We start from the raw sequence: 243,794 nt of genomic DNA on the forward strand, positions 1-243,794 counted from the left end.
GAAACAGGCGGACACACTGAACTGCACGCTGCAGAGTGAGTTTACTGCTGTGACCACCAGCAGCCCTCTTCCTGTGTCATGTTGCTTTTTCATATGTCAGCAAACTCATTTGCCTGATCTTCGCAGGTCTTTAGACTGCGGTGGAAACAGTGGGGACAACAGTGGGCTGAAGGAACCTTTTATGTACTTGAAAAGTAGTTCCCGGGACGGTGGAATCCCAGCTTAAGACTGCTGCAACCTATACAGACTTTTTTCCGGTGAGGATGGCTTGGGAGAGAAGTTACTTGCAATCGCTACTATCTGCACTTTTTTGGGGGAAATATGCTTATTCTCACCAGTCTTATGTCCATTAAATATGAATCTGAAGCCAAGAGACGGTTAGCTTTAGCCTAACAGTGCCTCTCACTAATTAACACATTATATCTTATGTGTTTCATCATTACAATAACCAACGTGTGAAAACAACAATTTTTGGCCTTTGATTGGAGCCAGGCTGTTTCCACCGGCATCCAATCTTTATGCTAAGGTAAGCTAATTGTCTCCTGGCTGTAGCTTCATATTTAATGAACAGACATGAGAGTCTTCTTGTCTAACTCAAAAATGAATACGTGAAACACGCCAAAATGTCAAACTATTTCTAGGCCTTTTTTTGTTATTGCAACATCGGGATGAACTGGCTACTTTATTATTGTGTTGATAGTTTCAGACAAATAATTAATATTTCTAAAGAGCAGCTGCTTTGCCACACCCTACATGACCCTGTTTCACCATTCACTGAACCCTACCATCCTTACAACCTGGTGTCAAGGATTTGGATTGCCTTTGGGCATCTGAATATTTGATACCAGTCTAGCTGACACAGTAAAACAGGCTTCCTGTACTAGTACTTTCCTTTGTTTCTGTTCCAGCTTTGACCCAGTACTCACCCTATCCACTCTTTATGGGGATCATGTCACAGTTTCCCTCACAGGAATCACTGACAGGAACCACATACTGCAGAGTGGATAAGGAGCTGGGCCAGTGCTGACGGGCTTTGGGCTGTAAAGCCTGCGACTCCTTAAAATCATTGGGCTCACCCTAACACGATTAATACACAATGGAGCCAAGGTCAAAACTTCTAATGACTCGCTGCTCCAGGGAGCGTCTGTTCATTAGTACATTGTGTTCTTAAAGATTGACATGCTAAGTGACCCGATAGGCTGCTAATGAGTGGGTCACAAATACAGAATTCGTAGAGCTTTAATTCTTCCACACATGTGAGGCCCTAAATGTATTTTCTTCACCTATTTTCAAACCAGATGAGATTTTAAAGGAGAAGTTTGACTTTTTGGGAAATTCGGTGAGAAGCTCAATACCGCTGTTATTATTAAGAATGGTATCAATCTGCTCATCTCTCAGAAGGAAAGGGAATTAGTTCAAATGGTAGTTTATGAACGAGAGTATTTTGAACAGGCTGCTCTCGGTTATGTTGTGGAAATGACGTGAACAACACGTCATGTCACATAGTAGCACATGCAAGTTGGATGACATTAGATAACGTTGCTTTCTTCCCAACTTGTTTTAAATGACTGAATAATGTTAAATTGGCTAGCAGCATGTTTGGGTCAGTTGCTAAAGTTGACATGCTTGCTAGCTTGTTTTGACCTGCAAAGGTTTAAGGTTTGTGATTCAACTCTGGCTGGAAACAATGGTTTCAAATGTGTGTTGGGCACATAGACATAGACTGTATTTACGAAGTGGACGTAGGCACCGTCGCCATCTTGGCTTTTGCAACCAGAATTGACACAAGAGGTGGAGCAAAGTACAACCGAACGCTGAATAAGACATTTTGAGGCGACCAAAATATTACAGTTAACTTTCATGAACTGAAAACACACTGTGAGAGGATTAAAGTTCAGACCCAGACCGGACAAAACCGTGGTAGCAACCTGTCAATCACAAGGTAGCCACGCCCTAAAGCACACCCTGCTTTATGGTCCATTTGACTCTAAATGGGACCAAAATGTACTAAGTGAACATCATGCTGTATTGAAGAAGACTTGAAACTAGCAATTGAGACCATAAACTCATGTTTACAATGTTTACTGAGGTAATAAATCAAGTGAGAAGTAGGCTCATTATCTCACAGACTTCTATCCAATCAGACTTCTTTTTGCAACCAGAGGAGTCGCCCCCTGGTGGCTAGTAGAAAGAATGCAAGTTTAAGGTACGTTTAAGCATATGCTTCACTTTTCAGAACCAGAGGTTGCCCACTGGTTGGGCATTGTTGAGAGAGCTGGATAATAATGTTTATGAATGGTAAGCTGGTGTCAAAACAGTGAATGGGAGCCCAAAACACTGGTTAAATGCTGGCTAACAGTACTTTTTTTTTTTTTTAACTTTGCTAGCATTGTCTTTTCAAACGCTATGCTGCATTGTTAAGGTAAAATGGATAACATGACATGAAAGGTTTACCTTTTGTATCGGTAGCTCACAGTGGGTGTGATTAGCCTCGTTAAAGACTCCACTTAATTATATTACTATTAATAAATATATTACTTTGAATTGTACATTTAGGTATGTAAAGGTTTGCAAATCAGACTTCCACCGAGAGGAACATATTAGTGTATGGCGCGATCCCTGTCTGTCATATCAGCTAGATCATCACTGAAAATGTCCTGGGAAAGTCATGGAAAATGGTCTCTAGAAAAGAGTGGGAACCATGGTATTGTAGACCTTGTAAATTTTAAGGGGGTTTCATGGGCTGTGCATTTATTTAACATCATCTACTTCTTAGAGAACCATGAAAACATATAGCTGAATTAAAAGCATGGAATCCATCCACCTCCACTCCCAAGTTATTTTGCTGATGCGGTGGAACTGATGCTGAGAGTTGTAACACCCCCGCGAGCGAAGCTCAGAGCTGCAGAGCTGCAGAGAGGCACGTTGGCTGAGAGACATTAGCGTCACAGGCTAATGTGCATTGGCGGGCTGCTAAATAAGTCAGCAGTGATGTTAGCATGACTGCAAACAACTTCTGGTAATAGGGAGGGGGTTTCAAACTCAGAAATGTCATGTGTCAAGGGCTTTTGGATGTGACCCAGTATGCAGATCGAGAATATAATTTATTAAAATGAGTGTTAGTATCGCAACATGCAGTATCCTTTAGTTCAGTGGTTCCCAAAGTTTTTGTTTGGGACACAAGCTATGTCTACTTGTGACCCCTTCTCACTGGTTGCATAAGTCTACCAGTTATGACCAGTTCAACCAGATACTTTGTTTTATTTGAATATTTTAAGAGATATAAGTAATTCACATTAAAAATAAGTTAAAGATTAGAGGAAAGTCTGAAAAAAGAATCATTATTCGGTGCGACAGAAATTCTGCTTTCCTATCCAGTTCATCATCTTGTGACCCTCTGTGGGGTTCCCGACCCCCACACTGGGAACCACTACTACTACTCTAAAGCCCACTAATTAACACATTACATCTCGTTTATCTAATCCGTATCAACACTGAAGCGTACAGACGGAAATTTGCAGTTTTTTTTAAGTTATGTGCCAGACTATTTCTTGGCTGGGACCAGTAACCTCCTGGAGTCTCAGCTGGTTGCCTGGCTAAGAAATAGTTCAGCACATAACCCCTCGTAAAATGGAAAAAAAAATTTTTTTACACATCAGTTAACAAGATATACAGTATATATACGTGATAATTAGTGAGCTTTAAGTCCCAGACACACCAACCCGACATCAAAGGATTAGCGTCTGTTGCGTTGCCTCACGTCGCCTTTGTCTTGGCCGACAAGTTGCACTTGAACACACCGCAAAGACTACAGCCGACGGCCAGTTACCACGTACGTTCTGAGTCTGCGTGAGAGTAAAAAACTCCACACCAGGAGGCGGCGGTAGTCTGTATTCATCATTCAAAAAGGGAATTTGGAAGACCGAGGACGACGGATATAAGCCGTAGTTATGATATGTAGATGAAACAAATCTGCGTTTGCCGACCATTTTCACACACTGTAATCTCACTTTCTCACTTCCGTTTCTCTTCTCGTGCACTGATTCCTTTAAGCTAAACAGCCAATCAGAGGGATTTCTCACACTGACGAGTTCCGCCAATGATTCAATATGCTGAATTGGCCGAAAAACCTCAGACATGGGCAGAGTAGAGCCAACGATGCAGGACACACCTCAAAAACTAGGCCGAGAGACGCTCACTGATGGTCCTAAACTGGCCAACAGCCGACCGTCGGCTTGGTGTGTCAGGGCCTTTCTGAGGTGCTGGAAGGTGGATTTTGTTACCTTTGGACAGAGCCAGGCTAACTGTTTCCCTCTGTTTCCAGTCTCTGTGCTAAGCTAAGCTAACCAGCTGCCGATAGTCACTTCATATTTACTAAGACAAGAGTGGTATTAATCTTCTAATTTAACTAGAGAAGTCTGCAGAGCTCTGTCATAAACATAAACAGTATCACACAAATACTACAATACTATGATGATTATGCCAGCATGTCTCTACACTTCCATCCACCTTCTAAGTACACTTTGCAAACAGACACATACACACACGCACGCACGCACGCACGCACGCACGCACACACACACACACACACACACACACACACACATATCACCACTAGTGTGAGCGCAGCAGTCCTATGGCAAGATTAAAATGAATTTAAAATAGACTTGGGAATACATTTTGGAGCGAGTCGGTGCTGAGAAGACATATGCATGCATAATACAGAACATTCATGCAGCATTTTTATATGCCTCATTGCTAGTGTCTTGTAGAGGCTTGCACCTGCAGTCAGAAGGGATAACATTACAAGCTGTGTGCTCAGCAGTGCAACTCGCAGCTCTCTCCAGTAGACCAAAGAGGGGAGCAAAAGTAGGTCACCCTCCCAGAGACCCACACATCTCTCCCAGTGATTCCACAGTCACACTGCGGCAGTGCTTGTGTCTGCCATGAGAGGGCCTCTGACGGGAGCAAAAATGGGAGTCGACAGCTCCCTTCCACTCATTTCCCTGCGCAAAGCCAGACGAGCCTCATCTCCGCTCCTGTTCGAAGCCACACAGGAAACAAAAGCAGCATGGGGTGAACAGTCCATTACTGATACCATAGCTAGGCAGTCTCCACTGTAAATCATTTTGCTGTCAAGCACCCAATTCTGTTCATCATATGACTCTGAATCTGCCCCATAAAACCTCACTGAGTCCCAAATCTTAAAGGTCCCATATTGTAAAAAGTGAGATTTTCATGTCTTTTATATTATAAAGCAGGTTTAAATGCCTTATAAATACTGTTAAACTATCAAAACGCTCAATATACGGAGAAATACACACAGCCCGTATTCAGCCCGTATTCAGCCCGTATTCATTGTGCATTTGAAACAAGCCGTTAGGATTTCTGTCCATTTGTGATGTCACAAATAGACAATATTTAGACCATTACACGGTTTTAAACGTAAACATTCTAAATGGGTCCCAGTTTATTTCCTTTTGCAGTGGATGTGAATAACATCAGCTGACAGGAAGTAAACATGAACCCAAGCTGTTGCCTAGCAACACAATTCCGTTGAAATGCACTAAAACGGAGCGTTTCAGACAGAGGGTAAATACAGGTATATTCAGGCAGACAGTACGAGGAAAATTATGTGTTTTTTGAACATTACAGCATGTAAACATGTTTTAGTAGAAACACAAAATACAAGTATGAACCTGAAAATGAACACGATATGGGACCTTTAAAGGAATAGTTCCACATTTTGGGAAATACACTTAGACTTTTTTGCTGAAATTTACACCCTCATATCTGTCCGTTGAATATGAAGCAAAAGTCAGCAGCAGGCTAGCTTAGCTTAGCATAAAGCCTGGAAACAAGGGGAAACAGCTAGCCTGGCTTCATCTGAAAGTAACATCAGTAACGCAAGGCTGTTTTCTGTCTGAACACCCATTAAGGCACAGCAGGGTTTGAGCTAAATGCTAATGTCCGCATGCAAATTTGCTCAAAACAACAGCAGGTGTAATGTGTACCATGTTCACCACCTTAGTTGAGTGTGTTAGCATGCTAATATTTGCTAATTAGCCCTAAACACAAAGTACAACTGAGGCTGATGGGAATGTCATTAGTTTTGCAAGTATTTTGGCCATATACCAAAGTATTGGATATACTGTATAAAACCTGACAATGGTAATAGATGAAAATTCAAGGGATCACCAAAATTATTACGATTCATGCTAAAGGGCCCCGTGAATGGGACAAACGGTTACAGATAATGGATGGATGGATGCTAAAGGGGGAACATGAATGTCTGTACCTATGATGTCATGCGCTGCTGCTACTGCTGTTAATACAATCCAGAACGGTATAGATTTTATGCATGCTACCAAGTTTGCTCTGAAGTTTCTCCAGCAGTGTGCACTTTCAGATCATTCGACTGCTGACTCAACACATTCATAAAGAAGCAGTAGGTGCTTTGATCTCAGATTAGTAGAAGGAACTGGGGATGAATCACAGAGGGAGAGGGGGATGGTGGGGGGAGTCAAAAGACTGAAGTGCTGTTTTAGTCCCCAAAGCAGCAAAAAGAAAACAGAGGAGCCACCATATTGGTGGAGCACCTGCTTTTTGTGCCGCAGGCTTCTTCTGTATAACTGGTGATAGTCCTGCTGTGGTTTATAATCTCCAGGTTATGGTGGAATTGATTTTTTTTACCTCCAGCAGAGCTAAAACAAGCTACAGCGATACTTGCAGCTCTGTGAGCCTGGCATTGGCACAGCTGTATGGAGGACCACAAGAGTCAAGGAAATAGTAATAAAGCATTTCATATATTAATAACTATTGTTTTTGTAAATCCCTTGTTTTATTTATTGATGGAATAATATTTCATTTGTAAATTCCTTTTATAATACTTTAATACTAAAAATGTCAAATAATTAATTACTTTGTAATTTAGTCCATTTATTCATAGATTAATAAATCAATTTGTAAACAAATTTAATAATGCTTTTTTAAATTGTTTAACTAGTTATTTATAAATGAAATGCTTTATTAATATTTCTGCGACTCTTGTGGTCCTCCATACTGTGGTTCTTTGAGCTAAATGCTAACATAAGCATGCTAACATGCTCACAATGAGAATGCTGATGCCCAGCAGTTATAATGACTTTGTTCCAAATCGCATACCTTTCCTTTTTAGTTTTAGTACGTACTGCAGCTGCCCTTACAAAGTACGTACTGTTGCATGCAGTATTCATACAACTGGGACATACTACTTCGTCAGAACATTGCGCCTTGAACTTTGAACCTCTTGCTCATATATCCACTGCACAGAGGATTGTGGGTCAGAACGGCCATCCTGTGACCGGATGCAGTAGGACCTCCTGGTATTTTTGGAATACTTTGACATACTATGTATTGGGACATACTAAATCTTTTTCTGGCATACTAAATAGTATGGTAGTACGGGTATTGGAACGCACAGAATGTTTCCCATGTTCATCATCTCGGTTTAACATGTTAGCATGCAAACATTTGCTAATTAGCACTAAACACAAAGTGCAGCTGATGCTGATGGGAATGTCATCAGTTTTGTAGGTAGGTCATGAACAAACTATTGGACAAATTCAAATTTCGACCTGATGATGGCGCTATAGATGAAAATCACCAAAGTTATTTATATTCATCCTGAAGGGGACATGAATGTCTGTGCCAAATTTCATGGCAATCCATCAAACCGTTGTTCAGACATTTCTCTCAGAACTAAATGTCAAGGTCATTGGAGAAATGGGGATCTCCAAAGTCAGTAGAATACGTCATTTGGGAACCATGAATGTCTGTACAGCATTTGATGTCAATCCATCCAATAGATATTGATATGAAATCAAAGTAGTGGACCAACGAAGTGACATCACCATCCATTGCTGGGCTAAAAAAGCATGTGTGTATCTTTCCTCTGAGATTATGTCAGGGACTGATGGTGGTATTTAGTCAGGACTCTTGCTGAGAGTGGATGAGATCATCTCCATTCATGGCCTGAGCCACAGCCTTTTTAAAGACGGGATCGGAAGGAACAATGGCGCTCTATGAAAACCTGCAGTGAAATCCCAAGCAGGCGCTCTTTCTCCAAGCTTTCCCATTTCCTGTGAATTAGTAATAGCCTTGCTGGGAAAATTGATGCACTTAAGATACCCTCATTTAACAGCGGCATGGGAAAGTAGATAGATATAGCAACCCTAGGTTGTGTTAAAGGTTTCTTTAAAGTGTTTCAGAATCAATCATCAGGCTTTTACATTAAATAGATTTTCACAGCTTGCACAACAGTAAAACAGGATGATCTGACATGGAAAACCACACTGCAGAGGTGTGAAAAAGATGAGAGGGGTGAATCTGACTGTAGGGAGCGTCTCTGTGAAGCAACCAAAGTGAAGTCATCGTGGGTGTTTGCTTATTCATCGCTTGAGTTCACACTCCAGATTATAAAAATACATTCATCCCACTTCTCTGATGAGTATGTTGCTGAAAGATTAAGAATTATTTTGTGTCTTCGTTGAAAATGCAAACAATAACAGAATGAGAGCGATCGTGGTTATCAGCACAGCAAACTAACATATTTGTACCTGAAGTGACTGAAACTTAAATGTTTTTTTTTGCCGTTTCAATAGAAAACAATAATAAAAAAAACCCACCACTGAATTTCTCAAGGAAACATCTTTCATATGTAAGCTACCGACCTATATGAGATTATTGCACATGTTGTATTCATTCAAATTAGATGGAACGTGACGTCAGCGTTATACTCATTCCCATGCAGAGGGATGAACACGTGTTGCTTTCAAGTGCTATTGGAAATCTTACGAGTTGTGTGCAAAACCATATTGTGCAGTTGTTAAATGACGGAATTTGCTATGATCAGTTGTGGAAAGTAATAAAGTGCATTTACACTTAGTACTGGACTTAAAGCTGCAGTAGGCAGAATATTTTTGGCATCACTGGGCAAAAATTCCATAATAACTTTTCAGCATATTGTAATTCAAGTGTTCTGAGAGAAAACTAGACTTCTGCACCTCCTCATGGTTCTGTTTTCAGGCTTTAAAAAATCTAACCCGTGACTTGAGACTTTGGCCAATCACAGGTCATTTCAGAGTGAGAGCGTTCCTATTGGCTGTTCATTCAACGGAGGCAGCAGTCAATCACTCGCAAACTCTGAACAAATGGTCAAACTAGGCAGCACTGATCAAATATTAATTCATATTCTGTTACTGTAATGCCTATTTCTCCCCTCTAATGTTTTCAGAAACATCTTGTAGTGTACTGTTTAGCTGTAAAATGAGAAAGTTTGCTCCGGCTGGGGAGCTGTGCTTGGTATTTCCTCAACTGATCTCAACATGGCGGCCGGGTCACAAACTTTCTCATTTTACAGCTAAACAGTACACTATAAGATGTTTCTGAAAACATTTAATGTGAGAAATGCCAGAAAAAGGCATTAGAGTAACAGAATATTGATTCATATTTAATCAGCGCTGCCTAATTTGACCGTTTAATCAGAGTTCGAGAGTGACAGCTGCTCATAGACGGAAGCTGGACGCTCGGCTCTGATTGGTTGTGTTCCTCCGGTCTGTGAAATCTTGCAGATGCCATTAGGAGCACCGGAGGACACAGAGGCACATGCTTTTTTTCAGATTACTTGTCTCATGAACTACTGTCAGGATATAGTGATCGTTTTATAAAAATAACTTTTTTTAATTATATTTGCTCCATTTCTACCCACTGCAGCTTTAAGTACAATCTTGAGATACTTGTACTTTATTTGAAAACATTAAGTAGGTGAAATATAGAGTGATATTGTGGTTTTAGCTGACGTGTGTCGCCTCACTGTTTTGAGCGATGCTCGTTCATGTCTATGTAGAGCGAGCACAAGCGCGAGCCCGACGCTGACTTTCGTTGACTTAACGGCCACAGGTGTCGCTGTTAACAAGCAATTCTGATTCTTAAAAACAGTCCCTTTAAGATAAGATAAAACAAGCTGCCCAGCAGTATATAAAGAAATCAAAATCAGCCCCATATTTTCCAGCTGCAACATTAAAGTAATGTACAACATGAAAGCATCAATAATTATAAATTAATCTTATAATATTATTCTGAAATGGGCCAGTTTGCATAATGAGTACTTATACTTTTGGTACATATGTATACTTTGACGCTTATACTTCTGTACTTGTTAATTTGTAATTTTGAATGCATGGCTTTTTCTTTATTTCTACATTGTGGTATTTTTTTTTTTACTACTTTTACTCAAGTAAAAGATTTCCTTCCACCATTGGCTGTTAAATAGATGTAGTGGATAAAAAAGTACAATATATATCTCTGAAATGTAGTAGAGTAAGAGTATAAAGTACAAGCACCTCAAAAAAAGTGTACTCACAGTACTGGAGTAAATGTTACTCTTCCCACTTAAAAGAAAGGCTGCGACGTCGTATGTGGAAAAATCCGAGTTTAGCAGCAGTCCCTGAAGGCAGCACCGTGTCCAGTACTGAGTGAGCAGCTCCGGATGATCAGAGCACCAGAGCGGACTGAGAGAGAGACTGAACCGCTGCAGGAGCAGGAGACACGGCGGCACGATCGGATCACTCTATCGGATACTTAACATCTCTCTCTTAAACATTTCCTCTACACCCGGGACATGAAATCCTCCTTTTAACCGCGTTAAAACTTTTACTCTCCAGCCCAAGATGACGGTGGATTTTGAAGAATGTATTAAAGATTCACCCCGGTTTAGGTAAGAACATGAAACTCTCAATGACAACTTGCTCGGTTTTCTGGCATGTGTGCGGGTTAATTCACAGTATTTATCCCAGACATTGAATGCAACTGCGATGGTTTCCATGCCTCTTCTCTGTTCTGTTGCATGTTGGACTTAAAATGTCAGTGGGATGATTTTAATACCTTGATCAGTGATAAATGGTGTCTGGATTACAATTAGAGGTTTTGGAACATCAGTCAGATTTGAGCGTAATTTCACAGCCTGCATGTCTGTCGTGTCTTACAGTAGGCATGATGATGATGAGCAATGCAGCCATATGAGCTGTCACATGGGCTGAGAAGGAGATCAAACACTTATGTTGACTGTTGGTCCTCACATTGTCTGAATTCTTAATTTTTTTTTTTTTATATTTAGCAATCAAAGAACCATAGTCCTAATCCAGAATCAATAAAGGTTATAGATGAAGATGAATGACCTTTGTGGTTTTCCTTATATACATGAGCTCCTCCTGCCCAAAGGATGCAGTTCAAACTTGAGCTGCAACTATTTTTTTCTTTCTTTCATAATTGATTAGTTGCTTGTCTGGTCTAAAAAAAATGACACAAAAAGTGAAATATTCACCTCAAAATGTGTCTGACTATAACAGTCTAAACCCCAAATACATTACTTTGACAGTAAACAAAGAAAAGCAGCAAATCCTTGATATGGAGAAGCTGTAACTAATGAATGTTTGGGATTTTTGCTTAAAACTTAAGACTTCAATTTTCTGTCGTTGACTGATTGATGTAGTTCAGACAGTGTCACTAGTCATTGGATCAGAGGAAACTGAAGGCTTCCCCACACAGCCTGCACCAAAGCCCCTGAGCGCCGTGCACCAAAGGTTACATAAATAAGTCAGGAATTTTCTACACCCACATCTAAACCTGGTCCTCTGCTCCCAATGAGTCAAGAGCCTCTCTGGGAGGAATCTTTTAGACTCGCAGTGGTGGAAGATCCTTAACTGAAGTAAAAGCACCCAATACAAACAATGTAAAGATACTCCATTACAAGTATTAGTCCTGCATTCAACACTAAAAGTACTGTACAGAAGTATTATAAGTACTGAATACACTGAGCATGTGTAACATAACTTTATTTATAGATCACAAACTGAGAATTCCAGTGGAAAGTGCTTATTTCACATGTCTGTCGACCATACTTGTATATATTCAGTGATTTACAATGGCATACATCCTGTAGACTTCCAAAGAAAAAGTCCCAGAAATGGAGTAAAATCACTTTAAATGTAAATAGACTGTAATTATAGTTTTATTTCTTACATTTCACTGCTACATTTGTGTGTATAAATAGTAAACCTGTTCTATGATCATGTTTTTTTGATTGATCATCACAAAAGATTTGTAGATTTTTATAGGCGTCTGTATAAATTTCTTGTATTTTGGGTTACTGGCAGCTTTATTACTTTGTCGAATTAACAAATGTCAATGTCACAAGTCAGACTTATAGCTGAATTTGTGCTGGAAACAAGTAGCCATGCATGCGGGGTAAGGACAGTTTAACAAAAGGTGCTATACACGGGAAAAATGCATAGAAAGTCGTCAATCATTAGTTTGTTAACACTGATGCATCAGTGTATAAAGTAATAATGTCGAGCCCATGGCCCACTGATGAAAGCCCTTATGTTTGCAGTATTACGAACTGTGTCTGTGGCGACATTCCTGGGAAAAATTACAAGCGGCATAATGTTTTTTTCCGGTCTCTGTTAGCATTACGAGTAAACGGTTACTATGGCTGAAAACAAACAAAGAAAATAGTGCTGACTATAGATGAGGAAACTTCAAAAACAAGTGCAAGTCCAATGCCAGCTGCCAACTGCCAACTGACTGACGTTACAAAGGCAACACTGACCTTTCAGATTGTAATTTTAAGTTGGAGCTAGATTTAACTACTGTAGGTAGTTCAGTCCAATGGTTCCCCACCTAGGGGTCGGGCCCCTCCAAAGGGTCACAAGATAAATCTGAGGGTTCGTGAGATGATTAATGTGGAAGGAAGCAAAAAAAAAGATAAGTTCTGATACATACATTTATATTAGGGATGTTAATAATGAACCGTTAACAGACATTAAGAATTCTAATGGATTAATGCTATCAGTTAAATGGTTAAAAGAAATATTAGAGATTAATTAAAAAGCTGAGCAAAACTTTCGCGGACGGGTGAACTGGGGACGCAGTTGTCTGTGTTATACACTGCAGCTTGCGCACAGCTGCATGCGATACACTAATCTTGTCGGTTAGCGGTTAATAATCGGTAAACGAAAAAATTCTAAATTAGCATCCCTAATTTGTATTCATATTTTGGATTTTGCTCAAATTTTTGCTGTTTTTGTGGCATATTAGCTAATTTGACCTCTTAGGACCTTGAACACTTCAAATGGAACCATCAGAGAGGTTAATAGAGGAAATCACTCTTTGGTGGAACTGCTCAACACCTCAGACATTTGAAATGTGACAAGTTGCCCCAACTGGCTTTATACAATTCTTCTTTAACAATGCCTTGTGTGTTAATCTGAAAAGCAACGACAGCTAAACAAACATAGTGGAGTAAAAAAGTACAATATTTGTTTCAGAAATGTACTGGAGTAGAAGTATGAAGAAGCATACAATAGAGTACCCAAAACTTCTACTTAAGAACAGTATTTTAGTAAATATACTTTCCAACAATGCACTTAAAATACAATCTCCGATCCCAAATAAATCAAAGCCTTCCAGACTTGGCAGCAGCATCTTAATGACGGCCATCTGGGCTGGAGAAAGGCACATCTCAGGAAGCGCTGAGTGAAGGGTATTTGCACTAACCGTCTCCTTCCTTGTTTCATATGCTAAGCAGCGAGGCTTCAAGCTGCATGCTAAAGAGTCAGCCACCTCATTATTTAGAGCTCTGAGACACGTTAGTTTCTTTTTCTCTCTCTCTCTCTCATGAATGGGGCGATAAAGTTATCTCTTATCTGACTGGAGCTGTGCCTGTGGAATGAAAATATGCCCCCTCCTGCTCCCCGTATACTGTACAAGTCTTTCTCACTGGCTATAGGGAGATGCTCCTTTATGCTCCGTGTTCAAGTTATTGTGCACTGTCTTCCAGTTTATGTTAAGAGTCTTTTATCTGCTGCCCAGGATGTTTAAACGACTAGAAGAGGCGCTGAAAGAGACAAAGTAAACGCATGTTCTTGTAGCCACTGAAGCCTGTAACTGTGTTTTTCAGAGAGCATTCAAACGGTCTCCTTTGTGGAGCTAAAAGCAGCGCTATGTTGTATTATGTAACAACCCTGGAGGTGGATGACTGGAAGGACGCAGCCGGGCCCAGAGTACAGGAAAATCAAGGCTTTTTCTCTATGAGGGTTGGCATGACACGGCGCTTCCCACACGTGTAAAATCATGCAGGAAATCAGCTCGTAGTTCCAGTTACATGACGAATAACAACCAGTCCTGTTCAGGGCCCGAAGATCTCTCTTTAACAAACTGTATGTATTCTGTGTTTAGTCTCCATGGATACTGCGACTCGAACAGATGTGCGATTGCAACCAGTGATGCTCCACATCTGTTTTTGAGAAAGTGGTCTGTGATGATTACACGGCCGCAGGAACTTATGTGTTTGTGTTTGCTCCGGCACAACAGTGGCAGCACGCAACGTTTGAGCTGTTTTCTCCCCACTGACATGTTAATTTGAGGTCACACTCGCATCCCGCTGGAGGATAATATTGAGGCATAGCAACCAGTATCTTCTGTTGTCGTTCATGTGAAGTATACATTTTTAAATTGGTCGGAATAGAGAAAACTTTGAGCTCTTTTGAACACTTTATTTAGGAAACCAATGACTGAACTGGTTTTACTTCTATACACTAGAAGCTTTGTGATGGTGGCTACTAGCAGGGCTAGTGGTGAACTGCTGTAGCTGGCGAGCAAACCGTTAGCTCAGTCACAACAGCTCCCTGAGCTTCTCTCTATTTTCTCTCTTCTGCTGAGTTTACTTTCCCCTGGCATTTTTTTCAATCACCATTGCACGCCATTTCGTTCAGTAAAGTTATTGAAGAGGGATGATAAAGCATTCGAAGCTAATGTTTGTGCTAATGGTCAATTAGCTTAGCTCGGTCGCTAACAAGACAATGAGTTCACACAGTTTATTCACAAGACGACTCCTGTCTCATGACTGTCTGCAAACCATTTGTCTTTTGTGGAACAGTTAAATAAACGTGATGGTACAAAACAGCTGATAAGCTAAGCTACGATAGCTACCTCTTATTTGGACTCTCCGGCCACTCAGCGCTGTCAAGACAGCTTGCTATTGGTCCACTGCACAGATTTGCACGTCAAAGTTCACCAAAGTTGAACTCTACACACGGATCATTCGTGTGAATTAATTTTGCCTCGTCATTCAAATCCTCCGATCACGCCGATTCCATTGGAATTAATCAATTTCTTTTCAAATCCTGGTGTTTCCAGGCCTTTAAGCCACCTGCGTACTCCGTCAGAACTGCACGTTGGATGATCGAATAGAGAATGGGATTGTGACGAAGAACGTACAGTATATTGCCAAGAAATTAAAGTCAATTGTTCGTACCATTGCAGCATCAGCGCCCTGCAGCAAAGTTACGCTTCCGCCATTTTGGATTGAATGCGACTACCGAACAGCAGTAAAAACGTCCACTTACAAAGTGCCGTACAAAAGTAAACAAAATTATTTCTATTCTATTGTCATATTCTACCGAAATGGCCTGTGTTGAACATTGAAATATTATAAATATAATAAGTGTTTCAGTCCAAAATGGCGGCAGGGACTTTCGTCTCTTTGCTTCTATACTCTTTGATCGTGACGTGAGCGGCAGTGAGCAGCGTAAGGCATTGGTATTTTTGGAAACGGATTGGAAGCTACGGTAGAGACTGAGTGGCAGGCTGTGTCTGGGTATCAAAAGAAGAGATGGGAAATACTGTTTTAACATGAAATAAAAATGACATCCACCGAGCCAAAATGCTTCTGTTATTAGCTTGTTCTTGTTTCCTAACTGCGGAGCTCGGTCTGGGAGCTTCATGAAGACAGCTAGCTAACTTTAGCCCTCCAGTTCCAACTTCACATAATAACTTATAATATTTGTATCCTCATGAACGTGACAATCTGCAAAGCCGTTGTCGTAGTTATCAATGCCATTAGCATGGTGTCTAACCACCCTTCTCTGTTATGACATATCGCTTTGGCTGTGCATTCAAACGTGCCGTCAGAGTGGAAACAGAGCCGCTTCACTACACTTGTTAGATAATGTTCCATTATAGTTTTTTTTCTCTGTTGATTTGTGTTTGTTGTCGCTGTGTGCTCGTGGTTGAAAATGAACAATTGAATATAAACGAGGCCTATCCTAAAACATGGCAACCACTATGCAGAATGCAATGTGCCATGACGTCGTTGTCCATTCTCTATAGCTTTGGAAAAGTCATCTCCGGTGTTATTGGATTGTTTGTTTTGTTGGTGGTGAGCTGATTGGGCCCTTATTAACTTGCCTGCCATCAAAATATGCTTTTAACAGATTCATATTGTTGTGCATTTCTTCAACACAGATGCAACAAAGTGTATTACCTGCAGCATATGACTGCATCATATTAGTGGTAAAATCTTAGGAGTCTTAAAGGACCCATTTTATGCTCATTTTCAGGTTCATACTTGTACTTTGTGTTTCTACTAGAACATATTTACATGCTGTAATGTTCAAAAATCCCTTTATTTTCCTCATACTGTCAGCCTGAATATGCCTGTATTTACGCTCTGTTTTAGCACATTTTGACAGAATTGCAACAGAATTGCGTTGCGAGGTAACAGCTTGGGTCCATGTGTACTTCCTGTCAGCTGATGTCATTCACATACACTACAACCAGTAAATAAGCTGGGACACATTTAGAATGTTTACGTTTAAAACTGTGTCAAGGGTCTAAATATTGTATATTCGTGACATCACGAATGGGCAGAAATCCTGACAGCTTGTTTCAAATGCAGAGTTTCTGAATACGGGCTGTGTGTATTTCCCTGTGGATTGAGTGTTTCGATACTTTCACAATATTTATATAAGACTTAAGCCTGCTTTATAATAAAAAAACATGAAAATCTCTTTTTTATAATATGGGACCTTTAAAGTTAGGACTCACGCTCTTATATTTAGGAGATTGAGCTTACTCGGGCAGTTAGTAAGTACTTTTACCCTTTGCTTGTTTGGTGATTACGGCTCCTGAACCACCATGAGTGCCTCTAGTATTCAGGCTGAGCTTGAGAAGATGTTTCAGGAACGCCCTTTTTAGCTGTTTGCCGGGCTTTTCAGCATCCTTGCTGGCCCGTTCATGTGTCCGACCAGTCCTCCAGCAGAATATAACTATTGTCCAGAGAGCTTCTTGCTTCCGCTGAGAGACAGACTCTTTTCTCTGTGTCTGAATGGCCCGGGGCAGACAGCCCAGATGATCCTTCCTCCCTTCCCGTGTGAACAGCTGGGGGGTGGAGGACTGAGGCGAGGCTGACTTCATGGTGATGGGGTTTGTCATTCAGTCACACTGAGCAGAGAGCCCCGACAGGCTGGGAATCCAAGGCCAGTGACCTGTGGCGCTCACTGCTTGTGTGTCTCCAGCGTCTGTGAGAGAATGACTGGATGGATGGACTTGTGACACTAAGTCAGATGACAGGGTGAGGGGGGGTGTATGTCAAATTCCAGGAGATGCCTGGTATGAAGGAATGCAGAGCATCTAGTGGAGTGTCTCGCTCTGCAAGAGATGAATTAACTACGCATGTTTAGTGGGAGTTTAAGTAAATAGTAAGAAATTTAGATGTTTTACTGTCACATCAGACAAATAAATGCCGCAAATGAGAACCTGGAACCAGAGAATTTTTTACTTTGCTTGAAAAATACAACAACCGCTATCCTTAGACCCTTAAATGATGAATTGATTGTCAGAACATTGGCAGATTAATTTTCTGTTTGTGGAAGAAGCTCTAAAACCTGACTCAATCATTTAACAGAAAACAATAACACTATATGTTCATATTGTCATAATATGAACATATAGCCTAATGTATAGAAGTCAAAAGATGATAATACTGAATTATCGCTCAGCTCTATAGAAAATAGTGACTTTCTTACACAGATTTTTCCACATTCAGTATGAAATGCTGAAAAAATGTTTATCTTCATCCAACTGCTTTTGAGCTCCTTTTTGCATACTGTGCATTGTTGAGTGAACTGGAAAGTACCTGACTCCTTTGGCCTCTGGATTTGATATATTTCAAGATGTACTCCCATCTGTTTTTATAGAGGGATTACATTAGCTTCATGACTTCATATTTAATACACGTTTACTGGGAGGAGGCCCCTGATTTCACATTGGAGTCTGTTTCTGCTCATGTTTAAAGACCTACACACAGCTACTGTGCATGTTAAATTCATAACGGTACCGAGAACACCTAAAGTGTCTCAGAGTCACGTTGCCTTCCAAGTGTCCGGGTTCGTCTCGGTTCACGAGTGTGACTTTTGGGAGGTTGGAGGATGTTTCTTGTGTTTCTGAAAGATCTGCATCTCCAGCTGCGTGGAGCTGGAAGGGATTTCTACTGACTGACTGCGAGGTCTTGTTGCTTCTGCTCTATTTCAGACTGACCTCCTTCTATCTTGAATCTGTGTCAGTGGCCCTTCTGCTCCTCCCAACAACACTGTGACTTTGGCCGGTTAAGGGTGGGGGGATGTAGAATAATAGTAATTAGAAAAAACGAGGGGTGGGACAAAAAATTGATTCACCTATGTATCGCGATTTTAATTTTTTTTTTTTTTTTTTACTATTTTGAAATCAAGTTCTTAATGCCAGAATCGATATATTTGCTTCATTTGAGTCTATGTGGAGGTAGAAGCAAGTTACTGCTTTTCTTATTGTAGTCAGAATAACCGTATCCATCAACCAAAACAAACCGCAGCTGGTCGCAGCGAGCTGAAACAAAAAAGTAGAAATCAGCTGAGGGTCATTGGGGATACGACCTGCACCCTCACATGTTAAATCCAGCGGGGTAAACACTTCACATCCAGTAAAGAATGGAAACACTTCTGGTTTCACACATTGCAGGAAAAGCAGAGCTAGACATCACGGCTAAAGCTGCATACTAACTCTGTCATGGACAGGAAACGTTATCGTATTGCGGTAATGTGCGGTCAAGTCGGTCGTCACTTACATCTCTGTGGTCAAATGCAGCCAACGCTACAACTGTAGAGAACCCATATACTGACATTTATGTTAAATACATTCAAACGGCCCCGATGGAGCTGACCATGGATGTATAAAGAGAACGGAGCTGACGGGAGAGCTAGAGACGGACTTGGCGAAGTTAGAGGAAGTATACACCTGTGACTGTCCGGTTTCAAAATAAGGTGTTAACAAAGGGAACTGTTTATACAAAATACATATATGGAAATAATATTGATTGGATTATATTCACCAGAAGTATAAAACATTACAAGTCCCTTAATTACCACTAATTTGTGAGGGAGATGTCTTTATTCTTTGATTTTTTCAGTTGCTGGAAAAAAATGTAATAAATAATTCCTGACAATGGCTGATATATTTGACTTCAGGAAATCTCTGACTACATACATGCTAAAAGTCAAACATTTTACTGAATCAATTTAGATATTTTTCTAAGTGTGTGATCCAACTTTTCCCATAGTCCAGTGTTAAAAAAGTTAACAAAAATTGCAACAAATCGCAATTTTGAATTGCAATACCTGTAAAATTGCAATACTTAAAAATTGCAATACATATCAAATCGGCACCCAAGTATCGTGATAGTATTGAATCTGGAGATAGGTGTATCCTCCTAGACCTAATGGACAATCATGTGATTATTCGTGATTAAATATTTGAATCGATTGACAGCCCTAGAAAAAAACACTTTTTTTGCTGATATCCAGCTGGTCTCTGTTACATCTCCTCATGCAGCTGATATCATCATTTATAGACAAGTGTTCTGTTTGTATATTTAAGGTCTTACCCATAAAGCCTGTGACCTGTTTGGCTTCAATTTAATGACCTCTGCTTGTGATTTCCGCATTACATTTCATTGAACTCTACTACTATCTCCCCCACCCTTGTGAGTTTATTTTCATTTTCATCCGTGTACTTGATTTAATGAGCGAAAGGCTCAGTGGCGCTGGCCCGCGGGCAATTCCACCATCTTGTTAAAGGGCCGTCAATGAGCTCTGTGCCCTGGAGCTAACGACTCCAGGTAATGAAAGTGACAGGGATTAAAGCGGCAGTGTGTAGTTTGATGGCCGTGCATTTTTAATCAGGGATTGGCCCACATTCGCCTGTTCAATCCCCGCGGACGGCAAGGTGTTGCACCTGGAGGATTACCGTCCAATTTGGTGTCATCCTCCCGATGCGAAGGACTGCAAACAGATCTAATGATACACGGGGCAATATGACTTCTTAATCACAGCGTTGTTGCCCTCCCACTGAGAAGGCGCAGCGCCATTAGCTGGGAAGGCTTTCATCTCTTCAAAATGAGACCAGATGAAGGCCTTTTGCCAGTTGGAGTCTTGGAGCTCACATGCAGGCTCCAAAGCATGTAGGGCAGCTGCACATAGATTATAACAGTGTTTGAAGGGATATACACTCAGTCGCCAGTTTATTAGGTACACCTAGCTAAAACTAATGCTGTCTAATGCAACAGTGCTGCAAGAAAGTCTCCCTTTCAACCCGTCTCCCTACAACATTCTGTTACCATACAACTAAACTGCATTCTCAATTACGTTTCGAGGGAAACATATTTTCTCCGGGATTACGGTCACACTTTTAAACTGTTTTAAACACGTGGTTAACGTTGTAAATTGAAACAAAACAAAAAATCCAACAAAACTACTTGGTTAGGTTTAGGCAAAAAAAAACATGAGTTGGTTTGGTTTAGGCAACAAAACTACTTGGTTAGGTTAAAACATCATTGCTTAGGTTAAAATGACTACGAAATTGAAACAAAAATGCAACAAAACTACTTGGGTAGGTTTAGGCAACTAAGCTACTTGGTTAGGTTTAGTAAAAAAAACATCATTATTTAAAATAAGTGAACGCTGACTTTTAGTTTCACACGGGACATGAACACTGGTCTCATGGGCTAAAGCCTGTTGTTTGTTGAACCTTCCACCACCCTGCCATCCTCCCTACACAGAGTTCTGTGGACTCTCATTACAAACAGATTTGTGGTACGCCAAAAACATAATAAAACGTAATTCGTGACAAAATACGTCTCCCTCGAAACGTAGTTCACAACGTGGGAACTTCATTTTTAGGAGACCAGGCTATCCCATTTTGTTTAAATTGTTTACGAGGGGTGTTGATGCAACTTAATGATCACTTTGGAGGGCGTAGTTTGTGGTTTCTTTTATTTAGCCCACCCTCGTTGATATAAATGGGGTAGACAAAATAATAGAAACAACCTGTCAGCAATACCGAATGTTATAACCTTCATGAAGGTAGCCAGGTGTATCTGATAAACTGGTACCTGAGTGTATCTCTTAGCAGTAAATACAAACTCAAAGTGCAATGTGCATCAGATACACAAGTCTTCAGGGTTAGACCTCAGGATACAAAGACAGCTTTTTTCATTTGCGGTGCGGGGATGTGGATTGAGACGACTCGTATGTTTCTCCTGCGAAGCGTATAATAAGGTAGCAGGTCTGGTAGAAGTGGATCCTAAAAACAAAGCATGGCTTGTCACTGGGTTTGGATTTTATCTGCCGGGATGAATGTGCTCAATCTAATGTACGTTTTTTTTGTCCAAATGAAGCAGATCTTTAGATCTAGTTGTTAAGCATTAGATTTAGTTGGCAACAAGCTTCAGATGGAGTATGCTGGGAGCTGAGGCTTTCAGTCATTGGAAATAGCCAAAAATGTCCCAACAAATCTTGCGACCAAAATCCCACTCCCATAAAGAATAGACACTCAGTAGTTTACTCTATAGTGAATCATAATTTTAGACACTTATGAATCATTGTCATTTTGCGCCGTCACTCCCTTGTGTAGAGTAGGGCTGTCACGGTGAAGGAATTTCCCCTGCGGTAATAATAATTGGCTCAACAGCACAATATGCGTTATTGCAATTTTTTATTTTTATTTGGAAATCACTTAATTTATCCTTTATTACAAATAAGCTTTATTATTAGGCTATTATTAGGTATATTGTTGCTTTTTAAATAACAAATATATTAATTAATACTTGTTTATTGTTAAATGCAGAACACAGAAGGGCAATGAGGCGTTTTTTTCAGCTGTGACACATACGTACATCTGGTCGCTATGATATGGAATATCCGCAGAAGTAAAAATGTCGGCACAAGGTAGAGTACTTGCTCTGGATGAAGGAAAGGCTGAAACATGTAGGGAGAGAGGACGGACCCGCCGGTCTATGTGTATTCATTTCTCCTCCATTGTTGTTGTTCAGCACTTGAAGCCTACAGTACATGTAGGATGTGACGGTTGATGGTTGTGGTATTTGCCCCGCCCTTCCTCCATTGTGATCGGAAGGCTGGGTAAAAACTGACATTGATGAGTGCAGCGTTTTACCCAAAGTTAAACATTTTTCCACTCACGGCGACCAGAAAAAAACACCAAACGTACGGCGCACAGTACACAATACAATACCTCGCCACGCTGCTGCCATGGCGCTCCCATTGCAAAGAATTAAAAAAGGAAAAGACGTGAACATAGCGGTTGCGGCGGTTGCTTGCCATCCCCTGTGGTTGACTTGTTAACAGAGCGGCTATTGCGACAGCCCCAGTGTCAGAAAAATGTAGTGTGAATGCCATGGACATTTGGATTAATGCGAGTGACAAAATGTGGACACTCAAATAAAATGGTAAGTGCACTATTTGTAAATAAGGAGTACATTTTGACTCAGCCTATGTAGGAATCAATTAATCAATCAATTAAGCCAAGGCCTAGTGAGAAATTAAGCATCCCTCCATTACCGGTCTATAATAATAATGATAATAATAGTGAGGGTAATATTTCCTTTTTGGAAGTCAAAAACAGCAACATGTTCTAATTTTTAAAATGATATATCTTAGGTTGCAGACATGGCAGAACAAGTTCACGTGCTGTCACCCATGACATCATGGAACATCTTAGTTATTTGATACAGTGCTGCATAAGGTATTATACTGTGTCCATTTACTGTATATGTTCTATATCCAGGAAGTTCATTCATGATTTGTGTAAATGCAGATTAATCCCTGGTGGGATGCTTTGGGATGCAGAGATGACGTCATCCCTGAGCATTTTGTATTGAAGGAGGGGGGATGCCCGCATGAGCCCCGGCTGTCCCTTTCATTTCATTTGAATGAATAGCAAGACGTTTCACACACTGCTCACACAAAGAGCCACGAAAAGCAGGGTGCTGCATGCCGAACGCTGCTAATCTGCTTCTGTTGGACATCCCGAGAGGTGACAAAGCCCTCGATCAGTCGGCGCGCAACCGTCGAGGGAGTGTGAGCGGTTTATTAAGTGCGATGAAATCTAATAGCCAGACCTCAATTCCTCTCGACTCTCTTTCAAATAAGCCGTCCGGTGTTGCCACAGGTTGCGCACGGCAGACATTGAATCAGCACTATGGCAACATCCTAAGCCCTGAATGACGGAGGAGTTGTAGTAAATTGGCATTAGTATTCCTATCACACAAACTATGGTGAATGAGACTAGCAATGACTAATGCGAGGCAGGGGAGTTTGAAAACAAGAGCTGGGCCAGGGAGTGCAGTATCACACACACACACGCACACACACACACACACACACACACACACACACACACACACACACACTGAGCAGATATTTAACGCTGATAATCCAAGTCTTTTGGTCTAACTGAACAAAATCGCTCACAACTTGGCATTTGTTTTCCCTAGCAGATTGGATTATGGTAATGGAGAGACCAAACATCTGATCTCAATTCTGTACGGGTGTAGATATCAGATGTCTCATACTGTTCGGAGGAGAAAATCCATTTTCCCCCTTGATATGTAGGAGAAGGCTTCCAATTTGCCCCAGAGACAGACCTGATCACGTGTTTTGTCGAGACAGAAACATCTAGAAACATGAGAGAAATGTTGAAAATGTGTGTATTAGAGCATAGCTGACAACAGGTTGCAGGAATCCCTCATATATTTGGATTAGTATCATATGTGCACCTTCAACCCTTTCTGACCCCGAGCGGAGGGAGTTAAGCCTCAGCTGCAACGTGACTCCACGGAGGGCTGTGTGAAATGGGCTATAATTCTGAGGTAATATAAATAGTCTGACTAATGTTCCTGGTGGATTATCCATACTGCAAAGTAGAGCTGTCAGATGTACTGCAGGAAAGGCTTGCGTAATACGACCAGACAGCAGCGCAGTTGTTCTCTTCCTCTCCAAGAGAACAAATTTGAATGCATTTTTTTGTTGTTTTCACATCACGATTAGTTTTGGGAAATACAGTATACTTATTCACTCTCTGTAGGAGGGTTAGATAAGAAGATTGATCCACTCTTACGCCGAATTCACACCAGAGCAGCGGCGAAGTGTGGCCTACGGCGAGCTGCCATGCAATGTCTGTGAAAAGCTGCGGCGACCGCCCCTGAGCTGAACGAACTGCGGCCGTTTGATTCTGCGACGAAGTGCAGCCAAACTAAAGTTGGGAAAAGTTGAACTTTTAGCGGCGAAGTGCGGCCAGAGAGGACCCGCAGCCAATCAGTAAACAGATCCTGTGACTCCTGTGACATGTTGACCTATGTTACAAAGAATTTCCTCCCATCTGAAACGCATTATTACGCCTCCCAGCCACAGAAAAATGTAATTAATGCGACGAGCCGCACTTCACTGCTGCGTGGTGTGAATTCGGCATTACGTCTGTCAGTTAAATATGAAGTTACAGTTAAAATATTTTAACTTTTTGCCGTTCTCAGCGACAGAATTTATGACCAGATGTTACGTAGCTCCCTCACACAAGGACAACGTTTTTTAAGTTTGCAGTAGAATATAAAGAGAAAGCTGCATTTTATAGCATAATTGCTATAAAATTCTATCACCGTAGTAACATATCATCATGCGTGTTTAATTTAGCCGTCCTGCCATTTCGTTGGACTGTTTGTTTGCTTTTCCTGTTCTGTCCAGAAGGTGTTGTGTGTCTGCCGTCTGCCGTCTGATTCCATGTGACTGCTGCATTACCGTGGAGTTTTATATGAATCTGCTTCTTAAACGTACAGAGAGGAAAAAGAAGAGAGAATAATGGAAACAACCAGTGTTTCTGGTGAGTTCTGAGTTCAGTCAGAGGCTGAGCTGAACACGAACACAAAGGCAGTTCAACTTTTACAGCTTACGTCTGTACATTTAGTAAATTGGCTGTTTTTGGACGAATCAACATTTTGGACTGCACAGACATATTTACCAAACAGCGCATTTCTAAAGAAACTGTTGCTTTATCTGCTTTGAGAGCCTGGATTGTTTGAAATGCGTCCCCGTTCATGAGTGCATGACCTAGAAACATTTCACAGAGGTTCAAGCTTTAAAAAATCTGATTAATCTATATCAGGTTTTCTCATTAGGGGTGCTGCGTGTTTAGTGGACTGTGTTTCAACGGCCGCGTTTTACATTCAAGATAGGACACTAATTGGAAAATACCCAATTTCCTCAGCACATAATGGCTGCAACTCATGGCCCATATCTCTCAGCTATGTTTCTAAGACTGGGCTGGAGGAGTCAAAGGCAGCATGTGAGGTGAAGTGTCCTCTCAGTGAGACAGCGGCTGGGCTTGGCTCTTTAGTCGTGGCTGTGCGTCATTCGTCGGCAGACTCACAGACTGCAGACACAAATGATCTGTACTCGGTCTTACCACTACACTCCTGATAAATAAAATAACACAAGGAGAAATGGAGAAAAAAAAAGAGAGTTATGACTAACAGATTTCTGTGTAATGTCATGTCTGTGAAACTTCTCCCCTGATGACCAGGCTGCTTGGAAAGCCATGATCTCGAGGGAGGGAAAGTGGCTGGGTAGTTTCCAGGTGTGTCAACATCAGCCCATGCTACATGTTTATCACCCCATGGGTCAGGAAACGGGATGAAAGTGGGGATTTCAGCCATACAGCTGCGTGTTTGTCGTCACCTGGGGAATATAAAAGCGACTGTACGTCCAACACAAATACTGCGGAAATAAAGGGAGAAATCATTGGGCTCACAAGCACTTATAGCTCCGTCTCCACTCTGTTTTAAAATGCTGAATCACACGTGTACAAGCATCTGTTTTTGATTAGTTCCATCCCTCTCACTCCCTGCCTCACACTCTCCCCTTCTCTTCCCCTCTTCCGTCCTCCCTTGCCTTTCCTCTGTGTGCGGGGGCAGACTTCTGGTCGTGCCTGGGCCAGAACCGGGTCTAGGGACGGGCCAGGAAATGCGTCAGTCCGCTCAAATATTAAAAGCAGGTTCGGAGTAAAGGGCAAAACCCCGGGGAGACGATGTGTGCGAGGAGGTTGCTGACTCTGCCCGATATGACACCCGGACCTGAGTCACAACATAAATCCCTCAAACAACTTCCGGCGTTAATAAAACTTAAAAGACGGCCCACTGACGCACACAAGATTATTTTACTTCAACATTTCTTTATTCCACCAATTTAAAAAATGCGGTATAAGGGAAAAAAACATGTTGTTTACTGTTGAATTAGTGAAATAAAGAAGTATTTTACTGAATGATTAGATGATCGACAGAAAATGTATCAACAACAAATGTGAGGATTTTCAGGTTTTGTATGATTGTATTAAATTGAGTACTTTTGGGTTGTAGACGTGAAACAATTAGTCAATTCATTTGAATTTTGAACACCACGAAAATTAAGAATTCCAATATGTTATTTCCATGGCCTAGGAAAGTTCAATCAATGTTTGTGAACATGAGCTCCTCTGTCTCAAAGCCAGAAACCAGAGAAGTAAGTCTCAAACTTGTGATGTCATAGGGTATAAAGCCTGGAGCTACAGTAGACAATGAATGGGAAATTACACAGAATGTTTGTTTTCTTTTTTATACACACATGAGCTTTGTTCTATCGTAGTGTTGTCAGCTCTGAAAATGTCCCCATATACTCAGAACATCCCTCTGGGTGCTCTCAGTTTCATATAGAACATCTCTCACAATTCATTGTCTATGGAGCAGTACAGAACACTTATATACCCGATTACATCACAAATTTGAGTTTTAGCACACTGAATTTGGGAGTTGTTCATGGTTACTTATATTTTTGGACTGTCTTAGACCATAGGAATAACGTATGAATTTTGAAAATGGGCGTAGTTCCCCTTTAACTTGTGAGAGCTACTTTTCTCTAAATGTTTGTTGGGACATTTCCTTACCTTTGTTTTTTAATCACTAAACAACTAAACGATTAGTTGGTTAATCAATTAGTCGAACTGAATATCTTTGGATTTTTGAATGTTTGGTCAAACAAAACAAGACATTTGAAGATGTCACCTTGGGCACAATTTCCTGGATAAAATTGTGATGGACATTTTTCATTATTTACTGAAATTGTATTGACAAACTGATAATAGATTAACTAAAAGGCAATCAACACATTAATAATGAACATAATGGTTGGTTGCAGCCCTGTTGTGGATATTCTTTGGTCCTTTCGTCTGCATTTATTTCTCATTGTTTTCTCATTGTAGTCGATGTTTGTTTGTTGTGGTTCTCCCTGGAGAGTGTGGTTTTGGGCAAAGAGACCAATGAGCCGTGACTCGACTTCATTTTTTTCTCTTGCAAAGCTGTATAATTCTGCTCTTTTCCTTTCACACTCGTGAGTCTGGCAGAACCTGCTGTAGCTGTAACTCTCCAGAGAGTCATTTTCAGTGCCATGTTTCAGCATTGTTAACTGAGGACAGCTATCCCATGCTTCGCTTCTCTGCACTCATGCACTCGCCATTGTTCTTTTGCACATCGAGTGGTGAATTTGTCTGCTGTTGTATTTCTCTCACACAGTTTGTGGCCTCACCAAAGACAAATTAGCAAAGAATGGCTGTTATTGTTTGCTTAACTTCTAACCACATGTAAAAAAGGTCCCATCTCAGGTTGAGCGACAAAACCTTTGGGGTCCCTGTTTTCCCAGTATCCTCCCTGGCTTGTTGTGCTTCCTTGCTGATAGCGTCAGGGTCCGGTTAGCTCTCTGCTGGTTGACACAGGAGTCACATCAACATACAGGTTCATGGACTGATGGGAAGGGGTCACAGTTCAGTGGAAGTGAGCCAAAGAGTGACGTCAGGGCCGGGTTGCTGACTTCAGACCAGAGGAAACACCTGGGGGAAACCCAGAAGGAAGTGACACCTTCTCCTGTTGTCTTTGTCTTTCAGTCAGCTGATCTGACAGTCGCATGACGTATGTACAAGCGCCAGCTCCACATGCTGATCTAAACCATGAATCGGCTGTTTGGGCCTGCCTTCTCCGAGGCAGTTGTTCTAATATTTGAGGTCAAATATAAAACAGCACTTGGAAGTTTTCATGTTTCCAGCCTGTTCAGAGTGAAAGGGACATCAGCGTAATTCATGTGGAAGCCGCTTGAGCTGTTGTTTCGGCGAGCAACCATCCCTCAAGCTTTCAGACAGGAAAAGGAGCTGAATGCTTCACACGTCTGGTATGCCTTTCTAGTGCAAGCCAAGCTGCATGTTTAGCCCACAAAAATGCCGGGAAGACTCCCAGCTCAGCCCCACCACATCACGCCTGTGTAGGGATTTTCACAGAGGGAATTCAGCTATTTCACCAAAATGTCAGGGTGTTACACTGTAGGATTTGCTTACTGTGAGCGGCGCTCTATTCTATTCGCCGCTTTTTTTACCCCGGCAGCCTGGTGTGCTGCCCAGAAAACGGCCGCGAGGAGCTTCACGTCTGTAGGCTTTATTGTCTTCCTCCCTTCAATGGAACATTGTCCAGGCCGGTTCTCACAGCCGAGGCCTCTTCTGGATCCTCTCTCTCTGTGTGTGTGTGTGTGTGTGTGTGTGTGTGTGCGTGTTCTCTTTTACGTCCAGAATATCTTCATTGACATTTTTGTTCGTTGCCGTCATCTCGGACCACCCTGAGTTAATATAAACCTGCGCCGCCAGCCGAGACCTCTCATATCCTGACCTTCCTCTGGCCTTTCTCCCGTTTACCCCCCACCGATCAGCAGCGTGCCTCTCCCCCACCCAGCTCTTACAATGCTGTTGTGACGTCGAACACATCCTCTTGCATCCTATGTTATAATAAACACATGATTCGAGACTGTCCATTCAAGTCCGTTTCCCTTGTGATGGTGCACAGGAAGCACTCGCAGACCACACTCACTCCGTTCTTAGCGGGAGGAGTGGTGTAAACGCAACCATTGTCTTGCTGAGAGGGTTAATCTACGTCACATTTCCTCTACATGACCGTCTTTGTTGGCTCCCTGTCTGAAGTGCCATTTCCCCATGGGCTGTATGTATGTAGTGGCCTAATTGCACGACCCCCCGAATCACCATCATATAGCTGATGGGGGATGGATGGAGTTGGCATTGCATTATGCATGGAGACTACACCCAGCTGGTTTGTCAAAAAGACCTAACGCAGCCGATATTAAAGACCTTCTCCCTGTCGTGTGCAAAATTTAACAATCATTCAGTGGTAAGACTTTTTAACCTGAGGTCCTCTCAGTTTGGATTACGCCAAGGTTCAAACTGGAAAAAAAAAAAAAAAAGATCTGGTACTTACCATACCAACTTACCAACAACTTACCAATTACCATGAAATGGTTACCTTGCACGGCAGCTGGATACTCGCGATGTCACAAGATCACACGAGAATCGCAGGATCTCATATCACATGACAAATCTATCTCGTGGCTTCAAGTAATGCGTTTGTGTCCGGCACGCCAGAGCATGGACCAATCAGCGACCTGTGGAGAGCTACTGGCAGCTATGGACGTGGCTTAGGTGTGTGTAAGGCGACGACCTCTTTTTATACATCCATGGTAACGACAAGGAGAGGTGACTGTTGGTTCCAAACAACAATAGGGGCTCCTGAAGAGGTTAGCATAGATGCTGCAATAGCATCAGTTATATCAGAACTGGATTTCTGATTATTATGCTCTGTGCTCAGGATAACTTTTAAACAAACAAATGCACACCTTGAAATAGTGTTTAAAATATTGATGTTGCGTCAGTGCACATAAAAGACAAGGAGCTCTCTCCAACTTGGCCACAGTTTACATAAAAACCGGTTGTATGACTTTGTACTGTAACTGTCACAGGTGTGACCAACAAGTATGATGCAAGATAGTGAAGAAGGAATGTGCTCAAAGACATACCTGGGATTCAATGATTCTCCCTTTCCATGATATTGATGCATTTCCTCCAGCAAAGAACAGCACTGAAGGCTTTTCTCGATGGGAAAAGATGTTTTCGCTCTTTTCCCGACTGGCTTCGAGTTTGATTAACAGATGGTTCATCCAATCACCTGCCAAATATTTTTTTGAAAGCGCCTGCCCTTTTCCAGACAGTTTACAAAGACAGCTTCTCAGATGGTTCTGTGTAACAAACCATCTGGTTAGATTAGGTTAATGAAATGGTCCCCAGTGGATGAATTGTTATAACTTTGGTGATCTAGCGCCATCATGAAACATCACACCTACAGTTTTACCAGAACCCAATGTGATGTTTCTTATTGTTTTACCCCATTATCACCAAAGACTTTTACAAAGATATGAAACATAAAAAAGCTTTAACCAGCTGGAATTAGCTATTTTTGTCTTGATAAATTACTTTATTGATGAAGTTATTGTCAAAATTAGCATCAGTTAATCCTCCGTTTATTGAGTAATTAAATAGTCTAGTTATTGTTTCAGTCAGGCGGCAACCTCCGGGTCTGAAAAGTGAAGCCAATGCAGAAGTGCCTTAAACTTGCATTCTTTCTAACAGCCAGCAGGGGGTGACTCCTCTGGCTGCAAAAACAAATCTGATTGTATAGAAGTCAATGAGAAAATGAGCCTACGTCTCACTTGATTTATTACCTCAGTAAACATTGTAAACATGAGTTTATGATCTCAATCGCTAGTTTCAAGTCTTCTTCAATACAGCATGATGTTCATTTAGTAAATTATGGTCCCATTTAGAGTCAAATAGACCATAAAGCAGGGGATGCTTTACAGCGTGACTACCTGGTGATTGAAAGGTCGCTACTACGGCGTTGTCCGGTCTGGGAATTGTCCATGTTTTCGTCTTACAACTTTAACCCTTTCACAGTGTGTTTTCAGTTCATGAAAGTTAATTGTAACTTTTTGGCTGCCTAAAAATGTCTTATTCAGCGTTCGGTTGTACTTCCAAAAAACCAAGATGGCGATGGTCAAAATGTCAAACTCGAGACTTCAAAACGGCAGTCCACAAACCAATGGGTGACGTCACGGAGACTATGTCCACTTCTTATATAGACAGTCTATGGTTTCAGTACTTTAAATATTTCTATACTTGCCCTTTAGCAGCTTCCAGATTCTTTCTTAAGAAGAGCAGAAAGTTCCTGTGGTTTGTGAAAAAAATACCCAATAATTTGAATGTGATATTTGGTCAAGTCTAGTTTCAGCCTGTTGCATCACACCAGCAGTGGTTTTTGTTCACACGGATGTTGTATCCATTAAAGAAGTGAGAGTGAAAGCAGTATTGTTGTTTCTTCCTGTGTTGATACCAAAGTGGGAGTTGTAGTTTATGGGATTTCCAGAATGACTTCACCGATGAACCCACAACAACTCAAGGTCTGGGCTGGCCGCATTCCCATTCATTGTCTTTCTTGTTTTTTTTTCGGGTGCATTCCTGTTCAGTTTCCAAGAACTGTGCTGACAGCAGGAAGTTCAGGAGGGGAGCAACACATGGCCGCTTCCAGAGTCACTGTAAATACTGTACGCTGAAATTGACGGTTGCATTTATAGAAACGTCTGTCCTCTCAGACTATATTGTTCTTATTATACACAGTAGATTTAGCGCTCTGTCTGGACTGGGTGTCATCACTTGTTGCTAAATGAGCTCTATAATCTCCTGTATCTGTGGTTGCAGCACAGACTGGGGATGTATTAGTAGCTAATAGAGCTCGAACCACAAAGCTCTCCAGAGGCTTTTAGGAACATGTATGGTTGTGTGGAAAACTGCTAAAGGAGCAAACCACATACAAATTTTATCCTTCAAGACGGAATTGAATTCACACTTTTTAGCAGAGAGCATCTACTGTCAGATGCCAGGTTGTTCGGCTATAGTCAATTTCACAGCTGACAGAGTTTGATGTCAGTTAACACGTTCATGGTCCAAGTTAGAGCCCTGCAAGAACCAATGCTTTTGTCAGCACTTTAAAAAGTGTCATAAAAGATGCTTAAAAGTCTGATTGTAACTCCCAATGAAGTTTCAATCCTCTATAGAGGTTTGATTTAAGAATAGGGATCATTATTGATAATGTGATAATTCGTTTTATGATGAATCGGTCACTCTTTTAGTCTATGAAATGTCAGCAAATAGTGAAAAAGGTACATAATAATTTCAAATATCCTGTCAAACTAAAAGCCCCAAACTAGAGAATATTCAGTTTACAATTTATAAAACAGAAAATCAGCAAATATTAATTTTCTATTCAATAAACTAATCTATTAATCGTTTCATCTTTATTTAAGAAAATTAAACATATCCAACCAGGGATGGATGGCATTGATTGAGATCAATATTATGATATGATATGCTGTATAAATACCAACATCACTTATATATTCAAGCATTAAATAGCATTATATCAAACTGATGTTCACTGTACTGTAAACAAATGCCATGAAAAGACCAAAACCAACAATGTGTTATTCTGTCTCTTAATACTTTCCAGCTTCTCTCTCCCATTTGTTCCTACTGAAGAGTCACATGTAAATCTAAAAGTAGGTCATGAATATATACTAAAATATATATACTAATAATTTCCAGCTAGTCACTGTAGTCTTTTGCAAACATTACTGAAGGGGACTATTTTCAGATGCGGATTAAAACACGTTTGGCTCTGTAGTGAAATATTTCCAGCAGTAAAACTGTGTATGTGAGATTAAATCTAAATAATCTACAATGTTAGTGTTCATGGTAAAGAAAGAACATGCCATCTTGTGTCATTCATGTCTTTCTAATAGTTTTTGGTCATCAATAGCGCAGAGGAATAAGATAGATCAGGCTTTGGATGCACAGGAAACACTTTGGTTTCGGTCTTTTCATGAGATTTGGTGATAATAAGAAAAATATAGAATATCATCTAACTAATCCTTTAAAATGTGGCTTCAAATTAAACTTTCAAGTAATGCTGCATAAAATGTTTTATACCTCTTGGTACACTTGGTACAACTTGTTTGCCATTGGCCTCCAGCCACACAGTTAAGCCTCAATTATAGTTCTGTTTATACTGTCTGCTTGTAGGACGCGTTCCACACATGTGCAGTGGATCCGCGCGGTCACAACAAATTGGGGGGTATGCGAACGTCCACACAGTGCCTTTGCACACACCCTCTGATGACAAAATTTACACTAGAAACTAGAAAACCTAAGGAATCCATCGATACCAACCATGTCATACTTGCATGTCGCAAAGAGGCTAAATAACACTCCAAAATGACACTATATACACTATTTTTGGCGAGGAAAAGCAGGCATGGCTATCTTTAAAGGGGTCCCTTGACCTCTGACCTCAAGGTATGTGAATGAAAATGGATTCTACCCGCGAGTCTCCTCTTTACAGACATGCCCACTTTATTTTATGCATATGGTGGTGTGTCTTTACACTATGACAGTTTTCCTAAAATTAGATTTTAAAAAATTTCAATATATCGCCTTGCTTAAAGTATTGCAATATTTCGCAATATATTAAATCGTTAAGCCAATATAGGGCCAATAGACAGCCCTATAGTGGACATGAAAAACTTTGGATGTACTAATCACCCACTGATTCCCAGATAAGCCTCAGTCCTGGTCCACTCTCACTGTTTCAGTGACACCCAGGGTGTACCACCAATCAGTCCCTCAATGACGAACAGAATAATAATTATAATCTAAACAGCTCAAGATGCTCTGAAAAGATGCTCGTCATAAAGGCCACAGGGGAAGATCAACAGTCACTTTTGCGAGGGAGATGTTGCTTTTAGACACTTTGACTCTTTCATCTGACTGTCTTCAGTACTGAAACCTATCCAGCTGCCTGACTACGGAATGAAAGGAGATATTGTGCAGAAGACGTCTGTTCCACAGCTGACCCGTAGTTAAAGCTTTGAAATATTAGTGGAAAGGCTGACACAGGAAAGAAAACCCTCACAGATCCAACTCCGACGTAGCAGGAGAGAGAGACTTCCTGCCACATTACGGGTTTATAATTGTGGAGTTCAAGCATGTGCAGTTCTGCTTTAACATTCAGCTAATAACTCCGACTCTACTTGGGTCGTGTACCCTTAAATCAATCTGTCTGAGCAGATGCTAAAATTAGATGATCCAGATGTTTTGCCATTTGTCTGCTGCACAAAATCTCAGAACCAGACGAGTTATAAATGGAAACAATGTTATTTTCATTATTTGATACGTTATTAATAGATCTCAGTGGGTGACTTCAATGAGAAGAAAGCAGCAGGGTTTGTCACACTCCTTATTTTTTACTTGAAAGAGCCTTTTATCATCTTTAACTCATGTTGAGATGTGTACTTCCTTTATTCCAAATCATGTGGATGTCTTAGTCACCGTGGTGGAGGAAGTATTCAGATCCTTTACTTCAGTAAAAGTACTAATACCACACTGTAAAACTAGAAAAAACTATAAAGTACTCCGTTACAAGCAAAAGTCCTGCATTGAAAATATAACTTAAGTAAAAATATGAAAGTATAATCAGGAAGATAAAGTATTAAAAGTAAAGTAGCAAGTAAGAAAAAGGTCCCCTGTAACTATTATACTATTATATATTTACTTGTACTTATACTTGTGGCATGAGAAGAAAATACTCAAGGAAAGTACAAGCATCTCAAATAAGTGCAGTGCAAACCGTCTGGATGTTGTTTTGGTGGATCTGTTATCGCTGACTGCTTTGAATGTGAACAGGCTGGATTTAGAAAAGAGCGGGAAAGACCACTTCAGCTGTTGCTGTTGGTCAGCAGCAGCCTGTCTCTCTCTCTCCGATACGTTATTCTGAAGAATGGGTGAGACGTGCTCAGCTTTTTCTCTGTTGGCAGAATAAGCCACTTCTCCTCGGAGCTGCCGGAGCCTGGACTGTGATCAGACGGGGGGAGTTGAGGGCAGCTGCTCGCTCCCCAGGGGTCGGGTCACACTCGCAGGGTTGCAGCGGGGTCAGGAGTTTGGGTTTGGCAGCAGCCAGTATCTACTGTATGAGTGCACGAGGTGTGAAAGAGCTGCTAGTATATTAACTTTTGGCGAGGAATAAGGTGCAGAGGTTTGTGAACAATCACGTCATCTGAATATCTTCAAATAGGCCTAGTTTTTTTTTTAGCCATGCTCGCATTCAGTCCAGACTGCAATATCTCGACAACTATTGGATGGATTGTCATGAAATTTTGTGTAGACATTCGTGGTCCCCAGAGGATGAATCCTATACTGACTTTGGTGAGCCCCTGACTTTTCCTCATGGTGGCCATGAGGTTGACTTTTGTGAGTTTAGAGTGAAATGTCTCAACAACTACGGAAGGGATTACCATACAATTTTGTACAGATATTAATGTTCCCTTCAGGAAGAATTCAAATATTTTTGGTGATGTTTTATTTGTACAATACTTTGGTTTATGACCAAAATAGAGTGCTGCAGGAATGAGTCCTAAAACCCAGAAATGAGTTATCATTTTAGCACTTCCAGTTCCCTCGTCTGGAAGTCAATGGGTTTTTTCAATGGGTTTTTAGTTAGATGCCTGAAATAAGGTCTGTGGTTAACACAAGCTGAATAGATTTTAACGTTTAGTTCTACGACATAAAATACGTCAGGAAATATCCCACTTGTGAATTTTGAAGCTTTTATGTGTCTTAAAAAATGAGCTTGTTTATAGCCTAACGTTAGCTTTTTTACTTCTGGTTATTGCATTCACACAAAAATCATAAAAGTGGTGTTCATTTGTGAAGATTATCTTGCTGAACAAAACCTGTAAGTGTCATAAACGTTTATTTGCCACAGAGCTTATTTTCTGCAATAATCCAAAACTCAATGGAAGAATCCCATTGGCTTTTCATCGAGGGAACCAGGTCGATGCTAACTTCCTTGTTTGCCTACAAAAATATGTCCTCCCTGCATCACTCTACACCTGCAAAACTAACCCCATCAGCCTCAGCTGTCTTTAGTGTTGAATTCGCAAATGTTTGCATCCCAACACACTAAAATAAGATGGTAACCATTATCCCTGCTTAACATCAGCATGCTAGCATTGTCATTGTGAGCATGTTAGCATTTAGGTCAAAACACACCGCTGTACCTGAGTACAGTACAGCCTCACAGAGCTGCTAGCATGTCTGTAGACTCTTCTTCTGTTTTGTGTCATTAATGCAAAGAAATTGTTCATCATTTTGGGAAATACTCTTTCTTGCCGAGAGTTATGAGAAGATTGATATCACTCTCATGTATTTACGATAAATATGAAGTTACAGCTAGCAGCTGGTTAGCTTAACAACAAGTTGTGAGCTTTAGAGGTGGTGGGAGGTGATTTTGTGACCTTCGGACAGAGCCAGGCTAGCTGTTTCCCCCTATTTACAGTCTCTATGCTAAGCTAAGCTAAACGGCCGCTGGCTGTAGCCGTATATTGAATGGGTAGGTATGAGTGGCATCAGTCTACTCAACTCTCGGCAAGAAAGCAAATAAGTTTATTTCCCTAAATGTCAAACTATTGCTTTAATTTGATAGTTTTCACTCTACATTATGAAATGAAAAGTTGTGTTCAAATGAAAATCTGAATCCCTGGACTTTTTTCCGTGGACGTATCAACGAACAGTCCCGGCAAGAGTTTTTCACAGGAGTAAGCTCGGCTGCAGAAGTCTTGTTTGATTTGAATGTTCCTGCAGAAGAATGTCTCTCTTTGTTCTCTTCATGTGTGAAGATGGGATTCATCTGCTCAGATTAAAACGGGAATGTTATCCTCAGCTCAGGGGACTGCCTGCCTGCCCTGCTGGCTGGCTGGCTGCTTTTACTGCCTGTGAGACCGTTGGTTGTTGGACAGCGCCAGAACTAATGTCTCGCGCCAAGGGAGGGTCTGAAAATATGCACATGTTGTTCATGGTCCAACAGGACACTTAACAGCCTGATACAGGAGGAGCTTTTGTAACAGCAGGGAGAATATTTGAATATATTTGAAAGCTTTTCTTTCTGTACTTCGATAGGCAACAAAGTGTGTGACAGTTTGAAAAGACCGTTGTGTTGATGTCTTCTCTTGTGTTCATGAAGGCAGTCTTTTTTTAAAGGGGAATTCCACCAATTTTACACATGAAGATCAGTTTACTCATCACGAGGTGTGCTAGTCAACTTGTGAAAACAGCTGTATAATGTCTCCTAAGGCTTTGCGGAGAACTTATTGGGGGCGGGGGGCATGGAAACGGGGACATTTGTCCGCCAATGGGAAGATTAAATGAAATGAAAATGAAAAAGAGCTGTTGAGCTGCATTATGGGAAATGTAGGATCCTTTTTTTTATATCTCTCCGCCGGCGAGAGCTGTGGCCAGAGGCATTATATTTTCTGGTTGTCCGTCCGTCCGTCCGTCTGTGCGTACGTTTACGTACGTCTGGTCCATTCTTCTGAACGCCATGCCTCAGGAACCCCTGGAGGGAGTACCTTCAGATTTGGCACCAACGTCCACTTGGACTCAAGGATGAACTGATTTAGATTTTGGCGGTCAAAGGTCACTGTGACCTCACGTCTGTCCCATTCTTGTAAACGCAATATCTAAAGAACGCCTGGAAGGAATCTCTAAAAAATTTAGCACAAACGTCTACTTGTCTAAGGATGAACTGATTAGATTCTTGTGGTCAAAGGTCACTGTGACCTCACAAAACACATTTTTTGCCGTTACTCAAGAATTCACATGCTAATTATGACAATTTCACACAAATGTCTAATAGGATAAAGTGACATTTTGGACAGACATGGATATAAACTGCAAATTTTGACGGTTGGCGGAGACATACAACTGTGAGGCGGTAATTCTATTTTGGGGTCATACTAGGAACTAAAAGTCAGGATGTCTCAGCTTCAGCTGCATCAGTTTTGACTATTTATATCTGTCTGTTGTGACTCCCTCAACTTTATGGAAGTCCATTTTTAAATTGCTGTAGTACCCCTTTTCTTAAATAGTGGCTTTATAGATTGAAATCAAACACTTTTAAATTGATGAATGTTGTAACTGATTCACAATATCAAAAACTAACAAGACATAGCTTCTATCCTCTGCCACACAATGGGATGCAAAATGAGAGATCACAGTCCTGTTGAATACATAAATATAAACCCTGGTTAAAGCAACATTTTATTGTTTGCCAATATATCAGACCAATTTTGGCCCTTTTATTTAATATGGGATATTGGCAAGTCATGTGGTTCTATTCTCATATGATTAAGGGTCATTTTCAACCACAGCTACATAAAATCAGTCAGTAAAACCAGCAATGAAATGTATTTTCTCTTCACTTTTTAATCATTCTTGGTTTTCCTGGGCAGTTAAAGAGTCCAGTGAAGATGTAAGTGCCATTTCAAAGTAGAAAATTATGGGGGAGACGCTGGGCATTTGTAATTTCTGGCATAGGAATCGTCATTTATAAAGATATTTATTAACACTGGCATTAATCAACCTTTTGGTACAGTATTAGTGGTGGCCTTCAGAAACTCATTAGTGAAGCCTTTATTTTAAACACTTGAAATATGTTTTGCTTCTGTCTGTGGCTTTGTTGGAAAACCCAAACACCAAATGTGTTTTTGACTCTGTTTTTTTTTTTTTGGTGTTCCTGGGCTGCTTTCTGAGAAGACGCGTCAAACCCTAGGGCCGCTCTTTCTGCCAGGATTTATGTGCTGCGGTCTGTGGCGTGCAGAGAAGCATCACACAGCCAGCCCATGAGCATGTAGCAGGGAGGGTTTGCAGGGGTGTGGCAGGGGCCGAGGAGGAGGAGGAGGAAGAGGAAGAGGAGGAGGGAGCAGACAGGCAAAAGTTCACCCACAGCAGGCGGACTGGTCATCTAAGGTGGAGCGCTAAACCCGCCGCCAGACTAGATATCTCCTTCAGTTAAAAAAAACATCAGGGTTGTTGATTTTGGAGAGGTCGTGTGCAGCAGGAGAGAAGACTATGTATTGTCAGCCAGACAGACTCAAGTTCCACCTTTTCCTCCTCTTTCAATCTCCTCTTTTGTTTTTTCCTCCAGTCCAGACAACCCTCTGGATGAGAGATGTCCTGATGTTACGGTACATTAAGTTCAGCTTCAGATATTGTAAATTTCTGACATCCTATACAAGTTCAGGCTCTGGGTAAATCCAGCCTGAGGTGAATGTTTTCACAATTTCAGACCTTCAGCTTTGGTGGACTGACACCTTGTTGAGTCTGTTGTTATGAAAAATGTAGTCTAAATACTGCACAGACTTGGCTGCCTATATGCATGATGGGTACACTTGGCTCACCTGGTATGACTAACAGGTTCTCCTCCCACCTCGTCATATACTAACGCCTTGTCAGTACTGTCGCTCGCAGTAAACACGTGCTTAATGTTGTGAATTAAACAAAAACACTTGTTTAGGATTAGGCAACAAGACCACTAAGGTTATGTTTAGGAAAAAACAACATGGTTGGGCTTAAAATTACTATGTTTGTACAGTGAAAATGCGACTTGACGTTGTGAACACGGAACTGTAATCAGCTGATTGTAAAGTGAAAATGAAACAGGACACGAACAGCGGTCTCCTCTTTTTCGCTCTTTAAACTACGTCACCACAAGATTTTTCCTGTGCATTTACTGTTGTTGCGGATGGGTTTACATTGTAGTTAATGGAAAGCCACTGGGAATGAGAATGGGCTGGTATGACAGCTGCAGTGTCGCGACTGCCTCTTCCCTCTCAGGTGATGAGGAAAAGACGATAGATGATCATCCTGCATCGATTCTATACAAACCCAGTGATGTGGGTGGACCTGTATCACAAAGCAGGTTTAACTCTGGCTCACTTTGGGTTATCTGGCTTCAACTCTGGGGTTTCCTATTTAGCTCCGTGCACGTTCACGGGAAAGAGGCAGAGTTGTTAATTCCATGTAACATGAACAGAACCGTGCATAGAGTACTTAAAGGAGCTAAATGCAAGATTGGGAGCATTTATATTGCCTCCACACGGCTCTCAACATGACGACAACTAAATGGTGCTAACAGTGAAAACAAAACGAGAGTGCTGACAGAGCTAACAGTGTTAACCTGGAGGGGAACTAGTACTATGCTTCCGCGTCAACGCTGTCGGTCGGGACAGCGTTATCAACGGTAACCGCTGTATGAGCGCCATGCAGAGCGGTGGCCATGAGCTAGCCAGTAGGGCAAAGCGTGGAGAAGCTCGGATTACAACACACACAAAGAGAGAGTGACTTCATTCTCTGCTCAGGTAGACATTACTCCTCTATATCTTTACATAGACAATAGTTGTTTGCTGCTATATTAATGCTCTGGATATTGTATATAGAACCTTTAGTATGCATGTAGAAAATCTGAATTAATCCTAAAGATATCTGTCTAACTGTCTAATCTTGTTTTGTGACACAAGTCCCTGATGGCTGCAGTCATTTCTTGTGAAAACTTCAACTCAGTTTTTTGCAGCTTTGTTGTTCTATTTCCTGATAATTATTAACAAAGACAGACCATAACAGAAACGAAATCTACAGTAACAACAGTATAGTTCAGTGGAAGTCTGCTGATCCAAACTGAACTTCCAGTGGAGACTGAACAAGAGAGATGCACGAGTGATTTAAATGCTGGAAAAATTGCTGCTGAAAATATGAAACATGCACACGGATCTATTTTGAGACCGTCTCTAATCCAATTTGCATTTCAGAGGCTTCTCGTCACATGCAAAAACAAAAGTGAGCAGAATTAGCTGAATAGAGTTAATTTTAACACTCCTGCATTTTTCTATTTCAGAATGTCTGAGTCTCATATAAATGTAGTTCTGGTGGGTAACTTTTCATGCAAACATAGCTGTCCATGAGCCTCTGTCCTTGTCAGTGATTTACGAGGTGTTTCATTGTTGTGAGAGAGAGAGGGTACACATGAGCCCTCCTGCTAAAATAGACCATTTTTTTGGGGGGGGGGGTTTAGATTTAGATGACACAATATTGGACACATGCTCTAGTAGTAAGATAATGATAATAATAATAATAATACAATTTTATTTTTGTCTGATTAGTTGGTGAAAGAATTCAGCTTTCTTTTTAATCTTTCCAAATCTGAGAGCAGTTTGATTTGTCTGTTCTGTTTTTGCAGTTTAATTCATGACTGTCTCATATAACACATTATTATTATTACTTCTGAAGACAAAAGCAGCAGGTCTATTCTCTTCTGAATGTGAAATAGAGCTGCAAATAACAATTATTCTCATTTTTTAATTAACCTATCAATTATTTTTTTTGATTACTCATCATATATACAGTTGAAACATTTTGTCAATTTATCGACTGACAGAAAGTTAATTTGTTAAAATGGAAAGAATTCACTGGTTCCACCTTCTCAAATGTGAATGTTTTATGAAAGTAAACTCAATATTTGGGGGTTTTTGGACTGTTTGTCAGACAAAACAAGACATTTTAAGGCATCACTGTGGGCTCTGGATACTTGTGATGGGTATTCTTTTTCCTATTGTCAGACTAAATGATTAATCACTTCATTGTTTAATCCAGAAAATGTCCAAAAATAGTGAAAATGTCCGTTATTAAGACATTAACAAATGTTTTGTTTTGTCTTAATATCAACGGTCCAGATTTGGAAGGTCTTAAATTTACAATGACATTAAATTAAATTATTAGTCCTTAGAAGTCCACTGACAAAAAATTCATTAGCATCTGTTTTGATTATCATCATAGTCATTTTTCAAGTGAAATCCGTGACAAAGCTTCTCAATCATGATAATTGTCTTATGTGTTTGTAAACTGAATAATTTTGAGTTTTAGACTGTTTGTCAGACAAAACAAGCAATTTTAATACATCTTTTTTATTATTTTGTAACATTTTGGAGACCAAACAATTGATCAAGGAAATAATCGTAATTAAAACAATCATTGGTTGCATCCTTACACATTATTATTACAGATGACAAAAACAGCAGGTCTGTTCCATTCTGCTTGTAAAATAAGTCTGCACTGAATGTTTTTTCATCAATCAATATTGTTTTTTTTCCCGGTTAATCAATAAATTCTTAAAATTAAAATGTGAAAAGTTCCCAGAGTGCCCAAAGTCACATCTTCAAATAATTTTTTTTGCCCAACAAACTTTACAATTGAGGAGTTGAAACCAATAAAGGCTTGGCATAATGCTTGATAAATGACTTAAAATTATCACTTATCAACATTGTAATCAATACATTTTCTTTAGATAGATTTAATGTGAAACCATGTGACCCTAAAAAAGGTTCAAAGGTCCCGTCCTCCCCTGAACTCAACACCAGTCTGTTCACAGACTTGGCAGAGACCAGACACATGAGGCCCCTGTGAGGAAACAGTTTGGTTGGGAGTGTTGGTGGTCTCAGTATTGAGTCCACTGAATGAATGAATGAGTGGGTGGGCTGGGAGGGTTTGTCTGTCTGCGAGGGTAAATGAATGTTGCTGTAGAAACGGGGCTCGGTCAATGGCTGCCACTCAGCTGTTTTAGCTACACACAAGTATTTGGCACTGAGCACTGACCTCCACTTGTAGAAGAGCAACCGATCTTTAATATACTGACAGCACCTGTCCTGAGACATACATGTTAACCCTGTGATGGATAGTGCCCATCCAATACATACAGCTAAATCCATCGCTCTGGCCTCCAGCATGTTGTAATGGAAGCATAAATGAGTAATTATTGCTGCGGGAGACGTGTCACTTCTGTGAAGCCATTAGTGCAGATGTGTGTTGTTGAAGAGGGTTTGAGGTTAACGCAGCGACAGCAGAACACTCGGCACAGTCTGGTGCAGAAATGTGAGCGTTGTTTATAGTGCGGCCGAGCTCTCTCTGCTCTTTCAGAACAGAAAGCAGGCCCGTTTTAAGTATGAGGAACGCATCTAAGCTTTCAAGTGGAGATAAAAGCCTGGGCTTACGAAACAATAGTCAGGGCTTTGAACACATGTTGGGGAGGGTATTACTGGAGACATCTGAACTCCCTCTGCACCTTAATGCATCAGGATTGGGTTACGACAGATTACGGGGCGGTGTAATTCGTAAATTATTAGGATGATGATGTGAATGCGGCGCCAACTGGATGAGTGCAAAAGTTTCTTTGGAGGTCATAATGAGCTGTTGCAGCAGTAATTGACTGTTCGCTAAGTCCCTCCCCCGTTAGTTACCGTTGCTATGCCCGTCAAGCTTTCTGTTCTCGCACGGCACATTATGCAGTTGATAACAGTGGCAGATTTACCACTTGAAATTCTTAGTAATTTTTGAAACAATAGGTATTTGATTCCAGACAGAGGAAGACAAAAGCAAACTTGTAATTTCTTACTATCAACCATTGATTTCAGATTTCATCAGCTATATATATGGAGCAGCTCCAGACGTTATACTTGATGACATCACAAGTTTGAGACCGACTTCTCTGGTTTCTGGCTTTGAGAGAGAGTCGCTCATGTTCACAATTATTGATTCAACTTTCCTAACCTATGGAAATAACATATTGGAATTCTTAATTTAGGTGGTTGTGTTGCCCTTTAAATACTTACTCATATTTTCAAACAGTATGTTTTCATTTTATTGCTACAAGAGAAATGGCTTTGAGGATGAAGACCGACCACTGTGTTTGGTAAATGTAATGCTGCCGTCTTGGGTAACGTTGGCTGCGGTTGCTGGAGTGTAAACTAGCCCAATTTTTGCTCTTTATTTTTGGTTTTGGAAAAGCTAAAAAAAGAATACATCACCATCCAATATTTTTTCTAAATCCAAAGCTTGACAGGCCTGCCGTGCCTAGTTACGGTTAAGTGTTTTGGTGAGGTAAGATATTTTTGAGTGACTCTGAAAATGTACTGGGTTGGAGTGCTAGGCATTGCATAGCCAGGGGTGCCTCCTTGACCCTGCATTAGTTCATGTGGTGGTCTGGAGGAGGAGGAGAGCTTGGCAGGGCGGGGGGGCATTAGGAGCTAAGAATAACCCGAGCTGCTGCTGCTCATCGGAGCTGAAGGGAATCTGCTCAGGGATCCCACCCCCTCTCCAATCAGCCATTCAGCCCTGCAATCCAGCCTCAATTAAGGCACTAAAGCAATCAATATTCTAACAAAATGCTGCCATTTCTCCAGACAGGAAGTGGCTTTGTCACAATGGGGCCCTCAGACAGACAGGGGCCACCCCCCGTCTCCATCCCCTTGGTTCCTCCTCCCCTCCTTCACCCACCACCTCCTGTGTCCTGTGTAGCCTCCCAAACACTCCACCCTGATGAAACCTTCCGTGGCAGGTTTTGAATTAAGATTAAAGATGCTGAAGAGCAAACAGCAGATTGATATCAAATAGTCTGCTGATTGCTGAGGATCACTTGAAGCGAGCATGTAGTCTGCTCTACAGCTGTTCTCATTTGTATGCTGGCAGAGAGATGAGAGCGCGCTGACATCGCTGCATCACTCATTGGCTAATTCGCTCTCCCCAGCGGGCCGCTGGCTGTAGGTTTAGGCGGTGTGCCTCAGCTGGCGGGGGGGCTGTATTTTAGGGGTCACTACCTGGACCCTGTGTTAGCTCTCTCTTCAGCATCCCACCTGCTCGTTCTCCATCCAGCCCACCAGGCTGCTCTGCTGCTGCGATTCCCCCTCAAAAACACAACCCTCTGGGACATCCGAGAACACCTGCATCTCTCTCAGCCTCCAGCTCACACACAGCAGCCAGGCCACAAGCATTTCCATTTCATGCCATTTTATACTTCTACTCTGCCAAATAGAGAAACATATTTTACTTTTTTTACTTCAGCTTACATTTATTTGACAGCTTGTAGTTACTGGTTCCTTTACAAATTCATATTTTACATGTAAAACCTATGAGGAGCTTTAGAAAATGTGATGCATTGTTATAAATTAAACAACTCAACAGTCAAAAATAGCCTCAACTTGACCAACTACAACCAGGCCATTGCTCCGCATTATACTTTTACTTATAAGTACATTTTCCTGATAACATGTACTTTTACTTGAGTAGATTTTTACCTGTAATCCAATGTTTTTACAAAGTGGTGCACTGGAAAAAAGGCCACTTCCAAAATAAGTTAAAAAAACCCCAATGAATACTAAGTGTTTTTGCTTGTAATATGTAAGAAATAGAGATACACCGATCCAACTTTTTCAGTCCCGATACCGATACCTGGGTTTTTGGTATTGGCTGATACCGAGGACCGATCTGATACCAGTGTTTAATCAATAAGCTGTTTGCCTCACTGTGTGGAAGTGACTGGGATCATTTTGTTATGTGTAAGGCAACATCAGGCTTGACTTAAACATTGCTTTCCCAACTTTATAAAACAAAATGTAACAAATAAATACATAAATATACATTTACTGAATTGTTATTTATTGTTAAAATAATAAATCGTACACCAGCAACTAGGTCAAAAATCTTAAAAATTAACAGGAATTGCAATTCAGGTGTAAACCTTTTTAATGCAGCAACAAATTGGTCAAAAATTAAACAGGAATTAAAATGGCAGTATATAATGTATATAATATATAAACAAATAATTGAAGTGAATAGATCAGCCCCACTGTCGGCGATACCCAATCCAGCTGTTTAAGTCAGTATCGGCTTGATATCCGATCCAGTATCGGCATCGGTGCATCCCTAGTAACAAAATCTGCCCATGGAACAAGTGGAATTTTGCTTGGTAAGATTTCTTGAAATGAGATGTAATATTTAGTCCTTTCAAGATAAAAAATATATCTTGAATTTAGTTGGAAAAATTTATTTTCAACTCATTTGCTCAAAAGTTGAATTTTTTCTCTTAAAAATATATTCAAGATGCATTGTCTAAAACAAATCCCTATATCTCACTGAAATGTTACTTGTCAGGTGTTTGTGTCTTATATTAAGAGTTATGAGAAATTTTGACTCGTGATTAGTCAGATATACTTAGTAAGATTTTGCGTTTTTGCAGTGTATTGCTACTTTTACTTAAGTTAAAGGTCTGAATACTTTTTTTCACCACTGCTTTCTGGAATAATGGAAACATTTTCTCTGAAATGAGGCTTGCAGAGCCTCTAAAAGTCACAGTTCACACACAACAACAAGATGCCAGCTTGGACAAAATGTTGTTCGTTATACTGTTTCAAAAGGCTTTAACCTTAAACATCATGTGAAACTAGTTAAGAGGTGCGGCGGTTCATGAATTAAAGAGAAATGGAGGTGTTATGCTGCGACTTTGGGCCAGTAAACGTTCCTCTGGACGCCCTGTCAGCATGTAGAAACCACCAGAGCTGCAGCTTGCTCAGCACAATCTCACTGTTAATTATGTTTTTACACCGCTGCTTAACTGCGCTGTTCCATGTCACATAAATGATCCCAGGCTAATCCTGCACACAAACTGGGGCATGTAACCTCAATCTGCCTTGACAAGTTATAAACTTATAGAGTTGTTGCTTTACTGCTGTTTAATAGTCTCCTGATGAGGTCTTAATGGTCATCTCTTGTCACAGTAGCCGCGTTGTGAGTCATGTTATTATCTACTTAGCTTCTCCGCTCCCCCGTGGTGTGAATAAGGGTCAACTCACAAGCACATCGGGGACCTCTCCGGCCCACTTAGGAGACGGTTGCCGTGGCTACGGGCCCGGGGGAAACCGTGTGCATCCATTATGGGAGGCATGTGCAGTGAGACAGGGCAGTGGGGGGTTACAGCCTGGAGGTGGGGTTCAGCGGGAGCAGCTGTCCCACGAGTCGCACATCTGGAACAGCTAGCTTGGCTGTCACTATGTTGAGCCACGCTGGTTCGGTTGCATAGCAGCGTTTATTTTAAAATTAGCCTTTTTATTACCACTAAATTAAATGTATTCAGTGTTTGTCCCACACTTCTGTACTTGGCAGGATGTAAAGCCTGAAACATAATTTACACAATTGTATCCTTAACCCCACACGCACATAAAGCTCTTTATTTGTGACCATTTTACAGCCTGGCAATGCCGACTGGAGGCTCGTAACACGTTGTCTATATGAACTGTGAGCAATTTAACCAAAGAGTGATGTTTCCCTGCCATATTGTCAGAAGCTCATAGAGGTAACTCTCCAGTGTTTCACAAGGGACGAAGACAAGTTAACAACATTTTGTGTAGTTGCAATGTTTTGTCTTTATTATCCAACCGAAAAACCCAGCCCAGTGTTGCCAACTCTTTTCCAGTGAAAGTAGCAGCAGCACTGGCTCCAAAAGTCCCTAAATCTAGAGAGAAAGTTGCCAAGTCGTGAACACCGTCAGCCCGTCCCTTCAGGCTTCCCTCCAAAGCCACTGAACGTAAACATAGCATAATGAACATAGGGCTGTACCTGAATGAGAATTTTTTGATTCGACTTGGATTTGGCTGTTCAATACGAAGATTTGACTATTTTTTTTTTTTTTTTCTTCATATAGACTGTTTATCTGCAATCAGAAAATCCATTGGCCTGAGTTTCAGTGATGATTTTGACCACATTAACATAGTCAAATGCAGTCCGCCACAGTTTCATAATGAACCAAAGCTATTTTTACACTTCTCAACCGCCCGGGGCCGCGCAGTCTGCCCAGGGGATTCGACTCGGCGGGTCAGGTCCGAGGGCGCCACGGTGCTCCACGATGTGCCGCAGCTGGCTCTCAACTTGAAAAGGCCCGGGGTTGGAAGTGGCTCGCGGCTTCGGCCGTGAACTTTACAGCACCCCCTCGCCTGGACCTCGCCACTTCCAGGGGCCGTGGACAAAGTGCTCGCTGCGCCCCCTCTCTCCCTGCGGGGATGGACATGGCTCTACCGAGTCCAGTGTTGAAACACGGACCCTGTCTCGTTCACCATGCTTGGGTGTGACTCTGTGTCATCACCATTCATATCTATACAACCAATGTGTTTATGATTAATTTGTTTACAAGAGCACAAAGTTCTTTATAGATCTAGCCTCTTAGAAACAGAATGACGGCTCGGCTTCAAGAATTTCAAGTCGACTGAGGGGTCACCGACGATGATTCGACACAGCCCTAAATGAACGTAAACAACGAACATGGCTGTTGTTAGTACTCCAGCAGTCACTCTAGCAGTTTGTGTAAGACTCTGGTGACGCACAATGAGTGCATGGTCAGAGTGCGCGCAGACAGGCAGGTAGCTCATCCAGTCATTTCATTTGGGCCGAATGAAATGATTGGACTGGCTTATTACAGTCCTGCGACAGCCACAGATACCGTATTCTTTTCTATTTATTGGGGGTCAGAGCGTTTGATTTATTGATTGCTGTGGGGATGTAATGGGAATTTCAATAAATAACAAAAAAATGTTTTGAAGAAGATTAACCAAATCTAGCTTTAATTATAAAGATTCACATGTGCTGTTTCTCAAAAGTGAGACATTGGTTCTAGTAGGAAAGTGACGTAACTATTCTTCTAAAATTAAATCTCAAAAGAAAATGATGAAATAAAATATAAATCTGAGGCTTGGAAAAATTAGAGAGAAGTAAAAAGAAAAAATACAGAACCTCGCCCTTTTCTGAGCCCGTATACATTTTTTGAATCCCTTAAAAGGATTGTGTGAATTTGATCTTCCACGAAAAATCTTGAATAACTTTTTAACACTTGTCTGAAGTATATGCACGTTGATATTTATGCCACAGTGAAATGAATTGAAAGCAAGAAGATCAGATCACTGGTGATGTGCTTTGGAGAATGTGCTGTCAGTAAGGCAGCACACTGTATTTGATTATTGGGTGTTGTCCTGGAGGAACCTTTGTCATGTCAAAAGTGCTGCGGATAACGCTGCGGTTGATCTTTAGAAAATTTGTGTCTGTATCTGCTTTCTGCTCATTTAAATAGGTCATTCACGAATTGCGTTGGGTGTTTAAATAAGGTTTCAAGATCAGTGATGCTGCTGCTGAAAGACGCGAAGGGAATGAGCCTCCTGAAAAGCAAGAGGCTGCTATAAGCTCTGCATTATCACACAAAAAGGGCAGTTTCAAAAATGACATCAGCAATGAAAACAGCTCGGCTCACAGCAGCGTTATCCCTGGGTGTGGTTGGCTGAAGGCTGTCCAGCAGGGGATCAGTTGAGGTTACAATAACACGTCCATATGTGTAATAATGTGGTATTGATTATTTTAGTAATGTATGTTTCCGTTCTGCACGAGTCGGAGCTTTTGACAGATATTTCCTCTCTGGAGTATTTCTCTCCCCCCTCACTTCCTCAGATCATATTATAAAAGGAGATGGTGAGGGCATAAAGCTGTGGGGGTGGAGAGGAGTATGAGAGCACGTGCCATCCTCCGTCCCCTGAGCTCGCTGCAGCCTCGGCCAAGCAGGCTAATCCACCCAAGGCCAGAGAGAAAGAGATGAGACGGAGATACAAGTTTTATATCCTGCCAGCCGTGGCCGATATATGCCACAGATACTCTCATCACGGAGCTGCTGTGTGTGTGTGTGTTTATAGTGCTGTTCATTCGTTTCTCCTTGATAACAAATGGAGAACTAGGTTGAAGCTGGCAGTATGCTTCTTCAGAAGTGCTTGTCCGATGTTAATTTTGTCAACGAAAAAGATGACGAAAAATATTTGTCGACGACCTATTTGTCAAGAGTAAAACAGGACTAAAACTAAATAAAAAGTAACCATTGAGGATGAGAGTTGTGATGAAATGTATTACATTTTTCATCAAAGAATAAAAACTAAACAATAATGTGAAAGATAGATGAAATGATTCTTTTAGATTCTGATAGACTAATACTGTTTTAAAGTATATTCAACGACCTGGCCTAGCTTCTCGCGGCAGATGAGAACAACACTTGTAACCATGGTAACTGTATACAACAAAGATGGCTGTAGCCTCAAAATGCTTAGAAAACATGAACATTAAAAATGCATGACAAAAATGTTACTAAAATGTAACCAATACAAACAAGAACAAACTAGACCACTAGACCGTGTCAGCATGCTTATTAGCACTAAATAGGTACAGCTGAGACTGATGGGAATGTCATTCATTTTGCAGGTATTTGGTCATACGCAACCTCCGGGTCTGAAAAGTGACGCCAATGCTGAAGTGCCTTAAATTCTTTCTAATAGCCAGCAGGGGGCGACTCCTCTGGTTACAAAAAGAAGTCTGATTGTATAGAAGTCTATGAGAAAATGAGCCTACTTCTCACTTGATTTATTACCTCAGTAAACATTGTAAACATGAGTTTATAGTCTCAATCACTAGTTTCAAATCTTCTTCAATACAGCATGATGTTCATTTGGTAAATTATGGTCCCATTTAGAGTCAAATAGACCATAAAGCAGGGGATGATTTAGGGTGTGGCTACCTTGTGATTGACAGTTTGCTACCATGGTGTTGTCCAGTCAAGGAGTTGTCCGTGTTTTCGTCTTACAACTTTAACCCTTTCACAGTGTGTTTTCTGTTCGTCAAAGTTAATTGTAACATTTGGTCGCCTAAACATGTCTTATTCAACGTTCGGTTATACTTAACTCCACCGTCTTGTGTCACTTCTGATTAAAAAAAAAAACAAGATGGTGACGACTAAAACGTTGAACGAAAAGCCAAAAATGGCAACCTGATGGTGGCATTAGTTGAAAAGGCAATGTGTCATGGGCAATTCATCCAACAGTTGTTGGGATATTTCGGTCTGGACCAAAGTGGTGGACTTTCCGACATTTCCATCCCTCAGGCCACAACACTAGTGTGGCTAGAAATAGGAGAATTTGGTTGAGGTATGCAGAGCTGTGATTATATGGCGAGGCTGGCTATTGATCATATTTATACTCCAATGAAGCCACGGGGTCCCGCTGTGCAGCAGGAAGCAGATAATGGCATGATGAGCAGCAGGCTGGTAGATATAGATCTGTTCATTATACACATGCTCCTTACTGACATCAGCATGTGGAGAAGCTGGGGAGTGGTGCATTCAGGGGGCTACGTCATGTAGCTGTGAGCCCCTGGGTGTAAATCTTACCTCTCTCTGTGGTGCGGTTGGGTGTGGTATTAGTGGCGGCGGTGTTGACAGTGAAAGTGGGTGGACTGGGGTTCGCGATGTGCCAGACAGCCAAATATCCCCCTCACCGTGTCGAGACCTCGTCTGTCACTTTGTTTTGACAGAGCTGAACTGCTCCCAGGACGGCGTCTCGCTCACTTAAAGCGCCCCCGAACTCTCGCCTGTTGCCGCTTGAACATGTCTGGGCTTTGACTGCGTGCAAAAACTCCATCTGTCACAGATTTATGGAGTGTGTTCATGCTTTCTGAGAACGTGGGAAATCACACGCAGATTGTTGAACGGCTGTTTTCCAAACAAGATAAATGACCTTAATAGGATTTCTTTCAGTCATCCAGTAACACATTATCACACGTGCTTGAACAGCTTCTCTTGCTTGTGTTTTTCAGGGCAAATATCGATGAGGTGGAGACAGATGTTGTGGAGATCGAGGCTAAACTGGATAAGGTAAGACATTTGATGTTATCACTACCAATGCACTTAATCTTTTTTTTTCATTTTATGCCTTTTTATTTTAGTGGGTTTCCTATTCTCTTCTCTCTATAAAGCATTTTGTAACTTCAGTTTTGAAAAGTGCTATATCAATAAACTAAATTGTACTCCAAAAAAAGAACTCATATTAGATCGGGTAGCATATTCTAACATATCGTTCAAGCCAACATTTAAAGTCATTACAACCACTGCCATTTCTATTCAGCCATGCCAGCTCACGCTGTTGCTACATGCTTGTTTTCGTGCTCTACAAGCCGACAGTTGAGATCAGGCCCAGTGGCATCTGCTTTTCTATGTGTTGATTTAGCCCAGCAGTTACAACTCTCTGCCAGCCTGGTTTTAAAGCACCTGAAGAGCAAAACACCTGCTATGACATCACTGTTTGAGGTGTGGCCAGAAGTTTAAAGAGCAGAACAGTGATGATTTTTTTGCCATTATGGTTTTGTATAAAAAGTCCACATACAGTATGTATGAGGGAGAACGGATATTGACACATAATGCCTAAATATTACATACTGTATATGACGACCTGTTCAGTGACTCAGGTGTGACTATTGTATAATCCATGTTCTTTATGTTAAAAATACACTAATTAATACATTTAAATCTTGTGGTTCTGCTCCTCTGCATATTTGAAAGGCTTATTTAAGTACTAAAAGTCCAACTAGTCCACATGCAAAATATCAGTCCTTATTTATGCTGCAGAAATAATAATAAAAAGGCCTTAAACAGTCCTTATATCCCTACACAAACACATTTGGGTTTGGATATTTGCTGTAGGTATAAAAGTCTGCCTCTCTTCTCAAAATAATCTCGCCGTTTCAACTTAAAATCTTTCGGAAAAGCCCACCAGTGCACAAAAGAAGGTCAATCACCACCTCAGTGCTGTGTCACAAGTTTTATATTCGGTAATCAATGAAGGTTTGTTGCACCAGTTTTAAGTAAAATATGCTATATTAATATAAGATTTTGAGGAGTTTCTGAGTGTCTGTGTCTGCCAACAAGTTTTTCTACACGGAAACACAGGTGAACATTATTGATTGGAAACATGGACATTTTTGCCTCCATTTATTTTTTATCATCTATTTATTATTTCTCACGGCCATTGTGCACGCTTCCAGTTCCCTAGCGCTCCAAGCTTTTGCCTACATTACCCATGCCAGCAGCCTGCTCTGGACATATTTGGTATGTTTGGTTTGCAGGTATTAAATTAACGGGTCTTGAATTGATTTGGAGTTAATTGCAGGTTATTTTTTAGTTCTTGGAAACAGACTTTGACACAGTACTGGTTTTGGTTTTCAGCGGATATTTCACACACTGATCCCAGGCCTATACAGTAGTAATATATGGGATGAAACATGACTAAAAAAGGAGGATTGTTGGTATGTTGTTCTCCACATTCTGTCACAGCATATCTTGTTGCAACAGACATTAGACTCAGCTTGCCCATGACACTCAGCGGCTCTCTCCCGGCATTATGATACTCTGCAGTGCCTAATCCCACAGTGCTAACGCTGCCAGCCTCCACTGACGGCATAACGGAAGGCGTAATGTCGCTCAGTCCTGTTGAACAGTTCAGCTGAGGTTCGCTGAAACGTGACGTGGCACTCACGCTGGCTTTCAAAGCATCCCGTTGTAATGAGGCAGCCAGATGTTTTGCCTGTAATGCTCGTGTCACCGGTCCATCTGCTCCCTTTTGACATTGAATTACAGTACGTGTTTGTGAGAGCCAGGATTAGTCTGTTCTTCTTTTACTGCCGTGCCGTCAGTGTTGGAAAGCTCCACTATAGTTCATATTCCAGTCAGGAGGTCATCGTCACTGTTGATTTCATTAATTGATTTATTCCTTAATCAGAGTGTATGTAGCCTCTTATATCCATGAAAAAAAACTGGATAGAGGAAAATTTAATAACTTATACTTATACCTGTCTTATTCACTAGCATCTGGATTTGATAACATCTGTAGGCTGGGATCACTTAATGATTTTTTTCTGTACTGATCATGAGTGCTTCTAATCTTTTTTTTTTTTATTGTGAGAAAGTTGTGCTTTTTAGACCATAGTGTCAAACATACATACCTACAGTATATGATATAAATAAAGGTTGATACACTTTGGAAAGTTGATATTTCTGATCAATCTAATTAATTATGATCAAAGTCACCAATTAATTTAAAAAGGAATTTCTCATCTTTTTAGCCCATTTTAAATAATAAATGGTCTGTTTGTGGGTTTAGAAATTACACCTCCTTCACAATAAATGTCCCCAAAATTACATTTATGCACTCACATGTTTATATCTTAAATTATTTTTACTTCCTGCAAACTGGTGCACATTTAATAGTTAGTTAACTGTTTACAAGTACTGTAGGTACAGTAGGTAGCAATATCATAGTCAGGAATTTAAAAACCCATTGCCATTTTAAATGACAAAATGACAAGAATGGTGTTGTTTTTGCGGGATTTTCACTTCAGAAAATCATGTTTCCTTCTCGAAAAAGACACCTGTCCTGGTTGAATTTCATTAAATAAACATTTTTACATACGTGACAGTTTAATATTAAGTTCGATGTGTTTGTGAAATTTAAAACACATTTGAACAGTCCCTTCCTAAGTTAAATTGTGGTCACTTTAAAGCAGATAAATTAAAATCCGCTTTCATTGTGTCCTCAAACAAACCGTGACAACAAAGGACAACAAATGCAAACATTTGCTCACATGTGTGCATTGTTCACCCAGCTTTATATTAAAGATTAAACATGATTCAATCACTGAGCTCTCTCCCTTTTGCATCAGGATTAAAACCTGTTTCACAGAGACCATTAAACCCATAGCTTCTCCATGGAAGGGCTGCAAACAACAATGGACCGATACAATGGCAGCGTGGACGTCAGCTGCACTCAACTCAGGAGGACTGTGGAAGAGTTTAATGAGTTTAACATTAGATCATTAAAAAAGCTTTTCAGGGATCCATATTTCAATTGATTAATACCCAGCTATTATATGTTCAGGAGCTTCTACTTACATCACACATTGAATGCCAAATGCTTTGTGTGCGATTGTCAGTAGACACTTCTCGCGATAGCAAAATGAACAGGTAGGCTTACAGAAGGGGCACAGTGAGGGGAGATCGTCCACTAGGTAATCGATCGCGGAGGGCGTCGTTCTCTCCGACAGATGAAAAATAAAAAATGCTAAAATGGGTCGCCAAATATACTTTTGCGGCCATTAATATACCCGGGAAGCCCGCCCAAGTAAAGTCTGTGTAGGAAACACTGGGTACCGACCTTCTCATCTAAATGAAGGAACCGATTAAGCGCCCCTTTAAACTAATTGAAGTGCTTATGTCTGGTTAGCAGATGGGAAAACGTGGGACTTCAGTGGAGAATAAAGGACGCTTGACAAAAAAACGAAAGCCTGGCGTTAGAACACAAAATGTTTTTCCTCTCATGAACCTTAGAAGCTAAACAATACAGGCTTTATGGCAGATATCACAAATTTTGCTGACGGCCGCAGAGAAAACTAACAGAGTGTTCACAATATGTGTCGTGTGGCATGCTGAGGGAGGGGGGGGGGCGGGCGGGGGGTTGACATATGGACCCCACTTGAGAATGCACCCACTACCGTATGTTACCACAGGCGACAACTAGACAACACATGCAAATGTATGATAATACATCCTGGTCTGTGTGCGGTAATGTGCTGAAGAGAAAATGTGGAGGGTTTGATCTGGAAACAAAAGCTTGCATGTTGTGGCTGAACATATGAAGATTTCTATTTCACCAGACCTTGTAACATATGAAGAGACAATATCATCTCAACTGACATTCAGGGCTGTAGCCAGGGTTTTAAACTAAAAGTCATGATACCGAATTCCCACATGCGGCACAACCTTAAACATTTTATATCTGTTTAACTGTTAAAATGTCTCCCTACATGAACTTCTATAGCTGAGTTTCCACCGACTTTTAGTCCCGGGAACTACTTTTCAAGGAACTAAAAGGTTCCTTCAGCCCACTGTTGTCTACGTTTCCACCACTAAAGACCTGACAACAGAGCCTAACTTGACTTTTAATGTAGCAGCAGTGCTGTGTGTGTGTTCCGATACTTTCAGAAAGTACTACCCCCCAACCAGGTCCTTTCTGGGGGGTAAAAAGGCCCAGTAAAATGTCCCCAGAACTTAATTTAGACCCTGGTCCCTGCAGTCTAAGCGCAATGAGTTCCTCAAAAGGTTCCTAGTTCCGGGGGAAAGTTCCTGTGGTGGAAACGGGGCTTTTGCTGTTGCAGACGCCTCCTCAATGCTTGGAATATAATATATAATATAATTTTTTGTTGCTTAAACATCTTCAAACAGCTTTGATTGGTAACTTGACTGCACTTTTGTTTCCTTTTGTAACATTTAGGGAAACTTTTTAGATTCTCATTTTATTCTATCTTATTGGATTTTATGCTTTTTTTTTTATTGTTTATTGTTTTTAAATGTCATTCTAATGCTTTTCTTTGCCTATGTAAAGCACTTTGAATTACCTCTGTTTGAAATGTCCTATAGAATATATAAATGTATATAAAAAATGTATATAAAAAAATCTCTGTAAATTAAAAACCCCAAATTCCCAGAAGCAACACAGTGAACATGTTCTCAGTGTCCTCACTGATGGCCACAGCCCTGCTAACGTAAACATGATGTGTGTGGTGTCTCTGCTCCACAGCTGGTGAAGCTATGCAGTGGGATGATTGAAGCAGGGAAGACGTACGTCAGTGCCAACAAGCTCTTCGTCAACGGCATCCGGGATTTGTCTCAGCAGTGCAAGAAGGATGAGACGATCTCGGTGAGGTTCTGATGAGTCCTCGTCATTTCATTGAGCAGCTCTTTATGAACCAGTATACCCTTTATTGTGGTTTTATTTGCCATATTTTTCTGACGATTAGTGGATAGGACTGTTAGAGTAAGTGTCTCATGGAATGGGGACTTTCCTCTTCCTCTCTGCGTGTTAGCCATACAGCTCTGAGTAAACCTGATTACTAACAGATTAGTAAGTGAGCATCAGATCCGGTCTGGAAACTTACTTCTGGCTCGGCTCGCAGCACCAGCGTCTTGGACTATTTTCATTGCTGCTGACATTAAGTACTATTAAAAGCCTTCTTGGCTTCAACCGTAGGACTAATTGAGAGTTTCTTATTAAAGTCTTGTTCGTATTTGTAGTTTCCATTGTACGAAAAAAAAGAAAGAAACTGAAGCAGCCCTGCAATTACAGTTTCTTTTCCTGTACAAGAGAAGAAATCCTCCAGTGTACCTCAAGTGACATTAACCAGCTTCATTTTAGGATTGTGGATCTTTTCATTTTCTTCCATTTAGAGTTAAAATACATTTTGGTTTTAGTTTTTGACATCTTCTTTTAGTCTCAGATGCAAATACAGCAGCAGTTCTGAGAATATTTCTTTATGTATTATCTAGTTAAAGGACGTTTTTTCTTTGCAGGAGTGCCTGGAAAAGTGCGGTGAAAGCCTCCAGGAAATCATCAACTACCACATGGTAAGTCAGCCTGCTCTCCAGAGTGTCCCCATATGCTCCACTTCAGTGGATTGATTGATAGCACAATGATATCATCCAACATTAAGGCCTCACGAGGGACCTATATTCCCTTTACAATAACACAGAGGGTCAAGCTGAGCTGAACTGTGTGTGTGTGTGTGTGAGAGTTGCTGTGTGGATTCCACGTGGATTTCTTCTTTCACACATCATCGTCTATCTGTCTATCTGTCGCGGTGTAACTGTCAGTATACTGTACCTGTCAGACAGAGCTGTATCACATCTCAGACGGTCCCACAGAGGGCAAAAATGGCAAAAAAAGACACAGACTCTGTCTTTCAAAGAAGGCTTTATATTAGCAGAATGCCTCATATGGTTCATTACCACTTACTAATAAGGCAACCTTTAAAAAGGGCTCATAAAATTTAACTTATGGCTAATAAATGCTACTATAATCAATTAAAATCCATTGCTAAAAACAAATGCAGCATTGCCAGGTTGTGAAATCTCCCATTGGCAGGTATTCATCATTTCTTTTTGTTTATAATACAGTTATAAATGTTGGTAGCCCATCAATAAACACTCTCTTACTTTCTAATAAGCAATCACTATCAGCAATTTAACCCACCCCTATTTATCATTAATAAGAAGTATATACATATAGTATATAATAAATTGTTTATAACACATTATATTGGCAGTATAAGCAGATATAAGGACTTTTTGAGTGTTAATTAATGTATAGTATTTTCATCAATTATCTTATGAGGACATATTTTGTATAATTCCAACGGTTGTATTATCTATCTGTTTATATCCAGCATTAAGCTGTGGATGCTTCACAGGAAGAGTTCAAGTTAACACTTAAATCCATTTATTGAATCCCTCATCGAATCTTATTACTTTTATATTTCAACATTTTTAAGTAATAAAGGTTAAAATAATTACAACTTAAAGAAGTCTGATCAGCTTTTGTTTCGCTGAGAAGACAGAAACACCACAGTTGTAATTTGTAGTAGTCCGGTAGGCACAACCTGAAAATGAGATGAGCAGCAGAAGATATGAAGTGTGCATTAACCGCTCTGTTGGTTCCTGTTGGACTAAAAAAAAAAACACCGCCCTACTCGTGGTCGTACGGTGGTGTTACACAGTGAAGTGTCTCTTCACTCACAAACAATCTTTGGCTGAACCCAGACACCGGCTGTAGAGAGCTCATTAACCAGAGAACAGCCAAACCTTTCATTTTAGCCTTTATGGAATTAGTTAATTGAGCTTCAGCTCATCTAATTTGTCACCGGTTTTGAATTCAGCACTGGCTAAAAATAAGAAGCTGTTACCTAAATGTTTTGTACATGTTTTGCTCTTTGTTAATAAGAAGTGTGAGGAGAGATAAAAGGTTTCATAAGAGATTTGTTGATGTGGCAGCGTAATGAAGTTTGGTATTTTGCTGACCGGGAACCAGAATTGACCTAGATATCAAAACCTATCCCCTACTTACAACAACATTATAGTGTCTTATAAACCATGTTTTAAAGCTTTATATACTGATTAGAAATGCAAAATCGTGGGTTAAAATAAAACGTTACAAAAATGGGAGATCACAACCTGGCAAACCAAAACATGCTCTTAGTAGTTGCCCATATATCTGATCTATATAGCATTAGTAAATGAGTCATTAACTCTTAATAACTCCATTAGTTTCAACTTACAAACCCTTTATAAAGGGTCCCTTATTAGAAAGTGGCACAGTAAAGCCAGTTTGTGGAATTTTTTGTTTTCAAAAGCAATTATCTACAAGTATTTTAGCAATCATCTAAAGGCCACCTGATAAAATTCCTGAGAATCACAACCTTGAAAAACAAGAACATGATTTTCATTAATCTGCATCTTCCCCTTGACGTTAAACAGCACTTCTGCTTTACTGCTGTGTCATTTCCCCTTCCCGCCTCCTGACCCTCCGAAGGCCCTCTGAAGTCCATTAGCTTGAACCCGTTGCGTGCTTGATGATGCTGTAAAGTACAGAGCTTGTGTGTGTGTGTGTGTGTGTGTGTGTGTGTGTGTGTGTGTGTGTGTGTGTGTGTGTGTGGGCATCACATTCCTTTCTGAAGCTGCAACAAAGATGTGTCATCGCAAATCAGCCACTCCCTCCACCTCATTCACTCCCAGTCTATTGGTAGAGAGAGAGAGAGAGAGAGAGAGAGGTCAGCTACACACATGGAGGGTTAATGGGCCCGGGTCACTCAGCCAGGCGTGGATTAGCTTTAGCCGCTGGACAGTAGTAACCCTGTATAACCTTGAATGTGTTACATATGGTCGGGCCTGTGTACAGTATGGATGTGCGTGACTGTCGATAGCATGTGTGTGTGTGGGGGGGGGGGGGCGTTACTGTACTGTAGTGAAGGTTGTAATCACAGCAATGAAAAGGAAAACTTTGTCATCCTCTACTGCTCCAGAGCCAAAAGACAGATCGAAGACAAGCATGTACATGTACATAACAAGACAATAAGGCTCTTGCCAAATTGTTGTTGTTGAAAGTAACAGAGATTAGATTCAACTTTATTGTCATTGCACATAGCACAAATACTGAGACAACAAAATGCAGAATAATGTACACATGTAAAGAATATATGAATATGCTAAGATATATACAGTGTGAACAAAAAGATACACACTGCAGGTAAAAGTACAAGTAATGGCAATATATATACAGAATAAACATCTGAGGGCATGATATGAATATGGTATATATATACACTATAGGTCAGATATATATAGAGTATGGACAGTAGTATAAATATCAGAGCGCCTTGTTAGCTGAGTGGTTATAGCACATGCCATATAACCGCAGCGTCCCGGGTTCGATTCCAAACAAGACATGACAACAAATGAATCAAATGACTCCCTAACTGCTGGATGTGTAAACTTCCCCATATCGACTTTATAAGGTGACAATGTGTCCATGTTGTGTTTGCAGCTTGTTTCTGCGGCCAAAGTTGCCAAAAAAATCAATTAACACAGGTTTTAAAAAAGCAAAATTTACACACAAGTACTGCGAGCAATCAGATATTTTCTGTGTGCTTTTTACTTTTATTAAACAATTACAAATAAAATACAAATTATTAATATATTTGAGAGCTACTGATCCCTAAAACACCTGCAAAATATAATGCAATAATCATGTGAAAAGCTGCTTCGTGAAGCTAGTATTGTTCATTTTTTCGTTTTATAGGAAAGGCGTTCTTTTTTCTTTGCTGGACTTTTGTAAATGTGTTCATATTAGAGCTTTGTCATTTTAAGGTCTACATGCTTCCTCTCAGATGCAGACTTCAGAGCTCCCGTCAGTCTGTCATTGTTTCTGTCAGACTGACAGATCCTCTGTTTGTCTGGTTCAGCGTGCCACACTTTAGAGACCACAAGAGAGTGAGGGTCTGGCCCGGGACCAGCTGGCCTCTGCCACTGTAAGCTCAGCTGGGTTTTCAGCCCTCGCCCTCCCTCCTGTCCATTAGAGCCAAGAGTCTGACTGGACATTAATATGATTGGCTCTCAAAGGTTTTCTTTGTTAGTTTGATGTAAAAGCAGAGCAGAGCAGGAGGGGGGGGGTATGTAGCAATAAGAGGGATTCCCCTGAGATGAAAGATTTCACAGGAATGATAATATTTTCAACGATGTGACCTTAACGCCGCCTGGTGATCCACTGATATGAAAGACGTTTATTAACATTTTATGTTGACATCTTTTACATATTCACTATTTTAATCAGGAGAGACACCATGTGCATTCAGCGCCCCTGTAGCCGAGGGACTCCAGCAGCGCTCCAATGAATAAGACATGATGATGGTTATATCTGCTACTTGTGACGGATGTCCCTCTGCGTGCATGCTTCCGCCACGCAGCTGCTACCGTGCCTAAGAATACGAAATGGCACCGTACAAATGGGGCCGCTGAGTGCCAACTGCCCTTGTCGCGGCCATGCTCGGATGCCTTCTTTAAAACCCGTAAAATAAACACATAGATTTGAACGTGTACAAGGACGTGAGCTCAGACAGGCAAACGCACAGATCCAGGAATGTTATAAAAGAGTCCTGGCCCTCGCTTCCCTCCGTTTCCTGATCGCTTGGCTCTCTCTTGCCAGTTCGGCACCACACAACAGAACAAACAGGCTTTGTTTGTATGAAGGTCAAGCCAAGTATAGCTCCTTTTTTTTTTTTTTTACTTTAGCTCCGAGCCTGTGCGTCTTTTTGCCTTCCAAAGATTTCACAATATGGGCAGAAATCAGGCCAAGATTTTTAACCCTCTCTGTTTAAGTCAAGCATGAAACTCCATATGAATACTCAATAAATTATTGACTGATGTTTGACTCTCTGAACATCCATTAGAAATGAGAGGAGACTGACACACAGATGCAAAGAGAGACGAACATCTGAGCCGCTAAAGGCTATTTACAGTAGAGAGAGAGGGAATGTATGGAAGGGAGGAATTTAGGTTGTAATTACATTTTCAGCTACATACATACAATTACCCGATTTAAATCATTTGAATACAATAGCCATGCTCATGCAGAGGGCTGTACATACTGAATGAGCAAATTCCCATGTGGTATGCCAACGCTAGTGTCTCTCAGTTATATTTGGAAACAAAGAAAGACGCAGCAGGAAGGCATTTCTGTCTGCAGTTGCAATCCTTCTCATTCCTTACAGACTACAACTGTCCTTTGTTCAGAGAGTAAAAATATATTAAAATGTGTCTTAAAAAGAGAGCACAGTGGCCTGACAGAGAAACGGATACCTAACTAAACACTGCCCTAACACTTTGGTGATATTGTGTTTCTTAAAATACTTCATATTGACAGCCGGTCGTTGATCTTCTTGATGATGAGATTAGGCTTGAAGCCCTTGAACAGTATGAATGCTAGGAACTTTGATCTGCATTTGCTGAAGGACAGATTCACCACACAATAGATCAATGGACAATAAAGGCAATATAGGCGATAGGTTCCACGTTATTCTAGTGTTACATCGTCGTTTCTCCTTACATACACACTCTGTGGCCACTTTATAGGGTATAATCTATTACAATTCAATACAACAGCCCTGCCATAACTTTCTTTACAAAGGTTATAATGTTCATGTGTAACTTCAAATACATATTCAATATTGAGGCTACATTTAAAGGAGATGTTGTCTTGGAATACATTATATTGGGAGGTGTTTATTTTGTTCGTCGTTCCTATTCATATTTGGGCCGTCAATCAATTAAAATATTTAATTGTAATTAATAGCATGATTGTCCATAGTTAATAGCGATTAGTCGCAAATTAATGAATCAAAATGTACCTTAAAGGGAGATTTGTCACGTATTTAATACTCTTATCAACATGGGAGTGGACAAATATGCTGCTTTATGCAAATGTATGTATATATCCATTATTGGAAATCAATTAACAACACAAAACAATGACATATATTGTCCAGAAACCCTCACAGGTACTGCATTTAGCATGAGAAAAATGCTCAAATCATAACATGGCAAATTCAAGCCCAACAAGCAACAACAGCTGTCAGTGCGATGAGTGATTATCATAAAGTGGGCATGTCTGTAAAGATGAGACTCGTGGGTACCCATAGAACCCATTTTTATTTACATATCTGGAGGTCAGAGGTCAAGGGACCCCTTTGAAAATGGCCATGCCAGTTTTTCTTCGCCAAAATGTTGCGGAAGTTTGAAGCGTTATTTATCCTCCTTCCTGACAAGCTAGTATGACATGGTTGGTACCAATGGATTTTTTAGGTTTTCTAGTTTCAGATGCCAGTATCTTCACTCTGGCTTTAAAACTGAGTCCGCTACAACCTAAAAATTGCAAGTTGCGTTAACGTGTTAAAGAAATTATTGGCGTTAAAACAAATTTACGTTAAAGCGTTATTGCATTAACCTTGACAGCCCTAATTCATTTAGATGAGGAATATTAGAAACTCTCTCAATATAATGTAGTGCAATATAACACCATTACTCACTATGACCTCAATGCTAAAATATATAACTGAATTAACATCTGACTTTATGGCAGAACAGTTGTATTGAATTGCATAAGATCAGGTCAGGTGTACCTAATTAAGTGGCAGTTGAGTGTATACTTCAGTGTACTTTCTGTTTTGGTTTAAAATAAGCAGAGTAGTAAATCCTGTTCTTCTGATGCTTTAACCAAAGACCGTCTGACTGAATGAAGCAGGGTTTGTTCAGGTATGATCAGACAACCTTCCTGGATATAAAGTCTAAAAACAACAGTTCTTCTTGCCACATTTGACATTTTGACATCTCATTTGACAGTTGTTTGCTTACTCTTGTGCACAGATCAACCAATTTGGCTTAAGATAATTGCTTGACTGCTTTTATTAGATCCGTCTGTGTCCCAACATGTCTGTGGAATGAGAGGCAAACTGGTAGTCAGTACAGTAGTCCATTGTGAGAGTGTTTGTAGCCGTCTCATTCCTCAGCTCTGATATCAGGTCATGGAAGATGTGCCAGATATTCCTAACGTACTTACTTACTTACAACATGTTTGAAAGTTGTTTTCTTTGTTTGACCACATTCCAACTTCATTGTGTGTGTTGATCTGTCTGTTAAATGTGAGAATAAAATTCTATGATAGTAAAATTTAAAAATCCAAACAAAAAGGGATCTCATTCATAATTTGAACATGACTGAAACAAAGTCATGAGCAATAAACCTCTGGGGACCCCGAATGTCCTAATTTCATGGCACTGCATCCAATATTTCAAGATATTTCACAAATGATATGACCGTCAGAGCAACAATACTCCTTTAGGCATATTGTATTCCTTTAAGTGGTGCATTCTTAATCCTGCTGTCCGGCTAGTTCACATCAGAGGCACCCTCTGGCATCTTGTCCAATGAAAGTAGGGTGTCAACTTGCCACAAAAGCAGCTCAGGAATGCTACAGGCTACACTACCCCCAGAGCCAGGAAGTCTCACAGCAGTTTTCCTGCCACCACTCTGTCTCGCACACACACACACTCACGAACCTGGATGTGTGCTTGTTGACTTGACTGCTTTTAAAGATTGGTGGTTTACATTGAGCCTCCGTACACCTCAGACCTGTCTGCACGGTGCCCAACTTAATCTTACACCCGGGTGTTTATGGCCGCTGTGCGCCGCTGCCCTACTGGTTCTGTTTTGAGTCCTTGCGTGTTTGTGGGAGACCTCGATTGGTGCTCCACTCACTTGCGCTTTTTAAACTGCGTCCAGGAGAACAGATTGACCACACACTCACAATCAAACCCCTTTGCAGTCAAACCCGATGGTCTTTGAACATGGCACTCTTTATTTATCGGACTACAAAGGTTGGCTCACCTGTTAGTGTCTTACTGGCGAGGTTGGATAAGACGGCGTCTGGTGCAGCATTGGAGGAATTCCTTTGCTGGTCAGTAAAGTGGATGGTTTCTGATGTGATGAAGCAACAAACAGGATGGGAGGGCTGCTTCGTTGTTCCACTCTCACACTTATTTGGACCCAGCGGGTTTATAGAGCAGTAAAATGAAGCCTTAACCCACCATCAAAACAAACACGTCTCTTTTAGAGTTGCTTGCAGGAATGGGATGACCACTTCCCTCACAGCCACATTTTTTATTTTGAAGCCTGGTCAAGTCAAAGTGCTGGTTAGTGGCTCCCTCTGTACACCGCCTGCAGTGGCAGCTATAGAGAAGTGTCTTACTCATCATCAGCGCCCGTAATCCCTGAGTTAAAACGCCAATAAGCTTAGTTTTATAGGGCCTTGCAAATCTTCTAATCCACACACTCACAGTTGTATATCCAATTATTCAGGCAGGATGAGGATGCAAACCCTTTAACCAATCTAGCTGCTCAGTTATGGCGATAGCACATGGGCACCGACAATTCGTCTGAGTGGGTTTGCAGCCTGCGTCGGATGCAGACTCCGCAGTGTCACATTGTACCAAAAGCCTCCTCTCCTCTCCTCTCCTCTCCTCTCCTCTCCTCCCTCTCACTAACTTCCTCCCTCCCTCTCTGCCCGAGTGACCTATTTAGCAGCAGCAGCAGAAGCAGCAGCAGCAGCATGGCAGGAGCGATCACAGAGGATGTGCTCAGAGGGTGAAAGAGAGGAGGAGGGATCTTGAATGTAAAACACCTAAAAGACGGCAGAGTGTTATTGTGTTGCAGCGGGTGTAGCTTGAGTCAGAGTGACATTCCTCCACCATTCATTCCAACAGGCATTAAAGGCTAATTTGCATTGTTTGCATGCATCATGTGGAGAAAAAAAAGCTATGTGTTGTCGCCCTCTGTTGGTTAGAAATACACTGTAGATGGTTTGACTGCAGCACAATGTTGTTTTCCCTCCAAAAGTCGTATTACTTTGAATGAGATTTGGCAGAATTTCTTTTTCAATTTTTTTTGTGCTATATTGGTTGAGTAAGTACTTAATCAAACAATAGTTGAGGAACTACATCTTTATTTGTCACACTAAAAATCACTTTAGCTAGTATAAATTGGTTGTTTTGACCCTGTGTTAATTTTGTATATTACTGTTGGGTCAGTGGTGGAAGAAGTATTCAGATCCTTTACTTAAAGTATTAATACACTAATGTAAAAATACTCCACTGCAAGTAAAAGTCCTGCAATCAATATCCCACTTAAAGGAACAGTGTGTAACATTTAAGGGGAACTATTCGCAGAAATGGAATATAATTCAGTTGGTTGCAATCTCCTCACCTCACCGTTAGATACCGCCAGATCCCACACACTGGACCTTTAAGTAAAAGTAGAGAAGTATTATCAGCAAAATGTACTTGAGTATCAAAAGTACAAGTACTGATGTAACTGATATATGCAGTTAGATATTGAAAAATGTGAGGGATCGTGAGATGATTAACGGGGTAGGAAAGAAGAGACTTCTTTTATTCATTCATTGGATTTTTTTTTGTGAAATACTGGATAATTTGACCCCTTTGGGCATCGTGCATTTATTTAGAAGAGACCAGAGAAATTTAGAGGGGAAATGTCTCTTAGGTGGAACTGCTAACAAGTCAAATGTAATGATTTTTTATTATTATTTCAATATTGATTAATCTGCTATTGTTTTCTTGATTCATCTTTTAATTGTTTTCTCTATAAAATGTTAGAAAATTGTGGAAAAGCTTGTTTTTATCAACCAACAGTTGGAACCTAAGAGATTCAGTTTTCTATCACATAAAACAATAAAAAACCTCATATTTGGGAAGCTGGCACTGGGTATTATTTGTCGTTATGCTTGAAAAATTACTTGTATTAAAATCAATCAAAACAGAAGTCAATAGTAATTGACTAATCATTACAGCTCTAGTTTTGATATGAATGAAAACCAAATCTGTTAAGGGTTTGTGTACAAAGTCTTCTTGCTAATCTCTTCTTCTCATCTGTTTCAGATCCTGTTTGATCAAGCTCAGCGGTCTGTAAAGCAGCAGTTGCACAACTTCGTGAAAGAGTGAGTAAACCTGCTATTCACGGTTCCCCAGTCAGGTTTCCCTGCAGAACTTTAAGATGTATAAAAGATTCAACACAACTCGAAAAAGCCACAAAGTCCTGAACCTTTAAAAAGCATACTCTTGTTACCCCCGAAAACCTTTTTGCTCTTTTATAAATATTAAACAGCACAACCTTTTGCAGCCCAGATATGTTGTCACAGACGTATCATGAACAATGCAGTGTAACCTCCCGGTTACCTGTGAGCTCACATTGACATTGTGATGGCTTTAAATAATCCAACAATCTGTAATTCTGCTGTCTTCTGAGCTGAACTGTAGAGTGTTTTGTGATCCAGTGTAAAGTTGCTGATGTCTCACTACTCATCTGTGTCTGTCAGAGATGTACGGAAGTTCAAGGAGACCAAGAAGCACTTCGATAGGGTGCGTGAGGATCTGGAAATAGCGCAGGTGAAGAATGCTCAGGCGCCAAGGAACAAGCCTCACGAGGTGGAGGAAGCCGCCGGCACGCTAAGCATTACTCGCAGGTGCTTCCGACACCTCGCTCTGGACTACGTACTACAGGTTAGACTAATGACTCTATGAATCCTTGTTTGACAATATACAGCATGTTCCTAAAGGTACAATTTCATATATTCAAGGACGTTGTATCTTCCTTCACGTACACGTGAACTAAGCTAAAGCTATACCTGACGGAAACATAAACGTCTAGACGGTAGTTATGTAAAGCTAGTCTGTACCTGTATTGTATCTATATCTGTTTGTGTCACAAAAATATCGATATTTGGATGTATTCTAAATGTGGGACAGGGTCTAAACTAGACACCATCAGAAAAACAGAAAAAAATCAAGTCTTAACTAAGCCCAAAAAAAGAGATCAGGAGACCAGTGTTTTGTTTTGTAAGCTACGTTGGTGACGTGTTTTCCGTACTTATGTTACATTGTTTCCGTACGTATTTTACTTAGTTTACGTACTTATTTTAAGACGAATCATGACGTTTTTCCCTAAACCTAACTAAGTGGTTGTGTTGCCTAAACCTAAGTGAGTGGTTTTGTTGCCCCCTGCTGGCACTGCACCTTCATACACACGTGTAATATTGACGCCTCGGCGAGGCAAAACGTGACACTGACATGCTATCCTCTGGTGGACAGGCGGGTCTATTACACACTAATATTGGTGTGATATTGGGTTGGACAAGAGGAGGCCCAGATGAATGTTAAGTTAGGCAGAAGTGTCTATGAAACTAAAAGCTATTGACAAAAGCGATCTTGGCTATTTTGCATGCACTTTTGAGACGGTCCCTAACTTCAACTCCTTAGTTTTCCGTCTGCTGTTCAGTCACCAAAGTAGTAGGCTTCAATATCGGATCATGAGATAGAAGAACATCCGTTCAACACAAGCCAAGCTTTGTCCAGTACTGCAAAACAAATCTGGTGATTCAATGACTCAGTTAATAGCTGATTATTGAATGTCAAACTATCCTCAATTTTTTAAGCCTGTACAGTAGCTTCTTTGTTTACATTTTGACAGATCTGCATCATGGAAAGTCATGCTGCTTTGGTGACTAGCAGTTCCTGTTTGCACTGTACAGACAACAATCACCTGGATTACTTTGATACTGAAGGAAAAGTCTGAATCTGATGACTATGAGCCAAGATTGTGTTACAAACAGAATCAGTTCATACGACGGGTTGTCCGACCTCCTCAGAAAGTGTTGATACCTGTTTCAAAGAGACACACATGAAGGCAGAGTGAAACGCCAGCCTGTCGTAGAGAAGCGGCTGATATTGTTTAAATATGGTGCACATTTTCAGACGGTCTCTCGTGGAAAGCTTTCATAGTGGTGCACTCATTTGTTCACGTGAAAGGTGACAGAAATAGTTGTGCAGAGGATGAAAAAAGAGGGCAAACCCTGACTTCTGTCTCATCTCACCGCACAGCTGACCAATTACGGAGTGAAGGGAGTGTAAATGTCGGATTGTAGGTTTCTGAAGAAGCATACTGGCAGCTTAGGGAGTGCCTGTTTTGTTTGGTTTCTACACAGATTTATGGACATTTGTTATGGATGGATATTGGAGAATATTGATACGACTGTAAAGAGTGATTGCACACATTGTAAACACTGAATGTAGCAGTGTGTGTGTGTGTGACGTCTTTGTGTTTCCATTTAACTGAAATAGTGTGACGTTTGTGGCAAATATTGTCAGTCAGGTGACAGGTCAGTGGGGGGGGGGGGACCAACATTACTATTAATATTTGGATGATGTTCAAAGTCGTTCATATATTCGTTTACAGTCCGACTAGAGAGACGTATCTCGCCTGTACAATCGGGGGAATGACCGTGACGTAGCCCTTTTAGCCTGCAGCGATGTCTGCGTGCGTCTTCCTTCCTGTGTGATTCATTCTCCTCTCCGTTCATATGCAGCACGCAGTTTATTTTGCCCACAAGTTGTAACCTCCTACCCATGAGTGCCCGCGGGGGGAACAAAGAGACTGATTCAGTGTGATCGCTGTGATGGCCTTGCCCTCTTTTTCCATTCTTCGTCCTGTCTGCTGGCAGCTTCCTCTCACTGCTCTCAGACACGTTACCCTTTTGAGTCTTAATTGAAAGTGTCTCAAGGCAGAAAAGGTCAAAGCTGTGGGGAGATGCGCTATATGTATAAGTGACCTCTTAAATGTAGCACAAAATATTATTTGCATCAGTTAAGATGTACAATGCAAAGGCTTTAACTCAGGGAATGCCATAGGCACTATGGGTGTTTATGGCAGTGTGTTTTTTTTCCCACTTCTACTGTTCACCCGTAATGGGACTTATGGTGGTTTGCAGTGGTGGAGGAAGTATTCTCTACTTGAGTAAAAGCACTAATTGAAAATGTTATTTAAAACAATCACTATATCCTGACAGTAGTGCATGACATAAATCATGTTCCTCTGAGTCCTCATGTGCTCATAATGGCAATTTGCAAGATTTTTTCACAGATTATCTCATGCACTACTGTGAGGATATAGTCAGTTTTATAAAAACAACTTTTTATCATATTTGCTTAAAATTACCTACTGCAGCTTTACGTAAAAGTATGTAAGTATAATCAAGAAAACGTACTTAAAAAAGTCAAAGTACTCAATGCAGAAAAATGCCCCATGTGACAGTTATACTATTATATATTCTATCATTAGATTATTATTACTCATGCATTAATGTAAAAGCAGGATTTTCACTGTGGTAGTTGGTTGAGGTGGAGCTCATTTTGAACTAATAACTTATGATTATTTTCATTATTGGAATAATCTGCTGGATATTTTCTCCATTAATTGATTGATTCTTTGGTTTGTAATAATTCTGAACATAGTGGGAAACGCCGTCACAATTAGAGCCAGAGCCCAAAGGGACACCTTCACAATGTTTATTTTGTCCAACCAACAAATCTCAACATTGTTAAATAGACATCATATTTGATAAGCTCTTTGTGTGTTTTGTATGCAGAAATCTTAATTTGCAAAGTAACCAAAGCTGTCAGATTAATGTAGTGCAGTAAATGGTACAATATTTCCCTCCGAGATGTAGTGGAGTAGAAGTAGAGAGTGGTATGAAAAGAAAAGACTCAAGTAAAGTACGAGTACCTCAAATTTGTACAGTACTATAAGTACAGTACTAGAAAGGCAAATATTGTCCACTAGATGGAGTTATCTCAATAGCCTGTAGGTGTCAAATGTGTTGTATTGTTGTGGATATCATCAAAACAATAATCAAAACTCCAGACAGTCTAATTTATTATTTACATCTAGAAACACATGTCTGTCTTCTTTTTTTTTGCAGATCAATGTCCTCCAGGCAAAGAAGAAATTTGAGATCCTAGATGCTGTAAGTCAACGCAGACACACACAAACATCTTTATAATGTATTCCACACACAAAAAGAGAGTCATCTAGCACTTCATAACGTTGCCTCTGTCCCACCCAGATGCTGTCCTTCATGCACGCCCAGTACTCGCTGTTCCAACAGGGCTACAACCTGCTGGATGAGATTGACCCGTACATGAAGAAACTGGCTGCTGAGGTGAGCTGCGTCACTTCCTCAGGCGCTCTGTCTTCATTTGAACTGGTTTGATCCTCATTGTTGATCGATATGTTGGATTGTTGATGTGATTTTGAGGGGTTTATTGTACCGAATAAAGACGCTCCCCCTTCACATTCAATAGAAAGGCTTCATTATGGTTCAAACACATGTTTTTATGGATGCACAAACATGTTATTGTGGACTAACAAGCAGGTTGACTGCTGCAGGAGAATCGATGCTCCATTATAAAACACTGACCTAACATGTCATTGGAGGCTTAGCCTGTGTTTGCAAGTGGAAACTGTTGCAGTCAGCTTCTCTGAATCACCCTTTGCCTCTCTGACAGTGCCTTTACTGCTATATATGTTAGAATTATCTCACTGCAAAATGGAGAGTTTCACAGGATGTATCTTTGGCTGGATGTCTCATCAGAAACACTGAACTTTTCATTTTTGTCTGTGTGAATGGACTTTCAGCTGGATCAGCTGGTGATTGATTCAGCCATGGAGAAGAGGGAAATGGAGCATAAACATGCAACCATTCAGCAGAGGGTGAGTTCCTGTTTGTTTTATATCAACCAAATCAAAATTGTAAAGAATTCCACCAAATATTTGCAGGTCTTGAAATGCCTGAATTCATTTTCCTCAAAAAGGAGGTCCTAAATTTAATTTACAAAATAGTTATAGGCAGAAACGTTAGTTATAATGTTTTTGTATCCGATTGTGGGCTGTAAAGAGATGTCAAATTTAAATGAACTGGAATATGAATGATATATTTTAATTTGTTAATCCATAAATCTACTTTCTGCTGCTTATCCCGGTCCATGCTGTGTTAATTTGATTAATTACATCATTAGGAATTATTGTTATATGCTGCTGGGAAGGACTGAATAAAATGTGATATAATAATAATTAATTCCAAGCTATATTGTCCCGACTGGTTTTGCATCATACTGTCATACTTTGGCCAGTTTGAAACAGTTAAAGTTAAATTGCGTTCTATGTGGTGTTAAAAAGGTCGTAAAGGCCTGAATTGTAGAATCCTGCATAAAACCCTGATATGACTTCACTATTTTCTTTCTCATAGGAAAAAAAGTAGATACAAAAAGAATCAATTTATTACATGTGAAAGAAATATGATAAAAAAAAGTTAAGGTTTCAGGCATAGCACCATCGTCAGCACAACTTCAGCTTGTGAGGAGTCTCTTCTACTTTTTTGGTCAGTGTGCAGTCATTATTTCCTATGAGATGTTAATCTTGGCTACCCACACCTGACACCACACTACTTCTTGAAAACCCTGGAGTCAAGAGTGCAAACCCTTTCATGTTTATTTGTCTTTGGTATTTCCCTGCAAGCAAATGACTGGGACAGTTACACATGCAGGTTTTTGACCCTGAAGAATCTCCCCTTTGTCCGTTCAGTTGGTATGTTGATACTGAGCTGTTCTGAAAGTCTAACAGGGCGTTAATGTGCTCACATCTCACCTCCAAGGCCCAGTCTGCCACCTGGCCCAGTGCATCTGTTGTGACTGGGGAGGGATTAGACCTGGGCAGCTGGGAGGTGTTTGATTAATCCCCCCTAACAAGGTCCAGGCATTGATTTAAGCATTAAATCAGGTGGAATTAAGTGTTTTTAAGAGATATTAATCCCACTGTTGTCTGATTGTCAGCACGTTAGCTACTGTTTGTGCTAATATATAAGCAGGAGCCTCTCTAAGTGCTCTTAGTCTGGTAAAATGCTGACCGTATGGTTTGTTGAGCATTTTTGGCAACTGAAATATCTCGATAAATATGAATTGGATTGATGTCAAATTTTGTACAGACATTCATGTTCCCCAGAGGATGCATCCTACTGACTTTAGGGATCCCCTGACTTTTTGTCTTGCACCACCATGACTTCATATTTGTCGTTTTTAGTGAAATATCTAAAATATTGGAAGGATTCAAATAGGCTCTTTGAGTATATTTTCTCTTGGTGCTCAAATAAATAAAGGGTAGGGTAGGGTGCACTCCCTGTCTGACATCTTGTTAGTTAATAATTCAGAAAGCCTCATTTCCAGCGCCAGGCCCGCGTCTGGCTCCCGTGTACCCCAGGATCAGTGACCATCTGTCAGACAGCTCCGGTCAGCGCTCTCCCTCCAGGCGCTGTGGATAGAGCCATGGGGAAGGGCCGGGTCACATGTGGGGCCAGTTATTGATCTGTTTTTGCCAGAGCTGTTAGACACTAAGCCTCATGCACCATCCATCACCAAGGGACGTGTACTGTAGTAGTAATTTAACAAGGTCAGGGAGTTGAAGCCACATTAAAATCTGCAGGGTATGAAAATATTGTGGTGGTGACGCGTGATGTTTTTTGTCGGCAGCTTCATTGCTGGAAGAGCAGTAAGGAGGATAATCAGAGGTGCATTGAGGCTGGAAGATTATTGTATTATCCCCACCTAAACTAGTGTGGTGGTCCTAACGCTGTATTTGTCTTTTCTTCTGCTCATATGTTCCCAATGCCACCATCTCCTCTCCTCTCAGACCCTCATGGAGGTGAGTGCTCCTACATTTGTTTTCCCATCTGAATTTTCCTTTTTCCTTGAAAGGTGTCTTTGGTTTCGTGTGTTGGGGGTGCGGGAGGGTGCAGCGTAGCCCACGTTGGTGTTAGTACAGGACATTAACAAACCCCTTTGAAGTTTTCTTCAAGCTGTAGTCGGACTCCAAAAAGCCTTGAGGGCGAGCTGAAGTGAAACGGGGCTTTGTTTGATTGGCCTGTATAGAAACCGTCTGTTACATCACCTACTGCCAGTGGTGCAAAGTAACTAAGTACATTTACTCAAGTACCACAATCCTAAAACATTTCCATTTTATGCTACTTTATACTAGCAAATATTGTACTCTTTACTTCACTACATTCATTTGACAACATCAGACAGTTATTTACTTTGTAGATTCACTATTATTAATACAAAATATAAATCAACTAATGAATTCTGATATATTATTACTAGGGCTGTCAATCAATTAAAATATTTAATAACCATTAATCGCAGGATTGGGGCTGCACGGTGCAGTGGTTAGCACTGTCGCCTAACAGCAAGAGGGGCCGTTCTGTGTGGTGTTTGCATGTTCTCTCCGTGTTAGCGCGGGTTTTCTCCGGGTTCTCCGGTTTCCTCCCACAGTCCAAAGACATGCAGGTTAACTGTTGACTCTAAATTGCCCATAGGTGTGAATGTGAGTGTGAATGGTTGTCTGTCTCTATGTGTCAGCCCTGTGATAGTCTGGCAACCTGTCCACTGTGTATCCCGCCTTCGCCCAATGTCAGCTGGGATCGGCTCCAGCCCCCCCATTTGCACATTTTTTATCTGTTCAGAATGTACCTTAAAGGGAGATTTGCCAAGTATCTAATACTCTTATCAACATGGGAGCGGGCAAATGTTGCTTTATGCAAATGTATGTATATATTTATTATTGGAAATCAATTAACAACACAAAACAATGACAAATATCGTCCAGAAACCCTCACAGGTACTGCATTTAGCATAACAAAATGTGCTCAAATCATAACATGGCAAACTCAAAACCAACAGGCAACAACAGCTGTCAGTGTGTCAGTGTGCTGACTTGACTATGACTTGCCCCAAACTGCATATGATTATCATAAAGTGGGCATGTCTGTAAAGGGGAGACTCGTGGGTACCCATAGAACCCATTTTCATTCTCATATTTTGAGGTCAGAGGTCAAGGGACCCCTTTGGAAATGGCCATGCCATTTTTTTAACTCGCCAAAATTTTGTGTAACTTCATAGCGTTATTTAACCTCCTCAAAATTAATGGCGTTAAATCATATTTACATTAACGCGTTATTATCGCGTTAACTTTGACAGAACTAATATTATTATAGATTAAGCTACCCGGCAGTATATGGACTTGTACTTTTACTTTTAGTACTTTAAGTATATTTTAACGCCAATATTTTGTGCTTTTACTTAAGGAAGAGTTTGAATGCAGTACTTTGACTTGTAACAGAGTAATTCTACACAGTGGTATTGCTACTTAAGTAATAGATAGATAGATAGATAACAGTGTAATTGTTCTTCTCATTCTATTTGCATTACAATTAACATATAATTTTTCTGAATCTGAAATATTACATGACAGATTTGAGATGTATTTTATATTTATTCATGCACAGCATGTCATTGTATTTTGTAGTTTTTAACCTTCGCTGCTTCTAGAACAGCATGGCCTACTTTGTTATTCTTCTCTCCTCCCTTTAAAGATAGATTTTTCCCCCCTTGCTTCTTTTCTTCCTCGGCACATCGAGCATGTGCAATAAGCTTTGTGTAAACTTACACAAGGCAAACGGGCAGCCTTTACTCAGTACAAGCAATAAAAAAAAACAGGAGAGTAGGAGGGGAGTTAAAGTGCTTCAACTGTCACTACTGCGGTCTAGGCACACAGTGCAGCAAAAAGCATCTAAATGCCAGAACCATTCATTTTTAACCACAGATTTAATGGAGAAGTCCTGTTCAAGGCAGTCAGTTCATCCCTGCTATTCTATATTCCTACGTTTACATCAGCAGCGCAGCGCTACGTGCCGCCCCTCGTGTGCGTCACTGGAGTTATTTTTACTGCTTGAAACTCCAGATGAATGTTGTAGTGAAAACATGATTGAATATGTTTGTTTGTGTGGTGCTTTTTATGATAGACAACAACACATCTCAATACAGATGTGAACATTCAGGAGGCAACAACTGCTGTCAGTGTGTCAGTGCAGTACAGTACACAAATAAATGTATATACATAATGTCAGTATATATAAAAAGATTTTGATAAGATTTATTGCTGAAATTAACAATTATCTCTTTATCGATTCATCTGCAGATTATTTTGTTGATTAATGATTTTGTCTGTAAAATAGTAATTGTAATTTCCAGCAAGACCAAATAGATTTATTCAATTTTCTAGTTTTATTCTGCCAACAGTTCAAAACTCAAAGATATCCAGTTTACTATCATATAAGTCAAAGTCAAAGCGTTTATTATCATGTGCACAGTTAAAACAAGTTTCCCTGTACAATGAAATTCTTCCTTTGCCTTCCGCTCTGAGTGCCGTTTACAAGGAAACACAAAGTATAACAAATACTGTAGGCACAAGAAAATACATACAGAAAGAAAGGGCACTATGTACAATATACAATAATAAGAAAGAAAATAAGACAATCGAAAGTATAAAATCCTCAAATTTGAGAAGCTGGAACCAGCAAGTGTTTGTCACTTTTGCTTGAAAAATGGCAGCAGCAATTAATCGATTATCAAAATAGTTGCTGATTAATTTTCTAATTAATTTTTTGACTAATAGCTGCAGCTCTAATAACATTATATCATCAGAAAAACTTCCCATGACATTCCCTGTGGAGAAGCCAAAAGCCGTCCCAGAAGTTGTTTGAAATATTCTCATTCTTCAGGAGAGAAAAAGGAGGTGCAACACTTGCTATGCAGACGAACAACACATTTATTCATGAATACGTGACGTTTCAGCCCTGGGGCCTTCGTTAGATGAGGTCATCAGAGGAAGAAAGGTCTGAATCTCCTCATCCTCAACATGCCTTTTGCACTCAAACACAGCTCTTTAGTGGAGTCAGAGAAAACTTTATTTCCAGCTGAACACAGAGAGAACTGTGTCCAAATGAAAGCTTTCTTACAATAGTGCTCGAGTAGCCGTCAATCTGTGTTCACATTTGCCCCCAAGGACTGTTGCTAAATCTCATTGTTTAATTTAAGCATTAAAGGGATAGTTTGGGTGTTTGGAAGTGGGGTTGTATGAAGTACTTATCCATAGTCAGTGTATTAGTGTAGTGTACATGACGGTCGGCACGCCCCCAGTTTGGAGAAACAGACAGGAGTTACCGCACAGAAGTAAAGCAATGAACTGCTGTGGACGGGGCCGGCAGCAAAACGTATTTTAGACAACTAAAAAAATCAATATCAGTTTTAGTGTACGCTATATTTAGAATATTTTCTCTGCTTTACCTTGCCATCAGACTGCCCTTTCTGACGGGGAACTGAAGCCGTTGTATTCATCTATGCTCTCGCCAAAGCCACCAGACTCCATTGATAAAAACAGTAATTTTACTTCACAGAACACAGGAGTTGCTGGTCTACCGCTGCCTCGATCGGTTGGTTTGTCTGTGTTATTGTGTGACTTTGGTGAATCCAAACTATCCAATGTAAATATTATTAAAAATTAATTTAATGTTTTTTTCAATGGAGTCTGGTTGCTTTTGGCGAGAGCATAGATAACGGCTTCTGTTCCCCATCGGAAGAATAGATATAATGTATTTATTTTTATATAAATTTAAATATAACATAGATAATAATGTGTAGTTGTCTGACTGCAAGGTAAAGCGCTGAAAATATTCTAAATATAGCGTACACTTCAAATGATATTGATTTTTTTTTTAGGTGAGCCCCGTCCACAGCAGTACATTGCTTTGCTTCCGTTCGGTAATTCGTGTCAGTCATTTGCTGTAGGTACCTCATGCAATCCCACTTCAAAACACCCAAACTATCCCTTTAACTTGAGATTGTCCGATCACCACAGTTTGGGCTGTTTGTTGTTCAATCACAGAAGACCTGGCCCTCTTTGTAAAGCGTCCTTGGGTTTCTTGAAAGGCGCTATATAAGTCCAATTTATTATTATTATTATTATTATTATTATTGTTATTAAGACTGTGAACTGTCTCTTATGATCAATGCCTAGTATTTGAAAAGACTTTCTCTGGGCTTTTGTAACTCTGTAGTGAAGTCGACCTGGTCTGTTGAGGTTTAGCTGAAGAGCAGATGTCAGGCAGGTACTGTATGTTCAGCAAGACGGCGCAAAGCCGGTCTGCAACAGATGAAAGCTTGTAGAGATAATGAGACGCAGACGGATCCTGTAGAAGATAAACAAACATCACAGCAGTAATCAGTGCTACCAACTGGGCTCACCATTTGGCATTGGCGCTCTGCAGCATACAGCCTGCGGGTCGACCTGCGTTACAGTACGGCAGCAGGTGGACGAAGCATCAGGACATGTTGTCTGCATCATCCAGTGTTTCTGCTGCTGCACACGACACAACACAACAATTTGCTTACTTGCTTCCAAACATTTGGAACGCCGCTGTTTCCCAGCTTGTTCAATAATTCACTGATGTTCAGTTTTCGTCTGCGTGACGTGGCATCATTAAAAATAGATGGTCTTTGTTGTAGGCTTGAGAGATTGCAGAGTACCACCCAGTGCACATCTTGTTTCAGTGTTGCCTTGCATGTTTGTGATGTTGTATTAAAAAAAAAGAGAGAGGCGTCTGACAGCTGAAGGTAAGCTGCATCCACTTCTTACAGATTCAATACTAGTTGTGAGTAGAGAGTAAATCAAAGCCCTGAGTTGTAATTGTTTGGTGATCTGGGCTGCCTGCCAGATAGATTCCCTCTGGGTCAACAGGGGACTGAAACTCCCACCTTCCTAGGCGAGGGAGGTGTGTTTAGGGAGTTGTAAAACTGAAGTGTCAAAGCTTGTCTTTGGGTGGAGAGCAGCTACAGTACTACATAGTGTAGTCCACTATTCTTCCACAGCACCCTGCCACGGATACTTTGGCAGCTGTATGCTAATTTGTCCTAATCCCAGAGAGGCTCAGAGGGCGACAGGCAGGTGGCTGTAGTGGAGGGCACACATGTCAGTGTTGGAATTATGCACCGCACTGCAGTGAAACGATGCGTTAACCTCCGCTGTGAGAGAGTGAAGGCAGACATGCTTCTACTCTGAGACAGCTGTTTTTCAGGAGTCGATTTCTATTTATTTTTTTTTGCCTTTTTTGTGCTTTTCGATGTTGCTGGAACACACTCAACGTTTGAAAATGAAGATCCTTTGCCGGTGGGACCACAGTTTGGTGGGTTGATTTGCATCACATTGGCTGTTTGTTACTTTAGTGCATGTTCTCGTTTTGGTTATCATGATATTTAACTTTATTCTAGGAGTGATTATCTTTCTGATTATTTGTTGTCATGCCTTGAGAGAAACGTCTATGGGTTGTAAAGCAAGAGAAGTTGTACTGCTGTAACTGTTAAAGGCTTTCTATCACAACTATACTTACTCTCTTCATTTCTCCCTCTCTGACTCCCTGCCATTACTTTCCCTCGGCACAGTCTCTCTCTCTCGTTGAAATCCGAAAATGTTTGGAGTTCCCAGGTGTAATGCTCGGTGACGCATGTGTACATTTTAAAATAAGTGTTATCTAATGCACACTGGTGGATAGGAGCATAGGAAAATGCAATCATGTGGACAAAAAGGTTGAATTCCTGCATATTTTGTGTAGTATTGGACTTTTTACTTCATATTTCAGTATCAGGACTTGATTATATTGTTCTTTTCGTTATGAATAGGTGTATAATTTGTTTTTCGTAAAGGTTATGAAGATAACAGTTTGGTTATGATATTCGGGCTGTTTATTGCCTCCCCTTGCACCTTTTTTGAACCATTGATTATTTTTGCATCGCCAAATCTTTTATAGTTTAAAAATCTTAGGGATGCACCGATTTATCGGCTGAACATCGGTATTGGATGGTTTTTGCTTCGTTGACTGCAATCGGCCTATCGGCAAATAAGATGTTGCATTCATTTTGTGCCTGCTGATTTAGTGACATTTCATTTATGTTTCACAAAATGTTTTTTTTGGGCTGTGTAAATACTGAAAACTAAATTCCTCTCATTGAGTAGGTAGTTGTAGACAGGTTTAAGGGGCTTTTTAAGCAGCTATTTTTCATGTGAAAAAAGGTAATATTAAAGCTTGTTTCATAAATGATTTAATTTGTGCTCATTCAAGATATTAATGAAGGGCTGAATGACTTTTTTTATAATGAAGATGTCTTTGTTTCCCTGGCACCAAAGGGGGAATAAATGACAACAAAATAAATACCAACAAAACATCGGTTTCGACTGTCGGCTAAAACAAATGTTATGTATCGGCCCATAATTTTGCAATCGGTGCATTCCTCCTTTCATTTGTATTCAGCGGTTTCCGACGAGTTGTTTGTCTCATTTTAAGGATATTTTTGTTGATTTATTGATGTGCCATTTTAAGATTTAGTCCCTCATTTTAAAAGATTGTTACGTACTTATACTTAAGTATATATAGTATACTTCCTGTTTCATATTGTAAATGTGATGCCTGATGAAGGTCAATGACTAAACCGTTGTGTCTCTCATATGTGCTGTAATTCAACCCTTTTATTTTTTGCACATGTATACAAGTTAAAATGATGATATGGTGGAGAGCAGCGAGTCGTTCCATTATTCAAACATGCAATAAGTAGTTAATGGTGTGCTGGGAGCTGCTGTGTGTGTACACACACTCCCTGTTATGAAACAGGAGAGTGAATGAAGATCAATTTTTATTTAGGTCACTCCCGCAGACACTTTCATATATTCTCGGGTAAAAATTGTTTATGTATGATACATCTCTGCATTTTAAGCGTGCAGCCGGAATTGACTCTGGTGGGAAGACAAGGTCTTTTCTCTTTGCTGCACGCATGTGATGTTCAAATTAGATTTGGGATAAGTTAATGTTCTGTCCCTACCACATATTATATTACCTCTGAAATATAGCTTATTAGTAGTCTCAGGACATTCTGTGTCATACTTCCTTCCTTCCTTCCTTCACATCAAAACACTGATGTTTTATTGTGTTTCCTAAAGACCTTCAATTTAGGAATGACTCTGCACTTGTACCACTTTCTGTTGGCTAGCATTAAAGTGCTACATGTCAGGTTGGAAGTCATGAAAAGGTTGGAGGCTAATTTCACATGAATCATACTGTGTTTATGTAATAATTTGCGTCACACTCGCTGCATCTGTTGAGTTACGAAAGGCCCCCGTGTGCCACGCAGGAAAATGGCATGCAACTCCTATGTATACATGGACCAACACGTGACCGTTACTCTCTACATGATCGCACAGTGTATGATGATTTGGTTGTTTAATGCACTGTATGTACAGTACGGTACAGTGCACATCGAATGCTGCTGGTATTCCAGGAACAGCACACATGCAACCTCTTCAACTGCAGAAAAGGGTTTTGTTTTGTTTGACAATTAAAAGGTTAACAACAACTTTTGTATGACAGTCAGGGTTAATATTGGGGGTCTAAATGTCTCTCTTTCTCTTCTCTTTCAGGACTTTTCGTATGACGACTCTAAGGTGGAGTTCAACGTGGATGCTCCTAACGGTGTGGTGATGGAGGGCTACTTGTTCAAGAGGGCCAGCAATGCCTTTAAGACTTGGAACAGGTAATAAATATACTCATTTTCACACAATACACAGCATCGTGCTGACAAAAAATAGATAGTTTAGAAAGTCTAGAAATATATTAGACTTTATTGATTGATAAGTTTAAGTATGTGGGTCAAGGTATGCATAATAAGTACACTTTGTTACAAGTGTTGTTAGTAGCATTTAGTTTGTTTTATATACTGTTTTTATAGCTGGTTTTGTTTTGTATTTCCTGGTCAAAAATGGCACTCGTTCTCTGAGTCATAAATAAGAAATCTGAACACAAAGACATGATATGCATATTTTTAGATTCGGCATATTATTAATAGTGCCAATTTGCCAAAATGTAAACATATATATGCAAAAAAAAACAAAAAAACGACAGCTAACTGACTCCATGGCAACGTTGTACTTCCTGTTGACAAGCATGGAGTTGGGGTTGATGTCAGACTTTGAAAACCTCTGCAGTAATAATACAATCTAAGGAAATATAATACAAATGCAAGAGGATACCATGATATGGAATATAATAATGTAAAAATACAATTTTACAATATTACTACAATATAGTAGTAATATTATTATATTACTATATTATAAATAAAAGTAATATAATGCAATGTTATATGATCATAAACTGTATAAAAGAAGTGACATCGCCCATTACTTTGTGGACTGCCGTTTTGAAGCCTCGAGTTCGGCATTTTGGCCATGGTTATTTGCAACCACAAGGGACACGAGAGGGTGGAGCTAAGCACAACTGAATGCTGACAAAGACATTTTCAGGCGACCAAAAAAAGGCTATAATTACCTTCATGAAGTGAAAACACATTTTGAAAGGGTTAAAGTTCAAAGACGAAAATACGGACAACTCCCAGACCGGACAACGCCGTGGTTGCGACCTGTCAGTCACAAAGAAGCCACGCCCTAAAGCATCCCCTGCTTTATGGTCTATTTGACTCTAAATGGGACCATAATTTACTAAATGAACATCATGCTGTATTGAAGAAGACTTGAAACTAGTGATTGAGATCATAAACTCATGTTTACAATGTTTACTGAGGTAATAAATCAAGAGAGAAGTAGGCTCATTTTCTCATAGACTTCTATACAACCAGACTTCTTTTTGCAACCAGAGGAGTCGCCCCCTGCTGGTTATTAGAAAGAATGCAGGTTTAAGGCACTAACGCATTGGCTTCACTTCTCATACCTGGAGGTAGACCAATGAATATACTGTAAGATGTATAATAATGTATAGTATGAGCTATTTCCTCAGTCTCTCATTCGTTGGCAGCCTATTTCTGTCCCTCTCTGGCAGGTTCGGGAGGTTAGGGAGGCTGTGATGTGAAACAATGTTATAAATTCATCTCACATGGTCTCGATGTCGTGTTGCCAAGAGCGAAACCCATTTCACCCTCACCTTTGCTCCCTTAAAGATTGGAAGGATATCCATCTAAAATAAGTTATTTATCCCCCTCTCTCTCTCTCTCTCTCTCTCTCTCTCTCTCTCTCTCTCTCTCTGTAGACGGTGGTTCTCCATACAGAACAGTCAGCTGGTCTATCAGAAGAAGCTCAAGGCAAGTCCATATATCCTGCAGCTATCAGCTTTCCCGGGGGTAAAGTGGGCTCTAAGAGGTTAAGTGCAACTTTAATGGAGGGGTGGCGTTGAATGTTTTTTAACCTTATGCGGATCTTCACTGAAATCCATCATCACTCGACCGACAGCGTGTTTGTGAGCCAAGAGATCTCTGCTGATATCCGAGTACTCAATGTGGAGCCGACAGTGTTGCTTTCAGGTCATTTTTCTCTGCTTGACAGCAGACTGTGTAAATATCTAATGGTAATGTACTGGGAGGCTTTCAGCTGCCACGGGAAAAAAATAGTCTTATCAAGGAGGAACAGCTGTTTTATGTTTGTGTTGTGTTTAGGGGCCTTTTCGATAAGCAGAGAAATGATAAGTTGTTTGTGTGTTAGCAGGATTCCCTGACGGTGGTGGTGGAAGACCTGCGGCTGTGCTCTGTTAAACCATGTGAGGACATCGAGAGGAGGTTCTGCTTCGAGGTCGTCTCCCCCTCTAAGTAAGACTTAACTATGGGATGGATTAACAGGATGAATTTGGATCAGAAATTCATGTTCTTCAGAGGGTGATTTGTGATATCTATCTATCTATCCATCTATCCATCTATCCATCTATCCATCTATCTATCCATCTATCTATCTATCTAAACGTTCCTTTTGAAATACAGCATTTGTTTACACTAGATTATGCAGATCTGTACAGAAGGTACATTATGATTTATGATGGTAACACTACTTTGGTTTGTCTGTTTTACAGGAGCTGTATGCTTCAGGCCGAGTCTGAGAAGCTGAGACAAGCGTGGATTCAGGCAGTTCAAGCTAGCATTGCGTCAGCCTACAGAGAGAGCCCAGACACCTACTATATAGAGGTAAGTCGCAGGTCTGGGACATAAAGCACTCACAAGTACCTTTTATATTTATGTTTATAACATTTTATTGCATTGTTGCAGTGGTGGAAAGTGACAGTATACATTTATTCCAGTACTGTATTCAAGTTTAACTATGAGGTACTTCATTAGAGTATTTTCATTTTATGCCACATTTATCTATTTTTCCGATTCAAAACATTTTTGTTAGATGATGTCTGTACAGTAAATTTGAAGCTACAACCAGCAGATGTTTGGCTTAGCTTGGCATAAAGACTGGAAATGGGGAAACAGCTAGCCTGGCTCTGTCCAACTGTGAAAAAAAAATCTGTCTATAAGCATGTCTAAAGCTCACTTATTGACATGTTATACCTTGTTTAATCTGTACAATTTTTTTTATAAAAATGACAATTTGCAGGACTTTTATTTCTAATAGATTATTTTAATAGTGTTGTACTTTTACGTTATTTTTGTGATCCTAATGAATGTTTTTTTTTGTGTGTGAATGTTCAGCATCTGGACAGAACGGCGTCTCCGTCCACCAGCAGCATCGATTCGGCCAGTGAGCCGCGGGAGCGCAGCGTCCGAGGGGAGACCATCCTGCAGCGGATCCAGTGTCTGCCGGGGAACGAGCAGTGCTGTGACTGTGGACAGGCCGACCCTCGCTGGGCCTCAATCAACCTGGGCATCCTGCTGTGCATCGAGTGCTCCGGCATCCACAGGTAGAGTCCAGAAAAAAACATTTGTACCTTTCAGATTAATCTAAACAAAATCCAACAGGAATCTTGACTGTGGCAAATTAACATTTACTACAGGACTGCACATGAGTAAGTATACTGTAGTTTTGAGGTTCTTGTACTTCACTTGATCCCTTTTCTACTTTTTACTTCTACTCCACCACGTCTATCTGATTTCTGGAGATACTTTATAGATTTATATACTGTAGTTTATTATCTGTACCTTGATTCCTTAGTCTTATTTTCTGAAAACAAGTGGAAAAATCTGAAATTATAGTGAGATATATCAACCTGTTTTAATTGAAGTCAACTTGAAATCAGTACAGGTCTTGGGGAGTACTACTGCATATGTGTAAAAAGTTATATAAAGCCTTTTTGTGAATTCTAATGAATTTACCAGAGGTCAAGTTGCATTGTGGGCCATGTAGGCTCCTGGTTTTGATTAGGAAGAGGGACCGTGTGGAGTAAAAAAGACGATATCTCTTTGAACTTTGAATGCAGGACTTTTACTTTCTTTACTTTTACTAATGGAGTATTTTCACGCTGTGGTATTGATACTTTTACTTAAAGGAACAATATGTAGTACTGACAGCTAGTGTTTAAAATGAGTAACAGCAGTCCTAATTCAAAGCATTGGAGCCGTGGCCCGTCCGCTCCTCCGGTGTAACTGATAGCAGCGCACATTTTTGCAATTTGAGGGTTACCTAATAGACACGACCGCATATGTCGGAATCACTTCACTGGCGGTGTGTCTCAAATACTCGCTGCCCTGATAACCCAGCTGCACACGGACCACAGAGAGATTTGTTTGCTTGCTTCCATGGCTGCAGAAGGCTGTTTTTTCGGCCAATTTGTTTCATATGTGGCAATAGTTGTCAAAATGGGAAGTGGACGGGATCACACAGCCCAAAACAAAAACAGACGTTCTGGACTGGAATGACAATTTCAAAGGAGAACGTACTGACTGCAGCATTGTTGTCAAAGACGCCAGTAAAATATCTGAATACTTCTTCCACCACTGCCAATGTTGCTGTGTGGTGTACTGGCACTGAAGACAGGAAGTGGTGCCAACTATCTGTTACTTTGGCCTTACAATGTGCTCTTAAAGGCACCAAGCACGTTCTGCCACACACACACACACACACACACACTGCTGAAGGGATTAAAGTGCGGTACGCTGCTTATTGGATCAGGCTTTGATTGAGAGTTTTCATTGAGGGAGCTGAAGTGAGAAGAGAAAGACGAGCTGCAGAGTTGAGACGCACAGCGAACAAGCCACTGAATAGCTTGATTCAGCATCAGATCCTGGTGAACATCCGCATCCAGATCTCATGTTCTGTTACGTCATACTCACTGATGTGAGTTCTCAAGCTCCCGGTTGGAAAAAAATATCCCTCAGGAGTTGTGTGTGTTGCAATTACCACTGCTGATGTAATCTCAGTGTGTGTGTGTGTGTTTGCGTGTGTGTGTTCCAACCTGTTGAATATTCATGTTCCCTTTCGGGGTTCGTCCTCTCAAAGTGAGATCACACGTCTTGTTACAATGCAGGGCGATGAAGAGGAGAGACGCAGTATCAGTGTTTTTTCTAGTGTGCCACTGTTGCCTGGTTACCAGACAGCTTCCTCGGTGGAACGTAGTGATTTGCATGATATTAGGAGCGGTTCCTCTCATTTCCCTCAGGATAAAAACTCTTGTGATGTTAGATCCTTGCAGCTATTCTGACCAGGTCACCGGCATAGTGTAGGATTTCCTGTTAAAAGAATATAAACTGCTCTTGTTTTCTTTGCGTTGGCCGCCACCTGTTGTCTTATATTCACAACAAAGTACAATTATGTCACTTTCCCGTCTGAGTTGTTTACTGCAGAAGATAAAAACAGCATCATTTTTTACTTGAAATTTTCTTTTTTTGTTGCAGGAGTCTCGGAGTTCACTGTTCCAAGGTTCGCTCGCTCACACTGGACTCATGGGAACCAGAATTATTAAAGGTACAGTTTGTCTCAGCAGCGCCCTTATTTCAATATGAAGCTACAGCCAAGAGGCAATTAGGTAAGCTTAGCATACAGACTGGAAGCAGGGTGAAACAGCTAGCCCAGCTCTGTAAAAGGTAAAATTATAAAAAAAAGATTAAAGGACTTATTGATAACTTTTTTATGTAGACGAATCAATTAAAAATATAATACATCTATAGAGCCTTTAGAAAGGTGCTGAATAAAAGTATGGCTTTTCCTGAAAAAAATTACTATGATTGTGAATTAATCATTTAAAAGTTTTGGCGGGTCCAAAATGAATGTTTTGTTTATCTATGTGGAAAATATACAAAATATACAAATATACAAATATACAAAAAAAGTGAATGAGGATATTTCCCAAAATGTCGGACTATTCCTTTAAGTCCAGTCTTAGTGTGGAGACCATTAACATCATGTCTCTTTGTCTTTTCTCTGTAGTTAATGTGTGAGCTTGGAAACAGTGTCATCAATCACATCTATGAAGGCTCATACCAAGAACAAGGTCTAAAGAAACCATTACCGTCCAGTTCAAGGTGGGAGTTCATAAAATATGGCTTGACTATGTAAATATGATCTTGTGCATTATTGAAACCTGTTATCTTTGAGCACTACACAAATCTACAAATACGTTGTGTGGTCCATTTCAGGCAGGAGAAGGAGGCTTGGATTAAATCAAAGTATGTAGAGAAGAAATTCCTGAAGAAGCTGGGCTCCACAGAGATTCTCATCAACGGAGAGAGGAAGTCGGAGCGGCGGTGGAGCGTGAAGAAGTGTCGGAGACACAACAGTGCCACCACGGTACCAAAAACACGGCGAAGATACCGACAAGAGCCTGGAAGCACCTCCCCGTCCACCCTCTCCTCAGGTACTTCAGTGGATCTCTGTCTGGACTTATACCTGTTAAGAATGAAGCTTTCTAGTGATGTGATAATTTAAACATTTAACCTTTTAGCTCCAGTTTGTGCCTCTAATGTGTTCAAGTCACAGCCATAAGCACCTGATTTTCCTAGTCAGAAATGACTTGTTGCATCTCCTTTCTCAATTTGTACAACATGAACCAAATTTCTAAATTGAATGTCAGCTATATTGGTATAGATCAGACGTTTTCTAACTGTTAGGGAGAGTTGAATGGGGTTACGGAGGGTAAGACAAAGATACTGCATGAGGTGAAAGAGACAGGTGCATGCTGGTGTTCCAAAAACTACAGGAAGTAGTAGAAGTTATTGTAGTTTGGCCGCTGATTTGGCCAGTTTATCAACACGGTCAGCAGATGGAGCTGCAGCAGAAGCTGTGTCCCACAGATCATGGAGGCAATTAAATGCTTTTTTGCCACAGTTTGTATCAAAAATGTTACTCCTTCTCTGAGTCATACCTTGGTCAAATCTGAACATACACATACATCATTATTCTCGATGTCCATCATGAGTAAACATCCATAAACCCACTTAGAAATCAAAGGAAAAGGACGATACTTATATCTCCAGAACTTGCCTGAGAATCATCACGTTTTTAAGTTTTCTTTAGGATCAACGTGATCCAGTGATAGTTGTCTGTACATGCATGAGCACATTACAAACAGGAGCTGCTAATAGCTAATTCGGCATACTTTTAAGCCAATTTGCGAAAACATAAACAGATATAGGCTAAAACATGGAGCTCAGTTGAAGCCCACAACCCACAGTGTAACCTACTGAATCTAAAGCAACACTATGACGATGAATATTTGTGCACATACCTTCAGAACCGCGGTAAAGTGCTTAACACTGTTGATACATGAGAGGCACAAACTGAGGCTTAGCGTATTATATTAGACAAAATACCTTTTCTTTGGTGTTCTCATCAGTTACCTGTGTTTGTCTCACAGCAGCTGCTAAGTTCAGACGAGACTCCCTGTTTTGTCCCGATGAGCTGGACTCTCTCTTCTCCTACTTTGACACAGGATCCGGCCCTCGAAGTAAGCGACTCACTGTTTTGACGTTCTGTTCCCAAGAAAAACTGGCAATGTATTTACTGTTCCACTCCAACACACTCAAGCCTTTAACTGTAGACTATCAGATGCTTGAATCAAGTCTCTGTTTTGCATGGTTCTGTGCCTTTTTAAACAATACCGATCAGCCAGAAAGAGGCAGCGGTAACTAATGTGTCCATGTTGTGGCGTCTCCCGGTCCGGCAGGCCTCAGCAGTGACAGCGGGTTGGGAGGCAGCACAGATGGCAGCACGGACATCCTGGTGTTTGGCTCCGTGGTGGACAGCGTCACAGAGGGTGAGTCCAGCGGAGGAATGCGTAACAGATGGTCTCTTGGGTATTATGTGCAGTGGGACATTGATGTCACATGAGTCTCCTTTATCCTGTCCTCAGAGTGTGAGGTGTCGGAGGACTCGAGTGGCGAAGCAGAGCTGGAGGCCGAGCCGGAGACGTCAGACCCGGAGGACATGAGGGACCTTCATCCCGGAGCGCTGCTCTGCAAGGCCTCGAAAGCCCGCAACCTGCCCGTCATGGCTGAAGCACTGGCCCACGGGGCGGATGTCAATCTGGTCAACGATGAAGACGAAGGAAAGACGCCTCTCATACAGGCTGTGATCGGGGTGAGTCAGTTAGTCGACTGAGCGCTGCCAGAAATGAGTCACATCTCAGTCATTGTTTTAGTAACACAATAAAAAAGACTTGAAGACATGAAGGTCAGTTATAAGCACTTCTCAACCTGCGGAAACAGTCGTTTAACCTCTTGAGGAAGTCTGCAGGAGCTTTGTCAAGTCTGTGACAATATCCCTGATGATGTCATAGTGATGTCATCAGGGTTATTTCAGCTTGAGTTTAGAGATTTAGAGACATTTTTCAATTTAAAGTCTGTGTTACAAACTGGTAGTGAGCGCAGAGTTTCAAGTTTTTGGGGATTTACCAGTCAGAGAGGGTGTTATGTACTGTAAGATGCTATTGAGTTGCATTATGGGAAATGGGCTTTGATTTTGATACAATACTAAACTGTTGGGAGAACTCCTTTAAATGAAATACCTCGTGCAAATTTTGTAGTTAAAGTGATCAAAAGACGTTGAGGATTCTGAACTGAAATGACATCTGTAGTGCGCAGGAGATTTAGATTAGTGTAACACTACAACATCATAATGTCAAATTTATTTATTTAAGTAAGTTCATTTAGGTAACATTTTTCTTATATCTTACATAATGCAGGGAAACAAGATATTTTTATTTGACCTTTCTATCTCAAAACAGCAAGTTACACTTTGATCGAGTCTCGTTCATGAATGACAAATGTACGTATTTAGCGTTTCCTGGACCGTTGGCCAATAAGGGAAGTTTTTAGGGTTATGTCCCTCAACTGGATGGATGCCAAAGAGGAGGAAGACATTTTTGTGATTCATTTCAGATGCCCAATAATACTTTTAAAAGTGAGAAAGAGCAGCAAGCAGAAAATCATTGTTTCTGCGTCTGTTTTAGGGACATTTTGCAGGTGAAACACACATGTGAAGTGCTGCCATTAGTTGAAACTACAGTTATTTTGTTTGATGCTGAAGTTGAAAAGAGTCAGTCTAAATCTGTCCCAACAGATCCACACTGACATCCAGATATTACACAAAATATTGTAGGCAAAATAAATCCCAGGAACGATCCGTGGCAAGTTTTATTTTTTTGAATGGAGGGCTACTAATTAAGGAAATAAATAATCCAAAATTAAAATGAATTAAAATCAAAGTTGGACAATATGATTAAACATTGAATATGATTAAAACCTGGATAAGATTAATAACAGGGGCACTCATGGACACACTGTGTTGATGAGGAGTTGGCACAAACCAGAAGTTTGAATAAAGTTGAAAAGTTAAAGTGGATATACATTTTTAAATACCCATTTCTGCCAAAATCAATAGCAATATTTAATTGCCAGCGTCAAGTAAACTGGTGTTATTACTTTATTTTAGGGTTCATTGATCGCCTGCGAGTTCCTGCTCCAGAACGCTGCTGACGTCAACCAGAGGGACGCCAGAGGGAGGGGCCCCCTGCATCATGCCACATATCTGGGACACACGGGGTGAGTCACGAGGCAGGAAGTAGCTGTTTGCTGCAGGCTGTAGCGTTTGTGACCACATCTCACATTTCAATAAAACGTGCTTTGTTGAAGGCACTTCATACAAGAACCACTTGTATGAAGTTGTGGCATTCACTTCTGTTCTCGTACTTAGAATTTTCTCTTAGGTATGAACAAAATCCACGAGGGGTCCAGACCTGTCGTACGATAAACAGATAGTCTGCCTCTCTTCACAGAGGGAAAACACTTGCTTGATTTATAATGTCTTAATCTGAATGAAACTGGAATTTAAATTGTACGCTGTTTGCATATATTATACATTGCTTACTTTGCTGCAACTAATCACACTCTGCTTTGTAATCTTGACTTAAATTACTCTTTTCTGTTTGTACTTCTTTTACTTCTAGTGTTATCTCTGTTGTATGTACCTCTTATTATTTAATATTTACTTCCTCTTTTTATCTCTACCTATTTCTGTGCTGAACAGAGCACCTGAATTTCCCCTCTGGGGATCGATAAAATCTCATTTTACCTTAAATGTGATACAGAAATCAACTAAAATAAGATATATCACTAAAACAAACTTAATTCAAAATTCATTTTCTGTTCGCTATGATATCATCATCATGGCTTCTCAAATTACTGAGAGATTTTATGATATTTATTGGCATATTTCAGGACAGCAACTTGTACAGTTCAGTAGCTGTTGGGAGATTGTCTTACTCAGCACCCGTGGCTTTATCCAACAATCGGAGCAAGTCACGTAGTATTAATAGCGTGAGAGTCCGCTCGGGAAGTGTGATGGATGAGTCAAACAAACATAAGACTTTCAACCAGGAAACCGCTGTTAGTGTCCCGTGTGAAACTAAAAGTAACGTTGACGGTGACTCGTTCACGTGACTCATTAGTATCATCAGCTCCATCAGTCCTGTGAGTCGCTAGACACGTGAGTCGTTTAGTATCGTCAGCCTCGTGAGTCACGTGAGTCAGTAGTCAGTGAAGTTAACGCCAACCACGACCGTTTCCTAACCCTAAGTGGTTGTGTTGCCTAAACCTAACTTCCTGTCAAAACAGAAGTTTATTTTGAAAGGGCACTATACATTTGACTAGCGTTTATGGACACGCTCTCCCTGGTCCGTCCAAAAATAACGTAAGAGGGGTACCCCCCGTGTGTCAATCTCCGACGCACTGACCAAGCGGTGGTATTTGTCGAGTTTGGAGTGAGAATGTGTCGTCTAATTTCATGTCAAATCATTCCTTCTTTACGTATGTCACATTACACAATTTTCAGCTGTAGCTTATTTTTCATATTGTCTAAATATTTCGGGTCCTTTAATATAACTTCTGACACTGCTAAACTTGTTATCTTTTTGTCAGCTGATGTCCGACTGCAGGACTAGAAACTCAGCAGTGTGGAATTCTTTTTTTTTACTCTTCAGTAACATTTTTGTGAAGCTTGCTCACAAACGGAGCAGATTAGGCAGCCTCATAAACGTGCACCTCCTCATGAACAGGTGACATTCAGGAGAAGAATGCGAAAATGCATGAGGCCCATTGTCTGAAGCTGCCTCTTTAATGTCAGTGAGCTAGACATATGTAGCACAGACCTTTGAACATGACGATCTGATTGGATGTCAGTTTGCTGTGATTGATCTTTGTTTCTCTGGTATTTTCAGGCAGGTGTGTTTATTCCTAAAACGGGGAGCTACACAGAACGACGGAGATGAGGATGGCCAGGACCCTCTGAGTATAGCTGTACAGCAAGCCAATGCAGATATAGTCACACTGTATGTTCATTTATATACTTTCTGTAAAGTTTTTAATGAATTCTCCAGCTTAGATAATTTAAATAACACCCCTTCCTTCTTTCCCTCCAGGCTGCGTCTGGCCAGGATGAATGAGGAGATGCGGGAGTCGGAGGGACCCTTTGGACAGCCAGGTCAATACCCAATCAGCAGCCCTACTGAGCAGCAGTATAAGAGATGCATTCAGGAGTTTATCTGTATCCATATAGCAGAGTGCTAGAATCCAGTCCAGTCAGGTTTAAACTACAGTGTAAAACCAGTTCAGGGGGTGCCAGTAGACATGTGACTCACTGAGAGACGGGGAGCTTCAAGCTCGTCTCCTCCACCAGATTATCTTCTTCTCTACATCAGATATATATATCACAATCATTCATCTCCCCAGCACAGTCTGCTGACTTACAACCACAGCAGTCAGCTCCTCACTCAGGATCACACAAGAACTCAGTATTAACCTCCTATTAATGATGTCAGATTTGACCAACTGATGATGAGCTTAGTCAGGTGCTCATCAGTCTAATCACAGCACAGTGGAGAAATCACTGCCAGGGAAGGGTTAGCCACATTTTTTTTTAACAGATTATCCAGCAGCACTATTATCAAGCAATCTATAGAGTCATCAGCAGTGTATTCAGGAAGAACTTTGCCCTTTGATTTGGAGGTTTTCAAGGGTACATGGTGCTCTGAACCAAAGACCTGCCACAGCTCATTTGTCCCAACAATTCTACGTTTAATTTCATCATGTGACTGAGTTGTTATTGTTGTGCTAAGTGGAAAAGAGCTGTTTCGGGCATTCCTTGTTCCGGAAGTAAAAGTCATTTTTCCCACAGACAATGTTACATGACCACTTCTACAGCTTAGATCGGCATCAAACTCTTCTGGTTAAGTCATCAGTAGTAAGAAGTATCTGGTTCTTTGATTTAAAAAGTTGAAGATACAAGCCCGTTTACATAAAAACGTTGTGGGTCAAAGTTAACTACGACTCCCAAGGTGCATTTCAGCAAGAAACATCCAATCACAGAGCTTTAATTCAGATTTTACAATTTGCAAGCTCACCTTTAATTTCTGGGTCACTATTTGGATGTATTCAGCAGCTATGGCGCCGTCTTTTGTTTCCAACTTCAACGACGAAGCGTTTTAAATTCATTTCAGCTCTGGTTTGTGTCTGTAGCTGGATTCTTCTCCATGGCAATGGCAGCCGAAGCTCATGGGTGTTGTAGTATTTAGAGCTGTCTGCTACACCAAAAGGACGGACAAAACTTGATCTCTCAGAAAAGAAGTAGAGATAATTGAAAACTGGTGGCCAACGCTTAATCTACAGAAGCCCTGAGAGGGAAGTGAGAGAAAAAATTCCGGTGATCCAAATCTAAGTTTTCTCTCCTGTGTTTATGACTTAAGAACAAGTGAAAAACAAGGTTTTGCCAGAATAATATTTCTAAGTTCCTTAATTTTTTTAATTTATTTTTTCATCTGTGAAACAGGTGGGGGAAAAAGTTTTGTCAGGATCATTTTTCTACGTTACTTTTTTTCATCTTTGAAAAATAGTTTTGGCAGGTGAAAACAAAATCTAAAAAGGATGAAAAGCTTTCATGTTTTCTTCCATGAGTGTTTTAATTTACATAACTTCCTAACACACAATATATATGTACCTGTAGAGTGCATGGAGAAATTAAAACTCACCTGGGAGGAAACATGAATGCTTTCAGTCCTATTTAGAACATGGAGTTGTGGTGCACTTCAGCCTCTTGTGGCTGAAATTAGTGTTACAACAACAAATCCAACAAAAAATTTCAGAGATGAAAAAATAAGGAACGATTAGAAAGATTATCCTGGCAAAACCTTTTTTCACCTGTTCTTAAGTCATGAACACAGGAGAGAACAAACTTAATAAACCTATAGGGGATGTTGTGTAAAGAAAAATGGGAAATGGGAATACAGAATGGGAAAAATGACTTCCGGAACCAGCAGCTCGTCCGTCTTGGTAACTCTACACAGTATTTGTAGTGCAGATGAATCGGGGGAGTAATGCCAAACTATCTTGTACAGGGTGGAGCAGCCAATTCAACTGGCCTGTTCAAGGTCAATTAAATCTGAGCTGACTGTTCTTTTTTAATAACCTGAGGATCTGTTGTCGGTGCACGTGTGATAAAATGCTGGCGGTTGTGACGGACATGAGGAGAAACTGTGCGGCTGCGATAACTGTGACTGAGAGTAAATGATCACAGAAGGAAGTATCATTTCTCTTTATTGATCGAGAGATTGATCAAGTAAAGCTTTTATGTTTAATTAAAAGCAAAATTATGCACTTTTTTCTTACCAACAGTGATTTTAATTTTGTTTTCACTCTTATGTCGTTGTACCTTCCTTCCTTTTTCATTTTTATTTTTTTGGAATAGGTTCGAATGCATTTGGTTTTATTTATGACGAAACATCCAGAGCAATAGTGCAATGATTATTTCAGTACAGATAATCTGTATTTTTTGTATTATGTTTGACAACAATGCAGATGGTATTTTTTTAAGCTGGATATATTTTGTTAGATTTTATTTTGCTGAGCACTTACACACACAGCGCCAGTATTATATTCTCATTATGAGAAAGAGAGCCAATACTCCACAGTTTCATAATATATAATCTCTTGGAGTAATTCTGCAGTACAAACTGCAGTGGAAGATGGACATTTTTTAATAAATCACAAACATGTATTGCTGTATATACAGTATTTGTATGTTAAAATGTTTGTTTATGGTATTCTAATGTATCACAACTAGGCCTATACTAGATTTGTTCTTTGTTTATAGTGCATGGGTGGCTGTTGCCCAGGTCTTCCTCAGCCCTGTTGCTTTTGTTTACTTCTGTGCCCAGTGTATGTGAATATTTGACATTTAGTATTGTTGAATAATGTTGATATCCATATTATATACTGCCAAATCATTACTACAGTGCATGGAACAACATTCATGACAAAAATGGATGCAAACAGACTTCTCTTATTGTCTTCCATTGTCTGGTTAGTGCAAAACGCTTGATGACAATGAACAGGGCAGCCTGGCCGCTGCCCAAAACTGTATTTAATGATCCATTTTATGCTCTAAAATGATGTCAAGTCTGACGAGTACTTTTTGTTTGACTCTTGGTAGCTCACAGTAAATGTCAGTGAGCCAGACACTGTTGGTTAAAGCAATGAGCAGCTTCGTATGAGACTGACCACTGCGGTTTTCACATGTTATCTGAGGCAAAATTAGCCTGAAGAAAAATATTTTCCCAAAGATGTTGCTTGTCTTTGATAGATGCTATGGACTGTTGGGGTTTAGTTGAAACCAAAGACCACAGACAGTTTTCAGAGTGCCAGAAAGTTTGTTTTTTTAACCATTTTCTTTTTCATGGTAGGTCATGAATCCAAAGGGACTGTATGGAATTTTTTTTTTTTTAAAGCAAGACCCTGCCTGGGGCTATCAAGACTTAGTTTGGACCCTCTCCTTAGCTTAGAAAAATTGCAAAACCCTTCCCCCCTAAATTTCTCAACTCAACCCTGATTTTAAATCTAAAGAGTAACTTAACACCCCCTGAAAATCTTTGTTTTTGCTGATCTCCGATGGTTGAACTTCTCACCTTGCTGCAGTGATGTACAAGTGTACTCCAGGACCTTGTGACATCACTGTTGGGTGTGGTTACAGAATGCAATAAAGCACATTTCTGACGCACATTTCTGACCATGAAGTTGGATGTGATGAGAGTCCCCGTAATATTTTTTGCTCTACCCATTAGTAGAACAGGTTGGGTTGTGCTGAAAATGCATTATATTAGGCTATAGGTTACCTTTAATGCTGTTCTGTTATAATGTAGAACAATGTGAAGGCAACTGTTGGCTAGTGAAAATGGCGTGCAAGAGTTTTATTGAAGACTAAAAAAAACAAACCCTCTCTTACCCTCCCAATCTCGTTAGCTCGGTCACTAATGGAACAATAAGTTCACACAGTTTATTCAACAGATGTATTTGTACCATAGATTCCTGTCTCACAACTGTCTGCAACCACTCTTTTTAATGGAACAATTTATACTCCAACAGAGGTTAAATAAAAGTTAATAAGCTATGACATCTGTTCCCTCATTGGTCAGCATGGGCGAGACAGCTTGCTATTGGTCAACGGCGTCAGTTCGCGAGTTTAAGTTCACCAAAGTTGAACTCAAGCGAAGATATTTGCGCGAATGCACTCCTCCCTTGCAAGTGATTCCATTGAAATTAATAGATTTTGCCACAAAATGTCACCATTTTTTTTATTGAATTTAACCTTTGAATTTTAAAGAAATGTCAGACCAGCAAAAAGAAAAAAATACATAACCCCCTTTTCTGACCCCATCTTCCTCCCTAATCATTTTCATACAGTCCCTAACTTGAGTCGGACACAAGTCGGAGCCCTTCAGCAGTGAAATGTTGGGTTTTTTTACGTGGCGGCGACAGAAAGAGCAGCTCACTCTCCCATCTTGCTTTTCAGTGATAGATTCAAAGCACTTTGAAAATCCAGCCTTTTCTTATCGTGTGCAGTATTAGCGTGGTAGCTTACAAAAGTTAACAGGAAGCAGATTTTACCAGATGATGTCACCACTGACCAAACAATGATTTGCATCAAGCCATTGAAGGCTTATGTGTTGTACAGTATGATGTGTCTGTTGACTGTTGTGTATATAAACTAAAATCTATTAACACTTTAACTGCTTGCTTCTAACATGCATTTTTAACTTTTCTGTATTTTTTCTGTCTCTGACTGTTAACTGTACCATTTCTTTGAATATTGTAAGAGAACATGTGTCTCTGAATATACTGTACCTGTGCATATTAACACTAACTGCTACCTAGGATTGGTTTCAACTCCCTTTTTTTGTTCAATAACTCCTCCCAGTGTCCTCTGAAATGAAAATAAATGGAAGATGTGACTAAAAACTAACCTCTCCCTTCACTTCTTTCTTCTTTGCTTTGACAGCCTTTCACTACATCTAACAGCATTAACAAACCGCTAACATCATGCACTGCTGGTGCACTAATAATGGATCAAATACCTCTGATTTTCACAGCATGACATTATAACATATTTATAGCGTAAACTAGAATATGAATGACGAGTATGAATATGCATGGAGAGAGATTAACATTTGAGTTTCAAATGAATATGTTTTAGCATTTATAAGCAGTATATATATTTTAATAAATGGTTTATAAATAGTTGTAAATCAATATAAGAACTTTTTTAGTGTTTATTAATGTATTTGTCAGCACTTATAACTCCTCCTGTGAATCATTTTTCAATATTTTCTGACATTTTCTAGACAAGACGATTAATCAAGAAAAGGCAGATTAATTAGGCAGATTAATCGATAATGAAAGTAATCGTTACTTGTAACACTAAATTAGTTACTACAGCTTTCCAGTAAATTTGGTGGATTAAAACGTACCGTAATTCCCTTCTGAACTGAAGTAAAGTAGAAGTATAAAATAGCATAAAATGGAAATACTCAAGTAAAAGACAAATACTTCAAAACTGTAGGTAAGTACAGTACTTGAGTAAATATACTTGGCAGTGGTGGAAAGTCACTAAATAATTTACTCAAGTACTGTTACAGTACTATTATTATTACAGTACAAGTACAGTTTTGAGGTACTTGTACTTTACATGAGTATTTCCATTTTATGCTGTTTTATACTTCTACTCCACTATATTTCACATGCAAATATTGTACTTATTAATCCACTACATTTATTTGAGAATTTTATTTACTAGTTATAGTTTGATTCTGATCAATATTATAAAATGTAACCAACAAATAAATTATGATGTAATCTTATAGATAAAGATATAACTTTATTGATCCTCAGGGGGGAATTCACAAGATACCCGGCAAAGTAGTTAAAATGAGCTCCACATTTACCAGCTGCGACGTTAATTGCATCAATAATTAGAATCCACAATAAACATTATTCTGAAATGGGCTGTTCTGTATATGAATACTTGGTACTTTAAGTATAATTTGATGCTCATACTTTTGCACTTTTACTTAAGTAAAAAATTGAATGCTGGACTTTTTACTTGTAACAGAGTATTTGTACACTGTGGTACAACATCTGAGTACTTCCTCCACCACTGGTACTTGGTAACTTTCCACCTGTAACACATGATTCACAGGAGGCTTATAGTTAGTTGACAAATACATTAATAAATACATAAAAATATTCTTATATACTACATTATAGTGTGTTATAAAGTGTTACCAACAGGCCATATCTGTCTACTATGAGGCTTGTACTCAGTGATCTCTCCTTCTCCTTCTCACACATCACACAAACAGGGAAAGCCAGGAATGTTCATTCCCCCTTTTTTTTAATCAGCCAAGCCTGGAAGCTCTCATGGGACACAAAAGAGTTCAACTGCTTTTGTTACGCCTGTGGATTCAGAGGTTACCATGGCTACGAGAAAAGTAAAGGCTCACAATTTGGAAAGTTGAAAGAGGAAAGCTTCATGGTGCCTCAGCCTGTTTCTGCCCTTCCATTCATTCATGCACGGGGCTTTTTCCTTACACACAACTTCTCTGCTTTCTGTCTCCCCTCACTGCTTGCATTCATTACTTTTAGATGTTTTGACTGTTCAAGTGGCATCATTTTCATCACTGTTTTTCCCTTGTTTTCTCCATCAGGAGATGCCACATACCTTGACATCTTCCGAGAATTTTCCCACATGGCATCCCACAACCCGGAGAAGCTGAAACGAAGGAGTGTGCACTTCCGACACTCCTTCAGGTAGTCTGCCAATAAGAGTCTGGAGAGGAACAAAATCATGTACTTGAAAAGTGCAACAGACACTTTCCATATATAGTCACAATTGGGGTTACATCACAAGAAAACCTGATAGAAAAAGGATCTTATCTTATCATTTAGTCAGTTTTATTCCACAGCAAAATAATCACCTTTAAAGTGCATTAAAGTGAAGAAATCGTGGCAATTTTTTATGCTGTTATTCATTATCATTCAATTTTTTACAATAGCTGCATTATATCTGCAAGAGTCTTGTGCTGTTCTTAGATCAATCTTTTATTTTGAAATGAGGATTTGCTGGTCTTTTCCTCTTAAATGCTTTTATAAATAAATATAGCATTGCTTTTGTACAGTGTTAGATGAAACTTTCTGGATAAAATGCCAAGCACTTGTTTTGTTAATTTTCTTTGATTTTGTTGGTATAAGTCATTTGTTTGCTGCATCAGTTTCATTATTGGGATCAACATGTTTGATTCATTGAAGGATTTTTCTTCTGTGTGTGTAATGCATGCATTTACTCCCATTATATTTCATACTTAAACTTGAATTCAGCTTGTATGGATAAAGAGTGTCATATCATCATTAGTTATCATCATCAACAATCTTGAAGTCGCAATGTTATTTCTCTTGATGAGCAGTTTATTTTGTTATGAAATATGTTTTTTTTCATGGACTATGCTGGTATAGTCTTCGTAATGTTTTGTTTAAATGTACTTTGCAGTACCACTATGAAATGCAGTGCTTATGTTACTGTATACATGCTGTAGAAGCAAACAAAATGCTAATATATCTGAATGAACAGGAATGCAGATAAAGGATGGATGAAAAATAAACATTGTGTTTACACATACAGTATGCAGTGAGAGATCTCTTTGCCACACATCTGTATCACATCTTCATGTAGCTAAAACAACAGCGCTCCCTTGTGTTGAAATGTGAGATCAGTGAGTTAAAAAAAACAACCTGCATCCTGCATGAGAAGTAGTATAACAAGGTTCAAGGTTCTTTATTTGTCATTTAATTCCAGCAAAGCGGTCATTGACAATAAAGATCTTTGGTCTCATGTTCCTTCAACAATGCCCATTAAATATATATATATATATATAAAAAAAATATATATATTATTTTAATATATGTTTATATTTATTATAAAACTAGTTGGTCTTATGTCTTAGAGCTAGATGATTGTTATCCAGATTTATTACACACACACATCTTATTATATTCTACTTTATAGACTTCCTGTGGCATTTATAATTTTATTTAACAACCATATCATAAAGATATGATATAATGTTATTTATCCAGAGGGAAAAGTGGGTACGAGTCGAATAAATAAATAAATAAATAAATACATAGGGTGCAAGTCCAAAATACACAATGCTGAAAATATAAACAGGTAAGGATCATTCTTGTGAGTTGCATATAGATTCAAGATTCAAGATGTTTATTGTCACGCCGGTTATACAAGTACAATCATGTGAAATGCTTTTTGCTGGGCAGCTCCATTAAAAATAATAAGTTATATTACAATAATAAAAGGAAATACTTTGTACAAGGCATATTAAGAACAGTACATACAGTATATACAGTATAAGATATGTATGAGAGAAGTGACATACAGCTTTGTATGTGCAATATTAAATCTCAAGTACCGGTGTGTAGCCTACTTGATATATTTTCAATGATTATGTCAATGATATTGCACGAAATGTACCATAAATCAGAGTTGTAGTGAAGTAGAGCCTAATCCACACATCTGCTGGATGAACATTGGCATGAAGTCTTTGAGTAAAACCTACAATATTACCTCTATACTCATTGTATAAATTTTGATGCAAATATTGTTTTTATTTTTATAAAAAACATATTTGTATTTGTATTTTTTATTGTTTTTTAAATATACTTGGTAACTTTCCACTATTGTTTTTCCCCCCACTGATTCAGCTGCAGTTACACTGATTCACGTTCCTTAAAATAGATATAAGGTGCTCGGAGTGAAACACAGGGAAGAATAGACGATCTTTGTTCTCTATCACTGCGGCCTCTGACGTCCATGACGTCACGCCGTTACGTACGACGTCCTCGGTAGAGAGTACGTCGAGCAGACAGACAGACAGTCCTCTGGAGATGATGGAGCTCTGTCTAGTCGACAGCGCTCACTATGATGCTATCTGACATCTCCAGTGACATTATGCACATTTCGCTCGCTTGACTCGCGATGTGACTGCGGATCAGAGTCAGGCATGACTCGGCTGCTGTGTAGCTTTCTAGCTGGCTGTTAGCTGCTCCTCTCCTCCATCATCAGTCTGCTGCGGTCAGTCAGAGAGCTCCAGCAGGCGGCTAACAGCTCCAGCTGATCCGCTGCAGCACCACACACAGCCCGGCGAGCAGGAGGTGGTGATGAGGCCTTAAATGACAGATCGGAGACGGTGTGTTCAGTCATCAAATACAGGTATTGTCTCTCGTGAATAGGTAAAGCTAGGTAACTACCAGGCATCAAGTAGCTTTGATTGCAGTGGCGTTCAGGGACACTTGAAGGGGCCAAAAGCAGAAACTCTGACCCCCTAATGTGTGATCAAGGTGGGGCATCATACAGTAGCAGGTAGACATGGTGGGAGCACACTGTCAATAAACTGTCACAGGTGTGTTATGCTGGGTTTTTTTGGCTCAAGGGATAAGGGTCATTAGTATACAGCTGAGACTTAATTAGTTAATTGATTCATCAATTAGTTAATTGATTCATCAATTAGCGCTGTGACATTTTTCTTGTGCTTTTTATGCACCTTTTTATGATTTTATGATATGTTATGTTTTTATCCCTGTTATTTCCTGATGTTAATGTAAAGCACGTTGGGTACCTTTTGGTTATTGTAAAGGGCTATACAAGTAAATGTTGATTGATTGATTGATTGATTGATAATCAATTATTTAATGTGTTAATTGAAATAAATCTGTTTTGTTAATTCATCAATATTTTGGGTCATTTTTTTTTTTTCAAGTAAAAAAAATACACCATCCATTCTCTGACTCCAGGATATCTTATTACTCTGGGCCTTTGTTGACCAAAATTGTGTTTTAAACACTAGTTAGTAAGCAAGCAAATGTCAGAATGGATAGATGAAAGTATTGGATATATGGTTGGAATGAAATATCCAGCTTCTGTCACCTCCCAAGTGGTGGTAGCATAAATGCAAACTTGAAGATGAGACCAAGCCCAAACATCTGCAATTCCAGTATCACTGTCTTAATTGAAAAGAAAATATTGTAACAATTAATGTGCAGGTTTTTTTTTTTTTATTATTGATTAACAGCTTGGTCTATAGAAGATCAGAAAAAACCATCATAATTTCCCACAACATCATTTAATCACTTGTTTTGTCAGAGCAACAGTCCAAAATCTAAAAATATTAAATTTACTTTAATACAGGACAAGGAAAAGCAGTAAATTCTTACATTTAAAGCTTCAGTGGGTAGAAATAGAAATGGATTAAAAAATATATTTTTATCAAACGGTCACTATATCCTGACAGTAGTGCATGAGACAGGTAATCTGAAAAAAAATCATGTGTCCTGCGGTGTTTTCCGGTGCTCCTAATGGCATCTGCAGGATTTCACAGACCGGAGGAAAACAACCAATCAGAACCGAGCTGGAGCCTTGTCGTCTCTGAGCAGCTGTCAATCACTCTCAAACTTCAATCAAACGGTCAAACTAGGCAGCGCTGATAAAAAATGAATCAATATTCTGTTACTGAAATGCCTATTTCTCGCCTCAAATTCTTACCCCCCACTTTAACAAGCATTTTTGGTTAAAAAAATTACCTAAAATTCATTATCAAAATAGTTACTGATTAATTTCCTGCCGATCGGCTACTCAATTATTCGACTAATGTTGTTTCATATCTTGTTTGCATCATCATCAGTAAATAACATATTCTTAAGTCAAGATGTCACCCATGTCTTGTCTCTGGTTTTTTTTTAGACGTCCTACTGATGGTTGCTGCTGATCTTTAATCCGCAGACATGGCGTCGCAGCTCCAGGTGTTCTCCTCTCCCTCCGTGTCCTCCAGTGCCTACTCTCGTTCGAAGAGGCTTAAAGTGGAGAACACTGCCTGGGATGTGTCCAACCAGCTGGGAGATAATGGTTACTACCAGCAGAGCCCCACCCAGGGAGCTGCACCCTCCACTTCTGGCTCCAACTTCAACCCGGTGTACAACTCCAACCAGGCGAATCCGCCGACGGCCGGCTCCCGGGAGCAGACGGTGGTGCGTGCGGCCGACAGCACAGGTAGTGTTCGCGGACCCCCCTCCTCCTCTTCCTCGTCCTCCTCCTCCAGCCGCCGCGTCAAGGATGCGGAGTCCTCCTCCCAGCCGTGCGACCTCTACCACAAGCAGTACAGTTTGAAGCGGAAGAGCGAAGAGGTGGACAGCAGCGACAGCGTCCAGATCCTGGAGGAGCTCTCAGCCCCCGTGGTCTCAAACCGCACCGGTGGCGGAGGGGGAACCACCACGGCGCAGTCCATAGCACATTCCACTTCTACCACGAAGAGCAGCAACTCCCACAGCGAGGGCGACTACCAGCTGGTCCAGCACGAGATTCTGTGCTCGATGTCCAACAGCTACGAGGTGCTCGAGTTCCTGGGACGAGGCACCTTCGGCCAGGTGGCAAAATGCTGGAAGCGCGGCACAAACGAGATAGTTGCAATTAAGATCTTGAAGAACCATCCCTCCTACGCTCGGCAAGGTCAAATTGAAGTGAGTATGTTGTGTTGAAAAGGATAAAAACTCCAGGGTGGACAGACAGAAAACAGCTGATAAACATCCACAAATCTGATTAGAAATCACAGAAAAAAAAACGCTCCTTGCCTGATAATTATCTGGTTTGGAGTTTTTCTTCAGTATTAAAGTAATCCAGTAATAGTTGTCCGAACTAGGCGGCAACCTCCAGGTCTGAAAAGTGAGGCCAAAACCGAAGTGGCTTAAACTTGCATTCATTCTAACAGCCAGCAGGGGGCGACTCCTCTGGTTGCAAAAAGAAGTCTGATTGTATAGAAGTCATTGAGAAAATGAGCCTACTTCTCACTGCATTTATTACCTCAGTAAACATTGTAAACATGAGTTTATGGTCTCAATCGCTAGTTTCAAGTCTTCTTCAATACAGCATGATGTTCATTTAGTAAATTATGGTCCCATTGAGAATCAAATATCACATGGCTTCGTTGAATACTCGATTCTTATTGGTAAATTACAGCGTTCTACTGTCTGTTATTTCTTTATAGCAGGCATCAACAGCTGTCAGTGTGCTGACTTGACCGACTTGCCCAAAAACTGCATGTGATTATCATAAAGTGGGCATGTCTGTAAAGGGGAGACTCGTGGGTACCCATAGAACCCATTTGCATGCACATATCTTGAGGTCAGAGGTCAAGGGACCCCTTTGAAAATGGCCATGCCAGTTTTTCCTTGCCAAAACTTAGCGTAAGTTTGGAGCGTTATTTATCCTCCTTTGCGACAAGCTAGTATGACATGGTTGGTACCAATGGATTCCTTAGGTTCTCTAGTTTAATATGATGCGAGTATTTTCAGACTCCCTTAAATTTGCAAGTTGCGTTAATGTGTTAAATAAATTAGTGGTGTAAAAATGAATTTGCGTAACGCGTTATCGCGTTAACTTTGACATTCCTAGTTTATACATTAAATCCCATTCTGTCCCATTCTGTGGGGCTTGCAGGGAGATCATACCCCCCCTCCCCAAACCTGTTTGTCTCCGTTCCATAAACTATTGTTTCACCAGCCTGTTCCCTTTATCTCCCCATATTTGGAGATCAACACATAACGGTATCTCAAGTTTTGTTTCTTGGTAAATCCTCCCATGTCTACCAACACCATTCTAATTTCTAAACCTTCCTTTGTTACCTGCGCACACATGGCCTTGTGGGTTAGAGATACAAACTTCTCTCCTCCGCAGAGAGACAAGTTGAGAAACAAGTTCTAATCATTTCTCTGTCCGACTGGCAAAACAAGAGTGTATCATAACCACAGAAATCCCCCCATTCTGTTGGTTGACCTTCACACACACACACACACACACACACACACACATAGTAATAGCACAGATCAATGCTCCAAAACTGCATATAGATATTATAGAATATAAATAGTGAAAACAAATACTAAGTGTGTAAATGAGGCTATTAATGAACACAATTGTATCTTCATATTCCTCCCTGTAGGTAAGCATCCTTAGCAGGCTGAGCACAGAGAACGCCGACGAGTTCAACTTCGTCCGCTCATACGAGTGTTTCCAGCACAAGAACCACACGTGCCTTGTGTTCGAGATGCTGGAGCAGAACCTTTACGACTTCCTGAAGCACAGCAAGTTCAGCCCGCTGCTGCTCAAGTGCATCCGGCCCATTCTGCAGCAGGTCGCCACGGCGCTGATGAAGCTGAAGAGCCTCGGGCTGATCCACGCCGACCTGAAGCCTGAGAACATTATGTTAGTGGACCCTCTGAGGCAGCCGTACAGAGTGAAAGTCATTGACTTCGGCTCCGCCAGCCACGTGTCCAAAGCGGTTTGTTCCACCTACCTGCAGTCCCGATACTACAGGTGAGTACATCAGCCTAAAGAGCTTTGAATAATATGTGAATTACCTGCTGTGGTCCCTTTCAATTTCTTCACTTTTGATGTGTTTGCAGAGCTCCGGAGATCATTCTGGGCCTTCCTTTCTGTGAAGCGATCGACATGTGGTCGTTGGGATGTGTCATTGCTGAGCTGTTCTTGGGATGGCCCCTCTATCCTGGTGCCTCTGAGTATGATCAGGTCAGCTGCAGCACTGTCAAATAATCATTACGGAAAATATTTGGTTAACGTGACCTCTGAATAATGTGTAATTACTAACACTATTTGTGGCCCTATTCCATTGAGGTGTGCCAGGGCCCTGGTATGGTGTATGCTGGCTTACTGGAATGGCTATGATACACTAAATAGAACGGGACCATAATTAATTTGATCTATTACACCTGTGTTTACCCTGCTATGATATGTGAAAATGGCTGCTGTGAAAAGGGCGTATATCTTATAGAAACATTGCGTGCAAAAGTCTACCTTCCACCTTCTCTTCCCCTCTCTCTCTGTCACTCTCTCTCTCTCTCTTAAACACACACACAGCGAGCGCCCCGAGGCTCACGCCAAATTCACACCAGGCAGCAGCGAAGTGCGGCAATTATAACATTTTTCTGCTGCAGGGAGGTTTCATGTGTTTCAGGCAGGAAAAAATTCTTTGTAACATAGGTCACACGTGTCACAGGATCTGTTTACTGATTGGCTGCGGGTATTTTCTGGCCACTGAAAGTTAAAATTTCCCCAACTTTAGTTTGGCCGCACTTTAACGCTACTCCGGTGTGAATTTGGCGTCAGTCCTCAGCTACATGTATTTTATGTCGGTGAAAATGACAAGTTATTGTCATTAAAGAAAGTTGATTTAATAAAAAAGACTTATGAATTAGTTACTTATTTAATCTGATGAATCACTTTATTAAAATAGATTTTTTTAGGGTGATAGACATTCAGAGCTTCATTCAAAAACCTCAAAAGAAGCTTTGAATGTTAAAAAAAAAAAAAAAAAAAAAGACCTTGGGTGCAGCCCTAGTAGTCAGTTCATTCATAGTGACTTTGTCAGGGTGTCAGACTGATTTTAATACTGTTGTCACTTATTAATAATTCAACATCTCAAAACATGTTTGAGCACATGTGACAGTTCAACTAAAATAATAATTAGTGTTTGCACATCAGTTTGGCAAGTTTTTGTGTAAACCAACAACACCTCCTTCAGAGGCCCTCAGGTGATAATTACTGAATAAACTGACTCACCCTAGCAACTGACTTTTTTTTTTTTCAGATTCGTTACATTTCCCAGACCCAGGGCCTTCCTGCAGAGTACCTGCTGAGTGCAGGAACCAAGACCAGCCGCTTCTTCAACAGAGGACCCGACTCAAGCTACCCCCTATGGAGACTCAAAGTATGTGACTCCGCAGAGATGGAGATTTATCAGACTTCTTCTTATCAGATTCTGTCATCAAGCGTATGTACAGTACATACTGTACACTACGACGGCATATTAGGGCCAAGAAAAAACTCAGAATTCAAGATGAAGGTTGTAAATTTACTAGAAAAAAGCTCACAAATTTACCATTAAATCAGTATGTTGTTTTCTGCTGAATAGGCCCAATTCACTGCGATGTCTTTTAAAAATGTCTGGATGCTGTGATAATGTGGTGATTCAGGGCTAAAATCACAAGTCATTCCTCCGCAAGTATAATTTCATTAGGTCATCCACTGCAGTCATAATACCATAGACTGTATATGAGAAGTGGATGTAGTCACCGTTTGTGGACTGCTATTTTGAAGCCTCGAGTTTGGCATTTTGGCCGTCGCCATCTTGGTTTTTTGCAACCAGAAGTGACACAATTATATGACACAATATTATTGACATATATTATGCTGAATAAAAAATGTTTAGGTGACCAAAACATTTTACAATTGACTTTGATGAACTGAAAACACACTGTGAAAGGGTTAAACCAGACAACGCTGTGGTAGTGACCTGTCAATCACAAGGTAGCCCCGCCCTAAAGCATCCCCTGCTTTATCGTTTATTTGACTCTAAATGGGACCATAATTTACTAAATGAACATCATGCTGTATTGAAGAAGACTTGAAACTAGCGATTGAGACCTTAAACTCATGTTTACAATGTTTAATGAGGTAATAAATCAAGAGACAAGTAGGGTCATTTTCTCATAGACTTCTATACAATCAGACTACTTTTTGCAACCAGAGGAGTCGCCCCCTGCTGGCTGTTAGAGAGAATGCCGGTTTAAGGCACTTCAGCATTGGCTTCACTTTTCAGCCCCGGAGTTACCCACTGCATAATACATGGCAAGCGGTGGCGTCTGTGGGGTGATGAGGTTGCTCCAACAAAAAAAAAGTGTTCTTTTATCTCGTAAATTTGCGAGATTTTATTTCTTTTTCTTTGTAAATTTACGACTTTTACGAGTTTTTTTTTCTGAATATTACCCCCCTGCTCCGGCTCCGTAATTGATTATTTTTTTTACCTACTGTGGCCCTGATATGTGGTCATAGTATACTGAGGTTCCGCTGTGGTTACTTTTCTGCAGACACCTGCAGAACACGAGGCAGAGATGGGCATCAAGTCAAAGGAGGCAAGGAAATACATCTTCAACTGTCTGGATGATATGATGCAGGTGAGGGTGAGGATGAAGCCGTCTACTTTCAGATCTGCTCCTGCAGTTGACAGAAATATTGTTGCTAGAACTGGTTTTGGAACTGGTTATTTTAAGGGGTTCAAGGTGGGACACCCTGGGTGTATGTATAGGCAAATCATTTTGGGTGTGTCAGTTCACACTATTACCAGACTTCGGATGCGATGTCGTTAGGTGTACCAGGATGCGGTTTGACAAACAGAGGCTTGCTGTCGCCCTGCAGGTGAACATGACAAACCTGGAGGGGACGGACATCTTGGCAGAGAAGGCTGACAGGCGGGAGTTCATAGACCTGCTGAAGAAGATGCTGACGCTAGACGCAGACAAACGCATCACGCCCATGAAGACGCTGAACCACCCCTTTGTTACCATGACTCACCTGCTGCACTTCCCTCACAGCTCACAGTAAGTGCAGCTGTGGATTTAGCATCGCAGTCAGTTTTCAGGATTCTATTGTTTGTTTCTGAGCTTTTACATTTTTATTTTACAGCGTGAAGTCCTGTTTCCAAAATATGGATATATGCAAACGCAGATGCAGCGCCTTTGAGAATGGAAAAAATATGTTTGCAAGCAACAATACCCCAAGTACAGCCACCAACCTCACCGTCACCTTCAGTAGCCAACTAAACCAGCACAATCAGGTGAGAACATCGTCTCTGATCTGCCTCATTGGGTCTTGTTGATCTCATTTTCATTCGTTGCAGGTTATATCAGTAGCTTTGTAAAGTGATGAAGTGATGACATTTTGGACAGACATGGATGTAAACTGCAACTTCACTTGTTGGTAGAGGCATACAACAACGAGGCGGTAATTCTAGTTTGCCTGGTCGGGCAAGTGGGTCAGACATCTACTGGCCCGAAGTCAATTTTTACTTGCCCCTATAGAAACTGTTTTATTTATTAGCAGTTATCAAGTAACAACAAAGACTAAAGTTAATTGTAAAGTATAATCTTTATTTAGGTAAATTAATCTGGAGTTTCGCTCACATCCTCTAACGCCACCAAACCATATATGGCATTCATGTAAGTGAGCCTATACATGCACGTGCAGGTGGATGTAGAACAGGTGAGATCTGCATTAAAGCCCCAGGACTTTCTTGCAGAACTCGACTCATCTTTTAAGGCGTCGATCACAATGTTGTCTGCCTGTTGTGTCTTCCAGATGGCCTCGACGGGAGGCCAGTCCCTGTCCCTCAGCAGCAACGTCCCGTTGCTGAACTACCAGCCCGGCCTCTACCAGCAGGCCACCATAAACATCCCCGGCCTGACCCAGCAGGGCGTGCCCCTGCAGACCAGACCCACCCAGCTCTGCGCCCAGACCGAGCCCTTCCAGCAAACGCTCATAGTTTGCCCTCCCACCATCCAGGGTGAGAAAGCCAGATGTTAGTGTCATGTTGCTTCAAGGAAAATAAATCTTTTGACCAACCAGCAAAAATGGAAAGAAACTCCATAATCCCTAAATTGCTTATGTTATCTTTTTTATACATAATATCACCTGCCTCCATCTTTTCCTTCCAGGTCTTCAGACGTCCAACAAGCCCTCTGGTTATCCAGTGAGGATGGACAACTCCGTACCCCTAGTTCCTCAGAACCAGTCGTCCCAGTCTCTTCACCTCCAGCCCGGCATGCTGGCACAGGTAGGACTCACTGCATGACCACCAGGGTTGGACTTCAAATCTGATTCCAGTATTGAATCAACTCATCGATCGAAAGGTTCAGCACCAGCAGTGGTGGAATGTAACTAAGTACATTAACCCAAGTACACTTTTGAGGTACTTTACTTGTGTATTTCCATTTTATGTTGCTTTATACTTCTACTCCCCTACAATTCAGAAGGAAATATTTCACTTTTTAATCCACTGCATTTACCTGACAGCTGTAGCTACTAGTTACTTTACAGATTAGGAGTTAAAATAAAAAAAAACATAGGCCTATAAAAGGAGTTCTATAAGATTAAACCACCTTTTTGGCTTGTGGCAACTAACAAAAAAGCAGTGTCACATTTCAGATGTCTATTGGTAGTTTGCAGTTCCACTAAGGAGACATTTCTCCTTTTAAACTTATATAATGGTTTCATTTTAATAATGTTTCGAGGTTTCAAGAGGTCAAATTGTTCAATATATCAGGAAAAACATCAAAGATTAGAGAAAATATGAAACAAATTATTTGTGTAGCAGAACTTTATTTCTTCTTCCAGTCTTAAACCCCGAACTGTTGGCAGACTCATCGGGGCCGCCCCAATAACTTCAAACATGGCACGATAATCTTAATAATATCCTGTAGTGTGTGATGTGCCATTATTTTCAAATCTTGTAGTTTGAGATTAGAGAGATGGACATCTGTGAAGAGGCTCTTTGTGTGTGTGATGCAACCCGATTTCAAAATCGGTTAGGATTTTAAAACTCCTGTAGTCTGAGCCCAGCTTTACTTGTTATGGTACTTTTCCCTAATACCTAGTTCACACTACACAACTTCTTTAGCCCTGATTTTCCACCCGCTGACAGGTTTTGGAGCTCCCTGACAAATGCCCCAGATCAGAGGCAAATCCGCGTTGGCTCGGTGCTCGCACATCGGCGCTCGGGCACCACGTTTGAATGGTTCAAAGACGCCGATGCCTCGCAGACACATTCCAGATATCTAGCATGCTAAATAACTGGAGGGGTCGCCAGTAACAATAGGAACTTACTGTATGTGTTGCATTTGAAACACGGATCAAAGTTGTTGTTGCACCTAGGGTGTTGGATGTTTGAATAAGCTTAACACAGTGGCTTATCTACATCGGGGAAATAGTAAGCATGTGTGCCAACGACAACATCAACAAGCATGACTACGCCCGTGTCACTTCTCGCTTGTTTTCGTTACCTCATCGGGGATTCCTCCTGGTGAAAGATCTTGTAGTGTGTGACCTCCATTCGCCGGACAGTCATGTAGTGTGAAAACCCCGACTTAAAGACTCCCGATTACAAGACAGCAGGTTGTGTAGTGTGAACAGAATAACGATCTGACAACTTTGAAAGTCTCGTAGTGTGAACTTGGCTCAAGTAAAATATTTGAGTGCAGACTTGAAACTGTCAAACAGAGAAGGCAGAGAAACACAACAGCCAAGTTTTATTTTGCCATGAATAGATCCATATGATATAATTTACCACTGGTGACATTTGTCATTTAAAGGGACTATTTGTAAGATTCAGAATTGCTTGTTAACAGCGATACCTGTGGCCGTTAAGTCAATGAAAGTCCGCGTCGGGTTCGCGCTTGCTCGCTCTAAATAGACATGAACGAGCATCGCTCAAAACAGTGATGTGACACACGTCAGCTAAAACCACAATATCACTCTATATTTCAACTGCTTGGCAGTAATGTTAGCTGACCAGACGGAGGTCTCTCCATGAATCAATGCTGATCCTAGTGTTGGCTTTTTCCTGCTTCAGCCTCCAGGGCTGAAGCAGACGATAACATTTCTCGCTGTGGAGCCCCGTCACTTCACAAGACATGGGAAACTTCTGTTGGTCTGGAGGAGCTGCAGCATTTATTTCTGCACAAACGTCCACTGTACATTCACTAGATATTCTCAGAGCTAAACTAACTCTTTGCAGTGTGTAGTGTGCGCGCATGCACATGAGGTGGAGCGAGAACGAGCGCGGCGTGTGAGTGAAGGCAGGCAGGCAGCGGAGCAGAGTACAGCAGAGACTCCGACCCTGGAGACCAAAGATACGGTCTCCCTCTCGTACTCCGACTGCGGCCAACACTGTTTTGCAAGACGGGCTTCACAAGATATAACTTTGAGGTTTTGGTGCTTCTGTGTAGTTTGTGTTTAAGTCTGATGGTCGGTGTCCACAGGGAGTCTGAACAGCGTAGCAACACGCAAGCGCGCATATGCGAGCTCGCATGGGAAACCGATCCGGTATATTTATACGCTTAAAAAGTTACAAACAGTCCATTTAAACCAGTGAAATTGACGGTCAGTGTCGGGTAAAGATAGATAGAGAGAGACAAAAGGTTCAATAAGAGATTAGTTATTCTCAGAGCTTAGTGAATCAACCAGGAGCCAGATCCAAAATGGAGCCATCTATCGGTACCTAACCCCCATGACCCCGTGCATCTGTGCTTTGGTTTGTGTGTGTGTCGGTTGCTCATGTTTGTTTGTTTATTCTCCACTCACAATGATTCAGAATATCAGTATTGTTGTTCTGGTGTGTAACTGATCCAAAGCAAAGACTCCCTCTTCTTCTTTAGGATTCGGTAGACTTTGGAGCAGTTCCTATTATGTGTCCTCTCAGTCTTATCACCTCCCCTCACACCTCCTCCCAGGCCTCCCTCGACCCCCTGCTGGTAAGCAGCCTGTACGCCTCCGTGGCGGGAATGTCGCCTTTAGGCTCAGTCCGGCTGCCAGTTCGCTGCAGGGGTACGAGCCTCGGCGGCTTACTGGATCAGAGTGCCTCCATGCTGGTAAAACACCATCATCACAACTGGTTGAAATCTCTTCTTTCTCTCTTCTTCCTTCCTCCTCCTCCTCCTCCTAGCACATGTGTGTAAGCGGTGTGCAGCAGAACGTGGGACGCATGTGTAACTCACCAGTCTGGTTTGTGCTTTTGCTTGCAGCTTCGGTGGCCAGATGCTTAAAACTAGATTCACGACTAAAACTTGGAACAGAAATGTGCATACGCATATTCTTTTTTTGGCGGATCTATAAAGCTGCACATACGCATGTGTCTTTTTTATAAATCTCAATCATTGTGGAGTTTTTCCACTCAAAGTCTGCCATAATGGATGTAGAAATGCCCTTAAACATCTGTTTTCATATCGATACTTGAGCCTCCACCACTCATTAGACGTGTCCATGAGATGAACGGCAAAGAAGAAATGCAGTGGAACCGATTGTGGGCAACAGCGGGGTTCTCCAACAGCACCAGAGCAGCTGTCATTACGCACGGCTGTGGCTATTTGTAGCGCCCCTATTACCAATTCATCACATGTACCTGTAAACCATCATCATCTGTGATATCTCAGTCATCATTATTAACCCTCTGAGACCCACAATAGACCCACTTTTGTCACTGAGTAAACAATGAACCTAACCTGCATGTCTTTGGACTGTGGGAGGAAGCCGGAGGACCCGGAGAAAACCAATGCTAACCCACGCTAACACACTAACATGCAAACTCCACACACTAGGGCCCCAAGCCAGATTCGAACCTACTACCCTCTTGCTGTGAGGCCTCTCTACAATGAAATGGACACTGTGGGGACTAACATCATCACACATGAATACAATTGGGCTCAAGACTGTTTAGGGACCCCAGTATGCAGAAATAACACATTTATACTGTATTCAAAAAACTGCATGGTTTTTGCCCCAAATTGCATGGGCTTATCATGAAGTGGGCATGTCTGTAAAGGGGAGACTCGTGGGTACCCATAGAACTCGTTTTGATTCACATATCTTGAGGTCAGAGGTCAAGGGACCTCTTTGAAAATGGCTATGCCAGTTTTTCCTAGACAAAATTTAGTGTAAGTTTGAAGCGTTATTTAACCTCTATCCCGACAATCTAACATGACATGGTTGGTAACAATGGATTCATTGCGTCGTCTAGTTTCATATGACACCAGTATCTTCACTCTAGCTTTAAAACTGAGCCCACTACAGCCTCTGAAAGACAGTAAAGTCAGCCGGGAAACGGCTGTGTTTTTAAAGCTTTAGAAGCTTCCGTCACTATTTAGTTTTGTTTAAAAAAAAAAGTAATTTCCTCTGTTTTTCACAGCGCTGGACTGCTTGGAATCAGAACCTGAATTAAATGTTGTGTTTTTTTTCTCTTTCTTAAAGCTTGGTTAGGTATTTGCAGCTCTCTCTGCACAGGAATAAGTCCGGATGGAGATGGTGGCCATGCGCCATCACTCTCGAGCTTTGTTCAGCTGTCAGTGTGTCAGGGTCTGCTGGATGTCTTGGTGGTCTATAACCTGCATGTGCTCATCATGCCTTTTATTTCAGTGTGATTCTCTAAGAAAATAACTCTGACTTCTATTCTACTACGGTCGACACACTGCACTTTGTCCTCTTCTTAATGTGTCACCGCTGAAGTTTAAGGTTTTTGAAAGTGCAATATTTGAACGTGTGTTTATGTATGTGTGCGTACAGCAGGGCTGGCCAGCAGGAACACAGCAGATCCTCATCCCTTCCACATGGCAGCAGATGCCAGGCATGGCCATCCACAACCCCGGGCAGGCGGTGGTGCCTGACTCACCCATGGGAGCCCCGATCCCTGACAGTCAACAAGCTTCTAGCTGGAGGTGAGTTTAGTGTCCTCACGCTGCATTTTAAAAGCTTCAAGTCAGTCTAATATTAAAACCATAATGGAAAGTTTAGTAAATATAAGAGCAAGTTAACTGTGTCCTTCCTTTTCACAGGGGTCGTCATGGAAACCAATATGATGGCGTCAGCCAGCAGGACTCTGGTGTTGGCCGTCACGCTGCCTCCCAAAGCCACAACTCAGGGGCCGCTCACACAAGATCCCAACAGGGCAAGAGGTCCAAGGCTCGACATGCAGAGAGCAGAGCAAGGTATCCTGTCACACTGTCACACAGTCACATTACCCGCGCTGTAGTGTTGCTACTTCAATCCCTGGCTTCTCCTGTCCACTTGTTCAGACAGTAGGGCAGCAGCAATTTTCATTAAACCTTTAATCTACTGTCAGAAAATTATGAAAAATGACAGTTTCCCATGAAATACACCGTCCTGCTGCCACAAATGCTCACTAGAGCACCAAATGTGGATTAATCGACCACTGAAAAATGTACACTATGTTGAAAACCACAGTGCCCAGCTGTTTTAGGAAATGTTTGCAGCCTTTTATCAAAATGAAAGTTTATATTCATGACCTGTTTTAAAGTCTTCAAGAGGAACCAATGTGCTTGGGGTCTGAGAGCCACAGACAGCGTAGGGAAGTTGGAAAGTACTGAGAGACGGACTAACACATTGTTGGTTTTGGTCTTCTTAAGGGGATTTTTTGACAATAATAAAAATAGAGATTAACACCGTGGGCTTAAAGAACAAAGCTGGTGCCATCAAACTGCTTGTTTCGTCCAACCAGAAGACCAAAACCCAACGATTATTGTTTTCTATCACATAAGACAATGGTTTATGATTTTTGCTTGAAAACAAACGTGGACGATAAATTGATTATCAAACTAGTTGGCGATTTAATTTTCCGTTAATAAACTAACTGATTCATCGACTGATTGTTTCAGCTCTACAAGACACTGAACCCCCAAATTAAATGTGTGTGAAAAAGACAAGTTCCTTTGGACAAAAGCGTCTGCCAAATGAATGTAATGTAGTGTGATCCTTTTATGTGCTCTATCAGTGTTTACTTTATTTTATAAGGCTATAAGAATGCACAATTATTTAATATTTAATATAAAAATTAATGAAAATGAATGTTATTTGAAGCAACAACAAGCTGTTAAGGAAATTAAAAGCAAATAGGTGGCAGTCTACCTCTGCTGCTTGAAATATTTAAATAGGTTTTGTATTTGCAATAAGACAGTGATGGAGCATCTTCTTCCCCTCCAGGCCCGTGTCGTCGGCAACCACCGTGGTCCACAACACTTCTGCTTTTGCTGGTGACCAGTCTCAGCCCATCGTCATCTCGGACACGCCCAGTCCCGCTGTCAGCATCATCACCATCCACAGCGACTCGGAAGACGAGGACGACAGGAAGTTCCCTGCTGCCTGGTGAGCTCATTTCCTGTCTATGGAATTTTAATCTTCACAGAGAGAGGTTTTTTATTTTTGCTGAAGTATTTTACTCTTCTCTTAAGGCCTTTACACACCGGGGGGCATGACGAATAAACGACACGAAAGTGGGAAATATTGTATGTCTCGGGCTTTTAATGTCAAGGTTGAAAGCAGTAATAAAGTTTGACATCTTGGCTCGGACGACAAAGCCTCCATGTTGTTGTTTCATAAATATAGACGCAACTCATCCCGTTCTGCACAACGTGATTGGTTGATGCCTTTATTAGCGATACGAAAGCTCAGAAAATCGACCTCATTCCGATAAAAAAGCACGACTCTTTTTTGCCGCATAATTTTCACGCTATGTGTGAAAGTACTCATGACAAAAACAACGGTTCAAAAACATATGCTGTCGTGCAAATTAATTGCATTAATTTAATTAAATAATGCATTATTAAAAAATGCCCCAGGTATGTAACAGCTCTATTCTCTCCTGCAGCTCTGGAACAAGCCAGAGGACCAACGTGATCAGCTGTGTGACGGTGCACGACTCCCATGACTCCGACTCCTCCACCAGCAGCCCCCTGAGCCCCAAGACCACCTCGCAGCCCGCCAAGTCTCTGGCCATCGTTTTGCCCTCTGTGAAGAGCCAGCCGGGGGAGAGCACAACCCACAAAGCTCCGGCAGCTCCAGGTCCTCCAGGGCAGAGATCCTCTGGTCTTCATATATACATATATTCATTTTATTTAAAATAACTGGATGTGGATCCATTTTAGTTGCACTAATAATCAGCTCAGCTCTTAGATTGACAGGTTAGACTTATCCATTTTACTTCACTTCTACTTCTTAGTGCTCATAGTGTTCTGTCTGGTTTTGCACTCGTAGATCAAGCTACATGTGGCTCTGGAAAATCCAAGAAAGGGTCCACTCAGCAGTCCAGTCGGGCGGGAGATTCCAACACCGATCGCCATCAACGGGCCGCATCCAGCAGATCTCAGCCTCTCAACCTGAGTCAGGTAACAGCTTTTGAATGTAGCTGATGTCTGCCCAACAAGGTGAACCCATAAAGAGTCTGCTTCTGTCCCAATAACCAACATTTGTCTAGCTGTAGCTACTCTGGCCATTTCTTGCTATGCTTATAGAAGCTAGTCGATCTCCTGGAGCGCCGCTAGTTTTATGTGAGTCGTAATGTTAAATTGAGAAAGAGAGCATGCATCACAAATTCACTAAAGCACTAACAGTTCAGGAAGGTTTGATTAATATCGTGATTTTATTGTTTATCGTGACATTTTTTGGCCGCAATAATCGTAGCAAGAAATTGTGATATCCTTAATTTGGACATGAATAATAATATTCATCCAATACAAACTTAAACTTATTCACATCTGTCTTAAAGCAAGCCTATAGGCAAGGCAAGTTTACAGTATCTATGTAGCACATCTCAGCAGCAAGGGAATTCAAAGTGCTTTGCATAAAACATCAAAAGCATTGAGACAAAATGCAAAGAAAATTCATTAAACAGCCAAGAGAATAGAAAATATAGACAAGCTAAAATAGAACAAGACAGATATAAAATACGAGAATAAAAGTTACAGTGCAGTGTAAGAAATGAATAATTATATGATTTAATAAAAAGAGAGTTGTGAGAGTTGCAGCAGACCTGCAGTTTTCTGGGAGCTTGTTCCAGATATATGGAGCATAAAAACTGAACGCTGCTTCTCCATGTTATGTTTTGACTCTGGGGACAAAAAGCAGACCTGTCCCAGACGACCTGAGCGGTCTGGATGGTTCATAATGTAGCAGAACATCAGAAATGTATTTTGGCCCTATATCATTCTAGGCTTGACCCTTGTGAGTGGATTCTGTCAGCAGTGACGAGCGCTCGGAGCGCTGGATCACTCAAAGCAGGGTTCAATCAAAATGTATAATGAAACATACAAGAGTATTTATGAAAATCTATTTCCATGAAGCTCGAGTGGGTAGATGACGTAAGGGTAGATAAGAAAGAGGCCCCGCAGAAAGGAGGATAGTTCTCAGCCTTCACACAGATACGGTGAGCTAGGGAGTGAAACCGGTGCTACAAACGGAAAAGGACAAGGTCAGGGTCTTCTCAGCAAGGAGTATAACAGATTATTCACAACCACGGCCAACAACTGAATTGTGGGATACACTTAGGTCTGAACACTGCTCTAAAAAGTTCTTAGGATAAGTGTACCTCAAGTGCAGCTCAGGTGTACTGCGTGTTGACATGGGACACACTGAAGTGCTAAACGCATTAAAGTGTACGTCTGTCCCGATACCCACACTTGCAGTGTTGTTTTTGTAGTGTGTCCCATGTTGGGGAAAATACCAAGACACAGTGCACTTAAAGGTACAGCATGTAGGATTTGGCGGCATCTAGTGGTGTGGTTGCAGATTGCAACCAACTGAGTACCCCCCCATGCTCACCGAGGTAACGTGAGCCACCGAGTGCAAAACCGTGGTTACGCCGTTCACCTCACTCAGAGGCCATCCTTACCATTATAACGCTACTTTAGAAGCAATGGAAGTCAGACGGCGGCTGGCGGTACCACGGTTTTGCACTCTGCAGCTCACGTTACCGTAATTTCAAAAGTGTGTCTGAGAACTACGGTGTAATGTTACACACTGTTCCTTTAAATTAGACTCCCTCACTCTAATTGTTGTGTATAAAAGAACTTGAACTTGTGTCCCCCTGAGCTCTGATAAAAGTCCACATGCTGGCAGTCTTGTGGCAGTCACCAGAAGAATACGACACACAAGTGGGCACTCGAGGAGTTGGTATTCATGACCCCTCTCTCTGTTGTTTCAGGTACAGCAGTCTGTGATGTCATCATCCCACGACCAAACAGGAAGCACTAGCTCCCTGAGGCGGCAGCCCACGTACCCCCCTCCCGCCTCTTCCCACTCATCCTACCGGCTTCACGAGAACACCCTATTCAGCTCGACCCCGAACCTGTACGCCTACCCGGCATCCGCCGCCCTGGCATCAGTGTCCCAAGCTGTGGACCAGATGCAAGGTGGCTCATCCCGCCACGGCAGGGCGAGCGGGGCTTACTCTTCCCTGGCGTTGCTCCAGAAAAGCGGCAGCCTGGTCCTGGGAGGGTCTGCTCCGGGACAGTACGTCAACCACCACCACCAACAGCAGCAGCAGCAGCAGCAGCAGCAGCAGCAGCTGGGAGTGCAGCCTTTCCACCACGCAGGTGCTACTTACCAGCGAAAACTCAACCAGTATCCCTACCTGTAAAGACTGAAGCGCTGCATGAAGACCAAATGGAGACCGAGACTAGAGACGAGCACAAGCTCACCACGGGCGGCTGTGATTACTTTTAATTTTCCTTTACTGTCCAGTCCTTATTTTTACAACTTTCTATGATTATTTTGGAAAAAATAATCATGGAATGTATTTATATTTTAATCATGGTCAGTTTTTAAAACCATCTATTCCGACTTAGGAGTTTTTTTGTGTCACATACAGCAGGTTAACAGCGACAAACAGTGTGGTCTGTATGTATCTGAACCATAGACTGTATATAAAGATGGACAACGCTTCTCCTCTTCCCCCTACTGTACAGAAGTGAAGCCAAAATATCTCGAATACAGGAGCTGCCATCTTGAGATTCTGACATCATTTGGAGCCAGAGTCTGCACAGTAGTGTTCGAGCACGGGAGCCGCGGTATCGGTATCTAGAAGCCACAGAAGCTAACAATTTAGCAAGCTAGCAAGCGAGTAACATAATGCAGGAAATGCAAAGTAATGACAGAAGGAAAAGATGAGGCCGTTGGGAATATCAACATTTTCCTCAGACCAATTATAAAATTACGAAGATTTACAATATACGACTAAAATTGCGATATATTCACTTATTATGCACCAAAAAATGAACTTCCATGGCCTCCGCCATTTCTGACAACATCAACAAACGCGTCACAACTCATGAACTCAGAGCTTTAAGAAACTTTCCACTTACGATGTCGTGAATACCACAAGACTCATATGGACTCTTCTCGTGAACACGGTAAACACGACCGCATTTGAAGGCACCATATGACCTATACTGCAGCCAGCCACCAGGGGGCGATCGAGATGTTTTGGCTTCACTTTTGGGGAGCTGTCATGTTGTCCTTCTTTATATACAGTCTATGATATGAACAGTGACACATTTCTTGTTGTGTTGGCTCTGTAATTCAGTACATTCGATTTTGAAATGAAACAATAAGTATGAGGTTTAAAGTGCTGAATTTCAGCTTTAATTGAAGGGTGTTTACATCCACATCAGATGAAACGAGTAGGAATTGTAGCCCTGTTCATACACAGTCCCTAAATTTAAGGGACCAAACATAAAGCTGAAAATTCTACTATACAGACTGTAATGTTAAGTTGATTTTTAACATGTAAAGCCTTTTTTCATTTTATTTGAGAACTGAGTATTGAGAAGAAAGTGGAACTTGACCAACTATTATGCTGCTCTCTATTATTATTATTATTAATATTATTATTATTATTATTATCTTCATAGCCAGAAACTTGAAATAATTGTTTAAAAGTTGCATTTACGTACACACAATCGCCTTACTTATTTACATCAGTTTCTTTTGTTATTTTAAACCTTAATATGTCAGCACATCATGATAAGTTAGATGTTGTATGTTTCATTTAGGAATGTACTATGTGTGTGTATGTATCTGTATTCTAAAAAAAAAAAAGGATAAAGTAAGCTACCGGTATGTACTGTATAATAATGTGTCACTGTATTGTTTTCCATGTTAATTCTGTTTTAGTGCTGGCCATTGACTTGATTCTAATTATATGTTTAGTATGTTGAATGATGCAGTACATTTCAGTGTAGAGTAAGGTGGTATTTAGAGGGATCGATGTGTTTTTTACAGTTTTAAAGGTATTCTTAAGGTCGCATGTGTCTGACATGGAGTAGCATTCAGGAGAGGTTCGTAAAAACTGCAGCTGCACTGATTTCCAGCGGCGTTCGCAGGCGGATTATTGATGTTACGTTTAATTTGTACGACAAACACATTAATGATATTGGGGAACATGTAAAAGCTCTTGTCTTGTGAAGTGGTGTCTGTGAAGTAAAAAGCGTGCACATCTGATTGGGTATCACACTATCATGTCAAAGCCATTTAGATTGCAATTGTAAAATTCACAGCAATGCGTTTGAATTGTGAATAATCAAATCTGACAAAAGATGATTTCTAAAAAATATGAATCGATGTTGTAACGGCTTCTAAACAAATCATTGGTTTGGTGAAATAGTGGTTGTTCTTACACTCCTGCTGTGTTGTGAAGTGTTACATTACATAGAACACACAATGAACCTTAACCCGTATATACGCAATAAAAATCTGCTCAAAACAGAATCTGGGACTCATTGATAATTCAAACTGAAGAATCTTCTCAAATTACAAATATACATCCAAATGAAATCCAGAAGAGTATTGATTCAGATTCAGGGCTGCACCTAACAACCATTTTCATTATCGATTAATAATTTGGTCTGTCAAAAATGTCCATGTTTTTTTCAAGGTGACGTCTACAAAAATATTTTGTTTTGACCGACCATCAGCCCAAAATCCAAAGACATTCAGTTTGTAATGATATAAAACAGAAAATCCTCACATTTTGAGAAGCTGCAACCAGAGAATGATGGGCATTTTTACTTGGAAATTAATCTGATATCAAAATAGTTAAACTCAATTAATTCTTTAATCGATCGACTTCTGATTGCAGCTCCGATTTAGAGAATCAAGTGTTGCACAATTTTGTTTAAACAGCCAGTACTTGATAGCACAAATGACAAAGGGCTGCTGCTATCAGACATTAGTATGAATATATGAGTGTGTAGCTGAAAGGGGGTAAAGAAAAAGTACAGAATTGCCCTTTTCAACCTCGACAGGAAAAGGCAGGTGTGGAAAGTGAGGAGAATAATGAGACACACCTGTGAGCTGGGGGAAGGGGAAAAAACTAACAATGGAAGGATGCATGCAGGAGAACAGAGTGAGACACTAAAAGTTTGCAAAAAGGAAAAACAGTGATTATATATATACAGTAAAAGTAAACAGAGTGGCAGATGTTGTTGGATTTCCCAGACTTCCCTGGGCAACTGTGTGCTGATGCCCAGAGCAGGTTTGGTTGAAGCTTGTTCAGTTATCTCTGTGACCTGCACGGATGTAGCTCTGGACTTCCTCGTCTTTGTTAGGCCCACACAAGTCAAGATACAGTAAGTCTCCTTCCCTGTATGTCTCCAGGCTTATCATGTTCTCCTGCCTCCATGTTAATGTGCATCATATTCTCCTTTGGCCGAATCCCCTCTTGTATTGTTATCTGGAATCCTTTTTTAATTAATTTGATTAAGGGACATTTCAACTCTGAATTTGATCTATGCTGATTTAATGGACATTTTGTGAGCGAGAGACGTTGTTTGATTCGATTTGAATTAGTTAATTTGAGTATTATTTGGTTTATTTGATGATGAAACTGGGTTAATGGTTTATTTTTTGGGGGTTTTTTTTGTGACCAAATCTTTAACGGTTATCCACTTCCTCCCGCTGTACAAAGGTGAAGCCAAACTATCCCGGATACGGAGGCAGCCATCTTGAGATTTGGCGTCATATGGAGCAAGAGTCTGCGCAGCATTGATGGGGGGCTGGAGCCACGGTATCAAGGTCCCGCCCAAACACACACCCGAGCCAATCACGGTCACAGATTGTTAGTGTAAGCCACCTATCTGCTATACCTTAGCACCATGGTAGCTGTTTGGCTAGAAAGACACAACAACGATCCATAATATCTCTATAACTACATTTATGATCAAATTGACTCATGTTCTTTTACACAGACTCCTGACGGTTATGGAAAGTTAAAGTTACATCTCCTCTCTCGTACAATTCAGAGCCTCTGGCTCCGCGACTACTTCAATCAGAGCAGTTGTCAATCACAGCTGTCGATCATGACGTCTTACCTCCTTTTCATAGCATCAAATAACTAAATAAAACCAAATTATTTTTTTTTAGAAAAATTAACACTTGAACACAGATAAGCATGATAACTACCTAAAATGACTGAAACCTTCTTTGGGAAAAATGTATCTGATGTGTACTTTGACTTTTTATTTGGCCTATATCCCATCCGCTAACATGGAAGGGCAGGATTTATGACCTAATATATTTATTACACAATAAACCATTTTGATTCAATATATCTAGCGAGAGAACAAGTGACGCTTTATCTGAATATCCCACCATAATCACCACAACCAGTTATTCTAAATTAATTAATCAAACAATAATCTCTCCAAAATACCACATTAAGACACCAAGACCTTGAGGAACACAATAGAAAAAGACATGCTCTGATTTGGTATCAAAAACTCTTGACATTTGGAGATTTTTGCAAGAAATGCATTTTTCGCCGTTTTACAGTGATACCTGTGTAACTGTTTAGGGACCCCAGTATGCAGAAATATTCAAATACACCATTTTAAAATAGACAAAAATAACACATTTATTCTGCATTAAAAAACTGCATGTTTTTTTCCCCCCCCAAACTTCATATGATTATCATAAAGTGGGCATGTCTGTAAAGGGGAGGTCAGAGGTCAAGGGACTCCTTTGAAAAGGACCATGTAAGTTTTCCTCGCCAAAATTTAGTGTAAGTTTGGAGCGTTATTTACCCTCATTCCCGACAAGCTAGTATGACATGGTCGGTACCAAGGGATTCCTTAATGGATCGCCTGCGATCCCGCAGGTCTCAGAGGGTTGGGAGTAGTTTATAAAAACAATAAATGTATCTCATTAAAAATGCAAATTTATTCAGTAACGTTCAGAATCTAATGAGTTCATGTACTCTGTAGTAGGAAGGGGAAGTTTTAATATGGAGGTGCTATCATATATTTTGAGTTATTGTGTTCGCAAGAGTGTGTCAGCACACAGAGTACTTTAAAACCTTGTATATTTATTTCGAAACCAAAAGTATTGAAATTGCAGATAACTTTGTTTTTTAACTATGCGATGGTCAGAGAACCATACTGATATGTTTATTTTTTAAGAAGATGTCTGTGTCTTTAGGTGGGGTGGTCGTCCAATATGGGTCAACTCTGAGGGCCCCTGTCTCCTGAATGGTTGGTCATTCTAGTTAATTAAACCATGTTCTAATAAATACTCTCTCATATAGGTTAACATATGGAGAAAAATACTATTTCTCATGGAATGCCCCTTTTGTATCATGTGTTAACGCTGGGACTTCCTATATCCACCTCTGTTTAATTTCTAGACAGTCATGTGTTAACTGTATACCTCAAACCGCGCTCAACCCTTCTCTCATGATTTAGAGGAAATGGCAGATAATACTGCTGAGCAAAGTGGCACAAAGCTCCCTCCTTATGTATTTACAAGAAACGGCAGTTCTTTTCAGCTCCACATAATGTTGTGCACTACACACATAGCCATATAGCGCCACCGACTGATAAGAGGAAGCAAGCCCTACGTGACAAACATCACTCGATTTCTATCAAACTGACATTGTGTGACCTACACCTATACAGCAACATAATGTATAACCACTGCATGTTCTCTAACGCCCCACAGTGGACCCAGGAAGTGATATTTAACTCCTTCATGCAATGTCCAATATTCATGAAAAATACTACAAATAATACAAAACTAATAAATGATGTATTATTATATATTAAACTACTCAGCAGCAGGCTATATAAACCAGTTGAAATTAGTTCAACCTTTACCAGCTGCAACATCAAGGTAATGTACATTTTAATGCAACATTAATTATAATCCAATAGTATAATATTTATTCTGAAATGGGCCATTCTACTTTTACATTTGGTAATATAAGTATATTTTTATGCCAATAATTCCATACTTTTACTTTGGTAAGATCTTGAATGCAGGACTTTTTTTTGTAACTAGAGTATTTCCACACTGTGGTATTGTTACTTTTCCTTTGGTACTTCTTTCACCATTATGATAGTAAACTGAACATCTTGGGTTTGGGACCGTTTGTATGGACAAAACAATTCTGTGGTGGACATTTTTCACAAATTCCTGACCTTTTGATGACTTAACGATTAATCTGTAATGTAAAGAATCGTTATTTGCAGCCCTAAAAAAACAACTAAAACACTAAAGAAACCCAAGCGCTGTTTAATTGATAAGAAATATTTATTGTTTACCAGTATATTTGCAGTACATTTTATAAAGCCGTGTCAGATTCTGTTATCCTAAATGCTTATCTTACAATCCAAACGGGACCGAGGACAGGGAAGCGTGTAGCGGGATCCAAACACTCCATCAAATTGAGGAATGTAATGTTTGCCCATGCATTTGAGAACAAGGTACCAGTGAAATTGTATGGATTAACCAAAATCATTCAAAATTTAGCTAACTGGTAAATATGACAGAGAGCGAGCTATCCATCTTTTTGTGAAGAAGGACACCAAGACCAGGCTCCTACAGCAATTGAGCAACAAGAACAAACCTGTGATGTTCTGCTGATCCAAATTACACCGGTCAAATAAATAAATTCCTCTTTATCCATCCATCCTTAACAAGAGCAAGGATTAGATTGCTTTTAGTCAAGAACAAAACAATAGACCTTTACATACAGGAGACATTTTGACCTGAAACACATGTTATGTTTACACGTGTACTTTTCCTTCAATAAGTCAAAATGTCTGGCAGGAAAAAGGCACATTGTTCTCATATATTACTCTGGCAATAAATTGTTAATGAAAGTCTGTGCGAAGAAGGATCACTGTACGTTATTGAGGCAGCTTTTAAAAGTTAGACTTTTTTTTTTTTAACCCTGTCGATAAGTAGGACGGATGCCATCTATAATGGAAACTACTGGAACTGTACACAACTAATGACAAAATCGCCTTTGAATTTGGGGGAAGTCTGGAGCGCGTCATCAATAAACTCTTTATAATGATATCTCTATAAGGGTTTTATCCTTGTAGCAGCATTATAGTTATTTTTTCAGCTTTTCTCTTCGACGGAGGCATATTTACACTGTGTACAGACACGCCAGCTAAAAACGACAGATCCTGCAGAACAAATGGTAATATCGCCTAGTCTCCCCTCGCCATTGCGCCTGGAACGAAAATATCTATAGTCGGGGTTAAAATTCCTCATATACACACATTTCACAATATCACACAAACAAATTTGCCCAACATTTAAAAGTCCAATGGAACACAGAAGGCAGACCATGTTAACTCTGATGGCTGGCAGACAGTCCAGGGCTGAAGGAAGGATGTATTAATTGGAGTCAGCAGTGAAAGAGGCCGTTGAGGCTTTTAAACACAGAATTGCACACTAGAACATCCTATCATTAATTTGCACCCCCCCTCCTCCCCCCCCCCCACCCCTTCCTCCCCCCTCATCTGGCTTGTCCCTGAAGCAGATGTAGGATGTTGCTCCTGCTTTGCCGAGTGGACTGAGAGGGGGAAAGTGTGTCTTCAGAACTCCTCGTGAACATTTCTGGCGTAATCCATGAGCTTGCTGCCCGTGAAGTATTCGCTATACTTGAGAATCTCGTCCAGCTCCAGGTTGTGATTCTGGTTTTCGTCCGCGACGGCAATCATCTGCCTGGCCTCGTTCAAAGCGTTGTGCTCGTTCATCGGGTCCATGTACTCCTGCACGCCGCACAAGAAGACAGCAGAAGAAAGAGGGGAGAAAAATGTCAGTCAAGTTTGGTAAATGGACTTGCATTTTTATAGCACTTTTCTAGTGTTCCGACCACTCAAAGAGCTTTACACTACATGTCAGCAATCACCCATTCACACACACATCCATACACTGATGGCAGAGGCTGCTATAAAAAGGAGACAACCTGCCCATCAGGATCTAATCTAAATTCTCATTCACACCGATGGCTCAGCCTTCGGGAGCAATTTGGGACAAGGATACTTCGACATGTGACTGTCGAACCGCCGACCTTCCGATTGGTGGGCGACCCGCCACAGCCGCCCCAGTTTGAAGTTTCATTTGTAAAAAGAAACCGTTATTTGCATCTATGAAATGGTTGATTGCACATTTACAAATAAATTATTGTTTTTTCTTGTTGACGAACTTAAAATACTTCAGTAGATACCGTCTTAAACTTCAGACAACAAATGTAAAGTATCAAAAAATAAATATTAAACTGGAATTACTGTATGCCTCCGCCAACTAGTCAAGTTGCAGTTTACATCCATGTCTGTCCAAAATCACTTTATCATTTTATCTTATTAGATATTTGTGTCAAATTGTCATAATTAGCATATGAATTCTTGAGTTATGGCCCAAAACGTGTTTTGTGAGGTCACAGTGACCTTTGACCATCAAAATCTACATTTGACATCCTGAGATCGTGCTCACGAGAATAGAAAGACGGACAACCCGAAAACACAATGCCTGGGGCCACGGCTGTCACCGGCGCGGAGGCATAAAAAAGGGATCAATCAAACAAGACGTCTGCTTTTTCATTACTTACCTCCAGTTCCTCCATGGTTACAATGCCATCACGGTTTGCATCAATGACTTCCTGGAATTCCTTCTTCCTCTCTCGAACCCAGTCATCATCGACGTCCTGAGCCTGCTGGTTCTCCACGGTGCCCACCGGTAGAGAGATGAACTCTGACAGTGTCAGCTTCTTATCGCCATCCTGGTCTAAAAGCAAAGCAACAATCAACATTGGATTTTTACCCTGTATCTGTTAAAATACACAGAGCATATTCAAATACACATGGGCATTAATGTAAGGTAAAACATGAAATATACAGATCCACTATTATATTTATTACACAAGCGGACATATTTGCCGATAGTAACAGACCTAGTACTGCTTGTCACCATGTTTTAATGGAAATGTACCAATAATGGGCTTTTGTCTAAGGGCGCTTTCACATACCACAGTCCGTCTGGCTAATCCAAATCAAAGTGAAATTGAAACTTTTGGTTCGTTTTCTATTTGGTCTGGTTTAGTTTCACAGTGCACAAATCAAAGCGGACCAAATTTTTAAAAAAAAATCTGCTGAGGGGCGTGTACACAGAAGCAAATTTATTGTTCTCATCCCAAGAGCTGCCACTTCTATGCAGGGAATCACGGACTTTCATATATTGCTGTCGAAATGTTTGCACTTTGACTCAGCACTGATCTACTGTGTACACGAATCTCCTTTCTTCCAGTTTTACTCCAATGACTTTAGAAACGTCACTATTTTGTGGACATTATTTAGCATATAGAGTTCTCTTCGGATGCCAAGCAAACACGTCCATCTCAACAAATGCCTGCACAGGCAGCCTGTGTTTTTGTTCGCTTGGAAGCGGTCTCGGACTGGTTGTTTTGGTCCCCACCAGAGTACGATTACTGTGTTCACAACCGCCCACACAAACTGCACCAGGGCTTGAACCGTACCAGAGTTCAATTAAAGCAAACTAAATGTTGGCTTGTTAACGCACCCTTGGGTTCATTTGGTCCAGACCAAGGGATAAAATTAGACATTGTTGCATTTTACTTCTGGTCTTGTTCCTGTTCCCACTGCCTTTTTAAAAACGAACCAGAGGAGTAAACATCAAGTTATACAGACTGACCGGTAATTCGTTGTTTGGACAGTTCTGGCGATTATCACCCTACATCATCACCGACAGAAGTTTATGCAGCACTTTAATGCTTCTGATGTGTGTATTTATGGTCTTTAGCTTGATATTAAGACTCCAAATCGAAAGCATGCTATGATGAATAATGGACTGAAGCCCCTTTGCGCGCTCCCAGATGACTGCTGCGACCGCATAGTGCGAATGTCAGAGAGCGCACGGACACGCGCATTAGGGTTCGCTGTTAATGAACTGACAACGAGAGTGCACAGAGTTGTTTACAAGTACAGCAGCTTTAACAGCCTTTGACCTATTTATCAGGGAAAATCCCCGCACTGAAGCGCATACGTGTTGATTCGCATAAATAGGTTATATACATGGCCTTATACAGATCAATAAGATGCTTCCTGAACAGATTTCACGATCAGCAGATGGATTTATTAGTAGTTTAGCTTTTGAAATTATGCTAAATGCTAGCATAAAATCCCGTTTGTTTGCTTTCACACCACAAACGAACTGCACCAGAGTCCGCTTGGAAACGGACCGAGGCCCACCTTTTCAGGCAGTCTCGGTTCAGTTGTTTGGCTCTCACCAGGGTTCGATGGACAGCTTTCACACCAGTCCAAATGAACCGTACTAACCGGGAAAATGGACCTGAGTTTGTTTTAACCAAACAGATTAGGTGTGAAAGCACCCTAAGACGCATACTAGAGCTGAAATCTAATGTTGCTATGTATCTGCTGGATGTGTAAATAAGTTCATGTCAACTTAAAAGTTGACAACATGTCAGTGTTGTGTTAACAGTTTGTTTCTGCTGCCTACAAGTGGCTAAAAAAAATTGTTAACACGGGTTTAAGACAATGATGCTCATGATTCAGGGATTAGGTAAGTAAAATGTACCTAAATCGCGCACAATCTCCTTGACCATGTATTGGAGCATGCCTCTGCTGTGCTCAGGATGGAGGAAAGACAGGAACTCCTGCTCATTCAGCAGCTGGTCAGCTGGGGGGTTGTCGGCCTGAAACCAGCGGTCCTTCAGGCTCTCCAGAACCTCCTGAGCTGCAACGATGAGAAGATTCAACTCAATTATATTGTTACCAGGATATCTGCAGCACATATTCTGGGATATTCTTGAAAAGATTACGACATATTCCATATAGTTCTATACTTACTTTCCTCATCCAGTTTCAGATCTTCATTTTTCTTAATTTTCTCAGCAATTTCCTTTTCATTGAAACCTTTGCTGCCCAGGAATTTGACTTTGTACTCATCCCATGTCACGTGACCTATATGGACAAAGCATGAATTGAGAATTTGGGTTTTGACTAAACAGAAAATTTCCATTAGTTTACGACGCATTGCAGCCTGACAGTCGGTGTGCTTTGAATTATAAATGGATGAGATTTTCTGCACGCTCTCTCTCACCGTCCAAGTCTGGGTCAACAGCACGGAAACTGTTCTTGTTCTCCTCCATGGCCTCCTTAAAGTGCTCGTCCGTCTTCTCCATGATCCAGCGCTGCATCTCCTTGGCGCTAACACTCTTGTCCTTGTTGATATCAACTCTGTGAGGATGGAATTAAAAAAAAAGAAATGAGTTACTCATTTAGCTTATTGAACATTAACACAGAGTCATTAAACTGCCAAGTGTATACTATCGGCTGTAACGACCCACATCATCTGTCTGGCTTGTGTCCAGTCTGGTGCTTTTGTTTAAACTGGCCAAGCACTAATACCTTTTAACATTGACATTTCTTTACTATTTAAGGTTAAATAAAAGAAGAAGGAGGGGGTGGCCTTTTTCCTCCGTCATCATTCTCTGGTATAACAGTGGCACCTTGCCTTGTAAATGTATACTATGCAGAGAAATATTTGCATCGCTTGTCTTTCAGCTTCAGTGCATTCTTTCTTTCAATACAGGTAATCTGATATATTGTCTCATGTTTGTTCATAAAGGAACAATATGTAGTACTGACAGCTAGTGTTTAAAATGGTTAACAGTAGTCCAAATTAAAAACTTTGGAGCCGAGACCCGTCCGCTCCTCCGATGTGACTGATGGCAGTGAGCACAAGTTAGCAGTTTGAGGGTAAAGGCCCCGACACACCAAGCCGATGGTCGGCCGTCGGCCAGTTTGGGGCTGTCGGTGAGCGTCTGCCGTCCTAGTTTTTTCGGCTCTAGTCTGCCTGTGACGGTGGCTTTTCGGACAATTCAGCATGTTGAATCGGCAGCAGAGCCCGTCTGTGAGAGAAATCATTTTGATTGGCTGTTCAGCTTAGATGAATCCGTGCACAAGAAGAGAAACAGAAGTGAGGAAAGCAAGCCAACAAGTAAAGCCAAGAGGAAAAACACAGAAGGCTCTTCTCATTTTTCATCTTCATCTCATTTGATCATTCCTATAAATGGATATTTTCACAACGACATGGCCATCTGGAATGAAGCTAAGTGGTGAGTGAGATCGGTGTGAAAATGGTCGTCAAACACCCCTTTATTTCATGTACGTATCATAACAACGGCTTGTATATCCGCCGTCCTCGGTCTTCCAGTTTCCCTTTTTGAATGACGAATACAGACTACCGCTGCCTGCTGGTATGGAGAGTTATTTCCTTATGTAGGCGCAGAATGTTCGTGTTAACTGGGCGTCGGCTTGTAGTCTTTGTGGTGTGTTCAAGTGCAACTTGTCGGCTAAGACAAAGGTGACGTGAAGCGACGCAACAGTCGGCCTTCATTGCCGCTAGTTCTTCTACATGGGCTTGGTGTGTCCGGGCCTTTAACCTTCTACACACAACCACGTTAGCCTCTGACCAGCAGTAGACAGTATCACTTCACTAGCTGTGTGTCTCAAATACTCGCTGCCTTGTAACTCAGCTGCACACGGACCACAAAGAGATGTGTAAGCCGAGGCTTTTCAGGTCAGGTAGAATCTAATGTTACCATTATCTCTGTTGATCCAGTTACTTCCATGGCTGCAGAAGGCTGTTAGTGTGCAAATTTGTTTCATATGTGGCAACGGGGTATCGAAATGGGCAGTGGACGGATCGCACCGGCCAAAACAAACATAGATGTTCTGGACCAATATAGAAATTTCAAAGGAGAACATACTGTCTGTGGCATTGTTGTCGGAGAAGCCAGTATTTCAATTCAGCATGTTTCCTTAATTTCTGATGACATATCATGGTCATTTTATAATTTATTACAGTAAATATATTACATATTGGTCCTTTGAGTGAGAGGGTTTTTTCCATATCTGGATTTTAAGGAAAATGGGGTTTCACAATACTCAATTATTTCTCATTCTGTGTGTTTTGCAATACCATGTTGTTGAGAGACACCTTCAACTTGTCATAACAATGATAAGTATAATTGTAACAGCATGTGGCATCATTTTCCTAAGGGCTACGCCCTTCTTTGCTAGTCTCTAGACTTCAAGCCGGTGATTTCTGAAGAACCTGATCACTGACCAGCTGCTACGCCCCAGATCAGGAATGCTGCAACTCCTGACTGAGATTCAAAGGCTGACGAGCAGCATGTCTTACTTGGTGAAAATATCAATCAGCTTCTTTCTGTTCCTCCTTGGCTCCGAGTCCTCCTCAAACTCCTCGATCTCTTTACCCAGGAAAACCTCCTGGTGGAAGTCCTTATTGAGGTGGCCATCCATCTCCATCTTCACCCCATTTAGGTGGTCTTGGGGGAGGATCTCGTTGTCGTCCTTGCTGGCTGGAGATTTCTCTTTTGCGGCTGACATGTTGGCTGGCCGTGCGTGAACATCCATGGTGTGGAGCAGGATGTAGAAGAGCAGAGACACTGCCAGGAGGTTTCTGCACCACAGTTTTCTCCAAACAGCCATGATTGCCTATAGAAGGGGTAAAAGCAAAAGTTCTTGGTTATTATGTGAACTAACTCTGAAAAATAAAGATATCAAGCCAAGTTGGCTAAAACAAAATAAGGCTGATGTACGTCATCAAGCACACTGCCTCAACTTTAATGCCGCGACAGGCTGCTCCACCCAAAGTGTGTGAAGGAGCACTATCGCAGGTCCTTCCTTCCTGCAGCTGTCAGACTCCACAACCAGCACTGCTCCCAGTAGACCACAACCAGCACTGCTCCCAGTAGATCACTTACACTTAAACACCAAAAACTGACAATAACCTGATATTTTCAGGTGGAATTTCATTCATTAATTCATTCTCACTGTGCAATATCATTTTCCACTTGTGCAATTTTGTTAATAGTCTGTTTATTGTCAATACTGTATATACTGCTCCTATTTTTATACTTCCTTCTATTCAAATGATTCATATTTGGTTACACTTTGTTTAGCTCTTTTTTTTTTTACTGTGTTAGCTGATGCATCTTGTTTTTTGCACTATCACCTTTGCTGATGTACACTGTACATTTCCCCACTGCAGGACTAATAAAGGAATATCTTATCTCATCTTATTATTTTATCTTCACGTCACATCGGATTTTCTGCGATTAAATCACTCACACTGGAAAATCCAGTTCACATCAACCGCATTACTGTACAGACATCTGTGGAAGATTTTTTGTCTAAAATCAGACTAGCTACAATAAACAAATGGCTTAAGCATCCAGGAATACTTAAATATAAGCAGGCAAACGCAAAATAAATTACCTTAACCTTAAAAGGCAACTAAAAAACATCAAATTAAACCTTTAGGCGTCAACTCGCCGTGATGTTGATGTGTACCGTGAACGCAACACAAGTTACATCGACCCTTTAGCTAGTTAGTTGTCAAAACACTGACGTCATTACTTCACGTTGATGTTCACACTTTAATATCATTATTACGTGCTCATGAGTCAGCGTTTAGCTCGTCTAATTTAGGCTCGTCACGTCATTTTAATTATTTACACTGCAGTTGAGTGTTAGCTAAGCTAAGTGGCTAACAGCAGCAGGCTAATAACACATTAAAGGTTATGATTACTAGTATAAATAGAGGCGATGCGACCAACCTGTCAACACGATGACTCTTAACAACAATGTGTGGCAGTTCAATCGACTGTGGGTATTGAGAGATGATGGCTAGCTGCAGTGTTAGTAAGCAGCTGGCTAATATTAGCTGGACTTCCTAGTCACACAGACCTGCAGTAGTTTCCAGTCAGGCTCAGTTCCTGTACACGTGGCTCCACACAACACCCGACTCCTACAGGTGGGACGGATCAGTGTAAAACTAAACACTGAAGAGACACGAGTCAGGTTGTAAAGGTCCTTTCTGATGAACCAGTTAGTGATTCACTCAAGCTGTCAGCTGAACTGCTTCCTGGCTAGTTACTAACGTCGCTGGGATAATTTAATGTTAAGTTAACCAAATTCACACACGTGTAGTTTCCGGGCAGCACTTTCAAAGTAAAACCGTGTTGTGGAGCGGTTCTGCTCTCTAGCCAATGGTAGCTTTCTTCTACAGTGGGTCTGAAATGAACCTTTTTCCTCACCTGCCACTGTGGCAGGTCACTGAACATTTCTACCAGCCTCTCATTTTTCTAAATCTAGGTAGAACACTTTAAAATGGTAAACACTGAGTCAGCGGTACCAGACTGTATAATTATGGAATATAAATCATGTAAACTTAATCCATTACTATATTTCATTTTACAGGTCTGCAAATTTCATGATAATCAGGTGATAATTAGCAAGTTACCTATTTGAATTTTCTTTGGAATTACTGAAAAAATTACCCCATTTATAAAATATTTTACTCCAAAACCAAAAACTAATAGAAGACACTTTTGATCAGACACAAATCTCACCATTGTGTGACTTATTGTCTACACAAATGTAACCTGGTAGCTGATGTAATGATTCAGGGAGTTTTTAAAGAAATTTCAAAGAAGTTATTTGCTAATTATTATCTATTTATTAACAGACATGGAAATAAAGCAGATCAATTAACTTTGTATTCTTTTCCTGGAAATGTGTTGAATAAATTACCAGCTATTGGGAAATAGCGGAATATAATTATTAAATGTTGTTCATAGTAAAGTTATTTTTCAATAAATGTATAGATAAATATTGGGGTAATTTGGCAGTAATTCCAAAGAAATTTCAAATAGGTTACTTGCTAATTATCATCTAATTACCATGACATTTGTGAACCTGTAAAATGAAGTGTTACCATATATTTAATTAAGGCTTTAGAATTGCATTGTAAAAATAATATTTGTTAATATAAGGAAAACCTGTCTGCCATGGTGGCAGGCGACCTGACATTTTCACTTCAATTTCATTCCCTGGCCAGGAGGGATGTGGACATATTTTGGAGTAGCTCAACTAATTTGAAAACTTAGAAATTATTATTTGAATGAATAAATTCAATTGAAACCAATAGCTGAATGTAATGGTTAAATTGTTAAAATAGACAGTAACAGATATGGTTGAAATGTAGGTAAACGTTAATGGATAACGTTAGTTACATGTTTAAAATAGCTCAAAGTAATGGATATACAGTTCAAATAGCTGGCTAAAAGTAATAAATAAATGTTTAAAATAACTAAAAGTGACGGATAAATGATTGAAATCGATAGCTAAAAGTAATGGATAAAAAGGTAAAATAACTGAAAAGAAATTAGTTAGCTAGCTAGATATATGTAAGCTAGTTAGCTAAAATAGTAGAGTAGCAAAACAGTTAGCTGAAATGAATGAATATATGTTAGTAGCTAAAGTAATAAATGGTATTAACACTAACTAGACTGTTAAGAAATTTCCCAGTAAAATAACAGTAAAGAGCTGGCAGCAGGGTTGCCTTTATGTTACTGTAAAATTAACATTATTATACTGTCGCTGACATTTACAGCTTTGTACTGTTAATGAAAAATACTGTTTTTTTTAAGTAATTTCACAGTATTTTACAGTTAATTTACTGTTTAAAGATACATTATATAGCTGTTTTTCACCTTTCTTTTACATTATCTTACTGATTTGTTTGAATTCACTATTTAGGTTGTATTTTTTACATAAGTTTTAATAAACATTATTTTTTTGCCTAGATGAATAGACTTAGCAGGTTACAGACATAGGAATAGTCACACTAAATACAATTAAAGGCACTTTGTTAGGAAAAAGGCTATAATAGACTTGTTGACACTTTTCCCCAAATGTCTGTCTCTAGCTGGCTACAAGCACAGAATGTAAACCATAACAACATGTGAGTGAAGAACAATAAAGCTAATTCACTGATTTTACAATCATGTACAAGCCTCACATGTGCAGATCAGGTCCCAGAATTCAAGAAATACTACATGAAACTGTTACTGATAATACTTTAGACAGTTGATCAGCAGTAAAGTGCTGTTTTTTAAGAATGCATTATAGTTCAGTTAAAAACGGCCTATGAGCGTAAATTAACAGGTTTTCTTTTGTATTAACAGTAAAGCACTGTTTTTAGCAATAACAGGTTAATACTGTTGAAATCCTGATTTAAATTAACAGCAATTGTTTACAGTGTAGGGACAAACTGAGATGCAAAACAGCACACAACACACACACACATGCTATAAAAGCAAACATGCAATCGTTTTATTGTTCGGAAAAAAAATATTAAACTTCTTTATTGTTAATCTTTTTTTTCTCCACAATATTGAATTTTCAAAATCAAACTACAACACAAAAACAGAAATTACATGAAAGCAAAGACAAACAGGAGCAGGTCACAGACCCCAAGGGTTGGAAAAACAGAAAAAAAAAAAAGCATGGTATTACATGAAAAGACATTATGCTGAATTCTCAGGGCTTGGATATATTATACGAATCAGGGAATACACAGCCAAGGCAAGGCAGTTTATTGTTATTCTAATAAATGCATTCTGAATTTCTCTCTTATTTTGTCAGGCAAACTTGCCAAGTATCCTGTTTTGTTGTGTTTCCTGGTGGTGAGCTTGACGCTGTTGGCTGCTGCTACTTGCTACGTCTTCAGACAGACGTGCCAACGTATACAGGAACTAGGATGGAGCCATACTGGAAAGGTACTGGTGAGTTGTTTGTACTGCATGCTGCTGCCTCTGGGTGGCACTGTGTTCAAATGTAATAATATCAAGTAGAGGAAAAAGCAGTCTAAACATGCAAGTTGTGAAGTTAAAAAAAATATCTGGTAGCTAACATGTTATTTATTCTAATAGGAGTATGAGAGGGCTGAATTCCTTTTAGACAAATGAGCTGATTGTAGGAATACCCAGACCAATAATTTGTTCACATCAAGCACATGTTATTTACTGAAACCTGCAATTTACAGCACTTGAAATATAAGTACTTAATTCAAATCTTTTCCAGCACTCAGAAACCTCCTGAACATCAGAACAGAATAAAACAAACATGTACGCGCTGTTGTAAATGGCACAGTCAGGGGTTCATTGGCAGGTTTTCAAGCAGCAGATTACACAAGATAATGCCTTGAGGTCACAAAAAAAGTACATTTCTATTTCTCGCTTGGATGTAAACACAGGGCTTTGGTAGAGTAGGCTAATATTGAGCCAAAATGACAGACACTCTCAGACAGACACAACTTTATACACATCACACACACACATGACTTGTCTGCCAAAGAACCTCTTCAGCTTGAACATTTCATCTATGAGATAAAACAGAGCTGAATAAGCTAGTAAGGTTGCCAATAGTGGAGAGGGAGAGAAACAGAGAGAAACAGTGTGAGAGAGAGACAGGGAGAGAGAGAGGGGGGAGAAAGAGAAGCGGGAGGGAGAAAGGGTGATGATAAAACTTCACTGTGAGCCCTCCTGTGAGCTCAGTCAGAGCAAAGGAGCAACTGAGACCAGAGGGACAGGGAGTGCGACAGCAAAAGGGGGACCTACCGCACAACAACAAATCACTGCTCTCTGACGTGACACTTGCACGTGGTCTTGGACTTGTTGGGAGAGTTAGCAGGGAAGCACCTGTGTTGTGTCAGACAGAAGCAGAAGAGCTACCTGTAAAGTTTTTGTGATAGCGGAGAGGAGAAAAGAAGAAGGCTGAGCAAAAGATCAAAACTGGACCTCATCCATCTCCTCTTGGGCTTTGTTCTCTCTTCATCCCCCACGGGGTGCACAGACAGATTGATCTGAACACTGAACTGCATCTTCTGATGAAAGCCCAACTTTTGTGGATCTTGCAGCTTTTCCAGCAACCACACAACTTTGCTGGAGACTGGATCCACGGCTCAGTGTGAGAAACAGCAGGAGAGAGTTGTGGGGGGGGAAAAGAGAATATTGCTATCCATCTCTAGCCCCCACAGCCCACCCTCAGCTTTGGACGCCCCTCCTCTCTGCCTCTTCTTTTGCCCCCCTGTATTCCCCCCCCCCCCCCCCCCCCCTCACCCACCCCCTCTACACCTCACCCACCAACAGAGCAGAAAGCGTGAAAAATCTCACTAATGGGTTTATTTGCTGTCAGATCTGCGCCGATCTGTCATTCCCGTGGACCATTCTGCTTGACACATTTCATAGTTGAGTAAGCCTCCCTAGCTTTCTGGCTAGAGTTAACAGTGCCCCTGCGACGTTGCTCTGGCTGAGAGCTCATCAAGAGGGGAGCAACGGCGGCAGCAGTCAGTCTGACAGTGTCTTGGACAGGGAGTCCCTGAAGCTGCATTCCTCCGGTCTCCTTCCCCCCCACCCCCCCGTTGGGACTTTGTGTTTGTGAGCCTTGTGGGCATCCTCAAGTTTTTCTGTCTAATCACACAGTCCTCCACAGAAGATCCAGGCTGTTTCTGCAGGGATTCTGGTGCTGATTGAGAAATTGTGTGAAGATGCGGTGTGGGGCTGGGCCTCTGGTCGTGGTGGCTGCAGTGTTTTGGACTCAGTGTGTCCTTCTGGATGGGGTGGATGCCAAGAAGGAGAGGAAGAGGCCGAAGGAGGCCACCCCACAACACACAGAGACCTTCAATGCTACTATTTCCAACAGCGAAGAGGTCGGTGGAAGCATCAAGGTAAAACTCTCTAAATGTCAAAATGAAATGACATTCATTTTTATTTTTTATTTTAACATTTTATTACATCCATGAGCTATTTCCTTAGGATGATATTGCATATAGAACAACAGTAGTGCAAAATGATATTTGAAGTCAACGTGCAGATATGTAAGATATGTGCAGATTTCTTGTCAGCACATGAAATATGCAGGGCAAATAAATTGTGGCAAAGGTAGAAGCCAGGACAAGGACAGGTGTGCCCTAATAGGTCAAGCTTCAGACGGTGAGATGGACCAAAATGTGTGAAACACTAAATGGATGTCTTCCGGAGGTATGCCAGGAATGTGGACATCTAAAGGCTGATCAATGCATCAATTAGCGCGCGCTGCGGGTGTCTGCCACCAATTTTCCAGCCTAAGTGAACAAATGTGGATTTAGGAAAGTTTCATGTATCAGGATGAAGGAGATGAGATAAGATACAATAAGGTGAGATAAAATACGTATAACGTCGTCTCTGCAGCAGGAAATTAAGTTATAAACAGAATAACTGGAGAGGAAAAATAAAACATTTATAGTAGCTATTTTCTAGAGAGAATTGTTTCTATGACGAGAAGTGAAAAAACTTCATCATCTGTAACTGAAGACCAATGTTTTCATTAGAAACCAGCAAAACTGCATAACAGTGGTACAATTCAATTTTCAGGAGCAACCGTTGGCCCTTGACTCTGTTATTTATTGGTTTATTGCTGGTGTTGCATATTTGGGAGGGTTTTCCAACAGGCTATTTGTTTTGCTTTCAGCCCACCCATTATGTTGGCATTCTCATATAACTCTCACTGCCCTATATACCAGCCTTCATCTCCTACCAGCCTGCCAGTCTCTGGAATCCTAACCGTAACCTTCGCCGCCTTTTTTCCCCCTCCTTGAAACCAAGCAGTGAGGTCTCCTTTGTATCTTTTAAGAACACATTGTAGGTGGTTGTGGCCCGGTGGTGTTTATTTGACTTGGTTTGCCCTGTAAAAGCAGAGGCTATGAAGGATGACCTTGTGTCAACCCTCGAGCCTGCTGAAGATTGCACCCCACTGGGGTTTCACTCCTCTGTCTCGTCCCACGGGGAGCCGAGTGTCTTCACAAACACTGTTTCCCCCCGAGGTCCCTTATAGGCCCGCTGCCATGATGTAACTCCTGGGAAAGTTAGGTGGGCAGATATTTAAAGACCTTTTGGCGATGTTGTTCCCAGCCCATTGATTCTGTCATTCACAGGCCTAGCCTGACTCCGCTGTGTCTGGGACATCCGATAGGGGCGGTGCGGCCCCGAAATCTGGGGCAGCATGCCGTGTAAGCCCCTCACAAAGCCCCATAGAAAGGGTCCTGAAAGAGAACACCTCGGTGAGGATTAGCCCCCTGTGCCTCCCTCTTCTAACATTCTTTTCATCTCATCTCCCACAATCAGAGGGTAATGACATAATCACTCTTAAGATGCAGTGTTATGCCAAATAGTGTCTTTGCCAAACATTGTCACCTCTGATGAGAACCTGAGCTTTGAGCTTGACATCTGTGGAAGTGGTTGTATTCAAGGTTTCATTTGTTGGTGCCACCCTATCCGGGTTTCTGTTCAAGAAAAGAAAAAAAGAAGCATGCCACACACCATGAAAAGTGGTAAACTTGCTTTCCTTGGGTAGTTTGTAAGTTTATCCTATTACACATCTGTTAGGTCCCAGAGAAAACAACGCGTCCATTGGAGCCGTCTTGGCAAGAAATTTGTGTTCTCAAACAAGCCAAACATTTACGCTCCACATTTACATGTTTTTCCCCTTGTGCCCTGTGGAAACAGTGGAAAGACTTTCTTATGATGGCATTCGCTTTCTATCTGACCATTCCCGTGTGTGGGCTGCTGGCAGCGGGCACTTGTACTCTGCATTCCTCGGGAGATTTTCCATTTGAAAGTGATCACAATAGTGAGGTGTGGAGTTGTGCTGTGAGTTTTTTTTTTAAAATGAGATAATTGAAGTTCATTTCAAACATCTCTGTGAACCATCACGTTGTACAATTTTTGAGCAATATGTCAAAGGTGCATGTGTGTAAGCCTTATTGCTCTCCTCTCTAAAGATGAGAGGAATCTGTCATTGTTGAGAGCAGTGAGGGATCCGTGATGGCTGTAATTGAGGGAGTCAAGTCAAACATCACGCCTGGCGTGTTGAGTAATGGCTGGGTTTAGCCCGAGGCGAGGGTTTTTGTTTCCTCTCTCTCATCCCCAGTGATGATTAATGCAGCAGTGTGTGGGACCTTTTGGATCAACCGTGCACGTAAGAGACAAGACCGAGTCCCACAGGAAACAGCGCCACTGTGAGAGCACACACCTCTCATACACTACTGATAATGTGAAATACCTATAGTCTGTGTTGCATGATGGTGAACTCTGCTTTCAACATGTTGGAAGACTAAAAAGGTCATTTGACATTAAAGGTCATCTGAAATTGAGTTAAAAAATAAACAGATAATAAACTCTTTTGTCATTACATCTGAAATCTGCAAGTAAAAATAAACCGCACAGTGTTATGTTTTCACCACGCAGACATAGAGAGACTGTTTTATTTGGATTTAGTTTCATTTATAATAGCTTCAGATTGATGCCAGATTTATAGAAATCCTTCTAATCTTGCCTGATACTTATCATGCGCTGGTCATGTTTCTAAAACCATGATTTCAGAATTATTGCTACACTTAACAGTATCACTTAGTCAGCTATGGCTTCAAGTAAAAACAACTATAGTACTGACTAGTCTACATTTTATTTTGTTATTAACAATGGAGGATGGCTTACCCTGCAAATGCATATGATGTGCAGTTGTACAAAGAAAATCACAATAATACTGCATTAGAGAGTGATGACAATGTTAAATATTTCCACGTATCCTCATACAACGGTTCGTATGATATCTTACAAAAAGATTTAGACTTATTCCTCATTTTTCGTGTGTTTCCCTACGAATGTCCGGCAACACGTGTCAATTTCTCCTTGTTACATTACTACAGTCTTTTCAAAATAAACTTTCATCTTCACAGGAAACAACTTTGTTAGGTTTAGGCAACAAAACTACTTAGGTTCAGGAAAAGATCGCAGTTTAGGTTGAAATAACTTCAGAAGTGGCGTAACTTAAGTACGGAAGTTATGTGTCAAATAATTCAACGTTGATGTCTTGTTTCACATGGGGTACGAACACCGGTCTCCTCGGTGAAAGTCTTGTGTTTTTTGACCCACCTACCCACCTACCCACCCCGGCCTGCAATAAAGTTAGCAATAAATACCAAAAAACAATAATATTTGCTATTAAACGAGTAGTTTGATATTTTGGGAAATACACCTACTCGCTTTCTTGCAGAGAACAAACAATACAACTTTCTTATCTGCACAGTAAATATGAAGCTACAGTCAGGAAATGCTTAGCTTAGCATAAAGACTGGAAACGGGTGAAAACAGCTAGCCTGGCTCTGTCTGAAAATAACAAAACCGGGAGGTATATGCAGTAAATGGGTCGTAATAACGTGGGGGTTTTTTTTACGCTTCTGTTTCTGCACGTATTAAACAAACGAGAATTAACGTGTTAATTACTGAGCTTTAGAGGTGCTGCTAGACAAATTTAGATACCTTCAGACAGAACCAGGCTAGCTGTCTGCTCCTGTTTCCAGTTTTTATGCTATGCTAAGCTAACTATCTGCTGCTAGCTTCATATTTACAAGCATGACAGTGGTACTGATCTTCTCATCCAACTATTGGCAAGAGAGCAAATAAGTGTATTTCCCAAAAAGTTGAACTATAAAATAAATGTCTTTTGGCATCTATTATATGTTGTTTTTAAAATACACGTGTACAACGGTGTTGCAGTTTCAGTTAATACCCTTTACCCTGGTCACCACCTATCATATTCCTCCAACCACTTATAAATTGTAACGCAACACGACAGAGGGCAAATTGCTTGCGTAATAAAAGTAATAAAAGAAAAAATGCACCATTTACACTCTGTACTTACGTAACATAATGCACAGGCACAAAGGAATCATATAAAAGGAGGAGGATCTAATGACTTCTTACCTGAAACGTTCTGCCCACACAGTCGAGCCACGGGGCAAACCTGTGTACCTGAGATGGATCTGGATCACTGGTGCTTTTCATCAGCTCATTTTACCTACCACAGGGAAAATGAGCACCCACTCCAATTTCAAAGCTATAATTCGTACACAAAACAGATGTCACACAGCGTTCAAAGTCTCTTTCAGCTTATATTGCTTTTTTATATCGAGACGAAGCCAAGATTGTCTTGGGTGATCTCTTGAGCGTAAACACAAATTTATTCACTTTCTCTCACGCATAATAAATGTATACACACCTTTGTTGGGACAACAGTGATGTTAAAATCAGGCAGTATAACTATATTATTATATAATAGCTATATTTCATTTACACTTCCAAATAGTGCTCCTACAGCATTTGTTGAACTAATAACAGCATGCTCATGGTGTGATAGAGTAATTGTGTTATGGACACGGTGCTCGCCAATTGAGTAATAACATAGTGAGACGAGAACAGAGTCAACATTGCATGCCTGTATTTAGCTCTTCGGCGATAAATCCTCAAGGCAATCTGTTTCTGTGAAGTGCAGCGGTGGGGAACTCAGGGGTGGATGCATGACGACTGGGATGCACGCAGGTTAACAGGATCCCCTCGTCCCACACAGCCTGGGGATCCCTGCCTCGCGGGGTGGGATCGGCCCAGCGTCGGGCCCGTCCACCCATGCATGGATGACTGCACAGGGAGCAGTACGGGGATGTAAAAACAAGGGATTAAAGAAGGCTCTCCATCATCCTGTCCAACCTCAAACCACCCCGTGCCACATTTTTTATCAGCAGCAAAAAGTTTCATGTCGTCTAGTGTGTGCAAACAGGTAGAGAAACCGATAACGCTTAAAAGAAAATAAGATAAGTTCAACTCTACACATGGAAGAATTCAGGAGCCGCCTGGATGGAGTAGAGTTTCAGTATCTGGTTGCAGCTCCAGAGACATGTTTTAACAGTTGTGTTTGTGTTTTTGGTGGCATGCTGCCCCAGGGAAATATTTTCCGTTTTATTGCTTCAAATAAATTCAACCTAATTTTCCCCAAACTACATGACAAACACACTTAGAGCTGAGCACGTAAAAAGAATCATCCATGCAAACCTAAAGTTTTCTTTTCAGGGTAATAAAATCTCACGAGGCCTCAGTGAATGATCAACAATGATTACAACTGATTCACTAATTGATCCAAAAAACTCCAAACTCACTGCTGTAGGCTAATAAAACAAACTCACTTTTGTATGCCATGGGTAGACAATAAAGTAGTGGAGAGTAACTCAGTATATTTACTCAAATACTGTACTTAAGTACAATTTTTAGTATTTGTATTTGATTATTTTCATTTTATGCTACTTTATACTTCAAACGCTCTACATGTCAGAGTTAAATATAGTACTTCTTACTGAACTATGTTTATCTGACAGGTACAGTTATTTTTAGCATTAGTTACTTTTTATTTTACATAAAATGCATATAATAAGCCTATAAAATACAATGCATATTTACAGATTAAACCAGTGGTTCCCAACTTTTTTGGCTCATGACCCTATATAAAGTAACATCTTCTTGAGGTCCCTTGTTCTGTTTCAGATGTCTCTGAGCAGTTCCTCTAAACTACTCAGATTTAAATAAGTGTTCAAACCCCAAAGAGGTAAAATGATGCAATATTTCACAACAAAGCGAATATAAGAAGTACAAAAATGCATGCAAATTTGTGGTGCAGAACTTTGTTTTTTCTTTCCCTCTGCCCCATTAATCATCTCATGACCCCTCAGATTTATCTTGTGACCCTTTGAAGGGACCTGACCCCCAGGTTGGGAGCCTCTGGACTAAACTACTTAACACAGAAGTTAAAGGAATAGTTTGACATTTTGGGAAATACACTTATTTGATTTGTGGCTGGGATTTTTCAACAAGAACATAGATACCACTCTAATATCTGTCCGTTCAATATAAGGCTCCAACTAGCAGTCTGTTAGCTTAGCATAAAGACTGGAAACGGGGAAACAGCTGTCTTTCGTTCTCATATATCTGTCTGCCAGAAAACGAATGTGCATTTCACAAAATGTCAAATTAAATCCTTTAAATCTAATTCCCCCTCACCCAGCTAGAACAGTAAAATGCCACCCCTTGTGTTTCCAAGTGGTATTATTTTTGGCGTTGATGTCGCAAAGACGACCGGATCGCTTTCCGTTTTTTCTCGGAGCCTAGCAACTACCAACAACACAGGACACACTGCCTTTTGCTTTCCACAGCTGCTTTGGTTATTCCACCGTCCACCATTTCTGCTCCTGGGGATAGTAACTGCAAAGAACTTAGATTGATACTCTTGGTAACTGGGGATAGCTACTGATAGCTAGCGAGAAAACAAAAGCGCTCTTCGTGTTTTGGTTGCACAATGATTGATGAACTTCCTTTTGTGCCATAAATCGAGCCTTTACTTTCCCTAGAGATCGTACACGGTGGCAAACAGAATAGAGTGCTGCATGGATGACATATTCTTGTAGGCCATCCCGGAAGTTAGCATCGCTCCGGTTCCCTCAACAAAAAGCCAATAGAATCTTTTCCTTTGGATTATTGCAGAAAATAAGCTCTGTGGTAAACAAAGTTATGATACTTGCATGTTTTGTTCAGCAAGATAATCTTCACAAATGAACACCATTTTCATGATTTTCAACGAGGCTGTAAAGGCGGACGAATCGGCGTGATGGCGTTTTGTAGTCTTATTTAGAACCGCCTTGTTTAGGACACATAAAAGAATCAAACAACACGTGTGGGGTATTTATTGATGTATTTTTTGTATTTAATGTTAAAATCTTTTAAGCTTGTGTTAACCACAGACCTTATTTCAAGCATCTAATTAAAAACCCATTCAAAAAAACTATTAACTTCCAGACGAGGGAACCAGAAGTGCAAAAATGCTAACTCATTCCCGGGTTTTAGGATTCATTCCTGCAGCACTCTATTGCATAGGGAACCAGAATCTATATATAATATAGAATCTAAATGCCGATGGTGTCATTATTCTATAGCCATTGCATTGTATAATCAACATTTATAGACAAGTTTTTTGCTTTAACTTAAGTACATTTTGCTGATAATACTTCTGTACTCTTACTCATGTAAAACATTGAATTTCTGGGCTTTTACACGTAATGGAATATCTCTACATTGTTGTGTTGGTACTTGTACTTACTAGGATGTGAAAACTTCTTCCAAACCCTGGACACAATGCGTCCCATTCTTAGCCTCGGTAATGTGTCATGATTTAGAGCCCCATCAACGAGGATAAACACTGTCTAGAAGATTTAAAGTTTCTCACCTTTAGACAGAATACCTGACACATTCTCTTGGTCCGTGCTGGAAAAGGCGTGCGCTCACACCTGCTGACAGACGAGGCCACTTTGAGGCACTCGCACTTCAGCGGTGATCAAAGCCAGAGCCCTGGTGTTCTTCATCAGCTCTCAGACTGATAGCTTGGATCTGCACCCTCCCCACTTTGTTCACCAGTTGTACGTGCTGATACAGAGCTATGCGAGGGAATCCGTAGTTTACTTTACGCCACAGTCAATAGCAGCGAGTGAGAGATTGAACGCTTCTGACAGATCTTTCAGTGTCATCAAGCAATATGGTTTTCATGTCTGCTGCATGTGTGGAGTCTTTGATGTTCTCAGTCCAGACAGAGACTCACCTGCTTACAATGAATCAGATTTTCTTTTGGCAAGTGGTGTGAGCCATCCCAGCTGTCACTATGTAGTGTATGTTACGCTCTGACAGTGCACATGCTTAAAATAAAAACACAATCTGTTTAATGGAAAGAGTTGAGCATTCCTTAAGCTGATGATTAGATTATTTATACAGTGATTTGCTGTTATTTTTTAGCTCAGAAATGAAGGTAATAATTACCTTGGTCATAGCCTTTCTTCCTTGAGCACAGAAAATCCTCGGGGGCAAGGTTTTAATGGTTTAATTACAATGGCGTGTGTTAAAGAGGATAACAAGCTCAGAGTATGGCTGATTTCCTGGCAATGATATGCGTCTTTTTTTTATTATTATGTAGGGAATGGCTAAGATGTATAATTACAAGTCACATGTGTGGGCCAACCTGCACTGTTTCATATCCCTGGAAAAGCAAGACGATGATCTATGACACTGAGATAAACACAAGAACAAATGTGGAGCTTCGACTTTTCTTAGAATTAGCACCCACTGACTCTCATAATTGGGTGGGTGTCTTTTTATATCATACTGAGCTGTCTGAGGTGATGATTCACAGTTTTACAATCAATTCCAGTGGAAATATACTCAAACTGCCACAGGCAGGGAATACCAGTACACCCCCAGAACCACCCCAGCCCCCAGTCGTCAACGTGTTAATATTTGTTTGTGGCTTACAGGATTGGTATGTTAAAGGAATAATTTGACATTTTGAAAAAGGTCATGTTTGTGCGGTAAATACAAAGCTACAGCTAGCTGCTGGTTAGCTTAACACAAAGTCTGGAAACGAGGAAGCAGGCAATCAGGCTCCTTCCAAAGGTAAGAAAATGTAAATGCACATCTAAGTCTCACTAATTAACATGTTATATCTTGTTTGTTTGATCGGTACAAAAACCAAAGTGTAAAAACAGTGTTTTGATTTTACTGGAGGTTATTGCCAGCTTTCATGTCATCTGACAACTCAACACTTGTATGATTACAGAGCTGGTTGTGTGAGCAATAGAAATAAAGCACATTGACAATATAACTCTATTATATTTGAGTTTACATTGAACAACGCTCTTTGGCTGATGTGAGGCATCCGTGTTGGCTTGATTTTCAGGCACTTGTAATTATGACTTGGATGTTGACATGAACTCTGGGAAGTCACTGCTCCCAGCCAAGAAATAGTCCCAAACATAACCCTCGTAAAACCACAACGTGTTCTTTTTACACTTCAGTTTTTGTACAGATTTAAGAAATAAACACAGTTCAGTGAACTTTAGAGGTGCTGGTAGGCAGATTTTGTTACCTATAACAGAGCCAGGCTAGCTGTCCCCCCCCCGGTTTCCAGTCTTTATGCTAAGCTAAGCGAACTAGCTGTTCATATTGAACAGACAGATATGAGAGTGGTATTATCATCTAAAGCAGCTTTTAACATAATTTAGCAGCTAAAGAGACACAAATTTTCATCTGGAGTTGGTGGAGACCAAATCGGAGCCAAGAGAGAGTGAATATTGGACTTACATTCATCAGGTGGCCAGAAACACAACTTCAAATGAATGATAATGTTTATCGGTAACTGCTGGATGTGTAAATAAGCAACCATTTGCTAACAGTTTCAGTTTTTGTACAGATTAAGAAATAAACAATTCAGGGAGCTTTAGAGGTGCTGGTAGGCAGATTTTGTTACCTTTTGCCAGGCAAGCTGCCCCCCCTTCCTTCCAGTCTTTATGCTAAGCTAAGCTAACTAGCTGCTAGCTAATAGCTTCATATCGAACTGACAGATATGACAGTGGTATCGATCTTCTCATCTAAAGCAGCTTTTAACACCATTTAGCAGCTAAGTAAACAGATATTTTCATTAGGAGTTGGTGGAGACCAAATCAGAGCCAAAAGAGAAGGAATATTGGACTTACATTCATCCGGTGGCCAGAAAACACAACTTCAAATGAATGCAACTGTTTGCAAACAGCTTCCCCATACCAACGTGTTTCCGCTGGTCCCAAGTCGCCAAAACAGTTACAGTATTGTAAATTGAAGTATTTCTCAAAATATCAAACTAATCCTATAACTCTTACAGCACTGGTATGTTAATGACTATGAAAATTTGACATGTCAAAGGAAAAAGCAGTTTATCCAACAGGCTCCCAGTCTTATGGAAACACTATTGAGTAGTGTAAAAGTATTCTTGTCTTGACCAAATCAGTCTTGCTTTTATCTCTTTCCAAACCTCAAAATCACAACAAAAACACAGAGCGATCCAACACGCAGCCGGCGCAGCGCCTATTAAGTTGTTTATTTTGTCTGCTGTCAGAGAGAAAAAGTCAGAGAGAGAGGGAGAGGGAGAGAGAGAGGCTGCTGCTAATCCCAAATATATAAAAAAATATTCCAGTATATTGAAAAGACAAACAAGGAGTAACTTTGTTGTGGTGGAACTAGAGGCAAGTCTTTAACAGTGAAGAAGGGGTCATGTTGGTTTTGTAGATAAGTGATCCGTGTCCCGCTGCCAAGCCTAAACAAATTCCATTTCAGGCAGCTCACCTCCATGACTCGTCTTTATCTCCTCTTCTATCTCGACTGAAGGCACTTGACATTTGGGGAAGGGTTAGGGTAAGATTCAAGCTGGAATTCTTTCAGCTTCACATTTTAGCAAAATGAAAACACACCAGTTGTAGCATTGTGAATTATAAAAATGCTGCTTCCAGAGGTCTTCTTGGACTGTGTTTCTTATCTCCCTAACAGATCCCAGTCTCCTACACAGTAATTCATTATAAATGAGTTATTTCAGATAAGAAAATCTTTCAGTAGGAAACAGACTAACAATCTTAAATCATGACTCGCCCTGGTATACATACTGTATATACATTTGTTATCTGGTTTATTAAATTTTCCATCATTACATTACTCAAACGAGCAGTATTAATAAAAGAAAGTACTAGTATGTCTTATGGTGACGGAGAAAGTGTTGGCCATTTTGACATGTTGTTATAAACTACAGTAATTGAGGTCTGCAATCCACAGAATCTACATCACACGTACACGGGGCAGACTCATTTTTCACCAGAGCGCTCATGGAAATTTTCATGTGCTGAAAAAGAAATCAAGGTTTGTTTACATTCATCCAAGCACATTGGGCAAATAAGAACTGACGTGGCACCTGAGTGAATTATCTGGAATGAAAAAATAAGCATAAGGTGAAGTTTTCAGAGAAGAATGGTGGCTAAACTTAGATGGTACATTTAAAAAAAAAAAAAAAAAAAAAAAGCCTCTTTTTAGGAATTGCGGTAGACTGGGCAGGAGAGACAGAAAGAAAGAGGTTTCCCTGTGTGACCTTCCTTGGTGTCTGGCACCATTTAATTGTATCTTAGGGCAAGATTTTCCAATGATGGTTTTCAAGGGAGAAATAATGACTCATTGGATTTAGTTCTGTAGGTACCCTCCTTTGCATCATGCCTCATTTGGGCAACATTATTTAGAAATAAAACATATAATTAATCTGGTAAATAGCACTTTTTAAAGGCTGTAATTATTGAACGAGAACAGTGTGGTGGCTACAGAGCAAAGTCTGCGTCTGTGAAAAATGTTCCTTGTTATTAAAATCTTCCTTTCCTATATTGAACAATGTATATATGTTGTTCTTTTACCCTGTTTTATTTTTTTTAATGCAATTTACAACACACTTTGTATGAAATGTACTATAGAAATGAATGCCATCACTTCACCACATCATTATTGATGATACTGTAATTTTCCTTGATATCCTTGGTTAAAGGGCGGGTCCATCTGCGTTCTGTTCCGTTTTGTTTAAATGCAAACGCCCACTCAACCGTTGCAAAAACCAGTGACGTAGGTTACCAAAGTAAGCTAATCAAAGCTAATTGAATAATGTGAACGCTAGCACTAGCTGAGTCAAAGTTAGATGTGCTAAGTTTGGAAATACCTGAAAGGGTTGGTTTGGATTTTCTGAAGTGGGGTTGTATGTATGCTACCGTGTTCTGAGTTTTAAAATTACTGCTTCTGTGAATGTAGTCTGGTGCCTTTGAAGAGAGCGTTATAACGGCTTCAGTTCCACGTCGGAAAGGGTTGTCTGACGGAGAGGTGAAGTGGCTGTGGACGGGAGCAGCAAAACAAAAAGTATTTTAGCCACCTAAAAAAAGAAGCAAAAACGATAATTTTACCACGCAGAACACGTGAGTTGCTGCTCTACCGCTGCATCGATCGGTTAGTTTGTTTGCGTTCTTGTGTGACTTTCGGTTCTGAACTAACATGGCGTCCACACAGCAGTACATTACTTTGCTTCTGTGCCGGTACTCCTGTCTGCTTCTCCAAACTGGGAGCGTGCCGACCGCCATCTAAGTTACTGTATGTAACTTTAATACACTGACTATAAGGCTGTATATATACTGTATATTTAGTAGCAGCATTATGCAGAAACTTATGTCAGGTCACGTGGGAAAACGTTTTTAGAAGGGCTTGGAAAAATAGCATTTTGGTGCTAAAACATACATACTTTACCCTACATTTGAATGCTCGGCTTTGAATTCATAAGCAACACCACTGGGAAACTAAATGATATAAAAACCTAAAAAAAAAAAAGAAAAAAGCATAAGGGACCCGCCTTTTAATAAGCCTACTCATAATGGCCTATTAATTAATTACTTCTTTGTGTCTTTGTTTCTGCTGCAGATTACGGACAACCAGAGAGTGGATCCGCTGGGATCATGGATGGACTTTGTCAAAAGACCAGTTGGCAACTTTCCTGGAAAGTGTCGCAAACGCAAACGACCTCTGGTAAACCCAGTAGATACTAGACTGTGTGTCTTGCAGTTTTTCAAACATTGTACTTGTAGATAAGGATTGATACATTTTCCTATGTACTACAGTAATTGATGAATAAGACAAACCTACATAATGATTTTCAGATCATGTTTGATGCATGACAATGTTTTGTACATCTTTCCGCCACTAGCCGGGCCCACCTGGTCCCCCAGGTCCTCCTGGCCCACAGGGACCTCCTGGCTCTCCTGGAGCTGAAGTGACCCAGGACGTTCTTCTCCAGGAGTTCAAAGACATGATTAAAGGTAGAACCGTGTTGATTTTCAAGCCCAGACACATTTCAATTCGTCATTCCTTAATTTTGCAGAGATAACCTACAGCTACAGGAAACATTTGGATATGCACAATTTTATGTTCACAATATTATATTTCATCACATTATCATGAAAGAATCTAAAGAGTTTAAAAATCGATGTTAACTCATTCTGGATGTGTTTCTGTCAGAGGCTACGGAGAGGAGAGCAGCAGCACTGGACAGACAGACCAGCCCCAGCCAGTTACCTACAGCTCTCCTCACCCTGGAGGGGATGACCTCCTACCGGCGAATAGAGGAGGCTTTCCACTGCAAGCTCAAAGGACCTGTGGTGGTCGACAAGAAGACTCTGGTGGAGCTCCAGAACTTTCAGACAGTATGTTTGTTTGAAACCAAGTAAATGTTTATGAACTTGTTCAGCCGCGCTCAACTTTGCATGGCTGAAAAAGAATCGTTTTGGCTAATCCTCCTCTGCATGGTTACACACTTTGTTTCTGACCTATTTGCTCCCCTGTCTTAACTGTGTTTGAAAGAGCGAGTGTTTGGTAATCATCGCTTAGTTTGCATGTGGGGGAATTACGAGAGGATCATCCCCTCACTGGTAACTGGCACTGGCAAAGCATGCACTGCCACTCCGAGACTCAGACTGGCTCTTTGGTCAAAAATATCTACTTTTTCAATTCTACACATCACTCTCTGGGCGGCGTACAAAAGGCACTCTGTCTCTGACTTGGAATAAAGTGTGGAGAGGACAGAAATAAACACTGTTTGAAACAGCATGCTGTAGTGGAAGAACTATGCCATGTTGGGATGGGCTGACGAGGCTGGAGGAGGGAGGATTAAGCTTTGCCGAACTATTTAACATGCTAACACAGCACTATGTAAGAATAGGCGTGTTAGCTATGGCTTTGGAAAGGATATTTTACGTGTTTTTGCAGAGTCAGAAGTAAAGAGAAAGACAATGAAGGAGGACACAAGGAGGCAAAGGATTAAAATTAAATTGTGTATGTAAATGTGTAAATGTTCTCAGGATTGTAGATCATTTGAATTTCAATCAACATTGGAATCTCTGTCTGTGTGTCCTTTGCATATCTCGAGAACTGTTCATCTGATCTACTTCACACTTGTTGGGGGTATTGCTGGGGACCCAAGGGAGTGCATTGTTGAATTTGGTGCAATTTGGACATGCAAGACACCGCAGCGCATTGACTACAGTTTACTTTTGCTGCTGGACGCGGGATAGAAAAACGTTACAACCAAGTTCTTCTTCACTTCCCTGGAGTCAACAAGCAATGAGTGGTTATTAACAATGCTGCAAACAGCACTTCTGGGGGCCAAGCCATCGTCCCGCTCCGAACGGCAATGCACTCTGAATGGCCACGCGCTCCGAATGGCCACGCGTTCCAAATGGCCACGCGCTCCAAATGGGCACATCAACGACAATGCTGCAAGCAGCAATACCAGGAGATAAGCCGATGCATTATCGATCTAAAATGTAAACATATTAATTCAATGTTTCTGTGCTTTCAGCCACCGGCTAAAGGGGCCTTCCTCAGAGGGTCAGGAATGGACCAGTCAACCGGGAGATTCACAGCTCCCATCACTGGGATCTACCAGTTCTCTGCTAATGTCCACATTGGTAAATCACAGTCACTGAAGCTGCATGTCCCAGGCAATACCTTCACCCATTGATCATTCATTTAGACGATATGGAAATAAAGAAACGGCACTGTTCTTGTATTACAGTGTAGAGCTAGTAAAGCCTAGTATTGTACGTATGATATGGAAAAAGTGAAAGATCAGACTAGTTTGTTCTAATATAACTCTGGTTGCTTAGCTTAATACACACTTGTTCGTATTTTAATTTTTAATGTTACAAGAGAAAAGGCTTTAAGGATGAGGACTAACCGATGTGCTTGGTAAACGTAACACTAACTCAGGTTACTAATGCAGTATTAGCAGATAAGGTTATTACTGCAGGAAGCAAGCTAGTTAGCTGGATATGCAAACTAAGCTTATGTTAGAGCATATAAACACAGTTAAATCCATTCCTTACTCTTTTGCTCTGGTGTTTTTGGTTTTGGAAAGGCTAAAAAAATGCACCACCATCTAAACTCTTATTGGACAATCCCTGTTCAGGGGAGGGGCTTTAGTGAGCGAGGAATGAATATTTGTGAGCGATGCGTGAGTCAGTATCTTCATGTGATTGTGAAAATTTTTCCTCCTTACAGACCACAATGAGGTGAAGAGGAGTAAGAGTCAACTCAAGGCCAGGGATAATGTTCGGGTGCTGATCTGCATTGAATCGCTCTGCCACCGATACACGTAGGTATTCTGTATTCTGTATTCTGTATTTTGCGCCCTAGTATCCCAGTTTTGAGTCTTATACTGGTTTTGACTCCTGATTTCTATTGGAGAACTCCAGGTAGCATATCCAGGCTCTCAAATCCGGGAAAAGGCCAGGTTTCTGAAACATAACCAAGAACCTGATCATAACAACAATACTAGTGCTTGTGTAAACGCCATCATTTCTACTTAACACTCTTTGTTACCTCAACAGATTGTATCCACGTGGTTTTCATTTGTTATGGCTAAAACACATGCTGGTCAGTCATACCACCACTAAAAGTTCATAAAATTGATCTCGGGAAGTAACTAATCTGACCGCAACAACCACACTTCGCATTCTTGACGTTCTTGTTTGGACAAATTGTTTACTTTCCCTGTGTAACAGTGGTATTTTATTGGTGTTTAATGCTGCCTTAACTGTCACCAGAATTTATGAGCTGTTAAAGGTGTTGTCTGTTACAGTTTGTGTGGAACCAGTTTGGCATTTCCTGTATAAAAGCAGAGCAGGTCTCTTAAAGGAAATGTCCTCTCACTTGGAGCTCTCGTCCCTGTCGCCTAACTAATCTTTATAGACTCACCTTTGACACTTCAGGCAGCCTGTTATATGCAGCAGCACAGCAGTGAAATGCCCTTGTTTGGGACGTGGGAGACAGATAATGAAGTATTTGATGCAGCGTTTTCTACATGGCGAAAAATTTACAAATCCAGTTGTGGAATGTTCTGAGTTCTTTCCAACATTTCAAAATTTCTATTTACATAAAGTCAGTGAAAAGTGCAGAAATGAATTGCTCCCTAAAGTCTGCCCCGGACTGTGCAGAGCTCCGCAGCCTCCCCTCTAGCTTGGTACAATGAGGGGAACGTATAAATAATATTATTATGATGGGTTACCTAACCCAAAAGAGTCCTTGGCTTTAGCTTTTTTTTCGAGCCAAAGCCCCAGCCAGTCTCGCCCTCCCACACATGAAAATGCAGAGAATGTGAAATGAGGCTCATTGTGATGGCAGTTGGAGTGAAGACAAACATGATTGATTTGCCATAAAAATGTAGCATTTTCCACTTAACAGGAGCCAGTGCTCTCACTGTGTGGTTAAAGCCTGCAGCGATGTTACAACCATCTATAGACTCTGAGGGCACGGAGTTGTTAAAGAAAAAGTTTGACATTTTGGGAAATGAGGTTATTCTCTTTCTAGCTTAGTGTTAGATGAGAAGATCGATACCACTGTCATGATTGTATGCTTCCTGTGAAGCTACCAATTGTATCTATTTAGCTTAAGGCTGGCCCACACGAAAAGATTCTTCAAATCTTAACAGATGTTGAAAATGTGAGAGACCCCACACAACGACATGTTATGTTCAGTTGAATAGTTTTGTTCCTATTGTGGGTGGTGAACAACAATTTGGCCAAAACAGCACATCACACACAAACAGATTCATTCATCAACAACAAGAGTCCCAACTAAAAAAAAAAAAGAAAATCTCGCAAAATCTCTCGCGATCAAACGTGACTTTAGTGTGAACAAACATGGCAGACGATGGACAGGAAGAATTAGCGATGTTAGTGTTACAACCCAGAGGTGGTGTTATCAGCCAATCACTTGTTTTTATTTCCGTGAATGAAATTAAAGCAAAATAAAGGGTACAATATTTTTGCACTACTTTGTACTGAAAATTGACAAAGGATCGAGGGATGAAGTCATGGAGACACGTTAAATAAACACTTGTGGTGTTGCCACAAACCAACAAGTTGGTCCTCCATTTCTGAGGTCCATCTTACTACTACTTCATCCCTCGCGTTTTGCATTAGCCGCAGCCGCCATGACGCCAGTGGTTGTCCTTTCGTTTCAGACAGCTTGGTTCTCAATTAGCTATTGTTCTTTCCAACGTGACTGCATCATCGGCTGTCCTCGGGGTTCACCACACGCAATAGGATATCCGATCGTAAATATTGAACATGTGCCGAATGGGGGATGTAAGAAACGCTCTTAAGATACCTCACACCACAGGAGTATCTGGAAAGATAATCTTTAGAACCATCAAAAAATCGGGGCTTTGTTGACAATTGTCGGGAGGTGGGAATCGGGCCCAAAATCGTCTTGATTGTCGTGTAGAATAGTAAAGACTGGAAACAGGAGGAAGCAGATAGCGTGGCTCTGTCCAAATGTAACAAAATCCCACAGGGTTGTATGTGGTAAAAGTGTTGTTTTTACACTTTGTTTTTCGTACGAATTAAACAAACGAGATATAAAGTGATAATTAGTGAGGTTAAGGTGCTGGTACGCAGATTTAGACTGAGCCAGGCTAGCCGTTTCCCCCTTTTTCCTGTCTTTGTGCTAAGCTAATTTGGCCAGCTGCTGGTGTTAGCATCCGTATATATACATGAGAGTGGTATCAATATTCTTCTTATCTAACTCTCAGTAAGAAAGCAAACATTTCTCAAAATATCGAACGGCCCCTTTAAAATAAGGCATTTTGCACTTTAACGAGGTCTTAAAGAATGCAAATTTGACACAAATTGTTGAAAACAATATTTATTCAAATTTTCTCTCTTCTATCTTTTCTTTTTAAATATGATTGCAGCTCCCTGGAGATGATTGTTGGATTAGAAAGTAACAGCAAGATATTCACTGTCAGCGTGCAGGGGCTGCTGGAGCTACAGGTGAGCAGCACACTAAGAAACACACAAACATTAAATATCTGTATTTGTGCAAAATATTTCCTGCATCAAAGTTGTGTGTTTTCCTCTTCAGGTTGGGCAGTACACCTCCATATTTGTGGATAACGCAGCAGGCGCTTCCATCACAATACAGAACGGTTCCGATTTTATGGGCATGCTGCTTGGCGTATAGCCTCACAACATGAACAGGGCTTCATCGAAGCTATCCACTGCTGCCGATTTCTTTCTGAGTTTTCTTTTTTAACGGACTGCTTATGAGCACCATCACACAGTACCAAACCACAGGGGAGGTTTGAAGGAAGGAAGTGAAGCTGACATGGACTTGACTGCTTGTCAGATGGTGAAAGGACAGTGTGAGGAACTCAAGGACTGAGTTTGTTTTTCACAGTGCATCACTGCCACTTCCCTGAGGAACTTGGATGCCTGTTGCTTCACCAATAAAATAAAGCAGTGAATACGTCTGTTACAGTATATTTTTCGTGGATGTTGAAGACCTTTGCGGTAAACCAAAAATATCAGTTTTTTAATGTTCTCTGGATAGATGTTGGAAGCGCTAGGGAACACGAGAAAGTACATTTGTGCATTTAATGTATATTGACATGTTAATGTTTTTTTGTCTACATGATCTGTTATGTACACACTCATGAACTATAGCTATATTTTATCATGGATTAAATCTCACATTTATATATGTTATATGGTACATAGACTGTGAGTACACTGGACAATGGAAACATGCTCAATAGACAGAATAAGGCCTCACATGATCTTATCTTTTATATGTAATTGCATGTTTTGTAACATAACTATGGAGTGCTTCAGGAATTAGTCCCAAAACCTGGAAAAGAGTTAGAATTTTTGCATTTCCGGTTCCCTTGTCTGGACGTCAATGGGTTTTTAGCTGGATGCCTGAAATAAGGTCTGTGGTTAACACAAGATTTTGACGTTTTGTTCAATATAAAATCAGTAAATATCCCACTCATGAATTTTGAAGCATTTATGTGTCTTAAAAAAGGCGGTTGCTAACAAGTGGCTAAATGACACGTCCACCTTTACAGCTTCATTCTTTATACTCACGCTCATGCGACTGTGGAGTAGTTTGTTTATAGCATAGCGATAAAGTTAGCTTTTTCTTCTGCCGATTGCATTCAAGCTTCAAAAATCAGAAAAGTGGTGTTCATTTGTGAAGATTATCTCGCTGAACAAAACATGTTAGTGTCATAAACGTTTGTTTGCCACAGAGCTTATTTTCTGCAATAATCCGAAACCCAAGAGAAAAATCCCATTGTTTTATTGTCGAGGGTACCAGTGCGATGCTAACTTCGTAGTTGGCCTACAAAAATACGTCATCCCTGCACCACTCTATTACTACATTTTTAGCCATGCTAGCGGCGCGGCAATCTCGGCCGTTCGGTCCACTATTTTGGTTCAGACCAAAATATCTCAAATCTTTGATGGATTCCCATGACATTTTGCCACATTTGTGGTATTGAGTGAAATATCACAACTATAGGATGGATTGACATGGAATTTGGTACACACATTCATGTTGAATAATTGTAACTAATGCTAGCATGCTAATACGCTAAACTAAGATGGTGAACATTATACCTGCTAAACATCAGAATGTTAGTTTGGCCATTGTGAGCATGTTAGCATGCTGCTGTTAGCATTTAAGAACCGTTGTGCCTCAGTACAGTCTTATAGAGCCGCTAGCATGGCTGTAGACTAGCATGGCGTATTCACATTACAACGGAAAAACAACGGTCTTGCGTTCCGCGTTGGTCAGTGCTGTATTTACCATTCCGGGTGTCTTTGTGGTGCTGTACCAAATGGCACCACCTTAACTACAATGCCAGTGTCGCTAGCAGTAGATCGCTACATTTTAGAGGCTCAGTGTCTTTGTAATAAAAATCTCGTAGCTGCATGTGCATGCTGATATTTCGCCAAGCAAATATCTGTTTTGTCTGGTCTCAATTTGATGTAAACTTTATTATTTTACACTTCTGGAAATTGAAAGACACAAGTAATTGGTTTTCCGTCCATCTTTCAGTTCAAGCATTGGTCAACTGCGATTGGCTGCGCTCACAGATGTCTGTGTAGCTCAGGTCAAAGTTCAACAAATTTGAACTTTCCGCACACCACGGGTATCCTCACAGAGCCGTCACAACACGCCACAATAATGGAGAAAGAGCGTGCAAAAGCTGTTTTTCTGCGATAATGTGAATACGCCGTCAGTCTTGTTTAAATGTGTCAGACAAATTGACCTTTTGACTAAGAGAGCTACAAGAGAACGTTTTGTTAACTTTAAGATTATTTTTTACAGTCTATTTTGTGTTATCATTTATCATCTGTGTATTTTTTACCATATTTTATTATTTTCTTGACATATAGATGTTTGTAATTTATAATAACTAATACACCAGTAACATTGGAAAGCAATGAAATTTGATATGGTATTTATGTTTGAGGAAATGTAAGAATCACTTGTTGATTGACACTCTCGTGGACTCTCGTGAAACCACAGATTATTGCAAGAATAAAATTATATCTTTTTGCTATTTTTTTATTACCCATACTATGCTGTAATTTGAAATTAAACTTTTTAAAATGTTTCTATTTGGTATCTCTGTACATAAGGATTGTAAACGTGCAAAAGGAGCTCAAACAAAGCATTTATAACAGAGGGTGAAAAGAGGTGCTGCAGCACAACAACCGGTATGAGAAAAATAAAGCGTTTTTTTGAACATTAAAGCATGTAAACATGTTCTAGTAGAAACCCCAATTATGTATGAACCTAAAAATAAAAGCATAATAGATCCTCTTTAAACACCTTATTATCTTTTGCTCGGGGGAGGTAATATCTAAACTGTATTGAATTGCTCGGATCAGAATTTCTTTTTTTTCTCTAGTATCTCAGATTTATTTATGAAAATGTCCCCTGGAGTTCAACAACACTTAACATTTCTCTGTGCCATCATTTGAATTGCAAAATACCCAGAATACCTCAAATACCTTTGCAAACACTGGCAGACTGCCAAGTGAATTCATGACTACCTATAAAATATTACCAAAACATTTTGGTGTTTGAAATGAGACCCTCTGTATGTCATTCAGGATCATGTGTCCAGGGAACTAAATCTATATTACCTTTTGTCCAGGCTGTTTTCCATGTATTATATATTTCTCAAGTTTCCAGTTTAATTAAAACTGAATAGCTGTTGTCCATCACAACGTACTGCAGTCCAGTAAAAGGGACTTTATTGCTACTCTTTGGAGATGATTAGAAATTCTTTAATATCACTATATTGTTTCTTGGGTGGTCTCACAAAGCACTACTAAGAAGGACTTTATTGCACAAATGCTTGTCCAGCCAGTAAAATGAGCTTGTTAGCATCATTGCATGAATGCTTTTATAATAGACGCTTCTCATGGAAGCATTGCTGAGATGCCAAGTGTCACATACTGTACCCAAAGAACCAACCACAAGAACGTCGCACCCACGTGCTATTTCAGCCACCTACTGTAGCACACATTTCAGACGGGAATGGGCTGCTTGCTGAAAAGCCAAAATTTGGAAAACAAACATTGCTTTTTTTTATTTTCAAATGAACTGCCAAACATTTCTAGGTACCAGTTAATATTATGTTCTTATTTCCCCACAGCTTAGTTTTCACATAAACTACCAGTCAAGAGAAATGTTTTGAAAGTGACAAATGAAAATAAAGACGTTGAAAATAGCTCAGCCAGAATTTATAGTGTATATTGGGTGAGTGGGATTTCTAAAGCATATTCACTTTCCCTTTTTTTTTCATAAGCTGCAGTCTTTCAACATGTTTAACAGTGCGGGGATGACAGACGATACACGTTTACATAATATTTGCCTTTTCATTGCTCAAGAAGCAGGAGAATGGCACACACTTGTGAGTTTTGATTGTCTTATGTTTTTTTCTTTCCAAAATGTGTTTAATGACAGCTATGTGAGCATGCCGTAACGCATTCGCTGCCCTGCAGTGGAACACGGAGCCTGCCAAAGTGGTTGCGAAACCACCCTGCGCCACGACTCTGACAGGAATTTCCCATCGCCCCATTATCAGCATCAGACAAGCTGAGTGATTGCAATTACATCTGCCGAAATGCTAAGAGCAACTGCCTTTTCTCTTTTCCTTCGGAGAAGTGAGGTATTATGAATGGCCCCATTGTGGATCTGTGAGGTTTCTGTCTGCCCAGTAAACCAACATAGTTGTGCTGTGTAGCTTTAATGAGGCCTTAATTATGAGATTCCTCTACCTTAGTGACTCATTGGGTGACGGCTTTAAGCAAATCCCCCTGTTCACAGGCGTCCCTAAGACAAAGGGAGACTAAATGTGACATTTTTAATACCTTAAGCTTTGTTTACAAACTCAAAAGTCATATAAAGCAGGGAAGCCAATCCAAATAACTTCTCTTTATTATTAAAAGTGCTCTCCAAAGTCTCCAAACACACACAATCCAGCATGGTTATGAAAGGTGACCATAGTTGGAGCCCAAATATGAGGAGGATGTGACATTTTGGCGAGAAGCCACCGGCGCGGACCCCAAGCATTCTGTCTTTCTTCTCTGTTTGTCAGCACTTCCAAACATGGCTACCTGCAGAGAGGAACAGACAGTGAGACTCTCTCTTAGGGATGCCAGGCTCCTGTATATTATGTTTTTAGCATGCCATGGATTTTTTCACAGCAGCCTAAGTTACTCCAGACAGAGCCGAGCTGTCCAAGTCCTGCTGATACGGAGGCGGCCCTAAACAAACCTGTTGCTGTGATACCGTCCCAAGTGGACAGGAAGATGAAAGATAAATGCGATGTAGTGGAGCTCATTACTTGCAGTTTTTCACACTAAGATTAATGTATTTGGGTATTTTGGGTACCACTTTCTAATAAGGCACCTTTCATACAGGGTTTATCAACTGTTATTAATGGCCTTAATGTTAAATAAATACTAATGTTTTATAGATCTGTTATGAGTAGGGCAGTCAATCGATTAAAATATTTGATCATGATCAATCCCATGATTGTCCATGATTAATTGCGATTAATTGCAAATTAATTGCACATTTCTTATCTGTACAAAATGTACCTTAAAGGGAGATTTGTCAAGTAATTAATACTCTTATCAACATGGGAGTGGGCAAATATGCTTGCTTTATGCAAAAGTATTTATATATTTATTATTATAAATCAATAATAACAACACAAAACAATGACAAATATTGTTCAGAAACCCTCACAGGTACTGCATTTAGCATAAAAACATATGCTCAAATCATAATATGGCAAACTGAAGGCCAACAGGCAACAACAGCTGTCAGTGTGTCAGTGTGCTGACTTGACTATGACTTTCCCCAAACTGCATGTGATTATCATAAAGTGGGCATGTCTGTAAAGGGGAGACTCGTGGGTACCCATAGAACCCATTTTCATTCACATATCTTGAGGTCAGAGGTCAAGGGACCCCTTTGAAAATGGCCATCACAGTCTTTCCTCACTTTCCTCATTTATCCTTCTTTGCGACAAGCTAGTATGACAGCATTAAAACTGAGCCCGCTACATCCTCCGAAAGATCGATTGCGTTAATGCGTTAAAGAAATTAGTGGCGTTAAAACAGTTTTGCGTTAATGCGTTATTGCGTTAACTTTGACAGCCCTAGTTATGAGCCATTAATAAGAATAGGTTTTGGGTTTCTAGGTTGTGCAAAATCCTCCTCCAATCAATATTTTTATGTTGGATAATGGATCACATAAGTATGTGAAAGGAGTCACTCGTAGTGACGGACCTATCACCTACAGCTCTACTGAGCTTTATAGCGTTTTTTGGGGTAATTGTTTTGGTTTTCTGGATGGCAACTTCACTGTTTTGGATCACTTTCATCACTCTCAAATAGGCCTAGCTGTTTTGCAGCTGTTTTTAGCAACAACAAAAAAAAACTCTAAAAACCAACTGCACACTATCTGTTCAGCAATAGAAGGCAGAGAAACACAGTAAGTGACTAGCTGGTGAACATAGCGGAAACTTTAACAGCTAGAGAGCCAGATATTTCCTGCAGGAGTCGGTAGAGACCAAACGCAGAGCTAAAAGGAGAGTGAATATTGGACGCACATTCATCAGATGTCCAGAAACATGACACTAAATATAATGGTGTTTTGTAACTGCTGGATGTGTTAATAGGCAACTGTTAGTTATTAAGTGTGCCATAACAACTTAAAAGATGAAAATATGTTAGTGGTGGTGTTCACAGCTTGTTTCTGCTGCCCCCAAGTGGTCAACATTTACACTAACTGCAAACTTGATGGATAACTGTAACAAACATTTATCAATGATTTTATATTTAAAACTGGCAGACATGATGACTTATTAGAAAGTGGTAGACATGTGACCCTGTGTTAATGATGTACTTCTACATTTATGACCACAGTGAGGAGGAAGATTTTCCACAACCTGGCAATCAAAAAGTAGTTTTCTTTATGGCTTATAACTGACGCAGAATGATTTATTAAACATTAACAAAGTCACAAGTTACAGCTTATCCCTTTATTAGGAAGTGTTGCTGTTATCCCTTTCTTACCTTCATTGACTTACTGTAGGCTAGGCCTACTTATAACCCTTTGCTTCATCCTATTGAGAGGCTTTATCTGCGTATAGGCAGTGTGCAAAATGCACCTCAGTGTACCTTATCATGAACACAGCCTTTGAAAAAACTGTTGGAAATTTGAAGGCTACAAGGGTAATTTGGGTATTTTTCAACCTGGACCCTATTTTTTCATGGTTTTGTGTCTAACTGATTAACAACAATTTCAGAATTTGGTCCACTATTGAGGGATAACGCTGCAGCTGCTCACGGGCTGCAATATGGTGCTATCGGAGCAAGCTGGCCATGATCACTTTTCTGTAGCCGACGCAAACCGAATATGTCATATCTTCATCTGAATAATCTTGTATTAATGGTGTCTGGGCGGTTTCAAAATCAGACAGCAGCTATGTAAGTATTTTCAGCAATTTAGTTCTCAAATTGCGGCTGTCAAGTGCAATTGAGGCTTCCCTCAGTCAAGCATGGCCCCTAAAAAGGTTTTTGTCTCTCTCATGTCTCTGTCATGTCTACATCTCTGCACCTTTACAGGTTCACTCAGCAACCTCTGGTGCAATTACACAAAAAGTTATATGAGGACAAGGGACACATTAGAAACACTGGTCCAGCTTGACATCCACGCACACACACACCTCACAGCATGGACAGGCAGCAGGAAAGAGTCTGGTGTAGTTGGAGTGGAGACGGTGGGTTTTAATGACACAGTATCTCTCAGAACGCTGTTCCCATAATTACGCTCTGTCTGACGTGGATCTGTCATTGGCTTTGATTGTTTGTCCTGATGCCCACCTCCTCGGGGAGAAAAGTGTCTGAGTGTAGAGGGGAGGGAGGGTTAGGTGGATGTTTGGATCCCCTCGAGCTGGACAGGTTGCATTCAGGAGCCCACGGGAGGCCCAAACTGGAGCCATTGGTGAGATTGGTATCGTGTTAATGGCTCCACAGGCTCCAAGATACATAGCAGCAAAACCATAAGAGGCACTGGAATGTGGAGCTCCCTTGAATTATTGTCATAATTAGGGACAATTGCACACGCAGACCCAAGACCTATTGTGCTCATTTGGAACCTGCTTTGTCTGACTTATCTCAAGCCTCTCTCTACACTTATGTGTTTGTGTGTGTTAAAGGAATAGTTTGACATTTTGGAAAATGTGTTTATTAGATATTTTTCCCAACAGTCAGATGCGAAGATTGATATCACTCTCATGCCTGTGCCTTCAATATGAGGCTACAGCCTGGCGACAGCTATCTTAGCTTAGCATAAACACTGGAAACTGCACAACCCAGTCTCACGGGAAGACGTATACATACCACAACATTACACGGACATTCCGCGTGTCATGAGTACGCATTGTAGTTTTTTCGCTGGTCATTTGTACGCCGCGCAAACGTCCACAGTTAGGTTTAGGCAAGGAAACCACTAACTTAGGTTCAGGCAAGAAAACCACTTAGTTAGGGTAAGGGAAAACGTCATGGTTGGGCTTAAAATAAGTAAGCAAAACTAAGTAAAACATGTGCGGAAACAACTCAGGAAAACGCATCACAAACGTCAATAAAAAACATGTGACAAAATGTCACTGACGTATCTTACAAAAAAAAAACAACGGTCAACAACGGTCAACAACGGTCTCGAACACAGGTCTCTCGGTTAAAATTCCGGTGGTATTTCTCACCTTTTATACTATGTCACTAACTCTTACTGTAGCATTTATACACAGATGTATTTACATTGTAATTAGTACACGATACATGGCATATAAAAGACATTCGGAAATCAAGAAAGGCATACTCATTGCACGCTAAACGCCTTGTGCATTATCGTGGCATTTATAGCCTACGCTTTTTCGTGCAAACGGGCTACGGAATAAACCAGGGTTTTTCAATGTTTGACACTATGACCACAATTGAAAAACAATTTTGAGAGAAATAGAATCAATATTGAGACACCTGCACCTCCCGACACCTCCTGTCACATCCTGTCACATCACTTTACATCTATATGGGTTTTGGAACTACGGTTCCCAGAAGGCCTTGGGGGATGTAAACAGGAAGCACTGTCCCAATAGGCCTTTTTCATGGAATACATTTTAGCTTGTCACAGTAGGAAAAGCACAGGTGTAAATAGTGAAATGAATGACGGCTGAATTTCATTTAGCATTTACCTGGTATTGTGCATTCTGGCTCACTGTCACTCTCACTGGGACACTTGAATAGAACAGAGCCATCGTTAGTGTTATTAGTAACACCTGTGCTCTCCCTACTATGACAAGTCAAAATGGTTGCTGTGAAAAAAAGGCCTAGACGTTACATGGTGGGCTACAACTTTAGCTTATATTTGTTTACATTTTGGCAGATTGGCACCATTAAAAGTATGCCGAATTAGCTATTAGCAGTTCCTGTTTGCAATTTACCCATAGATATACAGACAACTACCACTGGATTACTTTGATACTGAAGAAAACTTAAAAACGTGGTGATATTCAGAGGAGTTGAGTGCCTTTTTTTCTATGATTTCTAAGCAAAGTTAAGGGCGTGTATTCGAGATGGACATTGGAGATAATGATATCCTCAGGAAAAAGTAAGTCAAACTACCTTTATGAATATGTGTTTCATGTATGTCTGTTCAGATTTGACTGTGTTATGATTCCAAGAAGGGGTCAGATTTTAAGTACCTTAAAGGGATTTGAGTATTTTGAAGTTGGGTTTTATGAGGTACTTCCATAGTACTGTATGTGTATTACTTACAGTAGCTGACTGTCTGCGTTCAGTTCCCCATCTGAAAGGTGAAGGAAAGAGCTGTATGATGGCAAGATAAGGCATGAAAATATTCTTAATATAGCATACACTTAAACAGTTATTGTTTTATTTAAGTGAGCCTTTCTTTTAGTTGGCTAAAATGTGTTTCTCTGCCGTCCACAGCACTTTATTGCTTTGCTCCGGTGAGGGTACTCATGTCTGTTTCTCCAAGCTGGGGGCGCACCGACCGTCATCTATTGTAAGTAATACACCTACTATGGATAAGTACCTCATACAACCCCACTTCAAAACACCCAAACTATCCCTTTAGTATCCCCAATGAGCTGTTTGTCAACCTTTGCTGCTGCTGCAACTGCTGACAGTGTAAGTGGGCCTAACTACAATAACTACTACCAGTTGTTTTCAGATCACCTGTATGCACCTGTCCCTTTAACCACATGTAGCCTTTCTTTTCTGCCTCATGTACCAGATTTAACCTCTAGCTAAAGTCCATCTGTTTAAACTTACAATTCCTCAAGCCTCCAGTTCCAGCAGTATGTTCTCAGGGTCCTTTATGCAACAGCAGTTGTTATGAAAAACATGTCAGACATCCAGTGTAATACACGCATCTCCGTATGACAGATGATTAGGCCTTAAATAGCACTATTGACACTAATAAGGGCAAATATCCCTCATTATCTTTTCCCAGAGTGATAGCAGAAGATAGAGCGGGGCGGTGCCGGTGAGGCGACTCAGGCGTGGGGGGCTCCTGGGAATAAAAACAGCAGACCTGGTCATGTTGTGGGCCGGTAGCTCATGTCTGAGGGTGCGGCTAGTCTGAGGTTGATGGTGTGGATAAGATAAGGTCTAGCAGTGATAAGGCTGAGGGGCCCCAGAGTGATGAAGCAGACGACACACGAGTGGCGTCACTACTACTTGAGGAAAAACTTATGTTTAGACCAATTACTCCACAACTACAGCTCGTATGACATATTTTCATCTTCTGAAAATGGGAAATTGGCCGATGCTATATTTCTTGATGTAACTACAGCACTTGATCTAGTCGACATAATGCTCTTAATGATACACTTTGTTAGTGGACTGTCTTGATCCACTTTGCTTTGGTTTCATTCATTTAAAATAACAATAACAGAAATCAGTATCTTCTATTAAATGGCTTGAATTTAGGTAATATAGGGAAAGGTGTCTCCAAAGGACTTATTAGCTGCTATTATTTACTATATAAACAATCTTCTATCAGTCTACTGAGTGTAGTGTTCATCAGTGAGGGGATGAGACCATTATTTATACTTCAAAATCTCATGTTAATAAAATTCAGTATTCCCTTCACATTTCACGAGTTCTTCAAAAAATCTTAATTTTAAGTAAAGCTGTCAAATTATTGTGATCAAGTTAAAAAAATCCCCTCTGAAACGGAGTGAAATAGAGGTAGAAAGTGGCACGGAAAGAAAATACTCAAATAAAGTACAAGTACATCAAATTTGTACTTTGTTACATTCCACCTCTGGGTGTAAAAGCTCTGGAGCGAGTCTGACACTCATTTTATGTGAATAAAATGGGCCCGCTGCGGACGACATGCTCGACTCAATCCGCAGAGCCCTGAAGCACCGCCCCCGCTGCTGCACAAAGCGCTGTTTGCTTGTTTATTCAATGTTTATTAATATTAAACGTGTTGCTTGTCCAAATTCCACCAAATTCAACACTGCACATCCTTGGGTCCCCAGCAATACACCCACCAAGTGTGAAGAAGATGGGATGAGCGGTTCTAGAGATATACGGAGGACATATGGAGAGACAGACAGACAGAGATTCCTCGCTTTATAGTTAGATAAGTGAAATGAAAGTTAAATGTAAACTTTCAGAGGAACAAACTTCATAAATAGAGGGAATCATAACTCAAAAACGTGTGAAAGCAGCAAAAATTTGTAATGGCTGTCGCTGATCTAATTTCTGTGATTGATGGGAAGCAGCAATATTAATAAGAAACAAGATTTTGTTTCATGTCATCCCTTGATAATCCTTTCTCTCCCTCTCTCTCTCTTCTCTCTCTTCTCTCTATCCCATCAAATGTTGTTAGCGTGTTAATGAACTGTAAACCTCAAACCTAGCCACACCCTGCCTCGCTATCATCCACCGCATCTATTCGCCCACAGTTCTGATGAATCCACTCTCGGGTATTGATGGTGTCTCTGCCCTTGCTTGCAGGCTCGAGGGAAGAAGCTTCGAAACCTCTCTACCCACTCCTCCCCCTGCAGCTCGACTCTCTGAAACACCTCAGTCGGTGTCAGACCAGCCCTTTCTCACTCTGCAGGGAGAGCCGGTGTGGTTTTTCATTACGCAAATCAAGACTGTCAAACGATTGTGTATATCCTGGCGGCGACTGATCCAGTAGGCTCATAAATGCCCAGGCGTCTGCCATCCATTTGTTCACATGTGTGATCTCATATATCACACTTGTCACTCCTGGGCAGCTATAATCTCCCAGAAGCTTTTAGTAGAAATCCCGCTGACAGTGTTATTTGAAATGCCCCGTGATTATTCATTATGGAGTTTACACATTTGGGGGAAAGATTAAGATACACAGAATAACCGTAAGGACAGAAATAACCTAGGAAATAATCAAATACGTAATCGGTCTTTCACTTTTTTTTACTTTTGCTGAGACGGTTGCATAAAAAGCTGGTGTATTACCACCTTAAGACGCAGGGATAAAACGAGATGGCATGTGGGAAGAGGCGTTCAGTATGAAAGGATAAACACAAAACAGCAGTGTACTTTCACACAGTCCACAGACTGCAAACTATAATCTTCCAAATCCTGTCAAAATCCCAGGGATGTATGTTTCAGTAGTAAATATACACACTCGCAGTATGTACCTTCTTTCTCCCACTGCCGTGTGATTAGATGCATTTGAATGAGAAAGAGCATCTCTCGATGTTTTGGCAGGGCAGTAAAACCGTTAAAGAAGTAATATTTGTGGACGTAACTCTTCGGCCTTGAGACAGGTTTACAGTCTTGTGCTGGCAGGATGGATTCCTGAAATAAACTTTCCAGACCCAGGGAGTGAAAACAACTCCCTTTCTTTTGTGAGGGAGACGAGGCTCGGCCCGATATTCATCAGTGGGGATAACCTCTGACCCCAGAATCATATGACGCTGAGTGCTGGAGATCCCGGTGCAGCCAGACAGTCTGTCTGAGACGCCATCTCTCTCTCTCTTCCCGACACTTTTCTCTCCCTTTTCTTTCTCCTCGTCTCCCACTTTTCCTCACCTTTCCTTCTATCTTAGGGACTGTGTGAACATTGTTAGGGTGTGGAGGGGTGCTGAGAGTCCACAGAGTTGTTATTAATGTTTTCTTTGGACCCTCTCCTTGTCTTCCTCCCCCAAAACAGCAACACCCTCCCCTACATGTCAAAATAATGCAGCGGTAATGAATTGATTCAACTCATTTCATTATTAATATCTAAAAGAGGCTAAGAACAAAGAATGTAACAAAGAGGGTGAACAACAGTTTAACCAATAATGTCTTAATGACAAATGTACATTTCTGTAACTTCTGACACAGTGCAGTAAATCTCTTTATGCCTCCGTGTCGGGGACAGCCATTGCATTGTTGTGTTTCGAGGTGTCCATCCGTCCATGTACGTACGTACCATTCTTGTGACCGCGGTATCTATCCATCTGCGTGTTTGTCTGTCTGTCTGTCTGTCTGTCTAGCTTTAGTTACTTTGCAGATTTAGATTATTAGTATAAAATACAAATCATCTAATACATTATGATAGATTATTATAGATACAGTACATTTGTACTTTTACTTAAAGGTCCATTGTATAGGTTTTAGTGGTATCTTGCAGTGATGTTACAGATTGCAACCAACTGAAAACCCCTCAGCTCAACCCTTCATTTCCAAGCTCGTCAGAGAACTACAGTGGCCTTCAGGTAACGTAAAAACATGAAAGTCTCTCTCTAGAGCCAGTGTTTGATTTGTCCGTTCTGGGCTACTGTAGAAACATGGCGGACTCTGTGAAGAGGACCCGCTCCCTGTGTAGATATGAAGGGCTCATTCAGGTGATTATACACTAATGAAAACATTTCTGCTAATAGATCCCCCAATATCCTACATACTGGTCCTTTAAGTAAGTGTGTAAGGACTTTAACATAGTGTTTTTACACTGTAGTATTGCTACGTTTACTTAAGTAAAAGTCCTGAGTATTTTTTCCACCTTTGACGTACGTATTATCAAATAAGTATGTAAACTAAGTAAAGCACATATGCAAACAATGTACCTTAAGTACAGAAAACAATGTGGCAAACATCACTGATGTAACTTGCAAAACAAAACACCAGTCTCCTGTTTGAAAGTCCTGTGTTTGTTGGACCACCCACCTCCCCACCTACCCACCGTAAGTAGTCTTTCTCACTTTATATATTATGTAACTAGCTCTGAAGTTAGACTTCCATCACTACACAACATCGCACCATCATGCAGGAGTGTAATATTCACGTCTTGGCGACACAAAATGTGACACTGACACGCTTTTTTCCGTCGGACAGGCGGGTCTATTACATGTTTTGCTGTGAGACTGAGCTGGATAATGTTCATACAGTCCCTTACTTGCCCATGTTTCAAATATGCATCCCTACGTCTTGCAACACCGTATAAACTTGTTTTTTTAAGCTGAGGAAATCTTGAAAAAATAAGAAATATCTCCTCTATAACAGCCCCCCTGTTTCTCCACTCCCAACCCCTCAGATACCAGCATGCAGACAAGACGGTGGGCTCTCACCGCTCCAAACAATTACCATTAGGTAGGCCATGACAGAGCTTTTCCACACCGTGCGACGGACTGAAACAGCTGCTGACAAGCCCATCTCTCCTGAGCCCCGCTCCAGTCTGCAGCGATGCTCTGATTGTGACACTGGTTTTCGGATAAGGTACTCTCAGGACATACCTCAAGATGACCGCCTGATAAACAAATACCTAATGGGCTTCCTACAACATTTGATTTAATTTAAATCGAGGTCCAGGAACTGCTTAATTGTTTCCATCCTGCAGCACCGTACTGTAGCTAATTATCGCTGCTTATCAGGGCGATCGCAGGTTTTAACCTTAACATGATGCAATGGATGTCATTGTTGATGTATTGGAGTTTTTTTTTTTAATATATATTTATAATCATTGCACGGTAATTACAGAGCAACTATGGATAATTCTCAGGGTAGGATGCATTCATACTTTCACTAATCCAGACATGGAGCCTCTAAACATATAATTACCTTATAAAAGAGGTATGCCCCATTTACATGCACTCAGATCATTCAACAAAATGTAAAGGCAGATAATGTGGTGATTTTCACTGCGATAACTACCGGGATCAGGTGTTTATGCACTAATCAGTGTTGAAGCATGTTGCGCAGAGCCTACATAATGAACTCGAGCAATTATAACTGTAATTTAATGTTCTCGTCTGCAGACGATTACCTCATTTTTATTGCGCTGGTGTTGACAGTAAATAACATGCATGTACCGATGATGTATGGTGGCAAAACATGACGGTTTGTTTTGATGAAAAAGGGGCTCGCAGGTGGGTTGCAAGTGGCCGCGTCGAGTCCACCCCCCGCCCCCATGCTTACAGGAAAAGGCCGCCGAGCCCCATGCATACATTTCTGTTCACTTCATAATTTGGCAACCGTAATGTTTGAGGCATTTCACTCAAGTGAGTCATGGTTTGAGTGGAGCCCCGTGCCAAAGAGGTGTTTGGTTTGAGTGCTGCGGTGTTCAGAATGAGGCGGAGAGCGTGAGGTGACATGTTTTGCTGGTATAGAGGATATGGGAGATACTCCTGTAATGAGTGCTTTGTGAGATAATGGTATGCACGAGCCTGCCTCCTGCTATGTCTCATCACTCAGCTCCAGAGGCAGAAACGGCAACAAGAACAATGCCGAAACATGTCATGTAGACAAGCTCGGGACGCATGTAGCGCTTGAGGAGTGGTTGGCGGAGCGTGTTGCCAGTGTAATCAGATTTTAACATGGCACATGATTGTGTTGTATTGAATAAAACTCCAAGTACTCCTGACAGCCGTGAAACTCTATTACACCTGAACCAAAATAGACATTTAGCAGTCTCTCACTTGTATCTGCTGTATGTGTTAAAGGATACTGTAGGTTCACAATTTTCAAGTCTATCTTAAACTAATGCTCATATGCCCATATGTACATTGAAGCACTTTTTGCTTGCCGTAATCTTTCATCCTGTTCATACTGGCTATCCACAGTCTACACTCTGTGCAAAAATACAGTTTATTTTAAGGCAATACAGTATAAGGCATCAGCAGCACGTTCGCACGAAAAAGGCGTATGAAAGTCACAATCATGCGGCATTTAGTGCGCAGGGCATTTAGCGTGCAATAAGAACAATAAGCCTTTCTTACTTCATGGCGTGTCATTTATACGCCATGTTGTCTGTAGCGACTGTAATGTAAATGCATCCGCATAAATATGCTACGCTCAGAGATGAGACGTGAACAAAAAGTGAGAAAGACTGCTTATGGCGGGTTGGTGAGGAGGTGGGTGGGTCCAACAAACACACAACTTTTAACCAGGAGGCGGGTGTTTGAGACCAGTGTTTTGTTGTTTTGTAAGTTACGTTAGTGACGTTTGTGACGTGTTTTCCGTACTTATGTTATGTTGTTTCCATACGTATTTTACTTAGTTTACGTACTTATTTTAAGCCCAACCATGGCCAAAACCTAACTGCAGACCTTACTGTAGTTTTGTCACGTGGCGTACGAATGATACGCGAAAAGCCTAAAATGCGTCCTCATGACACACGGAATGTCCTTGTAGTGTCGTGCTATATTTATAAGCCTTCCTGTGAGACCGGGTTGCTCAGTAAGACTCCAAAGGTAGCCTTTTTACCAACACATTCCCTCTTTGTTTTACCTCACTGTGGCTCAGCAAGGAAACACTGTCTGGGGAAACACAAATGGAAATTCTGTACCAAAAAGACGGAAGAAAACCACCAGTTGATTTGTTTAAAGTCCCAGTGAAACAGAAGTTAGAGCGTCTTTAGCTTCTGTACTGTGAGTATTCCCCAGGGAAACAGAATATTTGAGTGGTGTACAGTTACAAGAAGGATTTAATTCAAATCCTCTTCATTTGATTGGACCGTTAATGTAGGCAAGCTTAGAATGTAGAGCGATACCAGTGGGCAACCTCCGGGTCTGAAAAGTGAAGCCAATGCTGAAGTGCGTTAAACTTGCATTCTATTGTATAGCCAGCAGGGGGCGACTCCTCTGGTTGCAAAAAGAAGTCTGATTGTATAGAAGTCTATGAGAAAATGAGCCTACTTCTCACTTGATTTATTACCTCAGTAAACATTCTAAACATGAGTTTATGGTCTCAATCGTTAGTTTAAAGTCTTCTTCAATACAGCATGATGTTCATTTAGTAAATTATGGTCCCATTTAGAGTCACATAGACAAACAAAGCAGGGTATGCTTTAGGGTGTGGCCACCACGGCATTGTCCAGTCTGGGAGATGTCCGCTTATTCGTCTTAGAACTTTAACCCTTTCCCGTGTGTTTTTCATTTCATGAAAGTTAATTGTAACATTTTGGTCACCTAAAAATGTGACTACGTCTACTTCTTATATTCAGTCTATATACAGTCGCTATACAGAGCTACTGTGCAGAGGACTGTGGCTCCACACACATCTCCCTTGTTGCTAAAAGTTGCAGATTGATTGATGGATGGATGCCATGATATTATTGGTTGAAATGGTTGGTTCTAGCTTGAAGGCTTAAAGATTGGATTTTGATTTTGTATTTAATTTTTTTGCAACCTGTCAATTACAAGGTAGCCACGCCCTAAAGCATACCCTGCTTTATCGTTTATTTGACTCTAAATGGGACCATAATTTACTAAATGAACATCATGCTGTATTGAAGAAGACTTGAAACTAGCGATTGAGACCATAAACTCATGTTTACAATGTTCACTGAGGTAATAAATCAAGTGAGAAGTAGGCTCATTTTCTCATAGACTTCTATACAATCAGACTTCTTTTTGCAACCAGAGGAGTCGCCCCCTGCTGGCTATTAGAAAGAATGCAAGTTTAAGGCACTTCCGCATTAGCTTCACTTTTCAGTAACGGAGGTAGCTCACTGGGAAGTGACCTTTTAATGGCCAGTATCAGCAGGAAAAATATACAGCAATTAAAAATGGCTTCATATGGGCATGTGAGTACTGTTTTAAGACAGATTTGGAAAAAATGTGCACTGATCCTTTGAACTACTTGATATAATACTGTTTGTGGATGCTCAGAAAGGCTCGTGTGCATAACATCATGCTGCAGAGAGCAGCGTCTAGACCTGGGAGCAATATGGCTAACAGCTGTGTGCTCCTGTCCAGGGACAACTGGCTGTGACGGCATTTCCTTGGATATTCTCTCACATACTGTGTCTTTATTTCCAGCGGTCAAGCTCTCATTGCAGCGCCCACCATGGATAAATGCTGCTTTTGTCAAGAGTTTTTACCCCTCTGAGCAGCTGTCCACAGCCCCTCGGGCACTCTTTGCTCAGCAACCCAAGCAAGCGCATGTCGGCTGTCAGGCCAGCGAGAAATGAACATTCGAGTTGAGAGACAGTTTTCATTATAGCGCGCGGCCAACTTTAGATATCATGTTGAAAAAAATATTTCTCTCAAGATGCCTTTGTATGCAATGAATTAAAACAAGACACAGTGGTGTACTGTGCGCACTTGATGTGTGTACATAATGCATACCTCGATGAAATCTGGCTTGGATACACCTCACACCTCAAACCATTTCACAATTCCTGGCAGGAGCATGACTCACTGATGCTCCGAGGATGTTCCCAAAAGTTGGTTTGTAGTCACACTAAGCTGTTAACTTTCCAAGATTATGTGGCCAACAACACAAACACAGAGATCCGGCGCTTGAATAGAATTAAAGTTGGAACATTTTTCACTGAACACTCAAAGAAAAGAGTTATCTAAAATGTGGCTCTTAGCAGTTGATTAAATAAAGGAGATGCCATGAAGCCAGGCAGAGCAAGTGTGTCACTAATAAGGCCTTGACTATTACCTGGACTGACAGCCAGAGAATGGGAGGAGAAGGGCTGGCTCCACACTGCTCAGTCAGCCAGAAAGCCCCCAAACGGCAGGGCTAACGCAGGTCAAGTGATTTGGCGCCTCGGGTGTATTAAAGCTATTTACAAGGGACTAAAGGATTTACGTTGCTTCACCCATTCGGTCTGCGCTTTTATACGACCTGGCACCGGGCTGCTAAGTTTTCTCTCAATCAATACGAAAAGGTCATAAAGAATATTGCCTTTAACTGGTGTTTGGCTTTTTGTTCAGTTGCAGAGGAAAGGAGGTTTTTTATGGGTGGCTCCTGACGCCTGGTGTGAAGGCAAACGCGTGAGATTACATGAGATCCTCTGCACTCTGTCATGCACGCACACACACACACACACACACACACACACACACACACACACACACACACACAAGCACGCACACACACACACACACACACACAAAGAAACACACAAAAAACATGCATGTAGATATGTATGCATGTATACTGTTTTCAAATTTAGGGCAACACTTTAATACTTTAATCCCACTATTTAGCATTTATAAGCATAAACATTTGATAAATGATGTATAACATAATGTAGCTGTAGGCAGATATACGGACATTTTAAAGTGTTTATTAATGTATTTGTCAATCACTATAACTCCTTCTCTGAGTGCCAATAAGTGTATAAAACAGATCATGAATGAGGATCTAGTGAAACACAGTTGTAATAATTTAAAATATGTCTTCATAAGATAAATTATAATTGTTGTCAAATTTAAAAATGTCCTTATAACTGCACAAATCTATATTATAGTGTGTTATAAACCATTTATGAGATATTTATGGGCTTATAAATACTAATTAAGGGTGTTAAAATAAATGTAACGGTATGTAATATTCTGTGATAGTCTGAAATATTTTCAGTTTTTCATACATGATAATCCATCTCTGAGAATGTTTTATTTAAAAGAAAACTTTTTTAAGGACATTCAGTTATTTTTTATTGAGGTACATATTTTACCCCTAATGTTCTTATGCGCTATTTAAGAGCTCAAAAATATGTTTTAACAGCTTGATACTTCATTACTTTTTTTCTATATTATGAGCATTACTCCTCCTAAATCTCAAATAAGTCTATTTGGATTTCCGTTACTGGAGTTTTATAACAGTTTGATCATAAGCGGTCTACCAGGGAGTTCAACCTCTCCGTATATATTTGTAATATTCCTCTTATCGTCTATTCATACCAACCGTTTTTGGTAGTTATGAATACACTGAATGACACACTATATTTGTCTTTTATTGACTCTTAATCTTTGACACAGTGTATTTGTCTTTCAGTGACTCTTGTTGCCCCCTAGTGTCTGGCTCACCTGTGGCACCCATCTTATTAACTAAATGAAACAATCTATTTTTTTGTTGTATTTTGAAGTTTTCTTTAATTTATATATATTTGTATATATATCCCTCATTTCCTTCCCGTGGGTATTCGCCTGAGAAAGATGTGTAGTTAGTCAAAACATCACTAATAAAATTAAAGGGTGGTGTAATTCCAGTGTGCAGGTACTCCTTGATTTTTTTGGATCTGGCACCTCTACAACTGAAGTTTCATGGGTTTTGCGATTGATTATTGTTTTTACGATTCTTGTTATTATTTTTTACACATAAAGCAGTGGGACTTCAAAAAATGAGGAAGTAAAGCCAATTCCAACAAAACACAACCGATAACACTTTACCTCTGGGGACACATTTCGGATCCAAGCCACAATGAAGCTGAACACATTCACCGCCAGTGGTGGAAAGTAAGAACATTTACTCAAGTAGTACTTTAGTACAATTTTTGAGGTACTTGTGGTTCCTATTTCCGTTTCCTGCTACTTTATACATCTAATCCACCACAATTTAGAGGAAAATATTGTTCTTCTTACTTCACTATTTCACAACTATATTACTATAGCTACTTTTCAGATCAATATTGCATATGAAAAGCTTACAAAATGTGATACACTGTTAAAGATTAAACCATTGGTTCACAACATTGGTGTCTATTAGGGGCCTCTTGTTAGCAGTTCTGTCAAAGAGTAATTTCCCCTCTAAACGTATCTGATGGTTTCATTTAAATAACTGTTTGAGGTCCAGAGACCTCAAACTGTTTTTTATTTTCACAAAAAAAGCATAAATTAAAGACCCAACAGTCCCAAAAATGTGGAGAGTTTTGAAGCAGAACTTTGTTGTTTCTTCGTTTCTTCCTTATTAATCATCTCACGATCCCTCAGATTTATCTCGTAACCCTTTGGAGGGGTCCGACCCTTAGGTTGGGAACCACTAGACTAATACATAACTGCATCAAAGTTATTCATCTATTAAAACTAGCTCCACTTCAAACATTGTTTAATCTGTATTAACAATATAGTATGTGAAATATAATAGTGTAAAATGTGCCATTTTTCAGTAGAACCAGTACTTTTACTTTTGATACTTTAAGTACATTTTGTTGATGATACTTTTGTACTTTTACTTAAGAAGGATTTTAAATGCAAAACTTGTAATAGAGTAGTTTTACATTATTGTATTTACATATCTGAGTACTTCTTCCACTGCTGTTCACTGCTGACTTTTCACATAAAGAGAGATGCTGCCATCTTGTGGATATTTTTGCAAAGGAACCATGCACACTAGTGCGTTAGTGCAGCTTGCCACAGGACATGTCTGTCTTCTGTCCCCTGAATAAATTGAATCAATGAGTCCCACCCTGAAACGAATGTCTGAGCTACAGTTACACCCTTTCATTGCGCACCAGCCTCGAGCTAAAAGGTTATGAGGCTGCAATATGCCGATGTTTAGCAGAACATAATGAATCCTGAATGATGCTTTACCCTTTGATCACATCACACTACTCAATGGTGCAATTAAGCCGGTAATTAATAATAGATTAAAAATCCACAATGAGTGGCAGGCCGTATGAGACGCATGCTTCAAATCGATTTAGCAAAATGGAGGGAAAAAAAGGGATAAAACTGTAATTACTCACATCAATCAAGAACTGTGATTGAAAAAAACCCCTCTGGGGCATAAAAACACACACACACAGACACACACACGTAAACACACAGGGTTTTACAGCCATTGGCCTGTCAATGCTCTCGCCTGCCAGCTCCAGACAGGCAATGTGTTCCAGATTAGATCAAACTCCAGGTTGCCCATTTCAATTTTCTAAAAGCAGCTGTACGGCACTTTGTTACCATGACGACCCTCACAGTCTGGTCTGCTGTCATAAAAATAGACAGGGGGTTGTGTTTCAGTTCAGAACTTGATGAGATGATAGTAGGCAGCAGACAATCAAAGAAGAGCATGATTAGAAGTCAGTCATTAGGCTGCTGGAGCAACTGGCAGCAGCCCTTAATCATGATGATACAGCAACAAGTGGCGAGCATTCAACCAGAACTTCCCTGACTTTATGGTTTGTTTCCTGAAGTGTAAACAGCCTTCAAGGTTTATAGTTTGATCTGTTATGACAGGGGTTAAACAGGGGTGGGGCCAGACGGGCGGCAACCCAACACTCCTCACCTACCTACCTAGTCAGAAGGTAGTGAACAGACCGACCAGGTAAAGGGCCAGGGGCTCCCGGACCAAAGCCTCTGTGTGACGTGACTGTACAATCACGAAGAGATGGAAAACGACTAATAAGAAATGCAAAACGACTACAAAGAGCTGGAAAACAAATAGAAAGAGACACCAAATCACCTCAAAGACACACAAAATGACCACAAAGAGCCACAAAACAAATAGAAAGAGACGTAAAATGAACACAAAGCGACGCAAAACAACCACAAATACACGCAAAATGACAAAGAGAGGCAAAACAACTAAAAGGAGACACAAAACGACCACAAAGAGGCGCAAGACAACCAAAGAGAGATGCAAAAGGACTAAAAAGAGACGCTACTTATGGCTGCATCATTTCGAGTGGTTTGGTGTCTCTTTCAGTATTCAGTATAATCACCACAGATAAGTAAAAATAACACAAAGTGACACAAAACGACCACAAATACCCGCAAAACAATGACAAAAAAGACACAAAACTACCACAAAGTGACATAAAACAAATAAAGATGCGAAATTACCACAAAGAGGCGTAAAACAACAAAAAAGAGACGCAAAATGACTAAAAAGAGACACTAAATGCAGCTGCATCATTTGTAGTCATTTTGTGTCTCTTTCAGTATTCAACAAAATTACCACAGAGACGCAAAATTAACACAGAGACACAAAACAAATAGAAAGAGATGTAAAATGACCTCAAAGAGATGCAAAACAACACTTAACGACCACAGAGACGCAAAACGATTACAAAGACACATAAAATGACTAAAAAGAGATTTTAAATGCAACTGCATCATTTGTAGTTTTTTTTATGCATCTTATGCTGTGTTCACACTATGAGCCACACAGCAACAGGCTACAAGTCATTGTCAATGGAAGCCGGTGCCACGAAGCTACAAACTGATGCCCGACATTTGTCGCTGCGTAACTAGTGTGACGCGCTGAAGCGTCAAGCAATCATATGGTTTTGTTTCGCCCAGTTCCGTTCCATCTAAACAAATGGCGTTTTGTGGTTAAACGGCCAAGCGTGGCCAGCTACATTGTCACCAAGTTGCATTGAAGTTTTGCTCAAGCGCTCGTTGACGTAGTTATGTGGTTAAATAGCACTGGGAACTGGTTAACAGATTTATTTTAGACGGCACAGCATTACAGTGTGGCTGTCTGATGGGGAACCTTTTACATCTGTGTCCAGGGGCCCATTGTCTTATAATCTGTCCACGTCTGTGGGCTGTATGGAGTTATTCAAACGTTTCTAACGGTCTAAAGGTCAGGTGTTGTCAGTCAGTGTGATCGCCTGTGTAATCAAACCCTCATGCACTGCTGCCCCTGCCGTGAGGATAATCTACAGTATACGCTGTCGCCCACATCAGAGCAAAGCAATCTCCCTCCAAGCAGCAATGAAGTGTTATTGACTAATTCCAGCTGTCAATGTGCGAGGGGAGCTGTATGTTGGAACCAATAAGGCAGCTCAACCGCGGGTACCGGTGAAGCCATAAATGTTCAACTCTTGTTTAATGGAGCAAATTTGTCACTGCAAATGCTTTTCCCTTAACTTTTTAATAAGTGGAGTTTGGTACAGTTTTCTTTCACCGAAAAACACTTTTATTTTTATAGAAATGCATTTTTGGACTTTTTTTCTCCAGGGTATACTTTCTTTTTTATTCTTTTTTATATTTCTTTTATTTAATCACCTTTTATTACCTTGTGTGGTTTTGTTCTATTATGATGATAATGATCTATTCATCTGTTTTTGTGTGTTGTTTGAACTCTATTGACTCCGTTATTTTGTCTTTTTCTTTCCTAACGTACAGTTTGAAGGACTGGAAGCTCTGGAAGAAGATGAGAGACTTTCGATCAGAGCAGATTCACCTGCAGCCAACACCACAGAAAGAGCTACCACGGCAGGTTCACCAGAGAGGGGGAGATGGGTATGAAGCACATAATACAAACACAATGTCACTATATGACCTCAGGGTAGTAACACTTTATTCTGTATGTATTCTTTTGTAGACTTTATTTAGCATATTCTGTGGGTTCTCTTCGGCCCAGATGTCAAGCAAACATCTGACTTCTGCGGAAGTCCAGGTCAGTCCTCTATCACTCGTGTTAATCTGTTGTTTACCTGTGTCCATCTCAACAAATGCCCACACAGGCAGCCTGCGTTTTAGTTCGCTTGGAAACAGTCCGAGACCACCTCTAGCAAGCGGTCTTGGTCCGGTTGTTTTGGCCCGCACCAGAGTATGATTACTGCATTCACAACCGCCCACCAGGGGTTGAACCGCACTAGGGTTTGATTAAAGCGGACTAAATGTTGGCTTGTTAAGAAAGAAAACCCTAAGAAAACATGCTAAGTTGAAATACTGGCTTCTCTGACAACAGTGCTACAGCCAGTATGTTCTTCTTTGAAATTTCCTTTCCGATTGGCCGGTGTGATCCCGTCCACTGCCCATTTCGACACGCTGTTGCCACATTTGAAACAAATTGGCACACAACCACAGCCCTATGCAGCCATGGAAGCAAGCAAACGAACTGGATCAACAGAGATAACCTTATGGTCAGACTCTACCCGACCTGAAAAGCCTCAGCACATCTCTCTGTGGTCCGTGTGCAGCTGGGTTATCAAGGCAGCCAGTATTTGAAACACACGTCCGGTGAAGTGATTCCGACTACTGCTGCTGGCCAGTGGTTAATGCCGTGATGCTGAACACATGCTAACTGCTATTGAAGGAGCGGACGGGCCACGACTCTAATATTTTGAATATGAACTGCAGTACCCATTTTAAACACTAGCTGTCTGTGCTGCATATCGCTCCTTTAAACAGTGTCATTTCCCCAATTTGTTTTTTTAAATCGAATATCCTACTTTAATTCTCTTTCCCTCCCTCCAGCCACATTCCCACTACCCCAGACCCGTTCATTGCCATAACATGTCTACTAGATGCCCTCAGACTTTTCCCGTCTTCCCCGCCCATCTGCTCACCTGTATCCTTTTTCCCTCATCAGGCCTGCGGTATATATAACCGGCCCATTTCCCACCCAACTTCGTTGAAGTTGCAAAGCTGCTCATTCTTTGCTATCTGACCTCTGAACCTCGCTACCTGAACCCTGCCACAAGTATCTGGATCTGGATGGACCTGCCCGTCTGCCAGAACATTTCCCCTGCCCCTTGGTATCCTGTGGACTGATTAGTACTCTGTTTGGACTTGCCAGTAAGCTTCAGTTCATATCCTATCATACCTTCAATAAATCCCACAGCTGTTCCTGTCTGCGTTTGAGTCCCGTGACAGGCAACATAAATTGCAGTTTTCTGGACTGTATCACTGCAGTTATTAAATTCATTTAAACTGTGTAAGAAGTAATAGTCCACAGAGCTGCTTAGTTCTGTCTGTATTATCCCTGCTTACGTGCCTGAGACAGTGTGTACAACGTGTGCAACAAACACCAACATGCACGCTTGCACAGAGTTCAGTGGAGCGAGCAGCACATTCACTTTCTGGGGACAGAGAGGGGTAAGAGGCACAAGGCTCCTCCCTGAGAGTTTGTGAAAACATTCCAGCAAAGTGAGAGCGGTCAAAGAATTGGAAACTCTCAGAGCGGCCTCTTGCTCGCTCTCTATCCTTCTCACCTCTTTGCAGAGGTAGTTCTACTGTATACAACGTATTTATAGGTTGTGTGAGGCTCTGAGGACAGTTCTGGGAGAGGAAAACCTGAAGAAGCATCTGAAATCTTGATAGACAAAGAAACTCAGCTGTCCCCATTGATCGGCTCACAATGAAGCCGGTGATTGTCCTCCTTGTTTCCACCGCCTGGGCTTTCACTGGAGCACAGTATTACTACCAGGGGCTGATGGATTATCTGGAGAACAGGTTGTTGGCTATTGAGGTAAGAAGCAATATCCCTTTAAATGACTGATGATTGATCAATGTACTGTAGTTTTCCACGAGTTAAGGGACAGCATAGATTGCCCTAAATCAGGTATTATTACCAAGTAGGTTTACACATACAAGGAATTTGCTTTGGTGTCATAAGAATAAACACAGTAAGAAAAAAAAAAAAAAAAAAAAAGCAAAAGTCAAGAATCATACATATAAAATTTAAAAAATAAATACAATAAAAAGTAGAAAAAATATGTCAAATATATTCTGCAAATTATTGACCTGTGTGCAAAAATGTACAGTATAAAGAGTATATGCAATATGCAGAGATAAAAAAAAAAAAAGTGCGTTAAGTACTCATTAAAGCAACAGGAGGCAGAATATTTTTGGCATCATTGGGCAAAAATTTCATAATAACCTTTCAGCATATTGTAATTCAAGTGTTCTGAGCAAAAACTAGACTTCTGCACCTCCTCATGGCTCTGTTTTCAGGCTTTAAAAAATCTAACCTGGGCCGGGAGACTTTGACCAATCACAGGTCATTTCAGAGAGAGAGCGTTCCTATTGGCTGTTCATTCAACGCAGGCAGCTGTCAATCACTCGCAAATTCCGATCAAACAGTCAAACTAGGCAGCGCTGATCTGAGTTTGCGAGTGATTGACAGCAGCTCAGAGACGGAAATGCTTCAGCTTTGATCTGATTGGTTGTTTTCCTCCAGTTTGTGAAATCTTGCAGATACCATTAGGAGCACCGGAGAACACCGGAGGACACAGAGGCACATGATTTTATTTTATTACCTATCTCATGCACTGCTGCCAGGATATAGCAAACGTTTTAAAAAAATAACTTTTTTTAATCATATTTGCTCCAATCAGCCTACCACAGCTTGAAGTCAGATGTCTGAAGTAACAGTCGTTAAACATTTAGAAATACAAGTGGATATTTTAGACTTCCAGACTACCTCTTTTTATGTGAATTGAATGTCTCAATTAATGCAGTCTAATTAATGCAATCTCTGCCCAGCTCATCAACTTTGCAGGGGCCCCTGAGGGAACATCAGTCGATGAATGCAACATGCAGGTTCTGTCCGACAAGATTACCTTTTCTTCAGCGTTTTAAGACAATGACACTTCAGTAATGAGTACAAGCTCAACCTTTGCTGCCATGGTGTGAAACATCCCAACATCCTAATAGAAAAATGTGTTCTGCAAAGGTAGAATGACGCTGTGTTGCAACAAAGTGCCGGAGGGTAGGAATCAAATTGCTGAGAGTTCAGTATTGTGTTTTGATAGGGAGGTTATGAGACAGCAAAGTTTGTGTAAGGGAAGGCTTTTGTTGGCTTATGATATGAAATGCAAGAGTATTACATGTCTGGTTGCCTCGGTGAGTAATTTCAGTGAACTCTCATTTAAATAATTCTTTTAATGTATTCTTTTGGAGTATATTTTCAGAGTCGGATATTTCCTTTTCATCCTCCGTACGGCTGCAATGCACAGAAAGACAATCTTAAAGCTGTTATCCGCATGAAATGAATCGTCTATTTACAGCTAAATCCGGCTCTCTTCAACCCCCTGTGGTTTCCCTCCAGTCTCAATTCCAATATGCTGGTTCGACTTCTGCATTGATATCAACACGGCAATTCATCAAGCATGTTTTCATTGAACTTTCATTTCCATTTGACCACAGGCCCACAGCAAGCAAAGAGAGAAAATTAATCTGTGGCGAAAGAGACTGTGGAGAAGGCCGTCAGTTATTACATCTTGCTCTGAATAATTTAGCTGTCACTATGACTGTGTCAATCACTACGCTGAAGAACTGTGTGCTGTTCGGTGATGGTGATAATGCTTTAGTAGGCAACAAGACTAAGGGCTTTTCTCATTTCTTTATTTTCTGCCTTACTGCTCCACGATCCTCCGTGTTGTGACCCGGAAAACAATCTCAATGCTCTATCTTGAAGGATGTCCCGATTTCTAAAATGCGTCTTGAGCAAGCCCCCAGGAAGAGTGCCAGGCTTTGAAGCAAATCTGACATAGCGGCCAAACTGTGGAATTACAACTTATGGGTCCATTACGTGATGCCATACCGAAAAGACGCTTTCACATTGCCTTACATTGGGAAAGAGACATCTGTAAATCAGTAGATCATTTTTTTTTGAAGTAAATCAACTTCCCAGTATGAACTCTTGAATAGCTCTTATTTAAATCATTAAGTCCTAAAAGTTGTAAAATGCACTAATAGCCAAATCCGGAGTTATTTCTCTTTCTCCATTCTTGTGAACGAGCCCTAGACTGAGGCTGGACCGAGGGCTGGGAGCCAGGGTTAATGCCCATTTCACACTACACGACTTTAACCCGGATTTTCCGCTCCCTGACAGTTTTGGAGCTCTCCAACAAAAGCCGCCGATCAGAGGCAAATCGGCGTTGGCTCGCCGCTCGCACATTGGCGCTCTGCTCGTCATGTGTGAACTGCTCATAGACGCCTTGCAGACACAGTTCACATACTGTATCTAGCATGCTAAATATCTGGAACTGTCAGGGACTCCGGCCACGAGCTACAGCCAATGAGAGCATAAGACAGAGGCTGAGGGGAAACCTGGGGGAGGAGGGGTCGCCTGCAACAACAGGAACTTACTGTATGTGTTGCATTTGCAACACGGAGCAAAGTTGTTGTTGCACCTAGAGGAGTAAAGAGACAAAAAAATTGTGTGGAAACTGGTGGAAACAGGCTATTTTATAAACACGCGCCAACAACAACATCAGCAATGTGTCTCGCATATGGTATCACGTCATTTACCGTGTATTTCTCGCGTGTGTTTTCGTGACAATACGTAGTTTGGAGACCTCATCGAGGATTCCTCCTGGTGAAAGATCTTGTAGCGCTTGTAACTTCCTGTCGCCACTCAATCATGTAGTGTGAAAATCACGAACAACTTCAAGACTCCCGATTACAAGACAGCAAGTTGTGTAGTGTGAACACTACAGCGATCTGATGACATTGAAAGTCTTGTAGTGTGAACTTGGCTTAAAGGAAACGCTAGTGCGCTTGCTCTACGGGACCCATGGATGCGGATGATTTTATACTCGGAAGTCAAATTTTCATGGGAATGAACGGGGCCCCGTCTCTGATCTCGGAGCGAGGAGGCTTGCTGGAGGAGCTATAAGTGAGTATACATCGGTGTATCCTTTGTGGAAGTCTTCTCGGCATGTGACGTATAAAAGCGTCATGACAATGGACAGCTGATATAGCAGTGCCTTACGTCAAATGAAAAGGATGTCTCATTTTGTTAAATGCCCGTTGAGGATGTACATACTTGGAGATGGGAAAGGCCCTTAAAAGTCTATGGCCATGCCATTGGCTCTGTGAGGCTGTAATATGAGCTAAATGCTAATATCAGCATACTACCAATGATAATGCTGTACAGTAGCGGGTTAACTACTGGATGTATTTTTCTGAAATTTGGTACACCCATTCATGTTCCCCTCCAAATGACTTGGCATACCTTTTGGTGATCCTTGACTTTTCATGTAGCGCCATTATTGGGTTAACGTTTTAATGTGTCCAATACTTTTGTGTATGACCAAATACCTGAAAAACTAATGACATTCCCATCAGCCTCAGCATGCAAAGCCTAGCACACTAAACTAAAATGGTGAACATAAACATTATACCTGCTTAACCAACCCCAAGCGCCGGTATTTTACGAGTTGGGAGTGAGAATGTGTTGCCGAAACATCAGCATGTTAGCGTTGTTAATGTGACTATGTTGGCATACTATACTGACATTAGCAATCAGCGGTCAGGTAGTGGCTTTAGTAAAAACCAGTAAAAAAACTCAGTTAATTCTAACACTTGTTTTGCTGTGCTCACGTCTGGTTAGGACCGCATGCTGTTGTGGCACGGACAATCCCATCGCTACCACACGGAGCTGCTGGATTTCAAAAAGCTGACTGCTGAGGCCATGGATGGGCTGAGAAATGAGTTCAGCATGATGTCCAAAGACCTTGAAGGAGCTGCGGTCCGAGTGGACCGGGTGGAGCGAGAGATGGACTACGTGGAGACCCAGACTTCCCCTCGGGCGTGTGCGAATAAGGCGGACAAGGTGGTGGAGCAGGGAGCCTGGGGGCTGGAGGAGAGCAGAGGAAAGGAAGAGGAGGAAGAAGACTGGGAGGAACTGCACTCCAGAGTCTCTGGTGAGCTGCAGGGAAGTACATACACACTTCAGACAAACGTCCTCTGCGGGATGGCTGCTTTTGATCTTTAATTTTCATTCATGAAGGAGCTCTGGCACAGTCAGAACCCATGGGATATATATATATATAGGTTGTATGTTCTACAGTGGTTTATAGCATCAAACATCACACCAGGCAAATAGGCTACCACCCCCTTTGCAGAGTTGCTGTCTTGGCAAAGCCATGGCTCTGGAAAATGGGAAACAAACACAGCGCTGTTACAAGTCATTTAACGGAGTGCTTTGAGTCAGTGGGCAGTCATGTTTTCCAGGAGAAATGTAGCTTGATGCAACTCATTTATTTCAGCACAGCTACTCCCCTGCTTACGCTGTTTGAGCACAGCATTTGTCTTTATAATCTTCAGGTCCCAAGGCGTGCAGCCACAAACAATGCTGAGATATAACTGCTGCACTGAGTCATTTACTCTACATAATACGGGGACTTATAACTCTTTTTTAAAGCGTGATGTGGAAAGTTGTGAAACGCACATTTGTAATTCCATGGAACACTTCAGACTTTATGTCGTCAGCACTGAATGTGCACATTAAAGGGGCTGTAGGCAGAATGTTTTTGGCATCATTTGGGCAAAAATTCCAAAATAACCTTTTAGCATATTGTAATTCAAGTGTTCTGAGAGAAAACTAGACTTCTGCTCCTCCTCATGGCTCTGTTTTCAGGCTTAAAAAATCTAGATAGTGTTCCTGTTGGCTGTTCATTGCTCAGAGACGGCAGGCTTCAGCTCGGCTCTGATTGGTTGTTTTCTGTGAAATGTTGCAGATGCCATTAGCATACTTGCCAACCCTCCCGATTTTCACAGGAGACTCTCGTTTTTCATTGCCCTCTCCTGGTTTCCTCCCGGGTTCACAATTCTCCCACATTTCTCCAGATTTATGGCAAATTTTCACACTTTTTTTCCTTTTTCATTATCTCGACCTGGCACTGTACAGCTTGTATAAGCACTACTGTTTCCACCCGGGCGGCAATAGAGCTACACCAAATGTTTTTTCCCGGCGAAGGAGAACAGTCTGCGCTCGCCACTGGGTTCAGCGTACATCACAGCGTGCAGCACTCAAAGTTAGGCTTTGCTCGACGCAGCGACAAGCCATTAGAAATAACGGGTTTCAGAGCGCAGTGGTGCAGTTGTCGCGTTGTGTCTGAAAGGGCCTTCAGTGAGTGAGAGAAGGAGAGGGAAATGGAGAGTACTAAGAGAAAGAAATACTCCAGCAATGGCAAAAAATTAATGAAAACTGATGAATATTAGTTTATACCAGCAATTCACATGCCAAAGTTTTCTTTCCTGAGAATTAATGGTAAAATTAAAAGTTTAACACTTACTGCTACTTACTACTATACTTACTTATTATTTTGTTATTTTCATTCTTTCTAAGTCACCAGAATGTAGGAAACGAAGTCTCTGAAACTGGCTGTTAGGAGCACCGGAGGACACTGGAGTAAACAGAGGCACACGATTTTAATAAAAAAATAAAATCACATTTGCTGCAATCTGCCTACTCAAAAGATCTATATTTATAATTGGTTCTAAAAGCTCAATTCCTGATGATGGATCATTAAATTCCTTTGGTACCATTTACTCTTCTCGCAAAACCAAATGAAAACAATATTGATTTCTTTATTATTCACGCTGACTTATTAATAAGACAATCAATAACTAAATAAATTTAAGAATTATGTAGTAATATCAGAACCGCCCTGCTCAGAATCCTAATGCCAGTCATGCTGTGGATGATGGTACAATGCAGAGCAAAGGCTTCTCTGTTAGTTTATGTGTGTAAAATCTCCTGTGCAATCTGGGGCTGTGTCTCTGCAGAGAGGAGGGACAGGAAGCTGCCCTGAGGTCAGTGCCGTTACTCTCAGAGCTCATGTTCGCCCCGCACAGTGAACCATTGTAAATGTCTGTCAAGTGACCCAAAACGAACTTTGCCGCATTGTGGCGACCCATTTCAGATTTGTGAGCGTGATGTTAATTTCGCTCCAGGACACATCGGTAGGACATCCTTTTGTTTGTGCGCTTTAGTGAAAGCATTGTATTACTCTTCCTTTTGACATCTTCATGCTCTCTGTGTGCTGCACTTCCTCTCATTACGAGTCTGTGTGTCCAATTTCCCCCTGACTGGTTTGAATTTGCCTTCATTTGGAAAGCCAGATATTGACTGCTGCAGGCTGCTTGATGTTTTCTAAATGTTAGGATGCAAATGCACATTTCAGCCGAGGAATGGCACCGTACGGAAACGTGCTAATGGAACTAATTGTGCCAGCTGGAAGATGGAAATCTAAATTAAATTATGAAAATTAGATTAACTTCACACCTGTGGAATATTTTTTATAATAATTGTGCAATTTTTCCAACAATAGACAGGTAATTAATCTGAGGTGCAGCATCTGGTTGCAACACATGGTTTTCCCTTGTTGTTTCCTCTTAAAGCTGCAGTTGGTGACTTTTTCTTTTAGGTAAATCAACTTTCCAGTATGAACACTTAAATAGCCCTCATTTAAATCGTTATGACCTGAAAGTTTTTAAATTTGCTAATAGCCAAATCCACAGTTATTTTCCTTGGCATAATAAACGTGTATCAGACCCACAAGACTGCACTGCCCTGCACGCTCATATGACATATCCGGTTCTGCCAGCTTCCTGCTAGCTGTATGCGGCTGTAATAATGGATATATTTGCTGTAATTCATCACTTTATGATCTTATAATACACCCATGGGCTGTATGCTGTAAGCCTGTATCGTGTTGGATGTATTAACGTCCCAAACAACCGGCTATCGGCCAGTAGCTAGTAGTGCTAGAAGCATGACATAAACAGAATTTAATGTAGTTGTAGGCTATTTACTAACACGCAGGGCAAAAGCACAGGACACAACTTCTTATACTTCCATGGTCTGTGGTCTATTGGACAGCTATTTTGGATCCTTGACATAAAAAAGTTTGAGATTGCTCTCAAAATCTGTGTGCTGGATTTTTCTAACTTCCACTTATGTCCATCGCTCACTTTATGCTCCTCTGGGAAATAGTTTAATAAATAAATAATCTATTATTCTATTATATTATATAATTATTTATTAAAATGTATTAATAAATAATTTTAAAAAAGTAAATAGTTATAAAAGTATGCATATTTATAATATTTTTATTGTTCAACACAGGCCATTTCGGTAGAGGCATAAAAATTATGACAATAGAATAGAAATAATTTTATTCTACTTTTTACGGCACTTTGTACTGTAGGCAGACGTTTTACAGGCGTTCGGTAGTCGCTTTCAGTCCAAAATGGCGGAGGAGTAGCTCTGCTGCTGCACACTGATGTTGCAATGGAACAAACAATTGACTTTCACTTCTTAGCAATATAAGTTCTTTGCTACCCCTCTGATTCTTGCCTCTCACTGGCTTCTTCTCCATCCCAATGGCAAACAATGTTCATGGGTATTGTAGTATTTTGAGCCGTCCATGCCAAAATGACAGACAAAACGTCTTCTCAGAAACGCAGGTCTGTTGGCCATAACATAAACCTAAGGGATTGTTACATAAGCTGGGAGAGTCCTGTGTTTTTATGTTAAGTAACATTGAGGATATCATGTGACAAAGGAAAGCTCGACGGGCGTAGCAACAGTACAGCAAACAGTTACCTTCTTTAAGCACAAAAACATTCTCTTTCTTTTTTATCTCGTTGCAGACTGTGTGGACATCATCTCTGGCATCAGATCAGTGAAGATCCTGAAAAGAGTTGGCAGTCCCAAGGGCATGTGGACCAGAGATCCCAGGTCGTCCAAGGTCTACGTCTTTAACGGGACGTCAGGGGACAACATCTACCAGTTCAATTCTGTACGCGACTTTTCTCGCTCTCCTGGCGTCACCGGCAGCCGACAGATCAGGCTTCCCTCTGAGTGGGGCGGTCCTGGCAGCGCCGTCTATAACGGCTATTTGTACTACATACAGCAGGACACAGATACGGACATGCAGGTGGTCAAGTATGACCTGCTGAGTGGCTCAGTGACAGATGCCGCCATATTCCCAGTGGAGAGCCACGCTACCGTTTACAACCTCAACCCAGAAACCGTTGCAGACCTCGCAGCAGACGATGAAGGTCTCTGGCTCCTGTACGCCAGCAGCGACAGTGAGCCAAACATCAACCTTGCGAAGATGGATCCCGCCACGCTCGATATAGAACAAATCTGGGACACCCGGTGCCCACGGGAGAACGCAGAGGCGGCTTTCGTAGTCTGTGGGACCGTCTATGTCGTCTACAACACCCGCCTGGCCAGCCGCTCCCGAATCCAGTGCCTGTTTGACGTCAACGACATGGTGGTCAGCGAGGAGGCCCCCCTGATCTACTTTCCCCGGAGGTATGGAGCCCACGCCAGTCTGAAATACAACCCTGAGGAGAAACAGCTCTACGGCTGGGACGATGGCTACCAAATCATCTACAGACTGACCATGAAGAGGAAACTCCTGGTCTGACAGCAGGGAGGCGGTGTCATGTTTTCAAAGGCAACGATAAAGAATAGGCACCGTAAATTTACGCATGCTACGCCAAAAGTCTTTCAGTAGCGTGCAGACTCTTCACGGTAGATTTAATAAAGATCACCCATAACATCACACATTTTAAAGCTCTGACGGCCCGCCGGCGGGCCCGGACACTATTCTGTCCTTCAGAGGTTGTTGCAGGCTGAATTTTCAAGCTAGTGTGAAGATACTGGCGTCATGTGAAACTAGAAAGCCTGAGGAATCCATAAAGGTATGAACCATGTCATGCTAGCTTGTTGGGAAGATCGCTAAGTTATACAAAACTGGCATGGCGATTTTCAAAGGGGTCCCTTGACCTCTGACCTCAAGATATGTGAATGAAAATGGATTCTATAGGTACCCAAGAGTATCCCCTTTACAGATATATATGATAATCACATGCAGTTTGGGGCAAAAACCATGCCGTTTTTTTTAATGCAGTATAAATGTGTTATCTTGCGTATTTTAAAATGGTATATTTGAATATTTCTGCATACTGGGGTCCCTAAACAGTCTTGGAATTACATAAATTGGGTATCACTGTAAAGCTGGGTCTCAATGGATCCAATGAGCCAATGGCATTCCTAGGTAGATTGACAATAAGGGAGTTTCTGAACAGTTTCCAGAACAGAAGTGCTCGCCATTCAATTGCCGAAAATTGCAATTCTTGCAGAAATCTCCAAATGTCAAAAGTTTTTGATACCAAATCAAGGCATGGCTTTTTCTGTGGTGTTCCTCGGGGTCTTGGTGTCTTAATGTGGTATTTTGGAGGGATTATTGATCATTTTTACTAATAAAATGTATAATTCAAAATTTAGCACCAAATCTTTGTTACAAATGGTATCAACCCCAAAATTGCTGCAACAATTTATGAAACATAATAGAGCATGGGAATGGCCATCATCATGTTCTACGGCCTTATACACAATTTATTTTAATTGTTAATTTATTTATAATTCATGTTTATTTCTTATTGATGACTACAACAACTTGACACATAGGGGCTGAGCTGCATCTCAAATTAATCTTCAGGTTCTCAGCTTTCAGATGATGTACACCACTTCTATGTGACATCTACTGTGGACTTTTTTTTATCTACCCCTGAACATCCCCTACCCCTCTAAAAAAGAGGGTGGATTGGTAAAGGGTTAAGCAAATGAAATAGCCATTGAACTATTATTTATTAATTAGATTATTGTCTTTTGTTTATTAATGTACCAAAACAAACATGAAAATGGCACGCAGTTTATTAGAGGCTGTGAAGTCTTACTGCTTTGTGGTGTTTTGTGTCCTCCCCTCATTTAATTTGACCATTTGACTCTTCTTCCTTTAGGCCCGTTCCTGCTTGTTAAGCCACTGGCTGTGTGTTGTCATTATATTCCTTTTGTTATTGCCACATACAAAACTCACAGCGCAGTGGAGCCCATTTTTGCATAAGTCTTTTAATCAAAGAGAAGAAAATCATATCACAGAACTGATAACACATCACACCCCATGGAAGAAGAAAAAAAACCGACAAACTCTTTTTCTGATTTTCAGACTTGTTGAAACAAAAGAATGAAACAATTAGTGGCTGAAATAATGTCTGCCATCTCAGTTAACTTCATTACACACTGGGTCACTCATATATTGAGAGTCTTGATAATGATCTAGGAACTCATAATAGACTTTTTGCCTCTACTAACAACTGTTGATGTCAATCACCAGAACATTTTCTCAAACATTTCTATTATTACAAATACAAAATGTTTAATAAAAAATTGGAAATTCAGTGCTATCATAAACAGTTGGAAGGGATACAAGATCATATATCAAGAAACGTTACAATATTAGGCAAAGCTAGAAGGTCTCGAAACAGTCCATAAACTGAGGCAATTGATTTAACAGGTTTCTTCTACCATGAAAACACACCACACTGTCAGAGAAATATATGACCTTTGTAAAGCACATGTAAAAAAAAAAAAAAAGAAGAAGAAAAGGACGTTATTATTCAACCACTTGTTTCAACACTAAAATAAGATATTAGAAATCCATGAATAATGCCATTAGGGAGGATTTTCACCATCAAAACAACTGTGTGAATGAGAGCAAATTTCAAACTGTCACGTCTGCAGAGGGGTGTAGATGCTCTGATGGATTACTTCAAGCACGAACAATAATGCACCGACTCGTTCTCGCTATAACAAGTGCCAATTAGAGAAATGCCACTGCTCTGTAGACGCTGACCTGTCCGCCCATCAGCTGCCCCCGCGCTGTAATCTCACAAACACACACACAAACACACACACACCGAGGTACTAAACGGCTCGCTCTGGGTACCCATGAAGGAAATGGCTAAAACAGATCCGCACTGGGTCTGCTGGATGCATCTGCTCATGTCATGATGTCTGGCCCCCGATTTCACAAACTCTGTGATATACAGCATGTTCATTGTGCAGTAGTATGAGCTGTAGTATCACTTGTCCTCCGTTGCTGAATGAGGCACCAGAAGTCTAGACTAGTCGAAGCCATGGCCAAGAACGTTGTCACATATCCGATTTAAGTTACTGTTTGAGATAATAATACGGATGCTATTCAGTAAATAGTCCTCGTATCGAAAAGACATCATCTACAAGCCGCACCTAATATAATCTGTGAATGTTTCTTGGCAGTTTTCCTGCCTGGTATCACACTGACTCAACATTTTCCGGGCCGTACTGATGATATCTGTGCTTGCCAATTACAGCAAAACAAAACTACTGGATGGTAAACTGGAGGAAAATCATGTAAATAGAAACCAAATTGTTATGTTTTATTCTCATCACAAAGATATATGGAAGCTCCATTCTATAATATTTGAATTAAAAGCTATTGATGCATTACTATTTTTCCATCTGAACAATTATAGCATCAGTTAAGTAAGGAATAATATACAGCGAACCGGTTGTTGTGAAATAAACCTCGACAGGGCGTCGCCCTGAAGAGGTTTATGCTTGCTGTACATTATCCCGCTTAAGTCCGACATCGGTCCGACATCGGAACTGCGCCCATAGCAACGGCCTGTTATACATAGCAATGGTCTGGTATAAAGAAACAACAGACCGTAGAACGACATGACTGACCAATCAGAATCGAGTATTCAACAAAGCCGTGTAATAAAAAATAAAAAAAGTAATCCAGGCCTTAACTGAAATATTGTGCATTTTTCATCTGACTGAAACTTTAAGTTATTGTAAAGAGAGCAAATAATATGCAGGGAATTCTGATACAACAGCGGTGTTGCAGTCTTTTTTTAGTTTAGGGTGCAGTGTGTAGGATCTGGCGCCATCTAGTGGTGAGGTTGCAGATTGTAACAAACTGAATGTGTAGCGTGTAGGAGAACTATGGTGGCCAACGAGAAAATGTGAATGGCCCTATCTAGAGTCAGTGTTTGGTTTGTCCATTCCGGGCTACTGTAGAAACATGGCGGTCGGCTCCGTGAAGAGGACCTGCTAAGTGTGTAGATATAAACGGCTCATTCTAAAGGCCCAGACACACCAAGCTGATGGTCGATGAGTGTCCGTTGGCCTAGTCGGCTCTAGTCTGCCCGTATTGGGGGTCTTTCGGACGATTCAGCATATTGAATAGGCAGCGGAGCCCGTCGGTGAGAGAAATCACTCTGTTTGGCTGTTCAGCTTAAACGAATCAGTGCATGAGAAGAGAAACGGAAGTGAGGAAAGCAAGCCAACGAGTAAAGTCAAGAGTGCGCACACATCTTGAATGAAGTGGTGAGTAAGAGTGGCGTGAAAATGGTCAGCAAACGCTGCTTTGTTTCATGTACGTATCATAACAACAGTTTGTATATCCGCCGTCCTCAGCCTTCCGGTTTCCCTTTTTGAATGACAAATACAGACTACCGCCATCTGCTTTTTGCGGTCTGTCCAAGTGCAACTTATCGGCCAAGTCGGCCTTCATCACCACTAGTTCTTTGATGACGACTTGGTGTGTCTGGGCCTTAACAAAATCACAACCATTCACATTTTCCGGTGATTATACTCTAAAGAAAACATACTTATTAGTATAATATTCCATTTTTGCCAATAGATCCCCCCAAATGTTACACACTGTTCCTTTAATCACATCAAACATCTTCAGAAATAATCCATTTACCACATGTTGCAGATTAAACATCTGGATGGCAATCTCAAACTCACGTTCTCCCTGTACAACAGCATGGTTAATGACAGGATAAACATCAAGAAAGTTGCATGTTTCTAAGTTCAAAAGACGAATATGTTCATCTTTTTCAGAGTTTAGGTTTTTCTCAATCATCACCACCAACAAAGCTACATATATTCAAAATGTCAGTATTTTTTTTTTTTATCTTTACCTTTAATTATAGATTTTCTGGTTTAGCAAAACAAAACATACATACAGTAACTGGCAGACGGCTGTACATGAAACTATACACATCCACCAAAACCTGGTCAGAAAAAAAGAACAAGAGGAGACAAAGTAGTGCTTTTGAACAGTGTTTGTCTGAAGGAAAACACGTCGTGTGAGTTTTCATTTGGAAGAAAAGGGTGAGATCACTCTAAAGCAAACATCAAACAGAGAAGGAGGTAAGGGTGTGTAAAGTGTGCTCGCAAGTTTCCTGTTTCCAGAAACCTCCAGAGCTCCAAAAAGCTTGTTTCTGTCAACATTGTTTTTCCTTTTAGTTTGGTTTTTAGTTATTCTGTTCAATAAGCTATTTGTGCCTTTGTTAGGTAATTTAAACCTTCTACTTTTGGTATCGGAAATTGAAAAAAGATTGTTTTAGAATTGAAATTAGTAACAGCACTGCAGCCAATGAATACCAATAATCCTGTTATACCTTCTTCTTCACATCAAACGTCTTATCTTGGCTGCTTGTGAAAACACACTAAAGATGCAAATCGCCAAGTTGAGAATATTTAAGTTTCAGCCTGATCCAACCTCTCCTCAATAAGCTGCGGATCAGATAATTGCTTATGTTATTGATGGAAGTACAGTGAACTCAGCTGGAGCTTTGAAATTCATTTCAGTTTTGCTATTCACAAACAATAACGACGAATGGAGCGGTTTTACATCTAATAGTTCCAAAATGCTACAGTTCAGTATTGTTTTTGAGAGAGAGCTGGAGAGTTTTGAAATTGCTTCAGATCCAGTTTTAAGTCTCTATTTCTACCCCCGGACGGGTCCTCCGCTGTGAAACTTCCGCTACTCTCATGGAGCAATATCCGATATCCAAGTTTTTCTATCAAAGCGTCTCTGCAGCACACAGCTGAATCTTCAGCGTCTGGAAAGTCTCCATGTGAGGACACCAACATTCGTTCACCTCAGCTCGGACAGCTCGATATTAAATGTCTGCAGACTGGATGTCCAGCCAATCTCTTCTGAGGAAAACGACGGCAGCTCTGGGTCATCACAACACCCACATTTCAAACCCTAAAACCCGAAAAGACTGCGCTTCACACAACTAACTGACTTGACTTGTCATCCTAGATCAGTTCTTGGTAGTGCTCTGGGACTAGACTTGAGGAAGGGAGGGACAGAGAGAGAGAGGGTGAGAGAGAGAGGGAGTGACAGTGGGGTTGTGTTTCTCCTCAATCAGACAGACAGGAAGTGGATCAGCAGGAGGGAGGAAACCCCCTTCTGGGCTGCTGGGTCACAGGTGGCTCTGCTCAGGGACTAGCAGGGGGCCTGGGTGAGGGGCAGGAGCCTTGGCTGTCAAAGCTGGCTGTCCTCGCCTTCCACTGCAGGACACACAGACACAAGGAAATGATTCATAACACATATGCTGCTTTTTAGTGCACTAACACTGGCACTCCCAGGTCACTTTCAGCACAGAGCAAATATCTGTATAAAGGTGTCAGTGTTTCAGGAATATAAGAACAATGTGGGTTTTTTTACGTTAAATTTTCCGATTTAGTATGATGAGGGTACAGGAAAATAACACAATAAAGACTCAAAGCACTCATATACAAGGAACATAGACTGAATGATTAATATATAGACAAGATACTCGCATTACATCTCGTTAATAACACAGACACAATGTTATCAACATCTCTGTCTTGTGTCTTTATAATATCAAAATAACAAAAAACAACAGAAATAAGCCCAAACCCCTTATTCCCTTTATTATTATTCCTCCTATATATATTATCCCCTCCTATGACAAAACACATTCATTTCGTGTTGCTTTCAATATTTTTTTACATTACTAAGTCTCAGAATGTCCCATCAACATTGTTCTTATATTTTTATATTTCTTTTATAATATATATATATATATATATATATATATATTATAATATCAAAAGCAACACGGAATTAATGTATTTTGTCACACCTATACTTTTTTGAACTTCTATCTGGTGGATAATAATAATAATATATGGAATTCCCATAATGCTTCGGGGATGTAAACAGGAAGTGATTATGCTGCTGTGGGCTAATTTACAACCGTACAACCTGAGCCACGTGTTGTTGTTTTTTACATGGTGGACAAAGGGAACCATTCGGCTTTTTACTTTCTATGCCGAATTAGATATTAGCAATTCTTCTTTGCATTTTACTCATGAATGTACATGTAAAGACAATTATATTACTTTTATATTGAAAAAAAACTTAAAAAAGGGAGGATTTTCAGACAAGTTCAACGAGCTTCTTCTTTCTTTTTGCAATGGATTCTATACACGGATTTATGGACGTTTTCTCGCGATGGACCTCGGAGATAAATGCTATCTTCAGAAAGAGTAAATCACATTAACTTTAAAAATATGTGTATCATGTGTGCAGGTTCAGAATTGACTGAGTTATGAGGGAGAAAAAGCAAGTACTTTAATTGCTACGTGTTTGTCAGCCATTGCTGCTGCTGCTGCAGCAGGTGTTGACAGTGTTGCTAATTAAGGGTCAAGCTACAAGAACTACCACCAGTATGCACCTGTACCTTTCACCTCATATGCAGTATGTCTGCTCCTCAAACTTTTCTCACAGTTTGATTCAAACTGTTGGAGCCGAAAATTACTATCTAATTAGCCCCTTATTCCTCACCCTAACTGATGACCAAGTACAGAATAGTCCTTCAAAAATGACCCCAGTCCCAAACCTACCTCCTTCTCAGACTTCTTGGACTCCAGCAGGGGGTGCCAGTGTGCAATGGGCTTGCGTGGATAAGCCAGCATTTCGTTCCAGTGGTCTCTGCCAAGTCCCTCTGCATGGCAGCCAACCCTCATCACACCAATGATCTCATTATGACCTACCCTGTGGGGACACACACACGTACTGTATGAATACATCTGACTTAACCTGACAAGACGTATCATACATCAAGTTGGGTTTTTTTCTAATTGCAAGAAGGGCATTTTGTAATAAAAGGAGACACAGATCTGAACCTGGGTGTCCTGCCGATTGATACAGGGAAATCTGCAGCTGATTGTCTCTGTGACACTAGAATTGACTCATCTCAGGAAGGAGATTTTTGCTCTATTAACAATGTCTGAAGTGTAAATGAAAGCCCTATTAATCCCCTATTATTGGCACAACCTGATTTAATCCTAGCATGAGAGCAAACGGTAAAAGAAAACACAAGAGGCTAGGTTTCTAAATAGTGTCTGCTCCTTTTATACTACACAATGAAAAAAAGCAGCCTGACCTTTAACACATGTTCTCATTCTGTCAGCTGTCTGCACTTTTTCCCTTTTCCTGTTATAGCTTCACATACTGTAAAGGTACTGCATTGCACTACTTTTTCTCTGAAGAACTACAATTCAGCTGACTCTAATTTGAAAATGAGGAATAATTAAAAGTTTTTTTTTCATTTTAAGATCCCCTCCGGACACATAATACTAACAATCGGCTTTCAATAATAATTAAAGGTGCTAATGGAGTAATGTCTACCTGAGTAGAGAATGAAGTCTCTCTCTCTCTGTGTGTGTTGTAATCAGAACTTCTCCGTGCTTTGTTGACAACAACTTATTACAACTTATATCGCCATCCTGACCGACAGTGTCGTCGTTGAAGCGTAGCACCCACCCTCCAGTTCCCCCTCAGGTTAACACTGTTAGCTCTGTCAGCACTTTGCCATTGTTTTCACTATTAGTACCATGAGCTGTGAGCCGCTGGCTGTCTGTTGCCATGTTGAGAGCCACTTAGAGGCAATAGAAATGCTCCCAATAACGTATTTAGCACCTTTAATAATAATCTGATATGGGTTTCCCACAAAAGAAATTACAACTATTCCTTCTCCCTCGTTGAAAAATCCTGATTCTAAGAAAATGCAAATATTGTTCATGCTAAAAGTTGAACTACTAGTAGGGCTGTCAAAGTTAACGTGATAATTACGCGTTAATGCAAATTTGTTTTAACGCCACTAATTTCTTTAATGCATTAACGCAATCGATCTTGCGGAGGTTGTAGCAGGCTCAGTTTTAAAGCTAGAGTAAAGATACTGGCATCATATGAAACTATAAAACCTAAGGAATCCATTGGTCATTCTAGCTTGTTGCAATGGAGGCTAAATAACGCTCCAAACTTGTGCCAAATTTTGGTGTGGAAAAACTCATGTTCATTTTCAAAGGGGTCCCTTGACCTTTGACCTCAAGATATGTGACTGAAAATGGGTTCTATTGGTACCCACGAGTCTCCCCTTTACAGACATGCCCACTTTATGATAATCACATGCAGTTTATGTCAAGTCATAGTCAAGTCAGTACACTGACACACTGACAGCTGTTGTTGCCTGTTGGGCTTGAGTTTGCCATGTTATGATTTGAACATATTTTTTATGCTAAATGCAGTATCTGTGAGGGTTTCTGGACAATATGTGTCGTGGTTTTGTGTTATTAATTGATTTCCATTAATAAATATATACATTTGCATAAATCAAGCATATTTGAATGACAGCCCTAACTACTAGACATAAGGTGTCTCCTACGTCACTGAAAAGACCATTCTCAGTGTGTTTGTGTGCGCTGGATATTTCCAGTTTCACACTTGTGTAAGCTTATTGCATATTGGACCATGGTTCCAAAATAATGGTCATGCACCAAAATCATCTCTTACATACACATCTTAAATTGAGGTTTGAGGGAAGCACAGAACAACTTTTCATTTCCAACAGATGAAATTGAAAGCACACTACCCAGCAGAAATATCATTCCGCACAGGGAAGGTAAAATGTCCGAGTGAAGTAAACATAAGCAAAATGGATTTTTGAGTGGAGGGGGACTTTTATTTTTGAACATCTTATTTATTGTCCTGATGTGTTGGTTTCAAATTAGATTTTTTTTCATGTTTGTACGTACAAGTCGTAGTCCATGACGGAGATGTGCAGGCTGACGTGGTCCATACTGTCTGGCGGGATGTCAAAGATGATGGCCTCGTTGTAGGTGGGATTCAGAGTGTTCTTCTTTATGCTCGTCTTCTTCTTTTTCAAACGTCTCCCGTCACATATGAGCGACACTTTGACGTAGGGATCTAATGGCGAAAGAGGAAGAACAGAAAATGAGTGACTTTATCTAAACAGGAACTGCTGATAATGTTTCAACAAAGTTATCTATCTTTTCTAGGAAAATGCCAAAGCAAAAAAAACGAGGTTTTACAAATGTTTGCCTCGGCTGCCAAAACATCTTGAAAGAGGTTTGTGAAGATTGAGCCATCAGTGTCCTATTTCATCACCCAGTGTGTGTGTTTTATTCTACTTAAGCATGAAAGCAACCCTGGAGGACCTGGCATCGGTAATGGGCATAAAAGTAGATGAGTCAACGGCTTGTGTAAACACATAGGATGAGAGGACATAGATAGCTTAAACAGCATGACTGAGAGAGCTTCCTGATGAATGCTGATTTCAATCTTCATCCGTCAGTAGCATATCGCCTCGTGTGATCCATTATGCCACGTTTTAGTCAGATGTAAGCTGCCCTAAATCTATAAACAACAAACAAGAGTGCTTGCTTTGCAGCCTAATGTGCTCGAAGGCACAATTTGATAGCTACTGGTTTATGACTCACAGATTGAAGTAATGGCAGGCAGCTAAACCTCTAAAAACTAAAATTGGGACTCCCATTAAAATCGTGAAATGTCATTAAACATGAGAGGAGGAAAAAAAGCCACATTCTCTCGGAATTACACCTGAACCCTGGCATTTAATGCACAATAAATGTCACATTTCACAAGTGATATCAGTATTGCAGGAAAAGTGGAATGGAAAACAGACCGCCTGCAACTATTTGCTGACAATGTGTTAATATTGCAAGTGTTGAATATTAATAACTGCTGAAATAAACAGAACGCAGCTGTAGAGAAGGCTCTCCACTGTTTGTTCACATTATCTGACGCGCTTGTAAATTGGATATTCAAAGGAGGATCTTTCATTTTGAGCCACTGCAGCTGTAAGTGAATCACACAAAATGCACAACCTCATACAGTTAAATACACACACACCTGAGTAGCCAGTGATGTCCATGGCCTTGAGGTTCCTGCACTTGATGACAGTTAGTGTGAGTCTGCCTGCGGTGGGCAGGTAGCATAGTGAGAACATGATCTCCCCAAGGTCAACGCTTTCCTGTGAAAAACACACAGCAAGCAAAAAAATCTCCTTCACTTTCACATAAATTTACATTAATCGCAGATGATTTGATCCAGAGTGATGTACAAGAAGGCTTTCATCCTCAAGGTCTGTACTACACCAATCAATACTATATTTTGTTTACAGGCTGCTCTTTGTAACCTCTAGAGCACACAGTCAGTGAAGCAGACCGTGATGACGAGTGGTGGAAGAAGTACTCAGATATTTTACTTAAAGGTCCAGTGTGTAGGATCTGGAGGTATCTAGCGGTGAGGAGAAGAGATTGCAACCAACTGAAGCTTTTCCCGAGTGCCAAGCGTGTGGCGTAAACGCGAATGGCCTTATCTAGAGCCATTTGGAGAAAAGCCAGTGTGAGTGTGTGTGTGTGTGTGTGTGTGTGTGTGTAAATGGGAAGTGAGTGGTGAAGCAACAGAGAGAGAGAGTGGCGGTGACAGGAGCGAATGAAGTTATTGACTCCGGCACAAGCAGGAAAAATTAACAGAGTTTTGTTTTTCCGTTCTGGGCTACTGCAGAAACATGGCGGTGCAACATGGCGGACTCTGTGAAGAGGACCCACTCCTTATGTAGATATAAACGGCTCTTTCTAAGGTAACGACAACACAACAACTGTTATTATCAGGTGCTTATACACTAAAAAAAACATCTAAAATCTAAATAAATCCCTCTAATTGTTACACACTGCTCCTTTAAGCACATCAAATATCTTCAAAAATAATCCATTTACCAGATGTTGCAAATCAAGCATCTGGATGGCAAATTCAAACACATAGTGTAACATTTTGGTGGATCTATTAGCAGAAATGGAATATAATATTTATAACTATGTTTTCATGAGTGTATAATCACCTAAAACTAAGAATTGGGAGCGGGTCCTCTTCACGGAGTCCGCCATGTTGCCATGTTTCTACAGTAGCCCAGAACGGACAAACCAAACACTAGCTCTAGAGAGAGCCTTTTGCATTTTTGTGTTACCTGAAGGCCACCGTAGTTCTCAGACAAGGTTGTAAAACTGTGGTAACGTGAGCCGCAGAGTGTAAAACCATTAAAGGGGGGAGAGTTACTCATAATCTACATCTGTAAAGTATCTAAAGCTTTAAAATACATGTAGTGGAGTAAAAAGTGCAATATTTCTATCTGAATTGTAGGTGAAGTATAAAGTAGAATGAAATGGAAATACTCAAGTAAAGTACAAGTACCTCAAAATTGTACATTCTGTGGCTCACGTTAGCACAGTTTCACAAGTGTGTCGGAGAACTATGGTGGCCTTCAGGTAACGTACAAGCACGAAAGGCTCTCTCTAGAGACAGTGTTTGGTTTGTCCCTTCTGGGCTACTGTAGAAACATGGCGGAGTGACATGGTGGACTCCGTGAAGAGGACCTGCTCCCTATGTAGATATGAAGGACTCATTCTAAGCTAACAAAAACACAACGATTCTTAGTTTCAGGTGATTATACGCTAATGAAAACACAGTTATGAATATTATATTGCATTTCTGCTAATAGATCCCCTGAAATGTTTCACACTGTTCCTTTAAGTACAGTGCTTGGGCAATGCACTAGTTATTTCCACCACTGACAATACATGTAGGGCCTCCTCTGTGTAATTGCTAGAGCACTCAGTCAGTGAATTCTAACAAACAAATTACTATATTTAATGTACTACTGGGTTATCTGTTATCATTCTTAACCTCTATTATAAAATTGCAAAAACATGGTACATTTTATGCTGGCCTCTTGTTGCCACAAGTAATAAAATCAGATTCTCACAGTTGAGACGAGCAAACTAGCTAATTAGAGCAAAGACTACACACAAAGGTGTATGAAGTAATGTGATGCAAAATAATACAACTTCCCTATTTGCATTTTGGCTGAAAAAGAACTGCATTATGAGTTTGTTGTTTGGTGACTGCGGCTTTGTTTTTAGATCAGGCACAGGAGAGATTTGAGTTGTGTACTGTGGGTTGTTTTAAAAGACGAATGGAAATTTGTTGAAAAGCACATTGCAGCTTAGAGATTGAGTTGTTTTGCTGTCATTTTGTAACACAGGACAATAACAATCATAAGGTCTAAATAGTTTGACATGTTGAATAAAATTATGCTTCTTGCAGAGATTATGACAAGAAGATTGACGCCAATCTTATGTCTGTGCGTTAACTATAGAGATGATGAGCTTAGTTTATTATGAGTTATTAAGGGTTTTATTGAAGAGGGGAGCTAATAAGCTTGCTGTCGTTAATTATAAAGTGAAAGAAGACGTACAGTAATTGTACCATTGTTCATAACAGCTGTTCATACTTCGACAGAGGAGGTTAAATTAAAGTGGATGGTGCAACACGGCTTATAAGCAAACTGTAATTTTTACATTTCTGTTTGTGCACAGATTGAACCAATCGTCAATTACTTTTCGAGGGAAACGCATCACAAATACGTTTCTAATCATAGTCCACGAAAGTCTGTGTAGGCGTAGGAGGTCAGGGTGGATCAAACAAACACAGGATTTTCATCCAGCAGACCGTAGGGGTGTAAGAAAATATTGAACAAATCTAATCACGATATTATGTTTTGTGATACTGTATCAATTCTCAAAAACACTGTATTGATTTTTAATTAATAGTTTGCATACAAAGATAAACTCAGTCAATACTTTATTTCATTGGCAAAAAGATGCACCCTCTGTGTGTATGTGCCCTCTCAAAGTGGTGCTATGATGTTGGATTTTACAGGGACTGTGATAAATGCAAATGCAGATCCCACTGTTCTGATTACATGAAAAAGTGAACTTTTGTTACCCAGATTTTATGCCTATTGCGGTGTGTTCTTTATTCTATGACAGTTTTCCTGAAATTAGATTAAAAAATCGCAATATATCGTCTTACTTACAGTATCGCAATATATCGCAAATTCGCAATATATTGAATCGTAACCCCTGTGTCATGATACGTATGGTACCGCCAGATTCTTGCCAATACACTGCCCAGTAGACCGCTGTTTGTGTCCCGTGTGAAACCAGAAGTCAGACCTATTTTAATTTACGTCTGTACCTTAAATAATGTAACAAACATACTTATTTTAAGCCAGACCATGATGTTTTACTAAACCTCACCAAGTTGTTTTGTTGCCTAAACATAACCAAGTCAATTTGTCACTTTTTGGTTTTGTTTTGTTTCAATAACAACGTGTTTAAAACTGTGACCATAATCTGGGAGAAAATACGTTTCCCTCGAAACATAATTGAGAATGTAGTTTAGTTGTATGGGAACGTAATTTTGTAGGAGACAGGTTTGGATAAATAGTGAGCTGTAGAGGTGCTGAATTCACATTCATTACATGCTTTTTGTAGTCAAGCGTAATTTCAACGTGTTTTTTTTTATGTATTAATATTTTTTATTAATAAAAGGAAGAAAATAAGTCCTTATCAGAATATAAGAAAAGTTCCTTTTCCTCTCAGCCGCCTGGAGGGACTTGTCAGTGTCGGGGTTTGATCGACAGAGCAACAGGCAACATGTTGTTAATGGTATTTAAAGGGCCACACCAGCATTTAAAAGGGTCAAAGTGACATGTGCAGGTGCCTTTACTTGCTATTTATCGTGCTACAGCTGAGCAGCTAATTAGCTGTCTAGCCTGAACGTTAATAGCAGTACACTTTTCCACTGTGAATGTTTGCTTGGTCGCTCATTCAGCAAGCTGACGTGCAGGACAAGAATTGTGTTCATGTTAGATAAGAAGGAGACTTTTAGCAGGGAAGCTAATGTGGGTTGTTGTTCAGAGTCTGTACCGCTTGTGCTGTGTAGCAGGCTGCTGTCTGGCTCAGTGTGACCATCTGTTCAGCCTATTATAGAACACACTGATGTTACTGCTTTATTCAAGACTTTACTGGCTGTATCGAAATAAAGTTTCCATCTAGTGCAAAAAGCTAGGGGGGCCATCACGAATCCAAAAGATATAGAAATTAATTTTCCCCCTTTGGTGTCGGATTTGGACATGTGATTTACAGAGCAGATATGTTTGCTGTAGTAGACAAACAAATGCAATTTAATTTCAGTTGCACTTTAGCTTTTGAAGGAGCTGCTTCCAGTCTTTATGCTAAGCTAAGCACCTCCTGGCTTTAGCTCCATAGTTAATGCATAGACATGAGGTGGATCATCTTTCTTGATGACTAAGTTGTAAAGTTGCAAGAAGAAATATGATTCAGAAATAATACTAATTGAAACGGAAAATCTGTTCTGAGATTTTGCTCTATACCCTGATGCACCTGTGGACAAGAAAATAAAGCAAAATTAAAGTGCCACAGGTCTCACCACCAACAGTATAGAGCTATTTAAAGCAGCAGTAGGCAGACTATTTTTGGCATCATTGGGCAAGAATTCCATAATAACCTTTCAGCATTTTGTAATTCAAGTGTTCTGAGAGAAAACTAGACTTCTGCACCTCCTCATGGCTCTGTTTTCAGGCTTTAGAAAATGTAGCCCGTGATGGGAGACTTTGACCAATCACAGGTCATTTCAGAGAGAGAGAGCACTCCTATTGGCTGTTCATACAACGGAGGCAGCTGTCAATCACTCACAAACTCCCATCAAACGGTCAAACTAGGCAGCGTTGATCATATATGAATCAATGAATTTCTCGTCTCAAATGTTTTCAGAAACATCTTGTAGTGTACTGTTTAACTGTAAAATGAGAAAGTTTGTGACCCGGCCGCCATGTTGAGATTGTTTGAGGAAATGCCAAGCACCGCCCACCAGCCGGAGGAAACTTTCTTTCAGAATATTGATTCATATTTGATCAGCGCTGCCTAGTTTGACCGTTTGATCGGAGTTCGCAAGTGATTGACAGCTGCTCAGAGACGGCAAGGCTGTAGCTCGTATCTGATTGGTTGTTTTCCTCCGGTCTGTGAAATCTTGCAGATGCCATTAGGAGCACCCGAGGACACCGGAGGACACCAGAGGAACATGATTTTTTTTCAGATTACCTATCTTATTTACTGTCAGGATATAGTGACCGTTTTATAAAAATAACTTTTTTAAATCATATTTGCTCCAATCTGCCTACTCCAGCTATAAGGGAAGCTTAAAATGAAGCTGAACAACTGGGCTTCACTTCAAGTCCTTGTGGTTATTTAGCTGCCAGTATCTCCTTGAAACAATTTAATTCTGAAATTATGGCCGACCACACTATCAACTCTTATGCCAAACAAGCGAATTTCATTATTCTCATCGTAGTTTTCATTACATTATCAAAAATCTTAAATTCTGATTATGTCTCCAGATGATCGTCATCACTCGAGACATAAAATTAAAACACAAACCGAGAGGAAATCAAATTTACAGCTCGGTGGTTCAACATAATGTAACCCAAATTATCCACATAATCAACGACTGAATGAGTCTTATAATTCTCTAAAAACAACTTTTCCTATCACCAAGATCCTTCATGTAAGAATGTTTGCTCTACTCTAAATTACTTTTGAGACAAGCTCAACCTGCCTACTAAAATATTAGCTTAGACAGTCTCTGAGCTAATGAGAATCCCGTTATCTGCCTCATGTGAGCTCTGAGCCCCATCCTATAAACAGTATTAAGGTCGCACAGACCCCTAATCACTAAGAATGAGCTTGGCGAGAACCCCACTGGTTGGCAAATTCCAACACGTCTGCCTGAGCGCTGGAGTCTTAACGTCTCTTCACACATACAGCTGCGATTTGGCTTTCTCCGCGGTGGAAGTGAGGGATTTCGTTTGAAGGGTGTGAAGGTTCAGCCATAATGTGAGGGCGCAGCAGAAATGTCAAGTGTTGTAAAAGCATGAAGTGACACTTTGATTGTCCTTGTAGAAACACAGGCTGTTTTGGTGCCAGTACGTATCATCTGTGCTGCATTAATCATATTTTAGCCACGCTAGCGGCAGAGCTCTACGCAGGGTTATCCGTCTGTCAATCAATTGTCAGATCAGTCCATTACTTTGATCCAGACTGAAGTATCTATATCTATAATTATATATAACATAATGACGTTTTGGACAGACATTGATGGTCCCCGGAGGATGAAGCATACTGACTCACTTTTCCTCTGGCGCCTCACATATCTAGTGAAATATCTCACTATCTTCCAGATGGATTGGCACTAAACTTCATACAGACATTCATGGCTTTAAGGTCCATTTTGAACAGATAAAAAATGTGCGATCAATTTGCGATTAATCACGATTAGCTATTTTAATCAATTGACAACCATACAACATATTAAGATTTTTTTAAATCTAATTTTAGGAAAGCTGTCATAGTATAAAGAACACGATGTACCATATACATAAAAACTGAGTGAAAAAACGTCAGCAGTGCATCCTTATGGCCCGTCCACACAGGGAACATCAGGAGCGCGTGTTGGCTGTGGAACCTGTTGTTTTTTATTTCAGCGGCCACGTTAACAGGTTACAGCAGGCACACTGCCCGCGTGAGCAGTGCGGCTCAGGCGCAGCTCGGCTGCGTGTCAGCTGCGTCACTTCTAGAGATTCGTGGTCTCGCCTATTTTTACCGCGAGCTGCACGCAGTTCACAGCAACAACAACAAGTGATCATTTGACAGTATATTGACATCATACCAGCAACATTACTACAGTTTTGATGTCTGGACATTCACTGTATAGAATATGTCACAGATAATGAAGGTGATATATTGACTGTATGTTAACATCTTATCAGCAGCTACTACAGTTTCAATGTCTGTATCTGTAGAAAATGTCATGGACATGAAAAAAAGTAAAGATTTATTTTTAAATCAACACTTCTTGCTTTCATTTAAAAATAAAAGCCCTGAAGTGTTTTATCTGCGGACAGAATTCCGTCATTTGTTAACACAAGGCTTTTATTCTGAAATATTTGCAGGACAGTGATGTAGAACATGCAGTGACTTGCAGGGCTCAATGAATGAATAAAGTACGGAGTTTCAGTTGTGGATTATTACTGTTATTTACAAATTACCACACAGTTCTTAAAGTGGCAGTAGTCAGTATATTTTTGGGATCATTGGCCAAAAATTCCATAATAACCTTTCAGCATATTGTAATTCAAGTGTTCTGAGAGATAACTAGACGTCTGCACCTCCTCATGGCTCTGTTTTCAGGCTTTAAAAAATCTAGCCCGTGACGGGAGTCTTTGGCCAATCACAGGTCATCTTATTGAGAGAGCATTCCTATTGGCTGTGCTCCTGTCATGTGACCAGAACTTGACCAGATTTCACAATAGCTGCGGCGTCACAAACTTTCCCAGTTTAAAGCTAAACCGTGCACTACAAGATGATTCTGAAAACATTTGAGGCGAGAAATAGGCACTAACGTAACATAATATTGATTCATATTTGATCAGCGCTGCCTAGTTTGACCGTTTGGTCGGTGTTCGCGAGTGATTGACAGCCGGCTCTCATAGACAGCAGATGGACAGCAGACAGATTCAGCTCAGATCAGCTATTACTGCTTGTTTTCCTCCGGTCTGTGAAATCATGCAGATGCCGTTAGGAGCACCGGAGGACACAGAGGCACATGATTTTTTTTCAGGTTACCTGTTTCATGTTCTACTGTCACGATATAGCGACCGTTTTATAAAAATAACTTTTTTTAATCATATTTGCTCCAATCTCGCCTACTTCAGCTTTAACCTTTTTCCGTCTAAAATAAATATAAATGACATTTATAAAGAAATGAAATGGCCATTATGAAAGGCAAAGAAAGGGCTGGCAGCAGCAGCAGCCCAGTAGCAGCAGAAATGCTGCAGGTGTGCATGAGGCGCTTCTCATGCTGGCGGTCTCGACAGGCAGTTACGCACCTAACAACACTGCTATCTAGCAGTCTGGGTCTAAACACAATTGGACCAATATCTTCCACGAGTCTTTGCATGTAAACTATTAATTAAAAATCTATAGTGTTTGGGAATCGATACAGTATTACAAAACGCAATATTGCGATACTCCAGTGTAACGATATTTTCTCTTGCTAAACTAGGACAGTCATCATTTGTAGTTTTGAGTGAAATATCTCGAAAAATATTGGATGGATTTGCAATAAAAGTTGGTACAGACATTAACGTCCCCCTCAGGATGAATTGTATTAACTTTGGTGATCTCCTGACTTTTCATCAGGTCGGAATTTAATTTTGACTAAAACTGTACATTGAGTTAAGTGGTAAGTAGCAAATGTTAGTATTCTTACACACTGAGCTAAGATGGTAAACAGCATCCTGCTAAACATCAGCATGTTGACATTAGCATTTAGCTGCTATCATGGCTGTAGACTTATTAGTCACTGACTGTATTTACACTTTATTTATTGTACACTATGGACGCCTTATTAGAAAGAATGGTCATGTCTTGGTTTTCTGGCACTTCTACATGATAAATAATGCCCTCCATTCATTTTACTGATTAGTGTGTAAAAACCTTTCCCAAAACAGTTGGTTCCGATCGAACACACATGAGAAATCTGAAGTCAATAAGTATACTGCTCTCCTCCAGACTCTTTATCTTAGTAATGCTAAGTCGGTGTTATTGATGATTATGTCTCCTTGATCTATGAACTAAGGAAAGCCGCTCGCTCTTTTCTTCGACCCTTCCTCCCCTTTGCTAAATACGGGTGTCTCTTCCACTCATTAACAGTTAACGGTGTTTATAAAGCACCGTATTTATCTTACCCGAGACTTCAATTACACTCCACTTCGTGTTTGCTTTTTTTGTTTCTACTGAACTCCACCATCTGTGCATTCTTTATGTTGCCAATCTTGAATTTAATGTGAGCAAGGGATTTTGTCATAAAATCATTTGGTAGTTCAATAAAGTTTGTTTGCCAAGGAGAGGGCCGCCTGCTTTTCTGCCTCCTAAGCAATAATGTTGAGATTATTGAACAACCCCTTGAAGAAGCTCAAGTTCAACAACTGGAGGAGGGGAAGCTCTCAGATAAAAGGGCTCTGTGGAGGTGATAAAGTGATGATGGCTCGAAGGTGCCTAACACGGTGCCAGAGAGAACACTTTGTGCCTGAAAATGGCCTCTGGACATAATCAACAAGTAACAAAGCCAACAGAAAAATAATTGCATCGAGTGAGCTGTGAGTCAGACATATTTTTTTTGTGTTTGAGATGTTAACACCTCGTGATTACAGCCAGTCCCTTTATGTATTTTAATAAGCGACAATTATGTTTTGTAGAATAAAAACCTATTCTTCATAATGCATTTGCTGTTTAATACACATTACAGGGCTGGATCGTGGATTTTAATTCCCTCAATGTACCTCCTCAGAAAGTGTTGGCCAGACAAAGAAAGTCTCTAATCTTTTTTTATTCTTTCAATTTTATATTTTGAATAGGGCTGTAAATTGATTAACACATTTAATCGCGATTAATCTCATGATTGTCCGTAGTTAATCGCGATTAATCGCAAATTAATCACACATTTTTATCTGTTAAAAATGTACCTTAAAGGAAGATTTGTCAAGTATTTTATACTCTTATCAACATGCCCCAAACTGCATGTGATTATCATACCGTAAGGTGTGCATGTTTGTAAAGGGGAGACTCGTGGCTACCCGTAGAACCCATTTTCATTCACATATATTGAGGTCAGAGGTCAAGGGACTCCTTTGAAAATGGCCATGACAGTAAGAAGTGGGGAGCGTTATTTAACCTCCTCCCTGACAAGCTAGTATTACATGGTTGGTACAGATGGATTCCTTAGGTTTACTAGTTTCATATGATGCCCCTCTCTTTAAAACCCGCTACAACCTCAAAATAAATCGCAAGTTGCTTTAATACGTTAAAGAAATTTGTGGCGTTAAAACAAATTTGCGTTATGACGTTAACTTGATAGCCCTACCTAAAAGTAGTGAACATTTAACATTTTGAAACCTGTTTTTTATAGCACAAGCGCAACATCCAATATGCTAACATCTCCAAGCTCACTTGCTATTTTGATTAATGTACAGTATGTGCAAAAGGCCAAGTTGAAGTTGAATGTAGATCGGGGGTGTGGTGATTAATAAATACACTCTCAGCTAGTCGTATCTGTGGTCTCATTGCTCTGAAACATGACAACAACACCTCAACAAATGGCATTAAACTAACGTCACTTTCATTTGTTCTTTTGGCTAGCTGGTAGCTTTGTTGAGCTACTGTTGGACTGAGACAAACAACAAAACTGGCCTGTTCATGAGCTAGCCGCTGATGCCAACTCAAGGTAAGCCCCAATCAACCCACCACCAGCCAGCCTTTCAATGTCTTTCCTTTAGTCATTACTACTCTTCTTTCATACACATTTTTATGTTAGAAAGTGACCGTAGCCTAGACACTAACAAAGAGCCAATTGCCAGTCATTATTGTAACACAATAGAATGACTTTGAGCCAGAAACAGACCTGCTTCTGAGATGTCTATTCTCAGCACAATGTCTAAAACCCAATATTAACCAAAAACCTGCATTATGCAGCCGTATTTGAATAAACCTGTCACCTGTACAACGTGCGCGCCAAGCACCAAAATACCACGCAGAGGTGCAAATTGAATTTCAAAGTAAGAAAAATGCACTGGTCGTTGCACTGCCACAAAGATATAGTCTAAAAGTACTGGAATCAGCTTATGAAATACCATAAGCTTTAATTGTATAATGTAAGCTTCCCCCAGGTTGCTAAAGATGGGCAGTGCATTTTTATTAATCTTGTACGTTGTGTTAACTCACACTGCATGTTTAAATCACAACTGTTATGCTCTCACTGTACGGATGAACTGACCTGACCTGGAGCTCACACTGAACATAAGCACAGAAGCTCCTGGCGGTTTTGTCCAGTGACATCGCTGATAAAGTTTATTTAAATAAGACGTCTGCGTCCTAAACCATGTTAACTAAAAAGAGAGAAAGGCAGCATTACTTTGTGCAATTCTGCTATGAACGCAAAGTTAGTTCATTTTTATATCACAGGACTCTCAGTCAAGACTGCATTTTTTTTGCCACAAATTGTAAAATGCTGCTCCATTAATGTTAAAACCAGCTGACTACTTGTGACAGCAGCCATGTGGGAAATCGGACCGCTGGAACTGTTCAAACTGTATGGGGCCAGTCGTGCGCACCTGTCGCACCTGGCGTTACTAAGCAACCAAATCCTACGTGCTGCGATGATGATGATGATGAAGCTGCGGTAATTTAGCAGTTAGCCTTGCTGACTAAACTAAACTCCGTCAAAACAAAGATAAATGGATTTCCAGCACTGTCAATCCCTCACTGTAGTTTTAGGGGCCATTCATGACACGTTTTTTGTGCCCTTACTTCTTGATTTGTCTGTGTTCATTTGGCTGATCTTTCAACTAGATGTTGTGACGTTCTTGGAGGGAAAGGGTGAAGCAAGTAAATTAGTCCGTGGGACAGATGGTAAAGCTCTGGGTAGCCCTGCATTAAAATGATTAACTTCTGCTCCATGTATTTACTGTAGACTGATGATCAAGGAAGAAAGGAAAGATATCTGCTGGCTGTGATTGGTTGTTCCTCGTCAAATGTTGTGCGGTGCAGCGTTCCAAAAGTTGAACTATTTTTACTTTGGGGCGCAGCTGGCACGCCCAGAAATATAGGCGTTGGGAACTCTTGTCCGTTGCAGCACGTAGGATTTGGATTCTCGTGTTTGAGCGCGTCTACATTGATAACAATGGATTTTAGCGTGCAAAAAACGTGGCGTGTGAACGGCCCCTAAGACATGCAGCCCACGAAAACTTCTGACATGCCAGAAATCTGCTCATTAGTAGCTATGACCCTGGTTGAAAATGTAACTCACACAAATTGTAATGTATACTTGAACTCTCCAGTCTATGAGAGAAATATATAAGCAATATAAGCGTCTCTATGCAATCAGTCATTTGATAACTGGATCTAGAAGAAACAGAATAAGCCAATAGATTCTTACAGTGGTGGCATATTGGATGTCCCTCCATATGTCCGTCTCCCTGGAGAGGTCTGACATCTCAAACAAGTTTTCCAGCACCACCTCCCCGATCATATCGTGCCTTGAAAACCGGTCAAAGTCAAAGACACTCATGTGGAGCTTCCTGACTGGCAGCTCATCGTAAGGCACAGGAAACTGGAAGCTCTCGTTGAATGTGGGGTTGAGCGTCTTCCGGTGGACGCGAGTTTGGAACTTCTTGCGGTCTGGCAACAGGTAGACCTTCACGTAAGGGTCAGATGTGCCGCACAAGTCCTTGGCAGGTAGGTCTGATGCCTTGAGGATGTTGACCATGAGGGCCTCGTTTTCGTAGTCGTACTTGAGAGAGATGTTAATCCTGCCACAGTTTTTGCTGCTGCCGTTCTTGGACGAATCCTCTGATTCCAGGGCCTTTTGTTGGTAGAGCTCTGGCTGGATGCGGCCGATGCCGGTCGGCTTTTCGTCGTTGTCCACCTGGTAGTCGTTTCCCAGGTCTAGACTGCCTACCTGCATCTGCCTGGGCAGGTGTCTCTTGAATGAGTTGTGCCTGCAGAGACCAAAAAGGAGCAGGAAGAAAGAAAGAGACGTGACTGACAGGGAATGGGTTGTGTTGAAGAGCTGTAGTGAGAAAGATGAGCAGGGAAACTCAAAACAGGGAGGTTTTGAATTCAAGGGAGGAAGGTTTTGAAAGCAAGGGCCCAGACACACCAAGCTGACGTCAAAGAACTAGCGCTGACAAAAGGTGACAGAAAGTGCCACCTGACATCTTCTGTTAAGGTTGCAGTTGATCAAAGACAACAGCCAACGGCTAGCTGAGTTATTTCCTATTTGAAAGGAAATAACTAGTGGCCTGTGGCCTGTTTTTATATTGGCTTTTTTTAATGCATGAAAACAGTTATCCTAGAAAGCTCGCTTACTATTCTCATGCCACTGTCAGTGTTGTTATATGCTTGGAATACCGACGAAAGAATCTGCCTGATTTGCATCTGACACTGTTTAGTTTTGCTTTTATGTGCTTTGCACTGGGATTGTCTGGTCTTTTGTGTGAGGAATGGGGAAAACACAATAAAAGGTGTAGGTGAAATATAAATAAGTCAAGATAAAACTCAACCACCTGGGGGTGACTGATGGTTTGCTGTGACAGGACCCTAAATAGTCATAGCAACACTGTACAGATGCTATAGAAGCATTGCTTGCTTTTTTATTTATTCATATTTATTCATTGAATTTCAGTGGTTTTAGTGATCAGTTGAGCCTTGAGTATGTTTATCATTTTTGTCTATTGTTTGTGTTTGTAAAAAATGTGTATCACAATCAGGGTCTGAAATTAGCACCCGCCACCCACCAAATGTGGGTAAATTGTTGGCACTGGTGGGTAAAATCGTCAGGCCATCCGCCACTTTCGCTCAAATGTAATCTCATAAAATTAAGTTTTTGGCGAGAAACTTGAATAAATCGTTTTTTGTAGGAGATGTTTTCACAGCAATTTGGAAATATAACCTGTTTAGCTTATAATACATCATTAAAACTACTGATGCCAAGATTTTTTTAATCAAAGTAAATATTTAAATAAAAATACAATCATTTATTTCCTAATCATTTGAATTGTATTTTTATGCAAATAACCACTCTAGATGACAATAACAAAGTACAGTACAGTAGAAAAATAGGGCTCCCCAGAAGCTACAATGTAATTCCAACACTGTGAATTACATGCATATAATGTATTTTGTGTAAAATATATCGAACAGTGAGTGACATCAGATCCAAAATGTTATTCCTTCATTTAGCACATAGATTTCAAAAGTGGTAGATACAATTTCTGAGTGGCAGACAAAAAAAAAAGTGAATTTCAGACCCTGACGATAGATAACTTGTCTTTTTACTGCAAACCAAATCTCCCTATGGGTATAAATAAAGTAACCTGACCCTGAACCTAAATGGAAAGTTTTGCTGCTTTAGTCTAAGGACAAATAGATGTGCTTTTTAAAGTCTAGCTGCATAATAAGCAGAACGATGTCCCCTTATTAACATGGTGAAAACGTGCAGTTCTGTTAGTATTACTACAGCAAAATGATTTTTTCCCCCTCTCCTCTATTCCATTAATTCTCATGAAGAAACTATCACATATAATTAGCCTTACCATTATGATTTACAAAGAGATGCCTCTGAGGCAACACGATCTACAGTATTTATTATAATTAACTTTTGTAGATACCAAACTGCTGAGATAGAAAATTTCTACCCTCATTAGTGAGATATTAGATGTATTTGGTGCCTACTCGCTTAAAATATTCTATGAATAGCAGTGAGGCGCTTTCAGATTTACATTTTTTCCCTTTATTTCATGTTGGATTAATGGACCTTTATACCACATGACTTTGCGTCGTATGTGTGCATGCATGCATGCCTGTATCCCTCAGCATATTTACACATGAATAAGCACATCGCACAATCATACATACACATGTGCGTATATGACTAACCGAGTGGAGGAAGCCGGCTCAGTGGCCTGCCTCTGCATGCGTTGTGTGCGACGCAAGAAGTGCTCCCTCATGGAGAGCTGCACCTCGGCGGGGATGTCAGGAGATGTATGGCTTATCTTTACCGCCGCCTCCAGGAAACCCATCGAACCCAGGGGGTCCTTCACCTTCTCTGTCGCCATGGTGACCGCTGGCTGCTGGGGGCTGGGCAGAAGGAGAGGCGGCTGGAGCGGGCAGTCCTCTGGGTCACAGGCCGGGGCGAGGGATGGACCGGGGAAGTGGGCCTTAGCTCGCCAAGGCGCACGGCACAGCTTCCAGGAGACAAATGTAAGAAGGCCCAGCAGAGCCAGGCCGCAGACCACAAACACACCGAGGAGGAGGCCAAAAGAAGCGTCTGGTGGCGAGCCGCGGGAACCCGAACAGAGGATCACACAATATGGACAAACAGATGGTGATTACAAGGGCGAGAGAGGAGAGAAGAGAGAGACGGACTATTAGGACATGATTCTTCTGGTGCTATATCAGTGGTTTTTATATAAGACTGAGCACAGGGAGACAAGTATACTGGGAGATGTGCTTCATAAATATTAAAGTAACCTCCATTAGTCTTCAGTTCAGCCAAGGGATAAGGAAATCACATTAATGTAAACAGAAATCAAATGTACTCATGCACATACAAAGATGACATGTGACATAAGAGGTAAAAGTAATTATAGTCTGACAAATGATAAAAACAATATAATCTATTTGATTTTGAAAAAAAAACAACCTTTTCCTCATGGATTTTTTACCATGAAACCGATAAAAGCAGCTGGGCACAGTCAAACTCATTTATGTTCCAGCATTTTGGATATGCTTCCTAGGGAACAAGCAGCATATACAAAGACCGGGAGACGTACCAAGAATGCTGACAAGCACTCTGCAAGGATTCACAGGGACCGAAGGGAAAAAAGAACAAACACAGAAAACATACAGTACTGTATCTCTGGCTTTTTCACATTCTGGGACTCTTGCCAGAGTAGCTCCTGTCTCGATTTAAAGTCATTATATTGCTCCGCCTGATACTTCGAATGTTTTCCACGCTTTCCGGCCGGGGTTCGAATTCTATTCTCGTAATTTCGCCGGAGTGTTTCTTTTCCACGCACTCTGATTGCTCGGATTTATCTACAATAACTCACACTGAAGAGCTTCACCGCGGCCTCTCAGAGGATCCCTGAACTCCCGTCTGTACATTACACAGAGATAACAGGAAGATGCTTCAAGGCACATTGAATTAGCTCTTTTCTAATATTTACCCAACTCAACCTTTCCTCATTTCAGGAAAATAGGAGTGTCGACAAGTGCTGAAACCTGCAGGTGGGGTTAGGTTTGTAGAGAATACATTTGATTTATTATTTATGTGGAAAATCAAAAAGCAAGTATTCAGATGCTTTACTTAAGTAAGAGTAGCAGTTGAATAATACTCCATTACAAGTAAAAGTCCTGCCTTCAAAATCTTACACAAATATAAGTATTTAAGAATTTCAGCAAATTCAAAGTATCAGCAGTGATGGAATGTAGTACATTTACTCAAGTACTGTATTTATGTACAATTTTTGAGGAACTTACTTGAGTATATCGATTTTACATGTTACTTTATACAACTTCACTACATTTCTTAGGGAAATATCGTATTTCACTCCACTACATTTAACAGACAGATATGGCTACTAGTTACATTAAAAATAAGATTACAAATGTCAATAAAAAAAATGTAATACAATAGGGCTGTCAATCGATTAAAATATTGAATCGTGATTAATCGATTGATTGCCCATAGTTAATTGCGATAAATTGCAAGTTAATCACACATTTTTTATCTGTTCAAAATATTCCTTAATCAACATGGGAGTGGGCAAATATGCTTGCTTTAGGCAAATGTATTTATATATTTATTATAGGATATCAATTAACAACAAAAAAAACATGACAAATATTGTCCAGGAACCCTCACAGGTACTGCATTTAGCATAAAAAATATGCTCAAATCATGATAAAATATGACCCAAACTGCATGTGATTATCATAAAGTGGGCATGTCTGTAAAGGGGAGACTCGTGGGTCCCCAGAGAACCCATTGTCATTCATATATCTGGAGGTCAGAGGTCAAGGGGCCCCTTTGAAAATGGCCATGACAGTTTTTCCTCAACAAAATGTAGCGTAAGTTTTATTTAACCTCCTTCGTGACACGCTAGTATGACATGGTTGGTACCAATGGATTCCTTATGTTTTCTAGTTTCATATGATGCCAGTATCTTCAATATGAGTTGTTCATCAACGAGATATTTCCCTCCGAACTCTGATGGTTTCATTTTAATAAGTGTTTGAGGCCCAAAGAGGTCAAATTATCTAATATTTTACAAAAAAAAGCAAAAATTTGAGAATATTCCAAAACAAATTCCAATGTCTAGCAGAACTTTAATTTTTTTCTCCTTTCCTGCCACCTCCAACATCTCACGACCTCTCTTATTTATCTTGTGACCCTTTGGAGGGGCCCGAACCCTAGGTTAGGAACCACTGGACTGAACTACCTAACCGTATATAAAGTAGTTAAAACTAGCTTCACCTCAACCAGATAAAACAGTAAAATACTACTTATGAACTGATGCATCAGTAGCAACAACTGAATAATGTCATATATAATAATATATAATTTACAAGGGATGTTCTCCTGCTGAACAAGTACTTTAACTTTTGATACTTTTGCTAATAATACTTTTACTTGAGTAGGATTTTAAATGCATTTCAACATTGTTGTTGTAGTTTTTACGTAAGTATTTTTACTTGAGTAAAGGATATGAGTACTTCGTTTCAAAGAGTACTCATTATACAGCAGAATGGCTGCCTGCCAGTGTCCTATTATAATGACTCTTTATTTTATATTAATATATTTTGTAGCAGTTCAAGGATGAGCTAATTTGAACTATTTTATATACTGTTGGGTAGGGTAGTATAATCTGTCACAATTCATCATATTCTATAAAGTCACCCCATCAAATCTGTAACTATAGTAGTGGTACAAAGTACAATATTTCCCAATGAAATATAGTGAAGCAGTATAATCTACATCTGGTCTTTCAAATGGTCTTATAATTCAGAATAACTCTGACTAACATTTCCCATCTTTTCTATCATTTAATTCCCCACAAATTAAGAGCTTATATGTTATAAATTCAAACTAAATGGAGTTTTCCACTGAGAAGAATTTATAGCTTAGCCAAGCGGTGGACAGGATTTCAAGTCTGGAGGATTTATGCCTGAGGAGGATTTCTCAGCTGTCCACAGCCCTGGCCTCTCCATGTCATCTGAAATTTCACACAGCTCCCCACAAAGCTTCGCCTTGACTGGACTGTCGCTCGCGGAGTCTTCATCCGGCGTCACGGCAAATTGAAGCAGATCCTGCGCCGTGGTACTGAAATACGAACGCCCGTGGTGACAATCTTTCGCCACAAAATGCGTTGACCGTTCAGAAATGTGGATCTGAGTATGTGACTTTGGCTTGTTTTACTTTTTCCTCTGCAGCAGCACCCTTCAGAGTGAAGCATCCATTAAAGCAGGGTTTTTTTTTTAAGTTTTAAGTTTGACCCCGGGGTCCCCCCAGACAAAATCAAGACGAGCCTTTGTTTTACTTCTATTTGGTCGATGATAATGCTATAACTTTTGGAGCCATAACGCTTTCGGGGATGGAAGCAGGAAGTATATAGTTGCTATGAATTCAGTGAGCTTTTCTCATGGATGTATTATAAGAACTGGATACCGGACCTCAACATGGTGCCTATTCATTCCAATGAGAATTGCTCGCCTGGTGCAATGGCAACATGTTTTTTAGCTTCCAGGGTGTGCGGCCCACTGACTATGCACAGTAGTATTTCTCCCGCTGGCCCCACACGCAAGTTCCCACTCGGCCCATTGACTTTACATTGTGATGGCGTCACAGGTTTTTCTCAGCTCGAGGAAAGTTTTACAAGTATAAAACCTCCATGGATCAAAAATTCAATAATAGAAAGAGTCATAATTGACCTTGTTTGCAGTTCGAGGTGTCCTGTCAACACTTTCACAGACTCTCTTTTACAATGGGTCTATGGGGAAAACGCTTGGGCCGCAGGTTGTTGTTGTTCAGCACTGTAGCTACAAGTAGGAAGTGATGGTTGGTCGTTGTAGAGTTTTACCCAAAGTTGAAAATTTTTCAACTCTCGGCGACCAGAAAAAACACCAAACATGCAGTATTCAGAGTAAAATACACGCTCAGCACCTCATTACACTGCTACCGTTTGTAGCAAAGTGTAAAAATGCGGCACTCCCATTGCAAAGGGTTGTGGCGTTTGCTTGCTTGTTATTGCGACAGCCCTAGCGGCAACTGATGCTCAGTTGGCCAAACTACAGCCATCAACTTCCTGTCATTTTTAGAACATCGGCACGCACCATACCTCTTTCACCTCGAGCAGTATCTTTATGTGAAGTGGACCTTGCAGGCTTAAAACCTCGGCACCAAAGTACCACTTAGAAATGAAATGAAGCATGAGCAGACATGATGTGTCACATCACAGCTGCAAAATTACTTTTTTTTTAAACTTTTGCACTCTGTATGACAGATGCCATAATATAGAAAAACACTATGATAATCACAGCAGCTGTCATCGGTCTAGTTTGGTGTGATAAGGTTAATGAGAGAACTCCAGCGCTGCGATGCCTACGGTATAGTAAGTCATTTCTACCATAATGACTGCAAAAATAGAATTGTTAATTCCTCAGTCCTTCTCTTACCTTCTAGTGTTGAGGAGGCGAGACAGCTAATGATGCAGAGATGAGTGAGACGGAAAGAGAGATGATTGTAGGAGAAACAGAGAGTGACTGAGGAGCCATTGTTCTTCCTCTCCAGACAGATGGGTAATGGAGCGGAGCTGTGTGAACATATTACTCCCTCTGGACCTGACAGCGTGAGACTAGACTGACCTCAGGGTTTAGCACACTATTAATGATCACACCCACGCCATCAAGGACTGTGGACTATCACTATCCTGCAGTCAATCAAAATGGTATTTTCGGTTCTTTTCATGTTGAAAACACCTTTCACGATCAATACTTCAGAGGCTGACTCAATCTCACCGTAAAGCTCCTCCAGGTGGGTTTTAGGGCGGGGTGCAAAGGGCAAGGGCAGTTTGAAAGACGGCTTTTCAATTTTTTAAAAATAAAAACGTTCAGGTGTTGACCTCTGAGCTGGGTGACTTTCTTGGATGCAGTGACAGCTCAGGCGCTCTGAAAACGTTGTGGCATGCTTACCCTTTCCCCCGCAAGTTGAACAGTATCGAGCTGTGTAGCAAGCAACCGGTGGCTGTACTCTCCCCGCTGCCACTGCTGCATGTTTCAGTACGATCTCCGTGTGATTCAGTCATGCTGCTAGTCTCACCACAATGGGGCTTGGCGAGACATCATCAGGTGTTTCTCACGGTGCACAAATTGAATTGAGGGTTGTTTTGACGTCGAGTCGAAGAGCAGAGTGAAGCCTGAGGACTTTTCTCTTTCTCTTTCTTTTCGTCATGTTCTTTCAAATCTAACCTGGTTTCCATAGTAACCCGGTCATTAGAGAGAATATGCACTCGCTCCGTTTGCTGTTATGAATGGACTCGTCTACGGTAGGTAAAGGCCGTTCTAATGAAGATGGTACACACGGGTCATAGAGACACCAAAATGTTTGTGTTGAGTATGTTACTTTACGCAAGCACACATTATATAGGCTTTGATACACTAAGGTGAAGGCAGTGGTTTTCATATAAGGGACTTTGTGGAAATTATTAGAGGGGAGGGTTATGTAATTTTTCTTTTTCAAGATTTGTTAACAACAACAACAACAACAACAACAACAACAACAACAACAACAACAACAACAACTTGACCCAATTTGTTTCCAGTCGAGTCAGATGGGTTAGGATCTGCCTCAATACAAGTATACATAATTAAAGAAATAAAAGGTGCATAAAAGGATATAGTACAATACAATAAAACAATAATAGAGGGATAAAATGAAATAGAAAGTTAAGAGAAATAGAATAAGACAAATTAAAAAGCAGTAAGAGGACGTTAGAAATTAATTAACACGAGAATCAAGCCGATTTTGGGCCCGATCTCCCCCTCCCGAAGATCGTCAGCAAAGCCCCAATTTTTTTCTAAAGATTACCTCTCCACATATTCCTGTGGTGTGAGTTATATTAAAAGTGTTTTTTACATTCCCTGATTGGCTCGGAAGTCTATCCTGGCTGCACTGATTTCAAATTGTTCAGTATTTACGATCGGATATCCTGTTGTGTGTGTGTGGAACCCTGAGGACAGCCAATGACACAGTCACGTGGGAAAGAACGATAGCCAATTGAGAACCAAGCTGACTGAAGCAGACGGATAACCACCGCCGCCATGGCGGCCGCGCCTATTGCATGAGCTAATGCAAAGTATAGAAGCACTGCCGCCACTGCGGTAGCACTGCCGCCATTTTGGACTGTAAACGCATTGAGTCCATAGCCTTGAATTTATAAAGACATGTCTGTAAATCAGCGGATCATTTTTTTTAAAGGTAATTCCACTTCCTTGTACAAACACTTAAATAGCCCTCATTTAAATTGTTATGTCCTAAAAGTTGTAAAATTCACCAATAGCCAAATCCAGAGTAATTTTCCTTGACATAATAAACATGCATCGGACCCACAGGACTGCCCCGCCCTGCACGCTCATATGACATACCTGCCAGGTGCCTGCTAGCTGTATGCGGCTGTAATAATGGATATATTGGCTGTAATTCATTTAAATTGACATTTAACTGGCATCATTATGGTGGTCATCACGATTACAGTCCAAAATGGCGGAGGCGTAGGTCTGCTGCTGGGTGCTGGCTTGGCAATGGAACGTATAATTGACTCTTACTTCTTAGCAATATACTTTCTTTGGTACAAAGTAGTGCAAAAACTAACATGGCTAATTCTTCCTGCCCGTTGTCCGCCAATGTTTGTTTTCACTAAAGTCACGTTTGATCGCGAGACATTTTGCGAGATTTCTGTTTTTTTAGTCGGGACTCTTGTTGTTCATGAATTAATCTGTCAGTGTGTTTGTGCTGTTTTGTCCAAATCGTTGCTCTACGGACACTACAGGAACAAAACTGTTAAATTTAACATAACATGTCGTTATGTGTGGAGTCTTTCACATTTTCAAAATCTGTTAAGATTTGAAAAAAAAAAATCGTTTAGTGTTTGTGCTTTTAGTTATAATGATGAAATGACTTGAATCAATTCAATATTGTTGTATTTTTTTGACATGATGTTACAGATTTTTTTTTCGATTCAAAGAAAATATGAGTAACTCTTGGGAGGGCCTTGCTTTTTCAAGAGTGGAACCCCAATAAGTTCCATACGGTCCCTAACTACCTCTCAGTGATCAATAGCAATAAAACAACTACTGTGGTGTGCACTGTTGGCTTTATTTACCTTAAAGCTAATGTCTAAGGACGGTGGTGAGGTCTGGTGCTGTCTGTGCCCTGTAGCCCACGATTACTCACGCTCTCTGTCTGTCACATATGACATCTGATATTTCCACAGGGAAAAGAACGGAGCTGCAAAAAACATGCAAATGTGGGCGAGCAACAATTTATGACAAGGAAGAAAGTTTCTGTGATTCTAACTCCTTCTGACATATACATTTTTGGACAAATTAATATCTGTCTACCCAAAAAATGATTGTTTTCACCCTCCAGCCCCCACAGATATACTGTTATTCTTGCAACACATTGTGCAACAGTGGTAATGTATAGATTGCAGCAAGTGTAAAAGCAATTTCAGCCCAAACATTTAAGTGTAAGAGGATCATGTGCAGTTGACTTGTTATTAATGGTTACAACTTCCAGAGAAAATTAAGACTGATTCAGGAAAAGTGCACTTTAGACAACGGGCAATGACATTTCCTGAAATTGGAAAAGTGCATCGACTTTGCACAGTTGCTTTCAGCCCAAAGTAGGCTTTATAGTTTACTACAATCTCCTTAAATTGTAAATGTTTCTCCGAACATACTTGTTTCAAGGCTGTCAGTAGCGTCTTCTTTCCCTAAGGGGGGATATAATGCGCTCTAATCTTGATGTGGGTACCTCAGCCATTTTGGGATTTCTGTATCCCGTGGTGTCTTTTTCAGAGCAATCAGAAAATCCCATAATCCCACCAGATCCCCAAATCCTAAAGCCCCACCACATGCGAAGAGGAGTTTAGACTGCAGCAGATCAGCCGGAGGTGTGAGGAGGAATTCGAGGCCGTGGAGAAAAACATTATACTGTCACACCACACCGAGGTGGGAAAAAGATGGAAGGAATTCTCTAAATTAGGCTCAGAAAAGCATGTTTTAGTGATTATCCTTACATAAAATGTTTAGAAACTCATTATTCGTAATTGATTGTTTTCATTACGAGTTCATCTGTGTGTAGAAATAGGAACTGTAAACAAGTTTTAATGATTTTAAATAGTGAGTAAACACTGAAAGTAGCAGGGGTGGGTGTTGAGATAACTAAGAGTTGTATTTCATTACAGAGTAAACTTCCATCCAGAGCACCCAACTGTGGTGGCAATAAAGATAAAAGCGACCATCCCTTTAAAAACACAATAGATAACTGTTTCCCGCAAACTCAGCAGCCTTAAGCGAAAAAAGTGCGTATTGGGTACTACGTCAAATGCAACAGTAAAGACAAAAGATTTGGAGGATGCACCTTCTCTTGCCCTTGTTTCTCAGCTCAGTCATTCAGCCTGGTTGACAGCTCCGACCTGCGAAGCCAAGATATACTGTCAATATGTTCGAGTATAGAGCTGTCTGTCAGAGCAGGGTGGCGTTTTTTCCTGTCTCCGTTTTGCCAAAATATGCGACAGAGATGTCTTGTCCAAAAAACTGTCACGGTGGAAATGTTCAAACTCAGCGACAGCTGGAGGATGGAGGCAACCAGAAGGACAGATTTTTCCACTGAAATGCAAAAAAAGAACCATATAGAACTTTACTCACCCCCTTTTAAATATATAGATGATATAGATATGATATAGAAACCGCTCCAAAATGTGATGAGGTTCAAAGCCTCCGTTAAGTCCAATTTTGTTAGGTAGGGTGTTGTTTGTTGAGGAATATGTCAGTGTTTGTCCTTTTTAAAGGAGTGGTTTTACATTTTGGGAAATATGCTCATTCGCCTTCTAGTAGAGAGAGAAGAGAAAATCGATACTATATACCCTCTATAAATTAGGGCTGGGACGATACACCCATCTCCTGATTCGATACTATCACCATACTTTGGTGCCAATTCGATATGTATGGCGATTTTTAAGTATTGATATTACGATTTATTGCGATTTATGTTAACTTTTTTCACACTAGACCATGGGAAATAGTTAAATCATACACTTTTACTTTGGAAAATCTCTAAATTGATACGTAAAAATGATTGATTTTCAGCATGTATGTAGTCAGAGATGTCCTGAAGTCAAATATATCAGTCATTGGCAGGCATATCCGCTGTTTTCTGCTTTCTCTTTACGGCGCGCTGCGGTTTGTTTTGGTCGATGGATATGGAACGGATATGACGTCACGTTACTCAGACTACAAAAAATAAAAGCGGTAACTTCCTTCTACCTCCGCATAGACTCAAATGAAGCAAATATATCGATTCCGGCATCAAAAAATGTATTTCAAAATCGTAAAAGAAAAAATCGCGATACATAGGTGAATCGATTTTTTTTCCCCCACCCTTATAACCAGTAGTATACAAAATATCAAAAATCATCTCTACATTGACAGTGATAAAAACAGAATAATATAATATTCTGTAATAATATATCAAAAGAAGCCATTCTGCATAATGAGTACTTTTAATTTTGATACTTTAAGTACATTTTCCCCCGGTATTTTTACTTTTACTTAAGAAAAGGATTTTCAACTAACCGAAATAAAAGTGACGATCATCTTTCCGGCTGATCTGTAATGACGTTTTTTAGAACTCGACTTGTTTTAAATCAATTTTTCATCACCCAAAAGGCACATACTCTTTGCCTTGTGTTCTCACTGCCTCACTACGTAATAACTTGAGTTTGCTAATGGATTTCTGAGAGTTCATACATCGTGCCAGCGCTCACACTCGATAATCCACGCAGGAGAGACTCTCAGAAAGCTGTTATCTCCTCCACAAGTGTGACGTTAATCAAAGTGCAGTCTCTCATCCCCTGCACGTCGTCTAATTCTCTCAAGGGTTCAAACACTGTTGTCATCCAGCCAGAAAAAAGTTAGAATATTAAACTTGCAACAAAATTCAATATATTTTGGCCTCAGCACATTTTCTTTAGTGTCAAACGTGATTTGATTGCTGTGTCCTGCGGCCAATCAGAAGCCACAGGGGAACCTCCCGCAGAGCTGCGATTGTTGAGTTCAGTCCAGCATTAGCATCTGGTCCTATCACACAATTAACCTGCTTGTTGACCAGGAGCCCCTATCTCTGTCGCACAGCTTTCAGGCTGCCAGGTTGCCTTTACTCATGGGGGCTGTTTGCACAGAGCAAATGTTGAAATAGATTGCAGAGCTTCGGAGGCCTGCTCAAGAGAAAATAAACATTAAAAAATAGAAAGATTTAGAGCGGTAGAGGTTCTGCGGCTAACCTTACTTATGAGAGGTATACTGCAAAATCAATCCATTACTCATTAGCACCGAGGCAAACCTCAAATTGAACATTGATTTACTACATTATGGCGCTAAATTAAACCATCTATCTCAAAGTTTTGTCTTATATGTTTTAAAAACGTACTAACTGATGACATTTAACAGCACATAAAAATCAATCATTTGCAGCACCTCCTAATAGATGAAAAATGTGATTTATTGTAAAATATATATGGAATTGAAAAGATTTTAAAGGTAAATGGTGTGTTATATTGTCAAATTAACACACTTAAATAAGATATATTATCAATGAAAATCCTTGAAAGATTCTTTGTATCATTGGACACCAAACAGATGTTATTTCATCTACACAAACATGTCAAAAGCAGCAAACTACACACTAAAACTTAACATTCAAACTACAACAAAGTTTTCTATATTCTGTTAAGTATTCTTTTGCATCAGTAATGTATGTAAATAAAGGAATAAAACACCTAATTATATTTAGAATCATGATTAATTCAGAAAGACGTTAAGTTAAACTCTATTTGTAAGTGTGGCTGCAAATCATATGGAATATAAATTAGTGTGTCAAGCTGTGCCGAGAAAGATTTTTGTGCAAAAACACCACATCATGTCTCAGTTCTTTTGCCCATGAGATGCTGTAGATTTGTCTTGTTTACCCAAATAAAAAAGCATCAGCTATGCGACTGGTGGGAAATCTCCCAGGAAGTAAAAAAATAAAACGAAACTCACATATTTATAAACTGCCTCCTCAACAGCAGGAAGGAAACTTCTGTCCAGGATCAGTCTGGTGATATTCTAAATCTTTCTTGCTGTCAGCGAATAACATGAAAAGACCAAAACCAGCAATGAGTTTGTTCTATTAACAAGTGTTGTCTGTGTAGCTAAAGCCTGATATATCTCATTCCTCTGTGCCATAGAGCTCATTGTTGACCAAAAACTATTATTATTCCAACAAACACAGGACTTTGAACCAGGAGACTGGTGTTCCAGACTGGTGTTTTGTTTTGTAAGTTACGTTAATGACGTTTGTTTGTTGTGTTTTGTGTACTTGTGTTACATTGTTAGTTTACGTATTTATTTTAAAGGGACTGTTAGTAACTTCTTACACGTATAAATCAATCCAGGTCGGTGTCCCATGCGCGCTCCCGTGTGGCTACGCTGTTCAGACAAGACTCCAACACAAACTACAAGGAAGCACCAAAACCGCAAAGTTATATCTAGTGAAGCCCGTCTTGCAAAACAGTGTTGGCCGCGGTCGGAAGACGCGGGGGAGACCGTAGCTTTGGTCTCCAGGGTCGGAGTCTCTGCTCCTCTGCTCCTCTGCCTGCCTGCTTGCCTTCACTCTGCTCGCTCCACCTCACGTTCATGCGTGCACACTACACACTGCAGAAGACTTCGTAGCTGTGAGAATATCTAGTGAATGTACAGTGGACGTTTGTGCAGAAATAACTGCTGCAGCTCCTCCAGACCAACAGAGGTTTTCCGTGTCTTGTGAAGTGACGGGGCTCCGCAGCGAGAAACATTATCGTCTCCGACCGGGTACCGGTGTCTTCCCTGTTCCCTCCAGCCGCGGTCGGTGGGCTAAAGCAGGAAAAGCCAACACTAGGATCAGCAGTGATTCATGGAGAGACCTCCGTCTGGTCAGCTAACATTACTGCCAAGCAGGTGAAATATAGAGTGATATTGTGGTTTTAGCTGACGTGTGTCGCCTCACTGTTTTGAGCGATGCTCGTTCACGCCTATTTAGAGCGAGTAAGCGCAAGCCCGACGCTGACTTTCGTTGACTTAACGGCCACAGGTGTCGCTGTTAACAAGCATTTCTGATTCTTACAAACAGTCCCTTTAAATGTGACTTGTTTTTAAAGATTACATCCTCAGTAGGAACCAGAAGTCAGAAAGTATTGAGACATGCTGGTTTTGGTCATTTTATGTTTTTTTTGACAAATATAGAATATTGCCAGCCTTATCTTTTAAAATACAGTACAAGACCCGTTATATTAAGCATACGTATCTATATAAGAAGAAAAGTGTTTTAAAGTACAGGCTGCCATTGAATAATTAAAACTTTGACATTGATGAGCACTTAGCATTGGCTTCTAAAGTAATGGCTTTTTGACACTCAGACATACTGTAGGTGTTTGTTCCTCACGGCTTCATGCAGACATTTACAGGACATTTACGGAGAGAGCCATGTGCAATATTTTGCACCTAGTGCGCAAAAGTTTCATAACTACCTAATTTCTCTCACAAATTAGTGGTATTTCTTTTTAATTTATAAGAGACATGTAATGTTTTATACTTCTGGTGAATATAATCCAATCAATCTTATTTCCATATATGTATTTTGTATACACAGTTCCCTTTGTTAACATCTTATTTTGAAACCGGACATAGTCACAGGTGTATACTTCCTCTAACTTCGCCAAGTCCGTCTCTAGCTCTCCCGTCAGCTCCATTCTATTTATACATCCATGGTCAGCTCCATCGGGGCCGTTTGAATGCATTTAACATAAATGTCAGTATATGGGTGCTCTACAGTTGTAGCGTCGGCCCATTTGAACACGGAGTTGAGAGTGACGGCCGGCTTGACCGTACGTTACCGCGATACGATAACGTTTCCTGTCCATAACAGAGTTAGCATTCAGCTTTAGCCGTGATGTCTAGCTCTGCTTTTCCTGCCAATGTGTGAAACCCAAAGTGTTTCCATCCTTTACTGGATGTGTAGTGTTTACCACTTTGGATTTAACATGTGAGGGTGCAGGTCGTATCCACGTGGACCCTCCAGTGTTTTATACTTTCTCGTCTCAGCTCGCTGCTTCCGGCTGCGGTTTGTTTTGGTTGATGGATACGAAACGGATATGATGTCACGTTACTCAGACTACAACAATAAAAGCGGTAACTTCCTTTTACCTCCACATAGACTCGAATGAAGCAAACATATTGATTTTGGCATTAATAAATCAATTTCAAAATCATTAAAAAAAATTGTGATACATAGGTGAATCGTTTTTTTGTTTTTTTTACACTCCTATTGTCCAATGTGGACTTACTTCCTATAGCCTGAGACAGACACACCTGTTGAGCTTTATCCTCCCTCCAGGCATTACATTAGGTTTTGTACAGAGCAGTGACAGACAGAGATCCATAGTTCAGGTGTTATGAGCCCCTGACCTCGAGACACCTCATCATTGCTCCCGCTCCCCTCCGCAGGCCGAGTCAGTTAAGTAACATGCCTTTCCCCCCAGCCGCCTGACAAGCGGTGTGTCTGCATCCTGCCTGATCCATCATCCACCACAGCCTTGTCCCAGAGTCGACCCATCACTCTGTAGCTAATGAATTTTTACCGTACAGAGAGCTATAAATATAATATCCAATCTGAAGTCATATGATTTGTTTTATATGAGATGTGGAGGAAAAAAGAATATCATAAACCAGCTGGAGTTAGAATCTCTATCATACAAGAGCTCATGAGAGCAGCGGAGCAGGTGGACTACATGATGCTGTCGAGTAATAAAAGCTGATAATGTACGACTTAACAAGGGTGGGGAACCTTCAATCGATTGGGCCCATGCTTCCTGCATGCCACTATATGGATGTTTTAATTTCCAGAGGCATCACAATAAAACTAACAGGCTGCAATCTGGCCCCTTGTAAAAATAGCTTAAGCTCATTTTCAGTCTCAGTAATTTTCATCACCAGGGATTTTAAATGGATGTGCTACATCCATTACAGACAGAAGTTATAAGCGCACGGTATTGCTCGATGAAAGCTTTTGCTCCACTCAAAATGCTCCATTGCCCTGAAATATTGCGTTGTTAATCATGACGGATAAATATGACTAGCAGCCGCCCTGTCATATGCACAGAGAGAGGGTGTGAGTGATGTGGAGGGAGTGGGAAGACGCTATAGTTTCTTAATGTCTCTGATTAGGTTTAGGGGAAATATGTGAGAGACACATAATTGAAATGGTAATATGTTTTGTCACATTCTTAAGAGCCTATTAAAACGTGTGATTGTTTACCAGAGGCTGCGAGGGCAATGGATATTTAATACAGTTAGTTTAGAAGACAGATTGAGGCAATAAATATATACATTACATAATACTAATATTTTTTTTATTGTTGTTGTTGTTGGTAGAAGAAGTAATATTTTAAAGATGCATCATTTGAAAAGAACCGGACTGTTTCCAGTCTTTATGTTAAGCTATTTTAATCAGCTGTAGTTTCACATTTAGAAGAAGACATACTTTATTCTTCCCTGAGGGGAAATACATTTTTTTTCACTCTGTTGTTATATTTTTACTAGGGCTGTGAATCAATTTATATATTTAATTGCAATTAATCACATGATTGTCCATAGTTAATAGCAAATTAATTGCACATTAATCGCAGATTTATGGCACATTTATTGCACTTTTTTTATCCATTCAAAATTAACCTTAAAGGGAGATTTGTCAAGTAGTTAATACTCTGATCAACATGCAAGGGGGGAAATATGCTTGCTTTATGCAAATTTATGTATATATTTATTATTGGAAATCAATTAACAACACAAAACAACAACAAATATAGTCCAGAAACCCTCACAGGTACTGCATTTAGCATACAAAATATGCTCAAATCATAACATGGCAAACTGCAGCCCAACAGGCAACAACAGCTGTGAGTGTGTCAGTGTGCTGACTTGACTATGACTTGCCCCAAACTGCATGTGATTATCATAAAGTGTGGATGTCTGTAAAGGGGAGACTCGTGGGTACCCATAGAACCCATTTTCATTCACATATCTTGAGGTCAGAGGTCAAGGGATTCCTTTGAAAATGGCCATGCCAGTTTTTCATCACCAAAGTTTAGCGTATGTTTGGAGCGTTATTTAACCTCCTTTACGGCAAGCTAGTATAGTATATTTATTAGTATATAGTTTATTATGATGCCAGTATCATCACTCTAGTTTTAAAACAGCCTGCGACAACCTCCGAAAATCGAATAGCATGATTTTCAATAGGTTAAAATCCCAAATTGCATTAATGCGTTAAAAAAAATGAGTGGCGATAAAACATATTTGCGTTAACGTGTTATTATCGCGTTAATTTTGACAGCCCTCATTTTTACACATAACACACACACATATGCCAGAAAGATTTTTTTTCCCAGCCAGCTGATCATTGTACAAGTAAGATACATGACAAACTAACCTAAACAGTTAGACGACACAGCCTACTGCCGGCTTTAGTTTCAGTCTTGTGTAGCCGAGGGTTACGCTGCTCCTATACTTTATGAAGATAATAAATTAATAACACGGCGGCTCCGCAGTCTGCAGCGCATCACCGCTTCACATCTTCCGTTCCAACCTTCACAATAAACTCCCTGGACACTGATACACTGAAACACGGCTTACTAGAGGGAACTAAAGTCATTCACAACTCAACTAAATAACTTACACGTGTTTACAGATCGCTGTTAGCCGCCGAGCTAACGCGCTCTACTTGTGCTGTGTTACGGGCGGACATGGCTCTTCTGGTATGGGGTATGACACATGAGCAGTGTAACTGAAGCTGCGGCCGTGCGTTGCGATTGGTTCAATTTCGGCGAGGGCAGACCAGATTTTGCTGTGCATGCGTTGTACCCCAAAGATATGACACGTACTCAGCCTCCTTCCAGAGGCCTTGCAGAGCAGCAGGAAGAGGCTGCAGCTTTAGCCCCGGAGCCCGTATGTACATAGTACCTATTATGCCCTGATATCGCGATTCAGTTTTTCGTCTCGACGATACATATCGTCACGTTTTTATATCGCAATATTTCATGGCACGATATTTCGTCACACCCCTAGTACCAACCATGTCATACTTGCTTGTCGCTAGAAGGTTAAATAACGCTCCAAACTTACCCTACATTTTTACAAGGAAAAACTGGCATGGCCATTTTCAAAGGGAACCCTTGACCTCTGATCTCAAGATACTGTATGTGAATGAAAATGTGTTCTATACCCACGAGTCTCCCCTTTACAGACATGCCATGTCATCCTCAAGTCAGCACTTTGACACACTGACAGCTGTTGTTGCCTGTTGATCTTGAGTTTGCCATGTTATGATTTGAGCATATTTTCTATGCTAAATGCAGTACCTGTGAGGGTTTCTGGACAATATCTGTCATCGTTTTGTGTTGTTAATTGATTTCCAATAATAAATATATACATACATTTGCATAAAGCAGCATTTTTGCCCACTCCCATGTTGAGTATTCCATCTTTGTGTCCAAGCTCCTATTTTTATTGTCGACGAGACTGCGGGAGGTCCTTAATTTCGAGCGCTGATTGTAGCACCTCTCAAGTCAACACTGTTAGCTCTGTCAGCAGTTTTGCCATTGTTTTCACTGTTAGCATTGTTAGCACCGTTAGCTACGAGCTGTCACCAGGTCGAGAGCCGTGCGGAAGCAATTGAAATGCTCCCAATCTCACATTTAGCACCTTTAAGGTTCTGGTGTTGGTCGGATTTAACAAGCAATTTGATGGCATAATCTTGAGCTACAGGAAACTGTCACAGGCACTTATTTTTTTACCATTTTATTTTGCCTATAAGGGTGTAGTAGGGCTATCACCACCTGTTTTGTCACTGCTCTGTGACATTCATTAACCCTGTCCTGATTCAGTTTTCTTTTTGCTGCAATGGAAAATGGCCTTTGCTCCTCACTGGGGGCAAAATTGTTAATGCACTGCTACAGGTCACAGAATCGAATTGGTTACAGAATACGGTGTAACACCAGCGGTAAGCTGAGGAGGAGCACTCGTCCTTCTCAAGTTATCTGCCACAAGTTCGTACATTAACGTGATGTACAATCAATAAATCAAGCGCTAAAGGAATGAGTACTAAAACCTGGAAATGAGTTAGCTTTTTAGCACTTCCGCTTCCCTCGTCTGGAAGTCAATGGGTTTTTTGAATGGGTTTTTAGTAGGACTGTCAAAGTTAACGCAATAATAATGCGTTTAATATTAAATATTAAATATTTCAATCGATTGACAGCCCTATTTTATTTACAACCACGAAAAGAAAGCAGGCTGAAACCATGTCTCCATCAATCTCTGCAACATTTCAGTACTACGGACAGCACCGCAACTATACACCTACACACTCACAACAACCAGCGCTGTCCATTACTCTGAAACAACAGCTAAGCAATAATCACATGTATCTCTACTATTTTTCTATAGATACAAAAGCTTAAACGGATGGGGATCAATGACAAAAAAACAAAACATGATTTGATGACAGGCAAGAACTGACCAATCAGATTCGACTATGTAACCCCTAATTCTCTGTGATATTTGTCTTCATATTTAATTTCACCCATCTATCCCATGATTAATTTCCAACGATGCATCAAATGCTGCCCTTTAAACCCCTCATACAGTAAAAAAAATGCTGCCGCATCAGATTTCTTCATGGGGTTTAGACCTTGCTTTGACCTGACCTTTGGCCTCTGGGCCCCGAATGATGGCATCAAAACAACAAGTCAGCACAAGGAAATGATGCATCCATCACTCTGACTCCGTTGAATCAACCGAGGCTTGACATTTGGGACCCACGTGCTCAGAAGCCGGTCGCCTCATGATGCATTACAGCTCAGCTGATAACATGAAAAATGGCAAGCAGGCGGCGTTTTATCATGAGGGGAGCGTTATTGGGCTTAAAGGAACCTCAGCGCTGCTCAACAACCTGCAGGGCTTTACTGTAGCAGCTGAATCCACTCATGTCTCCACTCTGTAACAACGTTGACTTGATCCAACAGATCCTGATAAATGACTATTGATCGTGCAGATGCAGCTCAGAAGCTCTCTACATTGTGTATAGCAGTGGTGTCAAGTATATTATTGTTTAAAACTGAAGCAAGAGTTCTACATTACATTTACAGAGAAGCAATGAATTAATCATTGATTCATTTTAGTCCTCATTTTTTCTGATTTATTCGTTTGGTTCAGCTCCCAAACAAAAACCCATTACAGTACTTTTTCTCTCCTGTAAAACATGCATGGGATGCAACCTCCAACGCTGAAACTGTCCATATCGACTTTTTGTGTTTAAGAAACCTAAATTTATACTCTTCTGTATACCGGACAAAAACAGAGTGAAAGAGTGCCTTTGGGGTGTTTTGGTATTATATCAGCTGGTGGTGTTTTAGGGAGGAGATCACAATGTTCAACAACAACACCAGGTTGTGATGAGAGCTTTGGTCTATAGCTGCAACGTGACTTACAGTAAGAAGCCATGCCTGAAGCTTAATGTAATAAAGGCTTTTAAGCTTGCTGCCACTCACGACTGCCTTGAATGTCATGACATTTTAATGTATTTTGTTTAGGGCTGTCAAAGTAACGTGATAACACATTAACGCAAATTTGTTTTTAATGCCTACTAATTTCTTAACGCATTAATGCAATTTTTAGGTTGTAGCGGGCGCAGTTTTAAAGCTAGAGTGAAGATTATGCAATACATGGGTACCAACCATGTCATAGCTTGTTGCGAAGGAGGAACTAACGCTCCAAACTTGTGCTAAATGTTGGCGAGGAAAAACTGGCATGGCCATTTTCAAAGGGGTCAATTGACCTCTGACCTCACAATATGTAAATGAAAATGGGTTCTATGGGTACCCACGAGTCTTTCCTTTACAGACATGCCCACTTTATGATAATCACATGCAGTTTGGGGCAAGTCATAGTCAAGTCAGCACACTGACACACTGACAGCTGTTGTTGCCTTGGGCTTGAGTTTGCCATGTTAGGATTTGAGCATATTTTTTATGCTAAATGCAGTACCCGTGAGGGTTTCTGGAAAATATTTGTCTTGTTAGACATTGTTTTGTGTTGTTAATTGATTTCCAATAATAAATATATACATACATTTGCATAAAGCAGCATATTTGCCCACTCCCATGTTGACAAGAGTATTACATACGTGACAAATCTTCCTTTAAGGTACATTTTGAACTGATAAAAAGTGTGTCATTCATTTGCGTGATTAATCATGGCCAATCATGCGATTAATCGCGATTAAATATTTGAATCGATTGACAGCCCTAGTTTTTAGTTAGATGCTTGAACAAAAGGCCTGTGGTTAACATAAGCTCAAAAGATTTTTAAGTTTTGTTCTACAACATGAAATACATCAATAGTTACCCCACTCGTGAATTCTTAAGCATTAATGTGTCTTAAAAAAGGCGGTTGCTAACAACTGGCCTCGTTGTGTACAATTGCGCTCATGCGACCGTGGTGTAGTTCGTTTATAGCCTAACGTTAGCTTTTTACTTCTGGCGATTGCATTCACGTTTCAAAAATCATAAGTGGTGTTAATTTGTGAAGATTATCTTGCTGAAAAAAACATGTAAGTATCATAAACGTGTGTTTGCCACAGAACTTGTTTTCTGCAATAATCCAAAACCCCAAATCCCATTGGCTTTTTGTCGAAGGAACCCAGGGCGATGCTAACTTCCTGTTTGGCCTACTAAGAGAGATTGTGAATTAAAGATTTGATAAGGGATTTATGAGCCACAGAGCTTAATTAATTGGGGTATTTTACCAAAATGGAATAGGATATCCGAACCCTACTTGCTAAACAGCCATTTGCATTTCAGTTTCATCTATGCCCTGCAAAGCTTTTCCTCTCTCTAACAATCCAGAGATGCAACATTTGGCCACCTCATCAACAGGATTCTCCTCTCAGGTGCTCTATCAAACATTAGCATCCTGTGCTTCCTCTAAACAAGTGCAATCATTGTCAGCATAGCATATCCTCTTGTTTACAAGAGCAATATTGTTTCCTCTCATGCACGACCGGGTTATCGATCCAGGGCCACAGCGCTGTCAAAATTCAGCCCAATTTTATATTGTATCACAAACAAATTGTGCCTGGAGGGGGCCGTCGGAGATCCCCAGCATTATCTCGACCCACCCTGCATCCGTGCATTCCCAGCTGTGTGCTTTATGGGTTTATCACACTGCTGTGCACTATTGTTCACACAGTAAGCTCCCGCACAGGGACGCTTTACAGTCCAACCTCAGTGAGTGACATTTTAACAAGGAGTCGTAAAACATGTCACACGAGAGAGGGAAGAAGACAAATGCCAGAATCTCACTAACAAAGAAAAAGCAAAACGACCCCCCGCGGCTATCCTGATCACATACAATCATGTCAGTGCCACACTCACATGCATGCGTACTCGGTCACATGTGCTTTGTAACACATCCAGAGCAGAGCCAACACACACACACACACACACATACAGTATATACACAGATTGCCAGGAAGGGCCACCGGGGTCCAGTCATGGCAGGAGCCAGCAGAAAACTGATAAGGCTGGCTGGATTTGTTCAATCCAGCCTTCTCCCAGAGAGAGAGAGCTGCTGCTGGAGGGGGAGGAAAAAAATACAACAGCACTGTAGGAACAGGTGGAGGGAAGCAGGGGATCCTAGTCAACCACAGAGATGAACATAAGCACCAACAGGATTAACTCCACATAACAGGTTGTACATTTTCTGTCGCGTACGTTTTCCCAACAATGATGAATTCAAGGCAGGAATCTTCGCTCATTAACACATCTGAAGCACTTTAAATCCTAAGTGACAACGTGGCACACGATGATCAGAATAACACAATTTCCTCGCACTAGGGCTGACATGAGGCGCAGGGTGCCCTGCTGTATCTCTCCGCCTCTATTAACCCCACGGCTCTGGCGCTTCATCAAAGTGTCATGATGCACGTTGATCAAACCCAGCGAGAGCAAGGAGGGGAAAAAAAAAAAGTGACACAACGATGTGCAAACAGAAGCAGACAGAGACACAAATAGAAAAACATGCACAAAGCAGTGACCTGACATAACATGTTGCAGCTGAGTAAGTCTTTTCACCTCTGCCATACAGGTGTAGTTTTGAACAGAAAGCATTCAATAATTGATTTAAAAAAAAGCTGTGGAAAAGTCAAGTCAATATCTTGCCTATTTTCATCTGGCGGTATAATATGCAGAGGTGTGTAAGATAGAGGCGGAAAGTGCAGCTGCAGACATCCACTCTTATCAAATATTAAAACGGTGCTTCATAAATGATAGAGAGGAGTATGATATAGTCAGGAAGGCATGCCAAAAAAAAAGAGTTTCAACCCAGCATGTATTATTCAAAAGTAAATATTAGTCAGAGGATTACCAGTTTAGAGGTTACAACAGTATTAATCACTGATAAAAAAGCCACTGCTGCTCTTCTCTGCATCTGAGAGGGAAGCACCGCGCGTCTCCTCACATCCCCCAACAAACTGACAACCTGCAACCTGCAACCTGCCTCCCAGCACCTCGGCACAGCAGGGAAATCAAGCCGAGGAAATCAATCGTCAAAAGCGAGCAAAGAAGGAAAAAAGACGCTCAAAGCATCAGATTTGAGCCACTGATTCAATCTGCTGTGACAGCCATGTACTCACCAGTGACAGTAGATCCCTCACTTTTCCTCTCTTGAGCTCTCTCTCTCTCACTTCTCCCTCTCTCTTTTTTCCTCTCTGTGTCTCTTTTTTGTCTTCCTCCCCCCCCTCTTGCTCTCTCCTCCCGATCCTCTCCCTCGCTTGCTCCTGAGCAGAATGAGCCTCCACTGCACTCAGGAACCCAGTTTCTATGGCATTGTGAGCAAGCAAGCAAGTCAGCAGGATACTGTAGTGCAAATGTCTAGGGGCAGATCCCTCACTCAGCCCAGTCAAACAAGCTCAATAGCTCCTCACTTCAATCTTGTTGTGCTAAAACAGCCGCAAGCCACTTGAACTTCTGTTGCAGGAAGAAGCATTGTTGAGACTGAACGGCAAAAAAGAGAAAACCCAGCAAGGAAATGTTTGTTTGTTTCCTAAAAAAAACACAGGCAATGCAGCAAAAGAAAGGAAACATGCATAAGTTTAGGAGCATGAATATACATGAGGGCGTCCTCATGAATATCAAAGCTTTTTCTTTGAATAGATGTCCAGATAACACATTCATGGAGTTGTTTTATTCCTACATAGAATGACATTAGGCAAATGCGTCACGCGGGATCAAAAGGGAGTCTTTTTTTTTTTGATGAGCAACACATGCAAGCCTTTGCTTTGTTCTGTGTCAAGAGAGCTTGCGGTAAGCTGCTGTGATGAACACATGTACACACTGCTTCAAGAGGCATGCACCACTGATTTAATAAGCCTCATTCTGCAGTCCTGATCGTGGTCATGCGACATATTGCAGCACAATCAGTACAATCTTCAACAGAGAGAGAGAGAGAGAGAGAGAGGGAGGGAGAGAAGGAGAGAAGGAAGGGGTGGGGGAAGAAAGTGCAACCCCCAAGTCTTCCCTCTATCTAGATTAGCATCAGTTCCTCAACAGGCTGTGGTCCGCAGAGGATGCCTCTCTCTGACCAGAGGCTCCAACTGCGGGAGCACCTTGAAATCAATTGGACGCGCAACACTGAAAAAATAGATAGAATTTAATTGTATTCGGAGCGCACTGCACACATGTAGGAAATGGTGCAGTTGGCAAGCGTTCAAAATTGAGATCCTAGAAAGCGTGTTCTGGATAACGTGAGCAGCGCAGATCTGTCAGCTGAGGGGGTTTCTTTTCTCAGTTACTGTAGCTAATGCATTATGTATGATCTCCGAACTATTCCTGCAGAAATGTTTTAAAACTGGATAGTGCAATATGTTCTCTTGTCCTTGATTCATATTTTATGGTGCAAGTAATCAGGATGAGGTTTCAAGACTTTTTTTCCCAAAGAACGACAGCATCAGTCTTTTTCAGCAAGTGTACCAGAACAACGTAGGCTATGTATCATAGATCCTCCCACTGTACAGAAATGAAGCCAAAATATCCCACATAGCCTATGGGAGTGGCGAGATTTTGACGTTATTTGGAGCCAGAGTCTGCGCAGTAGTGATCGTAGGGCTGGAGCCACGGTATCGGCCGCAGCTTTCTAGCGTGAGCCACCTAGCTGCTATGTAAGCACCACTGTAGCTGTTTGGCTAGAAAGACACAGCTACTAACCAGAGTATCTCTAGAACTGCATTTATGATCAAATTGACACATGTTCTACAGACTCCTGACGGTTATGGAAAGTTAAAGTTACATCTCCTCTCTCGTACAATTCCTGAGCCTCCGGCTGTCAATCATGACGTCTCACCCCCCTTTTCATAGCATTAAATAACAAATTAAAACAAAACTTATCTTGAACTTCAACATTAGGGGTGTTGCGATTCTCCATATCCATGGTTCGATTTGATTTTCGATTTAAACATGCCATAGTTAGACTATGGAGTCTTGATTCGTAAAGATCAATAGATCAGTGGTTTTATGCCCTAACAACTGTCATTCTTTAAAAAGAGAGGCAGCTAGAGTTTCTCAGAGTTTACGAGGCACACCTGAATGCAACAAGTCCCTGTCAGCACCTACATGCCTTACACGAGCATAAACCCTGCTTTACCGTGCAAAGCGATGTAGAAACACAATCGATTTTAAGTGGAGATCACCAAATAGTTCGATGTGCGCTGTTTTCTTTGGTTGCTGCGGTCTCTAAATCTTCTGCAGCCTACAAACTGTAGTTTTTCTGTCAACAATGTGTTTGTTGTTTACATAACTCACAGGGACTTCAGGGAAGCAGGAGGCTTTTCAAGTTCTGTTGTTTCTCTGTCATCTCCGACTTCGTCAGTGGCCACGTTGTCTCAAAGTGCAGCTGCAGGCCACCGGTAAAATCTGCTGTGTTGTCTTTTAGGTGTTTTTCAGTTTTTTTTCCTTGGGACGCACGCAAATAGGTGGAGAGAAAACAAAAAAATAGCCGATCCCGCTTTTGATTTCGATGGTCAAAATCGGAAGCTAATTTCGATCATTATCCGATTTAGACTTGAAATCATGACACCCCTGAACATACACAGCGTGATAAGTATTACCTTAAATGACAGAGACCATCTTTGGGAAAAATGTATTTGACGTGTACTTTGACTTTTTAGATTTGCCCATGTCCCATCCGCTGACATGGACCGGGCGGGGTTGTCATGTCGTCCATCTTTATATACAGTCTATGTTATGTATATATGACAAAGACCTCTAGCGGCCGTTATAAATATGACGTGAGGAAATGAGGAAGTCAGGTGACGTTGTTATAAAGCGACAAAGTAGACCTGCACGATCTGTAATGTGCGATAACATTGTTCAATATTGTGATGACGATATGACTCGCGATAAATAAACAAATATTATTGTGCATACTAGCTGTACATATATTTTATATATAACTAGGCTAAATGTTGTTTCTAGAGCAGCAACAGTAATGTTTACAACAGCAAAGTCACTATATACAGTCCTTAACATCTCACTGGAAACAATCTAACATGTTAATAAAATAAATCATATTCCTGACATGAAAAAATACTGAGTGAAGCTTATAAAAAATGAAGAACACAGACATCAGTCAGTATCAGTCCTTCCTCCTGTCCTCTGTCTTCCTGTCCTCTGTCCTCCTGTTCTCTGTCCTCCTCCCTCTGCTGATGTGAGCCACTACTGCAGATAACGTTATGGCTGGTAGAGGGAAGAGGGGCTGCTTTGTCTCAGCCAGCTGATCAGTTTACCAGTAAGATACATGACAAACTAACCTAAACAGTTAGACTACACAGTCTATTGCAAGCTTTTGTTTTGCTTGTGTAGCCGAGAGTTACGTTGCTCTTAAACTTTATGAAGATAATAAATGAATAACACTGAGGCTCCGTAGTCTGCACCTTTGTCAATAACAGCGTATCACCGCTTAACGCCTTCCGTTCCTCCTTTCATTGATTGAAACGTTGCTTTTCTACATGTTTAACGGTTTCATCATGTTTTATCCTTGTTGAACAGGTGTAATGATAACGGATCTTGGCTTTTCGCATGCAGAGTTTTATTGCACTTACTTACAGCAACAAGCGTAACGTTCATAGTCGTCAACTCGACTTCACCTGATTCACTTCCTCGTCTCCAACGCGGCCTTGCAGACTTGTGTGGAGAGCTCCGACAGAGCAGCAGGGAGAGGATGCAGCTTTAGCCCCGCGGCCCGTTTAAAAACGGGTTTCATTAACCATCCCTAAATATAATGATTTTTCTTATTCATCGCGTTTCAGACAGCCTTTTACAATGTCTTCATTGCACATGCTCATATCGCAATGACGATGAAAATACGATTTCCACGAAGTCCACACAAGGAGGACGTCGAGGTGGATTGATGGGTCAACAACATATCTGTTCCCGTTTTCCAACAAAGTATTAGTTTTAACCCAAACCGCAACGTTTCCCTAACCTCAACTAAGTACTTTTTTTCAATCCAAACCATGATCTTTCCCTAAACCAAACCAAGTCAATCTCAGCATTGTCTGATGGTCAAACGGATTAGTGGTTTTGAAGGGGGGCTGACAAATTGTGTCAGATCAGATCAGAAAATGCTTCAATTTATTTATATGTCGTGTAATTCGACGTACTTGTTGCAGGTTTCATGTTTCATTGTAGGTACATTTGCAGCGTTCACATGTTTATTTTTGATTCATGTTCTATGGAGTGAGTGAAAAACTGTGAAATAATAATAATTGGTGTCAGAGATCAACTCGGGGTAAAACTTGCATCAGTAAACTATTTTGTCTGTCTGAGTCTGACACTGGATCAGGTTTGGGATTTCATCAGCAACCGCTCCAACACGCTGCACATCCTGCTAAGAAGCTTAATGTGATTTTGACTTACAGCGCCGTCCTTTCATTTCTTTAACAATTAAAATCAAATCAAGCATGTGTACTGTACGCTGAACAACCTCCCCCCACCCCCACCCAAAAAATATTAATATCAAAGAAACAGATGCACCCATAATCCTGCAGTCGAATCACATCACTCCGTTTCCTGCGATGTAGCTGCTGCAAACAGCATACACAACAATATCCTTTAAACATTAACAATGCATGACAGATTGGGTTATAAGAAGCGAACAGCATGACAATCGGCTGACAGCCGCTGGACAGGCCCTTGATGGAGCATTGATGGGTGTAAGCGGAGGGATGGTGATGCCTCAGCTAAAGGTAGAGTGCTGATGAGAGTTAGCCAAACAAATGGCAGTATGTAGGCGAGCACAATACGTACGAACCGGGGGAAAAAAGAAAAAAAAACTGCTGTCCTAAACATGTTTTATCTTGTATTGAGGGATGTAAAGGATGAGGATGGTGTAATTAACAGTCAGCATTTTTTGACATCTCAGACATAAACAGCCTAATTTTGACTAAACGTGGACTTTTTCACTGTGAGTTTGGAGCACAGTAATTAAAGGCCAAATTGAACTTCGGTAAGTCCAGTAGATACTCTCAAAACGTGCTTCACATTAGCACCTACTGTATCCTTGCAAATCACATTAATCTGACTAATTACAGCGAGATAATTAAAGGTCAACATTTTAATCTCAGACTTTTAAATCATGGTTAATTGGTTTTCATGGCCGCTTTGAGATAAGCTGGAAACCTGTATGTTTGCCTATTTCTTGATACAGAACAACATTAGCATTCATTTGGAGTTCATTTGGAGATGTTTCTGGCTAGCTGACAAATGTAAGTCCAATATTCACTCTCCTTTTTAGCTCTGTTTTCGGTCTTCACCAACTCCTGAGGGGGAAATATATCTGGCTCTTTAGCTGCTAAACGCACCATGACATGTGGAGCCACTCACGTACAGTGATTTTATCAGAGCTTTCTCACTGAAAACGGCTGCATACTGCTGTGACTCAGTAATGAGTCGGGTGTCTAGGTTGGCCAAAAGGTCCGAGTTTGGGTTGCCTCCCACCATTGTGAGTATACAGCATCTAACTGGTGGATATAACCGGTGGCATGACGTCAGTATCAACATACGCCACCAAGCTTCCTCATTATTAATGCAAAGGACTACAGCAGGGTCAGCCATAGCCAACTGCCAGAAATCGCCTACAGAAAACATGAGATGAGAGAAGGAGTAATGAGGGTCGTGACACAGCTCTGCGGCCTGAGGCAAAACACTCGAGAGCCCTGAGGCCA

The 243,794-nt window shown here is 40.7% G+C and overlaps 6 protein-coding genes and 1 long non-coding RNA gene across 21 annotated transcripts; 4 read left to right on the plus strand and 3 right to left on the minus strand.

The window, feature by feature from the left end:
- Positions 1 to 10,481: 10,481 nt before the first annotated feature.
- LOC119489437 (arf-GAP with coiled-coil, ANK repeat and PH domain-containing protein 3-like) lies at positions 10,482 to 99,711 on the plus strand. 6 transcript variants are annotated; one of them, XM_037771861.1, is made up of 25 exons: positions 10,482 to 10,756; positions 51,547 to 51,604; positions 56,358 to 56,477; positions 57,128 to 57,181; positions 66,613 to 66,671; positions 67,050 to 67,233; positions 70,488 to 70,532; positions 70,632 to 70,727; positions 71,204 to 71,278; positions 73,250 to 73,261; positions 80,921 to 81,033; positions 82,542 to 82,593; positions 82,994 to 83,094; positions 83,352 to 83,463; positions 83,974 to 84,182; positions 86,113 to 86,182; positions 86,645 to 86,739; positions 86,854 to 87,071; positions 88,074 to 88,160; positions 88,371 to 88,469; positions 88,566 to 88,792; positions 90,146 to 90,255; positions 91,929 to 92,039; positions 92,130 to 92,191; positions 98,739 to 99,711. In XM_037771861.1, the coding sequence occupies exons 1-25, from the start codon at positions 10,710 to 10,712 to the stop codon at positions 98,846 to 98,848; spliced, it is 2,526 nt and encodes an 841-aa protein (XP_037627789.1). In that variant the 5' UTR covers positions 10,482 to 10,709; the 3' UTR covers positions 98,849 to 99,711. The 6 variants fall into 6 exon arrangements, with proteins under 6 accessions (XP_037627789.1, XP_037627792.1, XP_037627786.1 ...); XM_037771864.1 differs by having other exon boundaries at positions 88,380 to 88,469; XM_037771858.1 differs by having other exon boundaries at positions 10,483 to 10,756; positions 88,071 to 88,160.
- Positions 99,712 to 100,882: 1,171 nt separating this feature from the next.
- hipk1a (homeodomain interacting protein kinase 1a) lies at positions 100,883 to 119,515 on the plus strand. Of its 8 annotated transcripts, none has more exons than XM_037771844.1 (17): positions 100,883 to 101,314; positions 102,842 to 103,614; positions 105,093 to 105,466; positions 105,556 to 105,679; positions 106,758 to 106,877; positions 108,037 to 108,129; positions 108,365 to 108,546; positions 108,632 to 108,782; positions 109,304 to 109,508; positions 109,660 to 109,778; positions 112,453 to 112,590; positions 114,278 to 114,429; positions 114,547 to 114,699; positions 115,712 to 115,873; positions 116,376 to 116,569; positions 116,762 to 116,892; positions 118,707 to 119,515. In XM_037771844.1, exons 2-17 carry the CDS (start codon positions 102,883 to 102,885, stop codon positions 119,139 to 119,141), a joined length of 3,465 nt encoding a protein of 1,154 aa, XP_037627772.1. In that variant the 5' UTR covers positions 100,883 to 101,314; positions 102,842 to 102,882; the 3' UTR covers positions 119,142 to 119,515. The 8 variants fall into 8 exon arrangements, with proteins under 8 accessions (XP_037627772.1, XP_037627769.1, XP_037627770.1 ...); XM_037771841.1 differs by having other exon boundaries at positions 102,881 to 103,614; XM_037771842.1 differs by having other exon boundaries at positions 102,881 to 103,614; positions 114,281 to 114,429.
- A 5,952-nt stretch (positions 119,516 to 125,467) lies between these two features.
- On the minus strand, positions 125,468 to 133,807 carry sdf4 (stromal cell derived factor 4). Of its 2 annotated transcripts, none has more exons than XM_037771928.1 (7): positions 133,606 to 133,807; positions 132,035 to 132,351; positions 129,929 to 130,065; positions 129,676 to 129,789; positions 129,404 to 129,562; positions 127,401 to 127,576; positions 125,468 to 126,561 (listed from the first exon to the last, which is right to left on the minus strand). In XM_037771928.1, the coding sequence occupies exons 2-7, from the start codon at positions 132,343 to 132,345 to the stop codon at positions 126,385 to 126,387; spliced, it is 1,074 nt and encodes a 357-aa protein (XP_037627856.1). In that variant the 5' UTR covers positions 132,346 to 132,351; positions 133,606 to 133,807; the 3' UTR covers positions 125,468 to 126,384. The 2 variants fall into 2 exon arrangements, with proteins under 2 accessions (XP_037627856.1, XP_037627857.1); XM_037771929.1 differs by having other exon boundaries at positions 133,476 to 133,613.
- A 3,057-nt stretch (positions 133,808 to 136,864) lies between these two features.
- On the plus strand, positions 136,865 to 157,308 carry c1qtnf12 (C1q and TNF related 12). Its single transcript, XM_037771938.1, has 8 exons — positions 136,865 to 138,430; positions 150,909 to 151,013; positions 151,192 to 151,303; positions 151,503 to 151,687; positions 152,842 to 152,950; positions 153,543 to 153,636; positions 156,238 to 156,316; positions 156,408 to 157,308. The coding sequence occupies exons 1-8, from the start codon at positions 138,251 to 138,253 to the stop codon at positions 156,504 to 156,506; spliced, it is 963 nt and encodes a 320-aa protein (XP_037627866.1). The 5' UTR covers positions 136,865 to 138,250; the 3' UTR covers positions 156,507 to 157,308.
- On the minus strand, positions 143,003 to 148,367 carry LOC119489475. The gene is made up of 2 exons (XR_005207184.1): positions 148,139 to 148,367; positions 143,003 to 143,216 (listed from the first exon to the last, which is right to left on the minus strand). It is a non-coding gene; the product is annotated as an uncharacterized LOC119489475 (long non-coding RNA).
- A 24,683-nt stretch (positions 157,309 to 181,991) lies between the features above and the next one.
- Positions 181,992 to 191,383, plus strand: olfml3a (olfactomedin-like 3a). 2 transcript variants are annotated; one of them, XM_037771926.1, is made up of 3 exons: positions 181,992 to 182,302; positions 186,173 to 186,485; positions 190,222 to 191,383. In XM_037771926.1, the coding sequence occupies exons 1-3, from the start codon at positions 182,192 to 182,194 to the stop codon at positions 191,004 to 191,006; spliced, it is 1,209 nt and encodes a 402-aa protein (XP_037627854.1). In that variant the 5' UTR covers positions 181,992 to 182,191; the 3' UTR covers positions 191,007 to 191,383. The 2 variants fall into 2 exon arrangements, with proteins under 2 accessions (XP_037627854.1, XP_037627853.1); XM_037771925.1 differs by lacking the exon at positions 181,992 to 182,302 and adding an exon at positions 185,232 to 185,455.
- A 3,251-nt stretch (positions 191,384 to 194,634) lies between these two features.
- syt6a (synaptotagmin VIa) lies at positions 194,635 to 243,570 on the minus strand. Its single transcript, XM_037774106.1, has 8 exons — positions 243,454 to 243,570; positions 238,209 to 238,446; positions 216,041 to 216,431; positions 213,540 to 214,101; positions 201,477 to 201,597; positions 200,339 to 200,510; positions 198,146 to 198,296; positions 194,635 to 196,783 (listed from the first exon to the last, which is right to left on the minus strand). The coding sequence occupies exons 1-8, from the start codon at positions 243,568 to 243,570 to the stop codon at positions 196,712 to 196,714; spliced, it is 1,824 nt and encodes a 607-aa protein (XP_037630034.1). The 3' UTR covers positions 194,635 to 196,711.
- Positions 243,571 to 243,794: the final 224 nt, after the last annotated feature.

The sequence above is a fragment of the Sebastes umbrosus genome, chromosome 6 (genome assembly GCF_015220745.1).
Source record: "Sebastes umbrosus isolate fSebUmb1 chromosome 6, fSebUmb1.pri, whole genome shotgun sequence".
Lineage (NCBI taxonomy): Eukaryota > Metazoa > Chordata > Actinopteri > Perciformes > Sebastidae > Sebastes > Sebastes umbrosus.

Excerpts from the sequence above, each read along its gene's own strand:
- c1qtnf12 (XM_037771938.1), top strand. The coding sequence starts at position 138,251 with ATGCGGTGTGGGGCTGGGCCTCTGGTCGTGGTGGCTGCAGTGTTTTGG. Across the intron at positions 151,304-151,502 it reads GTTCAAAGACATGATTAAAG|AGGCTACGGAGAGGAGAGCA; the intron begins GTAGAACCGTGT and ends TGTTTCTGTCAG. Across the intron at positions 153,637-156,237 it reads TCGCTCTGCCACCGATACAC|CTCCCTGGAGATGATTGTTG; the intron begins GTAGGTATTCTG and ends ATATGATTGCAG.
- syt6a (XM_037774106.1), bottom strand. The coding sequence starts at position 243,570 with ATGGTGGGAGGCAACCCAAACTCGGACCTTTTGGCCAACCTAGACACC. Across the intron at positions 200,511-201,476 it reads GGACATCACTGGCTACTCAG|ATCCCTACGTCAAAGTGTCG; the intron begins GTGTGTGTGTAT and ends TTTCGCCATTAG. Across the intron at positions 196,784-198,145 it reads CCAAGAAGTCTGAGAAGGAG|TGGAAGGCGAGGACAGCCAG; the intron begins GTAGGTTTGGGA and ends TGTGTCCTGCAG.
- olfml3a (XM_037771926.1), top strand. The coding sequence starts at position 182,192 with ATGAAGCCGGTGATTGTCCTCCTTGTTTCCACCGCCTGGGCTTTCACT. Across the intron at positions 182,303-186,172 it reads ACAGGTTGTTGGCTATTGAG|GACCGCATGCTGTTGTGGCA; the intron begins GTAAGAAGCAAT and ends ACGTCTGGTTAG. Across the intron at positions 186,486-190,221 it reads ACTGCACTCCAGAGTCTCTG|ACTGTGTGGACATCATCTCT; the intron begins GTGAGCTGCAGG and ends ATCTCGTTGCAG.
- hipk1a (XM_037771841.1), top strand. The coding sequence starts at position 101,275 with ATGACAGATCGGAGACGGTGTGTTCAGTCATCAAATACAG. Across the intron at positions 109,509-109,659 it reads TTGCCCTCCCACCATCCAGG|GTCTTCAGACGTCCAACAAG; the intron begins GTGAGAAAGCCA and ends TTTTCCTTCCAG. Across the intron at positions 114,700-115,711 it reads CATGCAGAGAGCAGAGCAAG|GCCCGTGTCGTCGGCAACCA; the intron begins GTATCCTGTCAC and ends CTTCCCCTCCAG.
- LOC119489437 (XM_037771858.1), top strand. The coding sequence starts at position 10,710 with ATGACGGTGGATTTTGAAGAATGTATTAAAGATTCACCCCGGTTTAG. Across the intron at positions 70,728-71,203 it reads TGAAGAAACTGGCTGCTGAG|CTGGATCAGCTGGTGATTGA; the intron begins GTGAGCTGCGTC and ends ATGGACTTTCAG. Across the intron at positions 82,594-82,993 it reads TCTATCAGAAGAAGCTCAAG|GATTCCCTGACGGTGGTGGT; the intron begins GCAAGTCCATAT and ends GTGTGTTAGCAG.
- sdf4 (XM_037771928.1), bottom strand. The coding sequence starts at position 132,345 with ATGGCTGTTTGGAGAAAACTGTGGTGCAGAAACCTCCTGGCAGTGTCT. Across the intron at positions 129,563-129,675 it reads TCTGAAACTGGATGAGGAAA|CTCAGGAGGTTCTGGAGAGC; the intron begins GTAAGTATAGAA and ends TCATCGTTGCAG. Across the intron at positions 127,577-129,403 it reads GGAGATTGTGCGCGATTTAG|ACCAGGATGGCGATAAGAAG; the intron begins GTACATTTTACT and ends CTTTGCTTTTAG.